The following is a 288,358-nucleotide window of genomic DNA, read 5'->3' on the forward strand; positions in this document are numbered from 1 at the left end:
GCACAAAAAGCTATTTTGCAAAGTTTAAATTTGCTTAAAAAATAGAACTTTCATGAAAAAATATAGTTAATGCTTTGGTCACAGTTGGGATATCTAATCATTGAAATTAACATTTTGGCATGTGGTTTCAGTTAGTTCCATCATTTCCGGTTCACATCAGTCTTGGAGTAAGGTGCAATCGTGGCGAGTTGTATCACTAGCACACAGGTTTAAAATCTATTTTTCGACTAAAACAGACTTGCTAGAGACTTTGGTTGAAGTTGTGTAAAAGGGTTAAAAATATATATATTTTTATTTTATTTTTGGTTAACCTTCTTTTAAGTTTGATTTATCTTTCTGTTTGTGTACAGTTTTGCGTCTTGTTAAATATTGTTTGGCAGAGAGTTGAAACATGGAATCAACATTCCACTTTACTTTGGACATCCATATGAATCAACGATAACAACAATATCTTAATTTACCGTCAATTTTGGAACAAATCCACGAATATCAATACACTTGCTTTAATGAGAATGATTGTTTTGAAAAATATTAAAACCCCCGAAACGTGCTCCTGGAATGACAACACCACACCAACATTATTTGCCTAGATCAAATAGTAGTTTTAGACGTCGGTAGACAGCGTTTCAGTGACGTCGCGCTCGACCGACTCACACCCGTCGTCTTCCTCGTCGTCGACGTCATCCACCGAGGTCTCCACGAGCAGCTCTGCAAGAAGACGGAAAGACACGCGGTGTGTTTTGGTTCAGCATACTGTTGAACAGCCACATTCAACATGCTATTTACCATTGAGTCATGCGGTCACATAAGGGGGTGGGGGGAGGTGTGATGGTAACCAAAGATTGTGGGTGAACAAATTATTCACAAACGTTCCTACGGAACGGGAACGAAATTCACGGATAATGACTAAACCTAAAAAACAAATTCGGCAGGCAATCGACAATCGCATTCACAAAGGATCAACCAAAAATTGTAGAAAGGGGAAAAAGCATGCAACATCTATCGTAGAGATCTAGCTATTAGAAACACCGATTACGTTTGGAGCAGGACTTACCGGGAGCGGCATTGCTGAGCACCGTCACCGAGCTGCTCTCGGCGGACAGGTCCAGGCTCGGTGGAAGCGGTGGCGGGGGCTGTTGCGGCGGGGGCTGCTGCTGGATCACATCAACGTGCTGCTGCTCGTGCATTCGAGCTGGAATGGCCGGCGGGAGATTGCTGGCGTTGGGCGATGGCGCACCGCTGTTGGCCGCCGGTTGCTGCTGGTACATCGGTGAGATTGCGTTGACGCCGGGCGGCACGTAGCCGGGCGTGATGGGCGAGATTCCGACCGCGGCGATGATCCGCGACGAGGAGCCAAAGTTTTGGTGCGGGGTGGGAAACGAGGACAGGACCGAAGTGCTGTTGCCGGTGATGCGCCGGTGGGCTGCTTGGGCTAAAATGGGAGGGTTAGCACGCATTCATGAAAAAAAAACGCGGAGTTTGAACTCACCATAGTTCGGTGGACTGCGGAATGAGCTGCTCTCCGGTGGGAGCTCCATCGGTGGCGGCAGTTGACTAGGGGAGTCCACGGAGCTTTCCAGTATCCGGCTGGACATGACGACCGAGGGCCGCCCGTTCGGGTACATCGACATGGTCGCGTTATAGTTGGGTGGATTGGGTAGCATGTTGGATAAGTGAATTCCGCTGCTGGAAACCGCATAGCTCGGATGAGTATTCGGGTACGGCTGATGGGATTGCGGAGGTCCGGCGCCGCTGCCACAGCACTGGCCACCGCCGCCACCACCGGCAGTGGCGGCAGCAGCGGCGTGCGCGGACGGACTGATCGAGATGCCCGCGTGATGATGATACGGCGTATGATGGGCGTGGTGATAATGGGACAGATTGTTATGATGCACGATCTGACTATGATGATGGATGTTGTTCAACGGGGGCGGCAGAACCGACCCGACCGAGGGATGTCTGGGTTGATGAGGGCGAGTTTTGGTTTGCTCGGAAAGCGAGAGCAACTTTTGACCGCTTGCGGCGACGCGGCCCCAAATTTTGGCGCACCGCTGTTACCGCTACCGGAACTTCCGATCGACAGGCTGCTCATCCCGATCCCGAGCGCGCCCTTTTTTCCCTCGCTCGTCGAACTCGTGCTCGACGTCGTCGATAGCGTCGGAGAGGGGTACCGTTTTCTCACCTGAACGTTGTTTGGTGTGCTTCCCCCCTGCTGTTCGCATTCCAACGAGAGCCGGTGCAGTTCGTCTTCGTCCGTCGTGACCTTCATATTGTTCAAATATGCCTTCACCCGTCGCACCATCTGGGCTTCCTCGAACATCTTCTTCGGATTGGGCGCGGCCGTCGATTTCTTCCTTCGCTTCACCGTGTGGCTATTAACCACCGGCTGCGGAGGCAGCATCAAGTTCCCACTCGAAGGAACGGACATCTGGTTCAGCGCAAGCATGGCCGAACTCGGCGGTTGACACTTCAACTCCAGCATCGTCAGGATGTCGTACGGCGAGTTGCACATCTGCAGCAACGTGCGCACCTCCTTCGATATCATGCGGAGCTTTTCAAAGTTAATAAGACTCTCAATTTTCGAATCATTTCCCAAATGGATAAACGTGAGATCTTTTTTGACCACCGGATAAAACGGAATCACCGGATGCTGCGCGTTCAGCTCGGTTTGTATCAACTGCCGATACTTGGACATGTTCCGCGACGGATCCATCAGCTCTTGCAGATCGTTAAACAACTTTTGGTACTTGGATGGAAGCTTCTCCCACGTCTGTCGCAACCGGGAAACGGCCGCATGGCCCAACCCGCTCACAATCGCAAACAAACTGTTGAAGTTTTTGCACTCCTTGCAGTGCCGCGCAATCTTGATAAACTGCTTGATAATTTTACACCTTCGCATCATGTTATGCTCGCTGCACACTTCCGTCACCACCCAAAACATTTCCCGGTTGACTAGCTCGGCAAACTTGACCAGCATCGGTTTGCCGTAGCGACTCTTCAGATTGAACAAATCGTCGATATATTCGGTGGACTCGATCTGCCGAAAGATGGAAAAGTCCTGCAGCGTCAGCTGAATCGCCAACTCATTCGCGTTCAGCTGCAAAAAGTGAACCGCACTGTCCCGGATCAACTCCGGCGCGATATCGTCCGGCACCAACGTCTCGGTGATTCCGTTCGTCTTCAAATAATACCGCGACGCTAGCCCGATTCGTTCGGCCAAGTTCTGTAGCTGATCCGGCAGCCGGCGTTGCTTGATCATTCCACCCTCGCCGACGCTCACCTCGCACAGGGAAAAGTTCGAGCTTGGATCGTGAATGCCGAATTCTTGCAGTGCCAGCATGACCACCTCATGCGCCGTGGTCTCCTTGTGCACCAGCAGGTACTTGCACGTTTGGTCCGACTTGTACACCTTGAGGATGTGCTCCGGATAGTCGCTGGCGCGCAACTCCTCGTAGTAGAGCGTGCCACCACCCTTGGGAATGATTGCCTCCGTCGAGAGCGTTTTGGCGGGAGTTTGCGGATGATGCTCGCGCAGATCCGGATTGCTTTGATACGTCGATGTTGGTGGCGTCTCGTCCGAGTCGGCCGTCGTGATGGAGGACGTCGAGATCGAGGACGCTTGCGAGGAAAAGTTGACGCTGATCCCGGAAGACCGGTCGCTGCTGTCGTAATTGCTACTGCTATTATTGTTACTGCTGCTATTGTTGTTGACACTGTCATCCTGGAAGACGATGTTCTTCGGAAGCAGATTCATCTTGATCAGTGCCTTCTGGAGCCGCTTCTTACCACCGAGCGTCATAAAACTGCCCTTGTTGTTGTTCATATGCGAAGAGGAGGGCGTCGAAGCGCCCGAATCTTTCCGCCCATACTCGTCTCCCCGGATCGGCAGTGGCATCAGGAACTGTGGCGTCGGCAGCAAACCTCCAGCTTTGTCCACCAAATCGAGCGATTTCTGTGACTGCAGCAAATCCGCACGCAACCCCTTTTTCAGATCTATCTTCAACTTGCTCGAATCACCATCGGCGTTCGAAAGCATTCCCTTGAACGCCCACAAGTTACTCTTCACCGTAATGCTCAAATGGGTCGTTCCCATCAACAGTTCCAGCGCTCTCGCACACGTTATGTGCTCAAAGTTCTGTCCATTCACCTCCAATATCTGGTCCCCACGTTTCAACCCTACATCGTAAGCCTTAGTCTTAGGTTCAACTCGCGTCACAAAGATCCCGCCAACGCCACCGGAAATTTGAAAGTTTAAATCCTCATCCCGCGAACTCCTCGCCAGCGTTACGTTTCGCTCCCTCGCGTTATGCTGCGCGTACACATGCAACAACCGCAACTGCTCCAGCATGTTCTTCTTCTCCAGTGCAGATTCGAAAAATTCTAAAAACTCCATCATCTGAGGATCCGTGTCAAAGTCGGTAAAATGATTGTTAACCCACAGCAAAACAACGCGCGTCACGCGATCACAAATATCGTTGGCCGACGCCAGGTGCAACGCGTCCAACAGCTCACTTCCATCCTCCGTTCCGTCCACATTGAACCACTTCAGCAGCTGCTTCGAAACATCGATCGGATCCGTAATGAACGTTCGAAACGTAAGCAGGAAATCTTCCACGTAGTTCGGATCCGTCTGGGTCGTGTCCTCTATCAACTGCTGCGTCAACCTGTCGATCGTACCCCGAATCACGACGTACCCCTTCCTCGAGCCATTCTCCCCCGTACTGTTCCTCAGTTCCGTCACCATAATCACCTGGCCGTCCTTCTCAATCTTCCTGATATTGTCCTCCCCTTGGTGCTGTATCCGATAGTAATCCGTCTGGGTGATGCACACAAACTGACAATCGTCGCACTTGGTCCTCATGATCCCGCGATGGTACAACTTATCCATCGTCGGCATTATCCCGAAACTATCCCCGATGTGCAGATACTCAATCTCCCCATTCGCGTGTTCAATCTCCACGTGCCCATTGATCAGCACGCTCCACGAGTCCAACTCCTCCCCATCGTTCATGACGATCGTGCCGGCCTTCTCGACCACGGCAAACACCATCACCGAGCACAGATCCCTCCGCACCGCGAACGTCATGTTGGTGAACGCCTTCAACTTTTGCGTAAACTCCAGCAATATTTCAATATCATCCATCGTACGGTCGGTCGGATCCTTCTCCAAGCACTCGCGCACCGTATCGCGAACACTCATGCTCTAAAAACAGTTAACCAAATTAACAACACCCTTAAAAACAGCCAAAGCGAAAACTAAAACTTACGTCGATGCTCTCGGCAATGTCCTCCTCGTCGGAGTCGACCACCGATTCGACCAGCCCGGACAGGTCCACCTCGTCCGAGTCGAGCGACGAGCTCGTGACGGACGTCATCGTGTCGGTTTGGCTCGTGTCGCTCGAGTGGGACAACCGGTTGCCCTTGTCGTACAGTTCCGGTGGGATGCCGGCGGTTAGCTGGGGAAGAGACGAGAGACAGACTTATGTTAAAAATACTTTCATCATGTTTTAATCGCATATCTTCTTATATCAGGTTGACATCCCGAATTCAACTATCAAAATCCCGGTTTTCTTCGGAGACTAAAAAGTTTTTTACGGTTTATTTTTACATCAAAGAACAACGTTTTTTTTATGCCATATTATTATTTTATTAACCTACATTTTTTGTTTTTTTTTTTAGAATTATGTATAATTTCACTGGAAATAATGAATTTTATATCAATACATTTTGAAAATAACATTTATATTGAATTAATTAAATTTCAAATTTAAAACATTAGCGAAAAAAACATTCACAGTAAAAAATGGGTAAACTTGGAAGGTATAATGTTACTTCTTTTATGATGTAATATCACCTTAAATTGAGACTGAAAATTGGCAAAACACTGGAGTAGTGGTGAGCTTAACCATTTTTAGAGGTAACATTACACGTTTAATCTGACATAAAGGATGCACCCATTCCCAGATATAATATTATCAATAACCATGATTTTTTTACTGTGTAGTTTAAAACATTTATGCAAATACTCTTCAATATTTGTGCCTATTTCTTTGAAAAGAGCACATAAATTTAAGAAGAGTACTTGAATTGAATTCAATTGATTTTCTTAGTAACAAATCAATTCACAATTTCTTATTTTTTTAACCTAATACCAAAAAGTTTTGGATTTTGATTCTACTATGATTTGTGCTATAGTTTATTTTGATGTAATTGGATATTCTTTAAATGGATTTGGGAAGAGAACGAAAAGAAGAGTAATTCTTCAAATAATTAGCCTTTTTCTTCATTTTTATATTGGCTGAAATGTTGTGAGTAATTTTGTTTTGATCAAAAAAGCCATTTTGCATCATGGCATACCATTTTGGCATCTGTCCATGCAAAAATGCATTAAAAATATGAAAAAATGATGCTTTGAATAAGATTCTTTCGGAGCGATACAATTTTAGGATAAGTTATTGTGAATAATTCTAAACAAAAGATATAGTAAAACATGTTTTTTTTACATGTAAAACTAGAATTGCGCAAAATATTTTTTCAATGTTTTAAATAACTGCTGCATGTTTTTGAAAAAAAACTTAATTTTCCGAAAACGTTTAAAACCAGTTTTTAGATTCTAAAATTTAAAACATAATTTTCGGAATCAAATTAGAAACCAACAAGAATTCATTTTTTCCTTGCATGGTACTAGTTATCCGGGACCGTGGTGTAGGTGTAAGCGTGGTTGCCTCTCAACCAGTCGGCTTGGGTTCGATCCCAGACGGTCCCGGTGGCATTTTTCGAGACGAGATTTGTCTGATCACGCCTTCCGTCGGACGGGAAGTAAACGTAGGCCCCAGTCTAACCTAAAGGGTTAGGTCGACAGCTCAGTCCAGGTGTAGGAGTCGTCTCCCTGGGTCCTGCCTAGTGTGGTTCAGGCCCCCTTGGAAATACAAAAATGTCAGCTAGATCGCTGCATTGTTGATAAAAACATTGTTTATCGTCCACTGAAGCTCCCCTGAAATTTTCAGCAAATTTGGTTCAGGTTTCGTCACAGCTCTTTAGCTTTTAAGTTTGTATGGGATTTGCATGGGGAATCTTCACTATTTTCGTTTTCGACCAGCAAAAATCTTCTATCGAACCAAAAATCCTGAATCCTCAGATATATATCAAAAATAATATGGGGAACAATTTTCTAGAACACCCCCGGTTGATTTAAGCCGAACTGACTTAGTTATAAGTGGATTAAGCAAAGGTGTCGATGTTGTATTCTCCAAAGGGCCTCTTTCACCAAATTTTCACCTGAAGGCTCACTTTGATCGATGGAAAATCGTTTGACAACTTGTTTGTTGATGATGTCAGCAGAAAAAAATTGGAATGGTGGTTTCAAGTTCGGTGGAACAATTTAATCAGTTTTCTACCGTCTTTTCAGGTTTAATTTGAGGATAAGCGATGTGCATGACTTGGACTCGATCTGTAAAATACGAGGGAATCGAGGAATTTTCCCAGCAACTTATTCAGGGCATCTATTTTGTGTGGAAGTTGATGCGTTCCGTGGCGATTGATTGAGGTGCTGAGTGCTGACGTATCGTCAAAAGCTTAACCGATGTTCGCGCTCCGGCGATGTACGTGGCGCCAGAGGAGCTCCAACTCCACTCTGCTCTTCAACCTACTGGGAGGGGGGAAAGCTGGGGGAGGTCGATTGGTTGATTGGTGACTTTTAGTTACACCTGCAATCTTCGTCTCCAGTGCAGCATTTCTTCCACATGTGAAATGCATTCTTTAGTGCCAAATATTCTTAGGGACGGCCGACAGGCCTTGCATCTTTTTCTAAATCCGGGGCCTCTGTAGCGATGAAGGCCAGCAGACTGAGGGTTGACGTTCTTAACGGTTATGGCGCGGGGGAGGTAATTATCAGATGTAAGCAGATGCCGCACATGACTTATACTGACTAAGCTGACCAAACCGGATGCACGCACACTAACCTAATCACCTGGTCCCGTACTTTCATGTGTAACGAGCGTGAACTGTCCACTCAGACCCCTAGATAGCAAAGATTGATAAAATTTGGGATAGATTTGTGGCTTATCAATATTCCCCAGAATAGCTCTTTTATTCACCGTATTCGGGAGTAGCACTTCGACACCCTCATCACTGCTTTGCTTGGCTTCGCTCTGATCAAACTTTAACGGTCAGCTCATCCACCATTTGAACAGTACGCGGACTTCAGCACTAATGACTGTAGGAGGGAGCGAGAGGAGATCATTACGACCACTGATAGGGGCAAACATCGCAACAGTGAGGCAATCCAAACCCCTTTTGAAACCTCACTTCCATCCACCCCGGGATTCGAACTGACGACGTTTGGATGTGTGACTCCACCGAGACAGGACCCAGGGAGACGACTCCTACACCTGGACTGAGCTATCGACCTAACCTCTAGGTTAGACCGGGGCAAACATTTACTTCCCCGTCCGACGGAAGGCGTGATCAGGTAAACCTCGTCTCGAAAAATGCACCGGGGTCGACTGGGATTGAATCCAAACCAACAGGGAGACAGGATTTGTCTGATCACACCTTTCGTTGGATGGGAAATTAAATGTCGGTCCTGGCCTAACCTAGCATCTTGGTCGTAAGCTCAGTCCAGGTGTAAGAGTCCATGAGAAACAAAGCGTCGCTGGACGGCAGTTGGATTCACAATCCAAAGGTCCCTCCTAATGTCATCCGTGCTCAAGTCCGCGTACTATTCCAATGATGAACAAGCTGATTGCCAAAACCGTGAAAGACGGCAACCCTCAGTCTGCTGGCCTTCATCACTAAGCAGCCCCCCCTTCTAGACATGCTTGGTTTAGAAGATGTAACGTCTGTTGGCGGTCTCTCAAGATTATTTGACACTAAAGAATGCACTCCACATGTGGACGAGTCGCTGTAACGGTGACGAAGATTGCAGGTGCAACTAAAAGCCACCAATCAATCTCCCCCAGTTTTCCCCTTCTCAGTAGGAGGAAGCGGCAGAGTGAAGTTGGAGCTCCTCTGGCGGCACGTACATCGCCGGAGCGCGAACGTCGGTTGAGTTTTAAACCACCACGGAACCCATCAACTCCCATACTAAACAGCAGTCATGCAATTTGAACGGAACCCGTTCTGCGTTCGTTCTCTTTCTACAAAATGAACTGAACCCACAGCGCAGGAGCCATTGCTTTTCGTTCCAAAAACAGAACTTCACTTTTTCGTGCCGTTCTCTTCAAAGTTTGGAACGCGTTCTGTGAACCGCCTGTAGCCAGAGGCTCTCTATAGCAACTGTTTAATTTAAATAAACATTCAGTAAAATGATTTATACAGAGCTTAGTTAGCTCGGTGGTAACATGCAAGTACTGTATTCAAAGGAAGTGAGTTCGAATCTCAAGTATTTGAAATATTTTTTTAGCGTGGTTGGTACCTTTTTTTTGACGACAATTGAAATTAAATTTTTGAAACAAACCAAGGGAAACTCCAGCTGGGATGCTAGGGAGATTAAATGAAACGGTTCAAATACAAAAGGACCCCCAACTAAAACGGAGACGAAAACTTATTGCCACCGTGATTTAAAAAAATCCATGCTTTTCATGTTCAGGAAAAAAAGAGTTTCGAACTCACTACCTCTGATTACTAAACCGAATTGTTACCATTAAGCTAGCAGTACTGACTTGTGAACGGACGATTAAAAGTCAATGAAGTTTAGCTAGTCTACTGAGGTCTTATCAAAGGAAAATGTTGAAGTTCTGAACTGGGTTCTCGGTTCGTTTCAAAAAGGCCTACTGAACGAACGTTTTTTAGAGACGAGCGTTTGTTCTCAGAGCTGTTATTTTTCGTGTTGCTTTGTGAACTTGAACGAACGGAGAACCCGTTCAAAAGCATGACTGCTAAACAGAAGCCTCAAATAAGTTGCTGGGAAAATTCCTCGATTCCCTCGTATTTTACAGATCGAGTCCAAGTCATGCACATCGCTTATCCTCAAATTAAACCTGAAAAGACGGAAGAAAACTGATTAAATTGTTCCACCGAACTTGAAACCACCATTCCAATTTTTTTCTGCTAACATCATCAACAAACAAGTTGTCAAACGATTTTCCATCGATCAAAGTGAGCCTTCAGGTGAAAATTTGGTGAAAGAGGCCCTTTGGAGAATACAACATCGACACCTTTGCTTAATCCACTTATAACTAAGTCAGTTCGGCTTAAATCAACCGGGGGTGTTCTAGAAAATTGTTCCCCATATTATTTTTGATATATATCTGAGGATTCAGGATTTTGGTTCGATAGAAGATTTTTGCTGGTCGAAAACGAAAATAGTGAAGATTCCCCATGCAAATCCCATACAAACTTAAAAGCTAAAGAGCTGTGACGAAACCTGAACCAAATTTGCTGAAAATTTCAGGGGAGCTTCAGTGGACGATAAACAATGTTTTTATCAACAATGCAGCGATCTAGCTGACATTTTTGCATTTCCAAGGGGGCCTGAACCGCACTAGTCCTGCCTCGGTGGAGTCGCTGGTAGGCAGTTGGACTCACAATCCAAAGGTCGTCAGTTCGAATCCCAAGGTGGATGGAAGCTAAGGTGTAAAAAGAGGTTTGCAATTGCCTCAAAAATCAAGCCTTCGGACACTTAGTTTCGAGTAGGAATCTCGCAATCGAGAACGCCAAGGCAATGCTGTAGAGCGAATAATTTGTTTTTTTTTTGATACTATGTAGTTCTAATATTTTGACATGTAAATAGTAAAATCCGATTGATAAAAAAAGTAATGCAAATATTTTACCAAGTTTGCAAAATTTTCATAGAAAATTGTCCAAAATAATTTAAAGAAAATATTTAAAAAAAAACTGTTTTTATATTAAATTACACCAAAAGTTTTATTGTAAAAACTGTATGATAATTCATAAATTAATTTCAAGCTAAAATAGACGTAATTTAATGTGTTAATGTGAAACGGGACGCCAGTTCTTGGACAACTTCTATTCATCTCAAATCAATTTCTGGCCTGGACAGACTGCTTGCTATCGAAATATTTAGAGTCTACAAAAAAACAGAACTTCTTCAAGTTACTGCATTTTCTTTGAAGGTGTTTCGAAAAAATCGAGCCGTGGTTTGAATATGGCGCTGTCTTCCTGTTTCACCTTAATTGAATCCAAAAAAGAGTTAAAGACTTTAAAAATAATACGGTTGTATGAATTTTCGAAATGCGATTTAAAAAATAGCTTTTTTTATTAGAAATTTATTTTCAAAATTTAGAAACTACTTTGCAATAGCTAAAAGAGACTATTACACAATGTTAAACATAGTTTTCCCGAATAAAATTCATGTTGAGAAAACCATATTCAGATTTTAAGCGAAGATGGCGTTACGAATAGTGCACGCCCAAAATGTCAAAATCGCGCAGTTGTACCAACATTAGAGAAAAAGAGTGGCTGTCATGAAAAAAATGGCTTCGCTTAAAAATTTGGATAGGATTTATTTAAAAGAATTTTGTCGAATTTGGCCCTAAATCATAACGTTGAAAATCAAGTTCGTTTCCAAGGATACTAGATGACACTAGAAAAAAGGCAGCTTCTTAATTTTTTAAACTTTAATTGTTTTAAGGGTTTAAATGGATGAAAATAAACATATTTATGCATGTTTCTATTGTGAAATTGTCTCAGGAAAACGAATATGATAAAATTATTGTAAATTATTGTAATTGTAAATTATTGTAATTGTAAAAAATTACAACCAAAAAAATCACTTAGACAAAAAGTATCTATTTAATGTGTTAAACTGCCTTGCCCAAAGCGTTCTCAGTCTCAGATGTCCCCTACAAGCTGCAGGTCGAATCGAGTTGATATCTGGATGAAACACTTTTTTATTTGGGTTTGAAAATTGTGCTTTTCCGTAAAATGCCAATAGCTCTCTTCAGAAATAACCGATTGGGATGCTTAACCCCTAATTTTGTTGCATTTTTTAAGCCCTTCCAGATATATTTTGAGTTTAAAAATTTAATTAAATTTTGCTTAAGATTTTTGACGTTTTTGAACCATAAAATTTTGTGTCCCGATTTGCCCCACTTCCCCCTTGACCTAAGGTGTTCATATTTTGGCCAGATGCTAGTTTTATATGTATAAACAACCCCGACAATTTCAGGCAGATTGGTGAGGTCGATGCGAGATGGGTATGCTTTGCTCGTGGACTCGCTATTAAAAAAGAAATACAATCACACCGTCTTTGCAGACTAAATATAAAACGAGACAAATATTTGACGAAAAGCTCCACAAGGATACAGCGGGAATCTAACCCGTGCCTCATAGCAACTTAGGGATGGTAGCCGAATCCACTAACCACCGCAGCACGAGGCCCTCCTGAAATACTGAAAAAATGTATTCAAGGGAATCAACAACTCAAATTTGATTAAACTGGGGTTGCAGAACTCGAATTTGATGTTAAAAGTTACATACAAACCTTCGGATAATCGAACTTCGGTTAATCGAATCTTAGGATAATCGAGGCTTCGAATATTCGAGTTTGGACTGTACATATTTTATTCTTCAAATAAGTCCGCAGGACCGCTAAGCTGTTTTGCTGTAAAATTACATGAAATTAGGGGTTTTTTTTCTTTGAAAACTTAAAAAGTTTGTTTGTAAAAGAATTATTCCTGACAAATTTGAAAATGTATATGATATTCTAATTGTATTTAAATTAATAAATATTAATCCCATTTTCAAATAAAATTAAAACTGTTTATTAATCGAATAAATTAAACCAACAAAAAAGGCGATAATTGAATAACCATCGGCGTACATCGGCAAATTACTCAATCAGAACTCAATCGAATGAAAATTGAGGCAAATGAGCTAATCAAATAATGCTCGGCAGCCGTGAAGCCAATCTTACGAGAACGAAATAAAAAAAAAAACGCAAACGAATAAACCAAAGAGAATCCATCAATGATCGATTGCTCCTACTACGAGAACCGTTATCCCAAAAATCGACCGAACCAAAACCAAACTGTTGCTCCATTGTTTACAAATAAAAAAGAGAGTACCGCAAGCTTTTTTAGACCAGCGCTCTCACCCACACAGACGCACACCTTCATTGATGCCGCGCAAAGCTCGCTTGTACTAAAATCATTATCCAAAAGTATGGTGTTAGTATTGGTGAGCTCGCTCGCTCACTCCAGCGCCCAGCCAGCTGTCAAATCTTTTCGAGCGCTGTTTTGGCGAGGTCTAGTTTTCGGCCGCCCGTGTTTTGCATCGTTGCGTGAGCGCAGCTGGTTGGTTCTCCAGGTCCGGTCGACATACAGCAGCGGCAGGAAAAACCTGCAAAACACACGTTTTCGCTCCGCGGGCAACCCGCAAACAAAACACCATAGCAACAGGAAGTGCCGTGTAACCGTGGTAGCAGCAGCAGGTTTCCGCGGACTTGTTTGTCCAGCAGATCGTGACGAATCGAGACGGACGCAACGCGAAACAACAATATGGTGAGTTTTGGGGCGGTTCAGTTTTTCGTTTTGGGAGGTTGATTAAACATTCAAGGGTGGTATCGATTTTGTAGGCCTCCAGCATCGGAACGGTTTCGACGGGATCGAAGAAGACAACGACGACGGCCACGGGCCAGACGGCGTCGACGGCACGCAAAAAGTCCGGGCCCAAGTTTGAGCTGTCGGACGAGCAGCGGCAGGACATTAAGGAGGCGTTCGATCTGTTTGATTCCGAGGAACTGGGATGATTGATACGAAGGAGCTGAAGGTGGCCATCCGGGCGCTTGGATTCGAGCCGAAAAAGGAGGAGATCAAGAAGATGATTGCGGAAATCGACAAGGACGGCACCGGGAAGATTTCGTTCGAGGACTTTCTCTCGCTGATGACGGTCAAAATGGCCGAAAAGGACTCGAAGGAGGAAATCCTGAAGGCGTTCCGGCTGTTTGACGACGACGAAACGGGCACCATTTCGTTCAAGAATCTCAAACGGGTTGCCAAAGAGCTCGGCGAGAACCTCACCGACGAGGAGCTGCAGGAAATGATTGACGAGGCGGACCGCGACGGCGACGGCGAGGTCAACCAGGAAGAGTTCCTACGGATCATGAAGAAGACGAGCCTCTACTAAAAAAATACACATATTCTTTCCAGTACCTTTTAAGTAGCCGCGGCGCGCCGCAGAACATGCATTTTACGCTTAATTAGCAAACTTTTGCTCTCGATACAATAGAGAACTACAAATAAGTTACTTAAGCTAACAAAAACACAAAACATTTGATGCACTGTCGTACAGAAATATATTATTTACTAAGAAATACCTAATAAATACACACAGCCACAACCAGTGATGCACTGTTATTGAACTCGCCGGTAGCAGGCACAACCTTAATTCACTTTCCAATTTCCGAAAGTTCCCTCTCGCGCTCAACCAACTTCAATTAACAGCAAATAATGGGCTCCATTAAACCGAAAATTGTGCGCCACCCCCCACACTCCTCCTTCCCCTCGAGAAAAAAAAGGCCGGAAAAGTTAATAGCCCCACGGTCACGGACGACCATCCTGGCGGCCCGAGTGTCCTTGCCCAGGTGAACGGAAAATGGGACTTTATTTCATTATACCGAGAGCGCCGAAAATCAAAATGGCAGACACGGAAGATTCGGCGACGGGGTGGTTTGGGTTGATTATTTTGGGACTACCCGTGGGGGGCTGGCACGGCAACAGATGTTCGCGCGAGGCTGGGGGCAAAATGTAAAAAAAATCAACCCACCCCGTGACGATACGCGCGCGCACACACACACTGGGACAAACGGCAAACAAAAATCGATATCCGCTCCTCGGTTCTCGTAGGTGGGGAGTGAGAACAACAAACCTCGACCGTAAAATGGGCTCTTGGAGGGCTGATGGACCGTTGATCGAAGGGAAAAATAAAAAGGGGGAAAACAGCGTGACGCAAGTGTAACAAAAACACAGACAGACGGTTATGTTTTAACGCTAATTAAATAAATTTTTACTATCGCGGTGGGGACAAAAACACCCAGAAAGGTGTGAGAACACCCTTTGACGTACGGTTGACCTGAAATGTGTGTGTTTTTGTTTTCCTAAAATAGTCATGTACAAACATGAAAAAACATATTGACAAGGATTGATTTTTTTAATTTGAAAATGGATTTGAAAACGGTGCACATAAGTACTTTTCAATTGTAAATTCAATTAAATCGTCCGTCATTCCTTAAAGCTCAAGTGTTGACAATTTTGGTCTTACAAAACTTATAAAAACATGGAGGGAGTCAAGTTCGTCAAAATCGAGTTTTTGTGTTAGTAGCGGCAACCAAAGAAAGCCAGAGAGGGTTACTAAAAGCCCCAAGAAATTGTTGCCTCTCTTTTGTTCTGCTGTTCGTAAAGCCATTTCTTGATCCCTTTTCTTGGGTGGTGCGTATTGGCCCTAAGCTAAGTACGGAGGTCGGAAGGAACGCGGTCAAGAAAAGCATTGTTGAGCATTTGTTTCTAAAATTAAAAAAAAAAACGCTGAGGTTTTCTCAGATGCTTTCTATAATTTTGGTCGTAATAGGCGTAGATTACGGAGATAAAATTCTCGAAAATATTCCTGACAAGTTAGATTTTCAAAACCACCCTATACTTCACCATTTTTCGGAAAATCCATTTTCCACTTAATTTTGCTATCTGGACTACTGTGCATTGGAAAAAAAATAACTCTCAACTCAACTTTGGCTGTGTTTTTTACTAATATTAAAAAAAAAGTATGCAGTAATTTTTATAGTGTCCCAGACTATGTCTCTAAGCACTTTTGTCTTCCTCACTTTACTGAGGATAGGCTATAAAATTACTCGAAAATTGAACGTCTTAACTACACATCCTAGATATACCTTCACGTATACATATCGAGTCAGAATCAAATTCTGAGCAAATGTCTGTGGGACGTGTGTAGACATAGTTTTATTTCCACACGATTATCTCAGAACAGGCTGAACCGATTTAGGCCGGACCCTATTGAAAATTATGCATTTTAGTGAAATATTTGAGAAGTTATGCTATGAAACAGATAGATACAAAAAGCGTGATTTTTTGCATTGTTTAGGGCCGGTATGATCTTCAAAAGAAAGGGGGTCAAAGAACAGCTTTACGAACGGCAGAACAAAAGAGAGGAAACGTTTTCTTGGGGCTTTTCTTCATCCTCTCTGGCTTGCTTTTGCTACCGCTGCTGCCCATTTGAAATTATTAGTATTATCTGGACTTCTTCCTGCGGGACGAGGATGTTTTTCTTCCGTCCTGACGGACGGCACCGCTCCAGGTAGCGGAGGAAAATCTGCCGCGGTCAACGTGGCTCCTGCCGGAGTCTGTTTGTCCTTCTTCCATGCTGGCGGTTTTGGCTTGGACGCCTGCTGCCTCGACTGGATGAACTGCGCACGTTTGGGACAGCTGCGGTCCAGACCCTCGTGAGATCCAGAGCAGTTGACACACTTCTTGGCTTCCGTTTCTTCTGCTTTGCACTTTTCCGTGCTGTGGGCACCCCCACAGCTGCTGCACCTGGGCTTGAGATGGCAGTTACTGGTTCCGTGACCAAACTGCAAGCAGTTCTTGCACTGGGTCACGTGCGGTTCTTTGTTCCGGTAGGCCACCCACCGGACGACGACTGGTCCCACTTTCTTTACCTTGCTACTCAACTCCTTCAGACTGGTATGCCCTTGGGGAAGAGCACGATGAAAGGCGTCTCATCGATGGCGGGAAGCTGCTGCTTCCGCCTGATGGCGTGTACTGCCAAGACGTCCAGCTGATGTTCCGTCTTGAGCAGCTCCTTGACGTAATCCGGTTCCGCGTTTGGGAGACCTCGCATTACTACCCGGTGCGGTCTCGCGCTGCGCTTTCCGTGCGTATAGAACTGCACCTTGTTCTTCTTCAGGTGAGCTTGCACCATGTCGAAGTCGTCGCTCGAGAAGCACGTAATTTTGGTGCCGTACCGCGTCAGTTTGTGTTCCGGCTGGACATCACATGTCGACATCACCTTCGCAAGGCGGGCGAAACTCGTTTCTTTCACCACCAGCGGCGGCTGCTTCTTCTCCCCGGCCGACTTGCCGGTTGCTGGTACCACGGGGGTGGTTTTTTCTGCTGCTGGGTTCGCATTGTTGTTTTGTTGTTGCTCTCCTCCGCTAGCGGGCTGAACTTGTTGTTGCTGAGAAGTTTCTCCACATCGCCGTCGTTGCCGCCATCGCCGACGTTGATCTCCTCCTTAGCCTTCCTGCGGCGAACCTTGACCACGGGACGAAATTCGCCCCGTCCTCTCCTCCTCCTTCGGAGTCTTCCACCTCCATGCCCGTCGCCGCCTGCGTCTTGGATTGAAACCCGTCCGGTTTCTCCCACACACTTTTTCTCAAGGCCGCGTTCCAGTAGAACGTCCTTCCATTCTCAGCCCTGTGCTCCGTCCACTCACTCTCCACCGTCGCGGCCGCCGCCATGGCCGTCGGCGAAAGTTAACAAAACACCGTCAAAAACGCGCTAAGCTAGCTCGAAAGACGACCAAACCCAACGAAAGTTGAACAGGGAGTCCATTTGAAATCATTCTTGACCGGTTTCTTCCTTACATTACGCGCAAGAGAGTTATCTAAGCCCGAGCTCACGCACACTAGCACCCCATTTGTTTTGCTGGCGGGTACAAAATTTAACCTCAATCTTTTTCGTGTACGTACACGCAATACATGCGCACGTAGATAACTCTAGAGGCACGAAAGATGCGGTTGCCACGTTGCTTGCGAATGAGAGTCTGCATGTGGTTTGGAAAAGTCTGTACATGGTATTTTTTTTTTATTCGTAAACTTATTTTTATTAGGTCCTTTTTGGAGCTGGGATCTCGTTGGGACCGAGTCGGCTATAAAATTAAACTAAAATAACTTTGTACATGTGAGGATTTAATAATAATGGTTTTATTTTATAGCAAAAAATGTTAAAAATATGCAAAAAATTTAAAAGTTACTGTAAAAACATGAAAAAATAGATAGGCAAAATGTAATGATAGGAGATGGCAGAATAGGCCAAATACTACCAAAAAAAAACATAATCTAAACAAGATAAATGCGAATTGAAATATTAAAAATGAAACAAGGAAAACATAACACAAGATAAGTAAAGTTTTTCGTAGAACAAAAGTTGCTCAAAATGACCTCCTGAAAAAGGGAAAAATTAAAATTTTCGAAAAAAAAAATTGGGCAGTAGAGGATTAATCCACCTATGTGGTTGATGCCTTCCTTACTTCTAACTAAAAGAACCTCATAGATATTTATAATTTCAAATTCGTTGAAAAGGTCTTTCGATTAGCTGTCCAACGATGGGTCAGATAAGAGATCCGGACATCGTTTACATACAAATAAGTGAGATCCGGCATAAATATCACTTAAGTGGTCATAACTTAAGACAGAGGTGCCATGATATGGACTCGTTGGAAAGGTATTTCGATTACCTATCGAACAATATATAACATGGTAATATTTGGTACGATTTATGGTCATTTATTTAACATCCGGATATTTGCGAAAATACATTTGTATACATAACTTTTGAACCACTTATCGAAACATAAATTTTGTTGAAACTCGATCTATGGGACCCTAAACTGAGTCAAATGCGACCGGTTTGGTCTAAATTGTTTCAGCCAATGCTGAGAAAACTGAGTTTCAAATTACAGAAAATCAGACATTTTTGGAGTCATATTTTAGATTCGAAACCCAATTATAAAATTTCGTGGTTCAAAAGCAAAAATAACGTAAAACTTTAACGAAGACTTCGTATAACCAAGTTGAACTGAATTTATTTTTTTGAAATCCCTCTATATTCCACAATTTAGAATTTTAAAATTTTTGATTTATAAATTTTTATTCAATTACCTTCATTCCATTCCATCCCAGGAATTCCAGGGATTTTTCCAAAACCGGGAATTCCCGAATCCCGGGTATTTTCATAATTTGTCCCGGGAATTCTCGAAATTTTAAAAAATATCAAATTTTGATCTGGAAAGCAGATTTGGTTGAAGAAATAGATGAACAGTTGAATACATAGTAATCAATCTGAATTTTAAAGCATTAACACTTGTAGCCACAACGGACTTGTTCAGAATGTTACTTCGAAGCAAGCTGTGCCTGCACGGAAAAAAATCAATTCTCAAAATCGTGAATTAAATTCACGAATGCGAGAACCACGAAGGAATATATTTACGTTTATAGTGCAAATGCACCATACTCATGAATAAATTCCTTCGTGGTTCTCACACTCGTGAACTTAATTCACGATTACGAGAATTGATTTTTTTCTGTGTGGGGTCGGACACGTTTTTTTTTCGTTTGCTGTCATTTTTACTTTCTGATCGTCTTAAAATTTTCTTTAAAATTTGTGAAATAAGTTAAAATTTGAAGGTCTTGTTACAATTGTAAGCCATACGAACATAAGAAAACGAAAGCAAAAAAGGCAGGAACAACAATCGCGAAGTGGTTGTTAGTTCAAGCGTTGCTGGAACATCGAGGAAGAAGGTGTGGGTGGTGATCATCGTCCGTTTACTTCAAAGTCGTGTATCGGTACCAGGTCCGCTCCCCGGAATTCTACTGATGATTTTTCCTGCTGATGATTCAAGAGGAACGTGCCGAGAAGATTGGAATCAAGCTGTTGAAGATTTCGTGTTTTTGGTGAGAGCTTTTATCTACTCTAACATCCATACAATCCAATTAAGACAACTACGCCAATCTTACTAAGGAGCGGCCGTGGCCGACTGGTTACGATATTCGCTTTGTAAGCGAATGGTGAATTTCTTGGGTTTCGAATTCGCCTTAGCGAAGGAGTTGCAACCTCGCAACTTCGATGTTGTGGCACTGCAGGAGGTGTGCTTAGAGGAGGAGCAGGTGCTAAACTGGCCAGGTCAGCAGACCAATTCCAGATTTTTTCTGAGCGGCGGCACGGACAAGAAGCTGGGTACCGGCTTTATCGTGCGGGGCAAGATGCAGGATCGCGTGTTCGGCTTCACGGCGTTCAGCGAGCGGATGTGTAAGTTGAGGATAAGAGGCCGTTTCTTCAACTACAGCATCATCAACGTGCACTGCCCCCACGAAGAAAAGACCGATGATGAGAAGGAAGCATTCTACGCGACGCTGGAGGATGTGTACGACGGCTGTCCGCGGCAGGATGTTAAAATCATCATTGGGGATTTGAACGCTCGGTTCGGAAGGGAGGAAATGTTTCAACCGACAATAGGTTCAGAAAGCCTACACGCGGTCACGAACGACAACGGCCAACGCTGCATCGACTTTGCAGCCTCCCGTGGAATGGTGGTCAGGAGCACCTATTTTCCTCGAAAGGACATCCACAAAGCCACCTGGACATCACCTGACCAACGGACGAAAACGCAAATCGACCACGTCCTGATCGACGGCCGATTCTTCTCGGACGTAACGCACGTGCGCACCTTTCGCGGTGCGAATATTGACTCGGACCACTACCTAGTTGGAGTTGACATGCGCTCAAAGCTGTCGACGGTGTTTAACCAACGCCGAAGCCGGCGGGCCCCTCCGTTCAACACCGCGTGTCTCCAGAACGGGGAAGTGGCCCACAGTTACGCGCAGCAGCTGGAAGCGAATCTGCCAGGTGAGGAGGAACTTGGCGCAGCCTCGCTCGAAGATGGTTGGAGCCGTATTCGCTCAGCCATCGGCAGTGCAGCGGAAGCCACACTGGGTAGTGCGATCCGAGTCAGCCGAAACGATTGGTACGACGACGAGTGCCAACGGATTACCGCCGAGAAGAAGGCAGCTTACGACAGGAAGCTGCACAAGGCGACGAGAGGAACGTGGAACGATACAGGCAGGCTCGGAATCGGCAGGTCGCGGTCTTCAAGCTTAAGAAGCGCCAGCAAGAAGACCGAGATTGCGCGGAAATGGAGCAGCTATTCCGAGCTAACGAAACGCGGAAGTTTTACGAGAAGGTGAACCGGTCCCGCAAAGGCTTCGTGCCGCGAGCCGACGTGTGCAGGGACAACGGTGGAAACCTGATCGTAAACAAGAGCGAGGTGTTGGAAAGGTGGAAGCAGTACTTCAACGAGCACCTCAACGGCGATGAAGCGGACGGAGACGGCGTTGGAGTCAACCTTGGAGCGCCCGCAGCTGATGAACAGTTCCCGGCACCTGATCTAGAGACGGTGAAGAGGGAGATCAGGAAGCTGAAGAACAACAGAGCTGCCGGCAAGGATCGGTTACCCGGTGAGCTCTTCAAATATGGAGGAGAGAAACTGGCGAGGGCGCTTCACTGCGTGATCTCCAAGATCTGGGAGGAGGAGAAGCTACCGGAGGAATGGATGGATGGTGTCGTGTGCCCGATCTACAAAAAGGGCGATAAGCTGGACTGCGGCAACTACCGCGGCATCACGCTTATTAACGCGGCCTACAAAATTCTCTCCCAGATCCTCTGCCGTCAGCTGTCACCCCATGCAAGGAGGTTCGTGGGGCCCTACCAAGCGGGCTTCACTGGCGCGCGCGCCACCACGGACCAAATATTTTGTCTCCGACAGATCCTCGAGAAATGTCGTGAGTACAACGTGCCCACACATCACATCTTCATCGACTTCAAGGCAGCCTATGATACAGTCGACCGCGAGCAGCTATGGCAGATCATGCACGAGAACGGATTTCCGGATAAACTGATTCGGCTGATCAAGGCTACCTTGGATGGTGTGATGTGTCACGTGCGTGTTTCGGGGGATTTAGCGGAACCCTTTGGATCACGTCGAGGGCTGCGGCAAGGTGATGGCTTATCCTGTTCGCTGTTCAACATCGTTCTTGAGGGCATCATTCGAAGAGCGGGCATTGACACGAGTGGCACGATCATGAACAGGTCCTACCAGTTGCTTGCTTTTGCCGATGACATCGACATTGTGGCAAGGAACCCGGAGACGGTGAAGGATGTATACACCCGACTGAAGGTACAAGCAAGGCGTGTAGGACTTGGCATGAATACGACGAAGACAAAGTACATGAGAGGAAGGGGTTCGAAGGATGTCGGCCCCCCAAGCCTCACCCCTCTAACTGTGGATGGTGATGAGTTGGAGGAGGTGAGCGAGTTCGTGTACTTAGGATCGCTGGTAACCGCCGACAACGACACCAGCAAAGAGATCCGGACTCGTATTTTTGCTGGGAATCGTGCCTACTTCGGATTACGGAAGACCCTCACATCGGATCGAGTGCAACGCCGCACGAAGCTGACGATGTACAAAACACTGATTAGACCGGTAGTCCTCTATGGCCACGAGACCTGGACGATGCGGCAGGAGGACGAACGTGCCCTTGGAGTTTTCGAACGGAAGGTGCTACGAACGATCTACGGTGGAGTGCAGGTGTCTGACGGAGTGTGGCGAAGACGCATGAACCACGAACTGCACGCGTTTCTTGAAGAACCGACCATCGCCACCCAGGCGAAGATCGGGAGGCTCAGGTGGGCCGGCCATGTTGCCCGAATGGACGAGAGCCAGCCTGTCAGACTGCTTTTTGACCGCGCCGAACCAGCTGGCGGTACAGGCAGGAGAGCAGGGAAACCGCGCGCACGGTGGGGAGATCAAGTGAATGGTGATATCCGGAAGATCTGTAACCTGGGAAATTGGAGAGTAGCAGCCCAAGACCGAGAAAGATGGAAGCGTCTTCTTGCTACAGCACGCGTACCTGGTGCGCTATGCTGATTGGTATGGTATGTAAGCGAATGGTCCTGGGTTTGATGCCCATCTGCTCCCAACGAGAAAGTTTCAGACTTAGAAATACTTGAAATACTGAATAAGAACGAAAAATCAAAGTCGCTTGAGTCGGGGTTCGATCCCCCGTCCTTTGAATTGGTAAGCAAAAATGCTAACCACTTGGTGAGCTATGACTGGAATTAGGAATACTGTTACTATCAACTATATACGCGCTGGGTCCTTGTCCATTTGACAAGGGTTCGGAAGTTCTAAATAACGTTTGAATCCGATTGATACAAACGTTCTTCAGGGCGGGGCTTGTCGATAAAGCTGAAGAAATGGGTCACCGAAGCTCGGCAGAGCTAACACCTTCCAAATGCCTATGCGAGTTATTTGCATGTATAGAATGTAGATCTAAAAATACATGGAAACAACTCAATTTGTAAGAAGTGGCCGCGTGGTCCCGTTTGGATGGTTGCACACACACACACACACACACATTAACACTTGTAGCCCCAACGGAGTCAAAAAAGTTGGAAATGCATTTTCACCGGCTCATACAACCCTTGGAAAAAAAAAGTTGGAAATGCATTTTTTATTATAACTTTAGTTAGACGCATCTGTTTTGAATCTTCTTTGTTGGAAGTGATTCATGACATTCTTCCGGATCGAATGCAACAAGAATTATCCAAATCGGATGAGTTTTCGCCGAGATACAGCCGGATGAAGTTGCATTTCCAACTTTTTTGACCCCCTTGGTGCTTCGCGTAAGTTTTGACCCTGGTGCTACAAGTGTTAATATTTGTATTCGGCAGATATCAGCTTTAATTTGACTTATCAGAGAAAATTGTGTAAATTTTATTTTCTATTTAATGATATGGTTTTTTAAAAGACTGGGTATTATATTTATATTTAGGATTTTAAATTTGAAAAAATATTATCTTAAATTATGTTTCATCAAACACCGGAATCAAAACAATTAGTACACCGATTTTCAAATTTATTGCTCTGAAATCTTCTGTACCTTTAGTCGTGATTTTCCCCAGTTGGCGAAAGTAACTCAAAGATAACTAGTAAAATATGTTTTATATGAAACAAGACATTCAAAACTTATCTAAAATTTTACATTGACTGGTATCATTTTATTTTTAGAGTTTTTTTTTTTGTTTTGAAATCTCTGTAATTACTCGTAGCTTTAAGAAAGATGTACTTACAAAAGCCGACTCGGTCTTAACCAGGTCCCAGTACCGAAAAGGACCTAACAAAATATTTTTGTTAAACATGAAAGAAGATTGTTTAAAGGACCTTTTTTAAAATAAAACTCTGGTTTTGTTGTCGCTTCTCATTTTTGTAGACATTTTTGAAGAAATTTTTCAAGCTTTTGAAATTTTTATTTTTTTTTTTCAAATCCCAAAAAAACATTTTTAAATTCTTTTAAGTTATATAAAAACTGTCATCTTTGTTTAGATTTAAGTGTAGATTGTCACCAAATATTATTATTATTGTGCTAATTCTATAATTTTAAGCTTGAAAACATATAAAATATTATTGAAACATATATTTTATGACTGTTCAAAAAGTTTCTCGGGATCCCGGGATTTCCGGGATTTCAAAAATATTTTTCCCGTTTCCCGGTAAATTCAAAACCCGGGAAAATTGGACGCCCTAGCTTTCATTTTTGAATTCAAAATTTTCAGAATTTGAAAAAAAATAATTTGAGAAATTTCAACTTTATAAATTTTAAAATTGCAGTACCGTCATCAGGGGAGGTGAGATTGGGTCGTACAAAAATGCTGAAATTCTCACCCACCCCTGATCCAATGTCACCCCTGATAGCTGTATAGTGAATTTATAAATTTTGTGAATTTTTTATTTTGGAATTTCTTAACTACTGAATTTGAATGTTTTTTTTTTTTGGACTTTTTGTTGGACTTTTTTCTCTGGTTTATTTCAATTTGAACAGAAAACAAAATCCATTCTTTTAATTCCAAGATTCTTCGTTTTCAGATTCGGTCTTCATAATGCAATTCGGAATATTCAATATTTCAATATAGGGGAAGGTGGGGCAAGACGACCATACGGGGCAAGAGGAACAATCACTCGTACGGCCGTAATTTTTACAATTTTGATTATTTCCAGTATGAGGAATTGTTGCTAGCAATGCAATTAGCTGATTCTACTACCACATAACCGCCAAAATGACTTAAACGCCACGGGGCATAAGATTTAATGAAGTTTTTTCAAAACCTTTGTTTTCTTATAATATTTGGAAAGTACAAAATAAGGCTTAGGGTTCGTTTTAAGACTCATTTTATCAAAATGCTATTTTTCCTAGATCAGTAGTGTTCCAACCAATGACTTGCACCTATTAGAGAGTATGATTAAACTTTTGGTTATTTTTGTTGAGAGCTTTTAAAAAATCTTGTTCAGGTGGGGCAAGTGTACCATATGGATTTTTAGTATGGAAAAAAATACGAATTGCTGCAACAACATATTTTATTGGGAAATAAACACATGAAAGTACTTAAAAACTGATAAAAAATTGTAAAAAAAATTGTCCGTACAAAACATACTGATATTATGAAAATTTACTATTTTTTTATCTTAATAATATTTTTTTTCGTGAAAACGATAAAATTTTAAGTAAAACATTATTATTTAGTCTAAAAATGGAAGAAACCTTTCAAATACATTCTAATCTGATGTATCTAAGTGATAACAGTTCAATTGTTAGCAAATTAACATGTTTTTTCATGCATTGTTCCTCTTGCCCCAACGGATTGTTCGTCTTGCCCCACTAGTTGAGTAGAACGTACGGAAAATCAAAATTTTTAAAATCAATTTTTTACATAAAAAACAGGATTTTTTTAAAACTTGCTCTGACAAAGTCTTAGTCAAGACCTAGAATAAGATGATTATAATAAAATCCGACAGATTTTTTAACTTTTTAATGGGTTATAACGAGCATTTCCTTAGCTTGTTACACTTGCCCCACTTTCCCCTACGTTGGCATACGATACGTTATTAAGTCAAAGAAAATCGTCAAAGTCGAGATGGATCACAAATGTCTTAGACGTTAATTGACAGCGCAAAAAAAAACCTCAGAAGCCACTTTTCTGTTGCTGCTTCTTTTCAACTGCGTTGGATTTAAGGAATTTTATTTTTGGTGACCCTTGCCTTGATCGTTTCTTGGACGTTTTTTTTTGTGTTGATTTTCTTCATTATTATTATTTTTAAAGCATTTTCCAAAAAAAAATCAAAAAAAAAATAAGAAAATGTATACTTCCGCTTAAATTTCAGGAATTCTCTGGAATTCGAAGCCTTAGCCACGACTGCTTCTAGTAATGTTTTCATCGCGATGTTGAAATTCAAAAAAAGTTTTTTTTTTAAGCAGAACAATTACAAAGAAATCATTTTTTTTGCAATGCAAATCGCATCAATAGTTTCCAAGGTATCGTTTTGGGCTAATTGGGTTGCACTAAGAAATATCAGTAAATCTGTTTCTCTTCATTGCCATTTTCTCAAAGACTATTATATCGGCGTGATCGTGATGGATTTTCCATAAATTTTGAAAAATAGTTTTTTTTTCTTATTGAAATTGCAGTTTAAATTGATTCATCACAGAGAAGTCTCACTATTTTTTTTTCTCGTGTATTCCTGTTGTCCGCTGACCACACATAAAAAACATGAAACTGATTGTATAATTGCGGCATCTCGCTGCCCTCGCGTTATGCTGTGCGCGGTGCACTGTCAATGCAATAAAACGAGTAATGGCGATGATAGCCGCCGCACACAAGTCGTGAAGAATGCAAAGGTCACACCCGCCTGTCACCGCAACCCGACCCCAAACCAACATTCTATGAATCCGGATTGGTTTTGTGTGGTGCTGGTGATGGTGATGGTTGGAAGAAGGCATTTCAGGAATTCTTCGCCGTCACGCCGTTGTCGCCTGACTCCACTTTCCACCGCTAGGGAAGGCTGAGTCGCGGAGTCTGTGTGGGACGCTGACGGTGGTGCCCTTAAGGCTGCCGGTGATGTTTTATGTTGTAGCGGAATAATGCACATCATGTGTCGTCGACGGCGGCGGCGGCGTTTTCTTGTTGGAAGTTGCAGGATCGCTTCGAGGTGTGTTTCTGAACTGAGCTCAACCAGGCACTACAAACTGCTGCTGCTAGACTAGTGGCAAAACGGATGGACCAGGCGGCGGTGGAGAGTTATTAAATTTCCACTATTACGCTATCGCGCGCACTCTCTGAGGCTGTTTCATTCAAGAAATGCGCGGCTCAAAACTGCACCGCCGTCGTGGGATGTAATATGTGCGGCGGCGCGCACGATGTGTGCTGGTGTTTTCGGTTGCATGCGCACAATATGAATATATGATAATATGTATCTAGATGTAGGCGAAGTGCATCGACGCTACTTTGAAAAATATCTGCCAAATTTGGAATAGTACAGGACACATTCCTAGAGCATATGTAGCATATGATAGGTTTACTTTACTAAGCAACCGAATCCAGAAGGGAAGCAATCACCTGTTGTGTTGGTCCGTTCCGAGGGTTGGACTCCCGATCTTCCGCTTACTAGGCGAAAGTATGACCATTAGGCTACATGACTCGGTCTAAAGGAAAAGATTTTGAAGTTAGGGTTAACCCATGACATTATTTTTCAACAGTCCCAAGAAAAAGGTTACTAAACGAATACTCTTCTATCTTCTCCCTACTCTAATAACATTTAATTTCAATTCAATTCAACTCATTTTATTTACCAAAATAACCATTTTACATCATAGATATTTGGTGTTCCTTGCAGCTATTTCTTTTTCATTAACCGCTTGGTTGCAATTTAACAAAAAACTAGGAGAATTTGGTCAAAAAACCTAGTGAGAATAATAACATTTTAGATAAGGTACTACCTCATTTAATTTCCGAATTCTCGGTTTTCTCCCAAGAACAAAAAAAAATGTGAGAGTGGAATTAATCAAATTGGAAATTTTATTAAGATATATTGCGGATGTTGTATCTTTTAATCATTTACCAAAAAATCAAAAGCTGTTTAAACATAATATTTTGCAAAATTACTTCTAACCTCTTTCCTAATTCAAATAGTTATTGATGAGTTTTAAGTATTAGCTAACTTAATCTAATTAAAAGATAAAATATAAAATGTCACCAACGGCGTCCGCCATGTCAGTTTGTAGATCTCGGGGGAAGGTAGGGGAGAGTGGGGAGACTTGATCCCCGGGGACACTTGATCTCAAGCCTGTATCTCGTCAGCATGTGGGTAAAACAATTAGCTTTGTTCTAAAAGTTGTGCGAAATTGACTAAACCTCATTGTAGAAAACAAAGAAAAAAATTAAAAAAAATTAGATTGAGTTACACACATTTTTCTAAGACGAGCTGCAAAAAACTTCCAAGAGATCTTTTTTCTTTGTTTTGATAAGTATAGAAAACACTCAAAAATGATTCAAAAAAATATTGTTTATTCATGAATTGTTTGATAAACTACAAAACCCTTACGCATTTGACGTTAAATTTATCGTCATGCTGTTTTGTTTAAATTGTTTAAAAAAGTGCGTTTAGGGAGACTTGATCCCTGCATTTTTACAGTCACTGGAATCAGCTTCATGATAAAATAATTGGGCTGGTTTTTCGTACATAGTTTCCTTTAGTATAGTTGTACATAACTTACTGCAGTTTGAACCATTTTTCAAAAGTTTTGTTAACAAAAATTACCAGCTTTGGTAAACATCCTCAATTTTGATCTAAAAAAGAAAATTTTAAGTTTTTTAAATATTTTCATGCAAAACTTGTTATATTTTGAACACAAACGTACAGGTTTAATGTGAAATTGCTGTAACTTATAGAAAATGAAAAGTTTGGATGAATAAGAAACATTTTGTTGAGATTTCTTCAAAATGTTGAAAGGGGGATCAAATTACCCCCAATGTTTTGAAAATGCCGGTTTAAAATATTTTTTTAAAAACGCTTGGCATGATTCGAAGAGTTTATATGATGAGATACCCTTATCAGCCAAACATAGATGAATGTTTAAGCTTTCAATTCATGCAAAAAGTTCATAGTTTTGTGAGAAATTGACAGAGTTATGTGCGATACAAAAAAAGGGGATCAAGTCTCCCCACTCTCCCCTACAGGAATGTTGGTAAGCACAGGTTGCTGTCAAGAACGCGTTCGATACCATGTGTGTCTAATCTAATCTAATCTAACACAAACGCAGCCAGTCCGATGAAAGCATGCTGGAAAGTCTTGTGATTAGATTACGCCCCAAGCACTTTTCTTGTCAATATTAATAATTGCAATACATCCGAGATCACCCGAAAATGTAATACAAAAATTAAAGCGGCCAGCCCTACTGCGTTGTGTTTACCGCAGAGAGGATTCTGTGAACGGATCACATTCCACAGAATCTACAGGGAGGAAGGATGCGTGGACATACCGTACCAAACGCTCCGGTCAGTTAGGTGTGGTGTGTTAGTGTAAATTTGGCAGATAATTATATTTTTAGGGGGAAGTGGAATTGGGCAAAATGGGATTAAGGAATGGGAAAGTGAGGAAAAGGTAGGAGGGTTTTTGAATTTATAGTATAATAATATAAGGGAATATAATCATTTAGCAAATAATAATGGAAAGCTCTCACCAAGAATCAGCAAATCTTAAAATCTTCGAAAGACACATCCAGATTGTGTCCCAACCTGCAGCTCCTAAGTTCTTAGGAGCCGCCAATCCGGCCGCATCAAATCAGCCAAGATTTCCTCGTCATCTGCGCGATTGAGGCTCTATCTCAGGTCAGCGACGTCTTCCCGGACATGCAGCAACGCAACGCGAATCCCGGATACCTCCACCATCTCCACCTTGTCCACTGCCACTCACAAGTTCGTCTAGAACTAGCCGATAAGAATTTGACAGAAATCTTCAGAAGACGAAAAAACGCGGAGCGAAAAATCAAACAAACCGGACGCGACCATAGCTTACTGCGATCCTCAAACGCGTTCGATACCATGTGTGTAAAGAAAAACTACTTCTACTTGGAATTATGTTAGCATGGCTGAGAAATGGCCTTCCGCACATTTACATTGTGTGTAAATAACATTTAAGTGCTTATAACTTTTGATAGGTTTGTCCGATCTTCAATTTGTGGGCTCGTGGGAAAGGCATCCAACGATGGGTCGCATGATGGATCCGGACAACTTTTTAATCAAAATGTTTTAGATCTGGCATCAAAAAAGTGTATAAATAACACTTAAGTGCTCATAACTTTTGATAGGCTTGTAAGATCTGCAATATTTTGAACGTGTTGGAAAGTTCTTTCAATTATCTTTCTAAACACATATAGGGCATCCAATTTTCCCGGGTTTTGAATTTCCCGGGAAACGGCAAAAATATTTTTGAAATCCCGGGAATTCCCGAGATCCCGGGCTTTTTTTTAACAGTAATAAAATCTATATTTTCATTATGGGTAATTCTCCGCCAACTCACACAGCAGTTGCCCCGACCCCTCTTCGATTTGCGTGAAACTTTGTCCTAAGGGGTAACTTTTGTCCCTGATCACGAATCCGAGGTCCATTTTTTGATATCTCGTGACGGAGGGGCGGTACGACCCTTCCATTTTGCACATGCGAAAAAGAGGTGTTTTTCAATAATTTGCAGCCTGAAACGGTCAAAGGGACTTTTATGTAAAATTAGACGCCCGACTCCCGAAAAAACGTATTTTCATCGAAAAAACACTAAAAAGTGTTAAAAATTCTCCCATTTTCCGTTACTCGACTGTAAAATTTTGGAACATGTCATTTTATGGGAAATTTAATGTACTTTTCGAATCTACATTGTCCCAGAAGGGTCATTTTTTCATTTAGAACAAAATTTTTCATTTTAAAATTTCGTGTTTTTTCTAACTTTGCAGGGTTATTTTTTAGAGTGTAACAGTGTTCTACAAAGTTGTAGAGCAGACAATTACAAAAATTTTGATATATATACATAAGGGGTTTGCTTATAAACATCACAAGTTATCACGATTTTACGAAAAAAAGTTTCAAAAAAGTTGGTCGTCATCGATCATGGCCGTTCATGGTCACCCGCGACAGACACGGACGACGAAACAAAGAGAAACGCAAAAAGTAACTTTTTCAAAACTTTTTTTCGTAAAATCGCGATAACTTGTGATGTTTATAAGCAAACCTTTATGTCTATATATCAAAATTTTTGTAATTGTCTGTTCTACAACTTTGTAGAACATTGTTACACTCTAAAAAATAACCCTGCAAAGTTAGAAAAAACACGAAATTTTAAAATGAAAAATTTTGTTCTAAATGAAAAAATGACCCTTCTGGGACAATGTAGATTCGAAAAGTACATTAAATTTCCCATAAAATGACATGTTCCAAAATTTTTACAGTCGAGTAACGGAAAATGGGAGAATTTTAAAACTTTTTAGTGTTTTTCGATGAAAAATACGTTTTTCGAATTCTGAGTACGCCATCAAATCGGGCGTCTAATTTTACATAAAAGTCCCTTTGACACCAAATTTCTATCTCATCACCGTTTCAGGCTGCAAATTATTGAAAAACACCTCTTTTTCGCATGTTCAAAATGGAAGGGTCGTACCGCCCTCCGTCACGAGATATCAAAAAACGGACCTCGGATTCGTGATCAGGGACAAAAGTTACCCCTTAGGACAAAGTTTCACGCAAATCGAAGAGGGGTCGGGGCAACTTTTCCCGATTTCGTGTGAGTTGGTAGAGAATTACCCTTATATTTTTTATGTATTCATGCTTCAAATCATAGAATCAGCTCAATTATATTAATTGGTGATAGTCTACACTTCAATCTAAACATAGACGACAGCTTTATGTAACCCTTATAAATGTAAATCGGCATAAATGTCAGAGGTTGGTATGAGAACACATTTAAACTTTTTTAAATCTATTTTCAAGACATAAAAAAATATATTTTCATCTATCAACAAAATAAATTTGAAAACTTTTGGTTGTACCATTGCTGAGATATATAACAATTTGAAGTTGGTAGTTTAAAAAAATGGGTGCCACGATATCTCAACACTGCTTTGACCAAATCGGCTCATAATTTTGGTGCACACTCGTTGAATTGGTTCCGTGTGCCTGACGAATTCCGATATTCAAAAAAGTTTATTTTTAAATGAGATAAAAATATTTTTATGATTTTCATATAAAAGCTAAAGAGCTTTTGATTCTTGCATTTTTCAAAAACGCAAAATTCAAAAATCGGGCATCGTCATGCACACGGGAGGTTTTGTGAGTCTTCTCCCCAATTTCAGCCAATTTGGTCCATCCTATCTTGAGAAATAAATGTTCACAAAGTTTGACAGTTTGATTTGCGCATGGCAAAATTTTGTGCTTAAATCGTCTCTTACTCAGTTTAATAATGAAATATCTTCATGAAACTTTCAGGAGTGATCATCTTTCAAGTAGATTTAATAAATTTTCTGTAATAAGCTTTTTTTCATTTTCTACATGTATGTAACCCCTTAAAACAAATTAAAATTATATTTTTTTTTTGTTTTTTATTCTGCTTTGGCCAACTGGGGAAAACCGGGACTAAAGTCTGACTAGCTTAATATTTTTTTACAATTTAAAAACTATTAATATTCATAAATGTAATAACCAGTTTTTTTTAAATATAGAGAGATAAATCCAAAATATTTAAAGCACAAGGAATTTTGTGAATCTGTAAACTCAACTTTAACAACTTTCACTAATAAGCCAAATTATTGCTGATATATGCCGAATACAAATTTTAATGCTTTTAAATTCTTATCGATTATTATGTATTCAACTATTTATGTATTTCTACAAAAATAAAATATTTCCGGGCCAAAATTTGACTCTTTTTTTTTCAATTTCGGGAATTCCCGGGACAAATTATAAAAAAATCCCGGGATTCGGGAATTCCCGGTTTTGGAAAAATCCCGGGATTTTATCCCGGGAATTCCCGGGATGGACGCACTAAACACATACAACATGATGAATTTTCTTTAAAAAACACCCTTTTTGCAATCTTTCGGACTTAAGTCAAAATCGTTTTTTAGCATAACTTTTGAAGTACTACACTAAACATCACGAATTATGGATAGTGACTTATTGGACCCCAAAACGGATCAAATGAGTCCAAAACGGACAAAATCGGTTCAGTCAGTCCAGAGATAACTGAGTGCAATTATTTTGACCAACGTTAGGGTGACAAGAAAAAATTCAAATGTTGGTAAATCGTAACCCCCTGGCTCGATTCTTTAGATAAAAATAAGTAACTGTATCAATTTTGAACCGAAAAAGGTTAAGAGGGTAGCTTTTAGTTTGTATGGGAATTTTCGTAAAAATATTTGGGGAATAGCAACAATTTTCAAAATTCCACCAAAAGATGGCGTGAGATTTTTAAGTAAAATTTTATGATCAACAACTTCGTCCAAGACCGCAAAACGATCCGAGTTAACCCTGACAAGTTATTAAAAATTTAATGAAGGAAAAAAAATTACAGTCACTTATTTTTGCCTTAAGAATCGAATCAGGGGGTGGGGGGATAAGAGTGACCTTATCAACAAACAACCACACACACATTTGCCAGAACATGATTCTGAGTCGATATGTATTCGGGAAGGTGGGTCTAGGAGGTCTTATCAGGAAGTTCATTTTCTTCAGTGAGTAAGGCAAAACTCAAAATTAGAAAAATCTGACTCAAAAATTCTAAAAAAAAACAGGACATAAAAAATCAAGGTTCAAAACATGAAAATCAAATATTTGAAAATAACAAAATGAATTACTTTGCAAATTGAAAAAAAATTGTAAAATTTTTAAAGTTTCAAATTAAAAATTTTATATTCAAAATACAAAAATTAAAAAATTAAGAATTTTTGATTTAAAAAACTCAAAACCCAAAAAAAAAAACAAAAAAAATCAAAAGCTCCAAAAAGTGAAAAAAAAATCTAAAAGCTGAATATAATTAGAAAAATAAATAAATTAAAGTTATGTTTTTTTTTCTATATATATTCTATTGTTTGAGCTTAAGTATAAGCTATCCACTGCTCTAAAGTGATTTAGTTTTCAGGGTTATTGTATATTCTGAAAGAACTTCTAATAAGCTACCTCTCCACCAAAAAATGAGCAAAAGTTACTTCAGTAAAGTCTGTTTAATCATGATTTTAAATAAAGTAGCATAAACAAAATCTCTGCCATCAGCAATCCCTGTTTATATAGCCCTGTCAACCTGTCAAACAAAAGGCTACATAAACCTCGCAACATGAAAAAAGCGCCATGTACATTCGGCGAAGAAAAACGAATCATAACAAAGCGCCCCCCTCAGTGACAGCAGGGTGATATCGACGTTGGTGATTTCAAAAGAAGTTATGTTTGTTTTTCTCAAACAAAATTACGGAAATAATGTTTTATTGAATATGGATGATCAAGTATCAACAAAAGCAACGTTTTTAATCGTTTGTTATCATTAGAACATCTTATTTTGCTTTTATATAAAAATGGTCATTGAAAATGGACAACATTCAAATGCGTTTTTCTAAAAACGCATGGTTTGTACATGATGCTTTTTGGAATGTTGGCATCGAATTATCCAAAGTTCTGTATCTGTAAGCTAAATCCAGTGGCATTTATGAATTCAAGCATTTTAGAATTTTTTGATATTTTGATTTTTGTTTTTTACTTATTTATTCCCAAGAATCTCAAATCTATTTTTTTTTTGTGAAAAGGTCTTATAAGCTATTGTGTTTCATATCTGAAGTTTTTTTTTCAAAAGGTCCTATAAACCATTGTCTTTCATATGTCTATAAACCTATTAAAAAAAGACTCTAGATAATGCTCAAACCGAACTGTCAACTTTTCTTGAGGGGGGTCACGAAAACAATGTGCAACTTGTCTTGACCGCGTCTATTCCTAGCAAGCAGTAAGCTACTTGCTATAAAGAAAACGTTTGAAAAAATACTAGGGGAAATATACCCATTTTAATCACACTAAGCCGTTCGACCAATTCTCATCACTTTTGCTGTTTTCCGCTATTAAATCAACATTTTCAGATGTTTCGTCAATGGAGAGTTGCTTGCTCACTTTTATTTGAGCTATTTATTACTTTGGAACAGTCAAAAACACTTTATGAAAGCTGTAATTCATGATCAAAGTGCTGATAGGCCGATAATAGAAATAGGCTGAGAAAGGGTATAGTTCCCCTAGTCGCCGTTTAATGAACAAAAAAATCAACAAAGGTAAACCATGTTTCCAGCTTCCCAAACCATGCGTCCAAAGTCACCCCCTCACACGCTACCATGACAATATTATGTGGTGCGTAGCGTACCCCCCTCAAGTGGGAGTCAGTCAGTATGAAAGAAGATAAAGTCGTGTCACACTTACGGAATTGGTGTGCTTCAGACGTGCGATCGCATGCTTGTTGCCGCCGACCACATTCCCGCCCCCGACGACTCCGGTCACCGCAGTTGCTGCCACTCCGAGGCCGCCAATTCCAGCTCCTGGTCCCTGAGGCGGTAGTGGTGGCAACACGGTAGTCGGCGTTGCTGCTGCTGGCAGGCCAATTCCGGCTCCAAGGAGGCAACTGGTGCCACCCCCGATGGCCGTCACCGCCGCCGATCCGTGATTGATTCCGAACTCGCTGTGGTCCGACAGACTAATTGGCAATTTTCGATCAGTCATTTATTGCGTTATTTTCCGTTTTCTTGAGATGGGGTGGGTTGTAACACAGTCGGACACTCGGGCTGATAGCGACCGAGACTCTTCACACGTACATTTGGCACACACACACACTTGACACTAGTTGGGACACTCGACACTAAGCTCCCCAGAGGACACACATGCTGGACCGTGACGGAACAAAGATGCGAAGAGATGGTCGGGCGTTTTTTTTTCGGGCGGTGGATGAAATACACAACGTAAAATTTATGTATTCACTTGTATCTTTTCGTTTTCTCTCTTTCTGCGTGGACACACTATTTGCACAAACACACACGAATTTCACGCGCCCGAAGCCCCTTGCCAGCGAGAGGAAAACTGATAATGCAGCTTTGTTACATGCACCACACAACACACGGCGCGGAGAAAAACTGGTTCTGCCTTGCGCTGCAAGCTTCAAGCCGCGCACAATTGTATAATTTTGCCTTCTCGCTTACAGTGGAATGCAAATGATATTGGAGCAAAACGCACAAACACACACACACTTTAAGCTAAGCCGTGGCTGCTGTTTCTATTGCACAGTTGCTGCGCTGCTGCTCATGTTGCTGCTGCTGAGATATCTTCGACATGGCCTGGCGAAGCAGCTGGAAGTGCGGACGACGACGACGACGTTCTACATCATTGCAGTTTTGCATCGCGATGGTCACGGCGGAGCATCGCCATCATTAGCATAGATTTACCGCTGCCTGCCAGTCGGGTTTAAGCAGATCAGCCGCCTGACTTATGCTGCTGCGAAGTGGTGATGATGATGACGATGTTGTGGTTAAGGTCTCCTGCAAAGAGAAACAAGTTGGAGCTGGGTTAGAATGGGATGGATTTTTATTCTGTTGATAGGTTTTTATTGCGAAGTGTTTCTCGTTAGGCAGAAGTGACCCACAGAAGGAGTCGATACTCAGTATTTCATATGTTGGTCCTAAGAAAATCATATTAGTTATGTGTTACATACATGAAGAAAATCTTAAAATTACATATCACAGAAAATTTATTCAATTCACTATAAATATGATTTCCAATCACTGCTGAAAATTTAATAAAGATATTTTTTCGAGGACCTCGTGGCGCGGTGGTTAGTGGCTTCGACTGCAGATCCTGGCTAAAATTTTGGGTGAAGACTATCAATACATATTCCGCGTCATAATTTTGAAAATTTGATTATTAAAAAATACAAAAATAAAAAACGGCCGACTTTTTAATACGAACAATATTTTTGTCATTTTTTTAAAGAAACTTTTTTTTAAATAAGCCTTTGTCATGCACCAGGACCGGTTTACCAAGTCTTCACCAACATTTTGAGCCGATTTGGTCAAGTCAGTGTTGAGTTAAAGTCAATTTCAAATGTCCATATCTCAGCAATATTATAATTAAAATGTTTGTCAATAGTTGGAAATGTATATTTCAGTGCCCTGCAAAAAAAACTAAAAATAACATACAGCTCACATTTTACCGTGTGTGTGTAAAAGAGGTATTAGACTATGACGAACAAACAAACAAACTCGCACTTTTTCGTTTTTGAAAGTTTGCCAAGCTGTGACGTTTCTGCAACAAATGTAGGCAAACAAACAAAGCAGGTTAATGAGTGCGAGTTTGTTTGTTTTTCCGTCATAGTCTTATACCTCCTTAACCCCATAGCTGGTTTTCCAGTGAAAATATTGTTTTCAAAAAGACTATTTTATTTAAAATACAACATTAATTTTTGCCATCATCAAATTTAAGGGCTATTTGAAAATATTTATATTCGAAAGATAGAAAAATTTCACGTTACTTACTTTTTGACATTAAAAAATTGACTATTGGTTCAATATTTAATATTTTTGAAGAAAATGTATAAGAAACTTTCTGATCTATGAAAAAAATATTTTCAGAAAACTCGAAAACCACTATATCGAAATCTATGTAAAGTATAATAAAAACATTTTTTTTATTTACATGTTTTGCAAAAGCATGAACATGAGCATGGTTGACTGCCAATGAGCTGCTACTCCGTTATTGACAGATCAGCTGAAGTTAAACAATGAATCAAAAATGATCAGTGGGAGTCAACCATCCGTTCACTGTTTAACCCCTGAAGACCCCGACTTTATTAGTCAATACCGGCGCCCTCCCAAGAAGCCTGCAGTTCAACGAAAGGGAGGAATGTTAGTCCGATAGTTGAAGTTGCAGACTCATCAAGCACATAGTTTTTCGCTATATACTTGTTGATACCGCTTGAGACCGTTGAATCCACAGCATCTCCTTCAAGCATCACGTGATTAATTTTTTTGGGTTAGTAGGATAAGGTATTGGCTTTTCGATGCCTCCCGAGCTACGACGCTATGGGGAGGACTTTCATAACAGACCCGTCGGCGAGCCTTCCGAGCAACGATGCTATGGGAAGGTCTTTCTGGTTAACACACAAAATCACACAGTTGTTTTGCTCCACTATTAACTCGACGATCCAAATTGTCAGTGCGTTTTTCGATCATTATATTGAAATAGCTTTTTCACCGCAAAAAAAATAAAACCTTATTCGAAAAATTTAAACACAGTCCACCCGACGCCGTGCCTTCCGATCAACGATGATATAGGAAGGGCTTTGAAAATCACAAAACATCACTTTTCACTCTGAATATTTTTTTACGACCACGTGCTCCCTTTGCCAATTATGCACTGATGACGCTGCATTTTCAGAGGGTAATCTTCTCCTCGCAGCACACAATTCACGATAAAAATGCAAAACAAAAGGCACACGCAAAAAAAATCACTTTTCAATCCGAATATTTTTTTACGACCACGCGCTCCCTTTGCCAATTATGCACTCACCCGAACAGCGACACAAAAGAGACGGAAAATAACACGAAAAAACAGGACTGCGCGTCCACACAGGCACCGCACAACTCATTTACATGTTTTGCAAAAGTCAAGACTTTTTCGAAAAATTGGCATTACTGCCAATTAAATTGTGACCAATTTGTGCAAGAGCTCAAAGTATGGCATTTTTGTTAAAACATATCTAAAAATATTATTTTTCGAAAAAATATTTTGCTCAAGGTTTTGGATGAAAAGTTGAATTAAAAAAGGTGTATTTTTTTAGACTGTAAACTTTTTTTTTGGATTTGCGACAAAAGGTCGAATGGACAAAAGGTAGAAAGTGGGAAAAGTGAAACAATATTCTGAAAAATTGCATGTGATTTTTTCAACATAGCAGACAGATCTCTAAAGTATTTTTGTAAAATGTTTTTTTCTTTTAAACAATTTCGTATTTTTCTGTGAGTTTTGTCATTCTTTCAATAATGCGCAGATCTTTCAAATAAATATAATAAAAACCAAACCATTTTTAAGGGGTTCCATCCTTTATAACAAAAAAGATAATAATATTATGAGCTATCCCATTCTTTCAAATAAGAGCGATTCTCTTAACAAGAAAAAGTCAAACGTATAATATATTTTAAAGGATTTAACATTCTTTAAAACCCGCCTATTCATGATGGCACAAGTATTTTTTGGATTTTTCCATTCTTTCAAACATGAGCAGTTCATTCAACAAAAAAGGTTCAAATTCTAAAATATTTGAAAGATTTTATATTTTTTAAAACAACCTTATTTTGGTTGTCCTAAAGATTGCGTAAGTTCTTCAATTCTGACAATTCTGACCAGCACAAATAAATTTGATAAGTTTTATATTATTTTTTCAAAAATAAACTATTGTGCATTTTCTGTGTGCCAAAATTGTATGAAAATTGATTTGGACAATCTAATGAAGCGAAATTAGTTCTTTGGCACACATAATATTTCCATATATATAAAAAAAATCGTTGTCCGAAGTCTCAGAGAATTGTTCCAAACAGCAATTTTTACACAAAACCAGTTACGAAAGCATGCAAAATGCACATCACCTTTGTGGGAAAAGAGGCTTAATATTACACACTGCATGTACTGAACACAGAAAAAAAAAGTTGCAACCTACGGGATTCAAACCCAGCACTACTAGAGAGAACTGGCGCCTTAGCCCGCTCGGCCATCAGACCGAAGAAATAGGGTAAGGATGAACGCAGGGTGGCCACCAGTTTTGAATTTTCAATTTCCCGGTTTTTTCCCGGTTTTCTCCCGAGGCCTGAAGGAATATTTCCATATAGTTTTAAATCAAATTACAATGTTTTTTTATAGACTGACGTTAGTATCAAAATACTTTTTAAACGCATACACAACGTATACTTTTGGTTCAATATTTATATTTCTCAAGGGAGCTTTCAAATTGAGAACAAAAAGTAAGAAGCCGTTTTTAAAAGTTTTTAGTCCAAATCCTTATTTTGCATAATGCTTGTGATTTTTCATCTCCATGCTCCACCATTTTTCTTAACTTAAAATCAATAAAAAATCGTTTTGTATTAAATTTAAGAATTAAATTAAATTAAAGCAGGAAATAGCATTTACAATGTTGGGTATGAGTATGGGCAGAAAATATTTGCAAAAGACAACAACATTTATGCAAATACTCTTCAGTTTTCTTTGAAAAAGCTTTTGTAAATCCAAGAAGAACGATTCTTCCAGAGAAAAAGTGCCATATATTTAAACAATCGGTAACTAAAAACATTTTTGGCGGATCAATTTAGTATCTTCGGCAAGCATTTAGGTATTGATGAGATGATTTCTAGAAAAAAATTTAATGTCAAAAAAACCCCTTTGGGTTGGCCTGTACTTCAACCCCTCATCGCGACTTCCAGATCGTGCAAGCATAAACATAATTCTCGATACATCCTTTGTATGAGCCGTGCCAAATTTATTGAAAAAAGAAAAAAATAAACATGTTTGGATGTTTTTAAATTTTTCAGTAACACAGAATGATAAAAAATCAATTGACCGTGCTACGATTTTCTGAACAACACAACCAAAACAGCCAAAATTCAGTTAATCTTTTTTTACGGAATTTTCAGATGAGAATTAAATAAAACCCAACAAAAACTCAATTTTGTGTTTGAATAAAAATAAAAAGTGACTGTTTGTATTAAAATGACTATTATGCAGTTGAACTCTGAAAATATTGTAATTTTAAAATATCTGAAAATTTTATTTAAAATTTAAATTACAATTTATAGAATAAATTTTAAAGAAAAGATATTTTCCAAATGTTCTGAATTTGAACACAATTTGATAGGCATTTAACTGTTGAAAGATTCCCAAATAACTATATAAAAATATCTTAAATACCAAATATTTCCGACATTTTAAAATTGTACAAAAGTACTCAAATCTGATTTAAAAACACAAGCACAAAGTTTCATGGCAGTTTGTCCTTAATAATTTGTTTGACTGAGAAAGCAAAAAATCATCTTATAAAATACTACTGAAAACAGATTTTTGAAATTCCACTAAATGTTTTACAGTAAAAATTGTAAACAGTCCGTCTCGATTATCCGAAGGTTTGAACAATAAAAAAACAATTTTTTTTTCTTACTGTTAACATCAAATTCGAGTTCAGCGCCTTAATTTTAGTCACTGTTGAGTGGCTGATTGCCTATTAAATTTAAAAATGCATTTTTTCAATATTTTATTTCAGCCATTTTGGCCACCATCTTGAATTTCATAATTCTAAATAATTTTAAAATAGTTTAGGCTGGTACAAATTTTATTTAGTTTTAGCCTCCCCCCTTCAAAATTGGCCCGAAAAATCAGGGGGCAATTTTTTTTTTCAAAAAACTTCTAAATTATTATGAAAATTTAAGTGGAATCAACTGAAATCAATTTTAGATGTTTTCACCTGCGTTCAGAATCGTTTTAAGCATGTTTGGGTTGATTTAAAAATCATTAGAATTTTTGAAAATTGTCTATGTTTATTTTTTTTTTCGCTAATTTTTTGTTTTCGTAAAATTTTACATTATTTGAAAACTAATGATTGCAAAACAACTGAACAAGTGTAAAATGCATTTTAAAACACTTTTTCCATGCAAATGTTGAAACTGTGGCGTTTTATTTCAATATTTATATATTTTTATTTTTTCCGAGGCCTTCGGATAATCGAGTCTGAACTGTATTCTTATTTTTAACGGCGCACATCAAGCTAAGCTTTTTGCACCACGATTTTCGGTACGCATATTTTAGTATCTTCGAAATTATGGGAACTATCGGTTATTTATTCCCTAAAGTTACTGTCAACAAAAAAAAAAATAAAGCAGATTTGCAGATTTTGACAATTTTGGAATAAAAAGACAACAACTTCCTTGGCTGCTGTGCACCCTCAAGTTGATATTGAAATACATAATAAAACAAAAATAAATTGTTTATTATGCTTATGAAATTCAATAATTATTGAAATAAGACATCAAAAATCATAGCGCTGAGTAAATTTTCTATTGAACCGCGAACTTGATTAGAAAAGTTGCAACTTATCAAACATTTATTTTTTAAACCGGGTCCGGTGGTGTAAGTGGTAATCATAGTTGCTTCTCCCCCTCGCCAAAGAAATATACAATAGATACTTAACAAAAAAAACAATCAAAGACTAGTAGCTTGAGTCTATTACACAAATTCAAACATTATTTTCCCGAATTCTGCATTTACAATAACTAGAGTAATACAGTCAAACCTCTTTTTACGCGACCTCCTTTTGCGTGAATTTTTTTTTACGCGGTTTTTTTTACGCGAAGAATTCAAAATAACGCGAACTCAATTTACGCGAAAAATTCAAAATAACGCGGTCCGATTTTAAACTGTCGGAAGTCTTAACCATTATGGTCATATCTTCCTGTTCAACGGGGACCACAATCAGGGTTTTTACCGTCAGTAGCTTCGGTATACTCTGCATCATATTGGGATGTTCTGGACAACTAAGAACCTCCGGAAGTCACGAATAGAATATCTATCTGTTCAACGGGTGTTTGTACCGGTGTATTCACCATCGATATAGCTTCAGGTAGCTTCAGTGAGCCACGATGGACTCTCTGCGATCTGTTAGAATGTACGAGGTCATCCAGGAACTCCCGGAAGTCATGACCTGGATATCTACCTGATCTTCGGGAGTCTATATCGCTATATTAACCATCGGTATAGCTTCAGGTAGCTTAAGCGGACCACGATGGACACTCTGCGGCAAGTTGGATTGTTTTGGGTCACCCAGGAACTCCCGGAAGTCATGGCCTGGATATCTACCTGATCAACGGGGGTCTGTATGGCTATATTAACCATCGGTATAGCTTCAGGTAGCTTCAGTGAGCCACGATGGACTCTCTGCGATCTGTTAGAATGTACGAGGTCATCCAGGAACTCCCGGAAGTCATGGCCTGGATATCTACCTGGTCATCGGGAGTCTATATGGCTATATCAACCATCGGTATAGCTTCAGGTAGCTTCAGCGGACCACGATGGACACTCTGCGGCAAGTTGGATTGTTTTGGGTCACCCAGGAACTCCCGGAAGTCATGGCCTGGATATCTACCTGATCAACGGGAGTCTATATGGCTATATTAACCATTGGTATAGCTTCAGGTAGCTTCAGCGGACCACGATGGACACTCTGCGGCAAGTTGGATTGTTTTGGGTCACCCAGGAACTCCCGGAAGTCATGGCCTGGATATCTACCTGATCAACGGGGGTCTGTATGGCTATATTAACCATCGGTATAGCTTCAGGTAGCTTCAGTGGACCACGATGAGCACTCTGCGGCATGTTGGATTGTTTTGGGTCATCCAGGAACACCCGGAAGTTATGACCTGGATATCTAATTGATCAAAGGAGGTCTATATGGGTATATTATCCAGCGGTATACCTGCAGGTAGCTTCAGTGGCCCACGATGGACAATTTGTGACATGTTAGATTGTGTTGAGACATCCAGGAACTCGTCCTCAAATGCGAATGCTAATTCTAATGGGACATTTATGCGTTGATCAGGAAAATATCCAGGCCAGGACTTCCGGGAGTTCCTGGATGGCCAAAAACAATCCAACATGCCACAGAATGCTCATCGTGGTCCACTGAAGCTATCTGAAGTTACACCGATGGTTGATATAACCATACAGACCCCCATTGATCAGGTAGATATCCAGGCCATGACTTCCGGGAGTTCCTGGATGACCTCGTACATTCTAATAGATCGCAGAGAGTCCATCGTGGCTCACTGAAGCTACCTGAAGCTATACCGATGGTTAATTCACCCATACAGATCCCCGTTGATCAGGTAGATATCCAGGCCATGACTTCCGGGAGTTCCTGGATGACCTCGTACATTCTAACAGATCGCAGAGAGTCCATCGTGGCTCACTGAAGCTACCTGAAGCTATACCAATGGTTAATATAGCCATATAGACTCCCGTTGATCAGGTAGATATCCAGGCCATGACTTCCGGGAGTTCCTGGGTGACCCAAAACAATCCAACTTGCCGCAGAGTGTCCATCGTGGTCCGCTGAAGCTACCTGAAGCTATACCAATGGTTAATATAGCCATATAGACTCCCGTTGATCAGGTAGATATCCAGGCCATGACTTCCGGGAGTTCCTGGGTGACCCAAAACAATCCAACTTGCCGCAGAGTGTCCATCGTGGTCCGCTGAAGCTACCTGAAGCTATACCAATGGTTAATATAGCCATATAGACTCCCGTTGATCAGGTAGATATCCAGGCCATAACTTCCGGGAGTTCTTGGATGACCTAGTACATTCCAACAGATCACAAGGTAACCATCGTAGGTAACGGAAGCTACCTGCAATTATTACGATGGTGGATACACTGGTACAGACCCTTGTTGAACAGGTAGATAATCAGTTCATTACTTCCGGAAGTTCTTGGATAACCCAGAACATCCCAACCTGCTGTAAAATATACAGCGCAGGTCACTAAAGCTATTTTGAATAACCTGGAATTACATTATTATTATTAAAAAATATATAATACTTTATAAAACTAAAAAATACTGAAAACTCTTTTTACGCGAGCAATTCAAAATAGCGCGAACTCTTTTTACGCGAAAAATTCAAAATAGCGCGAACTTTTTTTACGCGATTTTTTTTACGCGAGAACCAAAATTCGCGTAAAAAGAGGTTTGACTGTATTCTAATAGAGAAAAGTATACGTTGAAGTCATTTAAGAGGAATTTGTCAAATTTTGACAAAACTTAAAATATTTTCCCGATTTGTCAGTCGAATTCCCGAGTTTTTCCCGGTTTTCTCCCGGTGGAATAAATTCCCGGGTTTTTCCCGGTTTTCCCGGTTTTTTCCCGAGGTGGCCACCCTGGATGAACGCCTATATGAGCCGGACATTAGTCCAGTAGGTTTCCCATGCTGATGGGATACATATTTCTGGATGTAATATTACATCAAAGCGCGGAATATTCACGCTTTGCGTACAAGTAGGCAACACAAAATAATCCGTTTTCATTTAACCATTTTTTTCCAAGGTACATGCGTCGCTACCCGCAAAATCCAATGAATTGATCCTAGGCAGTACAGTCGAGCTTAAATCCCATCCCGTCCTGTCCGTGGAGCAGCCACCACATACCTCAAACTACAAAGTAATATTAAAACCGAAAGTTTGCTAAACAATTTTCCTCGCCTTGTTTTCCTCTCACTTCCATCATCATCGCTCATCATCATCGGCCATATACAAGCACGTAGTACCTACCGTTGGTGATGGTGATGGCGAATAACCAACCAACCAACACAACAGGTAGACGAACGACCTCTCGGATGTCGTGTGTTGTACCGTGGACTGTGACCGGACTCCGGAGCTTCCACGCCATGCCGGCAGGCTTCGGGACACAGTAACAAATGTAGTGAAAGGGTTTGCGTATGAATTTGCAATAATCCAGTAGGATCTTGAGATGCGGACGACATTCGTATTTTAGTAGTTTTGAAGTTTTTTAATGTGTTTAGTATGTGGTATGCCGTTTGAAGTTCGATGAAGGTGATTCGGGGAGGTGGAAAGGCAGGAAGATTTTCACATCATGGAAAACCATTGCCAAATGGTCCGGGAACCGACTATCCGACGGCAAACAACCAGTTGGACCAGGTGAAAAGGTGAAAGGATTTGTCCTCGTTCGAAACATCCGAGGATTCAAATATAGCTCCCTCGAGAGATGTACGTATGCATGTGTGTGTGTGTAAACGGTTGTGTGTATACATAACAAAAAGTATAGCATGAAAGAGGAACCAAACATAAAGCAATGAGCATAAATTATTCAACAATGTCAACCGAAAGCCACTCTCGGAAGCAGGTTGGTCGTTTCCCCTATTGCCCATCGGATCGCTTTTGGTGCTAAGGCCAACAAGCTGTTGCCGCCGGTCACTCTCTCTCTCTCTCCAGACAAACGGGGTGGACAATTTAAATCCATTTGAACCAATTTGTTTCCCTGAATGTGGAACCTCCAAGCGGATGCTGTGTGAGGGACACAGACACTGTGAATGCCGGGTTTTTTTAATACTTCTATGTATACACAATGGAGGAGGGGTGTATTCATTAAAGAATGCTGTTTGTTTGTTCACAGAGTGGAAAAAGGGGCTTCTCGGATTATCCGAACCGAAACTGCCCCGTTCTTGGCTGAAACTGAACCGATTGACCGATTGTGTGTGTGAGTGTGGTTAGCAAAAATATAAAAGTGATTTGAACTTGAAGGCAGTGCAGCAAACGATATCAGAGTTTTTTTTAAAGGTTCTATAAGCTGTAGAAATTAAATTTGGCAGGCCTCAAAGATATTAAATTTATTTTTGGTGTGTATTTATTATATTAATCACGAATCACGACTAAGAAATTTTGTACATAGGTCAGTTTTGAAGAAGTGAAAAAATTTTTGCATGGCCAAAATAGAAAACATTTCGATTGAAAAAAGAAAATTTCCCATCTTTCATATTTCAGACTCAATTAAACTTTTTGATTTTTTTTTATTAATAAGTTCAGAAAATTTCGTTTCAATCGTTTCTAGCCAAATTCAATCATTATCTGCGGAGTAACCAGTTTTTAAATATTATTCAAATGTAGATAAGTAATGATAACAAAAATGCGTATAATAGGATTGTTTTAATACTAAATGTAATGATATATTTCATTAAAATGAGTTCGAATCGGAAAATGTAGCACATTTCTAGAGTTTTATTTGAAAAAAGTCCTATAAAAAAAAGTATCCCAACCATTCAAAAAATCTAGATTCTTATATTCTTAAGACAATTTACATCAAAAGCATATCAAATTGGGGGTCGTAGAAAAATAAAATCAAAAACATACTAAAATTTCTAGGCATTCAAAAGTTAGAATTCTAAAAAAATGTAACATATTAGGGACACCTACCCTAATCGCAAAACTAAATTGTATCAATTAATATACCAAACCTATGTTTTACATGAGCAGATCTCTCTTATTTCACAAATAGTTTCGCGATTTTTAAATTTTATTTTTTTGGTTAGTATGAAACTTTGTCCATGCATTCCTTGTGTCAAAAGAAGTCATTTTGCATAACTAGTTTGTCCATACAAGTCTCTATACAATTTTGGAGGGCTGGTCATGCAAAATGGGTATTTAAATGAATGAAATTCTGTATCTTGAGAAGGGATTTTCTGATCCATTTGGTGTCTTCGGCAAAGTTGTAAGTTATGATTAGGATTTTTCGGAAAAACGATTTTATTTAACTTTATATCACTAATGCGCGGAAATTCCCTAAAAATCATTTTTTTTTTTCGAATTTTTATGATATGATTTAGGGATTAAAATACTTCTTTTGAGCCATAGTGCATGGTGGCGCAATATTTTGTTTTTATCATGCATTTTTGAAATATATTGTACATCTGGAGTCTGGACAAAAAAATATTAAAATCATTTTTAAAGCGATTTGCAATCGAAAGGTACTTTAAATATGTATCATTCTAAAGTTATAGCCACTTTTGGGTAATTTTTTTGATTTCTTTTTTTTTTGAGAAAAATATGTTTGAAAAACTGAGAAAATTTCCTATATTTTGTTTTTTTCGTGGAACTTTGAAAATCGGGCAATTAGATTCTGAGATGATGCAGAATTCGACCCAACTAGCCTGTAATTTTCAACTGACGGTATCGAAACAAGGTCACGAATATTACGATTTTCAATGTAAAAAAATGTAACTTTTGTGAATTTATCTGGTCTTTTCAATAACAACTATTTCAAAATATTAAAAAAAAGCATAACTTTTACGAATCACTAATTTTTTTTTAATTTTTATTGAAGAGATCAAAAATTTTGCAAAACAATTTTAAAATTTAAAAACGGACCAATCATTTCCAGGATATCGTCAGTTGACAATTACAGAATAAGTGACACTTAGAGAAATTAATGTTCATCATTTCGAATTCTTTGTGAAGCTGCATCATAGAAACTAATTGCACAAATTTTCAAAATTCCACAGAGAAAACTATAGGAATTTTTTTCAGCTTGTCAAAAATATTTTTTAAGAAGTGCTTTTTTCACAAATTATTTTGAAAAATAAAAAACTCAAAAAACCTTTAACAAAACCTAAAAATTACACCTAAAAGGCTTGAAAACGATACATATTATCAAGAAAATCTTAAATTACTTTGCGATTGAAAATTTGATTTACTTTATAAATAATTTTGATATTTTTTGTCCAGATTTTCGAAATTTTTCAAAAAAAAAATCGTGTCTCCTAAACCAGATTTAGTACTATCACATTCTGTATCTCAAAATATGTATTGTTAGTTACCAGAAAAAGAAAAAAAAAATTGAAAATAAATAATACGTATTTTGGGAGTTCAACTTTTCGCTATAAAAAAAATAAAAATAAGAATGTTTCTTTTTCCGTGTACTAGTTTTTTTTAAAAAATCGCAGAGTTATAATCAGGGCTGCGGTGTCGGGTCATATTTCAAACGACTCCGACTCCGACTCCGACTCCGGCTTTCTCAGATTAGCTGACTCCGACTCCGACTCCGGCTCCGGCTTTGAACAAATGGTTGGCTCCGACTCCGACTCCGGCCTACCAACTCTAGCCGACTCCGACTCCGACTCCAGCTTTCAACAAATGTTTGGCTCCGACTCCGACTCCACATGTTTTTAAATGTTTCAAAAATTAGTTAACTATAATTAGTTAATTATTTTTAAAACATTGATAAATAGGATTATTTAAATACTCTCTAAGCGTCATGTTTTTCTCAAGAAAAATAAGTTAAGTAAAAGTAAAGTAAAGTAAATAAACGGAAAAAAGTTTCTAGGTCACAAGTTTTATACGTTATGGAAACAGAAATCAAAAAATATCTTCAGTTTCAGAGGCATTTTGAGAAGAACAGTTTTGTAAGTAAATTTGGATTTACTTGCTTAACCTCAAATTTGAAAATATTTTTTTCAAAGCTAGTAAATTTAAATAATAAGTTGTTATTTTTGAATGAATAACTAAAAGATATCTGGTGATCTATTGAACATTAAAATTCAATTTTCTCACTTTCAGGCTGACATTTGTAAGAAGCACAGTGACAGGCACCTTGTTTTTTAAATGACAATTTTAAACGAAACTTTTTTTGTTTTTTTTTTTTTTAAGACGTACATGGACATCACGCCATGGCTGAAGGAGATTATTATTGCAAATCAATGTATCTACACAAATTCTTCGTGGAAAGGATGCTTAAGATGTCCTTTTCAAATATCTGTGACATGGAAAATATTTTAACCAGGAAATTTTTATTTTATTTTAATTTTAAAATTTTATATACTTAAAAAGGAGGTGCACGATACTTCGTGAATCTTCACCTAAAACGAAGCTTTATGGATGATCTTGCGCCTCCATCAAAATATATGAAAAAACTTAAAATATAACATAAAACAAATATCCACAAGTAAAATATTTTCTAGGTCACAAATATTTCATTTTTATAAGGTACATTGATTTGCAATAATTATCACCTTCCGCCATATTGGCGTCAGACATACAGTATGAGAAAATTCGTACCAGTTGATAATATTTTGATTCTGTGTTTTTTATTTATAATATTTGAAAAATAAATTAAAATCCTATATTTTATTCTATAGATTTTTTTAATCAATTCATTTTTGTACTGAATTCAAAAAATCAAAAAATCAACATCAACAATCAATGATTATTTCAAATTTGTTGCAACTTGTTTTGACCTTTTTTGTTAGTTCAAATTATTTTAAATGCAACACTTTTATTTTCTTGTACTCAGTTATAAACAAAATGCGCATGTTGTGTTCCATGTAAGAGATTGTTATTATCTTAGGTTATTTGTTACAAAAGTTAAACTGTCAGTGACTCTTTTTCGATCTGCAAAAACAGTGATTACTATTTATAATATTTTTATGTACCTCGTAATGTTTTTCCTAAAAAATGATTTAACTTAAAACCTCTAAGACATTCGCTATCGGAGTAAAAGATGACTTTGTGTGTACTTTTTACAGAAACAACTGAATGAAATTTGGTCAAATTTGAATTGAATGGGAACATAAATATAGACTACATAACCAATATTTTTTTTATTATTTTTTGAATTATGATACTACATACTTGGGTAAGAGGTAATCATTTAGTGATTATAGAGTAATAACACAATTAGAGCTTTTCAATCACAATAAAAAGCTTCAAATACATAAAAAAAACGAAACTATTGGCACTACGCCCCCCGGGGCATGGCCTTCCTCTAACGTGGGATTTCTGCTCCAGCGCCTCTGACGAGACAGGAGAAACCGGGACCGACGTTTTACTTCACCATCCGATAGAAGCTCAGTGGATAAGGCGGGAATCGAACCCGCGTCTCATAGCATCATCGGAATCGGCAGCCGAAGCCGCTACCCCTGCGCCCCGAGACCTACAGTGGCATCTGATAAATCAATTAAAATTATAAGTTGTTTTGTAAATTAAGCTGTTATATAGGAAATACTGAACAATAAAAAAAAACATATTTTTTGTTGAATTTGAGATAGTTCCGGCTCCGACTCCGACTCCGGGTTATCAGAAATCTTCGGCTCCGACTCCGACTCCGACTCCAGCTCATAAAATTTAGCCGACTCCGGCTCCGACTCCGACTCCGACTCCACAGCCCTGGTTATAATTATCGTTATCGAAATACTATAAATTTTATCGCCGATAACCGACCATTACTAATTTTATGTAACTTTTGAAATGAAATTATTTCTTGTTTTAAAATATTTATATATTTGGACAAAATTAAGCGCGCAATTCTTGTTGAATTTTTTTCGGTTTTAAGACTATTTATTTATAATTATTTTTTTTAAATGCGGGAAAAATGTCTGTTCACGATTCGATTACTAGAAGTTTCTAAGAAACCTCGGATATTTGAACTTTTAATAATCGAAACATTGGAGTATGGACTGTAACAGCATTGCACATTTTTATTCCGTTCCCAGTAAAAGTTGACTGTTTTTGTTTACTTAAATAACATGACATACATTGAGGTTCACTTTTCTTTTTTTTAGATTTGAAAAAATAAAAAATTAAGATAAGTTGAAGTGAGAGTTAGAAAATTTTGTTTCACCCCTTTTTAAGAATTAAAGTTTTGCAGATATGAAGATATAAAAAAATTAGGGTATATTTTTTTCAAAGAGATTAACCATTCTTATTTTAAGATTCAAAGATTACAAAAAGAAGGATAGATTTTTAAGAGAAGTATAATATTTTAAGAGAATTATGAAACTTATAGAAGTTAACCCACCTGTTTTAAGATTTGATGATATGAAAATATCTAAAAGAAATTTGGAGGTTCCATTTAATTAAGCAATCATTTGTTTAACAAAAAATGATACTGAGAGTCATTGACATATAATGGCTATGACCGTCGCAAGACGCTACCGAAGCCGAACCGTGATAAGCTGCCGCGACGTCGACGTCTCTTTACGGGGGCGTCGCCACCATCATCGTATTGAACTGCGCGGCGTCAATTTTCAACCAAAAAGCCTTTTTTTTCGCTGCCTCGAACAGGCTTCGCTCCTCGTTACTTGACTGCTATTATTGTTATTGTTATTTCCATCAGCGGTGATTATTGTTATTGTTGCGCGATCTCGTCGGAGCCACGCAAGTGGAGAAAAAGAAATGTATATAATTTTTGGTTGGAGAAGGCAAAAAACTTATTTAGGCATAAATTTCTCTCGTTCCGATGCACGGACGACGAGCAACGACCAGGCAATGTGTGTTTCGTTGGTTTGGATTTTAGATGGATGTGTTGAACGCGCGAACGCATGTTAGCTGAACAATTTTTGAAATAAACAGATATTTTTGCTGAAAATTTAGTTAGTTAGTTAACTTGCACCATTTTTCCATGAAAATACAGAAATATAAAAACCTTAATAAATTTTAAAAATATTTTCAAATAAAATTTTAACTCAATCCATTTCACAGTATCGCACCTCGGATGGCACGTCGACAGATAAGCTTGCTGTGAAATTTTAATTTATTCTTAGTCTTAGTCTTTGAACTTGTCTGAGAAAATCCAATTTTCCAGAGAACTGCACAAACGTTTTCTTCAAACCCCAACCAATCTAGGCCGGTTCGCAGTGTGGCCAAAGTTTGATGACTCGTCTGCGAGAGGCCTCCACGACGCGGAACAACAAATCGTCGCGGAAAATTGCCAACCGATGGCAGTGCTCCGCGGAGTTTCGGTCATTCATAAGCCACTCACTCCGCGACCGAACGAACAGGTCGTAACAATTTGTTCAACGCCGCCATGAATGACCAAAAACAAACCAAACAAAAAAGGCAGCAAAAAAAAAAAACAATGCACATCTGGCATTATGCCATCCACGGAGCGCGGTGCGAAAAGATTTTTCCCAATTTATAAATTTGATGATGTTTCATAATTAGCCCCCGTGAGTGTGTCTGTGTGTGGGGGGGTATGCGTATGCAGAGTAGAGCCCAGTCAGTGACCACCGCAGACACCTGAGGAGGATAATGGCCCCCGAAGCGAGATTTGGAGGAGCCCCCGGACTGTTGTGTTGTGTGTTATAGTATTGTTGCATAAGTTTGGCTAACTTTCACGTACGCTGCTGCTGAAGGCAGTGACATTGAAAACCAGCCCAGCCCTAGCGCAACGAATGTCTTGGAATGTGGTGTTTACATGGCAAAATTTTACACAAACTCCGTAATCAGATATGGTGGGACGTTGTTTTAAGCCGCTTAGACACTTTACGGCTCAATTTTGAAACTGTGAATTTTGGGACACGTTGGTGTTTACGTTAAAGAATACAGTCAATTCTCCAGATGTGGATCTCTGATTTCTCGTCGTTCTTAAAATTGAAATTGAAATTGAAATAACAAGCAATAGTCTCAACATTCGAAGGCAAAAAGTGTTTTAAAATGCATTTTACACTAGTCCAGTTGTTTTAGATTTTCAAAAATATTATCTAAAATTTTCAAAAAATCTAGAGATTTTTAAATCAAACCAAACTTGCTTAAAATGATTCTAAACACATGGGAATGCATTTTAAATTAATTCAGTTAAATGCACTTAAAATTTCTTTGAAATTTTGAAGTTTTTTGAAAAAAATATTTTTTTTTACGGAATTTGTGTTGAATTGTGTCTGCCATTTTGCCTTCCTCACTAAGGTAAGGCTATAATCCTGTTCTAAAAATGAACTTTGTATAAAAACGTCGTAGACCCACCTTCATGTATACATATCGACTCAGAATCGAAAACTGAACAAATGTCTGTGTGTATGTGTGTGTATGTGTGTGTGTATGTATGTATGTGACCAACAAACTAGCTCATGTTTCTCGGCTGAACCGATTTGACCCGAACCTGTTGCATTCGACTTGGTTTAGGGTCCCATAGATCGAGTTTTATGCAGATTGAAGTTTCGATAAGTAGTTCAAAAGTTATGTATAAAAATATGTTTTCGCATATATCCGGATCTCACTTAAATGTATATAAACTGTGTCCGGGTCCATCATCCGATCCATCGTTGGTTAGGTTATCAAAAGACCTTTCCAACGAGTCCAAAACATTGTAGATCTGGCAACCATGTCTCGAGATATGGCCCCTTAAGTGATATTGGTGTACTTTTTGGAAGCCGGATCTCACATAAATGTATGTAAACTATGTCCGGATCCACCATCCGACCCATCGTTGGTTAGGTTATCAAAAGACCTTTCCAACGAGTCCAAAACATTGTAGATCTGGCAACCCTGTCTCGAGATATGGCCCTATAAGTGATATTGATGTACTTTTTGGAAACTGGATCTCACTTTAATGTATGTAAACTATGTCCGGATCCACCATCCGATGTAACTCCTTAATGAAAAATAGCCAGAATTGTTTATAAGACTTAAGATTTCTATTAATCCTGATAATAACACTGTGAAACTTAAAATAGGTCATTCCATGTCAACTGAGTACACTTTTGGACTCGACCTTCAGCGATTTGGACCAATCTTGGAGGGTTCATCTATCAATATTTAACAGAACGTTCATCTATCGATATTTAACAGAAATCCCAAGTTTGGTGATGATTGGACCATCCCTCTATTTTTGGCACCACCCTCTTATTTACGATTTTTAAAAAAAACTTTTTTATCTTTGAATCATAACTTTGCAACTATTTGAGCAAAAGACTTTTAACAAGTTTGAGCATGAGCATGAGCATGAGAGACCACCCATGGTTGTCCTTCTCCGTTGCTGAACAGGACCATAATATCCCATCAGCACAACCGGTCACACGCTTCAACGATCAAATGATGTTTCCCTTATAAACAGCATGCATGAATGCGCTGAAAAGATAAAACACCACGATCATCAAAACTAGAGCCGGTGCGAATAGGAAACAGTCGTTGGCCACCAACGGCGCCCGCCATGTCAGTTTGTAGATCTCGAGGGAATGGGACGGGAATGTTAGTTAGCACAGGCTGCTACCAAGGGTGGGTTCTATACGATATCCACACCCCCGCGTGTGCCGGAAAACTACTTCTACTTGGGATTTTGTTAGTGGGTAAGGGTAATGACCAGGATTCAACATAGAGCATGATGATGCGACCCAATAATCAATAAATTTTGTTTAATGGTGTGATGTATTATGCATTCTCAAGGCAATCAGTCGGAGTATGCGGATGAGACTATTCCCTGTTATTTGGTGTTGAGTTTAGCATAAATGATTTAATCTTAGACAGCCGGCTGTGGAAAGATAAAACCAACTAAAATGCGAAAACGCGAAACCGCCCGGATCGAAATACACACACAATCGGGGGGACAACAAAGACGGAAACGGCAACGAAAATCCTGCGCGAGGACCGCGACGCACACCGTTCAAATTCTCCAACTCAACTGTCAAACATCCCGAAACCGCCCGGATCGAAATACACACACAATCGGGGGGACAACAAAGACGGAAACGGCAACGAAAATCCTGCGCGAGGACCGCGACGCACACCGTTCAAATTCTCCAACGCAACTCTATTTGAGCAAAAGACTTTTAACAAGTTTGTTTAAAAAATAATTGTCCAAAGAATTCGATGAAAATAAAATGTTAACCCTTAAGTGCCCCCGTATTTTATATTTTAACACTCAAACGCTCGGGTAGTCATTTGACCCCTATTTTTTTTTTCTTAGAAATCCCATAACTTTTGATGGAATTGACCAATTTGGATGCTTTTGGTTGCAAAAGATCCAGATTTGTCTATATTTTGAACTGCCAGATGGGCGACAAATGTGGTCCATTTTTACCGGAGATATTCCGGATTCTGTTGGGGTACCTCGGACCTCCTATATGGGTATTTGGCCAATATAATAAAAACTTATCAACAGAAAAATTTCGGAAATGATGCAAAACTACAAGGCATCATCCTGAAAAAATAATTGACATGGTTCCAGTTGGGCTACAATTGACATCAGCTCAGTGAACCGTTTCCGGATAGAACCTGTTCCGGTGCCCGAAGGTCTTCAGCATGTCATGTATCTATGCAGGATGATGTTTTAGGATGATTCCTTGAAGTTTTGCATCATTTCCGATTTTATTCTGTTGAAAAGTTTTTATTATATTGGCCAAATATCCATTTAGGAGGGCCGAGGTACCCCAACAGAATCCGGAATATCTCCGGTAAAAATGGACCACATTTGTCCTCCGCCTGACAGTTGAAAATATAGACAAATCTGGATCTTTTGCACCCGGAAGCATCCAAATTGGTCAATTCTATCAAAAGTTATGAGATTTTTAAGAAAAAAATAGGGGTCAAATGACTACCCGAGCGTTTGAGTGTTAATATTTTAAGTATTAAAATTCAGTTTTGACCAATTCCTCATATTATTATTTTATTTTTATTTTATCACCATCGTGTTCCCCGGACAATTTTACATAATAATCAATGAAAACCTCAAACTAAAATAAACTATTGGCGAGATACAGCGATTTTACTGAAAAAAGTTTGATTTTGCGTAATGTTCAGTGAAGTTCTACTAATAAGGATTGCTCGGACAAAAAAAAACTATTTTTTTTATTTTTACACGGAACAAAATCCGTTCGGCGGATCCGAAAAATTTTCGCGATGAAATCGAAAACATTGGCTGTTTGCGAAATCATCACAAATGTTTCCAATTTTGAAAGATTTATTTCCGCATTTGGAAAAAAATGTTTGCGATATCGCAAACACCAAGTTTGCCGTCCCTTTTTCTGTGGCGCCCGACGCAGCCAATGCGTTACGCTGCTGTCAAAATCAGCAGCTCGCGCAAACGGCTCAAAAATAAACAAACAGAAATTGCGCTGCAGTATTTTTTTTGTTCGGCAAATCGCGACCCGCGATTCGCTATAAAGGACTCAAGACCTGGGCGGCAAGGGCGTGCCCTGCCGTAAGAATTTTGTCCATCCTGCCTGGGCCGTGGACGACGAGAAGCTGTAGCTGTTGCTGAAAAAGCTCAGTGTGAACGCGATCCCCGGCATCGAGGAGCACCGGCACCGAGCACAGTGAGAGTAGATTACGTAAATCCTAGCCAAGCATAATCTCCCAGCTAGAACTGGAGGAAGCTGGTCACCGGTGCCGCGACGGAGGTCGACCATGGCGTGCCGAAGCTTACGAAAAACTTCTGGGAGACGGAATGTTACGCAAAAAGTACAGGAGATTCCGGTTTCATAAATTGACTTCTCATTAACCCACCTTTCTCTCATTCCCCCAGCATTCTGATTATCTTCAATCTGACTGATTGAGCGGGCGGTCAAATTCCGGACCACAGCCATCTTGATGGGAGCCGGAGGAACGGATCTGTAGCAAGATGCTGGGAATCAGGCTTAACCGTGGCTACCGACTTGCACGTCAAACAGATGACCTAGCACTCACATGGGGCAAGCTGCGAAACACAAACACATCGAGCATGTCATAGGCCGGAAGGCGAAGAGATGGACCACTCCGCATCTGGACGGTATGTCCAGCGGTGACGAGACTGCTGGTTTGAAAAGTCAAAGCACCATAAGTGGCCGCTGAAGTCAAGCGATTATTCCACGATACAGATGGAGAAGAGACCCCGAATCTCGTCTCGCAAAATGCGTAAAATGGGCCGGCTGGGAGCAAACCCAGACCAAATGATGTGAAAGGCACCCTCCACTGGACCCGTAATTTTTCTTTAATAAAAAAAATCAATAATTTTTAAAATTTCTTAAATTCTAAAATTCTAAAATTTCTAAAATTTCTTAAATTCTAAAATTTCTAAAATTACTCAAAATTTCTCAACAATTTTCAAAAATCCTCTAAAATTATCTAATTTTTTTATTTAATTCTCAGAAATTCTTTAAAAATCTCAAAAAATCTTAAAAATTCTCCAAAGGTCCCAAAAAAATTCAAAAGCTTTCAAAAATTCTCAACAATTCTCGAAAATTCTCAAAAAATTTCTAAAATTCTTAAAAAGTTCTCTAAAATTATCTATTTTTTTATTTTTTTATTCTTTTTTTTCTATTAAATTCTTAAAAAATTCTCAAAAAAATTCCCAAAAAATCTCAAGAGTTTTCAAAAATTCTCTAAAAAGTCTCAAAAATTATCTTATTTTTGCCGAGCTTCCGTGGCCGTGAGGTTACGGGTTTCGCCTAGTAAGCGGAAGGTGATGGGTTCGATTCCTGTCTGGCTCGGCAAAGTCAGATCCATTAAAAGAGTAAATATGTTCACTGGGAATACTGACCGGTAGAGAATGGGTTTCGACTAGCGGCGTGCTGGGTTATCCAGAGGTCGTGAGTTCGATTCTCGTACCGGGATGATGAAGTTTTTAAAATTTAATTCTCAATAAATCTCAAAAAATCTCAAAAATTCTCAAAAAATTTATCTAATTTTTTTATTAAGTTCTAAAAAAAATCTCAAAAAATCTCAAAAAAAAATCTAAAATTCCCAAAAATTTTCAAAAATTCTAAAAATTAAAAAAAAAATCCAAAACTCTCAAAAATTCTCAAAATTTTTCGAAAATTCTCAAAAAAAATCAAAAAAATCGCTAAAATTATCTATTTTTTTTATTAAATTCCAAAAAAATCTTTAAAATAATCAGGAATTCTCAAAAAAAAATGCAAAAATTCTCAAAAAATTTAAAAAATTCTCAAAAATTCCAAAATTTCTTAAAAGTTTTCAAAAATTCTCAAAAACTGTCAAAAGTTCTCAAAAATTCTCAAAAATTCTCAAAAAAATCTCTAAAATAATTTATTTTTTTAATTTAATTCTCAAAAATTCTTTATAAATCTCAAAAATGCTTAAAAATTCTCAAAAATTCTCAAAAATTCCCATAAATTCTCAAAAATTCTCTAAAATTATCTAATTTTTTTTATTTAATTCTCAATAAATCTCAAAAATTCTCAAAAATTTCCCCAAAAGTATCTATTTTTTTTTAATTAAATTCTCAAAAATTCTCAAAAAAATTCAAAAATTCTTAAAATTCTCAAAAATTCTTTAAAATTCTCGAAAATTCTCAAAAGTTTTCAAAAATACTAAAAATTCTTAAAAATTCTCATATTCTCAAAAATTCTCAAAAACCCTCAATTTTTTTTAAAAATTCTTAAAAAGTTCTCTAAAATTATCTATTTTTTTATGAAATTCTCAAAAAATTTCAAAAATTCCAAAAAAATTTACAAGTTTTCAATTATTTTCAAAAACTCTCAAAAGCTCTCAAATTTTTTCAAAAATTCTCAAAATTCTCATATTCCCAAAATTTTTCTAAAATTCTAAAATTCTAAAATTCTAAAATTCTCAAATTCTCAAATTCTAAAATTCTAAAATTCTAAAATTCTAAAATTCTAAAATTCTAAAATTCTAAAATTCTAAAATTCTAAAATTCTAAAATTCTAAAATTCTAAAATTCTAAAATTCTAAAATTTAAAATTTAAAATTCTAAAATTCTAAAATTCTAAAATTTAAAATTCTAAAATTCTAAAATTCTAAAATTCTAAAATTCTAAAATTTAAAATTTAAAATTCTAAATTCTAAAATTCTAAAATTCTAAAATTTTTAAAATTTAAAATTCTAAAATTCTAAAATTCTAAAATTCTAAAATTTAAAATTCTAAAATTCTAAAATTCTAAAATTCTAAAATTTAAAATTCTAAAATTAAAATTCTAAAATTCTAAAATTTAAAATTTAAAATTTAAAATTCTAAAATTCTAAAATTCTAAAATTCTAAAATTAAAATTCTAAAATTCTAAAATTTAAAATTCTAAAATTCTAAAATTTAAAATTCTAAAATTCTAAAATTCTAAAATTCTAAAATTCTAAAATTAAAATTCTAAAATTCTAAAATTCTAAAATTTAAAATTCTAAAATTCTAAAATTCTAAAATTCTAAAATTCTAAAATTCTAAAATTTAAAATTCTAAAATTCTAAAATTCTAAAATTTAAAATTCTAAAATTCTAAAATTTAAAATTCTAAAATTTAAAATTCTAAAATTCTAAAATTCTAAAATTTAAAATTCTAAAATTCTAAAATTTAAAATTCTAAAATTCTAAAATTCTAAAATTTAAAATTCTAAAATTCTAAAATTCTAAAATTTAAAATTTAAAATTCAAAATTTAAAATTTAAAATTCTAAAATTTAAAATTTAAAAATTAAAATTTAAAATTCTAAAATTTAAAATTTAAAATTCTAAAATTCTAAAATTCTAAAATTCTAAAATTCTAAAATTCTAAAATTCTAAAATTCTAAAATTCTAAAATTCTAAAATTCTAAAATTCTAAAATTCTAAAATTCTAAAATTCTAAAATTCTAAAATTCTAAAATTCTAAAATCTTAAAATTCTAAAATTCTAAAATTCTAAAATTCTAAAATTCTAAAATTCTAAAATTCTAAAATTCTAAAATTCTAAAATTCTAAAATTCTAAAATTCTAAAATTCTAAAATTCTAAAATTCTAAAATTCTAAAATTCTAAAATTTAAAATTCTAAAATTCTAAAATTCTAAAATTCTAAAATTCTAAAATTCTAAAATTCTAAAATTTAAAATTCTAAAATTCTAAAATTTAAAATTCTAAAATTCTAAAATTTAAAATTCTAAAATTCTAAAATTTCTAAATTCAAAATTCTAAAATTTAAAATTCTAAAATTTAAAATTCTAAAATTCTAAAATTCTAAAATTCTAAAATTCTAAAATTCTAAAATTCTAAAATTCTAAAATTCTAAAATTCTAAAATTTAAAATTCTAAAATTCTAAAATTCTAAAATTCTAAAATTCTAAAATTCTAAAATTCTAAAATTCTAAAATTCTAAAATTCTAAAATTCTAAAATTCTAAAATTCTAAAATTCTAAAATTCTAAAATTCTAAAATTCTAAAATTCTAAAATTCTAAAATTCTAAAATTCTAAAATTCTAAAATTTAAAATTTAAAATTCTAAAATTAAAATTTAAAATTCTAAAATTCTAAAATTCTAAAATTTAAAATTTAAAATTCTAAAATTCTAAAATTCTAAAATTTAAAATTCTAAAATTTAAAATTCTAAAATTCTAAAATTCTAAAATTCTAAAATTAAAATTCTAAAATTTAAAATTCTAAAATTCTAAAATTCTAAAATTCTAAAATTCTAAAATTCTAAAATTCTAAAATTCTAAAATTCTAAAATTCTAAAATTCTAAAATTCTAAAATTCTAAAATTAAAATTAAAATTCTAAAATTCTAAAATTCTAAAATTTAAAATTCTAAAATTTAAAATTCTAAAATTTAAAATTTAAAATTCTAAAATTCTAAAATTCTAAAATTCTAAAATTCTAAAATTCTAAAATTCTAAAATTCTAAAATTCTAAAATTCTAAAATTCTAAAATTTAAAATTCTAAAATTCTAAAATTCTAAAATTCTAAAATTTAAAATTCTAAAATTCTAAAATTCTAAAATTCTAAAATTTAAAATTCTAAAATTCTAAAATTCTAAAATTCTAAAATTTAAAATTCTAAAATTCTAAAATTCTAAAATTCTAAAATTCTAAAATTTAAAATTCTAAAATTCTAAAATTCTAAAATTCTTTAAAATTCTAAAATTCTAAAATTTAAAATTTAAAATTCTAAAATTTAAAATTCTAAAATTCTAAAATTTAAAATTTAAAATTCTAAAATTTAAAATTCTAAAATTCTAAAATTCTAAAATTCTAAAATTCTAAAATTCTAAAATTCTAAAATTTAAAATTTAAAATTTAAAATTCTAAAATTCTAAAATTTAAAATTCTAAAATTCTAAAATTCTAAAATTCTAAAATTCTAAAATTCTAAAATTCTAAAATTCTAAAATTCTAAAATTCTAAAATTTAAAATTCTAAAATTCTAAAATTCTAAAATTTAAAATTTAAAATTTCTAAATTCTAAAATTCTAAAATTCTAAAATTCTAAAATTTAAAATTCTAAAATTCTAAAATTCTAAAATTCTAAAATTCTAAAATTCTAAAATTCTAAAATTTAAAATTCTAAAATTTAAAATTCTAAAATTCTAAAATTTAAAATTCTAAAATTTAAAATTCTAAAATTCTAAAATTCTAAAATTTAAAATTTAAAATTCTAAAATTTAAAATTTAAAATTCTAAAATTCTAAAATTTAAAATTTAAAATTCTAAAATTCTAAAATTTAAAATTCTAAAATTCTAAAATTTAAAATTCTAAAATTTAAAATTCTAAAATTCTAAAATTCTAAAATTTAAAATTCTAAAATTTAAAATTCTAAAATTCTAAAATTCTAAAATTTAAAATTCTAAAATTCTAAAATTCTAAAATTCTAAAATTCTAAAATTCTAAAATTTAAAATTCTAAAATTCTAAAATTTAAAATTCTAAAATTCTAAAATTCTAAAATTCTAAAATTCTAAAATTCTAAAATTCTAAAATTCTAAAATTCTAAAATTTAAAATTCTAAAATTCTAAAATTTAAAATTCTAAAATTCTAAAATTCTAAAATTCTAAAATTCTAAAATTCTAAAATTCTAAAATTCTAAAATTTAAAATTTAAAATTCTAAAATTCTAAAATTTAAAATTCTAAAATTCTAAAATTTAAAATTTAAAATTCTAAAATTTAAAATTCTAAAATTCTAAAATTCTAAAATTTAAAATTCTAAAATTTAAAATTCTAAAATTCTAAAATTCTAAAATTCTAAAATTTAAAATTCTAAAATTCTAAAATTCTAAAATTCTAAAATTCTAAAATTCTAAAATTCTAAAATTTAAAATTTAAAATTCTAAAATTTAAAATTTAAAATTTAAAATTCTAAAATTCTAAAATTCTAAAATTAAAAATTCTAAAATTCTAAAATTCTAAAATTCTAAAATTTAAAATTCTAAAATTTAAAATTCTAAAATTCTAAAATTCTAAAATTCTAAAATTTAAAATTCTAAAATTCTAAAATTCTAAAATTTAAAATTCTAAAATTTAAAATTTAAAATTTAAAATTTAAAATTCTAAAATTTAAAATTCTAAAATTTAAAATTCTAAAATTCTAAAATTCTAAAATTCTAAAATTCTAAAATTTAAAATTCTAAAATTCTAAAATTTAAAATTTAAAATTCTAAAATTCTAAAATTCTAAAATTCTAAAATTTAAAATTCTAAAATTTAAAATTCTAAAATTCTAAAATTTAAAATTCTAAAATTTAAAATTCTAAAATTTAAAATTCTAAAATTTAAAATTTAAAATTCTAAAATTAAAATTCTAAAATTCTAAAATTTAAAATTTAAAATTCTAAAATTCTAAAATTCTAAAATTCTAAAATTTAAAATTCTAAAATTCTAAAATTCTAAAATTCTAAAATTCTAAAATTCTAAAATTCTAAAATTCTAAAATTCTAAAATTCAAAATTTAAAATTCTAAAATTTAAAATTCTAAAATTCTAAAATTCTAAAATTCTAAAATTCTAAAATTTAAAATTCTAAAATTCTAAAATTCTAAAATTCTAAAATTCTAAAATTCTAAAATTTAAAATTTAAAATTTAAAATTCTAAAATTCTAAAATTCTAAAATTCTAAAATTTAAAATTCTAAAATTCTAAAATTCTAAAATTTAAAATTTAAAATTCTAAAATTCTAAAATTCTAAAATTCTAAAATTTAAAATTCTAAAATTCAAAATTCTAAAATTCTAAAATTCTAAAATTCTAAAATTTAAAATTCTAAAATTCTAAAATTTAAAATTTAAAAAAATTCTAAAATTTAAAATTCTAAAATTCTAAAATTCTAAAATTCTAAAATTCTAAAATTCTAAAATTCTAAAATTCTAAAATTCTAAAATTCTAAAATTCTAAAATTCTAAAATTCTAAAATTTAAAATTCTAAATTCTAAAATTCTAAAATTCTAAAATTCTAAAATTCTAAAATTTTAAAATTCTAAAATTTAAAATTTCTAAAATTTCTAAAATTTCTAAAATTTCTAAAATTTCTAAAATTTAAAATTTCTAAAATTTCTAAAATTTCTAAAATTTCTAAAAAATTTAAAATTTCTAAAATTTCTAAAATTTCTAAAATTTCTAAAATTTCTTAAATTTCTAAAATTTCTTAAATTTCTAAAATTTCTAAAATTTCTAAAATTTCTAAAATTTCTAAAATTTCTAAAATTTCTAAAATTTCTAAAATTTCTAAAATTTCTAAAATTTCTAAAATTTCTAAAATTCCTAAAATTTCTAAAATTTCTAAAATTTCTAAAATTTCTAAAATTTCTAAAATTTCTAAAATTTCTAAAATTTCTAAAATTTCTAAAATGTCTAAAATGTTAAATTATAGAATTTGAGAATTTTTGAGAAATTTTGAAAAATTCTAAAAAGTTTTGAGATTTTTGAGAAAAAGTTAAAAGAATTTTTGTGATTTTTGAGAATATTTGAGTACATTTGAAATATTTTGAGAATGTTTGAGAATTTACAAGAATTTTGGAATTTTAGATTTTAAAAAAATTAGAATTTTTTACAATTTTTGAAATTTTTTAAGAATTTTTGAGAATTTAATAAAAAATTGAATAATTTTAGAGAACTTTTTGAGATTTTTTGAGAATTTTCGAAAAGTTTTGATAATTTTTGAAATTTTTTGAGAATTTTTAGAATTTTTGAGGATTTTTGAGAATTTTGAGAATTTTTGAGAATTTTTGAGAATTTTTGAGAATTATTGAAAATTTTCAAGAATTTTTGAGAATTTTCTACAATTTTTGAGAATTTATGAGAATTTATGAGAATTTCTGAGAATTTATGAGAATTTCTGAGAATTTTAGAGAATTTTTGTAATTTTTTGAGAGTTTTTGAGAATTTCAGAGAATTGAATTAAATTGGAGAGAATTTTAGAGAATTTTAGAGAATTTTAAAGAATTTTTGAGAATTTTGAGAATTTTTGAAATTTTTTGATTTTTTTTTTTTTGATATTTGGATATTTTGAGAATTTTGATTTTTTTGAGAATTTTGACAATTTTATATAATTTTAGAGAAATTTTGAAATTTTTTGAGAATTTTGAGATTTTAGAATTTTGGGAAGTTTTGAGAATTTTGAGAATTTAATAAAAATAAATAATCTTAGAGAACTTGAGAGGATTCAAGAGAAATTAGAAAATTTTAGAGAATTGTAGAGGATTTTAGAAAATTTTAGAAAATTGTAGAGAATTCTGGAGAATTTTGAAGAATTTGAGAGAACTTTTGAGAGTTTTGTAGAATTTTAGATATTGGTAGAGAATTGTAGATAAATTTTAGAGGTTAATTTGGTGTTCTCTTTCGCAGTCTACGGCTCGCAATTGCAGCGTGAGTTCGGTGAATACCTTCACAGATCCGACTGCTGGCGGAGATTCTGGGGACTTGTTCCAGGCGGACGGTCTTCTAGTGGAGGCCACTCCGTGGAGGCCGCTCCGATCGGCGGTCAACCTCCAGGACGAGCCAGCTCGCTGCGCGACGCGGGAAATCAGCCAGATCGACGACCCGAGCACGCTGCACCGGTCTCAGCACCTCTACCCGGGTGGCCCCGCCGCCGACGTCACCGAGCACGAGAAGGACCTGTACAATCATTACCAAAAAACATAGCTGCCGCGGTGCCTAAAATTCTAAAATTCTAAAATTCTAAAATTCTAAAATTCTAAAATTCTAAAATTCTAAAATTCTGAAATTCTAAAATTCTAAAATTCTAAAATTCTAAAATTCTAAAATTCTAAAATTCTAAAATTCTAAAATTCTATAATTCTAAAATTCTAAAATTCTAAAATTCTAAAATTCTAAAATTCTAAAATTCTAAAATTCTGAAATTCTAAAATTCTAAAATTCTAAAATTCTAAAATTCTAAAATTTTAAAACTTCTAAAATTTCTAAAATTTCTAAAATTTCTAAAATTTCTAAAATTTCTAAAATTTCTAAAATTTCTAAAATTTCTAAAATTTCTAAAATTTCTAAAATTTCTAAAATTTCTAAAATTTCTAAAATTTCTAAAATTTCTAAAATTTCTTAAATTTCTAAAATTTCTTAAATTTCTAAAATTTCTAAAATTTCTAAAATTTCTAAAATTTCTAAAATTTCTAAAATTTCTAAAATTTCTAAAATTTCTAAAATTTCTAAAATTTCTAAAATTTCTAAAATTCCTAAAATTTCTAAAATTTCTAAAATTTCTAAAATTTCTAAAATTTATAAAATTTCTAAAATTTCTAAAATTTCTAAAATTTCTAAAATGTCTAAAAATGTTAAATTATAGAATTTGAGAATTTTTGAGAAATTTTGAAAAATTCTAAAAAGTTTTGAGATTTTTTGAGAAAAAGTTAAAAGAATTTTTGTGATTTTTTGAGAATATTTGAGTACATTTGAAATATTTTGAGAATGTTTGAGAATTTACAAGAATTTTTGGAATTTTTAGATTTTTAAAAAAAAATTAGAATTTTTTACAATTTTTGAAATTTTTTAAGAATTTTTGAGAATTTAATAAAAAATTGAATAATTTTAGAGAACTTTTTGAGATTTTTTGAGAATTTTCGAAAAGTTTTGATAATTTTTGAAATTTTTTGAGAATTTTTAGAATTTTTGAGGATTTTTGAGAATTTTGAGAATTTTTGAGAATTTTTGAGAATTTTTGAGAATTATTGAAAATTTTCAAGAATTTTGAGAATTTTCTACAATTTTTGAGAATTTATGAGAATTTATGAGAATTTCTGAGAATTTATGAGAATTTCTGAGAATTTTAGAGAATTTTTGTAATTTTTTGAGAGTTTTTGAGAATTTCAGAGAATTGAATTAAATTGGAGAGAATTTTAGAGAATTTTAGAGAATTTTAAAGAATTTTTGAGAATTTTGAGAATTTTTGAAATTTTTTGATTTTTTTTTTTTTGATATTTGGATATTTTGAGAATTTTTGATTTTTTTTTGAGAATTTTTGACAATTTTATATAATTTTAGAGAAATTTTTGAAATTTTTTGAGAATTTTTGAGATTTTTTAGAATTTTTGGGAAGTTTTGAGAATTTTTGAGAATTTAATAAAAAAATAAATAATCTTAGAGAACTTGAGAGGATTCAAGAGAAATTAGAAAATTTTAGAGAATTGTAGAGGATTTTAGAAAATTTTAGAAAATTGTAGAGAATTCTGGAGAATTTTGAAGAATTTGAGAGAACTTTTGAGAGTTTTGTAGAATTTTAGATATTGGTAGAGAATTGTAGATAAATTTTTAGAGGTTAATTTGGTGTTCTCTTTCGCAGTCTACGGCTCGCAATTGCAGCGTGAGTTCGGTGAATACCTTCACAGATCCGACTGCTGGCGGAGATTCTGGGGACTTGTTCCAGGCGGACGGTCTTCTAGTGGAGGCCACTCCGTGGAGGCCGCTCCGATCGGCGGTCAACCTCCAGGACGAGCCAGCTCGCTGCGCGACGCGGGAAATCAGCCAGATCGACGACCCGAGCACGCTGCACCGGTCTCAGCACCTCTACCCGGGTGGCCCCGCCGCCGACGTCACCGAGCACGAGAAGGACCTGTACAATCATTACCAAAAAACATAGCTGCCGCGGTGCCGGCCACAAAAACTTTGGCAAGTGGAGCATCAACGAGTGCATTTCGGCCACGCCACCTTCTTTTCTTACTGCTTGCACCGGGACTCACGTCACGGGGAGTAACATTCCAACGGCGGCACCGACACCCAGCGGTAACCTGCTGCCCTACGGACATCAAGGACGGCCAGATCAGAACAATCGACTCGTTCGAACCTTCACAAGTCAAAGGCACAACACATCGAAAAAAATTAAAATTCCGTAGTAAACCGCTCACAGAATTGCTTTGATTTGGTTTTGAATACTGATTAAATAAATAAAAACACTGGAACATCTTCTTCTTCTTATTTCCATCCAAAATTTGAAAAGCAACGGTCAATTCAAAACAGTAAATATTGTAGTGGCTGCGTGCTGCGTGCTTTTGGCAGGCATGCGTTACGGCGTTACGTTTGCGATATCGAAAATCACCGTTTGCGATATTGGAAGCAATGCTTCCTGCTGACGGGTGTGAACGGAGGTTTGCGATTGGTAGAGCAAATCGGAAGCAAAGTTTGCGATTCCGCAAACCGGATTTTGTTCCGTGTACTGTTAAGGCCGTTACAAATATTTTTCATAGTTTATGTTGCCTTCAAAATTGGTTCGAAAAATCAGAGGGATTTTTTTTCAAAAAACTTCAAAATGTTAAAGAAAATAGAAGTCTAACCAACTAAAAACAGTTAAAAATGCATTTTCCTGCGTATAAAATCATATTTAGCATGTCTGTGATCGATCAAAAATATTTTCAGCAATAAGTTTTTTTCGGCAACAAAAATCTCTTCAATACTTGGATATTTTGAGAACTAATGATTGCAAAACAACTAGGCAGGTGTTAAATGAACTTTAAAACACCTTTTTCATTCAAATGTTGAGAACATGGCTTGTGATTTCAATTTTTTTCATTTTTTTTTGCCCTCCCCTTGACCCCGGCCATAGTCGAGGGACATAAACTTTGAAAAATATTTGCAACGGCCTATGAAAAAAAAATTTTTTTTGAGAAATATTATAAATATTGTAACCATTTTTTTTTTTCATTCCATTTGAGAGCCAAATCAAATTTGCAAAAAAAAGTATTCCAGCGAAAAAAAATGTTGGGGTGTCTGAGAATGCTTTGATTGGCCTTGTTGAACAAACAACTTGTTTCTGAGGTACGGCCTCCAAAGAATATTTTATTATTTCAAATTGTCACCCATTTAGCCATTATAAAAACTAAGGCTGAATTCTCAAGAATTCGAATCAAAAACCCTTATTTTACAAATGAATAGCTTTGAAAAATAAGCATAAACTACTGGGAAAATCTGCTCAACCATTGTTTGGGATAAACAAAGTGTACAACATTCCCTAAATTCCCTGCTAATTGTTGTCGTATTTCACAAACAGAGTCCCATTCGATCAAAACATTACGTTTTCCCACTTGACGGACGGGCCGCGGCCTGGTGCTCGCTCGACATCAAAAGAACATCCAATTATTGTGACTGACTGGCTTCCACTTAAGTACTGACCGAAGGAGCAAAAAACCCCTCAAACTCACTCGAACACACACACACACACAACACCCGCTTCGTTCGTTCCATTCATCGCCCAAAGCACACACGCACACGCCACCACCGACTCTGACGTTGGATCTTCAAAAGCGAATCCACTTCAGCCCAGATATAAAGACGTCGATAAACTATAGGGTTAATATTTGTGTAACTGTTTCTCTTTGGGTACACGGAGAGTGAGATTATCTCCATGAGACTGATTACACTAGTTTGTACTTGAAAAAAACATTTTTTTTAAACTCTTGGATTAAAATGATAAATTCAGTAAAAAAACTAAACTGTGTTGATGTTATTACAAAGTTTGTGATAATTTTGTAACCTGGTGTTGCCCGAGCAGCACACTTTTGTAGATCAATTTAGTGTTCCACTGTGTGTGGTGCAGGGCAGGCATTAGTACCAGCAGCAGCAGCAGCAAACTTTCCTCCATCGCGGCTGATTAATTCGAACACACGATCGGTAGTAATTCATCGCACTCGGAATCTTGTAAAAATGCACCAAACCGCCGCCACCGAACCAAACCAGCAGCACCAGTAGCAGAAGGTGCAGAGGCTCGATGGTTTCCGTGGAACTTGAGGCGGATCTACAACCATCAACACCAACGAGGAACTGCTGCTGCTGCTGCTGCTCACACGAAAAGGTTTCATTTACACACCTCTTCCAACAACACGAGAGGGGGGGGGGAAACCAAAACGCGGCGGTGACGACGTCGACGACGCGTATTATTTTTCATATTTTCATTTTTTCCGTTTAGAGAAAAACTCTCTTTTTTCTCCTACGACGAGCGAAACTGGTAGTGAGCAATTCTATGTGAAAACTTGTTTCCGAAAATGTTGTATGTCTTATATTAAATTTAGTTTCATCAAGGTCGAACCCCCAAGGCATACAAACCTTAACTTAATCCACTTTTAGTTGATGTGTTCCATACTCAAATCCATCCGGCCTCAAACTCTGGATTTTGACTGTAATTAAGCCAAAATCGTTTTTGTCAGTTATGTTTAAATTCATAGTTTCATATTTTTTTATATGATAGAACCCAAAAAATTACCAAATGAGACTAAAAAAGTCATTTTTGCTGATTTTGAGTCGATTTTGTATACGTGAAGGTCCAAAACGCATAATAAAGAAGTATTTATCCCTCATATTTGAAACAGTTCACAGATCGACCAAAGTTCAAAAAATCATATAAAATAGATTATTGAACATAATGATTCTCTTTTACTTTTATTCCAAGCTTTTCTAGTATTCATTCGATTGGCTTCTTTGTTTTATGAGGAAAAAATTACCCTTCAAATAATGATTTTAGGCACCTAAACCAATCAAACCCATGCTTTTTTATACATTTATGAATGCTTGCTTTGAAATCTGTTTTTTTTATTTCGATTTTTTTAAATAAAATTCTTTAAAATTCAGTTTCAGCAAGCTTCATGCTAAAATTACAGTATGGCCCATAAAAAAATGCGACATGTGCATTTTTTCACAGAAAAAAATGGTGCCATTCTTAAATTTATTTAACAATCTGATTTTTATGTATTATGGTGTTAGTTTAGTATGTTTTGAAGATATCGTCATGATAATTTTTTGCAGTTCACCAAAACTGTGTACAGACGGTCTACATGAATGTGTTTTTGGAACAATATTTACCCTAATTAAATAATTTATAATTCAAAAACAAAAAACAGTTTAAAATATCCAACAATGTACCGAAAGCATCATTAGAAGTCCTTCTTAAATACTCACAATCAAGAAAGTTTTTTAATTTTGTTAAAATTGGTAATTTGTGTGAAAAATGCCATTTTGGCTATTATTTTGTGTGATTCTGTCAAAATAAATCAATAACTTAAAACCGTTGTCGATGGCTCAAAAGCGTGCCCAGCGGCTCTATATTGTTAAAAGTCACATCAGAGCATCTGTTAGTATCAATTACCATCATTAGAAGCACTTGTTTTTTTTTTCGTTGAAACATTGCAGGCTCCAAAAAATACCAAAAATTGATGCATTTTCAGAATCGGGATATTTTTGAAAAGTTCACTATTTTACTATAAGGGTAATTCTCCACCAACTCACACAGCAGTTGCCCCGACCCCTCTTCGATTTGCGTGAAACTTTGTCCTAAGGGGTAACTTTTGTCCCTGATCACGAATCCGAGGTCCGTTTTTTGATATCTCGTGACGGAGGGGCGGTACGACCCCTTCCATTTTTGAACATGCGAAAAAGAGGTGTTTTTCAATAATTTGCAGCCTGAAACGGTGATGAGATAGAAATTTGGTGTCAAAGGGACTTTTATGTAAAATTAGACGCCCGATTTGATGGCGTACTCAGAATTCCGAAAAACGTATTTTCATCGAAAAACACTAAAAGTTTTAAAATTCTCCCATTTTCCGTTACTCGACTGTAAAAATTTGGAACATGTCATTTTATGGGAAATTTAATGTACTTTTCGAATCTACATTGTCCCAGAAGGGTCATTTTTCATTTAGAACAAAATTTTTCATTTTAAAATTTCGTGTTTTTCTAACTTTGCAGGGTTATTTTTTAGAGTGTAACAATGTTCTACAAAGTTGTAGAGCAGACAATTACAAAAATTTTAATATATATACATAAGGGTTTTGCTTATAAACATCACAAGTTATCACGATTTTACGAAAAAAAGTTTTAAAAAAGTTGGTCGTCATCGATCATGGCCGTTCATGGTCACCCGCGACAGACACGGACGACGAAACAAAGAGAAACGCAAAAAGTAACTTTTTCAAAACTTTTTTTCGTAAAATCGCGATAACTTGTGATGTTTATAAGCAAACCCCTTATGTCTATATATCAATATTTTTGTAATTGTCTGCTCTACAACTTTGTAGAACATTGTTACACTCTAAAAAAACCCTGCAAAGTTAGAAAAAACACGAAATTTTAAAATGAAAAATTTTGTTCTAAATGAAAAAATGACCCTTCTGGGACAATGTAGATTCGAAAAGTACATTAAATTTCCCATAAAATGACATGTTTCAAAATTTTTTACAGTCGAGTAACGGAAAATGGGAGAATTTTTAAAACTTTTTTAGTGTTTTTTTCGATGAAAAATACGTTTTTTCGGAATTCTGAGTACGCCATCAAATCGGGCGTCTAATTTTACATAAAAGTCCCTTTGACACCAAATTTCTATCTCATCACCGTTTCAGGCTGCAAATTATTGAAAAACACCTCTTTTTCGCATGTTCAAAAATGGAAGGGGTCGTACCGCCCTCCGTCACGAGATATCAAAAAACGGACCTCGGATTCGTGATCAGGGACAAAAGTTACCCCTTAGGACAAAGTTTCACGCAAATCGAAGAGGGGTCGGGGCAACTTTTCCCGATTTCGTGTGAGTTGGTAGAGAATTACCCATAACTGGTAAATAGAATGCGTAAAATTCGGTGGAACTAACTCTTACAACTCTGAAAAACAGTAACCTTGAAGGCTGCATACTTTTTAGTCCATAAAAATACCATAATAGGCTATCCAGATCGACCAACATGAAAAAAGTATGTTTTTCTTTATATGGCCTGGGCGTAGAGCAAATTGGAAAATTATAAATTTCAATGAGCTGTAACTTATTTTATGCTAAGGGAATGGTTTTAAAGGCATTGATTGTTTGTTTTGAACCTAGCTACATACATCATAAATAGTAAAAATAGTCCCAATTTACACCTATTAACAATGTCGCATTTTTTATGGGCCATACTGTAAATCTGGAAATCTTCAAAATTCTTTAAAATCTACGCTGCAACGGAAAAAATATTCAAACGTCGATTTAGGCCAATGCATATTTTATTTCAAATTTTTGTCTCCCCTTTCGATAGTTCCACATAAAATTGGAAGGCAAAAAAATAATTATTGCAAAAAAATATTTTCAATGAAAAAAAACTTGTAAAATGAGCAACTCTCTACGAAATCGGCCAATTTCGACAAATTTTATTTTTTGTATTTTTTTATTTGGCTCAAACTTTGTGGGGGCCTTCCCTATGACTAAAGAAGCTATTTTGTGTCATTGGTTCACCCATACAAGGCTCCATACAATTTTGGCTGCTGTCCATACAAAAATTTTATGTAAATATTCAAACAACTATAACTTTTGAGTGAATTTTCTGATCAATTTAGTGTCTATTGTTGAGGACTTTTGAGAAAAAAAAATAGGTACACGGAAAAAAATTGTATTTTTTGATTTTCGAGATTTTTTGATATGTTTTAGGGGACAAAAATCCGCAACTTTTGAGCCGTAGAGAAACATGGTCAAAAAATCTGTCGCCGAGTTATAATTTTTTTTAAAATAGGGATTTTTGGGAAAAAATGAAGTTTCATGCAAAAACAAGTTTGACATTACTTTTTAATGCAAAATTGAATTTGCAATCGAAAAGTACTTTACAGATTTTTTGGTAAAGGGCTCCGTTTTCAAGATATAGCCACCGAAAGTTTGATTTTAGCGAAATATTTGCATTTCAATTTTTAAAAATATTGACCATGAGTGACCATCTCTAATTTATTTTTTTAGAGTTCAGAAAATTTGCTATAAAATTGTCTACGAGACATTGAAGATTGGACCTCGGGTTTCTGAGATAGAACCGCTTTAAGAAAAAAAAAAACACGAAAATTGAAGTTTTCTAAGTCTCACCCAAACAACCCACCATTTTCTAATGTCGATATCTAAGCAACTAATGGTCCGATTTTCAATGTTAAAACATGAAACATTTGTGAAATTTTCCGATCTTTTCGAAAAAAATATTTTGAATTTTTTTAAATCAAGACTAGCATTTTAAATAAGCGCAATATTCAATGTTTGGCCAATGCCGAACGACCTCGGAATCGATGTGACAGAAAAATAAATAAAATAAGTACCAGCCTTAGTACTTTTTAAATATTTCCTTTGTTATTTCAATATTTTTCACGTTTTGTGAAATTAAGTGTGTTCGAATAGTGGTTCTCGTCAAATTTGTTATTTTTGAGCGTAAAAAAATACTTTGCAGGCTTTAGAACAGGGGTGGCCAAAGTATGGCCCGCGGGCCAAACGTGGCCCACGAGGTGATTTTTTGTGGCCCGTGGACCCATTTTGAATGATCACGTAAAATGGCCCGTTGACCACTTGTAAAGTGATTTTATCCTGTTTTTAAATTAAGGTTTATTCTAAAAAAAAATATGCTTGTCTTTTATATTTTTTGTTAATAAAAAGCTGATGACTTATAAGTATTTTGATCCCCATTTTAGGACGCACATATTATGTCAAAAAATCCTTTTGATTAAAACAATTTCACACGGTTCAATGTGAGTGAAACTAATAAATATCGTGAAAACTTTCATCAAACATTTTTGAAAATATTTATAAAACGTTCAAATTTGACTTAGGTAGAAATCTGTAATTGTTCTAAAAAAATAAGTATTCTAGATGAATTTGAAAGTCGTTATGACCCTTTTATGAACTGACCCTCAAACTAACTTTACACTTAGAAACCGGGATTCGAACTCATGACAGTTAGATAACGATTCGTCGAATCTTTTTTTTTTGAAAATAATGATTTTAGTTTCACTTTACGGTTGCTTAAAACAGTTTCTATGATTGAAATTCTAGCTCTAAAAGATTTTTCATTAGTCACACTCGGTTTAAAGATAAAATTACCCCGTTACATAAATTGATCAGTTTACATGTCACCACTTTGAAATATAAATACAAAACTATTATTTGTAATTACCGAAAATATTCAAAAAATAAATAAAAAATCAACTTATAAATGTATTTTCCAGTCTTTTAAATTAAAATTATTTAGTAAATCTGGCCCGCAAGCTCAATTTAGCTTTAAATTTGGCCCGGCCTCCAAAAACTTTGAGAACTCCTGCTTTAGAATACATTATACAACGTTTATCTTTATACTTTTAATCAGATCAAAAGACCTCTTTTTATTTTAATTTTTTTTTAGAAAACCAAACATTATTTTTCTACTTTATTGGGTGTTTTTAAGAACCCACCAGAAGAAAAGGTATTAAAAGCGCAAAATGGAAAAAAATAATACTTTATAAGAAATTTAAAAAAGCTCCAGAATTGAAGTCTTCTAATCTTCTCAGAAATTTTGAATTTTAAGACCACAGATTCGATACAAATATTTCCATAATTCATTGATTTTTTTTGCAAATAAGTAAATTAGAGAAAAATTTTGCTAATTTTTGTTAGAGAAATTTAAAATATTATTCAGAAGATAACAATGAACAAAAAATCAACGTAAATATGAAAAAAGTATAAAAATGTTAAAAATTTAAAATTTTCAAATTCAATTTCGGTCGCATTGAACTGAAGTAATTCGAAATAATATTTTGATAAATAAATAAAATTATTATTAAACTACACGCCATTTTACAACTAATTCCTGTACGTTTTTATTTCACAAATCAGAGGCGTTATACCATTGTTTGTTGGAAATCCAAGCTATATTTTCTAAAACTTCCTAAAAACAACTTGTTGAAAAATTTATATTTTTGCATCCAAGTAAAAATAAAGTAAATCTACCGGTACCGGTCCGAGGCGGAAGCGTTACCACTTAGCTACGTGGCTCGGTCAATCCAAGGAAAAAAAATAAAATAAGTCTCAAAATTAAGGAAAATAAATAAAAAATTAATATGGTTTATGTTATATCCTCGACTAAGCTAAAGTACACTTAGAAACATTATTGTATTAAATCAAGTAAAAAATACAAAAGTGACTACAAAAACAAAGATAAGTGAATATATATCAGGCAAAAAAAATATTAAAAATAGAAGTTAAGTTTTTCATAGTAAAGTTTTTCTTAACCTCCTAAATACGGGTAACAAAACAAAATTTGATTTTAAAAATTAGGTATGCTCAGGAGCAACTTGATTGATTTAGTACTTCTTACGTTGATTTAACGTTTAAAAGCACCTGTAAAATACTTCATCTAATCACGGATTAAAAACATTTTTTCCAGGGAGCGTAGACGAAACGCAAAATTGTAACCATTTGCGGCAATTCCGAACACATACTTGACTTCACTTTATAAAACATACCTTTTCGTAGAGAATTGCTCGCTTACCGTGTCCACTGGGAATGTGTGTTCAGTTCATGCCATCCAACCCGACTTTAATCCTCCTCGTTGGTGGTACGGCAAAAGCTTACGATCTGCTCGTTTACAGTCCCCACCTCGCGGGACGATTCTCGTTTCGTTTCAGTACTCCTTTGCGTCGGATTTCACTTATCATGTATTACTTTTTTTTTTCGATGGGTCATAATCAAAACTGTTTCACTCACTGATTACTTGTCGCAACGTCCACTGGAATTCTAATTGCTCCAGGGCAATTAATACAACAGCTCAAAGAATCGTTCAACGTCACACTGCTATGCTGCACACAACTTGTTCAAGGGAGCAGCACCCAACGCCCAGCCCACTTACAGTTATGCCATCCGGAAGTTGGCCATTCCCGGCGTGCACCTTTTATCAACAATCTTCGTCACCTTTCTTCCCACAGCACAGCAGCTGATAACAGCCAAGACCATGCACACAAACACAACCGTAAGCACTTGCACAGAGCACTTGAAGTGATACTAAGCAGAGCAAACAGTGAGTGATTCTTCTTCCTGTCCTATGCTGCTGCTGCTGCTGCTGGTGCCGATGGTCTATCCGATGGGTGGTGAAATCGAACTGAAACTGCTATGACGTGCTAGTACGCTGTGAGGACCGCGCCATGAACAGCAGGTAGGTAGGTAGAAGAGAGCCGACCGGAGAAGGAGAGCGAGCGACCGAAAGAAGCCCCCAACCATCACTAACACGCACGTCGTCGTCGTCGTCGAAGCCATGCCGAGTTATGGAACAAGCGGTTCGAAATAATATACTCTACTCTCCGTTGTTGGCCCAGCGAAATTACGACGACAGAGGTATGGTATACGTGCTGCATACTATGCTTGCTTGTACTCGGACGATGATGGGGCCCGTTGTCTTCGGGGCAGTGCGATGTTTTAAGGTACGGTGGCGTGAGTTGGGAAAATTCAAAGCCAGATTTTAGATTTTCAGGCACTATAGATCAAAAGATTTCCCCCAAAACATATAAAAAATTTCAAAAATATAAAATACATATTTTGGAAATTCATCTTAAAGTACAGTACTTGTTCGATAACTGGGCTGAGAACGTAGTCCAGTCACCGAATACTGCTCGCTGACTGGGCTGAACAAAAAATTACGAGGGGACCACCGATGCATAATATTTTTTGATGAAATATTAAAATAAAAGTTACTCAAATTAATTTTCAATTCTTGATTTTCATATTTCTTTAATTGTAACATGAAATTAAAAAAAAAGCTTGAACAAAGTTTTTGTATTTGTTAAAAAATATTTTTGCATCCATTAACCCCTCGGTCATTTCGGTTTGTTTTGGTTTTTTGACATTTGTCTGCTTTTTAACTGGGCTACGGCCCAGTTATCGAGCGCCCAGTTAAAAAGCAGCACAGTTAAACAGCGCCCAGTTACCGAACAACTACTGTAAAAGTTGATCAGAAAAATCGGATTTTTTTCCGTGTACCTTTTTTCCGAAATGTTCAACCTACAACTGTGCCGAAGACACTCAATCAATCAGAAAATCCCTTCTCAAGATGGAGAATTTCATACATTTACATAGCCATTTTGTTTGATCAGACTTCAAAATTGTATGGAGACATGCATGGAAAAATTTATGATGAAAATTTACTTTTTTTTGACAAACAATAAAATATAATAATCGCGAAAAAAGAATGCAAAGTCGAAGAAAACTACTCCTTTAGCAAAAAAAAAATAGCTTTTGTTTTTGTTTTAAACTAATTTAAACAATAATTATAAAAAAGAAATCAACACAGAAAAATAAATTTTAATTGTTTTCAGTTCATTGCATGTTCACTCCCATTACAGGGTGACCACTTAAATCTAATTTTCAAATTTCTGACATTTCCAGAATGCTCAAAATTTAATAATAGGCATTTCTTATCTCAATAATGATTTCAAACAAAAAAACTCTTTATAAGAGAAGTGAATATAAACCATAAAAAATAATCTAAGTGAACTTAAAAAATATGATACAAAAGTGACCAATCTTTTGTAATCTCTGAGTCTGACAACCTATATTGCGCGTATTCCCGAAAAAGACACGCGGCATACCAGCCTCGAAACGACGCGCCGCACTCTCGGCAAATGCGCGCTGTCAAATCCCATACTGTGCGTTTTGTTTTTGTTGATCTTCTTCTTCGAATTGCATGGCATTGTTGCCGGTAATTTTTTTATTGCATCAAAAGTGCAGAAAATCGCTGGCAACAGTGTCTGCGGCACATTCTGAAATGCCGCGCGGCGTGTACTTTCGAGAGAAACGCACAATAACTAAGAAAATATTAAAAAAAGGAATATAATTATTTTGATTCAGAGTAGAAACATAAACAATTCTAAAGTTTTTTTAAAGGTCCTATTAGCTATTATGTTTCATAACTGGTGTTTTTTTTTAAAGGTCAATAAACCAAATTTCAAGTTTTGCTTTTGCGTGTTTTTGAAACCGCCTTGAGTCAGGGGTATTAAAAAACACTCAAAAAACAACTGAAAATTTGGTTTATTGGACCTCTTAAAAAAAAAAAAAAGATATGTTTATAGGACTTTAAGAAAAAGCTGTAGGATTCTAGAGATTGTGTTTCATATGTTTATAGGACTATTTAAAAAAAGCCCTAGAATTTAAAAAAATAATGGTTCGCTACACAGCATTGCCTTGACGTTCTCGATTGCGAGATTCCTACTCGAAACTAGGTGGACGAAGGCTTTATTGTTGAGGCAATTGCAAACCTCTTTTGACACCTAAGCTTTCATCCACCCCGGGATTCTATGATATCTTGGAATACGTTGAAAAAAATGTTTTAACAATGTTCTCTTTTTAATTTTGTAAGTTTTGATATTTAATTTTTGAATCCATGTGGATTTTTATAATTGTCAGAATTTAAGTATTCTATTAGTATAACTTTTCATTAAAAAATTCAGTTTTATAAGATTCCATGTTTTCCACTGATTTTAAGCGAAGAGACAATTTCTTTAAACAATTTTGCAATAACTCATCATCTCTTGATTTTTTTTTATTTCAGTATTATATTAAGTTTTCGAAACGTAAAAAAGAACGAACGAACAAGGTTATGATTTTATCATTTATTTAAGTTTCCCGATAACTTAAAATCAAGCTTTATCTATACACTGAAAGCTCGAACATGGTAATTTTAAAAACATTTGCTAAAAATGCTGCTTATAAAATTAACTGTGGCTTTTTGGTGAAAGTAAACGCAAATATGGTGCAATGTACCATGCTTCCACAAAATTGCATGGTAGCAATTAAAAAATCATTATCATTCTTTCCATATTGGAGTGTTAAAATTACCATGCCGCTCTCAATATAGTAAAAATGACTTCGTAAATCAGTCAATCCAAGCACGCAATGTTTTCAGCAAAATAACGTCGGAGCGTGTTCTCAATTTAACCCTACAATATGGTAGCAACTACCATGGTTGGGTTTTTTGTGTAGTAGATAATTCACCCATACTCACAAAAAAATAAAGGACAACATTTGGAAAATACACTTGAAATTACTTAATGAATTTTGTTAAACAATTAAAAATATTTACTGGAAAAAAAAGACAAACTCAAGTTGGAATCTTTTTTCAAATATTCAACTTATGCGACACAATGAAAAAGAATCGTAAGTCTACGCTGACCATCTTTAAAATTAGGCTCTATTTTTATATTAGTTAATACATTAGTCTATAAAAGTTTTTCATTACCTTTACCTCTTGTTTGATGAATAATAAAGAATTAGCATTTTGACAGCTATTTCGCAAATTCCTAGACAACAGGCAACTTTTTAACAAAACCTGCAGCGTTATAAGGTAGCTGGGAAGGCCAGCTATGTTTAACACTTCGAGTTTTGTGAAAAAGTGATTCATGAAACAGTATTATGAGAATCTGTGTGAAAGGCAACCAAAAATTATTAAGATTCTAAAAGTCTTTAATAGCGTTTGCATTCTCAAATATAGTGAAATAGTGAATAGAACTTCAAACTTAAAGTTAGTTACTAAAGTAGAACATAGTGAATTTAATTTGAAAATTGTACAAAATATTAACAAATTATTCAAGAGGTAAAGAAAAATTTTCAAACATTCTTTCCGACTTTTTGACAAAAAAAAATTGCAAATACCCGATTTTTGAAGGATTTAGGCGAATTACCGATTTTTTCCAGATTTGAGTAGCCACCCTGCCATTAGAATTTTGAACCATTTTCGAACCATTTAAAATTTCAAAAAAATGGTAAAGGAAATATTTTAATGCATTTACTTAAAAAAATATTTTTTAGAAAATTGAGATGATTTGAAAAAAAAATGATTTGCTTTCTAATTTTTTGAAGCAATTTCTTAGGTTGAGAAAGAGACAAAAACTTTGAAAATAAATTAAAACAAGAGATAACTAACACTAAAAAATTGCTTTACTAAACATAATTTACATATTTTTTGCAACCAATGATGAGCTTGTTGTTATTGTTGTTGTTGTCGTCAGTACTTGCCGCGCTGTTGGGAGGTATTCCTTTTTGCTGTTGTGTCTCGCGGCGATGCGCTTTCTGCGTTATGTGTATGTGTGAGTGTGTTTTTGTGCACGCGTTCCAACAACTCACTCTGTCCCACCACTACAAACACCCGCCACCCATAAACGAGACGGGATTCCGCAAACGTTGTCTCTTTTCTTGCTTCTTCTTCTGCTACTCCTTCGTCGTCGTAGTAGTCGTCGTCGTAATCACACTCGTCGTTCAAACCATTTTCCATTCACTTTGGCCAGCACGACCTCTCTCTCCCCCGCACTCCACCTCACTCTTTCTCTCTCGCACACACCACTCTGGAATCCGCCTGAGAGCAACAGTTTGGCCCCAAAAAAAACTTTCGAACCCAAAATTCGACCCTTGCCGGGATCGACTTCCACCCACAAACAGCACACCTACCTAGACATGAGCACGGTGAACATTCTACGCACGGCCTGGAACAACACAGCGCTCGGAAATTCGCACTTTTCAAGCCACTTTGGACGCGCGACCCGACACCCAACTCGAAACTTCGGCCCGATACAGAGGAGAGATTCCAAATGTAATGCAAACGCGACGACGACACGACCGCTTGCGGTGCACAAACACAATCACACGCAAAGTTTGACGATGTGGTTGTGTGTTAAACACATCGCGTGCACGGTCAAGTTGGCTGCTGTGAAAAGAGAGTTTATTTGTTGAGAAGTGAGAAGTAAGTAGCAACAATTGTAGGCAATTTTGAGGAACTGCTATGCACGAAAAATCAGTTTCAACAATTTTTCGAACTCTGGAAAACTTTCGAAAGAGCCTTATTTTGGTCTCGTGCATAAACCACGTGGCTTTTTTAGGGAGGAAAACCAAGCCCCATACACCAAATGTTGAAATTGTGTATTGAGAAAAGTCACGTGGTTTATGCATGATTCCTTATGGATTTGGTAGTTTAGGGCCAGTATCCTCCTCAAAAGAAAAGGGGTCAAGAAACAGCGTCAAAAACAACAGAACAAAAGAGACGATTTCTGGGGGTCTATCTTCACCCTTCAGGCTTGCATTAACTACTGCTGCTGCCCATTTGAAATCTACATTGAGCATTGTGCGCACTTGGTTGTTTTTTGACCCATTTCCGGCGTACTGGCCTTAGAGTCGTGCGTAAACATGGTCCTATAATTTTAAATAATTCAAAGTAAAACATCAAATCTGACGAAAAAATATTAGCAAGCAATTTTCGCCCACACCCTAGCATACACCTATAAGTTGAGTTACTATCATAGTTATTATCATTTTTAGTCTATTTTATTATCCTTTTATTCAATGCATGTGTAGAAATAGAGTCGACTCTTCTCGATATCAATATCGCTCCATCTGTCACTTTTTTTTTGAATCCCTTCAATAGCATGCTTTGATTTTTTTCGTTCAGTGTTACTGACCTACAAAAAATGACAAAAATGACTGCACAGGGGAGCATAAAGTTTGGGGTCCCCAAAAACACAAAAAATGAAATAACAAGCCATAATCTCAACATTTGAATGTAAAAAGTGTTTTAAAATGCATGTTACACAAGTTCAGTGGTTTTGAAATCATTAGTTTTGAGGAAAATAAAGGTCCTACATTTACAAAAGGGATCAGGGATACCTTAAAACTAACTTATAAACTATATAAAGAGCGGATCAATGCAGCTGGAGACAGCAATGATTTTGAGTAAAGTTTTTGTCAAAAGCAAGTCCAAGATATTTCACTGGATCCTCCCACTTTAAAATTACCTCATTCAGCTTTATAACTTTTTGGTTTGAGAAAATCAGAGTTTTTGCAGCATTTGGAGTAATTTTCCATTCTTTCAAATAAGAATTGAAAATATCCAAGCTTTTTTGTAATCTTCTTGTGATGACACGAAGGCTTCTACCTTTGGCGAAGATGCTTGTGTCATCAGCAAAAAGTGATTTCTGACATCCTGGGGGCAAATTAGGCAAGTCAGAAGTAAAGCAGATTGCACTTGAATTGCAATGGGGGGGGGGGACAAAAACTTTTTAAAATAGACAAATCCAGCGAAAGCTCAACGCTGCTTTTTGATGGTGAGAGATTTGACAGCTCCCATACTAAATGTCTCGGTTTTCATACTTTTTGTTAATTTTCTTTTAAAATAAAATACTTAACATATGAAAACTATATATTTTTTGGTGCCCAAAATTCCTGCTGAATCGAATGGTGTACTTATCTCAATTGCAAATTTTTCGAACAGTTTTTATTTTAAAAATATTCTAGAAACATTTTGTGCACCTAATCAATCAATACTTTTATCATAAAAAATCATTTTATTGCTTAAAAATTGAGTTTTCCTGAGCTCCCATGTTCAAATACATGGAAGCTGTCATTTCTAACACCATTGGCCACCTAGCGGCCATTTCAAACTGGATACGTCTATATATTTGTACCAGCTTTATTTTTGCGACAAAATCATAAAGCAAATGAATTTTAGAAAACGGGATTGAAAAAATAGCAAACAAAAAAACAAATTTAGCGAGCAGCAGCTCTGGCTGGGGTGACGTTGTCCTGAAGCACTCACAAACACAACGAAAGAGAGAGCTTTCATTCAAACTTTGACAGATCCGTTTGAGCTTTGACCACGCATACAGGGAAGCATATTTTAGTACAGGTTGATTGATGCTGCATGGTTCTGAATGTGTTTGGTCTAGTTAAGTTGGGCATTTAAAAGATTTTTGTTTTACCTTATTTTATTTGCATTTTCATGATTCATGATCGTGATACGATACAGTACATTACAAATTCACTGAAATCTGCACTGCAAAAATCTTAAGTAAATGAAAATATAAAAAAACAGTGGTGCAATTTCCAGTAAATATTAACTGAAAAAGCATTCTTAACACTGTAACGTACGAAAACACCGTTTTACTATTTAGTTAAGACATTTATTCCGTGCCGCGAAAACGTGTGTTGACACAAGCGATCTCTCACGTCGACTCGCCCTGGCTGCGTACTTCTGTCCGCTCGACTGACAGGCACGAGGGGCGACTCAATGCTCATCCTGACTCCTACGTCACACCCCCGCACTAAGCTAATAATACATTTTTAGATTGAATGAAAATATGTGTGGTCATTGATCAAATCCGAATCAAAGGCTGAAGTCTGAAACAGAAAAAGCCCTCGGTTACTTCCGGAGTAGTCTACCTAAATCATCACGAAATTTCCATTTCCCTCTGTCGAACCCTGCCAACTCAAGCCCTGTATCGCTATCTTCACTATCTGTCCCGTTCAGTCTAGCATCTACAAAGTGCTCGTCATCTTCGTCTGTTGGTACCAACGCCAAATCGCCACGCTGCTCCTCCGTGTCTGCCACCGCAGGAACCTCCGGTTGAAGCTCTACCTCCTCCGGAGTGGGACTTGTACCGGACACGTCGTAAACTGGGTCAACCCGTTCCTCGTTTGCAAACAGCTCCACGACCCGCTTGAACGGTGCCCGATACACCGTTACACCCGGCTGCTCCTTCGGCCTCGGGGGAACATCACTCATAGCCTTGTCACCTAGCTTGATACCACCTTCTCCTCCCTCCGGTGCGACCGTAGTGTCCGCTAGCATTTGGTTGAGGTGCCTCTTGATTTCCCGTCCACTGCTGAGCTTTACCACGTAATTCCGTTTTCCCACGATGGCAGTTACGACCGCCGGTGTCCAGGCGGCCTTGTTGGGGTTAGTGTAGTCCCGCACCATAACTCGTTCGTTTAGGTTGAACCGCTGTTCCCGTGTTCCTTTGTAGTTGTCAACCTGTCTGGACTGCCGTGCGACAATAGCTTCTCTGGCCTTTTTCACCTCCTTACTTGGAACTCCCCGATCGTTGCTTCTCAACAAATCCAATGTTGAGCGCGGTTGTCTCCCAAGCATCAATTGGGCTGGTGAAGTTCCCGTTGAGCAATGGGTCGCAGATCTATACCCGAGCAAGAAATTAGCCACTATTTCCTTGACGTTGGTAGATCCACTCGCAAACGACTTCAATAAGGAGGCCTTGAATGTTTTCACCGAGTTTTCCGCTTGACCGTTTGTTGCAGGATGCCCCGGACTTGTTAAAACCAGCCGAACGCCGTTCGCCTCCAGAAAACTCCGGAACTTCGCAGAAGTAAATTGCGTGCCGTTGTCACTAACGATTTCATGCATCAGACCAAACCGAGCGATACACTCAGCCAGCTTTTCAAGGACAAACTCCGTGTCGCACTTCTGCGTTGGGAACACTTCCACCCACTTTGACAAGGCATCCACGACGATCAGGAAACTCCAACCTTTTACAGGGCCCGCAAAATCAAGATGGACCCTGCTCCAGACTGACTTTGGTGCCTCCCACGGAATCAACTTCGCTTTCTCTGGCGATGGCCTGTTCACCAGACATGCCTTGCAGCTCTTAACGTGTGTCTCCAAATCATTGTCGACTCCTGGCCACCACACAAAGCTTCGCATCACCGTCTTGCACTTTCCGATTCCCATATGTGACCGGTGAGCTTGTTCCAACACTGCTTTCCTTAACGCTGTCGGCACCACGACTTGTACTCCTCGCATAATCAGTCCATTCTCCAGCGACAGCTCGTTGAACACTTTTCGGTACGGACTGGCCTTCGGGTCACTGGGTCGTCTCCCGTTCAACAAACACTCCCGAAGCCCCGCCAGCTCCGGATCGTTGCCAATTTCGACACGGACGACGTCATCGTTGATCACCTTGGCCTGACCAGTGTTAATGAAGTTCAAGTAGGTGTCATCCTCCTTCCACAAGGTCCACGACTCAAAAGGAGCTCGAGACGGGTAGTCTGCTATATTGCCCTCTGAGTTGACGTGCTCGATACGGTAGCTGAATCCGCCCAAAAAGTTCGCCCATCGCTGCATGCGGCTCGCTGCAATCGCCGGAATACCTTTGTGAGGGTTCAATATCGAAATCAGCGGCTTGTGGTCCGTCCGGATCGTAAAGGTGTTCCCGACCAGGTAGTGGAAAAACTTGTTCAGACCAAACATTATCGCCAACCCTTCTCGATCCAGAACGCTGTAGTTTCTTTCCGCCGCATGCAGCACTCGCGACGCAAAAGCTACCGGTCTCTCCGGCTCATTTCCCGCCTTTTGCACCAAGACCGCGGCGACGCCTTCCATGGACGCATCGCACACAAGCAGCAACTTTGCATTCGGGTCAAAATGAGCCAGCATGACGTCTTCGCAAATTGCGTCTTTGACCTTTACGAACGCTTCGCGACATTCGCTGGACCACACGAACTTTGTCCCCTTCTTCAGTAGGCGATACAGAGGACTCATCATGTCAGCGATGTTCTTGACGAAGCGGGAGTAGTGGTTGACCAACCCAGCAAATGCCCTGACTTCTTGCACATTCTTCGGCTCCTTAGTCATCCGGATAGCCTTGACCCGCTCGTCGGTCTTGCACAGTCCGTTGGCGCTGATGACATGTCCAAGATACGTAACCTCCTTCTTGAAAAACTGGCACTTCTTGAGGTTCAACTTCAGCCCCGCTTGCTCCAGCACGTCGAACACCTTCGCCAGGTTCTCCAGGTGCTCCCTGTCGGTTCTACCCGTAACTAGCACATCATCCAGGAAATTCTGCACACCCGGAATACCACACAGTAGCTGCTCGATGATCCTTTGCACGATTCCCGATGCTGGACGAATCCCAAACGGCAGCCTATTCATCTTGTACACGCCTTTGCCCGTGGATATTGCACATACTTCCCGAGATTCTTCGTCTAGCACGAACTGATTGTAGCACTTTGACAGGTCCAGCTTGCTGAACCTTTTGCCCCCGTTCAACTTGCTGAACACTTCATCCACGGTTGGTAGAGGGTGGATGACATCCTTTACGTGCATATTCACCGTGGTCTTGTAGTCCCCGCACAACCGGATACTCCCATCTGCCTTGATCACCGGGACCAACGGGGTTCCCCAACTCGACCGGTCGCACTTGGAAATCACGCCGTCTCTTTCCATGGTGTCTAATTCTTCAGCTACCTTGTCCACAAACTTGTAAGCCACCGTCCTTGGCTTCCGAAAAATCGGCCTCGCATCCTCCTCCAGCTCGAGCTTAATGGTGCCGTACTTGAACGTTCCCAAGCCTTCGCTGAAAAGTTCTGCATGGCTGCTGACCATAGACTGCACGACGCTTTCCGCATCCGCTTCAACCGAGTAGAGGGACGACACACCGAGATTGAAAGCACGAACAAAATTTCGGCCAAGCAATGGCGGGCCACCGTTCTCGATCACTGCGAAGGCCACTCTCTTGCGTGCACCCGCGTAAACCAGGTCTGGCTCAATCACTCCTCTCACTACCAAGTTTTCTCCGCCGTAACCACTCAATTTCAACGACGATTGGCGCAAAACACAGTCCCTCAGGTTCTCGTCGTAGTAGGCTAAAGACACCGCCGATATCGCTGCTCCGGTGTCTAACTGCATCACGTGGTTCTGTTTGCCTACTCTAACTCCTAGCGTCATTGGCCTATCGACCGCAAGCTTCTCCTCCACCCAGTGTATCGAGTTGAACTCCCACTTACTTATGAAGTTCTGCTCCAAGTTGATCGCGTCTGAGGCACCCTCAGCAACGCCGCTTCCGTCCCGCTGATCCCCGAGGAAGTAGTTTCGCTTCACCGGGCAAGCCGCTTGCAGATGTCCCTTCGCGTGGCACTTTCGGCACTGGTAGTTCTTGTACCGACAGCTGTCAGCCAAATGTCCCGGCTTGTTGCACACCAGGCAGCGTCCCGCGTCGGTGCCGGCCGTCTTCTGCTCTGGAACGGATCGTCCGCGCTGTGCCGGATGCTTGCCGCGCTGGAACTGGAACAGCGATGACTGCCGGGGTTCTTCCGGCTCGTACTTGACGGCAATCTCCAGCGCCTTCTCCAAGGTCAGCTTCTCGTCTTCTTCGCAGATCCGTTCGTACGCCTTTCCTTCCAAGCCGTCCACAAATTTGTCGACCAAACTGTGCTGCAAGTGGTCCCCCATCTTACAGTTGGAGGCCAGATTTTTGACTCGTGCCGCCCAGGCATTGACGCTCTCGGGGGGGTCGGTTCCTCTTGTGGCTCTCCAGAAAAGACGACGTTCTTTGTGGACGATCACCGGTGGTGTGAAGTGCTTCGCGAACAAATCACACAGCTCGTCATACTTTTTTGCTGACGGCACCTTCGGCATGCAAAGATCCCGAAGCAGCTTGTATGTTTTCGGCTCACAGTGGTTGATGAGCACTGCCTTCTTCTTCTCTTCTTCTTTGACGTCGCAGGCCACAAAGTACTGCTCCAACTGCTCCCGGAACGCCTGCCATTCGTCAACATCCCCGTCGAAACATCGAAACGACGGCCCTTGCGCCATCCTTTCGGTCCGATTCGCGCAAATTCGATCGAACTCGTCGCCAATGTAACGTACGAAAACACCGTTTTACTATTTAGTTAAGACATTTATTCCGTGCCGCGAAAACGTGTGTTGACACAAGCGATCTCTCACGTCGACTCGCCCTGGCTGCGTACTTCTGTCCGCTCGACTGACAGGCACGAGGGGCGACTCAATGCTCATCCTGACTCCTACGTCACAAACACTGAACGAGTTCATGTACCGGATCATTGCAAATCAAAAATCATAGTCATGAGCTTAAAACTTTCGTTTATTTTTTGCATAACGTTTCTATTCCAATCAAACTCAACTGTTTATAAGTCTAAAAATCAGCTAGTAAAAAAGGTTGCATCTACTCGCTATTATTAGCCGAAAACATTGAACTATGATTATCCAAAAAATATCTCTGCGGTTGAATTCGTTCGAACAAACTTGATCTAGATGCATGCTGGTGTTGTACAATTCGTTACAATTTTCGTGTCGTTTTTTATTAATCTACTGGCCAGCCACTTCCGCCCCTGTTGCTGCCGCCGTCAGCTTCTCCGCCCGTTTGGCCTTGGCTTTTCTGTCCTTGGCAATCAGCACGCCGACGCCGTACAGCACAATCCAAAAGATGTACCCGAAATGGTACACCGAGTTGTAGTAGAACCAGATTTTCTCAATCGTCAGCAGTAGAAAGGCGATGCCCATGTAGGAAAAGGCAAAGAACTTGGAGATCCAGCAGATGACGTTGAGCACTTTGAGCTTCGTTCCGGTAGCATTTTTGATAAACAGCTTCACGTACAGATCTTCGATGGGAAGGTAGAAGGGCGCGGCGCATATGCAGAAGTAATAGCCGGCGTAAACGCCATGCCAGATGGCGGAAACGGCCAGCGTGGCGAGTGTGCGGTACTTCTTACTCGGGAACCGTTTGTACACGTACATGGCCATCCAGTACTGGACGCAGGTGTTCCAGTAGCGCATCGCCTCCCGGAACGTCCAGCATCTTTCCGTATTGATGACGTCGATGTTGCGCACCGTTTCAAAGTCGTACTCGTGATCGTCCGGGTTTGCGATCATGGCGCTGCAATCTTTGCTCGGGCCGTGACCACTTTTGTTAGCGCACAGCTTCGGGTACGCCCCGAAACCGGCCATCGTGCAAACGCACTCACTGAGCAGTATGCCGGTGTAGATGCGCATACGGAAGATGAAGAACGTCGGCCACACGTACATGAGGCGGTAGAAGAACGAACGCTCCTCGTAGAACTCCGCCGATGTGGCGTACTGGAAAGGGGAGGAAGGGAAAGTGTCACGCCTTAAAGGTTGATGTAGTTCCACCATAAATAACTTACGTTCAACGGCCAAACGTAGGAGATTAGCAGGAATAATCCAGCGTAGAGGGGGATAACCTTTAGCTTTTCGACAGTAGCTCCGATACAGTCGGCTTTTGAGCTGAACGGCAGGTACAGAGCATCGCGGTATGTTTTGTACGTAAAGTAAGGGCCCGTGAGTATGCCAACGTAGTTGAAGCAGTAATGGAAGACATTCTGCAGGTCGAGTTTCAAGAGAGCTTTCTCGTTTTCGCTTAGTTGTTCCGCTATGGTTTGCGAGTCGTCATCCTTCTTGGCCTTTTCGTCACCCTGGGTTTTGGTGTAGGCCGCGTTGACCTCGAACGCCAGTCCTACCAGCTTTAGGGTGAGAATCCTAAAAACGAAACTCGTTAAAATTTGCTACTCAAACTGATCGATAAGCCACTTACATCTGTATCATGTTGGTGTGACCTGGTGGGGCATCGAAACCCAGATAAGTAACTGACCGAAACAGGAATAGGTACCCAAACATAAAACCAAACGTGACCAGATGACATGTCCTAAAATAAAACCAAAACATGAGCAAGGCGAATCTCCTAATCAAGAAAGTGGCTCAGCTTACTTGCGATTAGCATAGACAATGATAAGGCTGGCCACCAGGTAGCAGAAGAGCATGTGCACGGTGTGAAGTCCGGACACGGAAACCATTACCAGAATCCCAAGACATGTTCCGAGCAGCTTCTTCTCCTCGGGATCCTTAAACTTTCGGTAGAAGTGACCGAACCCGATACACAGTCCCAACAGGACCAGATAAACGATGTCGTCCTTCATGATAACGGGAAAAGTTGAACGGAGAAAACCTCACTTTTTCTGGGGCAGGGTGATCGATTTCGAATTGCACTCAGTTCCACATCACAACACACACACGTACAGCCCTGAATGTTGTGCGATTAAAACGATGGTTAAATAATATACCCTAGTTTAGCAAAATTCTAGCCGAAAAAGGTACACAACCTACTGCAGCAGCGGCAGCAAATCGTATGACTTTTCGCGGCAGTAAATAAAAAATATTGACAGCGAGCAGCGAAATACGAAGAGCCGAGCGACGATGATGAATGAAAAGCTCGCCGTGCTATCGGTGAGAGAGCTTTTTGGAGCTTTGCAATGTTGCTGTTCTAAAAAAGTACACTCAACCCCCGGTTGTTGGTCACTTTTTCGTTTGACACTTTTTTAGTTTGTACCCCGTTGGTTGGTTAAAGTCAAACTAAAAAGTGACGAACTGTCACTGTTTACATGGCGCTCACGCACACCATCAAAACAAATGTTTGGTAGTATGTATATGTGTGAACGCCGTGTAAAAGGGGTGTCAAACTAAAAAGTGACCCCGTTCGTTTGACAACAGTTGGTGTCAAACCAACGGGGTTTGAGTGTATGTTGACAAAACAGTGAGGCTTCGTGTTGAGCGGAGGCAGGAAAAACTACTACGGTTTTTTTAAGATCATAAGATCGTATATTGTATGAGTATGTATATGTTTTCAGGATCTAATAAAAAAAGTCTGAAATGTTATTGTAATAAAATAAAAACATACCAAAACACTGCCATGAATCTTTAACAAAATGTTGAATTTTTCTATTGTAAACTTGAAAAAAAAGAAAAGAAATCAAAATATAAAGCTAGAACGCCATCTTCGCTTAAAAACCTGGATTTCAAACTCGACTCTTTGGCAAAGTTGTTCCTGGTAGAGATCCTGGAGCTTATTAGAGAACGGCCATCTCAAAACAAAAGTACCAATGCCGTTTTCACCACAATATTCCTCTAATTGGTCGCAGTGGTATCAAGGCTCAACAAAAAAAAAAAAAAAATGCCGCTGAAAAATGGTCAGTTTCGGATCGGATCGGATCAAAAAAGAATCTGAAAAGAGTCACGCAGGTGCAAAGCACTACGTTGCGCAGCTGGACACACCTAGACGAAGCACTCACACTCATACAGCGCGCGTGTGTACACGTTGCTGACCAATTTCTTGGCACACGAGAGTGCTTCGTCGTTTTAAGATCACGTTTTATTTTTCATGTGATAACTTATTCAATTAGGTTATTTTGCAAATATTGATTATCCTGGTCTTATTCTATACACTGTTCTCTAATAAGCTACAGGCTCTCTAGTTTCTGGCACACGAACTGAGGTTTTTGAAAAAAATCAGTAGTAACAGTTCAATAGGGCGAATCTGCGTTTGTAAACAAGCAGTCTATCCCTCTCTTACTTGACGTGAACTGTCACTTGCGCAAAACGGATAGACTGCTTGTTTCAATTTCAATTTTAATTTTTTTAATAGAATTTAGCAGTTCTGTTCCAGAATGAGCAATTCCAGCCCAAAACAGTAATTTTTTAGGTACTTTTTTCTCGACCCTCTCAATGAAACTTTTTAGACATGTTATCCTACATTTATGTAAGCCATTTTTGTGTATATGGAGCCAGTTTCACTCGATAATGACATTAAATAAGGGCGTAAGTGTTTTAAATATTCTTGTATTTCGTAATTTAAATATTGTTGTATCTCAAAGCCGTTACTTCGTATCAAAAAGTGATCATAGACAAAGTTGTAGGAAATTTGACAGACTTCCCGAAAAAATACACTGAAAGAAAATAACACTCCTCTTTTATGAGATTTTCTAACTTTTATGTTTAAAAGTCAAATTTGAAGGTGAGCCCACGATTTGTTTTCGTTCAAATTTTTTTTTGTGAAAATAGCTTAAGATGTTACAAAAAGACTCACGAAAAATGCAGGATGGAGCAACTCACCTTAAAAAAATACAAAAATCATTTACTGAAACTGTTTTTTTTTTCAAAAGTGTTCTAAACATCAAAATTTTTAAAAACCGAACACGAGAGTCGATTCTCCAGACAATTTTACATAAAAGTCTCCATATTGACCATTGTCCTAAGTTCAATCCTTGTGAAGCTACAGTGGTTTTAAAAATAAAAATCGATGCCAACATTTCAAAAAGCATCATGTACAAACTATGCGTTTTGAGAAAAACGCATTTGAATATTGAGCATCCATTTTCAATTCCCATTTTAATATAAAAGCAAAATAAGATGTTCTAATGATAACAAACGTTTAAAAACCTTGCTTTTATTGATACTTGATCATCCAAATTCGATAAAACATTGTTTCCGTAATTTTATTTGAGAAAAACAAACATAACTTCTTTTGAAATCACCAACGTCTATATCACCCTGCTGTCATTGAGGGGAACGCTTTGTTATGAAGCGTTTTTCTTCGCCGAATGTACATGACGCTTTTTTCATGATGCTTTTTTTTCGCCACGGGGTTCATGTAGTCTTTTATTTGACAGGGCTATATACTTGGCTATATATAAACAGGGACTGTTGATGGTAGAGAATTTGTTTATGTTACTTTATTTAATATCATGATTAAACAGACTTTACTGAAGTAACTTTTGCTCATTTTTGGTGGAGAGGTAGCTTTTAAGGAGTACTTTCAGAATATGCAATAACCCAGAAAGTGTCAAAATGTGCATGATGCCTTTTGAAATGTTACCGTCGAAATGTTGAAGAAATAGGTGTTTTTATGGTTTTTGGCAATTTCTATATGATAGACTTGATTTTTCAGTCTCAAAAATGTTTTTACCGGAAAGCTCGTCAAATTTCCCATAAGTTTGTCTTTTTTTTGTAGAAAACCATGCTGCCCCTGATCGCATAAATGTCCCATATGCATTTTCATCGATTTTGAGTTATTGATGCAGTTTTGTTCAGATTCGTGTGATCTTTCATACAAGCCTATAAAATCGAGTACTTTGTTCTAGGAATCAGAAGGAAATCCAGTTTTTTTCCGGAAAACTTAACACGTAGCCTTATGTGTGGGACAAACTTAAAATGCGTTTTTTTCAGCTTGCTGTTTTGCATATGGGACATTTATGTGAACATGGGCAGCATGGGAGCGTTCTTTTATCACGTAACGCAAAAAATCGGATTTAGACCCCCTCTCTCCCCCCCCCCTCCCATCGTAAAAGTTAGTGTATGTTTGTGAGGTGATTTTTATCAATTTATTTGCAAAATAAACTACTAAAGTAGGGATTATTAAGCACACATCGGGCCGATGACCTCATTTAAAGTTGTACTTTTATCACATGAAACGTTTAACTTAACTACTGTGTAAACTGTGACTTTTACTACAGCAATTCTTATAACAAAAATTGAATTATTATTAAAAGAAATATTTTTGTTTTCACTGTGCCCAGTTTGCGCGCGTTATCAATCTCAATCACCCAAGATGGCGGCCTTTAGCATCCCCCTGGATCCAGCACCCAGATTAATACATGCAAAAAATTAAGATTGAATGAAATTTTACCCAAAATTGCAAAAAAAATCTGGTGTGCAAAGCTGTCATTCCACAGTAGCTCTGTGCCACTTATGCTCCGAAAGCTCGCCGCCCGTCCCGTCAAAATATTTAAAAGCTCCCTCGTTAAAGCCGCCCAGAGAGCGCTAGCGCTGTTCCCGCACACACACGCAACGCAATCCAGCCGCCCGTCGTCTTTCAGTTTCGTTTTCCATTCACGTCAAATCGCAGTCTCGTTCGCTCCATCAGTGGTCCGTGCTTGTTCCGTTGAAAAGTGGATTTTCCTCGCAGAAATCGCCCCCGGAAGTGTCCAAAGTGTGCCCGAGCGGTTCGACACGGATCGGAGCTAGCAGTTTCGGTGCGAAACCGTGCGGAAATTGGTGAAAATCGTGATGAAAGTTGATTGCACTTGAACCTGTGAGAGCTGCTTCTTAGCTGAGCTCGCTAGAAAGTGAAAAGTTCGGCCCTCTCGCTCGCTCTCCCGGGGTCGTAAGAGGTAAGCGGAAAAGAAAGAGAGGCAAACAGCGTCTGGGGCACGATCGACAGCGATGTGCGAGCGAGGTTTGGTTGGTTGATTTGCGTGCGTGAGTGCGGTTGTGTGAGTGCGTGTAGAGTGTCCGAGTGGGTGCGTGTATGTTTGGTAGGTTTTTTTTTTCGTGCGTTTGTTTTTCTTTGCCATGAAGTGACGTTTCAAAATTCACTGCGGAAATGTTACATTATTTATTGCGTTTTTTCATTTTTCTTTGCGATTCTTTTGAACAATTCAAACAAAGATTCAATCCTTTAACGTCCACGGAAATATTCAACAAATTTAACTAATTTTTATATGTAACCCCTTTCTACCCACAACGAAATCAAAATGTTGAACCCATCTTTAAAAAAAAAAACCGTGTTCAAGGAGGTCATTTTAAGCAATTTTGTCCTATGAGAAACTTTACTTCTCTTGGTTTTTATTTTTCTTGTTCTTGTATTTTTTTGTTTTTTTTTTATTTGTATTTGTTTTTTTTTTTCAATTCCTTTTTAGTTTTTTCATGATGTTACAATCTTTTTTAAACTTTTTTATAAATTGTTTTCCACATTTACTAAAAAAGCGACTATACCGAGACAGGACACAGGGAGAAGACCTGGACTGTTAGACTCTAGGTTAGACCGGGGCCAACATTCACTTTCACCTCTTCTTTTGTTTTTTTTTTTTTGAAAGGTACTAAGCAAAATCAACAACTTTTCTGAAGACATCAAAATTATCAGAAAATCCATCCTCAAAATAGAGATCCTAAAAATGTTTTAAAAATCATATTAATTTGCATTATCCTTCATTTGCTTTTCTTGAGATCTTTCGATTGATGTATAGAAAATAGACCACACTATTTTCTCAGGGATTTAAACAAATTTGGGTTCCCTAAATAAGTCCATATTTCCATCTAAATACAGTAGTTGTTCGGTAACTGGGCTGAGAACGTAGCCCAGTCACCGAATGTTGCTCGTTAACTGGGCTGAACAAAAAATAACGAGGGGACCACCGATGCAGAACATTTTCCAGATGAAATATAAAAATAAAAGTTACTTAAATGTATTTACAATGCTTACTTTTCATATTTCTTTAATTTTAACTTGAAATTAAACAAAAGTTTGAAAAAAGTTTTTTTTTATTTATTGAATACGATTTTTGCATCCATTAACCCCTCGGTCATTTTGGTTTGTTTTGGTTTTTTGACGTTTGTCTGCTTTTTAAGTGGGCTACGGCCCAGTTATCGAGCGTCCAGTTAAAAAGCAGTCCAGTTAAACAACGCCCAGTTACCGAACAACTACTGTAGTGTAGAATTCCCAGTTAAATTAAGGTGTTTCGTAATGGTGTGAGCAACAATATCATCCAACCATATGGAAGAGGCGATTTTCAAGCAGTTTTTTTTGCTACACTTGATAAAATGAACTTCAACACTATACTCGCGAAGCCATTTCCCAGAAAAGTTTACTCGATCATCAATTTAAAGCCTTTTGCTAATCGAATTACGGATAATTGAGTTAAGACACTGATAATAAAACATTCCATTTTTAAAGAAACATAAAAAAATCTTAGAAACGGTACATTGTGGGAATTTGTAATTGTAATAAGACTTGTAGTTTGGTTGAGCGTTTTAGCAGAATGCATTACTGTGAATTCAAAGAGACGAGTTCTGGAGTTTTTTTTGAAAAGGTCCAAATAACCAAATTTCCAGTTTTTGCTTTTTGGGTGTTTCTGAAACCGCCTTGAGTCAGGGGTATTGAAAAACACCCAAAAAGCAAAAACTGAAAATTTGGTTATTTGGACCTTTTCAAAAAAAAAACTCCAGAGTTGTTCCTTTTACAACTCGTCTCTTTGTATTCACTGTAATAAGACATTCTGTGAGATTTTTAAAATTCGATTGTTTTTTATTTTATTTTTTTAATCCGGCTGAAACTTTTTTTGGTGCCTTCGGTATGCCTCTGTTTTTTTTTATTTTTTTCTGATATGTTTTCACGCTAATTTTTCAGAAATTTCTAGAACGGGCAAAAAATCTTTGACCGAGTTATGAAATTTTGAATCAATACTGATTAAAAAAACGAAATATTGGTCGCAATAATTTTTCAACTCCCAGGGTTGTTACGGACGGCGCGGATGGCGCGTTTCGCGCGGATCTGGCGCGGATTTGCTGGCTAACTTTGCTAAGGCGCGAATTTCGCGCGGATAGCAATTTTGATAAACAAAATAATTGAGGACGATAGAATTTCTTTTAAATTACAAAGGAAATATTATTAGAAATTAAATAAATTAAATCTTTTTCGTTTATTGCGAAAACATCAACTTCTAAGAAGCTGTTAATGAAGAAAATTTTCTTCTAAAAATTATTGATTGTTTTTTTTTTCTAAATACGAAACTTTGAAATAATCTTCAAGGAGCGATTTTTTGAATGTATTGAGATTTGTTAAATAAATTTAACATAACATTACAACTCATTATTTTTAAAACATCTGCTTAACAATTCAAATAAATACCAATTTTATGAAATTCAAAATAACAAAATTAGAAAAATTACAGAATTTTAAAAATTTGAAGCTATGAATCTTTTCAGATTTTCTATGTTTTTTGATATAAAAATTTAAATTTTTAAATTTTTGGTTTATTGAAAAAATTAAAATTTTGTTGCCACTCTGATTCAGGTAGAATTGATTCTACTCCCAATTATCACAACATGACGAAATCCACTTAGAAATCTGCTAAAATCTCCGTCTAAAAGCGAAATGTAGTGTTAGAATTAAAAAAATAAGAAATCTGGAATTCAACAATTTGAAATTTCAGAATTTACATATTCAAATAATAAAAAAAATAGAATTCATAATTTGAAATTGTCAAAACTTACAGACTCAAAAAACGTAAAAAAGTACGAATTATTCAATTGAAAAATTACGAAAATATTACAATTAATTTTTTTGTTAATTTTTATTTTTTTAAGAAAGTTCTTAAGTTACCAAGTCATTAAATTATAATTTTTTTAAATTATTATATTATTAAGTTCTTGATTAAAATTTTAAAACAACCTATCCCTCATGGGTTTCCTATGCAGATAGGACCTTTTGAAAATTTAATCTAGAAATTTTTAAATTTTTAAATTATTACATTATTATCTTATTATCTATAATTATTAAATTATTAAATTATTAAATTATTTAATTATGTAATTATTAAATTATTAAATTATTATCTTATCTTTCAATTCAATTGGTGTTTATTAGAATTTAACAGTTCTGCTCCAGGATGTTACATTTGCAATTCAGAGATTTGGAGAACCTTTCAACTGAGATCAATTCATAAGCCTTTACAGGGAGGGTACATGTTTCTATGTTTAGATGTTGCTAGCTGCGTGCTCTTTTAGGGAAAATAAATTTTGAGAAAAAACCCTAGATTATTATCTTATTAAATTATTAAATTAATAAATTATTAAATTATTAAATTATTAAATTATTAAATTAATAAATTATTAAATTATTAAATTATTAAATTATTAAATTATTAAATTATTAAATTATTAAATTATTAAATTATTAAATTATTAAATTATTAAATTATTAAATTATTAAATTATTAAATTATAAATTATTAAATTATTAAATTATTAAATTATTTAATTATTAAATTATTAAATTATTAAATTATTAAATTATTAAATTATTAAATTATGTAATTATTAAATTATTAAATTATTAAATTATTAAATTACTAAATTATTAAATTATTAAATTATTAAATTATTAAATTATTAAATTATTAAATTATTAAATTATTAAATTATTAAATTATTAAATTATTAAATTATTAAATTATTAAATTATTAAATTATTAAATTATTAAATTATTAAATTATTAAATTATTAAATTATTAAATTATTAAATTATTAAATTATTAAATTAATAAATTATTAAATTATTAAATTATTAAACTGTTAAATTATTATATTATTATTTTAATATATTATTTTATTATTATATTATTATATTATTATATTTTTATATTATTGAATTATTAAATTACTTAATTTTTAAATTTTTAAATTATTAAATTACTTAATTATCAAATTTTTAAATAATCAAATTATTATTTTTTTGTTTTTTCTTAGTTTTATTTTAGTTTAGAGAAATTTAGAGAAGAAAATAATAGAAATTTCGTGTTTCGATTTTTCAGAGTAAAGTTTTGGCGAGAATTATCAAGTACTAAATCCCTAGATTTTATAATTTGGTGATTTATTTTATGGTTTTAATTTTTTTTTCCTGAATTTGTTTTTAAAGCAACGATTCCTGGGCCTTGTAAAGTCAAGAGGCATGATATGATCCTAGTGTATTAGTTAAAATTTGGGTATATATTCTTTTTTATAAGCACTATCGACACCACTTCATGCTACGAGAACTCGCTTTGCCGCAGCCCCAGGGCTTAAGCGTTGACCGATAAGCTGTCTTCGTGAACTAGGTAGTTCTCCGATAGTGAAAATATCACAATTGCACCAGACACCGCTGCTTCTGTGACTTTTTCACTATCACAATGTGGGATTCTGTATTATTCTTTTTTCGTTTAAAATTTCATTCATTATGTTACTCTCTTCTATGTTTGTCGCGATATTTTTTATATGGCGCGGATTTCGCGCGGATTGGGTTTTGGGGTCGGCGCGGATCTGGCGCGGATTTTTTCTCGACTTTTCCGTAACAACCCTGAACTCCATTTTTCGATGTAAAATAAAATTTGCAATCAAAAAGTACTTTAGTGATATTTTGATAAAGTGCACCGTTTTCAAGTTAAAGTCATCTTTGGTAACTTTTTAAAAAATAGTCACAGTTATTTTTTTTTTAAATAGGTGCCAATGTTTGCCCACTCCTAAAAAAATATTTTTGAATTCTCTATATTTTGCTTTTTTGAACTTTGTTGATACGACCGTTTTTTTTGTTTTTAAATCTTCGCATGGCAATATCTCAGCAACTAAGGGTCATATCAACAATGTTTATAATATTATGAGCAAAATAAAAGAATTTTCTCAGCTTTTCAAAATATTTTTTTTCAATAGTGGGTAAACATGGGCTTTAATTTAAAAAAATTAATAACTGCGACTATTTTTAAAAAAACTTTCTAAAAAAGGCTTTGACTTGAAAACGATGCACTTTATCAAAATTTCACTAAAGTACATTTTGATTGCAAGTTTGATTCGAAAAAGGGAGTTGTTGATTGTTGATATTGATTCAAAATTTCATAACTCGAGATTTTTTGCCCGCTCTGGAAATTTCTGAAAAGTTTAAAAATTGAAAATCACCAAAAAAAATTTTACCGTGTATCATTTTCAGTGTAGGCCTCATCAATATCTACAACTTTGCCGAAAACACCAAATCGATCAATCGAATTTTCATATGTAATTTTTGTATGGATAGCTGCCAAATTTGTATGAACAATTATATAAACAAACTAATGATGCAAAATGGCTACTTTTGGTATACCGAAGGCACCAAAAAAGTTTCAACTGGATTAAAAAAAAAAACAAAAAATAAAATTAAAAAATAGACCGATGTCGTAGAGAATTGTTCAATGTCAAAAGAAAAGTTGACTTTTGGATTCTATTGACAAAATATATCCAAATTGGTCCAAATTAGTGGGTGTACAGAATATGTAGGATGACTGTATCAATCTTTTTGTCAACGAACGTTCCATTTGTGAAATGTTCCCCTTTATGTACTAACACTCATATTTTTAATACAAATAGAAATATATCAAAAAGTTGTGAATCCCAATTATGCAAATTTCAACATTTTGATACCGGAAATTTACATCAAATCATTTAAATATATTATTACCAGTATCAATTAGCTACTAATTAGTAATTCTGTTTCATTCATAAAAATTTGCAAATAGTAGTTTAGTTATTAGTGTAGCTATAATCGCATAAAATTAAGAAAAAATCTCCGTACATATTCAATTTTAACACTATCACCCCAACAAAAGCCTTAAATTTTTTCAAGTTTTCCAACTAATATGCTCAAATTACCTTCCAAAAAACAACAAGAGCACCGCACCAGAAACATTCACTTATTGCCTGTAGTCCCAAAATTGCCGTCTGTCCGCCACGCCACCCCAACCAGACCCGTTCCGACCAGCATATGGTTTCGGTACGTGTTTTCTGGATGGCGGTGGCGTTTTTGCTCTCCCTCATTCTCTCTCTCTCTTCTCTCGTGTTCGGAAACACTTTCCAGCAACATCATCACCATCCGTCTCTACATCTCGATTTTTGTTTTTGTTGTTGTTTTCCTTTCCAGGCCCAAGCCCAGCAGCTGAGGCCTCGCTCGCTCCACAGCAACAGCAGCAGCAGCAGCAGCTGAAAGTCGGACCCGGTTCGGAAAGAAAGCACACAAGACTCGGCGAACCTCTGAAGCCAGGAGAAAGAAGCAGACAAGACACGACACGACACACGAAGAGCAGCAGCAAGAAATTTCACTTTCTATTTTTTAACTTTTATTTTTTATGACACACTTGCGTGAACTATTTGTGCTTCGTGGTCGGCCACGCGACGCTGGTCACGGCGGCGGTCTTGGAAAGGTGGTGAGATCGGACGCGGCCGCGTAGCAGGTTCCCGGAGGGTTCGTGTGGACGGAGCTGGCGGAGATCTGGAGTTTGCGGAAGTGTAAAAGTGAAAGGTGAACCGAGAAAAGTGAAAACTGTGAAATCTCTCGGGTGGAATTTGAGAGGTTCGTGATCGTGTGGGAGGAAGTCGATAGTTCGGCAAAGTGACGAATCCGTAGAACGGGTCAGAACATCAACCCGCTGCGCTGCACAGCTACGTGAAGAACTTTGCTGACACAGAGCTGCAACAACAACAAAAAGCAGCACGAAGAGAGCAACAAAAACGTCCGAGATGTTGAACCGTCATCGTGGTGGTGCTGCGATCAGAAGAAACCTGTTTTAAGGGTCGTCCCCCCGTCCGAAGAAGAAGACGTCACTCGCGTGTGTGTGTGTGTATCTGCGCTCAGTTTTTGCTGCTTCCAAAAGTTTGGGAGATCCACCTTGAAGAGGAAACAGTGATGTCGCAGTACTGACAAATTGTTGCGCAAATTAGTCATTGGTACGGCGTTGACGACAGGGGCGAAACAGTGCCCGGGGAAAGTTGTGTGTGCACGGTGTGTGTGAAAAGATCGCGAAAATCGGAAGTGTAGCGAGCAGCAGCCGGGCCGACCTCACGATGTCTACCGCGGAAGAGAACACGGCCAAGTCGGCGGCGACGGGGCCGCCCCAGAAGCAGGATCCGGACGAGAAACGGGTCGGATGTGCGCACTACAAGCGGCGGGCCAAGTTTGTGGTAAGTTTTGGGAGGGTGTGAGGGACTCATTCGACTACGTTGGGGTGGCATTCAGTTAACCGGGATGAGTAGTAGGCTCAACTTATGCTCTACAGATGCAATAGGAAGTTGACCACTTTTAAGGTTTCCTGGTGCTGCTGGCCAGGATTTATTTATTTGAGTAAAATGGAAATATTTTTGATCAGGTCGCCTAAACGAATTTCACCACATTTGTAATCGTTAATTATGTAAAATTTTACGAACGAAAATTCAAACTCGCTCAAGATGCGGTTAAATCCTTCGTCCTTTGAAGTGTTGGTTAAGTATAATTTGTATCAGACTCAAAATATGCGAATACTAGGTTATATCAGTCCCAGGTACATATTAGATTGTGATAGATACATTTTCACGTGGCCTTAAACGTGGTTTATGCACGATTAACTCAAAAGTGATTTAAATGTAGGGGAATTTTATACGAGCATGGATAATAGCAGTAGGGAGAGACACTCTCTTCGATTTTTCAGCCTAGCCACTTTTTATTGTGGATTTACTTGGTGCCTAGATTTTCCACGACCGAGTCATGTTGTAGCCTAGCCTCGTAAGCGGTAGATCGAGAGTTCAATCCCCGGCTCGGACTAACACAACTGATTTTTTCCCTTCTCTTTAATTTCTGGTATCTTCTCACGATGTTGACAACTGTCGGATGTAGCTTCTAGGGATGTTTAACGTCTACCGCGGGATTCGACCTGCGACCCTTAGATTGTTAGTCTAGCGAACGCTCCGATTGATTCTAGAGTTGGTCCTATCGAGTTGTCAATCTGCAGTAAGGAAGTTAAACTGTCTGTGAAGTTGCTGTGAAGTTTTTCATGGCACTTCGAAAATTTTGACTCCATGTTGCACGCACACTTTCTCACTTTAATTTCTCGATAAACAAAAGAAATCTAAAAAATTGGTAGAAAAATCTACCTTAATTAAGTTGGTTGATGCCTTCCTCACATACATCAAGTATTAATTTTTTTTTACCAGAAAAGCAATTTTAAACTCTCTTTAAAATTTGGGGACGATTCTGTATTGGATTTATTTTTAATTAAAAGACAATCACTTTACACTAGACAATGAAAAGTCTTTTGACTACCCAACCCATCCAACGATGGGTCAAATGATTGATCCGGACATCGTTTTCTGAAAAAAAGCGCAAAGCTTTATCTTCAAACGGGAAGTTTAAGAGCTTATCAAAATGAACATTTTTGTTCAAGCAAAAACGAATTTTGGTCAATTTCATCAAAAGTTATGGACAGAAAACGATTTAAAAATGCTTATTTTCAAATTGAGATTAAAGGAGTCGAACAAAAAAGACCTCCGAGATATTTTCAGCAAATGTACTCTAGAATGTGTACTTTCAGATGCTCAAACTCCACCACCTTTTCAAGTTATTCACGTTCCAAAATGGCATCTTTTTCGTCGTTTTTGACTATAATTTTCGTTTTAAAGGTTCGATTTTCGCTCTCTTGAAAGATAAATGTGCACTGAAGATAAGAATTACACCAAAAAGTGTAGAATCCAACCATTTTCGCACAAGACCACGCTTGAACCAATGCGCCGTGTAAACAGCCCGGAACACATTGGCTGGATTCTGGCCAAAAACGCATCCAATGTGTAACTTTTGATTTGGCGGTAGCCGCCTGGTGGCAAAAGTTGGAAGCTTCGAATAGCGGGCATACTGTGCTGCCACCTGTTGGAGAGTGGACTAAACTTTTTGCTTTACTTTTCCTTTAGTCGATTCAAATTCAACTGTTTTTGAAAATGTTTTATTCAATCAAATAATTAATTCATATTATTCTACAGTTTGTAGCCGTGGAGTCACTCCGCACAAATTACGGATGAAGTCATCCGCGATCTCCTTCAGCAGCGATTTTCCCCGATTTTGAATGGCCTGAACCTCGGTCTGGATAAAGGTTCGGTGGCCTGGATGTTAGTTTCCGCTTGAACCTCCTTCCACCACGTCGCTATTGACAGGTCACTGACCAGTTTTGCCTCCATGTCACAAGCCTAAAACGGAATCAACTTTAACAAGGTTACAAAACAGATGTTCCTGGAAACTAACCTGCGGCCCTTTAGCGCGCCGCCACGGTTGCACGAGCTGCACATTTCACGCACCACAATCGGAAAATGCTCGACGAGTTCACGCATTTGAACCCTCATCAGCAGCAGCGCCTTTTCCTCGTTTGTCGGTCCGGACTAGTTAGCCTCTCGTCTTCGGTTCCGCTGTCCAGTTATGGGACGTCCAGCCGCCGTTTTTGAAGAAATTGAAAAAGGGTCGTCCAAGAACCGCAATGCTTCTCCGAGCCGGGAGGTCCGTGCAGCAAACCCGCGGCGGCATGTGCTGGTAAACCTCCGGAAGCTTCACGGGCAGCAACAATTCGCGCAAGACCTTGTCAATTTCACACAATTTCACACCCACGAGACACGTGTCCATCAGCTTGGACCAAACATCCTTGAAGCGTTTCGATCGCTCGGAACGACCTTCCTTGCACTAAAGAAGGGAAGAAGGTGGGTTTTAGGAAGTTCTATGAACTTACGCTCCGAGCACGATGTAGTACTCGACGGTAAAGTGGTAGGAGCAGATCCTCGGCGGTTCTTCTTCGCAGTAAGCTCGGCTACACTCGTCCGGGGCGGACAGGCTGGGAATGCGGTGGAGCTCGACGGTGGCACTGGTGTTAAAGTCCAGAGGGAGTTCGCGTTGGCGTTCGATGAGAACCCGCTGGCCAACAGGGCGCTGCTGCTTGCCATCGACGCCGACGTTATGCTCTCGTTAAACGTCGTGCTGCTGCTGCTGGCGCTGATCCACCACCAGACGCAATTGCTGGGGAAGTACAACACCTCCGGTGCCTTGTTTAGCTCGAACACAAGCAGGTAGTGCGCCAAATTCGGAGTTGCTTGCTGCGACACGCAAACCGCCAGCAACGCCACGGTCTTCTCCTTGATCTGCAACTCCACACTCACTTTCCAAACACTCCACGAATTCCTACCGGATATCGCCATGATCGCCGCGAGAATCCGAATCGCGACGTGACGAAGCGCATTTGGTCGGCCTTGCCGGAGAGTGGGTTCAACACGAGCAGCAGCTTGTTGGCGCCGGCCAGCAGGAACAAGCAGTTAGAGGTGGGCGTTGAAGAAGTCTTCTTGGGTTTACTTAGATTTGCCGAGGGCAGCCAGGGTTTGGACGAGATCAGCTTTCAGATGATCGGGACGGCACAGCTGATGAGCAGGACGTGCAGTTGCGCCCAGTTCGGGTGTTCGCAGAGGGCAACACGGGCCACCTCGTCGTAGGTGGCCACAGCACGGATCACCAGGAGGACCGCTTGCAATCTTGCGGTGTCCGGCGGGTTGGTATTTCTACTCAAAGCTCGGCTGCGGTAAACCCTCGGAACCGGTGTTCTGCTCCTGGCGCAGATTTTGAACAGCTAATTGAAGAAGTGGCCCCACGTGACAGTTGCTGTGGCACCTCCAATGCGAACTCCACTTCCCTGCTTGAGCAGATTGAACGGATTGTGGCGAGCTGGACAGGCCGGCCAGCATTTCCAGATACGCAGGAATAACAGGACCGGAGGCGAGTATTTTTCTCCTGTGGAGGGGAGAGAATTTGTAGGAGTTAGGACTTTACATAAATTAGATTGATGCAGGCGCAGATCGTAGCCCAATTGGCTGCGGAATCTTCACCACAGTTTCCTTCGGTGGAGTGCACTTGACCAATGATCCGAATAGGCCAAATTCTTCATAGCTGTCGTCTTAGGTAAACTTCACCCATAGCACAATTAGCACCCATTGTTCTGCATTATTAGAAATAAATATAATTAATCAACAAAACTCGAAACTTACCGGCGGTAGTATTTGACGCGATCCGAGGACTAAAAGACTTCGGAGTGGGTAATTTGGCCAGGTCAGACTCGCGATCCCGTTTGACGTGGTCCCGCATGTATTCATATTCCGGTCGGAGTCGTTAGCGGAATCCGCACCACCGCTGGTGGACAAGACGAAAGTACAGGGTTGTTACGGGAGAGTCGAAAAAAAATCCGCGCCAAATCCGCGCCGACCTAAAATCCGAAACCGCGCGAAATCCACACCATATAAAAAAATATCGCGACCAACATTGAGGAAATTTTATTTTTTTATGAAGAAAAACTAATTCAGAAAGTATTTGATTAAAAAACTTGTTTTATGTTTAAAGGCTCCAAAAGAATGAAAGCAAAATATCCATTGAAAAAAAAATCCTCAAGAGACGGTCAAGGCAAGGGTCATGAAAAAAAAATCTTCAAAATAGAAAATACAATATTTAAAAACCTAAAAATTTAACTTCAAAAATGTAACCTCAAAATAAAATCCAAATCTAAAATAATAATATGATAAAATTTTAAATTTCGAAAGTCTAAATATTCAAAATCAAAGAATTTTTATACAGTCAGGGTTGTTACGGGAGAGTCGAAAAAAAATCCGCGCCAAATCCGCGCCGACCTAAAATCCGAAACCGCGCGAAATCCACACCATATAAAAAAATATCGCGACCAACATTGAGGAAATTTTATTTTTTTATGAAGAAAAACTAATTCAGAAAGTATTTGATTAAAAAACTTGTTTTATGTTTAAAGGCTCCAAAAGAATGAAAGCAAAATATCCATTGAAAAAAAAATCCTCAAGAGACGGTCAAGGCAAGGGTCATGAAAAAAAAATCTTCAAAATAGGAAATACAATATTTAAAAACCTAAAAATTTAACTTCAAAAATGTAACCTCAAAATAAAATCCAAATCTAAAATAATAATATGATAAAATTTTAAATTTCGAAAGTCTAAATATTCAAAATCAAAGAATTTTTATACAGTTTATAATCCAAAATCCACGCTAAAATTTCACTCCGAAAGAAATTTAATTTCCGATATTTAAAATAATGTCTTCTCATAATTTCAAAATCTCTTACATAAAATAGGACTTCAAAAATTGTGGAACTCAAGAATTTAATAATTTAAGAACTAAGAATTTAAAAATAAAAACATTTAAGAATTTACGAATTTAAGAATTTAAGAATTTAAGAATTTAAGAATTTAAGAATTTAAGAATTTAAGAATTTAAGAATTTAAGAATTTAAGAATTTAAGAATTTAAGAATTTAAGAATTTAAGAATTTAAGAATTTAAGAATTTAAGAATTTAAGAATTTAAGAATTTAAGAATTTAAGAATTTAAGAATTTAAGAATTTAAGAATTTAAGACTTTAAGAATTTAAGAATTTAAGAATTTAAGACTTTAAGAATTTAAGAATTTAAGAATTTAAGAATTTAAGAGTTTAAGAATTTTATCTAAGGTTTTAGAATTTAGAAATTTAAGAATTTTAGAATGTATAAGCATAAAAATACTAAAATTATTTTAGATTTGAGATTTTTTTCTATATTGTTTTGAATTTGAAAGTTTTGACTTTTTAATTTTGATTTTTTTTTAATCTTAAAATTTTCGATTACCCAAATTTTTGGTATTTTGAATTTCAGATTGCCAAAATTTTGAATTTCGAAATTTCAGATTTTTAAAATTCCGATTTTAGAAATATCGAAAAAAAATTAATATGTATTTTGATTTTTTTTTTGTTATAATAAAAACTATTCAAACAATTTTTTTCGAATTTTTGAATTTCTAAAGCTTTGAATTTGGAATGTTCTGATCTTTTTATTTTCGCCAAGAATGTTTAAATTTAGAAAAAAAAATATTTCTACCGATTAAATTCCATTCCAAAATTCGAAAGTGGAGACCAGTTTCTGTTGCGTCCTATCAAGCTCATATTTGGCGCCCACCAGAACAAGCCCCAATAATAGTTTTTGTTACACATTCTAATGTCTATATCTTCGGGAAAAGTTTGTAATATTTGATTTACAAAATTAAAAATTGAATAAATCCAGTATAAAATTCAAAATGAATAAGGTTAAAAATCATTACTCAAAACTCAAAAGAAATTAAATATTCAGAGCCGGAGATGTTAAGAATTTACAAGAAACATATAAAAAATAATTTCTACATAATCTTCATCTTCATTTTTCGACGTTTCGTACTAAGAAAATACAAACAAACATTTTCAGAAGAAAATTAAAATAAAAGAAAATTAATAAATTAATAAAAATTATGAAATTCTTGCACTCAAAGGAAAAAACAAATTATCGTAATTCCTGATAATATTTTTCTTAATAACTTGAAAGTAATTCTATCTCTCTCAATTAATTTATTTATCAAAATTGCCATCCGCGCGAAATCCGCGCCTGAGCAAAATTAGCCAGCAAATCCGCGCCAGATCCGCGCTATCCGCGCGAAACGCGCCATCCGCGCGATCCGCGCCGTCCGTAACAACCCTGAAAGTAACACCTCCGGATAAACATCAAAAAACATCTCGTCCCTGGAAGCGATTAGTTCCCCGACAACCCGCGGCTTCGTCGGCCACCGGAAGCGGGTTAATTTTGACTCGATTACGACCGAGTACAATCCAAATGTGGCAGCTGCGGGGGAAAGAAACCTACTCACCCGGAACTTGATTAACCTGCCGCAGATTTGTATGCATAAATTATGCAAAGAATATTAGTTATTTATGTTATACAAATAAAGCAAATTAAATTAAAATTTACCAAAAATCTTTAAGCGGAGCAAACCGCATGATTACTTTTATTTCTGACGTCTAAGTCCAAAACTGGTGGCGACACCCAACGGCAACTTTGGCGAAGCAAGCGAAACGTAGTTTACACATTGGATGGATTTTTGAGCCAAAGCCATCGCGATGTGTAAAAGCCACACATCGATTTCAAAACAACGCGGTGTACACATTCAATGTGTCGGATCGACACATTTTGGGCGTAATTTTTATCTTCAGTGTGTGTTTTAACTCTACAAATGTCTAGAAGATGCCAACTCAATTCAACATAAGCCTGTGATAATAAATTCAAAAAAACTCATTTTTCCAAAAACGCCTCAACAGAAATTACAGAAATGGCTTTAAAAACTTCCCGTTTAAAGATAGAGCTTTGTGCTCTTCAGCAAAGTTGCTCAGATTGGTGATCCCTACAACTTTTCTGAGAACACCAAAGCGCTATCTCGTCATACCGCCAAAATAAAAATCTCGAACCACCCTAAAATTTGGACCACCCTAATGTCCACCATATCAAAAGATGCCTCTTTTGACCCTGCTCATTTGTCCCCAAGACACCAAAGCTCTAAATCTTAACGTGTGGTCGCTATCAATTTTGTCACGCTAGATGTCGGTTTCGGACCACTGTGCACTGGGATGTGGATCGGAATGTTAGTCCGATACTTGAGTGATAGCGATCGCCCTATCAACTGCATCTCCGACAAAGTATCACGTGGGTTTTGTGGGGGTTAGTAGATGGATATGAGGTCAGGACTCGCGAGTGGCAGTGATGCCGACAATGAGCAATTTGATTATCGGTTGAAAATTTCTAATCTTAGGCAGCCGAGATTTCTGATATATATTTTACTCGTTCGCGATTCTCTAGAAATTCTTCGACGGCGTGCCTTCCGATCAACAATGATTGAGGAAGGGCTGATTTTATCACTGCTAACGAACAAAAAATACGCCGAAAACAGTAACAACTTGCCGAGCCAACCACGTGGCCCCGTAGGGTGTAATATGGTTGTCTAATCTAATCTAATCTAATCAGACCCTAGCGCAGCCAATCTTTCGAAGGGATCCTGGAGAGTGCCTTAGGTTAGATGACGCCTAGCACTCTTCTTGTCATTTATTAACATTTGTAGTGCACCATTGCATCGGAATGCATTGAAACATCACAAGCGTTAAAGCGGCCAGGCCTACTGCGTAAAGCCGTATCGCAGAGATGACTCGTAATTAGAGAGCCTATATGGAGAGGCGAAATGTCACTCTCAGGGTTCCAATCGAACTGTCAAATCGGGGTTCCAATCGAGCAACAAGGTCATGTAAGAACAAGGTCGGAATCAATTTAAAATCATTTTGGCAAAAAAACGAGACTTATGACAATCAAAAGTATTGTAAAACTGTTGTTGATAATAATCTGATAGTTTTTGTTATGTTTGTGCTTGTTCGGTACAAGAAAAGTGCCAGCACCAAAGAAAAACTACAAGTTTTTCAACCTTAAATTTGAATGAATTTGAGTGTTTGAAATTTCTCCCAGAACATTTCATTTCCCTATGTAGGTCCCTACTCGTAATTGGGTTGAGTTTGAGCACTGAGTGTTCGAACAACAACACAATTCTGAATCGACAGGGGAGGAAGAAGCGTGGGGACACACCACCATACGCTCCGTGATTTGGTTGTATTCGTTGGGAGCACCATGCTAAGAAGGTTTGGTACTCCGGGATCCTCTGGGATGGGACATTGTATTTCCACGAATGCCCTGGACACTATTTGCCGTGGTTATAGCGCCACAACTCGCTCTCTGTAACAGTAGTCCTAATTCCAGTCCAAGCTTACCAAGTCGTCATGGCCTAGTGGTTAGCACCCAAAGGACGAAGGATCGAACCCCGCCTCGAGCGACTTTGATTTTTCGTTCATATTCATCATTTCAAATTCTGTGTACTTAACTTTCTCGTTGGGAGCAGATGGGAATCGAACCCAGAACCATTCGCTTACAAAGCGAACACCGTAACCAGTCAGCCACAGCCGCTCTCCCGTAGGGTGTAATATGGTTGTATAAAAAAAATAAAGTTGTCAAAATTTTGTGAGCACAGCAACATTTCCTTTTGGGGTCCCCAACAACCCCTTAAAATTTGGGAACGATTGGTTAAGTCCCCACTTAGCGCAAAGCGTTTCAATTTTGTATGGGAAATCCTTTTGTTTGGATTTTGATATTTCAAAAATCTACGTTTCACGCTATATTAAAACCAAATTCATATTCGGTTGCTCTGAAAGGTGCTCTACAACTTTGCGCAACAGAGTATGGTGCTAACTTGCTCATGAAAGAAGATATAGCGTCCTCAAAACTCGTCTAAAAGGTGATTTTCGAGCAAAAACACGTTTTAGACGAGTTTTGAACACGCTTTTCTTTTTTTAGCGGCAAGCTAGCACCATACTCTGTTCGGGAAAGTTGTAGAGCACATTCCAGTGCATCCGAATATGAGTCCAGTTTTGATATAGGGTATTTGTCCCTATTTTGGGCCTAGTACCTATTTTGGGTCTACCAAACTTAATTCAATGAAATTGAGCATTTCACCAAATCTGGCAGGGATCTGCCACTTGAGAATGATTCGTGCTGTCATTATCTTCATTTTGTTGGGCAAGAATAATACACTTTTTCCTCTTAAATTAGACATAATGCAATAAATATATCACTCTTCACATTTTTCTTAGCAAATTGCCACTTGCTCATTAGGTCCAAAATTTTCACCACTTTTGCTTACCGCTTCTTGGCACTCAGCGTCAAGGGAGCGTTCTTTTATTACATAACGCAAAAATTTAGATTCTCGAACCCCCTCCCTCCCCTCGTAACAAAATTTCCATATAAATTTTAAAAAAATTGTATGGAGCGTAACACGGCCGTCGACCCCCCCTTCCCCCAACTGCGTTACGTAATAAAAGAAGGCTCCCCAAGGCGTTCATCGCTCAGCACACGAATGAGAGCCGTCCCCCGAATCTCCAACCACCGGCAATATGTTTATATTGGTGGGTTGCACAATCCCGTTGCAAAAACAATCACTAAACTGCCACCAAATCAATATAATAACTGATTAAAGTTTCTCGAAGAGAACGGTCCATTTGACACTTCTACAAATTGTGATAGTATGTGTACGCTTTTCACAAGTTACAGTCTTTCTTGCATATTACGGGCTTGTTGTTTGGCTACGCAAACATTGTTTAATTATTTTTAAAACTGGTAAAGAATGATATAGAGTTATCTACGTGCGCATGTATTGCGTGTGCGTACACAAAAAAGTGAGGTTAAATTTTGTACCAGCCAGCAAAACAAATGGTGTGCTAGTGTGTGTGAGATCGGGCTTAGATAGCTCTATAAATCATGTCCAAGCTAATTATGCACGTAATGCAAGTGAAATCAATCATTCTTATGTTTATTTGTGGATTTAGCATATTTGTCGACCGAATTTGTGCGGCTGTACTGTACGAGCTGGGGTTGAACCGTACGTCAAAAAAGTTCGCCGCGTGCTTTGAGATTTCAACCAATCAGAAGGTAGGCCGAAAATATGCACAAAGAAGGTCGTATGCTAGGAGCAATATACCCAAAATTGGGGCAAAGAGTGTTTTAGTTTTTCGTGCTTTTACAGCGATATAAGGTATTTTAATCAAAATGTTGATATTGTATGAGCTTAAGCATTAAAAACCCAACTTTTTCATGTATAACAAACTAGGCTGGCAATAGCAGCCTTTGAGAATACATCAAATTAAAAGTGCGTTCTGCTTAGTAGGCCCAAAATAGGGACAAATACCCTAGCATGTACCGTGGATTTGATAAATATTAAAATCCAAAAAAATGGTTTTCTCCATACAAAATTATATGGAAAATTGAATCGCTTTGCGCAAAGTGAGGACTAAACCAATTGGTCCCTAACTTTGGGGAGTTGTTTATGATCCCAAAAGGAACTGAAAAAGTGCTGTGGTCACTAAATTTACACCCTAATGTGCTAGGTTATCAACAAGATAAAAAGTTTCAAGATCTGGCATCCCTGTCATATTTTCTATGTAAATTAGTGAAATATGATGTTTGCAAACTCTATCTTAAATTTTTATCATCCAAACGTCTACTTTCTGCCATAATGTTTGTTTTCTTGATGCTGGTACCGTTGGTTAAAACAACTTGTTTGTTTTAACTTTTATTTCGGGCAGTCACACGTGTCCGGTCACTTGTCCAAACAAACTGTGCCCACAAGCAATAACACTGCCTCTTCCTTTCCACTCCTTTTCAGACACCTTGCTGTAACAAGTTCTACATGTGCCGGTACTGCCACGACGAGAACGAAACGCACTTCTTCAACCGGAAGACGGTCACGGAGCTGATCTGCACCGAGTGCAACACCCGGCAGCGCGTCCAAGCGGAGTGCGAAAAGTGCGGCGTCCGGTTCGGCAAGTATACCTGTCTGGTGTGCAACCTGTTCGACGACGAGGACCGCTCGCAGTACCACTGCGACGGATGCGGAATTTGCCGCGTCGGCGGCCGGACGCGCTTCTTCCACTGCGAGGTGTGCAACATGTGTCTGCCGATGCAGCTGAAATACGATGGCCATAGGGTGAGTCGTGGGAAAAGTTGGGATTAGATCAAGTTTTAAACTGCTGTTTCGTTACAGTGTGTCGAAAATGTGTCCCGATCAAACTGTCCCGTGTGCTTGGAAGACATTCACACCTCGCGCATTCCGTGTCACATTCCGGACTGTGGCCACCTGCTGCATCGGACGTGCTTCGAAGAGCTGGTAATAAGTTGTGTTTGTTGAAGGAGGAAGGGTGTTAAGGTTTCAATTTCGATCCTGTTTCGTTTCAGCTATCATCCGGTCACTACGCGTGTCCAACGTGTCAAACGAGTATGATGGACATGAACCAGCTCTGGGAGTACCTTGACTCGGAGGTCGCTGCCACGCCAATGCCAAAGGAGTACGAAAACTATATCGTTGATATACTTTGTAAAGATTGTCACAAGGTAAGTTTCGCTGACGAAAAGCTACACAAAAATTCAACGTAGTTACGCCAAGAGAAAACACTAATGAGTATTGCTTCTTCCAGGAATCGACGGTGAAATTCCACGTGGTCGGTTTGAAATGCACCCACTGTGGCGCTTACAACACCTGCCGGACAAAGACTAAGAGTTTAGATCTTCCTACGAAAAGCACAATCGAAAGTGAAGGTAAATGGTCCAAAGAATGTTTCCTTATTTATCGTTGTAACCATTCCCCAACCTTCCAGTGGCAGCACGGCAGGCGAACGGCGAGGGCACCAGTGCGGCGACCGCGGCCAGTTCATCTTCGTACTCCGCCACAACCACAACAACGACTTCTCCGGTGGCTGTCAACGGCGTTGCCACCGCCACCATCCCCTCTTCCCTGGTACTAACAACCCCCGAAGCGGTTAGTTTAACCAACGGCGACGCCGTGGCATCGACGTCCGCCGGCAGTGAGTCGGACACGTCTACCACAACGGCGGCTTCCAGCTCGAGCAGTACTTCCAACGGCGCTGGCAGTTCCAGTTCCAGCGCCACCAGCACCTGTGATGAACGTTCGTCCCCGTACAGCGGCGCCAGCAGCAACGGGAACCAGGAAGCTTAAAGGCTTTCTCGACGAACCATCTCTCGTTACACTACTCTCAAACACTCTCGCACTCCCATGCGCCTCCGAGGGTACCATACATTGTGTGTTCATTCCACTTCCAAGTGTTAGGTTGTTAGAATTGTATTGTAATTTGACCGCGCGCCCGCGCCCCGTTCTAGTTCTTCCCCCTCAACCCACTTTAGGTTTATTTTTGTTTTCTGCTCTTCTAGACGACCCTAGCTAACTAATTGCAAAATTTACCGTAAGCTTTCGTCAAAATTATCGGTTTATCTCTAGGCAATCACTATATCTTTGATATCTAGCTTTATTTATTTTATTAAAAAGTTGTTTACACCGTTTATTATATATTTCGAACGAAATACAGCATTCGCAAAATTGAAACCAGGTGTTGAGTTTTACGGAAAAAGTCTTTATGATTTCGACGAATTAAGCTAAAATTGAGTCTCAAACTGTATCGATGTGCTCACTTGCAAACTTTTGCCTCGGATTTTATTTTTTTCAGAAAACATATTTTTGCTGTGTACTTTTTCTGTGGCCAAAGAAATCATTTTCCATCATTGGTGCTCAGGAACACTGAAGCCGGGGAATCGGGAATTCGCCAAAATCCGCGAAAAATTGGGAAAGGTTGGGAATTTGTGATTTTTTGACAAAAGTCGGGAAAAGTGTAGAATCCTAAGCAAATCTATCTTTAAAAATATTTTCTCACTCGAAAATTGTTTAATATTTTGTAAAATTTTCAAAATATTTTTTTCCAAATGATTTTCAACAGTTTTGTTGGTAAATTACTATCGATAAAGCTTGATTTTCAGTTATCGGAAAACTGATCAATCAAATAATATCCAAAACAAGTTTTGTTCTGAATGAAAAATTGGAAAAAAAAACTTTTACGCACAGTTTGAAGCCTGAATTTTCCGTAGTTTCGACTAACCCAAGTTCGATTATCCCAAGGTTTGTATGGAGCTTCGGATAATCAAATCATAAACAAAATAAAAAGATTTTTGCATTTTAATTTTCTTAATTTTAATATCACAATTCTGGAGTTTTTTTTGAAAAGGTCCAATAAACCAAATTTTAAGTTTTTGCTTTTTGGGTGTTTTTTAATACCACTGACTCAAGGCGGTTCAAAAACACCCAACAAGTAAAAACTGGAAATTTGGTTTATTGGACCTTTTCAAAAAAAACTCCAGAATTGTACTCTACGACCCCATTTTAGTAAAATTTTAGTGGATTTTAAATTTTTCCAAAAGTATTTCCTCAATATTTCGTCACCGTCATTTTAGCCGCCATCCTGGATTTGAAAATTCCAATAGCTTTAGAGTAGTTAAGGATTCATACTTAAACTATAAAATCAAAAAATAAGACAATGAAAAAAGGGTTTTCCGTTGTTCGATTATTTGAAGTGATTTCTGTGTAAGGCTATTGGATTATAAAGTCTAGACTGAATTAAAAACACGGGAAAATATTAAAACAGAAAAAAACGAGAAATTTCGGGTTTAGTAAAAAATAATAAACCAACATTTTCAGATGTACCAACAATGGAGAGTTGCTTGCTCACTTTTATTTGAGCTATTTATTAATTTGGAACAGTCAAAAACACTTTATGAAAGCTGTTATTCATACTCAAAGTGCTGATAGGCCGATAATAGAAATAGGTTGAAAAAGAGTATAGTTCCCATACATGTTGCACACACTCTCACTTTTAATTTATCGAGACAGACTCCGTACAACCTGATCGATTTGGTGTCTTCGGCAAAGCTGTAGATATTGCTTAAAACCTTTAAGAAAACAAATATGGTCGAAAATAAGTGTTTTGTTTTACTTTTCAAATGTTGCGGTTGATATTTTTCAAAATGTTTACATTTGAAGTATCTTTTGGGAGATTAGCCAAAGACCGAACTACTACAGTTTAGTGTTTGTTGCAATAGATTGAATTTTATTTCGGATTGTCGGACCATAATACCTCCGACTCCCCTATAGAGCAACTGCAGCTCAAAATTTCTTAGAAGTGGCGTGTATTTTTGTTTCAGTGTATTTGTTTTTCAATTTCCTACAAGTTTGTCTTTGGCCACTTTTTGATACGATGCAACGGCTTCAAGATACAGTAATTTTTAAATTGCAAAATACAGTAGTTGTTCGGTAACTGGGCGTTGTTTAACTGGGCTGCTTTTTAACTGGGCGCTCGATAACTGGGCCGTAGCCCAGTTAAAAAGCAGACAAACGTCAAAAAACCAAAACAAACCAAAATGACCGAGGGGTTAATGGATGCAATTATCATATTCAATAAATAAAAAACTTTTTTTCAAACTTTTGTTTAATTTCAAGTTACAACTAAAGAAATATGAAAAGTAAGCATTGTAAATAAATTTGAGTAACTTTTATTTTTATATTTCATCTGGAAAATATTATGCATCGGTGGTCCCCTCGTTATTTTTTGTTCAGCCCAGTTAACGAGCAACATTCGGTGACTGGGCTACGTTCTCAGCCCAGTTACCGAACAACTACTGTACAAAAAAAAAAAATAACTTACGCCTTTCTCAAATGTTATTTTCAAATACAATTGACTCCATATACTCAAATACACAAATGGTTTATAAAGGCCTAGGATAACATGTCTAAAAAGTTTCAGTGAATTCGGAGAGGGTCGGGTACAAAAGTACCAGAAAAAATCCTGATTTGAGTTGAAATTGCTCTATACGTAATCTACTACGATCAGATCTTCGTCGTCTTCAATTTTACTCCGCCTCGACGTGTAACGATAGTGTACCGATTTCTGGACGCAGCAGTCGAAGACACCAAATTGATTAGAAAATCCGTTCCTCAGATACATTTTTTTTTTTTGTGATTTGTTTTAAAAGCCTTTTTTATGGAAAGTTGCCAAAATTGCAAATCAATAAAATTGCTCATTCTTGAGAGAATTGCTAATGTGTCAACATTTCTAGCATCAACATTCTCTTGAAAATTGGTTTTCTCCTCATGAAATTTTTGGCTGATCTTATCTTATGATTTTCCCTTACCCTCTTAGAAAAGTGGTGCATCAACGTCTTGCAATTCTCCTATTTTTCCTATCGGCAGTGGACGGCTGTCATGGTGTGTTGAGAATTTGGTTCAGGTAGTATTAGTTCTACTCCCAATTAGCAATTCTTGGGCAGCTTGGACATGGATAATTATAGCATAAATATGACGAAAAAAAAATCTAAAATCGCCGTCTCCAAGCGAAGCGAAGCAAATATAAATTTCGACAAGTGAGCTCAACGGTGACAAAATAGTTCTCAAAATGCTCCCTCTCTTTGTTCAATAAACGGTTGTTTTTGCGTAACATTTTCCAATTCTGTAAATATATGGATAGCTTTAGATAGCGTGGGAATAAAAAATCTCGAATATACGTTCAAAATAATTTTAAAATAGAATTTGTTATGCCCACGATATCCCGAGCTACGTTATGATTTGTTGTTGTTTATCTGTTTTTATTTAATTGCAGCGTAGTTATTAAATTTGTGATAAATGTATTTTTTATAATCATCGGTAGTGTGCAGCAGCATAGACATAACCCTCCGGAGTTTAAAAAAAATAGGAATATAAAAAAAGTAATAGAAAAAAAACCCAAACTAAAACCAAGCATTACTAATAAAATGATGAAAATAATCAAATCTTTTGCTAAATCAACACTCTTGCTACTATTCTCGTCGAAGTAAAGGGCGAACCAAAAGACAGATTCACATCACACGAGAACGAACAAGTTGGCAGGAAACAGAGATAAAAGTTGCGCAATGGTGATATTATAATCCAACGTTTAATAAACTGAGAGAAGTAAAAAAAAAAAAAAAATCAAACATTCTATCACTTTTATTAAACTAGTCGTAGTCGCGTACGCGGAAGAAATAAAAGTAGGAAGCGTAATTTGCAGGTATAGTTAGACTAAAAACAAAAACCCCGTAGCCACGATAAGAGGGTACGTTATTCTGCTTAGTTTTGCGAAGGCCTCTATAGTTGGCAGGTGTGCAAATCTCGAAATGTTTGTGTCGCGTTTTTTTTTTTCAAAACTGAGCGAGCGTGTAGATTCCTGATGGAATCATCGGTGGCAGTCTGGCCGAGTAGACAAGTAAGTGGTAGTGAATTTATTTGCCTCATTTTGGCAGTTCTATGTTGTAGACAGCGGTGTTGAAAGAGAGGATAATCAATCAGTTTTTAGAATGCTCGAGTAATAAAAAATCGTTCTATGAATTAATACATAATTCAGTTTTATTATTTCGAAACAAATTATCACAGCTTTGATGGAGTGTTCTTTCCTAAAAATAAAGTGAAACAAATTAATCGAATCCTTTTTATTTCTACATTTACTAAAACATTCCTGAAAACCACAACGACTAATAAAATGTTTTTTTTTTTCGGTCAACACTTTTTTTTACCCTAAATTCCTTCGAGCAGCTTTTTTTGTTTTGTTGTTCGTTGCAAACTTTTACGTCCCTTTTCCCCGAAAGCTTTTAATTAAACCGTGTGATGCAAGGTACAATGTGTGTGTGTGTTTGTGTATGCTGTGTGAATGATTTTTTCATTTTTCATTATTAAAAAGGTCGAACGAGTTTTCCTTCCCATCTATTACGTGGAATTTGGGTAGAAAGCCCCGGCGAAAAGGTGAATGTTTGTCTGTTTTTTTTTTCTTCTTCTATTACTCTCTATCAATTAAGGTATGCACAGCTTGAGGTGGAGTTCTGCCGTTCGTAACAGAGCGCAAGGTTTGGCACGTGGTTTAAAGCTCTGTTGTTGTTTTGTTTATTTCTGTTATGTTTTTTTTTGTTTCTCTCTGTTGGTCACCACACAGCACTGTTTGTACAACAATTTCTAACACAGATGGAATGAATGTTTCACCGGACTTGCCGATGGCGCTGACCGTTCCCGGTGTTGCTACAAAAAGGAAGGAGTGGGTGGGAAAAATGGTTGTGTGACACATAACAGTTATTGCTCTTGAAACAACAATTCTTGGAAAACCTGCTTGGGAGAAGCGCAATCTGCTGGATAGTGTGCGTTCAGCCAAAATCATTGAACGAACTTGAAAGAATGCTTTTGATGAAAAAAAGTATCAAATAATGCTTTAGACATAAACACAGTTAAACATATTTAGGCCTATTTAAAAGGTCAGCCTTGGTCCTAAAATTTTAAAATTATTTTTAATACGAAAGAATGGAAATTATGCAACAGCGACGAACCACCCTAATTCCCCATACAAACTTTGGAGAAAAGCAATTCGGTCCTTTCTAAATATTTTTGAAAAATTCAAATTGCACGTTTTTCTTGAGACCCCAAACTTTCCATACCCAAACTTTTTGTAAGTCAGTCTAGTTAGTAGTTTATGGTCACCAACTTAACCGTAAAACCAAATAACAATTTTAATTAACGGTGAGAACAGGGAAAATCATTTTTGCTTGCGAATTTTCTCCAACCGCGAAAGAGAGAGGAGGCGAAACTCGCCAAAGAAAATTGCTCAAAACGAGGTTTTCAAAAAACTTCTCAATTTTAATGGACATTTATGTACAGTCCGCTGAATCAATTTAAAATGCGTTTCTCTGCGTTCAGAATAATTATTTGAGTATATTTGTGGTTTATTCAAAAATATTATATTATTTTTGGCCTCTTCCTTGACCTAGGCCAGAGTCCATAGACAAAAACATTTTCAAATATTTGTAGCGGCCTATTCAAATAAAATCTGAAATTTAAAGGATATCAATAATAAATATAAACATTTCTGACTTCTTAAAATTTAATTTATATTTTTAACTCTTAGATTAAAAAAAAATGTTTTTTTTAAATCGAAATATTTTTTTTGAAAACCACCCGTTCCCAACAAACGTTGGAGCCCATGATCACATGACATGATAAATATGATTTTAAACGCAGGAAAATGCGAAACCATATTGTTTCTAGTTGATTTGACTTCTGTTTCCAATAGAATTGCCCTTTGAATAAAAATGTCATCCTGATTTTTCGAAAGAAACTTTTTAAAAATGTTTGCAATCGTCTAATTTTTTTGAGAAACGTATTTTTTTAAATTTAATTGATAAATTTTATAGTAAAAAAAATAATTTAAATTGACAACATTATATTTTTAAAGAAATTTTAGAAAATCTATTTATTTTCGAAGTCCAAACTCGATTTGCCGAAGGCCTAATCAAAACATCGGATTTTAATTGTTGAGCTTAAGTATGACCCTATAGAGTTTTTAAATCCAATATGGCGACAAATATGGCGTAAACAAAACATCGGAAAAAGGCATTTTGTTATTTTATAGGCAATCAACTATTAAAATTTAACTAAAACAGGGTCGCAGAACTCCAATTTGATTTTTAAAACGAGAAAATAAAAAAATAAAACAATTTTGATTCGAAGTCCTATACAAAACATCGGATAGTCAAACTACGGATAATCGAGTCTGGACTGTATTTGTTTTATTTTATTTCAAAAGTAGTTGTTTGAAATATAAACTTAATAAAACCATAAAAATTAGTTTGTCCATATAATTTTCCATACAAATTTGGCAGCTATCCATACAAAAATAATATATGAAAATTCAAAAATTTGTATCTTTTGAAGGATTTTTTTATCGATTTGGTGTCTTCGGCAAAGTTGTAGGTTTGGATAAGGATTACACTGAAAAAGAATGATACACATTAAAAATAATATGGTAATTTTTAATCTCATTTTTTGTCACTGTAACTTAATATGCAAAAAAAAACTATTTTTAATTTTTTAAACTATTTTTAATTTTCTGATATGTTTTATGTCCCCATCAACTTTTCAGAAATTTTCAAAATGGGCACAAAATCTTTGACCGAGTTATAGATTTTTGAATCAATACTGATTTTTCCAAAAATCGAAATGTTGGTGGCACACATTTTTCAACTTCATTTTTCGATGTAAAATCGAATTTGCAATCAAAATGTATTTCAGTGAAATTTTGATAAAGTGCATCGTTTTCATGTTATAGCCATTGTTAGGTAAGTTTTTCAAAAATAGTCGTAGTTATTTATTTTTTTAAAATAGGGCCCATGTCTGCTCACTTTAAAAAAATATTTTGAAAGGCTGAGAAAATTCTCAATATTTTGCTCATATAAACTTATAAACCCTTAGTTGCTGAGATATTGCCATGCCATGCCATGCCAAAGATTTAAAAACAAAAAAAAAAAAGGTTTCTAAGTCTCACCCAATCCATCCCACCATTTACTAATGTCGATATCTCAGCAACTAATCGTCCGATTTTGAATGTTAAAATATGAAACATTCGTAAAATTTTCCGATCTTTTCGAAAACAATAATTTTGAAATTCTAGATGTAAGACTATCATTTCAAAAGGGCATAATATTGAATGTTTGGCCCATCCTTATCAAAATTTCTGCCAATTTTTTTATGGAAAATTATGGAAAAACTAATGTTTCAAAATGGCTTCTTTGGGCATACCGAAGGCACCAAAAAAGTTTCAGATGGATTAAAAAAAAAACAATCCAATGACCGAAATCTCAAAAAATTGTTTTTAAGCATTTTGACAGCTGGAAATATTTTGTATATTCTCAGGCTCTATACAACTTTTTCACAAAACTCGAAGTGTAAACCAATAGTCGATCCTCCCAGCTCAAATCTAGAAACCTCTGTTTTGTGAAATAGTTACTTAATGCCTGCAAATTTGTAAAATAGTTTCAGGTGTCAAAATGGTTATCCGCTCTTTTCAAATATTGCTCCAGATATAAAGCTTGACAAAGACAAACAAAAAACTTTTTTTTTGTGTTTAGATTTCCCGAAGTTGAATTTTTCCAAGGTCTTCGGATAATCGAGTCTGAATTGCATTTTATTTTCATTCAATTAAAAAATGACGCTTTATTTAAATTACTTATTTTTCCTGTCACGAACGACGGAACGGCCTACTTTTTCCCATAAAAATAACAGAATCGAAAAGAGTTAATTTCTATAAAAGAGATGAGCATGAGCATGAGCATGAGCATGAGAGATCACCCATGGTTGCCCCTCCGTTGCTGAACAGAACCGTAATATCCTTTCAGGACTACTGATTATAGGCTTCGACGATCTAGTGGTGTTTCCCTTATCAACAGCATGTATGAATGCGCTGAAAAGATAAAACACCATGATTGCTAAAGCTAGATCAGTTGCGAATAGGTAACAGTCATTGGCCACCAACGGCGCCCGCCATGTCAGTTTGTAGACCTCGATTTTAAGGGACGGGAATGTTAGTTAGCGCAGGTTGCTACTAGGGCAGCTGATTTACTCTGTGCTTACACCCCACGAGCGCCAGGAACCTGAAAACTTGTTAGTAGGATAGGGTGTTTGGTCAGGATTCATCATAGAAGATGATGATGCGACCCAAAATCATAGTGTTTGTTGAACGGTATTTTGTATTATTCTCAAGGCAAGCAATCGGAGGCTGCGGATGAGACATTTCCCGTTTATCTGTTGTTAAATTTTAAATGAAATGGTCTAGTCTTAGACAGCCGGCTGTGGAAAGATAGAACCAAAATCATTTGTAATTAAAGCTGAAGGGTTAAACAGTGTAATTTTTAACTTGAGATGATTTCACGAGTTTTGAATGATTGATGTTTAGTGAGGTACTGATTAACTTTGCGAACGACGAGTTACGATGTATCGAGATGAAATGGTATAATATTAATTTCTATAAAAGAGATGAAAAGTAATACTTTTAAGCACCGAAATGGGCGCTAAAAAACATGTACGACTTTTGCTGAAAAAATCTTATTTGGATATACAGTATTTGTTCGGTAACTGGGCTGAGAACGTAGCCCAGTTACCGAATGCTGCTCGTTAACTGAGCTGAACAAAAAGTAACGAGGGGACCACCGATACATAACATTTTCCAGATGAAATTAAAAAATAATTGTTACTCAAATTTATTTACAATGCTTACTTTTCATGTTTCTTTAATTGTGACTTGAAATTAAATAAAAGTTTTTTTTTATTTATTGAACATGATCTTTGCATCCATTAACCCCTCGGTCATTTCGGTTTGTTTTGGTTTTTGACGTTTGTCTGCTTTTTAACTGGGCTACAGCCCAGTTATCGGGCGCCCAGTTAAAAAGCAGCCCAGTTAAACAACGCCCAGTTACCGAACAACTACTGTAGAAATATTTGAAAATGTATGGTTTTGTACCGGGGGATGGCAACCCTATTCCGACCAAAGCAAACTGACAACAGTTGACATTAGCACGGTTGTCAAACGAGAGCCCACAACAAAAGCACTTGCTGACAAATGGTAGCCCATAACAAACCATTGTTTGGGTTTATGATTTTCAAATTTCCCGCAATTCAAACGATAAATACCTAAAAAAACACGTTAATTGTGTTGCTGATGGCAAATTCTATCATATCCTTGGAGATTCCATCCCAATATTGGCTGAAAATTCATACCGAAAACAGTGATTTTTCTGTTTACCTTTTTTTTGCTTTTTTTCTTTTGGTGCACCCGTACACTGTGAATCGACATTACAAATTTTTCACTTTGGTTTTACACATTTGCATGGAACTTTTGAGTTTAACCAGGATGACATACTTCGTGTTACCAAAGTAATATGAATAATACTGATTCTCAGTGTCTGTTATCTGAACTTCCAAGATGGCGGCTTCTTCGCTACCCCCTGTTTTGTACTAAACGCAAAGTGTCTTCATGAAACAAAAAAATGTTTGATTTGATTCTAAATTATTTGCCAAAAATCTTACAATCTTCCAATGGAATTGGTCATCTGGATTATTATGCTTAGCACAAGAGAATTCAAAGGCATTGCAATAACAAAAAAAAAACCTCACAAGATATTTCAATATCACAAAGGACAACGGCAATCAAACTAATGTTTATGGGCTGTTGTTACAACACTATCAGTACCTCAGCAGGTGTTCCCTTCCGATGGAGACGGATGGCGTGACAACAAGATGTACTTGTAAGAGGTGTGTAAGTGCACTGCTACTGCAAGCTAGTTCCGGCAGGCTGTTGTTCCCATTTCCCCTCCCACCACCCCACGGCCGTTTCATTTCCGGTGAATTTCGGCAATTTCCACGTCACAGATGGAGGACTTTTTGCGATTGTTGCGGCCCACTGCCCGGGCGGAAATCTGCTGCGAGCTGCGTACCACCGTCAGGTACACCGGCCGGTACAGCGGGGCCAGGTCGCGGTGCTCGTTGTCGCTGACGTTGCAGCCGTCGTACACCTCGCCCAGCAGGAACTCCGGCCCGATGTAGATGCCACCCTCCACGTGGTCGACGGCGGGTTCTTTGGGAAGAAGAGTAGGAAGAAAGAAATGAGATGAAACAATTATGGTTTATGAAATTTATTTTGTCAACTGTTTTTATTTTGAATTTCTAAATTGGGTTTATTTTTGCTGGTCATATGAGTTCTAAAAATCACCATCATCACCCATGTCACCGAAATGAACATCGGACACCACCGCCGTTGCTGGGCAGTTCCACGAAATATGTGAAATTTCGTTCAAATACCACAATGTAAACCACATTTACGGAGAAACAGGTCGGTGCAAATCTCGGGTGCCGGTTAGTCGACAGCAAGAGTAGCTTAGGGTGACAGGAGAAAAAGCACTTGACTAAACAACGATAAATTGAGGAGCATTGGTCAAATAACACCAAGAACTGCTTTATTTCCAGCAAATACTTTTCCAGTGTGGAATTCAGATTTCATGATTGTAGATTCTGCAAAAGTAGACTTTTCCCAAAATTTTAGTTTTTGCCGTCCTTGTATGTGCATGTGGTTTTCCTAAGGATTGCTACGGGTCCGTGATTACTACCGAGAAAAGCCATCCACTGCCCGGGGACGGAAGGCACGTGAGTTGGATTGCTGACTTCTCGTGGGTTTGACATTCTCTACATGTTGGAGCGCTCTCGCCATGTCGTGTGATTTTGGAGTTTTGTTTGTTTGCCAATTTGGAGGCTAAACATTTGCAATTCGTGGTACGTGATGAGTTTTTGTTAGGGGGGTTGGGGGGAACAATTTCCGCGGAACGCTTTGTATAATTTCGTGTTTTATTTACACTTGGCACCTTATCGCCAGCATGTGTGTTTAGTCAGCTAAAATACTTACCGTATCCTATGCGCGGTTGAAGATTACTGTTCGGTATTCGGAACGGGACGGTGCCAATTGTGATGGGGAAGTTGATGTGCAAATCGTCTCCGGATTTCTCAAATTCCAAGTATGCCTGTGGAGAAAAAATCAACAATACAATGCGCCTCCATCAAAAGTCACATTTTTCAAAGGAGTCGCATGGTTCGCCAAGCAAACCCCCAATTACCCACCGTAAGCGTGTAGTAAATCTGCACCAACCGACTGACGCCCATCAACGTCGTGGGCACCGTCGGGATGCGTAGGCTGGCGCAGGTGTCCTGGTGGTCCCGGGGCGGCACCGGATCGCCCTTGGACTCCAGCACCAGATGTTGGACCTCTTTCGTCACGCCGAGAACGCCCCGCTCGACGAAGAATTCACAGAATTGCACCAGCCGGACACGCAGCTTGACTGTCTCCTCGCCCTGGTTGTCCACGACGTACTTGAGTTTGAGCGTTTCGCCGCAGCAGAAGGCCGTCCGGTCCAGGGAGCAACTGTGAAATTGAATTCGAATTGGAACGCATTGGTCGTGTTGATTGGGAAATAGCTCATTTTGGGAAGTTAGAAGTAACTACGGCCTCTATTGCATTCGGTTCAAATGTGTAAGGGAAACGTTAATTTTTGCCTTCCTTACCTTACTGAGGAAATGCAATAAAATCACTCGATAAATGAACTTCGTAATTGGACCTCCTAGAACCCACCATCACTTATACACATTGCACAGTGGGCGAAATGGAACCCAAAATCGGACTTAATTGAACGCGGCTGGTTCCCTGTTATGAATAATAGTGTTTCTTATGTAAAAAAATCCGGGGAATCGATTGGTGATGGTTTCATCCACCGCACGAAACGGCAAATGGTCCATTTTGCCCCAATTCCCCATTTTTTAACATTTTTTCTTGAAAATCGGTCTGTATTTAGAGCGGAGGCTTTATGCGGCCTTCCAAAATGCACTTAACTTATGTGAAAATGTCCCAGGAATCCAGTAAAAATAACCACTTGCACCGCAAAAATCATCTAGGGTCCATTTAACCCCAATTCCGCTATAAAAGCATTTTTGGCCGTTTTCAAATGTTAGGTCAGATTTTAAAAATCTGAAAATATTTTTATCGTAAAGATCAGACAATTTTACATAAGAATGACGATTTGCACTTGAAAGTTTGACACATTTATGTTGATCAAAATAAAAATTATGTAAAAGGCAGTTTATGCTGCGTTTGAGAAAATTGGCCCAAAACTAATTCTTCAATCTTTTATTTAGTTTAATTTCTATATCAACATAAATGTGTCAAACTATCAAGTGCAAATCGTCATTCTTATGTAAAATTGTCTGATCTTTACGATAAAAATATTTTCAGATTTTTAAAATCTGACCTAACATTTGAAAACGGCCAAAAATGCTTTTATAGTGGAATTGGGGTTAAATGGACCCTAGATGATTTTTGCGGTGCAAGTGGTTATTTTTACTGGATTTCTGGGATATTTTCACATAAGTTAAGTGCATTTTGGAAGGCCGCATAAAGCCTCCGCTCTAAATACAGACCGATTTTCAAGAAAAAATGTTAAAAAATGGGGAATTGGGGCAAAATGGACCCTTTGCCGTTTCGTGCGGTGGATGAAACCATCACCAATCGATTCCCCGGATTTTTTTACATAAGAAACACTATTGTTCATAACAGGGAACCAGCCGCGTTCAATTAAGTCCGATTTTGGGTTCCATTTCGCCCACTGTGCATTGGCGGTACCAGACTCTGACAGAAGGGAGGGGGCGGGGGGGGGGGGGTGGTTTAGGCATCCGCCTGAGAATTTCTTTGATTATATTTGTGAATGGCCCCCGGACAAATTCAGAAAAAATGAAGCTTAAAACATCGAAGATATGGTAACCCTATCAAGATCAAGATATGAACACTTAAGTGCTTTTTGAAGGCCTGATCTCAGATACATGTATTTCGATAAAAATTATGGCCGAGTCTATGCACCATTTTGTGCAGCTCACAATGCCTCACTTTTTATTTTATTTTCACAGATCCCCAAAATTCAATTTCTATCCTGCTCCATAAAAACCAAAAAAAAAAAAAACTCCGTGCATTGTTGTCACTTTTCATATGAAACAAGTTTCAATCTTGTCGTGCTATCTTGACACAGTCTGAAAATTGATGTCAGTGCGAGAATTGGCCAAAGGGATTTCAAGTCAAAACGCGTTTGACACAAGTACGAGCTCGAAAAGTACAATTGCAAGTACATTTGTAATTATAACTCGGGACTCCAGCAACACAATTCAACCAAACTTCAGGAAAATGAACAAAATGGTCAAAAAAACAAAACGTGACAAAAACTTTTAAAAATATTTGTACCAGCCTAAGTTACCAAAAAAACGCGAAATTGTAAAATGAAAAATGGGGTCAGTTATTAAAGATTCGAAAAGTACACCCTAGTAACATTTTACGTTTTGAGTAGGCCATAATGATAGTTTATGCAACAAGTTGCAAAAATAAGATTTTTTCAGCACGAGTCTTACATTTATCCAACGAGGTTTACCGAGTTGGATAAATACGACGATTGCTGAAAAAACAAGTTTTGCAACATTTTTTGCTATTTCGAAAAACACTTCTAGAATGGAATTTTATGTAAAAGATTCATGTAGGTATTTGGTAAATTCACCGTTCAAAACAGGAACATATTGAAAAATGTTACTTTTCGATACTAATTTTGAAAAGTTCAACTTTTCAGCATATATTACAGTGCTGGTATTAAAAGGTATTAATTTTCCATTCTGTTATTTTTGGTAGGGAAAATTAGGCAGTTTCGTTTCTCCAAAAGGACAGGAATAGTTGACAGTTTCACAGCGGAATTGCAAAATAGTAGTTTATGCAACAAGTTGCAAAAAGAGAATTTTTTCAGCACGAGTCGTGCATTTATCCAACGAGGTTCACCGAGTTGGATAAATACGAAGAGTGCCGAAAAAAATCAAGTTTTGCAACGTGTTCCATACAACATTTTTTGCAATTCAGAAAAACACACATTGAGTGAAATTTTAAGTCAAATTTTTATGTATTTTGTCCATAAATCGTTTAAATAAAAAAAATGTTGAAAAGTGTTACTTTTCGAAACAAGTGCTGAAAAGTTCAACTTTTCAGAACCCATTGCAGGACTTTTCAGCATTTATTTTGAAAAGTGTTACTAGGGGAACAGCATCTAATTCCAGCGTGCCTCTAATGTTGGCAGGTCAGAACTTTGACATTCAATTAAAGCTCATTAAAAGCGTTTTCAACTGAAATCGAGTGATAAATAGCTCAATAAGAAGTGAGCAAGTAAGTTTCTATGAAAAGTTTTGCAAAATTAGTTGTTTAAATAGTGAAAATCAGCAAATTGGATGGAGTTAGGAGCGAGTGCTTAACCTGCCAATGATACGAGAATTTCCCCTATTCGATTCTGTTATTTTTGGTACAGAATAGTAGGCTCTTTCGTCGTTCAAAAATGACAGGAAAAGTAAGTAGTTTCACGACGGAATTGTAAAAAAGCCTATTAAGGCCATATGAGGGTTTTCAGAAGCATGATAAAGCCTATAAGTTTAAAAATGTTACTAAGGTATTAAATTTCCCAAAATAACATGCGCCATTTTTTTTAAAGTAGCAAATTCCGTTGCTGAATTCGCCATCAAATAAGGTGTCCAATTTTAAATAAAAGTCTTTTTGACACCAAATAAAATTTCCAACCCATCATCATTTCAGGATTCAAAATATTGAAAAAACGTCTTTTTTCGAATGTTCAAAAAAAGAAGGAGTCGTACCGCCCCACCGTCACGATATATCGAAAAATGGAGCTCGTATAGTTCATGTAACCTTATGATTTTCTATTAAATATTCTTCACTTGTTGAATACCAGCAGGTAGTTTTGTTGTCCTTATCTTCAACATCGTAACCCACAAAAGATTCCCACGTACTCAGGAGAATCTCCACCATACGACAAGTTTTTCAATATTTCCCCACCGTAAACCTTTTTTTATCGCACCTTGACATAATAAATGCCGCCAAACACGACAGTAAACATTTTCGTCAGAAAAATTCCATCACTCCCAATATCCCGGGTGTACGCCCATAAGGCGAGACGTATCCTCTCTTTTGAAGAATCGTGATTTGAATATTCATGGTTTCGATATTTGCTGCTGGGGCACCATATCGAAATATCAACGATTTGATCAGGGTGGAAAAAAGAAAGTAAAAGTGAATGGTGGCAACGATAAGCATCTCACTTTTCTGCTTGAGGGCCTTTTTTCTGGTAGGCTGGAATTTTCCCACCGAAGTGGCTTTTTATTACGAAATCGTTAGACGCTTATGCAAGAGTGTAATGCTAATTCTGGACGCTATCGGTACAGTTGAGGTTGTTTCTGATTCGGCGAATGCGTGTAAATATGCTGGGTTCGCGTAGGTAACGCCTAATGATCGAATGAAAAAATAAAGAGAGTTTTTGCTTATCGTGTAGTCTTGTTATTCTATAAAAATTGGGGGAGAACTTGTACCTTTGTTGATTTACGTCTAATAATTTGCTTGTTTAAAAAAATTGCATCAGCAAAGGATTATGAGAGAATTAGAGAAGTATTAACAATTTTTTTTTGAAGCTATTCAACGCCTCTTAGCTATATTGTTACAGGTTAAGCTTTTCGTTCCACCCAAGGTTGTGTCCAACAAGTGACCACCACGTGTTGTTCATGCCTCGTCAGAATATGGCAAATCTTACTCACCTCAGTGTGACAGGTCCTTTGGCACAGCACAGACAACATCTCACTTTTTTATCCTGGCTTGAGATCGGCTTCTGTTGAAAAAAATTTATGCAAAAATAAAATGAAAAGAACATTGTCAGACAAACTAGGGACCGCGATGCAAGGAAATTAAATAATGTGGGAGAATATTAAATATTAAATTATTGAGGACAATCTTAGGATAGCGAATGTATTGTTCTAAATAATTAATATGAAATTATTGTACACATCAACTGTACAAATTACAGAAAAAAATGTATTTTGAATGAGCATATCTGGAGTTTTTTTACCTCTGACTTACGGCGATTTCAACACACCCAAAAAGCAAAAACTGGAAATTTGGTTTATTGGACCTTTAAAAAAAAGCTTCAGATTAACAAATTCATTGCTTCATTGAGACTTCACTTTGCCATCAATTCTCGTGCATAATTTCGTGTTAGATTTTACCTCTCCAATGTATGGGCTCCCTACGACAACGTGGTGTCGGTTGGTCTATGATAAAAGCAAGGCTGATAGAAAAGCGGAGGAAAGAGTTCAAATCTAAGCCATCATAATCCTATTTGTTGAGCTACGGAAAATCGAGTTCATTGGGGTGTTTCTGATAATTGAAATATTGATTTTTTTTATTAAGATCGATAACCAAAATAATAAGGTTTTGTCCTAGCATTTTTATGCCGATATCTAATTTTTGTCAAGGATAGGTTGTTGGAAATATATTAAAAAAAATTCACCCCTGCCCCCTCGGCTCGAAAAATTCGGTGGCAAAAAATGCTTTCTTTTTCCATAAAAAATAAGAATTTCAGTGGATATTTAGGTGCAATTAGCTAAAATCAAACTTAAATCCATTCTTCTGCGTTTGGAATTATTTTAAACATGTTCAAATTTATTCTTAAATCATTGAAGTTCTAGTGAAATTTCGATGCACTGAACAGCAAAAAAAAAAAATAATCTATTCGCAGCATTTTCCGTCAGATCTTACAATTTTTGAAAAATAATGATTGCGAATCAATTGTGTATAATGCATTTTATATTTTTTTTTCTTCATTGAAAAGCTAAAATTTGGCTTGTGATTTCAATTTTGATATTTTTTGCCCTGATTTTTAGTTTTTTTAACTGACTCACCTAAACTTTGCTAAATTAAACTTTGCCTAAACTGGTAAAAATTCGGCTCCAACAGTTAAGACTGGCGCCTTAGCCCGCCCGGCCATCACACCGTTGAATAGCGGAGAGGATAAACGCATATATAAGTTTGACATTTCGACCAAGTAGGTTTTCATATTTCAGGGTGTAATATAACTTAAAATTTCATAACTAAAATAATGCATTTTTTTTACTCGTACACCCAAAACTGGGAAGCGTTTGTCCGAGAGAATAATGGCCTCGAACCGAGAGAATAGTGGCACCATTTACTGACACAGAGAACACAGTTTGAGATGCGCGATAGAACTATTCTCTCGAGGTTTATTCGCAAAAAAGTTCATCCGTCAAAACAAAAAAAAAAAAATAAAATTGTCGACTACGGGAGTTGAACCAGGGATCTTTGACAGACTAACCCAATGACTTATTTGTTGGTGACCAAGGAGTTGTCAGAAGTCGATGCATGACACTTGTTAGAGTTTTATTGTTTCAATTAACGAATGAACACATTTGTTTTGATGGTGTGAGTTGGTAGTATCATTCTATCGATTTTGGAGCTGAGCTCTCAATAAATTATGAGGGAACGATTCTCTTGACACTAAATTTTTGGTGTAGCATTACTTTTTTTGCTGTGTTGTTTTTATTCAGTTTTTTCATTCTTTACATTTTTGTAAGTGTTAATTTTCAAAACATAAACACGACTTAGAAAATCTTCCAAAGAGATTTTTTGATTTTTTAGGGCAATTTCTATGAAACATGCACCCAAAACTGGCAGCGCTAGTCCGAGAGAATGATAGTCTCGAGTCGAGAGAATAGTGGTACCATTCACGGACGCAGAGAACACAGCTCGAGATGGGCGATAGAACTATTCTCTCGAGGTTCATTTGCAAAAAAAGTTCATCCGTCAAACAAAAAACCAAAAGTGTCGACAACGGGAATCGAACCAGAGATCTTTGATAAACCAATCCAATGACTTAGCTGCCTCGGCCACCACAGCTTGGTAACCAAGGAGAAGTCAGAAGTCGATGTATGACACTTGTTGGAGATTTATTGATTCAACTAACGAATGAACTCATTTGTTATGATGGTGTGAGTTGGTACCATTATTCTATCGATTTTGGCACTAAGCCCTCAATAAATTTTGAGAGAACGATTATCTCGACTCTGAATTTTGGGTGTGAGAAGTTTATTTCAGGATGTTTATGAAAATTTAAATAAAAAAATTGTAATTAAAATAAAATTATGAAAAAGCCACTCGGCAAAACGACTGGTCCAATTTGATAAAATTTGCATTCGAAGAAATCTCTTTCGGTGAAATATACCGAATTTTCGGAACAAGCTAGAACGGGAACAGGAACCCTAAACCTACCAGATACTGCTCGTCCATGCAGTCGATGTGTGGTCCCACGATGGTGAAATACTTGATTCCTTGTGGTGGCGAAGCGTAGGGAATGTCAATCGTAACCTGTAACGGACGAAACGGACCGGAAATAGTATAGCATTAGCAGATGTGATGAACCCAAGGTTTGTCCTGCCTGACACGCATCGGGACCACACTCTGGCCGGTCCCACTGATGTGGCCTAACCAGCAGCCACACCCCCAAAAATTCCCCTTCCTTTATTGAGTTTGCCAATCAAATGAAGGCAAATGGAACGACGGGAGCTCACGTTCAGCTCTGCCAGAGTCAGTTCTTGTAATGGGATAGCCATCATTTTTCCATCATGAAACTACTCAGTGGCTGTGGTGGTTCTCCGTCGAGCGGAAACGGGCGAGCGCAGTAACGTGACCAACCACACCGACGACGAAAAACATGTTAGTTTGCCAAATCGAATCCAAAATTGATCCGGTAAATATTTCATGCGATTCCCGGGAGTGCGTTAGCTTTTTGTCGAGCTTTTACGCTGCTTCCGAGGACCATACGAAATTGCATTTTGTATTTTATAATTTGGTTATTTCGAGGTATTTCACTCCACGGCATTGAGTTCTGCAAATTTATTTTTGAAGCAGTTGTAGACGAATTGGACAACTTTTTACTGTACTTGTTGTAGCAAATTTCTGAAACAGCCTCCCCGTGAAACTTTTACAAACAGTTTTGCTTGCCATTCAATCCATCTCAATCCAGTTGGTTGGCACGTTTTATTTTCATCAAGTGCGCATATTTCGTGGAAAACTTTCGCATCATTTGGTAGCAGTTGCATTGAGCAAAAACTTTGTCCTTTGAAAAATGTAAAATGGACTCGCAGGCAGAAAATTTTGTCGTCTACACTTTCGAATGAAGTTGGAAGTGGGCCCTTTTCGGTTGTTGGTTTTTTGTCGTGTTTTTGCAGTCTTTTTTGTATTGTTGGCACAAACAAAACACTCAATTTAATGTGAGCTGTTAAAAACAAAACATAGTTTTGAATTAAATATGTTTTGTGGAAAATTGTAAAATCAATTTGACATATCGATGGTGGTGTATGTTGAATCAATAATTTGTCAAGTGAACTTCTTATACTACAGTTAGGTACCACAGGATTTATTTTACTTTCTCAAAACAACAGATCAATTCAAGTGCTAAATTCATTTGAAACTTCCAAAAAAGACAAACTGCAACATGATGATTAAGAAAAACCTTCAGAACTCTAGAACTGTTGGTTTTTCAAATTCAATTTCAATACATTGTATGCTCAAAAACGGTTTCGTCTCTTTCCTCTTGACGATTGATTTCATCTCTGTCAAAATCATTGTCCACATCAGCTCAATCACGTTCTCTACGTCATTCTACGTCTTCTTGATAATAAAATATGCAAAAGTCTGAGCCTGTGACGAGCAAATCCGATAAAGGTCACAGGTCACATGCATATTCACAGTAGTCGGTATAGCAAGCTGAATAAACTGTACTAATACAGTTAAGTGGACCTGGCAACATTTTGCTTTCGTCGGAAAAGCTCGTGAAAATTGCCCGCAGATGATTTTCACTGGAATTCCTCATTTTGTGCCAGTTGAGTGCTCTCTTGATGAAAGGGAAATACATAATCTTGCCTGTATTTTCTGAACTTTAAATAGATACTTTAAATTGAAATCGCTGGCATTCTTTTGTATAATTCCAAGATGTTTACAATTTCCTAAAAAAAAACTAACTTAATCCACTTATGTGGTTGGTGCCTTCCTCACTCTTTTCCAACAATGGGTGATATGTAATATGATGGATTTGGACACAAATTTGATCCAAAAAAACACACATATCACTCAAGGGCTCATAAGTGGTCAGAACTCGAGGCAGGGTTGCCAGATCTTCAATGTTGTGGACTCGTTGGAAAGGTCTTTTAATTACCTAACCAACGATGGGTCGGATGATGGATCCGGATATTGTTTACATACATTTAAGTGAGATCCGGCTACAAAAAAGTACATAAATATCACTTAAGTGGTCAGAACTCGAGACAGGGTTGCCAGATCTTCAATGTTCAAGACTCGTTGGAAAGGTATCTCGATTACCTAACCAACGATGGGTCGGATGATGGATCCGGATATTGTTTACATACATTTAAGTGAGATCCGGCTACAAAAAAAAGTACATAAATATCACTGAAGTGGTCAGAACTCGAGACAGGGTTGCCAGATCTTCAATGTTTAGGACTCGTTGGAAAGGTCTTTTAATTACCTAACCAACGATGGGTCGGATGATGGATCCGGACATTGTTTACATACATTAAAGTGAGATCCGGCTACAAAAAAAGTACATAAATATCACTGAAGTGGTCAGAACTCGAGACAGGGTTGCCAGATCTTCAATGTTTAGGACTCGTTGGAAAGGTCTTTTAATTACCTAACCAACGATGGGTCGGATGATGGATCCGGATATTGTTTACATACATTTAAGTGAGATCCGGCTACAAAAAAGTACATAAATATCACTTAAGTGGTCAGAACTCGAGACAGGGTTGCCAGATCTTCAATGTTCAAGACTCGTTGGAAAGGTATCTCGATTACCTAACCAACGATGGGTCGGATGATGGATCCGGACATTGTTTACATACATTTAAGTGAGATCCGGCTACAAAAAAAAGTACATAAATATCACTGAAGTGGTCAGAACTCGAGACAGGGTTGCCAGATCTTCAATGTTTAGGACTCGTTGGAAAGGTCTTTTAATTACCTAACCAACGATGGGTCGGATGATGGATCCGGACATTGTTTACATACATTAAAGTGAGATCCGGCTACAAAAAAAGTACATAAATATCACTGAAGTGGTCAGAACTCGAGACAGGGTTGCCAGATCTTCAATGTTTAGGACTCGTTGGAAAGGTCTTTTAATTACCTAACCAACGATGGGTCGGATGATGGATCCGGATATTGTTTACATACATTTAAGTGAGATCCGGCTACAAAAAAGTACATAAATATCACTTAAGTGGTCAGAACTCGAGACAGGGTTGCCAGATCTTCAATGTTCAAGACTCGTTGGAAAGGTATCTCGATTACCTAACCAACGATGGGTCGGATGATGGATCCGGACATTGTTTACATACATTTAAGTGAGATCCGGCTACAAAAAAAGTACATAAATATCACTGAAGTGGTCAGAACTCGAGACAGGGTTGCCAGATCTTCAATGTTGTGGACTCGTTGGAAAGGTCTCTCGATTACCTAACCAACGATTGGTCGGATGATGGATCCGGACATTGTTTACATACATTTAAGTGAGATCCGGCTACAAAAAAGTACATAAATATCACTTAAGTGGTCAGAACTCGAGACAGGGTTGCCAGATCTTCAATGTTCAAGACTCGTTGGAAAGGTCTTTTAATTACCTAACCAACGATGGGTCGGATGATGGATCCGGACATTGTTTACATACATTTTAGTGAGATCCGGCTACAAAAAAAAGTACATAAATATCACTGAAGTGGTCAGAACTCGAGACAGGGTTGCCAGATCTTCAATGTTTAAGACTCGTTGGAAAGGTCTTTTAATTACCTAAACAACGATGGGTCGGATGATGGATCCGGATATTGTTTACATACATTTAAGTGAGATCCGGCTACAAAAAGTACATAAATATCACTTAAGTGATCATAACTCGAGACAGGGTTGCCAGATCTTCAATGTTGTGGACTCGTTGGAAAGGTCTTTCGATTACCTAACCAACGATGGGTCGGATGATGGATCCGGACATTGTTTACATACATTTAAGTAAGATCCGGCTACAAAAAAAGTACATAAATATTACTTAAGTGGTCAGAACTCGAGACAGGGTTGCCAGATCTTCAATGTTTAGGACTCGTTGGAAAGGTCTTTTAATTACCTAACCAACGACGGGTCGGATGATGGATCCGGATATTGTTTACATACATTTAAGTGAGATCCGGCTACAAAAAAAGTACATATATATCACTTAAGTGGTCAGAACTCGAGACAGGGTTGCCAGATCTTCAATGTTCAAGACTCGTTGGAAAGGTATCTCAATTACCTAACCAACGATGGGTCGGATGATGGATCCGGATATTGTTTACATACATTTAAGTGAGATCCGGCTACAAAAAAAAGTACATAAATATCACTGAAGTGGTCAGAACTCGAGACAGGGTTGCCAGATCTTCAATGTTTAGGACTCGTTGGAAAGGTCTTTTAATTACCTAACCAACGATGGGTCGGATGATGGATCCGGATATTGTTTACATACATTTAAGTGAGATCCGGCTACAAAAAAGTACATAAATATCACTGAAGTGGTCAGAACTCGAGACAGGGTTGCCAGATCTTCAATGTTCAAGACTCGTTGGAAAGGTATCTCGATTACCTAACCAACGATGGGTCGGATGATGGATCCGGACATTGTTTACATACATTTAAGTGAGATCCGGCTACAAAAAAAAGTACATAAATATCACTGAAGTGGTCAGAACTCGAGACAGGGTTGCCAGATCTTCAATGTTTAAGACTCGTTGGAAAGGTCTTTTAATTACCTAAACAACGATGGGTCGGATGATGGATCCGGATATTGTTTACATACATTTAAGTGAGATCCGGCTACAAAAAGTACATAAATATCACTTAAGTGGTCATAACTCGAGACAGGGTTGCCAGATCTTCAATGTTGTGGACTCGTTGGAAAGGTCTTTCGATTACCTAACCAACGATGGGTCGGATGATGGATCCGGATATTGTTTACATACATTTAAGTAAGATCCGGCTACAAAAAAGTACATAAATATTACTTAAGTGGTCAGAACTCGAGACAGGGTTGCCAGATCTTCAAATGTTTAGGACTCGTTGGAAAGGTCTTTTAATTACCTAACCAACGACGGGTCGGATGATGGATCCGGATATTGTTTACATACATTTAAGTGAGATCCGGCTACAAAAAAGTACATATATATCACTTAAGTGGTCATAACTCGAGACAGGGTTGCCAGATCTTCAATGTTGTGGACTCGTTGGAAAGGTCTTTCGATTACCTAACCAACGATTGGTCGGATGATGGATCCGGACATTGTTTACATACATTTAAGTGAGATCCGGCTACAAAAAAGTACATAAATATCACTTAAGTGGTCAGAACTCGAGACAGGGTTGCCAGATCTTCAATGTTCAAGACTCGTTGGAAAGGTCTTTTAATTACCTAACCAACGATGGGTTGGATGATGGATCCGGACATTGTTTACATACATTTAAGTGAGATCCGGCTTCTAAAAAGTACATAAATATCACTTAAGTGGTCAGAACTCGAGACAGGGTTGCCAGATCTTCAATGTTTAGGACTCGTTGGAAAGGTCTTTTAATTACCTAACCAACGATGGGTCGGATGATGGATCCGGATATTGTTTACATACATTTATGTGAGATCCGGCTACAAAAAAGTACATATATATCACTTAAGTGGTCATAACTCGAGACAGGGTTGCCAGATCTTCAATGTTGTGGACTCGTTGGAAAGGTCTTTCGATTACCTAACCAACGATTGGTCGGATGATGGATCCGGACATTGTTTACATACATTTTAGTGAGATCCGGCTACAAAAAAGTACATAAATATCACTTAAGTGGTCAGAACTCGAGACAGGGTTGCCAGATCTTCAATGTTCAAGACTCGTTGGAAAGGTCTTTTAATTACCTAACCAACGATGGGTCGGATGATGGATCCGGACATTGTTTACATACATTTAAGTGAGATCCGGCTTCTAAAAAGTACATAAATATCACTTAAGTGGTCAGAACTCGAGACAGGGTTGCCAGATCTTCAATGTTGTGGACTCGTTGGAAAGGTCTCTCGATTACCTTATCAACGATGGGTCGGATGATGGATACGGACATTGTTTACATACATTTAAATGAGATCCGGCTACAAAAAGTACATAAATATCACTTAAGTGGTTATAACTCGAGACAGGGTTGCCAGATCTTCAATGTTGTGGACTCGTTGGAAAGGTCTTTCAATTACCTAAATAACGATGTATAACATGATGATGTTTGGTTCAGTTTACTGCCATTTATTCATCTTCCGAAAATATGCGAAAACACATTTTTATACATAACTTTTGAACTACTTATTGAAACTTCAAACAATTCAATAGCACCGTATGGGACCCTAAACCAAGTCGAATGCGACTGGTTTGGTCAAAATCGGTTCAGCCAGTGCTGAGAAAACTGAGTGACATTATTGGTCACATACACACACACATACACACACACATACACACACATACCCACACACATACACACACACATACACACACACACACACACACACACACACACATACACACATACATTTGTTCAGTTTTCGATTCTGAGTCGATATGTATACATCAAGGTGGGTTTTCGAGCTTTTAATAAAAAGTTCAATTTTAGAGCAGGATTATAGCCTTACCTCAGTGAGGAAGGCAAAAATGTTCTAAGAGATTACACCACCGACGACGTGTCTCGTTATTGCAAATAGTTTCCAGTGGCTTCCGGTGGCGGTTCGTGGTGAATGTCGTGTCAGATTCAGCTCACTCAGTCGTAACAGGGTATTAGCTCATGGAAGTGATATTTGTCTGGCTTTATCTAGTATCTCTGTCTGTTTCACGCGCTCTCACATCTGGTCTAGCATACCATACACCCACATACATACCTTGACAAAGTAACGAATGTAGCAGGCACGTGACTCGAAGCTGCAGGGCAGGTTCGTTTCCGGAATGTTGAACCGGAAGGGGAACTGGTGCTGACCGCGGATTAGCACCGGCACCGTAACGTCCAGCCCCTCGCCGGCCCGTTCGCCCCAGATGACGGCCCGCTCGTCGATGTACAGCTGGTCGTCCTTCACCTGGACGCGTTTTTCCATGTTGGAGGAGAAAAAAAAATAGTAAAATAGACAAACCACACATGAAAGGATAGTCTTTTGCACAGATGAAACTAATCAGTCACTCAGAGTTTTTTCCCCTCGTTACGAACGCATCATCCACATTTTCAGGGAAGAAAACTCTTGTCAACAAAGTCACGTTTCTTCCTTTGGATATGGTTGACCCTGACCTGTTAACATAGAGCTTTCCTCATTATGAGTAGGTTTGTACTTGCTATACAGCTTGTAGCTAGTTTTTCCAAATAAAATATCTGTCTACTCTATCCAAATGAAGGCCTAGACTGGGAAAAGGGTAAAATACATAAGAACCTAAGAGCGTGTCCACGAACAGGGCATATCCCTTTGTATGGGACGTCGTTTGGACCTCACCAATCTGCCTGAAATTTTCAGGGGTTGTTTGTACATATAAAACTAGCATCTGACCAAAATATGAGCACTCTAGGTCAACGGAAAGTGGGGCAAATCGGGATACAAAGTTTGAAGGTTCAAAAACGTCAAAAATCGTAAAAAGGCTGTAACTTGAGCAAAATTCAATTTAATTTCAAAATTCAAAATGCATCTGGAAGGGCTTAAAAAATGCAACAAAATGCAGGGTAGAGCATCCCAATTGGTTGAATCTAAAGGGAGTTATTGGCATTTTAGTGAAAAAATAGCACAATTTTCAAACTCAAATAAAAAAGTGTTCCATCCAGATATCAACTCGGTTCGACCTGCAGCTTGTAGGGGACATCTGGGACTACCATTTGAGACTGAGAACGCTTTGGGTAAGGCAGTTTAACACATCAAATAGATACTTTTACTTTTAATGAATTTTTTGGCTGTAAATTTTTGCTCGGGGGACCCCTTAGATCCCATTTTCTGATGGTAATTTTATCATATTCGTGTTTCTGAGACAATTTCACAATAGAAACATGCATAAAAATGTTTATTTTCATCCTTTAAAAAATGAAAGTTAAAAAAAATGAGATGCTGCTTTTTTTCTGGTGTCATCTAGAATCCTTGGAAACGAACTTGAATTTCAATAAATGTGAATCGAAGATTTTTTTAACTTTCATTTTTTAAAGGGTTAAAATGGATGAAAATAAACATTTTTATGCATGTTTCTATTGTGAAATTGTCTCAGAAACACGAATATGATAAAATTACATCGGGACTGGCAACACCAGCCAGCAACAGTCAACTGTTCGGAGCTCCTCAAACTTTTCGATTTTTTCGCCGTAATTAACCGTGTTTACCCGCAAGTTTGCTGCTCCAGCATGCCAAGGGCCGGCCGTGGCCGTGGCAGTTCGAGTGCGGCCTCGAAAAACCCGCGAAGTTCATCTACCGGCAGAGTGCAAAAAGGTAAACACACCAACGCCGCATCGACCGCCATCGCGCACGGGAACGTGCCCAGTGACGTCACCGATCCATCGTTTTTACACGTGTCATACCGTCCACGTGAGTCCCCAGTACGGACGAGACAATCGACCCGGGCATCTGGAAGCACTTCCGGCCAGCAGCAGCAGCAGCAGTCCACCAGCACTACGACAACAACCACTTCCAACGTTCCCACCAGCAACGAATTTGAGATGCTGAGTGGAGAAGAAAACAACACCGCCAGTGACAGCAGCAGTACTGGCGACGACGATGATGATGATGAACTTGCGCGCAAGCAAAAAGCAGAAAAAGTGTAACTCTCCGAAGGAACGACGTCCACCTCCAATTTTTGTTTTGGATACGTTGGCTGACGATGTTGACGAGTTGCTTGAGGGACTCCAATATTGTCTCAAAATCAGCAAAACTTCTGTGCAAGTGATTACCCACAAGAAGCTGCATTTCGACTTGGTGGTGAAGAAGTTGAAGTTGCGAAACTTCAAATTCTTCACATTTGATCCTGCAGAGAAGGTCCCAGTGAAGATCGTCCTTCAGGGATATCCGGACCGCCCGATCTCCGACCTGGAAGAACACCTGACGGGCGTCAAGGTAAAGCCTCGAGAGATACGTACGTACACCTTGTACCTCCTGTACTTCGATCGCGTGTCCGTCAAAATCCAGGACCTACGGCGGATCAAAGCACTGGACGGCTTCTTTGTGACGTGGCGATTCTATACGAAGAATCCGGCCGACGCAGCTCAATGCCACCGCTGTCAGAAATTCGGACACGGTTCCAGAAATTGCAATCTTCCACCCCGGTGCGTAAAGTGCGGTGAGACCCACTTCACCGAAAGGTGCAATCTTCCGCGGAAAGACCAGCTGGGGGAAAACGCCCAGCAGCACAAAGCGCGCGTCAAGTGTGCGAACTGTGGTGGAAACCACACGGCGAATTTCCGTGGCTGTGCCGCGCGGAAAAAGTACCTCGAGGAGCAGGACAAGAAGAAGAAAGCGCCAGCGTCCCGCCAACCTACAAAGACATCGAGCTCGAACGCTGCAGCAGCTGGCGGCGGAGCGGTTCCATCGACCAACCCAGCGTTCCCTCCCGGTTGGGGAGGTTCGTACGCTAGAGTAGCCGCTTCTGGGAGTGGTACTTCACCGGGACAAGCAGACGTCACCGGAGATGACCTCTTCACGCTTCCCGAGTTTTTCGCTCTTGCTGGAGAGATGCTCACGCGCTTCCGTGCCTGTCGGAACAAGGCAGAACAATTCCAAGCTCTCAGTGAGCTGATGATGAAGTACATCTACAACGGATAAGCTGCCTAGTGCAGCGAAGTTTTTCGACGTCAATGGACAAAACATACTGTGATTTAGTTTTAAGCTTTTCTATTTCTATCATTTTCCTTAGTAAATTAAGAAGGTTTTTTTTTTATTTTTTCCTTCTCTTGCCAAATCCATTGTTAGAATATCCAATTACATCAAAATGAATTATAGTTCAAATCATAGTTGAAAGGAACTCCAAAACTCTATTAGGTTATAAGAATTACGAAATTGTGAATTGATTATTTACTAATAAAAACTAATTGAATTGAAAAATTGATAAAATTACCATCAGAAAATGGGATCTAAGGGGTCCCCCGAGCAAAAATTTACAGCCGAAAAATTCACTAAAAGTAAAAGTATCTATTTGATGTGTTAAACTGCCTTACCCAAAGCGTTCTCAGTCTAAGATGGTAGTCCCAGATGTCCCCTACAAGCTGCAGGTCGAACCGAGTTGATATCTGGATGGAACATTTATTTATTTGAGTTTGAAAATTGTGCTATTTTTTCACTAAATTGCTAATAACTCCCTTTAGATTCAACCAATTGGGATGCCCTAAATTAAATTGTATTTTTCTCAAGTCACAGCATTTTTACGATTTTTGATGTTTTTGAACCTTCAAACTTTGTGTCCCGATTTGCCCCACTTTCCGTTGACCTAGAGTGCTCATATTTTGGCTAGATGCTAGTTTTTTATGTACAAACAACCCCTGAAAATTTCAGGCAGATTGGTGAGGTCGATGCGAGATCGGTATGCTTTGCTCGTGGACTCGCTCCTAAAGTAAATGGGGTTTTGATGAATGGTTCCAATTGATAAGCTATACACTTAAACCCCGATGGTTTGACCAACTGTTGTCAAATGAACGGGGTCACTTTTTAGTTTGACACCCCTTTTACACGGAGTTCACACACACACTTCCAAACGTTTGTTTTGGTATGTGCGTGAGCGGCGTGTAAAAAGTGTCAGTTCGTCACTTTTTAGTTTAACTTTGACCAACCAACGGGGTACAAACTAAAAAAGTGTCAAACGAAAAAATGACTAACCAAAGGGGGTTGAGTGTAGAGCAATTCTCCAAAGGACTGTGAAAACATTCAAAATCTGTATCTCGAGAAGGGATTTCTTGAACGATTGAACGAACGAAGACACCAACTTCGGTAAAATAAAAATAACTACCTTGAAAAAAAAAAAAAAAACATTTTCTAGTAACTTTCCCCTTACGATTATTTTTATTTGTAGACAAAAAGGGCCAGCTTTTGAGCTATAAGATATGACAGACGTTAAGTATTTAGTTAATTTGAGATTTTTTGAAAAATTATATTTTTTGGGATAGCAACGAAAATGCACGCAATAAAAAAATTGATATAAAATATATTGGGTAATTCTCCGCCAACTCACACAGCAGTTACCCCGACCCCTCTTCGATTTGCGTGAAACTTTGTCCTAAGGGGTAACGTTTGTCCCTGATCACGGATCCGAGGTCCGTTTTTGATGTCTCGTGACGGAGGGGCGGTACGACCCCTTCCATTTTTGAACATGTGAAAAAAGAGGTGTTTTTCAATAATTTGCAGCCTGAAACGGTGATGAGATAGAAATTTGGTGTCAAAGGGACTTTTATGTAAAATAAGACGCCCGATTTGATGGCGTACTCAGATTCCAGAAAAAAACGTATTTTTCATCGAAAAAATACTAAAAAAGTTTAAAAAAATTCTCCCATTTTCCGTTAATCGACTGTAAAAATTTTTGGAACATGTCATTTTAAGGGAAATTTAATGTACTTTTCGAATCAGTAGGGTTATTTTTTCATTTAGTACAATTTTTTTCATTTTAAAATTTCGTGTTTTTTTAACTTTGCAGGGTTATTTATTAGAGTGTAATAATGGGTTTTCTGATAAACATCACGAGTTATCGCGATTTTACGAAAAAAAGTTTTGAAAAAGTTGGTCGTCGTTGATCATGGCCGTTCATGGTCACCCGCGTCAGACACGGACGACGAAACAAAAAGAAAACTTTATAATGAAAAAAATTGTTTTAAATGAAAAAATGACCCTCCTGGGTCAATATAGATTCAAAAAGTACATTAAATTTCCTTTAAAATGACATGTTCCAATTTATTTAACAGACGAGTAACGGAAAATGGGAGAATTTTTTAAACCTTTTAAATGTTTTTTTTTTTCGATGAAAAATACATTTTTTGGGATTCTGAGTGCGCCATTAAATCGGACGTCTAATTTTGCATAAAGGTCCCTTTGACACCAAATTTCTATCTCATCACCGTTTCAGGCTGCAAATTATTGAAAACACCTCTTTTTTGGCATGTTCAAAAATGGAAGGGGTCGTGCCGCCCCTCCGTCACGAGATATCAAAAAACGGTCCTCGGATTCGTGATCAGGGACAAAAGTTAACCCTTAGGACAAAGTTTCACGCAAATCTAAGAGGGGTCGGGGCAACTTATCCCGATTTCGTGTGAGTTGGTAGAGAATTACCCAATTCTAAATCGAAAAGAAGTCTTGCAAAATTTTGATTTGGTGCATCATTGTTTAGTTAAAGCCATTTTTAAAACAAATAATTCAGCAAAATTTAATTGAAAATTGGTGTTCAACCTTATCGATCTTTGCCAAAATACATATTCGACAAACTGACAAAATAATCTAGGGGAACGGCATCTAACTCCATCGTGCCTCTAATGTTGCCAAAAAATAAAATATTTGATAAAAGTTGAAAAAGTAAAAACAGATTTTTTATTTTTGAATGATTGGGTTCTTTTTAAGTTAATAAATGAAAAAACTAGTATTGCAAATAAGATTCATATATAATAATTTTAACAATGAAAAACAAAGATAACTTTCAAAAAGTGTTTATTTTTGTTTGTTTAAAATTGTATATTTATCGTTTAACGATTGCAATTAAATACCTTGGTATAATTTTTTATTAAAAAAAACGTTCAAATTTTAATGGTCCCCGCATAGTCATGAACTATATAACTACTTTATGACAAATAGTTACTCAACTATTTATCAAATGGTCTCTACTATTCATTAAATTGTAACCCAACTATATATGTACGATATATCAAACCATTAATTCCATTCCCAAAATAGTTTTGGTCGATTTTACTATATGAGAAATTAGTTGTTAGGCAGAAAACTATATGAGGTTTTCATACATATGTAAATATTTTTATAAACTTGGATTTTACGTCAAATAGTCATTGCCCAAAAATTGACTATTCCCTATAGTTTCTGAAAACTACTTTACCGACACTACTTTGCCGACACTTTAAAAAAGACCGCAAAAATGAACCCTACAATTGTTGTGATAACTACTTCGGATATAATCAAATTTGATTTTTAAGTTCTATCGATAGTTGGTGAATGTTTACCGCCATTATATGTGATGTTATTTACGTTGCTGCCGAACTGCTGCCGCCTTATCCGATTGATCTATATCTGTTGGTGGTTTTTAGTGGTTTTGGTGACATGTTGTGTTAGAAGGAGCAAGCTCGGGGGCAAGTATTTTCGATAAGTCCAAGTAGTCCAAACAATTGACTCATTTTATAGTGAACAGTAATAGTCCACCATGTAGTACACATATTTTTGGTGTATGGTAAGAACAGCATGCCTACTTTTTCTGGAATAGTGAAAGTCAATTTCATGAGCCCTCGTAACATTTTTCTTCTTTTGGGGAGTTTTCTGATAATCTGAGGAGAAGTGGGGTGTTGAAGGTTCTCTATCATCCAGAGGAATCGACTGTGATCAATTTACTTGATAAAAGTTGAAATTTTTGTACCAATCGTTTAACATATAGTTGGATTATATAACAAACTGTAATTGTACTCCATACTGTTGAAATATTGTTTGAACTATTTGGACTTATAGAAATTTTTAATTCAAAATAGTATGGTGTATAGTAATTTTACTTCATGTAAGTTGACAAATTATTTGGATTATACAAACTTATCGAAAAAAATGTGGCCGCCATCAATTGTGTTCTACTATAGCATTTATAGTAGGTTTTTAGTTCTTACAGGTTCTGACTATAAAAATCTAAAATCTGTGGAATTTTGCTATATTGTTCTCAATAAAGTTGATAAATTGTTTGAACTATTAGGACTTGTACATTTTTTCGTTGAGTCACGTTGTCTAAACAATCCGAACTGTTTAGTGTAAGGTTATTGTACCCCAAATAGTTCAAAAATAGTTAGAATCATTAGATTTACTTCAATAAAAACGTCATCATTTGACGATCAGTTTCGTTATGGTTTTGTATAGTGCCGTAACTATATGATAATGGTTAAGTATGTGGTAACTACATCTCTTTTAGTAGTAATATAGTTTGGACTATTCCCCCGATGGTTTTTGATTATGCGGGTCGTTGCAATTTTTTTAAGTTTAATTTCCTCAACACTGCAATATAACATTTATAAATATTTTTGAAACATTTGCAGCGATCTATTTTCAGAATGATTTATTTGCTTTTTTTTTTTTAAATTCAGACAATCATTTTATTTATTCAATATTTTATGAACAGCCTTCGCGGGCCGGATGAAATGGCGTGACGTGCTGGATCCAGCCCGCGGGCCGGACGTTGGGCAGGCTTATTCTACAGCAAAACGTTCAACAATTGCTTCAGTTTAGCAAGGTCAGTATCTATGCTAAAAAAATGACTTTGACACTTGGAACATAATCGCAGCATGCTAAAATTAGATGCCGCCAAACAAAAGAATGTTGGAGAGTGAGAGAGCGGGCAGCAGGGTTGCTAGGTGAAATGCGTACATTTGTATGAAAACATAAAGAAAACAGAACAGAATGGGAACACTGTTGGCAACATAATTGCAGCCGTGTGAGAGTTCCTAAGAGATTTGCGACTTGCCAAAATTAGGACCAGTGGTTGAAGATAAAACTGATGGCACGGAATGAGGGACAAAATAAAATATTTTGAAGTGCAACTTAAACATAACTTTATTTTAAAAATGAAAATGCAGATTAATCCTAGAAGAGTTGCCGTTTCTACCGATGCTGTTCGATGTTTGCTTAAACGTGGAATTATGCTCTTTTTGTTATCAAATATATTTTATACCCGACCAAACTGCCAAACATACATGCATTTCCCCTACAATTTATTTTTGTTGACATTGTTGATTTGATCTTTGATTGTTGAGGTATTGCCTTGCAAACAATAAAAATTACCAACATAATATTTATTGAGCCCTTGTAAAATTTAAGTCGTTATAAATTGAGAAAATTTCACTCAAGTTTCACTTTTTAAACATTGAAAATCTGATTAATGGTTTCCAAGATTTCATCGATTGAAAATTGAGGGTCAACTATTTTTAGAGTGTAACATTTTTTCTGAATACTTCTAATCATAACCTACAACTCTGCCCAGATTTTTTAATGTTTTCATAGCACTTTTCTATGGACAGCCCTCAAATTTGTATGTTTTTTTTTAAATAAATCAAAATGTTAGTTTGTTTTAAGTTTTGGATTGTTGAAGCCCACATTTCATCGACCGACTATGCTTTTTTCAATCACCATCATGAACAGAGAAAAATATTGACTAAATGCTCAACAACACATCGCGGGTTGGCTTATTTATTATACGCCGTAAATAGTGACTTCATTTCGAAAAGAGGTTGAATTGTGTCGGCATGATTGCACCCAGTGTTATTTTATCATCATTTACCATTAATTTATTTGTATGCCGTTCATCCATGTGTGCACTCATACCTGACACATTGTAAAGCATTCACGTTCGATTGGTATGACAAAAGTTATCACGAATAATTATGTGCTTTAATTGCTTTTTCAGTTGGTGAAAAATTGATTTGTTTGATTGTTTTTAGGTTTTGCATATCAAATCAAATTTAAATTTCAAATTAACCTTTGCTAAGAGTTGTTTTTAACTATCAATAGATTACATCAACATTTTTCAACAACCTTTTTATAACAAGTTAAAATTTAAAAGGGCTAAAAATCTCGTTCCACTATTCTGATCGAAAGGACACAACTCCAGCACTCAAACACAAACACACAAAAACACAACCAGAACTCGGAACATTAAAGAACGCCCGTCGGACGCCTCTTCTCGGTTCGTAATTACCGTTCGCTTATCCCCGGAAACAAACACCTTCCACTCAATGTGAGCCTTTCCTCGCAGTAGCAGACGAATGGCTGTGGGAGAGAAGTGGCAAATGAGAAAGAATAGAAAATTAGCTTTCACACTATGCTTTGGGTGGGTGGGTGCAACTGGTGGGGTGGGGTCGGTGTTATGGTACTTAACAGACTAATATAAAACTTTACGAGAATTGGCTCGGCTGGCAGGGCAAGAAGGCGCGCGCAAGTGTTGTTTGGTTTGAATTTTATAGTTTTCAAGGAGTAGGTTTTGCAGGATCCTTCGGAGTTTATTTTTAACTGGACAGGGTTTTAGCCTTGCTTCTTGGAAAATGTACCTGGCTGTATTGTTTTGTTTTAATTTTAAAGGGCTCCTTTAAAAATCCTTCAAAAACCAGGGGTTTAATTTTTGTTTAAATTTAATCAAAGGGGGTGGGAGGTATCAATATGAAATTAAAACCACACAAAATTAACGTCATGATTCGAAATCCGGACACTTAGTAGCATATCATTTTTGTTATAGCTGGCAAAAAATCATGTAATAAGAAGGAAATGTAGAAATATCATAAGGATGTAGAATAAACAGTCAATTTCAAGAAAACGCATGCAAAATATGTCTTTTCTAACAATTTTTCATCAGAATTTTAAAATTAAAATGACTTGTTGTGCTTCAAATCCCGGACACTGATAAAAGCTGATTCGAAATCCGGACACTTTGCTTCGAATTCCGGACACTCGATTTTACTTATGAACCGCACAAATTTGGACTGAAATGTTAGGGAATGGCATTCTTTAGGTCTCAAATAAGCTGTTTACATCAAAACAATCGAAAGTTTATATAAAAAATTGCTGGAATTTAAGGAAATCGAAACCATAAATTTCTGCTTTGCCTTCCCGGTGCTTCGAACGCCTATGAAATATTTCAAGTGAAATGTTTTGCATTTTTGGTAAACTTATAATTTTATTGTATTTAATTGTTTTGGCATTAACTACAGCGTTCAAACAAACTTTAAATGAAAGTTGATGTTGGAATTCATCAAATGACACAGTTTTGACATTCATAAATCCAAATAATTGATAAAACAAGATGAAGTGTCCGGGTTTCGAAGCGTCCGGGAATTCGAATCATGACGTTAGTGAGAGGAACTATTTATCTCTTGACAAAATAAAGCTTAGTTTGTTGGAACCTAAACCACAGAGTCTTGAAATAAAAATATTGCTTTAATTTTTATTTATGATGATAAAAATCAACAAATGTCCTTGTCCATTACCAAATTAAGTATATTGCGCAATATTTCCAGCAAAATTCCCCTCACAAAACTAACTCAACTCAGAACCCTGTCTGCACAAATTAAACTCCAGGGAAAGTGTGAACCTCATCCTTATTTTGATCCAATAAACCCGTCAGGGAAAAGTTTGATCGGTCTATCCCCCATCCCCATCCTCGTGCTTTTTCCATGTAAATTGGGTTGCCTCGCTTCCGACACAATCCGGAAATCAACTTTGGCGTGTCGGTCGGGGAAGATGCTAAGAAATCTGGGCCGTCAAGCGAAACATGTTTGTGCAACTAAGTGCCCCCCCTCAGAGGAGTAGCGGGAAGGAATAAGTATTTGCAGAGATTCGCCAACTTTTGCAGTAAATAATGAGTTGGAAAAAAGTTAGTGAAGACTTCCTGCATGCGACTAATTGCAGAGGGGGCGCTGGGTTATTTTTCTTGATTATTTTATGAGAAATATCTTTTATTTTTTCCACCATTTTTGGTTAAAAAATTACTTTCCTTGCTCTGCCAGTTGGAAAATTTGAATGCAAGTTGCAACTTTTTCGAGAAGAACTAACGCCCCCGCTGTACTTACATTTGAGCTTGAAGTTCTCGGTTGTGTGCATCATCACCTTTCCCGAGAGGACCTCCCCCGCGTAGTAGTACTCCTTATCAAGTCGAATATCCAACTCCTTTATGTAATCCATCGCAAGGAGGTCGTTGGCGTTGCTGCCTCTTCTTCTGCTACTTTTGCTTCACGAGAGCAGTGGTTTCGCGGTTATTGCTGATATTTTAAGGGGTTTGTTGCACGATGAGATTTTTAGTCACAATTTCTTTGCCACAGTTTTAACTTTGTTAGCATTCTTCCTTTCGAGGTGGCTTGGTAAATTTAACTTTCCGTCAAAGTTGTTCCGTCACGAGGACATGATGATCACAAGCCAAGTTTTTTTTCACTTAGAATCAATGTAGATATCACTTGCACCAAACATGGTATATTCTCATGTCACAACATTAGTGAATCGATTTCGCTGCAATTTTTACTGCTCAATATTATTCTATTTTTATGAATTGTATTAACACTTTTTACGAATCAATGATCTTAAAAATAGTTCATCGTCCAATGATCACGCTTAAAAAAATAACAATCACAAAATGTTTCATAATTATGCTAAACTCAAAAGTTTTCAATACAAATACTGAACGATTTGATATACAGTGGGAGCGCTTAGTTTTAAATAAATTGTAACAAATATAAAGATTTGAGCTTTTTTTTATTGACCTGAATGCAGATTTACTTCAAAACCATAAAATAATTTGATAAATTAACAATAAATAAACTCTACACAGCTACTTTTACACGTAGGTGTATCGTCGACTAAGATTTGAAAACTGAACAAAGGTCTGTGTGTATGACATTTATTTACTCAGCGATATTATGTCCATTTTTGAAGTTGGACTTGTCTGTATGAAAAGCATGTCTGGATCAATCATCCATCACACTAAAAAATTATTAATTTTACATCTAACGCAATTTTTATTTCAACGTAATCTAAACTCATGTAATTAAATATTTGATGTAAAATTAAGATACTTTCCACGTAATTTGTTAGAATCACCACGAAATAGTAAAGCTTAGTTTTACGTTATAGCAAACGTAACATTCAATTATTGCTGATTGAAATTTATATCTCTTTTGATGCACTTCCTTGGAGCGTGTTTTTCGATGAAATTTTGTGTTAACTTAACACAAATTCGCGTTGATACGTTTGACAGTGTAGGTGCTCTTCTAAAACGTCAGCCATGTTTACAAACGCGTCGCGGAGAAAAAATGCCTTAACTTTTTTCCAAGAAGTTGCTTTAAATGTTGTCTTAACGTGGAGGTCCAGAGTGGCAGAGCGTAGTCCAATTTTTTTTTTCTTGTGGGCTGGTAGAAGCGTTCAAAATTGAATTTTGGAAAATGTTAAACCATAGGGATCAAGAAGACATTCTGAATTTTCAGATGGATTAACTACTTTTAAATTTCATCAAAATGTGAATTCACAATGAGTCGATTTGTGAAAACTTCGTAGACCGTCTGCCCCCGTTTTGGTTTGTTCCCACCGCGATAACTCTGACTGGGGTCACTTTTTTGCAAATAGGAAAACATGATAGGAAAGAGCAAGTTCTTACGATTCTTATGATACCATAACATTGATATTTTCTCGAAAAATATTGGAGCACTAAACGCATGAAAAAATATTTTGAAAAACTCGCAGCCGCCAACAGACCACGCGACAGAACGTGCAGCAGTGGACGTACGAAAAAGGAGAAACCGACATAACGGTGATAACTGCTAGCCGCGTGGCAAAAATGGTTTTGCCTGGTTGCTTTGTCATTGTTTCTCGTTCGCTGCTGCACCATCGTTCTTCTACACACGGGGCACAGAGGGGAATAATCGAAATTTTACGCAATAAATGAATATCTTCTCGGGAATATTTTTGGGAATTTTGGTGTCTTTGGCAAAGTTGCTCATATTAGTAGTGCGCATCTTTTGGCACCAATTTTTAGTTCCGAACTTCACCGCATAGGTGGCGCTGAAAACTAACTTTTTACAAGAGGGTCGTAGAGCTTTGGTCTCTTCGACAAAGTTGTGTAATTTATCTTTTGAACAACTTTTAGAACATTTAAAAATCCCAAAAATAATGGCAAAAGTTACAGCACTTTAGACAAAATATCTCTGATAAAATCGTTTTTGTTCTAAAACATCTTTAAACTTATTTATTTATCATTCCAATAATGATAGTTGGTGAAAAATAATTATTGAAGAAAATTCTGCTAAATCTAAAAAATTTTGATGTCTTATTTTACAAATTATAGAAAAAACATTGAAAATATGGTAATTTTGGAAACAACTCGGAACTACTCGGAGCCGATTTGCCGAGCATTTTTCAAAAAAAAATTTGGTCTTTTTGCCTATAAGTTATTAGCAATCCTCTCCGAAAGTCAGAAATGAATTTCACCTATGTATTATATATTTAGCTAATAAAAATTTCGAGCCTTCTCTATGACCAAAGTTCTTTTTTTGCATGTTTGGATTGCCCCTACAAGTTTTCATTCAATTTTGGTCGTTGTCTTGAATTTCATGTAAAAATTTGAAAATCAAAAATCTTGAAAAGAAATTTTCAGATTGATTGGATGCCTTCAGCAAAGTTTTAGAAAATTGTTAGAACAATCCAGCATTCAGAGTCAGGTAGAAAATAATTATTGGACCTGGGGGGGAATTTGTTCTCTTGGCATTTTTTATGATTTAGCTCTTCCATACAATTTGCAATTCTAACTACATTAAAAATATTTTGCAAAGTTTGTGATAGTAACTTGTTTGCTCTCTTCTGAATAAACTATTCATCACTTGAAATAATAGTGATGTGCAAACATCAAGTACGCGACGGAAATACATGTCAATTCAACAAAAAAAAAATCAAGAGATTTTCAATTTTTAAGTTTTCACATGAGATTCGTATAAGGACAGCGGCCAAAATTGCATGAAGACTAGGTACTTTTATCTACAAGGACTTCGCCACCCTGGGCTCCTAAGTGTATGAAAATATGGCACGGAGTGACGGCGCCGGATACCCATATTTACACAAAGAATTTAAGAGCGCCCACCGCTTTTTTTTAGAAAAATGCTCGGCAAAACGGCTCCTAGCAGTTCCGAGTTGTTTCCAAAATTACCATATTTTCAATGTTTTTTACTATAATTTGTAAAATAAGGCATCAAAACTTTTTGAGATTTAGCAGAAACTTCTTCAATAATTATTTTTCACCAACTATCATCATTGGAATAATAAATAAATAAGTTTGAGATGTTTTAGTACAGAAACGATTTTATCAGAGATATTTTTTCAAAGTGCTTCAAAGTGTTTTACCATTATTTTTGGGAATTTTTCAATATTCTAAAAGTTGTTAAAAATGAACGCTTTACAATACCATATTGTATGACGAGCTTGTTCGACATGAGAATCTCTCTCATAACATTACACCTTAGCTTCCATCCACCCCGTATTCGAACTGACGACCTTTGGATTGTGAGTCCAACTGCCTACCAGCGACTCCACCGAGACAGGACCCAGGGAGACGACTCCTACACCTGGACTGAGCTAACGACCTAACCTTTAGGTTAGGGGCCAACATTTACTTCCCGTCCGACGGAAGGCGTGATCAGACAAATCTCGTCTCGAAAATGCCACCGGGACCTTCTGGGATCGAACCCAGGCCGATTGGGTGAGAGGAAACCACGCTTACTCCTACACCACGGTCCCGACAACATTAGGGATCTTTATTTATTTTATAAATTTCTAAATGATTGCGTCTCATACCAAATGTATATGAAAAATACCCAACGTTTGTTTTGTTAATTATTAGTGGAACACATAAAAACTCTTTTAGTAAAAAAAAAATCTTATGACGAGGTTGAAAGCAAAATCAAGAAGATAGTAATTGTATAACAGGAATACTAAAACAAAATACAGTAGAGTAATTTTGCGTGTGTAGGTAATAGGATGTAACAAAAATGACTTTTTGGCGGCAATTCAGGGCTTCGTTCCGGTGGGCATACTTAGCCCAAATCCCAAATATAAGCTTGAATGGACGTAACAGGAGCTGGCGCTATGTCTATTTTTGAGGCACTTTGGCCACAAATGCGTTTATCAAAAACATCACTGGCGTGTAGGTCGGATCCCTGCGCATCTTTTGGTATACCGTAAAACGGGGTAACTTTGATAGCCGGGGTGACTTTGATAGGTTTGCGATTTTCCCGTAAAATTAAGAGTACAATTAAAATACGTAAGGGACCATCCATAAACCACGTGGACACTTTAGGGGGTATGGCGATTGTCCACGATCCATACAAAAGTTTTTTTGTATGGACAATTGTCCACGAGGGGGTAACAGATTCCCAAAAAAGTGTCCACGTGGTTTATGGATGGTCCCTAAGGAATGGTTCAGAAACATACTGACCGTGGTAGAGAAGTGTTCAAAGTACCTCAAGAAGAACTTTTCATAAATTTTTGAAAGGATTATAAAGTTAGTTAACTATAGTTAAGAAAATGTTGATGGAAGTCATTATTTTAAACTTCTCGAAGTGTCATGATTTTCTCAATGAACATGATTTTTAATCGGAAAACTGAATGCATTTTCGGATTCTTTGGACAATTTTCCACTAGGAGAAGGTTAAATAAGTTTGTAAATAATAAATAATATGTGTTTTTGAAACACAATTAAAAAAAATCTCCAATAGGCAAAATCTCATATAGGCAATTTCAGTTGAAAAAATTTCATGTAAAATGTGAAAACTTGTGATTCGTGCTTCGAATTCAGTATAAAATGCAATATAAATCGATAATTTTACTAACAAAACTAGTTTTAACAAATTTCAGGCGAAATTTCGACTTTTTAACAATTTTACCTAAAATTTATATGTATTTTGTTAAAAACCTTATAAACTTAGTTAACTTAACATAAACATTGATTTTTTTTCTTACAAACTATATCAGCTACTTTAGTGATGGTACATTTATCGTACAAATAAAGTTTGAACATCTTAAATATGATTTTAACAAGAAAAACTATGACTATCAAAGTCACCCCGGAATTTAAACTAAGAATTTTTAACGTAACTATTTTTCTAAACACTATTGAAAAAACTTTTTTCCAAAATAGTGCATGGACTTTGTGTGGCCTACCCCAGTACATGTTTTAAAAATAATAATCTTGAGAAAAATCTTATCTGTTGGAAAATATTCTAAAAACAAATTGAAATCCTATCAAAGTCACCCCGGTTTACGGTATATAACATTGAAGTTTGGAGCACCTTGGAGCTCGGTACGGACCTTCAAAGTTTAACATTTTTTCGAAAAATCGGCCCCGGCAAAATCAAATGGCGTCTCGGGCGTCGCGAGGTGCGACGCATATCTTTTTTGCCGGGGACTGACTGTTTTGCTCCAAAAATTATATAATTTACGGCAAGCTTGTCTGTTTGTTTGTCCCACCTAACGAATGTTCTGGATGAGTCCTATCGTGAAAATGTTCGCAAATCAATCCCGCTTAGAAATATTTTGTTCTGAACTTGCTCACAGCTAATCTCTTTAACTTATGCAGAGCGTCGACAATCTGAATCTCTTACACCATTTTCATTCTTATTTATATGGCACAAATCACACAAAAGATGTATTGACTCTTTTTAAAAATCTCATCATGTTTTTGGTAATACACAATTTAATCTACCTCTGATTATTGCAACTCGCATTTTTAGCAATATTTTCTTTCTGATTTATCAACTTTTGTTAATTATCAATCTCCTAAAGCTTTTGCATTATTTTTTTTTACATTTCGTTACTGAAATCATAATTCACATTTTTGGGGTCATATTTGAGTTCAAAAATCCATTATAAAATAACGAAACAAAAATATTTTGTGATTTGATAATCCAAAGTGTTTAATTTTTCTGAGGACACTCCCTTATTCCAATTCTTTGGCAAAAATAAAACAGTTTTAAGATTTTTAGGGGTCGCTGTTGAGAGTTGATGTTTGTAAATAAAAAATTGAGAAAATGTTTGGGAAAAAACCTCGCTTCAGGATTTTGTCTGCAGGTAGCGCAATTCTAACCCAACTTTGTCAAGTGTGATTCTTGTACACTAGGGTGGTCGAAATCCGGGCTTCCTCTTGAAATCAAAGATCGCTAGACTAGATTACAGATTTGAGCTCATCCTGACCATGGGAACCCCTCCCCTCTAATCGCTTGAAGTTTATATGGGAAAATTCTTCAAAATTTATAGAGAAAAGCAATAGGGACGTGGCGTTACATCGTGCTGCCATCTGGTTTTTTGAGGTGCAAGAGTGGAAAAGTGCTGAGTCATCGTCTAAAAATAGACGGGGTCCTATCTCGCCCAGCAAAATTATGTCGATAAAGTAGTCGGTTTCGATGAGAAAAAGTGGAAAACGTGGTCTAAAAATAGCGACGCCATCCCCCTATTGTTTCAGTTTTTTACATGTGGAATGTGGAATTTTTTTTTTTTTTTTTTTTTTTGTCCCGCCCGTGTGGATCAATCGGACCGCGCACTGGACTCACAATCCAGAGGTCGCCGGTTCGAATCCCGCGGCGGGCGCTCTAAAATTCTTTGTGTAAATATGGGTATTCGGCGCCGTCGCTCCGTGCCATACTTTCATACACTTAGGAGCCCAGGGCGGCGAAGTCCTTGTAGATAAAAGGAAGACACTAGTGGTTGGTACTAGCAATGGTGGCCGACAGCTATAAAGTCAACTTCGTTCGTTCATGTGCAATAACTGTCCGATTCTTACTAATTCTTGGAACTACACAATAAAACCTTGTGTAAATTTGGAAGGTTGAATATTACTTCTATTATTATTAAATTTTACCTCAATTTTGACTGAAAAAGTGAAATTTCACCAGCCATTCGGAAACAATGCACATTTTCAGAGGTAAATTTACACATTTTTTTCTGACATAAAAGATGTATCCCTTCCCATATGTAATATTACCATGATTTTGTTAATGTGTGTATGATCTTCGTTATGCCGGGACCCGCAGTGTAGGGGTAAGCGTGGTAGCCTCTCACCCAGTCAGCCTGGGTTCGATCCTAGAAGGTCCCGGTGGCATTTTTTGAGACGAGATTTGTCTGACCACGCCTTCCGTCGGACGGGAAGTAAATGTTGGCCAGCTCTAACTTAGAGGTTAGGTCGTTAGCTCAGTCCAGGTGTAGAAGTCGTCTCCCTGGGTCCTGCCTCGGTGGAGTCGCTGGTAGGCATTTGGACTCACAATACTAAGGTCGTCAGTTCGAATCCCGGGGTGGATGGAAGCTAAGGTGTAAAAAGAGGTTTGCAATTGCCTCAACAATCAAGCCTTCGGACACCTAGTTTCGAGTAGGGATCTCGCAATCGAGAACGCTAAGGCAATTTGAAGTTCTTCGTTAAACTTAAAAAAACTTTCCATATTTTTATGATATTTTGCTTAAAAGTTATTAGGCTCATAAATGACCATTTCCGCGCAGATGGATAACTCTATAGTGAGATGGCAATACATCGAAGTGCAAAAGAGAAAAAATGCTGGAGTCATCGTCTAAAAATCGACGGTGCCATATCTTGCCCAGCAAAATGAAGACGATAAAGTAGTTGGTTTGAGGAAATATGGGAAACGTGGTCTAAAAATAAAAACGCCATTCCTCTACAAGGATAACGATCTGGTAGTACAAAGGTTCTGTGAAGGGACACAGCGAATAAATCCTAAGATTGGCGAGAGTATTATTCTTATGAGTTCATTTTCGCGCCTTTGCAACATCAGCTACAAAGGTTCGATGAATATGAGATGGTCATTTGCCAATATAATCCACCAAATGGGATGAACTATTGCATTGAACGAACGGTTTATTCTACCATTAGATTTTGGTAGGGCTGTTCTCTCAGCTTTCTTTTATGGGTGATTGAAATTCAATTTCCTACAACTCTGTCGAGAGGTGCAAAATAAACCGAGTTAACCTTTCTTGATTTAAAAAAAAAATCGGAGTTTGACTACATAAAAATCACCAAATTAAAAAAAAACCATTTTCAAAATTTTGTTGAACTCGATTCGAACAAATCTGTAATTTCTGCAACGAAAGCATCGTTCCAACTGTTTTGTAGAGATTAAAAACAAATTGGAACTCATCTAGACATACAAAGAATATTCTGGAAAAAGAATCGTATCAATTGGTTGAGCAATGGCCGAGATCCAACGAGTTGAAGTTTCCGTTCCGACTTTTTTGGAGGCTTACGTGTTGGAATGTTTAGTAATAAGTTAAAAAATTAAATTCAACATAACCGTGTGAAAAATTTACCAGTTCCTGATGTAACATTACACATTTTTACAAAAAAATCATCCGATGGTAGTTCACTAGATTTTCGAACATTTTCAAAACTTTTTTTTCGTAAAATCACGATAACTAGTGATGATCACAAGAAAACTCCTTATGTTTATAAATATTTTTTTTTTGTAATTGCTTGCTCTACAGCTTTGTAACACAATGTAACACTCTAAAAAATAACACTTGAAAGTTACAAAAACACGAAATTATAAAATGAAATTTTTTGCTCTAAATGAAAAAATGACTGTTGTGGGTTAATGTAGATTCGAAAAGAACATTAAATTTTCCTTAAAATGACGTGTTCAAAAAAATTCACAGTTGAGTTACGAAGAATGGATTGGCCTTTTTTCGGAATTCTGAGTACGCCATCAAATACGCCCCAATTTTACATAAAAGTCACAATGACACCAAATTTCCATCTCATCACCTTTTCAGGCTGCAAATTATTGAAAAACATGTATTTTTCGCATGTTCAAAAATTGAAGGGGTTGTACCGCCCTCCGTCACGAGATATCAAAAACGGACCTAGGATTCGTGATCAGGAAAAAAAAACCTTAGGACAATGTTTCACGCAAATCGAAGAGGGGTCGGGGCAACTTCTGTATGAGTTGGTCCAAATTTTCATATATTTACGTACCCACTTTATATGACTTCGCCGCAAAATTGTATTGAGGCTTATGTGAAAAAACGTATGATGCTAAATTGCTTCTTATGACAATGTTGTGGTTCTCTTTGAATTCGCAAATGAGCAATTCTCTGCGAAATCGGTCGTTTTCTAATTTTATTTTTTGTATTTTTTAATCCGGCTAAAACTTTTTAGGTGCCTTCGGTATGCCCAGAGAAGCCATTTTGCATTATTAGTTTGTGGTTTGGTTGAGCGTTTTAGCAGATTTCATTACTATGAATACAAAGAGACGAAAGGAACAACTCGTCTCTTTGTATTCATAATCATTAGTTTGTCCGTATAATTTTCCATACAAATTTGACAGCTGTCCATACAAAAATGATGTATGAAAATTATGTATCTTTTGAACGACCTTTTTGATCGATTTGGTGCCTTTGGCAAAGTTGTAGGTATGGATAAGGACTACAGTGAATAAAAATTATACACGGTAAAACATTTTTTGTTGATTTTTAATTTCTCTTTTTGTCACTAGCAAGTGTGACATTGCATGTTATAGGTATAGGAAAAGCGTGGCGATTTTTTTGTTGAGGAAATTTCTAAGCTTTGTAAATTGAACAATTAGTTTCTATCGGTCCTATGGTCATATGATCCTATGGTCTAAACTATGGAATAAGAAATTTTATCTAAAACAAGCCTTACCCGATAAACTTCGTTCTTCCTTTTTTCGTTTGTTTACGTTTTTAACTTTTTTTTCTTATTCAGCCTCCTGTGATCAAAATTTGTTTTTACGTAACTTTTCCCATACAATCTGCAGATTTCCCGGAATCGGTTCCAGAGTGGCCAAAGTTGTAATTTTTTGGCGTAAGAACCTTCCTTGGACTTATACGATCCCAACGCAATTTTTTTTTATATATTTATTACCTTTTCAAAATCAATGCTTTATTTTAAAATTTTTAATTTATTTTTATTGAAAGAAAAAAAAATAGAAGAATTTTTTTAGAAGAAATAAAATTTGAAGAATTTCACAAAGTTTGCAAAATCCTAAAATGAAAATTGTAAAAATAATCTCAGTCTTTCAAAACCATTTAGTTTTAGATATCCTTTTCTTTCAACAAGTATTTTTTAAATGATAAAAACGAAAGAAATCAAAAATGTATACCCATTAGGGTGAAATATGGTTGTATAGAAAACAACTAAAGTTGTCCAAATTAAGTGAGCACAGCAATTTTTCAGTTCCTTTTTGGTACTAAACAACTCCCCAAAGTTTGGTAACGATTAGTTTAGTCCTCATTCTGAGCAAAGCGGTTCAATTTTCTATGGGAATTTGTATGGGAAAACTTTTTTTATATTTTTATTTTATATTTATATTATCGTATTTGGTTACTCCAGAAGTGCTTTAAAACTTTCCCGAAGAGAGTATGGTGCTAGCTTGCCCCTAAAAAAGGTGCAGTGGTAATGCTACAGGCATAACCATCATGACGAAGAACTTCGGACACAAAAGTTAATGATTTTTTTTATAGTTTTATTATTTGCGTTTCTTGGCCACAAAATCAATCACGAAACGGTTATTTCTTAAGATCTATTTATTTCTGCTCTAAGATCTTATGGTATTTCTGCTCTAAGATCTTATGGTATTTTGACGTTGGATAACGTCTAAAGTTTTGAAACGCTTCACAGCTAATCGTAATGTCAAGATTTTCGTGCCAGTTGATTTGAAATCATTTCATCAATTAAACTTTTGGCATTGAACAATTTTTTAGAAATATTTTGAAATAATAAAAAGCCATTATCAGGACTCCAATTCATTACAGAGAGCCAGTCTGAACCATGTGTTAAAGATTTTCTTTGCGTCACAACAAATTTGAATCACATTAAACGATTTATTCCAACACATTACAAGACTTTTTTCTCGTTTTGACGTTTCTACGGCGTTCTCTCTGCCTTCCTACGGCATTCGCCACCTAGATTTCTTCGTTCCACGAAATCCCAAAACGAAAATCTATTTCATTTGCGTACTCAAATCACTCTCGACAGTCTACGAGGAAGGGACGACACAGCGGCAACAAAGATAGCTGAAGACGGAGAAGCATCGCGGCGAAGGGGCAGACCGAACCTGGAAGGGTTCAATGTTGTTCGCTATGGGGAAATGTTTTGGCAAGGCTCTTGCCAGCCATCGGCGACAGCCAAGTAAATTTCAACAGCAAGCATTAAAAGCCCTTTTAGGGCTCAAATTGATTACGAAAGAGTTATTCTCAATTTCAATAATTTCGCAATTATCAATTTATTACCCCCAGCGATTTATTACTCATATTGCCAAAAGTTCAAGATGGTATGTCAGAGACATAACCGAAAGACATAGGACCAAACATTTTGAATGAGTTTTGGATTGCTAGTGAAATCTGGGATAAGATTATTGTATTTTGTTTCATAGATTTGTCGGCAAAATTGTCCTAAATGTTCCCCAAGGTGAACTTTCCATGAGGGCACCGGCAACTCCAGGTTGTGGCCACTACTGTCGAAATGGCCATTTGCAGGTTCTATATCAAAACAATGAATTTTGATACCCATATTGCAACAACCCGTATGTTTCGGTTAATGTTACCCTGGGCCCAAGAGGAACCTGCTTTGAGGGCACCGGCCACTCCAGGTTGTGGCCACTACTGTCGAAATGTCAATTTTAGTTCAGTATCAAAAATTATGAATTTTGATACCCATATTGCCAAAACTCATATGGTTCTGTAAAAGGCCCTCCGGGCCCCGGGGGAACCTTCTTTGAGGGCACCGGCCACTCCAGGTTTTAGCCACCACTGTCGAAATGGCCATTTTCATGTTCAGTATCAAAAACCATAAATTTTGATACCCATATTGCCAAAACTCGTATGGTTCTGTAAATGTCCCCCCAGGCCCCGGGGGAACCTTCTTTGAGGGCACCGGCCACTCCAGGTTTTGGCCACCACTGGCGTAAACAAAATCTTTGAACGAATTGGGGGAAGCTTCCTGACTGACCCGGCTGTGCATCCCGGGCCGTGACCAATTACACGAGCTCGTAGTAGATTCGTTGTACTAACCCATACAACAGGGCTACAACAATTTTCACACAGTCTACTAGGTTAAACGATTTTACTCCACTGCCTAAAAGTTGCCTCCGCTGGCGGTTTTGCTCGTCCCCGGGTGTATCTGTAGTTGGTCGCAGTCTTTGATGGCCTTTTCAGGTGACGAATTTAGATACATCAATCGAACATCCGTGGAAGGGAAACTCGACGCATCGAACCCAATCAGCGTGTACCATGAAACGGGAGTGTGTATGTATGGTGTGTCATTCTACGGCATTCGCACACAATTTGCCCTCTTCGGTGCTGCTCTCCGATTCTCTCTCTCTCTCTCTCTAGAAAATAAAGGTAATTTTTCAGAAGAAATCCTTCTCCGGAAGAGAGAATTTGGGGCTCTCTCTCTCCCTGCTGCTGCTGCTTCACCCGTCTGCGGGTCAGATATTATGAGCCGACCCGACTTGTTCAGCATCTCGGTGGCAACTAAGTGGAGTGGAAAGGGTAAAACGCATTTTTATACTTCTACTTCGCTATTACTTCCCCTCTTTTCACAAGCACGCCAGATTTTTTCCTCATTTTGCCGTTCCTACTGCATTCTCTCTGCCTTCCTACTGCATTCGCCACCAAGATTTGATCGTTCCGCGATATGCCAAAACAAAAATCTATAAATATAGGTCGATTTGTCATTTTCGCAATCATTTCACTCTCGACTTTCAAAGAGGAAGGGACGACGCGTCAGCAAATGAGGAAAGGTGAAGGCGAGAAACAGACACGGTAGTCTCGAGCTGGGCCGCAGTTCCCGGTCGGACGAGTCAACCAAACCGGGAATACCTGACGGCGGAGATGCTTGAGCTGAGGATAAAGTTGAAGCGTTCAACGTCGTTTCGATGGGGCTTTTCTGAGCCAGTGTTTTTTGAAGGCTGTTGCCAGCAATCGGCGACGGCTCCAAATTTTCGAAAAGTTATTCTGACTTGTGCATTTTTGCAGCAGGCGATTTTTCCCTCTCCGTGCTCACACACACACACACACACACACACACACACACACACACACACACACACAAGCGCGTATGACATTCTACCACACAGAAACAGTGGTTTCATGCTAACTCTGTGGTGAAATGATTTTTATTCGATCTTTTTTTAAATTTTTAGGGAACATTCTTAGAGGGAAATTTTGAAGGAACAACTCTTTCGTGAGATATTTGGTGGCCCTGAAAAGGGCCGTTTGTTTATCAAATCTTCCGCGAGGTGTAGTGTTTCATTCGGGCCGCTTCTCCGGTCGACGTTGAGGAAGATGTCCATGGCTTTTGTCTGGGTCAACCTGCATCAGCACCACGTTCCTAAGTGCTACTTGCGGCGGGGCTTTTGCTTCTTGTCCGTTACACTTGCAATGGTGGAGGAGCTGCTCTTCTTCTTTCCCGATGGTCTGCAGTGGCGATTCGTTCCGAAGTTCCGATCCTTCGGGGTGATGGCGGCCAGATTCGTTTCGTCAACCAGCGAACGGGCCGCGGGCTTGGCCGGTTTCCTCTCTCCTTCGGAACCTTGGCCTGTGGTTTGCTTCTCCTGCGGTGCAGCGGTTGTTCTTCGTTGTTTGTCCGTTGGGCTGCCTAGGGAAATTTTCGCCTTCTGCGCCCTCTTCTGCTGCAGCTGAGGTGGCCTCGACGTGAGGTGATCGAGGTGATTCTGATAGAGTTATCTAAGCCCGCTCTCACGCACACTAGCACGCCATTTGTTTTGCTGGACTGTACAAAATTTAACCTCAATCTTTTTCGTGTACGTACACGCAATACATACGCACGTAGATAACTCTATTCCGAGGCTGGATTTAATTTCATTTCCGTTTTGCGTAACCGTGCAGCAACATCACAGAGGAGCAGCTACATTTTGATACCTTTATTGCCCCAACTCTTATGGTTCCGCCAATTTCAAATTTCATGTCCAGTATCAAAAACCCTGAAGTTTGATACTTATATTGCCGCAACTCGTATGGTTCCGCAAATGTCCCCCCATCGGAACACGCCCGAGGGATCCGGTCATTCCGGATTGTGGCCACTACTGCCGAAATGTCAAATTTCATGTCCAGTATCAAAAACCCTGAAGTTTGATACTTATATTGCCCCAACTTTTATGGTTCCGCAAATGTCCCCTTATCGGAACATCCCCGGGGCCTACGGCCACTCCAGGTGGTGGCCACTACTGCCAAAATGTCAAATTTCATGTCCAGTATCAAAATCCCTTAAGTTTGATACCCATATTGCCCCAACTCTTATGGTTCCGCAAATGTCCCCTTATCGGAACATCCCAGGGGCCTGCGGCCACTCCAGGTTATGGCCACTGCTGCCAAAATGTCAAATTTCATGTCACGTATCAAAATCTCTAAAGTTTGATACCCATATTCCCCCAACTTTTATGGTTCTGCAAATTTCCCCCTATCGGAACACCCCCGGGGCCTCCGGCCACTCCAGGTGGTGGCCACTACTGCCGAAATGTCAAATTTCATGTCCAGTATCAAAAACCCTAAAGTTTGAAACCCATATTGCCCTAACTCTTATGGTTCCCCAAATGTCCCCATATCGGAACATTCCCGGGGCCTCCGGCCACTCCAGGTGGTGGCCACTACTACCAAAATGTCAAATTTCATGTCCAGTATCAAAAACCCTAAAGTTTGATACTTATATTGCCCCAACTTTTATGGTTCCGCAAATGTCCCCCCATCGGAACATCCCCGGGGCCTCCGGCCACTCCAGGTGGTGGCCACTACTACCAAAATGTCAAATTTCATGTCCAGTATCAAAAACCCTAAAGTTTGATACTTATATTGCCCCAACTTTTATGGTTCCGCAAATGTCCCCTTATCGGAACATCCCCGGGGCCTCCGGCCACTCTAGGTTGCGGCCATTACTGCCAAAATGTTGCCCCAACTCTTATGGTTCCGCAAATGTCCCCTTATCGGAACATCCCAGGGGCCTGCGGCCACTCCAGGTTATGGCCACTGCTGCCAAAATGTCAAATTTCATGTCACGTATCAAAATCCCTAAAGTTTGATACCCATATTCCCCCAACTTTTATGGTTCTGCAAATTTCCCCCTATCGGAACACCCCCGGGGCCTCCGGCCACTCCAGGTGGTGGCCACTACTGCCGAAATGTCAAATTTCATGTCCAGTATCAAAATCCCTTAAGTTTGATACCCATATTGCCCCAACTCTTATGGTTCCGCAAATGTCCCCCCATCGGAACATCCCCGGAGCCTCCGGCCACTCCAGGTGGTGGCCACTACTGCCAAAATGTCAAATTTCATGTCCAGTATCAAAATCCCTAAAGTTTGATACCCATATTGCCCCAACTCTTATGGTTCCGCAAATGTCCCCTTATCGGAACATCCCAGGGCCTGCGGCCACTCCAGGTTATGGCCACTGCTGCCAAAATGTCAAATTTCATGTCCAGTATCAAAATCCCTTAAGTTTGATACCCATATTGCCCCAACTCTTATGGTTCCGCAAATGTCCCCCATCGGAACATCCCCGGGGCCTCCGGCCACTCCAGGTGGTGGCCACTACTGCCAAAATGTCAAATTTCATGTCCAGTATCAAAATCCCTTAAGTTTGATACCCATATTGCCCCAACTCTTATGGTTCCCCAAATGTCCCCTTATCGGAACATTCCCGGGGCCTCCGGCCACTCCGGGTGGTGGCCACTACTGCCAAAATGTCATATTTCATGTCCAGTATCAAAATCCCTTAATTTTGATACCCATATTGCCCCAACTCTTATGGTTCGGCAAATGTCCCCTTATCGGAACATCCCCGGGGCCTCCGGCCACTCTAGGTTGCGGCCATTACTGCCAAAATGTCAAATTTCATGTCCAGTATCAAAATCCCTAAAGTTTGATACCAATATTGCCCCCACACTTATGGTTCCGCAAATGTCCCCTTATCGGAACATTCCCGGGGCCTCCAGGTGGTGGCCACTACTGCCAAGCGCTTGCGAGAGGAGCTGAGCTCCTCGCTTCGGTGGTAGACCACCGACTGAAGCCAGCCTTCAAATTTCCCGTGGTTTTGTAGGAAGAGAGAAGGCTGGCGCTCGCGAGAAGAGCTGATCTCCTCTCTTCGGTGGTAGACCACCGACTGAAGCCAGCCTTCAAATTTCCCGTGGTTTTGTAGGAAAGAGAGGCTGGCGCTCGCGAGAAGAGCTGAGCTCCTCTCGCTTCGGTGGTAGACCACCGACTGAAGCCAGCCTTCCGATTTCCCATGGTTTTGTAGGGAAGCGGGAAGGCTAGTTCCTGAAGACGCCACCTAGTGGCGCTTGCGAGAGCTGAGCTCCTCTCGCTTCGGTGGTAGACCACCGACTGAAGCCAGCCTTCAAATTTCCCGTGGTTTTGTAGGAAAGAGAGGCTGGCGCTCGCGAAAGCTGAGCTCCTCTCGCTTCGGTGGTAGACCACCGACTAAACTAATGCTGTGGAGGGTGGCGTTTATATTTATATCAAAACCGTCGGCCGCGCTGCTTCTGTGATATTCCCCTCTGCTTGGGGAAGGCGTTTCATTTTTCGGTTTCATTTGGAAATTTTGGATTGCTACCCTGTATAGAGCCCTAAGACGAAGTTCTTCGTCAAAAAGATACAGCATATGTAGACTTTTACTATAGAACTTTTTATGAAAAATGGCTACTTTTGATAAAGGGAATGATAGACAAAGTTGAAAATTTGAAAATCGTGAAAAATTTGCGAAATCGTAGAGAACTACTCAAAGACAAAATTTTAGCCAAATAAAAAAAATACTATGAAGTCGAAATAAAAATTACATGGACAATCTTTACATCAAATTAAAATGTTCTTAAACTGGCCTGAGTATCAAAATACTTTTCAAATAAATAAATTCATAAATTTTGAGATTTTTCATCTCCAGATATTGTTTTTTGCAGACTCAAGATATAAATTGTCATTTTTAGGCTTTTTATCACTGAAAATGTCATCTTTTGAGTTATACATAAGATGGTGCAAAATAATTTAGAAGTACTGCGATTTTTTCCCAATTCCTTATTATTATGGAAATATGTAAAATATAGTAACATTTTTTAAACTTATTTTTCAGATGAAGAATGAAATTTAAAACCAACAAAAATTCAATTATTGTTTTTGTGTTGTGTCCACCTAAAAGTGATTTTTTGTATAAAAGTGATTTTTTGCCAATAGAAGTCATGATCAATCTTGATTATATTGTCAACTTGGAAGAAGTACTTATTATTCCAGACTATCTTAAAATAAAAACAAAACTTATTTCTGATTATTTGTAAAAAAATATGCAATTTGGTTCTCATGGCTTTATTGATCATTATCTATCAGTAATTGCAAAAATGTATGGGGAAAAACATCGCTTCAAGATTTTTCTGGTAGGTAGAGCTGGTCTCGCCTAAGTATGATACTTGTAGGAAATTCTTTGTCGGAGGGTGCAATAAGATCCGAGTTGATCCTGATGAGTTATCAGCAATGCGATGAAAATAATCCGGCTCTTATTCGGACCATCTATAAACCACGTGGGCAATTATTTTGGAAATTTCAAACCCCCTACCCCTCCTTCACAAAAATAATATTGTTTGCATGGAGCGTGAACGATCGCCAAAGTCACTCACGGTGTCATCAGGAAAATAGTGAACGTGAATTACACATAAATAATAACTAGAATAATTTTCTTACAGTGAAGAAAAACATATTGAGTTCATTTATAAGAAGTTTGACTAATTTTAATCTAAAAAACGAAGTTGACTTATAGCTGTCGGCCACTCCTGCTAGTACCAATCACTAGTGTCATCCTTTTAGCTTCAATGACTTTTCAACTTACTTCAACTAATATTTTCTCCCGGTAATATCAAATTCTCGATTTCTCCTCTGGTTTCCCTGTTTTCCCGAGGAGGCTACCCTGCTGTAAAGACATTAGACTTATTTTATGAATGACCCCTGTTCAACATTGACCGTTGCACATCTTAGCCAAATATTCCCTAACACCCATCAGCGCAACGACGCAGGGGCCGCAGAGCGACGCGACGCAAATCTACTTTCCTGTTTTTAGCATTCTCTTGGTAGGGCCGCAGTGCGCGCTCGCGCACGCACACACACAGAGCACTTCGAAGCATTTTCAATTTTTAGCCGCACGCCACTCTCGTGCTTCACCTTAAGGGGTTTCATACATGTAGAAAATCACAAAATTTCATATTACAGAAAATTTATTGAATCCACTAAAAAGATGATTTTTAATCACTCCTGAAAGTTTCATGAAGGAATTACATGATTAAACTGAGTTGGAGACGATTTTAAGCTCAACATTTTGCCGAGCGCAGAGCGGTCTGTCAAACTTTCTGAGCGTTTTTCTCGAAACACCGAGTTGATTTAAGGGTGCCACGATATCTCGAGATGGGATGGACCAAATTGGCTGAAATTCGGGGAGAAGACTCTCAAAACATATCCCGTGTGCATTTTTTATATGAAAAACACAAAAATCTTTTTTTTAAATAAGTTTTTTGAAAATCGGCCTTTGTCATGCACACAGGACCGCTTTAAGGAGTCTTCACAAAAATTTTGAGCCGATTTGGCCAAGGCAGTGTTAAGATATCTTGGCACCCGTTTTTTGAAAATTGAGTGAACGAAAACAGTGATTTTTTTGTGAAAATTAAAAAATCGAGTGTAAAATAATAAAAATTGAATAAGTGTGACATCAAACTTTTTATAACGAAATAAAAATGTGTTCACTTTGCCGATATGACAACATGGTACAACAAAAACTGTCAAGGAATTAATTAGATAAATTTTAAAATTGTGAATTTTTTAAAGCTTGTAATTTTCACTTTTCTATCAGACTGCTTAAGACTCGCAGAATTAAAAAAAAAACACAAAATAAACCGTGATTTGCTGAATCAAATCATCATGTTCTTTTATTGAATATTTTTTTGCAAAGAATTTGAAAAGAACAATTATTGATAAAAGATTTATTTGAACTGAGGAAAACTTGGAAAACTCTGCAAATTATCCCCTTAAAATCAAACTGCAAATCAATTTAAAAAAAGTTGTTTAAATTCCGTATAAAAATTCCGAACTTTTAAAAATCCTCGAAGAGGATCGAAAATCGGTATAGCTGGTAGCCTTAGGGATATGTTATGAAAACCCCTTCAAACGGAAGAATATTGAAGATTTTGCAACCCTGTCTCAAGCTATGACCACCTATGAGATATTTATGCACTTTTTTGACTTCGAATCTTTTGGTTTTAGTTGTTTCCGTAGCAATATGACAATTATTTCCTGATCTTTTGTGTAGCAAATTTTTGGTAAAGAGTGAGGAGGCTCACGCCACATAAGGTGAATTAAGTTAGTTTTTACTTTTCAATTTGACTGAAATTTGTGGAATCGAAATTGTGAATTGTTTGGATGTTTTCAAAAGTAGATGTTTTTGTCAAAAAATGTAGGATAAAACACGCAAGAAAACAAATAGGATAGGCAAAGATAATTGTTGGATGTTTTAAAGTAATCCCAAGTCGAATAACCAACATAAAACAAATACTTAATAAAATAAATGCATATAAAAATACTTTTTTTGTCTTTGCAGAACTTGGACATGACCGACATTCAATCCAAACATTCAATATTAAGCTATTTTGAAAAGTTAGTCTTGATTCAAATAAAAATAAAATATTGTTTTTGAAAAGATCGAAAAGTTTCACGAATGTTTCATGGTTTAACATTGGAAATCGGACCATTATTTATTGAGATATCGACAATGTTCATGTTTCTTTATATTTAAGGTGAAGCAGTTGATCATTTTCTAAGAAAATTGATCATCACTCTAAAATTCTCTGTATTGAATTCAATTTAACGAATTTCTGCACCAAAATGAATCAGCATGTGCCGGTTGTTGCCTTCTTTAAGCTATCGAAAGAATTTTTGGTCTAAATCAAATGTGTTTCAAAATTAATATAATTTTGTGGTACAATCAGTGACGTCCTAGTTGGCAATCACTGATTAATGACGATTTCCATAACTTTGCAAAGAATGGGATAATCGTTACCAAAAGGAATCAGCATGTGTAGGGCACTATTGAGCAATTCCAGCTCAAATCAGGAATTTTTCTGATACTTTTGTACCCGACCCTCTCCGATTTCAATGAAACTTTTTAGACATGTTATCCCAGGCCTATAAAAGCCATTTTTGTGTATATGGAGCCAATAGTACTCGAAAATAACATTTGAGAAGGGCGTAAGGTATTTAAATAATTTTGTATTTTGCAATTTAAAAATTACTGTATCTCGAAGCCATTGCGTCGTATCAAAAAGTGGTACAAGACAAACTTGTAGGAAATTGGACGGGCTTTCTGAAAAAAATACACTGAAATAAAAATACACGCCACTTCTATGAGATTTTTTGATTTTTAGGTCTAAAACTTAAATTTAAAGGTGTTGTCTCGATTTTTTTTCGTTCAAAATTTTTGAGGAAATAGCCTAAGATGTTACCAAAAGACTGACGAAAAATGCAGGATGGTATGTCTCTCCTAAAAAAATACAAAAATCATTTACTAAAACTGTTTTTATGAAAAGGGGTCTAAACGTAAAAATTTTAAAAACCCCATAGTGGGAATCGATTACCCAGACAATTTTACATAAAAGTCTCTATATTGACCATTGTCCTATGTCCAATCCTTGGTAAGATAAAGCGGTTTTAAAAATAAAAATGATGAAAAAATGGGTTTTTTGGTGGTTTTTGGCAATTTCTATATGACAGAGTTTTTCAGTCTCGTAAATATTTTTACCGGAAAGCTCGTCCAATTTCCCATAAGTTTGCCTATGACAGCTTTTTAATTTGACTCGTTTTGATATTTACGTAAGCTAATTTACTATCCAGGTTTCTACCACACTGAAAAAAATATTCTCATTTCAGTTATTAACAATGTAATTAAGCGTATAACTGTAAGCCCTTACATCCAATTGAAATGCTGTCACAGGCAAACTTATGGGAAATTGCACGAGCTTTCCGGTAAAAATATTTACGAGACTGAAAAACCAAGTCTGTCATATAGAAACTGCCAAAAACCATCAAAAAACCCATTTTTTCATCATTTTTATTTTTAAAACCGCTGTATCTTCCCAAGGATTGGACATAGGACAATGGTCCATATAGAGACTTTTATGTAAAATTGTCTGGGGAATCGATTCCCACTATGGAGTTTTTTAAAATTTTGACGTTTAGACCACTTTTCAAAAAAAAACAGCTTTAGTAAATGATTTTTGTATTTTTTTAAGAGAGACATACCATCCTGCATTTTCCGTGCGTCTTTTGGTAACATCTTAGGCTATTTTCTCAAAAATTTTGAACGAAAAAAAATCGTCACAACACCTTTAAATTTAAGTTCAATACCTAAAATTAAAAAAAATCTCATAGAAGTGGCATGTATTTTAATTTCAGTGTATTTTTTCAGAAAGCCCGTCCGATTTCCTATAAGTTTGTCTTTCACCACTTTTGGATACGACGCAATGGCTTCGAGATACAGTAATTTTTAAATTGCAAAATACAAAAAATATTTAAATACCTTACGCCCTTCTCAAATGTTATTTTCGAGTACTATTGGCTCCATATACACAAAAATGGCTTATATAGGCCTAGGATAACATGTCTAAAAAGTTTCATTGAAATCGGAGAGGGTCGGGTACAAAAGTACCAGAAAAATTCCTGATTTGAGCTGGAATTGCTCTATTCTAAACAACTTGTAGAAGGAATTTTGTCAAAATATTTATAGCGACGCAAAATTTATATTTTGAACGAAAAATCATGGCAATCATGGAAGTCTTCACGTTAAGCAGCTGCATCTCAGCAACCAGAGGTACAATCTTCGATGTCTCTTAGAAAATTTTATAGCAAAATTTTCTGAACTTAAAAAAAAATATTTTTAGAAATGGTTACTTTATCAAAAAATCAGAAAAGTACTTTTTGATTGCAAATTCAATTATACATTAAAAAATTGAGGTCAATTTTTTAATTGGTGTGAAATTTCGATTTTTTTTTCCAAAAAACAATAATTTTTCAAAATTTCATAGCTTGGCGGCAGAATTTTTGGCAATGTTTCTCTATGGCTCAAAAGTTGCAGGTTTTTGTCCTCAAAACATACCAAAAAATCTCGTAAATAAAAAAACTCGTATTTATGGAAATTGAGTTTTTGTGAAACAAATGATGATTAAAAAATCGGCAAAAAAGTAACAATATCTACAACGCCTACAACTTTGCCAAAGACACCAAATTGATCAGAAATTCAATCAAAAGTTACAGCTGTTGATATATTTACGTACCATTTTTGTATGGACAGCTGCCAAAATTGTATGAAGACTTATATGGGTGAACCAATGATACAAAATAACTTTTTTGGTCGTAGGGAAGGCCCCCACAAAGTTAAACTGAGAACTGGATCGGGACAGGCAACTTATTATGTTTTTCTACGGGTGCTTAGTCTGTATAATTTAAAAGATTCCACATTTGTTAATCGACTTGCAGGACTTGCCTTTGTTATGGAATTGTTCTAATTTTTTTTCCAGCACAAATATTATTTATTCAATTTTAAACATTTTGAACGCAAAATTTCATTCATTTCATCACTGTCTAAAACAGTCGTTAGCAAGAACAATCAATAAGCGAAATAAAAAAACTTTTAGATTGCTTCGAAATCATTCAGCTGAAACTAATTAAAAATGAAAAACTGACCTAATTTGTCAGTCACCGGCTCCTGCTTTCCCAGTTCGGGACAAATCCGACCCCAAACATTTTAACTGTTCGACGTCCGATCTGGTTCCACTTTAATGGCTTCTATAATGGAATTACGACCTTGATGACTCGCTCGCCCCCCATACTTTTTGTAGACCCCACTCCAAGCATAAATCACATTCTGCCTCCTAGTTTTAGACTTCCGAAACACACTGAATTGCGCACGACTGGTTCCATCCTGGATGTCATTCCAGTGACAATCCAGCCAACCATTTAATCCTTTAATAGTCTTTTCCCCCCAGAAAGTTTTTCGAAAATTGGTCGGAGGGGAGCCAACGTAATTATTCGCTTCCACCGAGTGTTTTTAGTATAATTTTGGTGGGATGGTCTAAGGCGCGGGACAGAACGAAAAAAGTTTGCTAAGCTCAGCTGTTATCCGCATGGACAAGTTTTTGGAATTGTTTGCCCTAATTGCAAACATTCTTTAGTCAGCAGTTTGTTAAGGAAGGCAAACATTTACCAATATTCTGCTGATCTTTGTTTTTTATTGTGTAATAACCGATCATGAACATGATTTCCAATTCACGTTCCTAACTACTTATAAAAAAACAATTTGACAAGTTTTATTTTTTTCTTGCTACCATTGAATTCAAATACACTCGAACCCCCGTGGTTTGACACAAACTTTGATTTTGACCAACCAACGGGGTACAAACTAAAAAAGTGTCAAACGAAAAAGTGACCAACCACCGGGAGTTGAGTGTAGCCAACCTCCATCGTTGCCGTCCTTAAACTCGAACAAAACAGAACACCAACCATAAAGGGGGCGTCGTGCCTCGCTTCAGTTTTGATTGAAGAAAATTGTTTCGAAAAACAGTATCATCTTCAGTGTGTCTCGTTTTCCAAGCCCAAGCCACTCACCGCCTCTTCATCAACCCCCAATCAAAGGCATCATTCACGAGATTTTTTTCCCCCACCCGCGCTTCTTTCGTTTCTTGAAGAGTAAGCATCTTTTATCGTGCGGTGGGGCTTTTGCTGCAATTTTTCCGCTTTTCGAGTAAAATTTGTAAGCATGAACCCTTCTTCGCTGCTGGAGAAGGAAAAGGTGGGGTGGTCGCATGGGATGGAAAAGAATAAAACTCGTTGAGGCCATCATTTTCCGAGTCACGTAATCATCGTCTTTGTGCGCTCCCTGGCTGACTGACTGGCTGGCTGTGCTTTTCTCATGCATTTCACTTTGGGCTGCCAGTTAAGCACTTTTTTCCATGACGACATAAAGGGGAAAGCTCATCTTGGTACGTGTTCAGCGCAACATTTTTATTTATGATGGAAAGATACACATACACAACTCTCATCAGGACAAGGATGAAAAAGGCAAACTGAGCGATTTTTGAGGCGAACCTACTTTGGAGAGTCAAAATATGAGTATTGATTAATTGATTGATCATACATAGCCCAGAGACTCAGTGACCCACAGATTGAAGCAATCTATCATCCTTTGGTTTGAGATTTCTCGGTGGAGATGGTCCTTGATACTGAAACCATCGAGCAACTTGACACAGTTCTTAATGGGTTTTTGACACCAGTGTCGTTCAATTTCGTCTTTTTGTTTATTTCCTAACTGTTGAAGCAAAAAGTTTCATAAAATGCTTAAAATATTTATTCCAGTAAACTTTTTACTTATTTATCCAAAAGTTCACCTTTGCAGCAAATGTGTTGGCTAAAACAGCAAATTAATTGCCAAACAGCAGAAATTTGCATAGTTTCTATAAATGATGGTCTTTTTAGTTAAGGTTCATACATATAGTCATTGTCGAGCTATCACGGAAGATTGGAAATACAAATAAATGAAAATTATTGCTCAATTATTCACACCACGTGAATGCAATCATTAAATGACCCCAAGGGTGAAAGATCATTACGCACCCCGAATGAGAGAAAGCCCATTTTCTTTACACCTCAGCGAAGAAAAAAAGTCACGAACGTGCGGCTTTGGACACATAAACCAGAATCGCCCTGTTTAATGGTCCCATAATTATGGTGCTCGTAACATACAAACCGAGGGAAAAACACAGCACGCTCCATAAAACATGATATACCTACATTCGCTCGGGACTGTTGAACATTATACGTACAAAACAGACGACGATCAAATTTATGTCCCCCTCTACCACCTCGTCCTCCCAGGACAAAGAATCCTCAAAACTGCAGCAAAAAGTCCCTCGAATTGAACGGCATTTTTTCAACGGGACATTTTTTGCAGCAGTACATCCAGTTGTTTTCAAGTAGTTTTGTCCCGCCATTACCGTGTGCCATCATCCTAGGCAACCAGACTGTACCCGCCACTTCCGGTGCTTCGGTTCTCTGACTCAATTGTACAAGTTGTTTTCCACATGCTTCCGGTGACCGGTATGAACAAGGGGGACCGGATTCCGGGCGGGGTTTTTATTGCATCGAACGGGGCTAACGACCGTCACGGAAGAACAACTCTATCACATCAGCACAAACCGAGAAGTGTGTCCGAGAGTATATACGAAAAGAGTTGTCCCGGAGAATCCAATCCAAGGATGATGATGCTGTTGACGATGTAAATGTGGAGACACTTTTTTATGGCATGTGAAACCCTTCACCGAGTGTCGAATCGTCGGTATTGTGCTATCTCGTAACACGTTGATTTTGACAGATTTCCAACATGCGATTTCAATTCTGAGACATTGTCTCGATCAGATCGTGCTATATTGATACAGTATGTAAAAAAAGTATTTACACCCCTCGGGCACTATGCACATTTTGTGATGAAACATGTAAACAATTTAATGTTGACATAAACCTAGTACTACGTTTTGTTCAGAAACTCATGCCGAACATTTTGCTGCAAAAAGCTCATGAAAAGATGTTTTCTATAAAAGTTATATAACAAATACTAATACAAAAATAAATAAGGTGCAAAAAAAGTTTGTACACCTTTCGAAAAATTAACATGAATAAAGTTATTTGTTGACAAATCACCATAAATCCAGTCTCCCAACTCCAAATAGGCATCCTTGACTGATTAAAAATATAATTTGGATTGAATATAAAGTTTACTAATTACTTAGTATAAAAGTTTACATAACTCTTGAAATTCTATATAAAACTTATCTAAACTTAATTTTGCAAACTTTAAATTTAACTAAATGTCAATATATTACCATAGAATTGATAAATAAACATTCTGGAGTGGGTATAACACCGTTCTGGGGTTCTTTGTATCGCTAGAATAGATTTTTCGTTGGAATTTCGTACCAACCCGGAATTACGTCGTCGGAAAATCCGCCGGCATCCGAACCGGTCCACAATTCATAAGTTAACCTATGTGGCATCGGAAAGGGCATAAAATTTCCGATCTTTTGATACCCATACATCTAGGTTTTCTATAAAACCCACGTTTTTAAATACCTGGGCAAAAAGTAAGTTTGATCCACGAGAACAAAAATTACGAAATTCCATACATTTTTGGCAGATTGCTCAAACGAAACCATAACAACGTTTTTGCCTAGGTGTTTAAAAACGTGGGTTTTATAGAAAACCTAGATGTCTGGGTATCAAATCGGAAATTTTATGTCCTTTAGATGCCACATAGGTTGACTTGTTAATTGTGGACCGGTTCGATGCCGGCGGATTTTCCGACGACGTAATTCCGGGTTGGTACGTAATTCCAACGAAAAATCTATTCTAGCGATACAAAGACCCCCAGAACGGTGTTATACCCACTCCAGAATGTTTATTTATCAATTCTATGGTAATATATTGACATTCAGTTAAATTTAAAGTTTGCAAAATTAAGTTTAGATAAGTTTTATATAGAATTTCAAGAGTTATGTAAACTTTTATACTAAGTAATTAGTAAACTTTATATTCAATCCAAATTATATTTTTAATCAGTCAAGGATGCCTATTTGGAGTTGGGAGACTGGATTTATGATTTGTCAACAAATAACTTTATTTATGTTAATTTTTCGAAAGGTGTACAAACTTTTTGCACCTTATTTATTTTTGTATTAGTATTTGTTATATAACTTTTTATAGAAAACATCTCTTCATGAGCTTTTTGCAGCAAAATGTTCAGCATGAGTTTCTGAACAGAACTTAGTACTAGGTTTATGTCAACATTAAATTGTTTACATGTTTCATCACAAAATGTGCATAGTGCCCGAGGGGTGTAAATACTTTTTTTACATACTGTATGTGCTAGTGTTTGTTTATTCGACATTCAAACTCGTTTTTTTTTTTTGGAACGTCATCTACAACCCACCCTCGCTTCTGGGCAGGCTTTGATCTTAAAAACGCCAAAAAACATTTTTTGAAATTCCGTCGTGAAACTATTTACTTTTCCTGTCATTCTTGAACGACGAAATAGCCTACTTTTCTGTACCAAAAATAACAGAACCGAATAGCAACACTTTTCAAAATAAATGCTGAATAGTAACACTTTTCAACATTTTTTGATTTAAACGATTTATTGACAAAATACATGAAAATTTGACATAAAATTTCACTCAGTGTGTTTTTTGGAATTGCAAAAAATGTTGTATGGAACTTGTTGCAAAACTTGATTATATTTTCAGCACTTTTCGTATTTATCCAACTTGGTGAACCTCGTTGGATAAATGTACGACTCGTGCTGAAAAAATCCTCCTTTTGCAACTTGTTGCATAAACTACTATTTGCAACCAATGTATATCTTTAAAAACCATTAGAAAGAAAAAAAATTAAAATGTCAGTATATTCAAGGGTTGGAAGTCTGACTTTTTTGTGACTTTTCTTAATTTAAAAAAAATGTCTTTTTTTCATTGGGTCAACTTTCACTTGCCCGAGCCACGCAGCCCAGTAATTTTGTAATTTTTGTATTGTCTCAGACTCATTTTTCTACAATTTTAATGATAATGGTCGAGTCGAGTCGAGTCGAGTCTCGATTATCTAAAGGCCTTGAAAAAAATACACTTTGGATAATCAAAACTTCGGAAATTCATTTTTTTTTGTTTTTTCGTTGTCATATTACAGAAAATTTATCAAATCAACTTCAAGGATGATTTTCAATCACTCCTGAAAGTTTCATGAAGATATTTCATGGTTAAAGTGAGATACAGACGATTTAGGCAGAAAATTTTGCCATGCGCAAAGCGAACTGTCAAACTTTGCGAGCGTTTTTCTCTGAACACCGAGTTGATTTACGAGTGCCACGATATCTCGAGATGGGATTGGCCAAATGGGCTGAAATTTTGGGTGAAGACTCGCAAGACATATCCCGTGTGCATGACGAATTCGATTTTGAAATTTTGCATTTTTTAAAAATACAAAAATCAAAATCTTTCGATTTTTTATATGAAAAACATAAACATATTTTTTTATCATTTTTAAAATAAACTTTTTGAAAATATGATTTCATCATGCATACAGGACCGTTTCATCGAATCTTCACCAAAATTTTGAGCCGATTTGGTCAAAACAGTGTTGAGATATCGTGGAACCCGTTTTTTAAAAATGCTAACTTCATTTAGCTGTATCTCGGGAATCGAATTTATTTTGTTAATAGTTGAAAATGTATATTTTAATGTCCTGAAAACGGATTTAAAAAAAGTTTGAGTTTGTGCTCAAACCCAACTCAAACCAACCTCTGACATTTTTCCGATTCACATGTATGTAACCCAAAAATTCGCAAGCGAAATTGATTTTTTTTTGCGATTATTCCATCCCTGGTGGTAGTATAAGCCAAATACTATCAGAAACAAATATGAACTAATCAAGATGAATGTTAAAAAATACTAAACATGAAACAAAAAATATAAAACAAGAGAAGTAAAGTTTCTTAAAACAAAAGTTGCCCAACAAGTTTCTTAAAACAAAAGTTGCCCAACATACGGGAAAAGCATCCAATTTGGTAAATTCTACCTAAAGTTATAAGATTTAAAAAAAAAAAAGTTCAAATGACTACCCAAGCGTTTAAGTGTTAATGTAAACTGTTATTAAGAAGTGAAGAAATAATGTCAGTTACATGGAAAACTGAACTGAATATTTACAACTGATGCACCTTAACATAACAAAAAATGCCATAGTTTTGCTAAATAAATGAAGAAAATTTTTAATATCAAGCTGTGGTTTGAACATTTTGTCGCTGTCGTGCTAACTTGTTGTACGTGCATTTTGCAACGCCATTTTGTGCAGCTCCCAATGCCTCAACTTTTGACCTTCACAGATCCCCAAAATTCGATAACATTCCTGAGATATTCAATAAAAACCGAGACAAAAAAACTTCGTGCATTTGAAAAAAGTTTCAATCTTGACATGCTAACAGCATGAAAATTGATGTAAGTGCGACTATTGGCCAAACGGATTTCAGGTCAGAACGCGTTTGACACAGGTACGAGCTCGAATAGCGTAAACTTTTCAAGCAAAACAATGTATTTGCGCCAATGTCAAAGTGTAAACAAAGAGTCTATCCTGCTCACGTCAGTTGATGTTTACATGAAGAACGAGCAGGATAGACTCTTTGTTTACACTTCGACATTGGCCCAAATACATTGTTCTGCTAGATTTTCAATTATAACTCGGGACGCCAGCAACCAAATGCTAATCAACGCAAAATTACACATTTTCTTAAAATCAAGTTCACGTTCACTTAAAAACCTATCAAAGGGTGTTTTCGGAATTGATTGCAAAAAATGTTGTATGGAACTCGGTCCAAAATTCGATATTTTCAGCACTCGTCGTGTTTATTCAACTCGGCAGAGCCTCTTGCTGAAAAAATCTACTTTTTGCATAATAGTAGTTTATGCAACAAGTGCAAAAATAAGATTTTTTCAGCACGTGTCGTACATTTATCCAACGAGGTTCACCGAGTTCGATAAATACGACAAGTGCTGAAAAAATCAAGGTTTGCAACGAGTTCCATACAACATTTTTTGCATTTCTGAAAAACACCCATTGAGTGAAATTATAAGTCGAATGTTCATGTATTTTGTCAATAAATCGTTTAAATCAAAAAAATGTTGAAAAGTATTACTTTTCAAAACTAGTGCTGAAAAGTTCAACTTTTCAGCATCCATTTAAGTGCTGAAAAGTAGAACTTTTCAGCATTTGTTTTGAAATGTGTTTCTATTCGATTCTGTTATTTTTAGTAGATAAAAGTAGTCTGTTTCGTCACGCGAGAATGACAGGAAAAGTAGGAAGTTTCAAGACGGAATTGCAAAAACTGCTATTTAAGTACTTTTTTCAGTCAACCAACTTTGAATGTTGAAAACATTTATTTAAAGATCTTTTAGCACAAATGAACCTAAAATTTAAAGAGTCTTTCTCCTCTGTCCAACATGAATTCCGATCCCATCAAAACCACGTGAAAACTTTTGATTGCAAAAAAAGCAACGACGAACGAAGCAATTTGAATTAATTCACGCGCCTCTTGCGAAGGACCTCCGAGGAAAAACAAAAGAAATCAAAGTTTACTTCACTTTGCTGGAATCAGCTTTTTTTTGTTTCCTTGGTACTTTTAGAAGCTGGATTTTTTTTCATAAGACAATTTTGCCCACGTAGCACAACTCAAATTGACACTCCAACACAGCGCCACTCTTGGCCGGTCGCCTTTTTTGTCGTGGTCTGGTTTGGCCTTAACGACATGAAGTGGTCCACCCCTGGCAATCAAAAAAGATGTGTAATTGAATTTCTAATGTCGTGATTTATTGTGTTGTTTACGAACGCTGAGGGCAAACAAATTTTGGTACGGTGGAAAATTCTGTCGGAAACGTGTGGGAAACCGCTCGACCAGAGCGACAAAAAGTTAGCGGGAAAAGCTTTGCTCTGGGAAAAGGGAAAGCTGTTTTTCTCGGATGGGGTTGAACGTGATATTGACTAAATACACAAAAAAATAACAAGAAATACAGACAAAAACACGCCGTCGTGAAAAAAGAAGGGTGTTATTTTTCGCCAAACCAATAATTTCCACATCACTGCTCTCAATATCAGTTCAATAAAGATTGTTTTCCCTTTATCTGGCTCCTTTTCCGACGGTGGAGCGTCCAAGGCCGCGTGATTTTCCACCCACGAGCCTTTTGCACATCTCGCATTTTAATTAGTATCACTTTGAGAGGCTCAGCCAGGTTTGCAATTGAAAAGAAAGTGCGCCCCGTTGCCTTGCACGTGCTGATGCCGCTGTGTGCTCAGATGGAAATATAATGATGATTGATTCTGATGCGGATTGCTTCCACCTGAACGATTTCCCTCTAAAAGCGCAAACAGTTACTTTCCGGTTGGAAATGGAAGATTTGGTTTTCCACGAATGTTTGATTTTCTTGTAATTTTTGAATTGCTTGTTTTTTAAGGCTGAAGACAAACAATATTCAGTTGAATTCAACTTAAAACAATTCTATCTTTTGATTTCTTTACTGAAATAAAAACATCAACAATAGAAGCGAATTTTTCTGGATTGTGTGAAATATCCCGGGGATTCTGAATATGTTTGTGACCAAAAAAAAAAAAACTACACACCCAAAACTATTTGCAAAGCCAATCTAATTCCACATGGAATTGTCTTCCAGTTAAGCTGTGAAGTGGAAACATCCGGAAAAGTTTTGTTCTGACCTTTCACCCACTTTCTAAAGGATTGAAAGATAAATTGGCCTCCGAAGGGACGGATATTAACACCATACGTAACCCAGGCACCACTGTAGAGAAATGGTTCTTCACTGGGTGCTGAAACGGGCTCAATTTTGAACTGTCAAAGTAGAACCAATTTACTGTTCGCCAAAAGTAGAGAGTATTGTCATCGATCATTACAAATTGTTTATTTTTTTTATTTTTATTGTCTTTTTTTTTAGCCAAGAATGAAAAATGTGTGGCTTTTGAGGACCTGGAGATAATAACAAGAAATCTTAAGAAAGTTGAAGGCGAGATCGTCTTTTTTTATAATTATGAATGGATGTTGTTTATGGAGTCAATACGGTTGAATCAATCTAGAAGCTGTCTTTTTTGTTTGATTCCGTTTGAAACCCTGGTTTAGTGAAAATCTTCTCTGTTTGTTGGATCAACTTCGCTAGAATTAGCGATGTTTTTTCGTTGGACCAGGAAGAGCGGCAGGTTTCCAAAATCAGCCAGGGAATTTCAAACATCGCAGAATGACACTCTCGCCGCAGTTTTTCGTCACCCATAAAAAGAAAATCCTCTTCAAACCGACCGAAACTTGAAATCACTCACAATTTTCCAGCAAAAAATGAAACAGCTCATGTACCAGTAAGAAAAAAGTCATGCTTATGCTTGAACAGCCTCCTGCTTGGTAGATGTAAACAAAGTGGGATCATTCGAAAATCACGTTACGCATTCTCTCTATTCAATACACAGGTTCTTTATGATGATTTTTTTTTTGCTGATTTGATAAACTTTTTGTAGTTTATAAGCAGAGTTTGAAATAAATTGTTTAACTTTTTTCCAGTTTTGATTACAGTTATCATTAATTATAATAACTTCCGACATTCCAAAAATAAGTGATGGAATAAGTGGTGAAATGTCAATTTTATAAAGAAATTCGTCAAACATAGCTTCTGGCGAAAAATCATCTCCTCTGTACAACAACTGTGAAAACCCAAACCCAAACGAATGCTGATGGCACTTTTTCGTCCAAATTACACCTCATCTTGATTTTGGCTCGATTTTCACTTACCATTGCTGCCCACTCAAAACACCATCTTTGGGACAGTAACGTGCTTTTTGCAGCTCCAACATCGTGATAAGAAGGGCAGAGGGCATGGTCGTGGTAATTGAAAAGCGCTCCAAATTGGATGGACAAACCAAAAAAAAAGTGAATGGCCGAAAATTGTTCATTCTTTGTGGTCAACCTCTGAAATAATGACCATCGGCCTAGTGCCGGGCCCGGTCTATTATTTGGAAACACGGCGACAGTTAGCGCGAAATGGGCAGTTCGGGAATCATACCATTTTCCTGGAGAAGGTCAGGACGTTGGTCGTTTGTTCTTGTAACTGCCACAAGTGTTTGGTTTGCGTTGTGAATTTCGCTTGAATGGCTGGAAAGACTGTTTTTATCTCATGAATTTTGTTCAATTTGCGAAATTAATTTTGTATTTACGTAACTATATCACCAAAAATCTTATTTAGATAGGATCGTGTGAACGGAAGGTTTTCTGCGAACCTGATTCTCCTTTTTTTGTAAAAAAAAATGAAAATGGAAACTAGGGGTTTCTTAATTTTGTGTTTAAAATTGAATCTTTCACATCGAATGTCTTTATACACTGAAAAAAATATGGTTATATTCATCAGGAAATGCCATAAAAAGGAAATATTCGACCAACCAAAAGTTCAACCTTCCAGCCTTTATTGAAGAGTTAGAACCATTTTTAAGTGATTTTGAGTCTAATTTCAATTTGCTATGTTTTCAAAATGGCGCATTTTGGCGCAAAACCGAACAATGCACCTTAAAGTACACACTTTCAACTACATTGAAAATATCTACGAGTCTATTTTTTGATATCTCGATTTGAATTTGACGGTTTTTAATCAATTTATTTATATTTCAAAGCGGAATCTTATTGAAAACGTGGTAATAATCGGTAAATTGATCGATTTTTATAGAAAATACATTGTTTATGCATAAAATTATGACACACATTCTAAAATTATGAAGAAAAACATGTTTAGCCCAAAAATAACGTAAATTAAAATTTTAAATATTTAAGTGTTCGTATTTTAAATTAAATATTTCCTTTTATATTTGGTCAGTTTAGAAAGGTTGTCGTATTTTTCTATAGACAAAGTATTTTCCATCAAAATTGATCAATTTTCCCTTCAATTCACCGATTTTCAACTCGTATTCAATATGATTTCGATTAACATTTATAAATAGATTGATTAAAACCCGTCAAATTCAAATCGAGATATCAAAAAATAGACACGGATAGACACGGAGATATTTTCAGGAAATGTAGTTGAAATTGTGTACTTTCAGGTGCATTGTTCGGTTTTGCGCCAAAATGCGCCATTTTTGAAAACATAGCAACTTGAAAATAGATTCAAAATCATAAATATGTCGGATCATTGTCAATAGTAAGACTCTTATGTAAAATTTAATGACAAAACACTTTGTCGGAGACTGAAAAACGATTCGAGTTAACCCTGAGAAGACGTTTTTGAATGAAAAGATTTTTTTTCATCAACTTTAACGATCTATAGCTACCCTTAAACCTTAACCGATTGTTGGAGCCAACTGAAACAGTGGATGGTCGCACCTTTTCCACACGCCACTGGACTCGTGGTTGACAGCCAAGCCTGTCAAGCCTCGACTGTCGTGACAGTGCGTTGAGCAAGATTGACAGTTGTCACCAAGAGGAAATAAATCATTACAGTTTAGATAGAGAACAAACAACACGCGTTTTTTATTACTTGGACAAGTCTCGTCCTTTTAATTGTTAATTTAATTATCTTTGTGCCCGCGTACCACCTCGGCCACCGTGGGTACGTTTGGGGCTACAAAAGTGGCGACTCGGTGATTGTTTTGACCGAGTTTTCTCGGTCGAAATTTCGCCCACGCGGAAAAGTTTTCTCCGGGGAAGATCCGGACGCGAGATGGATGGTGCGTCCTCCATGGACCAGCAGCCGGCGGGTCAGCAGCAGCAGATGCCGGGCGGCGTTGCGCCAGTGGAGCAGCAGCCGGTGCCGGACGGGCAAGTCGCGGCGGGGCAACATCAGCAGGCGTTCATCCGTTCTCCTCTCCATCCTCCGCCAGAACTCCAACGCTTGCTGGAACAACAGCGAGGTTATGTGCACGAGATGTTTCGGCAGCAACACGAGGTGGTCAGACTTCAGCTGGCACGGATTCAGCAGCAGCAGCTGGAATTTATGCAGCGCCAAGGCCACATTCTGCGAAACATCGTCGCGGCGGTGAACGAGCAGGTTTCGCCGCACCCGGATGCTCAGGAGTGCGCAAAAATGAGCCACACGATGGGCAACTCCAGGAGGGCTGAGGAGGTTAGGTTCGAGCAGCAGGAAAGCAACATCGCCAGTTCGATCGTTGAGGGTGTCAACACAGGCAGTGATGGAGATCGCCGTAAGTTTGTGCCGATTGTAAACAACAAGTCGGCTCGTGTAAATCTTGACACGGGATCTGCCACCACTAAAGCATCGACCGGAACGTGGCGCAAAGTTGGCTGTCAGCCGACGTCAACATCCGTAGCGGAAGCGGTTGCGGCCCAGATGCTGGAGGTTGACGGGAAGTTTTACTACGAGATGACCGTCGGTGGGTGGTCATTCGTTGGTCTGGCCCGGGCGACACGTGAGCAGTTGTTTGGTTGCGACACGACTGACGGTTTCGGACCATCGCAGTTGTCGAACGTAAACATCTCGCAACAGGGTGGCAACTCATCTCCAATCGGTGGTATTTTCAAGGCGGTGATGAAGGTGGACTCCGGCTGTTTGAGCAGTTTCGTCGACAGAGAGCTGGCAGCGGACGTGGTACCTGGGTTCCGGAGTGCGGAACGCCGAACAACCGCAAAGTATCGACCCCTGGATGAAGTGCTGAACCAGCTCAAGCAAGATCTGTTCTTCTCACCCGTGGCCAGTCCGGAGCGTTTTCTGGTTGTGCGGGAGGAAGGTGAGCGGCTCCAATGCAAGTACAAATCTCGTCGCCAGTACAAACATCAACAACCAGGCACGACGGCAGTGTTGGAAGCGTCGCAGCAGCTGACTGAAATTAAGCTGGCTGGACCGTGGAGGATTTCTGGTCTCCTTGATGACCTCGATGACCCGCTAGCAGTGCGTAAGAACAAGGCGGGGAGGAGCATCACCAAAATCCACATGCAAGTGCTGGGAGGTTATCTGAAAGCGTACGGAAGCATTTGGAACCGACAGGGTGTCGGCTGTGCTTCGCCTTCTGAAGAGATTTTGGAGCGCATTCGAACAAAATTGGAATTTGAACCGCCACCATCAACAACGTCATCAGCTCTTGCAAGCGAGCGAATGAAGCGAACTCGAATGTTTGCGCGACATGATTCGGTGTATTCGAAGTACACTGACAGCAAGAGGCAGTGGTCAACAGGTGTGGACTACGATCGAAGCAACATGGTGATGGACGACCGACGACAGATTGAACCACATGCTGCCCAGCCACGCAGTTCTGCCGATTGGGATCCAGGACCAGAAACTGTGAGGAAAGCGGTCGCAGCGGCCGGGGAGACTGGAACGTTTCTTGCGCTCGGGCTCTGGCTGTCTCAACAACTTCTTACCAACATCACGATCACCCCAGCAGTCCGTGTCGTCAAGGAACGGACCTGCGCCATCGGTACCGGTGCCATGCTGTTCTTCAAGGTTGAAGAAACCTGCAGTGGTTCGACCCGTACCAGTTCAATTAAAGCGGGGGATGTTGGAGCCAACTGAAACAGTGGATGGTCGCACCTTTTCCACACGCCACTGGACTCGTGGTTGACAGCCAAGCCTGTCAAGCCTGGACTGTCGTGACAGTGCGTTGAGCAAGATTGACAGTTGTCACCAAGAGGAAATAAATCATTACAGTTTAGATAGAGAACAAACAACACGCGTTTTTTATTACTTGGACAAGTCTCGTCCTTTTAATTGTTAATTTAATTATCTTTGTGCCCGCGTACCACCTCGGCCACCGTGGGTACGTTTGGGGCTACAAAACCGATCAAGCTCAAAATTGGTACAGTTACATATTTTTGTCTAAAGAATCGAGTCTTTACCACCCTAATCACCACTCATCAGAACACCAGTTGGAATAAAGTTTTTTTTTTCGAAGGCTTGCTTTCTCATTGTTATCTCATCTCATCTCATTTTCTCTTATCATTCTCTCATTCTCATCTCTCCAATGCAATTGGAGCGTTTTGGTACGGGATGTCCACGCATCCTTCCCCCCATGTAGTTTCTGTGAAATGTGACCCGTAATTGGAATCCATTCTTCGGCAAACACAACGCAATAGGGCTGGTAGCTTTAATTTGTGTATTACCTTTTCTGGTGTTTTCGGCTGTTCTGCAATTATTAATCATGAGAAAAAAAACACTTGGAGCGTAATCTAACCACAAGACTTTCCAGTATACTTTCATCGGACTGGTTGCGTCGATTGTAGTTTAAAGATAAAAGTGCACTTTCAGTATATTATCAAAATTTGAGTTTGTAGCTCCCCACAGAGGGATGTGATGCCGATACACACCAACGCATTACTGAATTTAACTAAATTTACTAAAATCTGCACGGAGAAAAAACGTACCATGCAGAATTAACACTTTGTTCGTGGTTCCGAATTTCATGAATACTTGTTCGCGATTTAGAGAACTGATTTTTCTCCTTGACGATTCGCTGAAAGTTTAGGAAAGTTTGAAGCTTGTTTCAGCAAAAAAAAACTGGCTGAAAATTACAGTAGTTTATCTTTTAGTAAACATTAACTGAAATCGAACCATAGAATCTGGTGTGTAACATTGCATTTTTTGCCTTCCTCACTAGAGGTTCAAAAAAAAAAAAAAAGCGCGAGAAGCTAGATTTTTAAGGTAAATTCAATGATTATCTTTATAAACATGAGCTGGAACCATTAAAACTTGCTCTGAAAAAAGTTATTTCTATAAAAAAACATAATTTCTGCATTTGTTTATCATTTCAACATTATGTTTTAATATTATTCTCAATCCAAAAGCAATTTTATGATGATTTTTACAAAAAGTCTAAATATTAATTGATCTTCACACTCAGTTCCGTTAAAGTGAAAGACCGTTCTGTTCTTCACAATTTTGTTGTAAAATATCAATCATAAACAGGATCAGAAGAATTGTAATGAATTATAAATTTCAAATTTCCCGGGATTCCCGTTAGACTAGATACATTGCAAACACAGAATCCAACTGCCTCCTTTCTAATTCAGCATTAATAAAACCCTAATGTACCTCCTTAATTGGACACCAAACACAACCTAACATCGAATCAGATTTCCCAAGACCGCACCAGCCGGTTTCTCTAGCAAGCAGACTAATTTAGGCCTTCCCTGGTGACACCCATCGTGTTCTGTTTATACATGTTACATAACGTTACACTATGCTCCTATAAGCGGTTCCCGGTCGTTGGGGCCTGCTGATTCCATTTTTGTGCCAACCGGCCGCCTGCCCGAAGGATGATATCATGGGGCCTCCACTCTGCTCTGAGCTGTGGTAGCGTGGTGGCAAGTGGCAGCACACATAAAACCTCAAACTAAACGAGTTGTGGCTTTCTGTTTGTGTTGGCCAGCCTCCTCCACTCCTCCACAATTTTAAAACAGACAGGTAAGCCGGCTCTTGCCCCTTACACGTGTGTTAAATGTTCTTAACCTTGGTGGTGGTAGTCCTGGGAATACGGCAGGACATGCTGGTTGGTTGATTTTGAAAAAAAAAGAGTAAAACAAAAAAACATGCTAAAACAAGCAAAGATAATGAGAATCCTTGAAGCAAGCTCACACACACACACACGGTCCGTTACAAGAAGAAGCTACAGAGAAGTCTGTCACACTTTTCCTGCGCGCCATGTTCAGGAGATAAATTTGCAAGACTTGTGTACAGCATTATGGAAGTTGATGGGGTTGGCGAGAGGGTTGGTGACCCTTTTTGTCGGTACGTTGTTGCGTCCACTGTGGAAATTTCAACGGTAGAAGCCGCGGGCAAAGCTGTGGAAACGCAGCCCGGGTTGAGGGATGAGGCTTGAAAGAAGTATTTTTGTGGGTGTAATCCTTCAAGCAACGTTGCCACTCCTGATTACCGCAACGTTTTTTTTTTTTGATAATGCAACTGTGGTCAGCATTATGGGTGATAAATTTAATTAAAGTACAAATATTTGTCACTTTAAGCGTTTGATCTAAACAAAAATAAGAAAAATCTTTAAAATATACACAAAGTATAACGCGTCTCCATCATATTAAAATATATCTTGAATTAACTACCACGCGTCTCCATTGAATTCTTTAACAAATTTTGAGTGATCATGTCTCTCAATGCTTTTTTTCTATAAATACCATAAATAATTTCATTGTATTGGTTCGATAACCAAAAATAAATCCCAGCCTCAAGACCCAAATTCTGTCCAAACCGTGGTTATCTACTCGCCGTCGTTTTCCCCAGCGCAGCAATGTCACAACAATCTCATTACTGTAAAGTGAAAAAAAAAAAACACTTTACCCTCCAGGCACGGCGGCGTGCGGTCAGAATTCTCCAAATTTGAAATCACCGAATTACATGGAAGGGCCAGGAGGGCGCTTCCCTCGCCAAAAAAGAGCGACGCATGAAATACGTGCGCGCCATATAAATAAAAAGTATCCGCGTGTAAAGTCACCGCTGTCACACCCTTGTTGGCATGTTGCCTCTGGGGTCCGTTTAACAATGGGTCGTGGGGTGGTGAAAATGGACAGGTTTCTTTTCCGGATTGATGTGATATATATTAAAAAAAAAAACAATTTAATTTTGGTAGGTTGAACCACTAGGGTGGAATCGAAAATTGTTTTTTTCAGCAACATATTTTTTGGGTCCCTTTTAGGGTCCCAAAAAACCTCCCAGAATTTGGTAGCGATTGGCTTAGCCCACGATTGGCGCAAAACGAATGAAATTTGTATGGAAATTACTATGGGAAAACTTGCATTTTCACATTTTTAAATTTACAAAATTCATGTTTTATTATTTCATGAAACTAACACCGTAGAAGTATAGCCTTGAATGTCTTGAACAACTCTTCCGAAGACAGTATGGTGCCAATTTGCTTCTAACAAAAGTTACAGAGTGTTCAAGAGAGACATTTCGAAATACTCGGTAAAAATCATACTTTTTGCCAACACTGCCAAGTCAAACAGAACCTTTCGGAAACTATAATATATTTGATGATTTGGGGCGCAACTTAACTACATAATGTCTTCTGAACACTTCTTCACGTCGATTTTTTGTAAGGTTCATCAAAATATAAGAACAGTCATGTCTGTTTTGTGTTTCATGGTTCCTTAGGCAATGTTGGCAGAATATTTGAGTTAAAATGATTATTTCAATACACTACTTTTGAAAACTCTATATCTTTTTTATGACGCACTTTAGCACCATACTGTCTTCGGGAGAGTTGTTTAGGACATCCAAGGCTTCACTGCTAAGGTGTTGGATTCATAAAATAATAAAACATGAATTTTGTAAATTCAAAAATGTTAAAATGCTAGTTTCTCCATAGTAATTTCCATACAAATTTCATTCGCTTTGCGTCAATCGTGGGCTTAGCCAATCGCTACCAAATTTTAGGGGGTTGTTTGGGACCCTAAACGGGACCCAAAAATTTATTGTTGATTGGATTTTAATCATTTTCAATTTTCCCATATAACTAGATTCCACCCTATTGAACCACGTTGAACATTTGGTTGGTTGAGTATTGCTTTATGTTTTAGTAATTTGACATAAAAAATGTGTAAAAATGAAAAAAAATTAGCAATGATGAAAATTTACTAATTCCTGTTACAAAGTATAGCACTTTTTTTGACACATAATCTGTCACTATTCCCTGATGAATATAACCTTTTTTTCTGTGCAGTTATAATCTATTAACTTAACTATTTAGAATCAAACTGACAGTTACATAAAAATATCTAAATAGCAACAACGTTGACCAAGGATCTGACACACATGCAGTTTTCTGAAGTCACCGCCAGAGGCACTGTCAATATTGTTTACGTGTGGTTTTTGGAAAGGTCGTATGTATAATTATTTTTTCAAATTATTTTTTCTGTACGTTTTCTCTTTCTTTTGCTTATATATTTGAGATAATTACAAGGATTGCTAAAATTTCTCCATATTTGACAATTTTAATATCAAAAAATTACAAAGTATTACTTGACCATCCAAGCAATACATCATAATACACTAAACTAAAAATGAAATATATTCCATCTCCTTGAAACAACATAAACTTTGATTCTTCCTGACCGTTGGTTGGTTTAAAATAAATTGCGTTAGAAAAATACTCAATATATTTCCGTTGAAAATGTTTTAAACTAATTTTAATTGTACACCAAAATGATAATATGCCAACATAAGGTGCTCGATGGAATTAAATGCTGATCCCCAAGGTTCAAGTCCGAGATTAAATGTAAATCTTTTTAAAGAAAAAGCAAATAAACTTAAAAAAGTGTTTATTTTTTGAATTATGACCGATGCGCATGCGACCTTTTCAAAAGCTACGCGTCAAAAACTTGGTTCGATTTTAACTTTCACTCGCAACACTCCGTATTATACGAATAAAAATCCGTATTAGGATCGAAAATCCGTACAGTTGGTATAAAATGATATAATAGTAACGCAGTTTCGCCGAGTTAGATAAATAGGACGATCGATATTTGCACGAATTGTGTACAATTTTTTTTGCAATTAAAAAAACACTTATTTTTTCTAAGTGAAACGTTTGATTTCTTGCATTAGATTAGCGTCCTTGTGTTAGTCAACATTTCGATAAAAGTGCTGAAATGTGGAACTTTTCAGCACTCGACTTAGTGCTCTGATTTGTGATTGATATCTCATTTTGGTTTGGTGTCTGTGTGTGTTGGTTAATTCAATCACCAAAACAGCGCCAAAATGTAAAAAAATACCTTTCGAGTGTTTAAACGTAGAACTTTTCAGTACTAAAACAAGTGCTACTATGATCTTTACAACACGGCTGTATTTGGTGATGATGAATCACTATAGAATGACAGAGAAAGTATGCATTTTCAAAACAGAATTGCAAACTAAAAAAAAATGTTTGCGCTTAATTATTTCCCATTTTGACTATTTTTTCAGTCGAGGAACATTTTTTTTTCTTTAATTACGCTATTTTGACCCATTTCTGTCTGGAAATCCTGTAGTGCTGATTCCACCCTCTTCCCAACCCCTAATCCAAAGATATTCGTCAGTCACCATCCTCCATCCTCCAGCACATCCTGTTCGGAGCACAGCGGAGCGACTTGATGTCTCAATCAGGATTCGCGCGCGCCACCTTGGCTGCTGGTGTGGAGAAATTGATTTCCACTTTGGCACTCAATTTTCCGTTTGAAGGGTTCCGGTCGTTCGTAACTCAACTAACAATTAACTGCGCTGCTGCTGCTGCTGCTGCTACTAAAAGGACCTTGCCGGGCAGCTGATGCCTGCATCAGCACTAAACTAAAACGCACTCACGTCCGGAATTAATGAACTGTCCACTAGAGACTTGTCGTTCGCTTCGTCGATGCCAACGGCGCCACTACCACTGCTGCTGCTGCTTGGCAAAGTCCCATAGCACTAGTTATGTGAGTGTGTATAGTTTTGCATCCACTTAACGGGCCCCTTAAGTGGGGAACGAAGCGAACATCGTTCTTCAGCGAACTCCTCTTTGGAGTATTCCCTTCGAGCACCACGAGATTAAACCATCCATCGCTCTCCAGTGACACTCTACTACAGTAGCTATAGCATACACTCGGGCGCGCTAAGTGAGCCAAATACGCGCCTGATTGGCTGCAACATTTGGTCGAACAAAAGCCAACCAGGATTGCGCCTTTTTGCATACCACCCGCACCACACCTGCTAGCTTCCGTTGATCGTTGTAATCGCGCAAACAAGTACGGGGCACACACACCCACACACTTCCGGTAGTGTCTTTTACAAAACAACGTGCCCCTTCACTCCGACGGGAGGGACCATACGTGGAACCACGACCGAGCGTCTCGAAGGATGTACACAAACTGATGTCGACGATGATGCGGATTCGTGCCACATGGTCTTTCATCTCGGCTTCGGGTGAGGAATCGTGGTCGTGTAAAGTTCGGTGAATATACCGGGTACAGCAGTGTTAGTACGGCTACTTCATTGTTGAGTGTTTGTGTAGGAGCGAGTAGGGAACAGTTAGCGTGGGTTACCATACGTCTCCACTGAACAGAAATCTAGAGTTTGGAACCGCCTTGAGTCAAAGGTATTAAAAACGTTACTTAATCGACCCTTAGGTGGTTGAAGCCTTCCTCACATTTAGAGGTTAATGCGATTTAAAATATACACAAAAGGGCGGATTTTCCAGTGTTCTAAAAGGAATTTTGATTACCTATTCAAAGATACGTCGCATGACAGACCCGGACAACGTTTTCATCAAAATATCTGAAATCTGGCCTCCAAAAAGTGCATAAATAACACTTAAGTGCCAATAACTTTTGATAAGGTTGTCAAATCTTCAATCTTTTGAACTCGTTGGAAAGGTCTTTTGATTACCTATCCAACGACAGATAGATAGATCCGGACAACGTTTTCATCAAAATATTCGAGATCCGGCCTAAAAAAGAGCATAAATATCACTTAAGTGCTTACAACTTTTGATAGGATTGTCAGATCTTCGATCATTTGAGCTTGTTAAAAAGGTCTTTCTAAAAATGTAGCATGACGGACTTTTGTTTAAATATTTTTAAGAATAACTTTTGAAGTACTTAACTAAACATTATAATTTTCAATAGCGACTTATGGGACCTCAAGACGGATTGAATGAGCCCAAAACAGACAAAATTGGTTAAGCCCGTGCCGAGATAATCCAGTGCAAATTTTTTGATCAACATCCCACCACACACACAGACATTTGCTCAGAATTTATTTGATTCTGAGTCGATATGTATACGTGAGGTTGGGTCTTTTTATATCCTTTCCTCATTGAGGTGAGGAAGGCAAAACACCAAAAAAGCAAAAACTGAAAATTTGGTTTATTGAACCTTTTCAAAAAAAAAAACCCCAGAGATGTTCTTTTAACCCTCTACAACCCAACCTCGCCTCCAGGCAGACTTCGATCTAAAAAATCACCTGAAAACAAATTTTGAACCAATTTTTGATCTTTAAAAATATTTTGATGGAAGAACTCAAAAATTTTAAGATAATTGACTTTGCCAATGTTTTGAAAAAAAAAAATGTTTGGTCTGGGGTCAACTTTTTGCTGTGTTTCTTAATACCATGTCCTCTATACAACCTCTACATTATGTTCAATTAAATATGCATTAATTTTTTAGTATACCAGACTATACCTCCAAACATTTTTCTACAATTAAAATGATGGCGGTATCGTTCTATAGCAAAGAATGCGAAAAAAATACAAGCAAAAAATTAAAAAAAATTGAAAAACATAAACTAAACAAGATAAACGCAAATTAAAGTACTAAAAATGAAACAATAAAAATATAACACAAGAGAAGTAAAGTTTTTCGTAGAACAACTTCCTTCTTAACACGGGAAAAATAGAAATCTCTGAAAAAAATGAACAGTAGAGGGTTTTAATGGCTGGCCAAATGGTCATCTTTTGAGCATTAACACAAAACGATCCAAATTGATTTGGTAAATTTGTCGATTTTTAAACATTAAAAGTTAAGAAGCATTTTTTAGGTGTTAGGAATGATTTTTCAATTTTATCAGTAATTGAATGCGCTAGAAATTTGCTGTAAGTTTATTTTTAAAATTTTTGGACCATGCCAAGATTGTGTTATTTGAAGAAGAACACTGTTTTGCCAACATTCAAACACTTTTTTTTTGTATATTACAACTGGCTCAAGTTTTAATCCATTTCATGGCATTAGCATTGTGGTTTACACACTTCGAATTCCAAGTTTGGGTAACTTTAACAGCGCATTCTGAATCAGTTTTTGAACGGGATTCAATCCATTTTTGCATTATAGGGTACCTTAATAATTTTTCAAAATTTTCATTAGTTTTAATCGATTTGGTGTCTTTGGCAATGTTGTGATGTTTCTGACTTCTGAGAAAAATAGGTATAATCTAAAAAAAACAAGCATTTTTAATTTGACTTTCGGCACACAAAATCGATTGCTCTTAATAACCCTTTATGTTAAAACGACCAAACTGGATATTTGCATACGAGAAGACAAAGAGCACGAATCGGTAGTAAAGAGGTACCGTAAGATGGGGTGAATTGGGACTACAGTCTGAATAGGGACAGCAGTTTTTAGAGCACTTAAAGCTTTTAAATTTAAAAACGGATGTACACATTTTGTTGGCCTGTTCTAACCGAAACCAACCAGAAAAATCAAAATGTTGTGCTCCAACATGGTTAAAACTGCTGTCCCAATTCGCCCCATGTGTCCCGATTGACCCCAGTTTACGGTACTTTGCACGGACGGAGAGGACAATACGCGAAATGGCCTAGAGTATTATCCTCATGGGGTCATTATCCAAAAAGTTCACCCTTCAAAAATAAAAGTGTCGCCACCGAGAACCGAACCGAAGACCTTTGGCATACCGCAACGCGCATTTGCCGTATCGGCCACCATGGTTCGATGCCTATATGACAGTCGTTTGTTCATATTAGCCACTCATCTGGACGAACTATGTATTTCAATGAACGAACGAACAAGATTTGTTGTTGTTGTAAACGCAAGAGGACTATACCCTTGCAAAATAGTACTTTCCTCTCGTTTCAATTCTGAAGCATTATTCACTCGGTCTGTGCTTTAACTGTGGGTTTACCATCATAGGGACGTGGCGTTACATCGTGCTCCCATCTGGTTTTTTGAAGTGCAAGTGTGGAAAAGTGCTGAGTCATCGTCTAAAAATAGACGGCGTCCTATCTCGCTCAGCAAAATGAAGTCGATAAAGTAGTCGGTTTGATGGAGAAAAAGTGGAAAACGTGGTCTAAAAATAGTGACGCCATCTTCCTATTGAGCTATGGAACAAGTTAGTAAAAATTAATTTGGCAGTTGCGCCAACTTTTCAAAAAAAATCCTAATAAAAAAACGTGGAAAAAACGTCAAAAACGATTTTGAACGCTCAACCAAACCACAAATTTTTTGATGTAAAATTAATTTTGCAATTGAAAAGTGCGTCATATAATTTTCGAAAAAATATTTCGAAAAAAATAATTATACAGTAAAAATTTGACCTATGACCGACTCGACTATGACCAAAGCCCGGAGGGAGGGAAAGGGCTGGCAAAGTAATGAAAAATATTTTCAAAATAATTCAATAATTCAGATCCACGATGTCAACATTCAAATGAAGAAAAGTTTTTTAAAATGCTTTTACACCAATCGAATTGATTTTTTTTTAAAATAATATCTAAAGGAGAAAATTCACGATAAAAAACATTTTGTGGTACCGTACATCGGAATTTCACAGAAATTTTAGCCAGTTTTAACCGCCCATTTAGCTGCATAACAGACTACTTACAACGTTTCTAATAATGTCATTTTCCCGGTAGCTTCCGGTTTCATACGAACCCTGCTTGCCGTTTTCAATTGCGATCTTCTAGGAAACGAATGTTATCACATAAGACAACGTAGTGGAATTACTCGTAAGTCGTGCCGAGTCGTCTACTACCGGGTATCTCAATGCTTATAAATAAGGTATAACTTATTTATTAGTGACATTAACCAAAACGTGATTCCCGTGAAATGTGGTGGCTTATTTTTGGCATACTGTTGATACTTAAAGCTGTTTGAAATCGTTGAAAATGCTGAACTTTTGTTTGTGATTTCCTTTAATTATGGTTTGATGAAGTTCCCTTGGTCTTAATGAAGTCAAAATCTCACTCCAAACTGCAAAAAATGGGGGCAAAATATCAGCTTCAACAGTGTATTTTTGTTAAATCCAACCTGGTGGATTCAATTTTATTTCAAAGAGCCATCAATCTAAATTGGGAAGTCAACTAGTTCTTGATAAATAATTAATGTGACGACGCGTTGATGTTTTTGTTACGATTTGATGTTAATCCTCTCAATAAAGCAAACAACATTTATTAATCACTCAATAAGAGTTAATAATTCAACACCAGGCTATTTCCCCGATATAAACGGTATCGTCACACCGGACCATCCATCAATGTTGCGCAAGGATGTCTTCTGGGAAAATGACTTTTTGGAACCGCTTCGGTTTGGACCGTTTCATCGTGGTGCGTAACTGTCTGGTTATCTTCTATCTGGTGTCGGTCCTGTTTGGGTTTTCCCTCCACGTGTACGATAGAACTAAGAAACGACTTGTGGCATCAAAACTTATAACGGTTTATAGTTTCGCTTTGGCAATCATTCCCTGTTTGTCATATAAGATTGCAAATCAATTATTGACTCTCGAAGGAGAACGCAAAAGTATAGTGGCGTCGGTAGTCGATTCCATCGAATCTTTGCTTTTAATACAATCATTGGTTTTCGGTACATTACGAAGGTTTAGGACATGGAAAGAGACGGCCGAGATTTTTGAAGAGATTTTCGCCATTGCAAATGGACTAGGATACCCGCTGAGAACGGTTGTTTATGTTGTGATGAAACGAATGTTGAAGAAAGTGGTGATAGGTTTTACACTCTTGATAGTTCCCGTTGCAAGCATTGCCATGCAAAAGTACCAGATCGAGCAAGTTCCGATTGATTGGATAGCCTTGCTTGTTACGATGTATCCTAAAGTGATGATTGTCAACGCTACTGGACTGTTCTACGGACAAGTTATGTTCGTTGGAAGATTCTTCGAAATTTTAAACCAGAAACTAGGCACTCTGCATCAAGAGGTAACTCGAGAGCTGGCCATAATCAGCTTTGGCAAAAGTTCCAATCTTTACACGGAAAAACTTCGTCAGATTGTGATACTTCGGGAACGGGTCTACATTCTGGCTCAACGTCTGAATAAAGCGTACAGCTATCAAATGCTCATAATTTTCACGTTGATTTCTATCCTTATCCTGAACCAGGTTAAACATGAAATTTGCAAGCTATCAAACTCTTTTTTTAATTTTTAAACATTAAATCCTTCCAGTTTTACTTCTTGTCTACCGTTGTCAACCGATACGCAAGGTACTCCGAAGATGTGTCTGCAAGATTAAGCGTTGCGGTGCTGTTCATGTGCATCCTGAACTTCCACGAAGCTTACAAGGTGGCGGATGCTTGCGAGCAGGCCATCGAAGAGGTGATCCACCACGCGACTCCACTGAAAAATAAATGCTTAGCTTGTTCTCTTTCAGTCTCGTGCCACTGCGGACATTTTGCACAAATTTAATGCCCTAAACATCAATCCGGAGCTCAAGAAGAATGTAATGCAATGTTGTGAGCACTCTGTCAATATTGATAAAAGAAAGATTGTTTGGCTTTCAGATTGAGATGTTTCTCATCCAGCTGCTGCACCATCCCTTGAAGTTCACTGCCTGCGGAATGTTCTCGCTGGATTACACTGTGATCTTTTCGGTACGAGATGTAGGTTGTTTTCAAAGATGAAATTACTAACTTATTTGTTTATTTTCAGATCATTACTTCAACAGCTAGCTATTTGATAATTCTGATGCAGTTTGATCTGGCTGATAATGGCAATAGGAATTGTACGACGGTGTAATGTTTAAAATCGTTTTGATTATAAAATAATAAATTAATTGTTTTTATTATTACTTATTACTATTGAAATATTGTTTAAAAAATAAAAGTACAAAAAGCTGAATGCAATGGTTTTGAATTTGTCGTTTGACCGCCCATAACAGGGTTGAATTGTACGGGTGTTTGAACCGTTTGAACCAACATCCCAAATATTAGCTCGATTGAACGAAAACCCGAGCATCTCAAGCCAAGAAGGTACATTTTCCATACGATTTCAAGGGAGAAAGCCACTTTTTTCGAAAAGCTATTTTGAACAAATAAGCCATTTTTGCAATTATGTCAACAACATGACATATAGTTGATTCTTTGTGACTTCATAAGCTCTCCCATACAATTGAATAGAAGTTGTAAGGTCAAATTTGAACCACCCTTTTTTATGAAGGTTTAAAAGTAATTTATGTTTCACCACCATATCAACGCTAAGACGAAATGTTGTTAAATTTACATGATAATTGCACACAGGCAAGTCTACACTCTATAGTTGTCTACAGTCCAGATCCGAAGTTTCGATTATCCGAATGTTTGTATGGGACTTTGGATAATCGAATCACGAACAAAAAAAATGTTTTATTTCCTTACTTTTAACATCAAGTTCGAGTTATGCGACCCTATTTTAGTCGAATTAGTCCAATCAAACTAAGCTCAACAATAAAAATAAGACAGCGGAAAAATATACAAATATAAATTCCATGATTCGATTATACAATGTTTTGATTATCCGAAGTGAGATTTTGCCAAGGTCTTCGGATAATCGAGTTTGGAACGTTATGCAGACTCGATTATCCGAAGCCTCGATTATCCGAAGGATCGATTATCCGAAGTTCGATTATCCGAAGGATTTTATGGGACATCGGATATTCGAATCACGAACACCATTTTTTCGTTTTTTTTTTCTTTTTCTTGTTTTTAACATCAAATTCGAGTTCTGCGACCCCATTTAAGCCGAATTTGAATAGTTGATTGCCTAATAACATGCACTTTTCAATATTACGTTAATTTCAAATCACTTTAGCGTAGTTCAGGGGTTCAACAATCAAAAATATGACAACGAAAAAAAATATTAGAACTGGAGTTTTTCCGAGGCCTTCGGATAATCGAGTCTCGACGGATAATCGAGTCTGGACTGTATGGATATAAGAACATGGCGTACTTAATCGTTGAAGTCTTAACAGCATGTTTAACAAAATCAGCCCTATTTGTTGATTTTAACACTTGTAAAAACTTTCGTGTTGTCCTTTATCAATATTTGATCACTGTCACCTTCAAACACTATTCCCGCCCAAACATATCCTCAACTCAGTCCTTTCGTAACCATGACTCCAAGCAGGTTTAAGCAGGTTTCATTTCCGGTGCTGCTGCAGTTTCAACTAGTCAAGACAGTGCTCTTCGGGGTACTTCCGTTTCGTTACGATTCCACCACGGGTCAATTCCGTCTGTCCCGCCTAAGAATGCTGTACTGCTACGTGTCTGCTCTGGCCATGCCGGCGATTCGACTGATGGTATCTACGCAGCAATACGGAAAGCAATTCAATTCGCTGCGAATGATCGTATCCGCAATAGCCGAACTCACCGATGACATCCGGGTGCTCGTGGCCAACGTACTGCTGGTGTACCAGTGGAAGTGTCTGAACGAGCTGTACGGTGTGTTTCGACATTGCTTCACTAGACTGGACATTTCCCACGTAATTTTGTGGAATCCGTTGGCGCTGGGATTCTTGATAGATGTGGCATTTGTGATTATCATGTCACTCGATTTGATGTTAAGTCCTGCGCTATCACCCTACATGGCATTCAACGTGATAACGTACATTTTCACCGTTATAAATAATTGCTGCATTGTTCACATTTTCTACCTGGTTTTGTACTGCTTCCGGTTTGTGCTGACCAAGTTGACCGTCAAGTTAGAACAGGAATTGCGTTCAAACTTTAGGCGCGACAAACAAATCCGGAAACTATCGCTTATCTACTACAAACTGTACCGCGCTTCAGTCATCATCAACTACGTGTTTGGACTGCCAATCCTGTGTGGTATGATGCAGGTTTTTCTAACCATTTCTGGCTTGCTGTACTTTACACTGGTCAACGGACTGATTTGTGGCTCCTTCAAAACAACCGAAACCGTTTCGTATCTGTTTGGAACCATTTGGAATCTGCTGCAGCTGATGCAAACTGCTGAAGCTCTACGGATGTGCAGCCACATTTACGAACAGGTTCAATCATTTCAGTTTTAATGTTACCTTAGTTTCAAGCTAAATCATTTTACAGCTTAATTCAACGTCAAATTTACTGCACCGATTTAATCCAAACGGGGATTTAAAACTAAAACGAAGAGTATATCAAGAACTATTAGTTAAAATATTGTACCACACCTTGACCTCATCATTTTCATCCACAGATTGACATGCTCCAGGTCCAAATGATGCACAATCCGATTCGTTTTACGGCATGTGGAATGTACACACTAGACTTTTCGGTTTTGTTCCTGGTAAAATATTCGGATTCAATTCTCTATGACTTGATATTACGTTTGAACTTTCTCAGATTGTTGCCTCGGTTATGAGCTACCTGATAATATTGGTGCAATTTGAGGTGGCAAACAACTGTGGTCAGGACTCTAGGAATCAAGTGACCGACGCCGGCTCCATGGACCTGTGGTGAACGACGTAGTTTCAGTGCAGTTGAGCAAGTATTCAATCTTAGCAGCATGATAAGGAATACGAATGAACTATATGGTAATGTCTGTAAATGTTATAATCAAAATTAATGAAACTAAAAAAAACTCAAAAAACTTGTATAAATATTAATCAAAATTAATAAAACTAAAAAACCACAAAAAACTTGTATAAATATAAATACGATGTGTCTTCTTAAAATGATCGCCGTAACTTTCTTCAAGCTGTTTAAATATTATAAAGGAAATCCATCCTACGTTACAGTCATCCCACATATTCGGCACAGTTAGCAGATCGGCCAATGTTCGAAAAATCATAGAAAATCGATAACTCATCATAATGATTGGCTTTACTATCATGTTGAAGCTATTCTTATGATCTTCCGATTGATGGGTCTATACATTTTAACGTTTTATATCTAGTCTTTAAAAAAAAAAAAAATTCATCCTTGAAATCCAAGCAACTTTTGGTACCCAAACATTTATAGGTCATCGCTGAAGTTTTCAAGTTATCGCAGTTTAAGTGAAAAAACTGATTTTTACCCGTTTTTCCTCACTTTACCGTTTTTATTATGTTTTTTATTATTTATTTATTCCGTATCGTAACTTAAGACATTGTCTTTTTTAATGTTACATTGTGTGTTCTGCTTGAATTCAATTAACTTTAATAAACTAAAACGAACTTTGGTTCTCTTAATTAACTAATGGTTTAGATTGAGGTTGATAAGCAGATCACGCTTGAAAATATTTTTGGAAGGAGGTTGTTTTAACGTTACAGGTAGACTATTCCAATTTACGATGCCTCTTGCAAAAAAAACGATTGACTATATTAAAACGAGCTATGATTAGGTATAAGAAAGCTTAATGTCCTGGTGTTTCGAAAAGGTAATAATTTTTCAAATAGGTAAGTGGGTTTCTTGGAGTTAATGATCCTATGCAATACCATACATGAATGATTAGTGCGCTGACCACGCGGACGCGCTGTCTTGTTTTTGCATGCTCATTTTCATTTCTTTTATGTCGCTGTTTGTGTGCTTGGGTGAGTGGTTATTATAATTAAATAATGGCATCATTAGTGCGCTGACCACGCGGACGCGCTGTCCTGTTTTTGCATGCTCATTTTCATTTCTTTTATGTCGCTGTTTGTGTGCTTGGGTGAGTGGTTATTATAATTAAATAATGGCATCATTAGTGCGCTGACCACGCGGACGCGCTGTCTTGTTTTTGCATGCTCATTTTCATTTCTTTTATGTCGCTGTTTGTGTGCATGGGGTGATTGGTTATTATAACTTATTGGACATCATAAGGGCAGTGCTTCAGGGGACGCGCAGTCCTGTTCTTTTCGCGATAATTTTCATCGTAAATGATCGTAAAAATTTGTTCCAACTCGCATCGATCGATTTTATGAAGAGTAAAGCGTCATTTATTTACTATTTTTGAAATTTGCTCGCGTTATCTAAATTGTAAAAATATACTGATAAGTCCAGCCCATAGCACTACTGCTCGGCTGGCACGCGTTCGATAAAAAAAAACTTTTAAATAATCAATTATCTATCTTTCCGCAGCCGGCTGCCTAAGATTTAAAATTTTCAACCGATAAACAAAATGCTCATGGTCACATCACTGCCACTCGTGAATCCTGACCTCATACCCATCTACTAACCCCCTCAAAACTCATGTGATACTTTGTCGGAGATGCAGTCGATTGGGCGGTCTCTATCACTCAAGTATCGGACTAACATTCCCATCCACTTCCCCGTGACTCTACCACTGGTCGTGGCCGGCGCCGGTATTGATCAGCATGATAGGGGCCTTTGAGAAGTTGCGAAGCGAGGAAAGATAGCTCCCACTTATCTTCCACGGCTCGTGGATGTAACTTCTGGAGGTCCTGGTCAATAACGGAGTAGCAACTGCGGGTGGGCACCTATGCTTATGCTTATGCTTATCTATGCAATACCATACATGAACGAAATTTATATAAATTAGAAAAATTACATCCAATCAGTCTTTTCTGTAAATGTGAAACATGAGAATATCGATTTAAATTGAAAACATATCTTACGCATGCGTTTGATGCAAAACCCACTTTTTATGTTAAAAAAAACATATCTCCGAATCGTGTTAATGGATATTCGAAATTTTTGGATATGTTATGTAAAATATTACAATGAATCAGGGAAAAACATTTTCAGATATGGTCTTTGGTCCCGAGACCTTCAAATTAGCAAATGCAATTTTCATAGGACATTTTCAAATATTCAGCTAGGATTTTCGAATTCACATATTTTTTCCTCAAAAGCTCAACTAATTACCTTTCTTTTGAAACATGGCGCTTTAAGATTGGTTGATTTTTGAAAAATGTACTTTTTGCTAAAATCGATGAAAAATTTCATTTTTTGACCATCCTATTTCGGATAGGAGCACCCTAATCGCCAAACAAAAAATACGAGTCTAATTATTTGGATCAAAGGACCCCCACTCCAAATTTGAGCCAAATCGGATCACTTTTGATTTGGATACTTCCTGTTTGACGTGGAATGGCTGTAAAAACACATCTAAAAAAAATCCTATAATTTTTTCTCTGCAACTTTGAAAATCAGGAAATTAGTTTCTGAGATGCAGCTTTACAAAGAGTTCAATTCGATGCAGATTAATTTCTCTAGGTGTCACATAATAGCCTGTAATATTCAACTGACGATATCTCGGAAAATATTTGTCCGTTCTTCAACTGAAACATTTGTAAAATTTTCTGATCTTTTGAAATATATATTTTTTTAAATCATGCTTAACTTTTAAAAGGTCTAAAAACCATGTTTTTGTCTTTTTTTATATTTTAAACAAAAAAAAAAAAAGAAGATTTGCAAGTAAGTTTTGCCGCGAGTTTAATACAACTTTTGAGAGTCAGAACCTCAGAACGATCTTATGCACCAGGTTTCCGATGAACACGCACTGCCCTTATACTTACATCCCACCCTTGAATTCAAAATCTAATTGTTATTTTACTGATTATTGTTTGCTCCTGAAATCTTCCCTAATGTTGGCTATGTTTATCTATTGCTATTTCTTCTGTCTTGGTGTTTTGTAACATTTTTTGGTCAAAAAAAGGAGAAAAGCTCGGAACTTAACCTCAAAGGTAAACAACGGAATGCGAGGAGCCCTTTATCAAAAAATCTGTAAAGTACTTTTCGATTGCAAATTCAATTTTGCATTAAAAAATAATGTCAAACTTGTTTTTGCATGAAACTTCGATTTTTTCCAAAAATCACTATTTTTTCAAAAATTTATAACTCGGCGGCAGATTTTTTGACCATGTTTCTCTATGGCTCAAAAGTTGCGAATTTTGTCCCCTAAAACATATCAAAAATCTCGAAAATCAAAAACAATACCTACAACTTTGCCGAAGACACCAAATTGATCAGAAAATTCACTCAAAAGTTACAGCTGTTTGAATATTTACATACCATTTTTGTATGGACCGCTGCCAAAATTGTATGGAGACTTGTATGGGTGAACCAATGACGCAAAATAGCTTATTTGGTCATAGGGAAGGCCCCCAAAAAGTTTGAGCCAAATCAAAAAATACAAAAAATAAAAATGGTCGAAATCGGCCGATTTCGTAGAGAGTTGCTCATATAGTTGAACAGAATGAAAGAGTTGCAGTAAGATATTTCTATTTTTGACATGTTTATTTTGATTGTACTTACCCTGTAATCTTACCACCTTAAAATAAATATAAATAAATGAAACAACATTTGTTCGGAGTACTTAAACTTTATTAATAGCTCTCAGATATATATACTTTTTCAAAGAGAAATAGTTAACAATAATTTATCCTTTGTTTCATTTTTTTTTTGTTCCTTTGTTTATGTATGAAATATAGACAATTACCAAGTATCACGCTAGTTTACATAGCACATACAAATAAACATGGTTCTGAAAACGGCCGTTTTATGTAATAAATTTATTATCTTCTTAGCAAAATGATAACAGCACTACTGATTGATTGTAGGAGCAAAGCGGCAAAACTAATCATTCCAACTTTCTGGGCAAGTCCCAATTGCAAAGGAAAGAAAACAGCCAATCTCATCGCTGCTGCTGACATTGTTATGATGCGTGTGTTGCCTCAGATCCATAAATAAATGAGTAACAACTGGAATGCACAGTTTAGTGTTCTTTTTATTGATATTTTTTCTTTTAATTCAATCAACGCGTTAAGTGATTTTTTTTTAGAGTGTGATTGTTCGACTTTGGACGCAAACGTGGAATAAACAGCAGGAACGCTCAAGAACGGAAGCAGATCGAGATCATAAATGCAAGCAGTTTTTTTGTTGTTCTATTTTTTTAGTGTGTTTTGTATAGAAAAAACGAGTAAAATGTGACCGCACTCGTGTGATCCCGCTGACTTGTTTTAAATATTCCTACAACATGGATTATTGATTACGCTCGTTTTGGTTTACATTTCTATAAAAGTGAGGGGGATTACACGTAAAATTTCTCTCTCAAAGCTCAAAATAAAGATCATTCTCTCTTTTCATAATGTGTTGTGTTTTTATAATACTTCATTACATGCGTATTATTTATAATTTCAAGCAAATTTCTACTCACTTTGTGAAAAATTTAATAACTTTTGACCAAAAAAGGAACCCGCAGCGCTCGTCGCTTAACAAATTACACAATTTCCTATCATTCTACGGCTTTCGTTCATGCACAGTTTCACGCTCGCGTGATCATTCGAGGAGGGACACACTGGACAAAAGTACTTTGATTAATGTTCTGTTTCTGTGTGTTAATGTTTCATGCTCTTATCTAGTCTAGCTAGTCTAATTTCGTGCTGGATTGAGGGGCTCTCTCACTTCTACCACTTATTATGTACACAGTTTCACTATAGATTCTCTCTCTACGAGTGCTCGATAGGTCCGATAGGTCCTACCGACTGCTGCGAGAAAACCGAGCCGAATATTTACACAACACTGTCACACAATTGAGGGAGAGGGGGCGGTAGAAAAATTCAATCTTTTCATTGGTCTTTTCGTGTGCTTTTCGCGAAAAATAAATCCTCAAAATGAGCTCTCTCTCTCTTCTATCTGTTGCTGTTAGCTTACGGAAAACAATAGAAGAAAACGCGTCCTAACTTTCTATCAATGACGATGATGACGATGTCGTTGGAAAACTAAATGACGCTAAAGAAGAATCAATGAGTGTTTTGAGTGTGTGAAGAGGACTGGGAGGGGAAATCTATGAAATTCTAGCGTTGGCGTCGGCGAGATTGATCGAGAGGCGCAGCGTGTTTGCTAGCTTTCTGCTATTGTTCTCGTGATCGCCGCCGTCCTCATTATCGTCGTCGTCGTCATCATCGCACGTGGTGTTTTTCATCGTCGCCGTCAGTTCGTCTCATGCAATCTCTTTGGCGACGGGCACGATCGCTTCCCAGTACTTCATTTGCTGCAAAATAAAGCATATATGTTTTAGCGATTTGGTCTTAATCAAGCTAAAATCTGATCGTACCTGCTGCTGGTGCGCCATCTGGTCCTCCAGGTACTTGATGATGGTCGATTTGAAGTCGCGGGCGCGCGTCAGCTCGAAGCGCTCCATCTCCTTCTTGATCTCGGCGCTAATGTTGTCAAACTCCTTCTGGCAGCGCTGCACCTTGGCCTCCCACTGTGAAAGAAAAATAAGATTTTTTTTTGTTGAAGAGAAGAGAAGTAATTTTGGGCCACTTTTTTTTCGTTTTTCTGTTATAAGTTGTTGAGAAATATGACCACAAAAGTGCTCTAAAATGCTATGGAAATTGTAAATCCAAGATGGAGCTCGAAATAGCAGTTATAAAATATTGAATCGTTGTTCGCGACTGTATTACTCAATCAGGTTGTTTTTTTCGGCTCAGCAGTCAGAGAAAAATTCAAAAACTCAAAATGTATTTTTCCGAGAACATTAATATAAAAAGCGTTACTTAATCCACCTTCAGGTGGTTGATGCTTTCCTCAAATTTATTAAACATTTTTATAATTGATATTTAGCATTGTTTGTTTAGTAAGTTTGAAATGATAACTAGCTGTTCATCCTGCTCACGTCAGTTTATGTGTGCATAGATTAGAAATAAACAGAAAGCAGTGCTTGCTTGTATAACGGTTTGGTCCGTTTATATTGTTGAGTGTATCTCCAGCGCCGGTGGCAAACATCGAAGCAAATCAAATTTGCACCCGACGTCAACCCTACCGCGGTACCTGTCGCGGTAGCAAATTTGCACTCAGTTCTTCGGGATTCCGCTTTTTTTTTCAACTTATTTTTATTAGGTCCTTTTAGGTGCTGTGACCAGGTTGGGACCGAGGATCAATAAAACAATATATAACAAAAAAAAAACTCCTTAAATTCCATACTTGGAGATCATGTAACTGACGAGGGTTACTTGGTCCAAGCGGGTCTTGCAGGTCTTGAACCTGCCGATGTACGCGGAGAAAATCCCCCACAGCTCAGCCGAACTGTAGAGTACCTCCCCGGCTTCCTTTTCCGTGGCTCCACCGTCTCGGGGGCCACCTTGGCTGTTTCCTGCGGGACGAGGGCGATCCTTGGATTTTCCGTCCGGAACTGCGCCCGGCAGCGGAGGGAACTCCGCCGGCGTAAACGCCGGAACTGCTGGACTCTGCTTCTCCGCCTTCCTTGCCGGCGGTTTCGGTTTCGACGCCTGCTGGCGCCTCCGGATGAAGTCCGCACGCTTAGGGCAGCTGCGGTCCGTGGCTTCGTGGGCTCCAGAGCAGTTGGCACACCGCTTCGGCTCGGCTTCTTGGACTTTGCACTCGTCCGTTTTGTGGGGACCCCCACAGTTGTTGCACCTGCCTTTTAGGTGACAGTTCCTAGTTCCATGACCCAGCTGCAAGCAGTTCCTGCACTGGGTCACGTTCTGCCGCTTGTTCCGGTAGGCCTCCCACCGGATGATAGTGCTTGCCACAACTTTCATTGCAGAGAGCTTCTTCAGATTGGTGTATCCCTTGGGGAAGACCACAATGTACGGAGTTTCGTCCACGGTGGACTTTTCCTTCCGCTTGATGATATGCACCTCCAGCGCGTCCAGCTTGAGATCCCTCTTCAGAAGGTACTTGACCTCGTCCGGTTTCAGTTCATCAGGAAAACCACGAAGAACCACCCGATGATTTCGTTCGCTCCGCCGATCGTGGGTGTAGAATTCCACTTTCTTTTTCTTGAGTAGCTCTTGCAACTTGTCAAAATCTTTGACAGAGAAGCAGGTCACCTTGGTTCCAAATCGGGTTAGTTTGTAAATCGGTTTGAAACCTAATTTACAACTTTCCACTATCGCCACGAGCTTGTAAAAATCCGTGGTGTTCTTCACCACCAAAGGTGGTTGCTTTTGTTTACCTGCCGACTGGCCGGGTAGTGGAACCGCCGGGGCGTCCCCTCCTCCTGCTGGGCTGGCATTGTTGTTGTTTTTGTTATCCGCTAACGGGCTGAACTTGTTGTTGTTGAGCAGGGTCTTCTCAACTTTTTCTCCTTCGATGCCGATTCCAGTGACCTCGCTGGACTTCTTCCGCTTCCGATTCCCGCGGACGGGACGAAAATCTTCCTCCTCGGAGGATTCCTCCACCTCCATCTGTCAAAAACTTCCCGGGATTTCGCTTTGCTACCCGGTATTCAGCGTGTTTGCTACCGCATCAAATGGAATTGTGCACAAAAAAAGAAACAAGAATAAACAAAATAAAAAAATAATGATTTTTTTATGTTTAAAAAAATAAAATTTCAAATAAATCAAAAATAATAAAAGATAACATAACAATAACAATATATTCAAAGTTTATGTCGAGAAGTAAAACGAGTTGGCAACGAAAAAAACCCCATCTATTGAAGTTACACCTCTTTGCCATCTTGTCGTTCGCATTCATAAACCAGATACAAAAATTACAAATATCGAACGAATGACTAGCACGAGGCGAGAGCGAGAACGCGAGAAAAAAGGAGAGCGCGAGCGAGGAGAGAAAAGGACTACAACTTCTCTCCCTCGCTCGCGAGTGAGAAAAGTTTCCCTTTTGCTCACTCGAATCCCAACACTGGTTATTTCTGATATCTAGACTAGAGAGGGTCTAGTGCAACTTATTTTTTTGAAGATTTTTTTTTTCGATGGGTGTACCCCATTTGGCATAATGGACATTTGGCATAACGGGTTTTCAAGAAGGACGTTTGGCATAATGGACGTTTGGCATAATTGGTCCAAAACTTTAGGGACGTTTGGAATAATGGACATTTGGCATAATAAACGTTTGGCGTAATGGACGTTGGGCATGATTATTTCTAGATTATTTTTGTTTTATTTTTCCCCAATAGTAAATAGTTTCCTTTTTGAATAATTCACAATAAATCTTTTTAATGAAATTTTGATATTTTTATTGAAGATTTAGGTTAAAGAAGGATCTCTTGTTAGCTTTACATTTTTCCCCAATCAATATAATTAGCAATGATTTTTTTAAATAAAATTTTCTCTTCTTTTATATGAAATTCAACTTAAAGATGAAAAAATCTCTTCAAATCTTTGACAAACGTAAATTTCTACACTGTGCTCCAAGGCTACGCCCATACATTCCCGTGGGGATTTGGGAGGGGATGTTTTTGTTGTTCACTAGTGGCAAAAGTGCAGGGAACCCATGCGAATTTTCCCTTCATTAATATTCAACCTAAATTAGGGATGTGCATTTTTTTTGAATATGTTACAAATGAGTAATGAAAGCTGTGAAACTTTCCCTTCTTTTATTTTAAATTCAACTTTTTGAAGGGAAAATCTCTAAAAAAATACTTTTGGAATATTTGACAATTGAGTTTGTTCCCTTCTTCGCAATTCGCAATTGAGTTTGTTCCCTTCTTGTATATAAAATCAACTTATAGTAGGAAAAGTCTCTTTAAAGATTCACATTTTGCCACTCTTTAAATGTTTGAAAATCGCATTATTTTAATGTTTTTCACCTACCTCTATTCAAAAAGTCTATTTAATAAGCAATTATTTTTTTTAACAATTGTCACTTCTTTCAGATAAGTTTTGACTAAATACAAGATGGTAAAATTGTATAAACAACTTTATTGCAAAAAATGAAGCAACAGACAAAAAATGTGCAAAAATGATAGAAATGTTTAAAGAGAACATCTATAAGAGAATCTTCCTCTTCAAGTTGAATATAAAAAAAATGGGAAAATTGCATGAAAAAACATTATTGCAAAATATTTAAAGAAAGGCAAAATCGACATCCCTTCACCCAAAATACAGGGTTGAGATTATAGTTCCATCAACATTTATAGAGAGCTCAATGCTCGATAGAATAATGTTACCAACTCACACCTGCAAAACAATCAATTTCATTAATTAATAAAAAAACTAACTTAATCCACCTATGTGGTTTGAGCCTTCCTCACTCATTACCAACAATGGCTGATATGATGGGGTTGTACACAAATTTCATCTATTTTTTAGAACCGGAACAAAAAAAAGTACATAAATATAACTTAAGAGGCCATATCTCGAGAACGGGTTGCCAGATCTTCAATGTTTTGGACTCGTTGGAAAGGTCTTTTGATAACCTAACCAACGATGGGTCGGATGGTGGATCCGGACATAGTTTACATACATTTAAGTGAGATCCGGCTTCCAAAAAGTACATCAATATCACTTAAGTGGCCATATCTCGAGACAGGGTTGCCAGATCTTCAATGTTTTGGACTCGTTAGAAAGGTCTTTTGATAACCTTACCAACGATGGGTCGGATGATGGACCCGGATATAGTTTACATACAGTTAAGTGAGATCTGGCTTTCAAAAAGTGCACCAATATCACTTAAGTGGCCATATCTCGAGACAGGGTTGCCAGATCTTCAATGTTTTGAACTCGTTGGAAAGGTCTTTTGATAACCTAACCAACGATGGGTCGGATGGTGGATCCGGACATAGTTTACATACATTTAAGTGAGATCCGGCTTTCAAAAAGTACATCAATATCACTTAAGTGGCCATATCTCGAGACAGGGTTGCCAGATCTTGAATGTTTTGGACTCGTTGGAAAGGTCTTTTGATAGCCTAACCAACGATGGGTCGGATGGTGGACCAAGACATAGTTTACATACAGTTAAGTGAAATCCAAATATATGTGAAAACACATTTTTATACATAACTTTTGAACTACTTATCGAAACTTCAATCTGTATATGACTCGATCTATGGGACCCTAAACCAAGTCGAATGCAACAGGTTTGGGTCAAATCGGTTCAGCCAGTGCCGAGAAACATGAGCTAGTTTGTTGGTCACATACATACATACACACACACATACACACAGACATTTGTTCAGTTTTCGATTCTGAGTCGATATGTATACATGAAGGTGGGTCTACGACGTTTTTATACAAAGTTCATTTTTAGAGCAGGATTATAGCCTTACCTCAGTGAGGAAGGCAACAGTAAATCTGCAACAAGAGTCATACATCGACATCTGACTACCCTTGTGTCACAAAGCTGTGGTGGCCAGTTTAGTCATTGAGTTATTCTCCCTGGTTCAATTCCCGTAGACTACACATTTTGTTTTGAACTTTTCCTTGAAATGGACTCGATGGCATAATTTTCTCGGTCATCTACAACTGTGTTCTCTGTGTCTGTAAATCTTACCGCTACTCTCTTGTCGGACGAGTGCTGTCCAGTTCTGGGTTATTTAGATTGAATTCGAAAAAATAAGGGAAACATGTGAATTTATTTAGAGATTTTTACTTCTTCAAGTTAAATTATGATCAAAAGAAGGGAAAATTACATTATAACAGATATCTTAGATATTTTTGGATGTACCGGGCAGCAATCAAATTGTCTAAGAATATTGAATTGACCATTCTGGCACCCCCTACAGCGTGGTGCAGACCCGTTATGCTATGCTATGCTATGCTAATATTAAAGAAGGAAAAATTGCATAAAAAACAATATGTTGGGGCCGAGCCTTCCTGCCCAACACAGAAATTGTTAACGAGGAGTTCGCTGGGTCGTTTCCTGTGGTCCTGTTCCTCGTCCGGGTCGTAAATCCTTTGGAGAACTTGGTTGGTCACTTCTTGGGGTTGTCCAGGGCTCTAGTCCGACCGTAGAGCCAGTAAAACGCACATTTACACCAAACACGTATATTTTCTACTTAATCGCGCTATATTTACAGTAGTTCTAAGTTAGTCGTAGTTATTAAGTTTCCAGTATCCGACTGGGGCGCGGAACGCGCGGAGGCACCGTGGCCTCGTTACCCGACCATGGTTCGGTTTGTACTGATCCTGACCTATCCCAAAGAGCTGATAATTAGCCTAATTGTCGTAGATTGCGTAATAAGAGTACAATTGTGTTATCTCAGAGAAGTGATCGCAACTCCCTGAGAGAGATCATTCCCTGGACCCGTGAGATGTTGGTTCTGGTCAAGTTATCGTTTTGCTGTCCTACTCTAACCTACAGTGAGGCTCCCGAGCTCCCGAACATTCTCACCCACCCTGAAATTTCCCCTAAAATTTCTGAACTCCTATTACATAAGTTAAAATCCAAAAATATGTACACAAACATGGTCAAAACTGTTACAAATATTGAAAAAATGTGTCTAAAGTTGGTGTACCTAAACCTGGTCCAAGTTGGTTTGATCCATGACTTAATTGCTCACCCACCGTTTGGTAACGTGGAGTGACTCAAGATAATTTGTTGACCTCCTAGCAGTTCATTGATGTAGTTTTCCTTCCCCCAATTGAATGCTCCCAGTCATGTGACTGATTCACAACGACTCTCCATCAATGCTGTGCAGGTGTGGTCCGTCCTGGTTCTCCTAACCGTTGATAATCAGCTGCGTCCTGCCGCTGATCCTTGCCAGCGCACGCCGTGTACGCTCCTGTTGGTAGTGCACCATCGAGTCCTCGACCGGATGTGCCTGTAGACCTTGACCGCCGATGCAGGTGTTGTACAACACTTGTAGTCCCGCCGCCTTGATTCACCGTTGTTGTACGACGTCGGTTGACGCCGTCATCTCAGCCAGACGTCTTTGGAATCTTGCAGTGATACCACCTTCACTGTCAGCAGAACCGGGTTCATTGGAAAGCAGCTCTCCCGCTGCTGGTGTGCCGTGAGCCCCTGCTCTGCCAACTGAATCTCGATGTAACCGGAGCCCATACTCCGTAGGTGTGCTTCCCTTTTTGCTGTGTCTCAGCAGTCGACGACCGATTGCCGAGCCCTCGACGACGTCGCGTGTGGATGTGGTAGTTTGTGGATTCTCCAAGCGAAGTGATCACCGAAACCAATACCGATCCTCGCGTTCTTGCGAACAGCCTTTCCGTTGACGAGGCTGAACCCTTGGTAGTTGCAGTGTATCCTCAACTGCTTGAGTTGACACCGGAACCGGACACAGGAAGTGTCGTGGGTGTGTGTATGCGCAGTGCTCCGTTAACTGCTTGGAGGGTGGAAGTCCACTCTTCGCTTGCCCTGTTGTAACGTGGTCGTAGAGTTCGTCCTGGACTGCACGTGGGATGGGAGCCCGTTGCTCCGCTGGCCCGATATTTTGAATCCGTAGGAACCGGAACCCTTGCTCCGTGGTGTTCGCTTTGACCTATGATTCCACCCGTGGGAATGCTTCACCAGCTGCCCTTGCAGTGGTCACATGATCTGGTATCGTCCTTGGTGACCAGATCGCCGGTTGGTTGGCTGAATCAAAAATCCTTCCATTGGACTCTTTCGCCAGGTGTGCGCGTCCCAGTGACGCAGCACTCGCGTAGGTGGGATGACCGTTTCCCGAAACCTTTGGATGACGTCCCAGTGACGTCAGCTTGCCTCTAGAGTGACCACTCTAGAGGTTGCAGTGCTCCTGACTGCTTGGGATGGGAGCCCAGTGCTCCGCTTGTCCAGGTTGGACCCTGAACCCTTGGTTGGATTGTGCAGCGCGTCCTCAGCTGCTTTGGATGGGAGCTGGGTGCTCCGTTTGTTCAGGTGGGATCCTGAACCCTTGTTTCGGGAATGTGCAGCGTGTCCTTGGCTGCTTGGGGTGGGAGCCCAGTGCTCCGCATGTCCAGGTGGGATCCTGGACCCTGGCCTTGGACCGGTCAGTGGGTGGTGGCATTCCTTGTGGCCACGCTTGTATCCAATGCCACGTGGCGACCGTTCGCCGATCGTGGTCGATGACGTCCCAATGACGTCACGCTTGGTAGACATGGTTCAGCCTCCCTGAGCCACGCCTGCGCTCCGAACTCCGGACCCTGCCCAGAGTAGCACCCTGTCATAACCGTCCTTGGCTACGATAAACCTTGGTAGTGTGGATTCTGCATAACTCCAAAACGTCGCCCTTGGCAACATTCGCATCCACAACCCTGCCGTGGTAGTTGTTGAATGGTGTTCCAACCGAGATGAATGAGGTGTGTGACGTCACCATAGACGTTTTCCAGAACCAGTATCAGATGTTTCCCGTGCTTGCTGTCCAGCGAGCCCTTCCCGCATTTCTCAATCAGTCGACGAGCAGCAACATGTAGAAGAGGATAGAAACGAATCTGAGTGTGTGTAGATCCGATGTCCGGCTTCGGCGGACATATACAATAGCCATCTTTACCTTACAAAACACTTGCATGTGCCTCCTCTTCGTGCTGCGAGACGTCCCGAACCGATCCCGTTCCGATCAGTCACGTGGTGCGAGCGACCAAAAGTAAACAATTCGAAGTAGTAATTGTTTGATTGTGTGGTTCCCCGAGATGTTGAGTCGGACTTGATGGTTATCCTCGCCGACTGGACTCCTGGTAGCTTGGGTTGAAAGACTTGGCGAGAGATAATAATTGTACTCCCACGCGACTCGTCAAGCCTTGTCCAGATGTTGAAAGTATGTGGACCATCTCTCACAGTTGGTCCCAGTTAAGCCTTTGGAAGTAAAGGATTTCCCTCGTTGAGTGTGTGTGAACGAGCTGCCTTGGGTGTAGTGATGATCGTTCCATATCCACACAATGCCACACTTTCGCAGTTCCTTGCGATCATGCGATGACGATCACGTGTTAGTAGGTTGGCACACGAGTAGTAGTGCACAGTATCCAGACCAGTGGACTGTATGTAGATCCCTAGCCGTGTAACCAATACGGCAACCTTCCGAGTAGTTGTGGTGATGCGATGAACTTCCAAGTGGTGGTAATCCGACGATCTTGATGATCTGCGTGATCGCGTAACCTCTATGCCGATTCCACATCGACAACGATCACTCGATGCGGGCGTGTAGTGGTGTTTGGCGAAATGGAATTTGGTGTTAGAACCGAGTAGTTGCTTGCTTCGGCATGCGACATATACTGAACTAATATTTACCTGGAAAACTGACTGCCGAGCAGGTTCAGTATTGTCCGAGCTGGGTTGGTTTAGTACGACCTCCCTCCAGATCCGTAACAGCTCCCGATGAACTGTCTAGAAGCAGCAAATCCGTGTTGTTCCAGATTCAACTCGATCTCGTTTGGTCCATGATGATAAAGTTGAACTTCGACGGGAAATCCAAATCCCGCAAATCGACCAGAAGTGAGCCATCCGTTGGCGTAGAGTTGACCACCGGCCAGTGTGGTGCTTGTAATCATCCATCGCGGTCCATAGGGTTAAAGAACGCCATTTGCCTTGGCGCAAATCCAACAAGTACGTGGTACTAGAGCGGGCTTTGTACAAACCGATTGCTAGTGGTGGTGTTAGCTCCAACTAGCGCCAATTCCATCCGCGATGGCCGAATCCCTTTGTCCTTCCATCCATAGACGCAGCGTTCTCCCCGGGCCGGATCCATCCTGGATCCGGCTCGAAGGACCATTATGTTGGGGCCGAGCCTTCCTGCCCAACACAGAAATTGTTAACGAGGAGTTCGCTGGGTCGTTTCCTGTGGTCCTGTTCCTCGTCCGGGTCGTAAATCCTTTGGAGAACTTGGTTGGTCACTTCTTGGGGTTGTCCAGGGCTCTAGTCCGACCGTAGAGCCAGTAAAACGCACATTTACACCAAACACGTATATTTTCTACTTAATCGCGCTATATTTACAGTAGTTCTAAGTTAGTCGTAGTTATTAAGTTTCCAGTATCCGACTGGGGCGCGGAACGCGCGGAGGCACCGTGGCCTCGTTACCCGACCATGGTTCGGTTTGTACTGATCCTGACCTATCCCAAAGAGCTGATAATTAGCCTAATTGTCGTAGATTGCGTAATAAGAGTACAATTGTGTTATCTCAGAGAAGTGATCGCAACTCCCTGAGAGAGATCATTCCCTGGACCCGTGAGATGTTGGTTCTGGTCAAGTTATCGTTTTGCTGTCCTACTCTAACCTACAGTGAGGCTCCCGAGCTCCCGAACACAATAATTGCAAAATATTGACCAAAAACCACAAACTGAGCATCTTTTGAGAGATTATGCCTTCTTTTCGTTTTAAAATAAAAGGAGAGAAAATTGCTTTAAAAATCTCAATTGCATTTCTTTAAAGAAGAGCAAAATGTACATACATTTTTTAGGTTGAATTCAAAAAAGGAGGGAAAATAGTATAAAATCTTTATTGCAAAATATTTAAAGCTTTATTAAGAAATATTCCAAAAAGTGGAAAAATCACATCTATTGAAAGAAAATAGATACTTGATTTTATGAAAAAAAATCTTTTAAAGTAAAATCATCTGTTTAGAAAAAAGGAAAAAAGCTATAAGTTATTAGTCTTTACAAAAAATAAATACTAATTTAACAAAACAAAAAATGCTACAATAATTATGCCAAACGTCCATTATGCCAAACATCCTTGATGATTTTTGAACGAGTTATGCCAAACGTCCATTATGCCAAATGTCCATTATGCCAAACGTCCCTGATGTCTTGGACCAATTATGCCAAACGTCCTTCTTGAAAACTTGTTATGCCAAATGTCCATTATGCCAAATGGGGTACACCCTATTTTCACTAAATTTTTCAAACCAACACAATAGCGTTAAAATTGATAAAGCCTCTAAAACTTTCCTGAAGAAAGTAGGGTACTATCTTGCTCCTGTTAAAAGATAAAGCGTCCTCAAAACTAATCTAAAATGTGTTTTTTGCTCGAATATTTTGGTTATTGGGTCATAAATATGATCTATCAGAAAGAGTTTAAGAGTATTTTTAAGTCCCGCTGCCTAAACCGAGTTGCCACCGTGCCGAAACAGCCCCCCACACTCACCTCTTCCACCTCCTTCTGGGCAAAGTCCAGCTTGTCCCGTCGCTCCTGCAGCTCCAGTTTTGCCTTGTTTTCGCGCTTTTTCGTCAGCTGCATCTGGGCGTGCTGCCAGTTCTGGAACACCTTGACGCGCTCGTGAAACACGTCCTTGATCGCCCCAAACAACCCGATGTAGTCCTTGATGGTTTCGGACAGAATGTACAGGTCGGAGTTGGCCTGCTCGGAGCGCAGCAGCTCGACCTTTTCCTCCACGTCTGCGAGCTGGGACAGCGCCTGCGAGAGGCCGGTGTGTTCCTCGCACGTGCTCAACAGGGCGGCCGATTTCGCGACGCCACCGGTGAGGGTGGCCAGTTCGCGCCGGTGCGTGACCAGTGCCTTGATCGCGGAGTGCAGCTTCTGCATGTGCGCGTCGATCGTCTCCACCTCGGTGATCTTGTCGTTGAACCACGGATCGGTTTCGTCCATCTTGTACGTAATTTTGTTCACCGTTTCGCCCATCTTGTTGAACAGTCTCATCACTCCGGCACCGCTCAGTGCGGCCGTGTTGACCGCCCTCGGCAGCTCCTGGTCACTTTCGAGAAAGTTGACAAAGTCCCCGTCCTGGCAGAGGAACGGATGCTGCGCGACCCGGTTCAAAAAGCGCTCCAGCGAGGCACGCCGATTCTCCACCCACTCCAGGTTGACGCCGGTTCCCGGATCGCTCGCCGGTTGGCTGCCCATCTTCACCTTGGTCGTACCGATGATGTTCTTCTCCGGCGCCGGCGGAACGATCCGGCCCAGTCGCAGGTACTTGCTCACGAGCAGATCGTGCAGTCCGAGGAAATCGCTGAAGCGTCGCATCGTGAAGAACTGGCGCTTCTTGAACTTTAAAATGTTGGTCTTGGTTGAAACTCTGCAAAGTAGAAGGTTTAATTTTATAAATTGCAACAAACTTGTACGAAATCAGAAGCAATCTCACTTGTAAGCCAAATACGAGCCCATCCCGTCGCCGACCTTCTGCGGGTCGGACACGGAAATCTCGATGAACGCGTCGCCGGCCTCGTCGGTCGGAACGTCCTCCATGACGGGCGAAAGCGGTTCCTGTGTAATAGATCGCAACAAGTTCCGTTACTTTAGTGTTTTTCAATGCGAGAGAAAAAGTAGTTCTGTAAAATCATCACCATTGCATCAGGTGTTTGATTCAATTACAATTGCATCAATGTGTTTTCAGTTCAATTGAATCAATTGGCGCCAGTATGGGAAACGGTTGGTAAGTTCAAGGATAGACCGACGTAGTTATGATAATAGGTAGAATGCAACTATTATTTTTTTTCGGAGAACGAAATCGAAATCGAACGAACAGATGGACGTACTCTACAAATACACACTTTTCTTCGAAACTATCGTCAGTGGGGGTGACATTGAGTCTGGGGGTGCTAATTATCTAATAATACTAATTATCATGTGATTGGATCAAAGTATTTTTTTTTACGGATTTTACTATTTTTTTCATGTGCTAAAACAATATTGAAAAATAAAATTTTTCGACACAAGTGCGAAAAGTTCAACTTTTCAGTACCCATTTCAGTGCTGAAAGTTAGACCTACTCAGCACTTGTATCTAAAAGTATTACTTTTCGAATTTATTATTTTTAGTAGATAAAAGTAGGCCTTTTCGTCATGCGAAAATGACCAGAAAAGTACCGTAAAACGAGGTGACTTTGATAGGTTTAAGATTTTTCCGCAAAATGAAGAGTACAAATTAAATACGTACGGAATGGTCTGGAATCATACTGACCGTGGTAGAGAAGTTTTCAAAGTATCTCAAGAAGAACTTTTCATAAAATTTTTAAAAATTTGAAACGATAGTTAACTTTAATTAAGAAAATGGTTTTTTAAGGTTCAATTTCTGATGGACAGTACACATTTTTCAAGCATTTCAGTACTTTGTTCCAGTTTTGAATTTGGTTAAAAAGTGTCGAAATACCTTCTAGAATAACATTTCGCAAAATAGAAATATTTATCCAGTTTATTTTTTTTCTTGACTTTTTGCAGATCTCCCTGACCTTCATTTGATTACTCATAATATTTGCCTCGTAAAACGCCCATTCCCAAACATAAACGCTTATCGGGCCGTGTGATAAGAGTGCACTGAGAAAGGAAATTTCAGCATATCTCGCGACGACTAACACAAAAGTTCTCTAGCACCACACAATTAACGATATTGTATGAAAAATTCACTCGAAGGAAAGAAAGTGAGTGTGAATCATCGTTCGTCACAGTTTTTTTTTCTGCACCTCTGTTTCTCCACCACCAAGAAAGGAAGGGCAAAGAAAAGATGGATCCCAATTGGTTCACCTAATTAATCCAATTTATTGGCCACGGTGGCGGCGGAGGAGGAGTGGCCGCACTTGTGTGACCACAGTAAAGGGAAGCCAACCGATTTTGATTGAACTTGAACTAATTGAAACTGCTCGGCACCCGTTTGTTTACCGGAGAAAACGGATTCACGTACCTGGATGGCCGATTCGAAGATATCGTTCTCGTCATCCGGCGAGGTAATGTCCACATTGTCAAACAGCGGAGGTTGGCCCCCCTGGCCGAGCTGTTGCTGCTGCTGCTGTTCGTCGTCCCCGATTCCGTTGTTCTCCATCATGGTTCCTGTACTGCTCTTCTTCACCGAATCCGCCCTCTTCCCCCGACCTGTCTTTTTTTTCCTCTTCCGACCGACCTTGTCGAAATCCGATTGCAATCGCTCTCTCTCTCGCGTCGAGGAATCAAACCCCCTCAAACTTGGTGCCACGGGCGATGACGACGACTCTTATCGGGTTCCGCGGAAGATGGTTCCTCTCGTTTGCCACACCGACACCACCGATAACGTTCCGAAACACTTGGATTGCTTTCTTTTCCTCTGCACAATCAAAAAATTCTGATGCAGTCAGCAAAAGCAGTTTTTGAGTTTTTTGACAGCTCGGGGATGATGGTTTGTTTTAGTACAACCGGTTTACTTTTCTCAAAGATGCCAAGTTAAAAAGATGGACAGTTTTCACAATCTGGCAAGAACATGGGTAAGAAAGCTCGATCAAAAAAAAAGTTAGATGAGTGAGTGAGTTACTTACGTTGCATAGCTCTTTATTTGTTACCTAAAATTGTGACTCATAATTTAACCTCAGACATCTGTCTGACTGTGAATTAACATCAATTTTTAGCTTTAGAACCTTATTGCTTCATACGGCCAAATCGCAAGAAATAAAAATGCCGGAAATAGATAGGGCGGATGTTTTGAAACTTATAAATTTAAAACATCAGAAATTATAAACTCAAAAATGCGAATGTTAAAAAACAAAAAAAAAAATAATAAAACAAAAAAAAATAGTGAAGATTCAAGAATTCGAAAATTTAAAAATATTAGAGTTTAAACATAAATAATTCCAGAATATAAAAATTTTGAAACTCAAACAAGAATTTAAGAATTTAAGAATTTAAGAATTTAAGAATTTAAGAATTTAAGAATTTAAGAATTTAAGAATTTAAGAATTTAAGAATTTAAGAATTTAAGAATTTAAGAATTTAAGAATTTAAGAATTTAAGAATTTAAGAATTTAAGAATTTAAGAATTTAAGAATTTAAGAATTTAAGAATTTAAGAATTTAAGAATTTAAGAATTTAAGAATTTAAGAATTTAAGAATTTAAGAATTTAAGAATTTAAGAATTTAAGAATTTAAGAATTTAAGAATTTAAGAATTTAAGAATTTAAGAATTTAAGAATTTAAGAATTTAAGAATTTAAGAATTTAAGAATTTAAGAATTTAAGAATTTAAGAATTTAAGAATTTAAGAATTTAAGAATTTAAGAATTTAAGAATTTAAGAATTTAAGAATTTAAGAATTTAAGAATTTAAGAATTTAAGAATTTAAGAATTTAAGAATTTAAGAATTTAAGAATTTAAGAATTTAAGAATTTAAGAATTTAAGAATTTAAGAATTTAAGAATTTAAGAATTTAAGAATTTAAGAATTTAAGAATTTAAGAATTTAAGAACTTAAGAATTTAAGAATTTAAGAATTTAAGAATTTAAGAATTTAAGAATTTAAGAATTTAAGAATTTAAGAATTTAAGAATTTAAGAATTTAAGAATTTAAGAATTTAAGAATTTAAGAATTTAAGAATTTAAGAATTTAAGAATTTAAGAATTTAAGAATTTAAGAATTTAAGAATTTAAGAATTTAAGAATTTAAGAATTTAAGAATTTAAGAATTTAAGAATTTAAGAATTTAAGAATTTAAGAATTTAAGAATTTAAGAATTCAAGCAAAACATTGTAAAAGGTTCAAAGTCCATTTTCAAAACATTGAGAAAAATCAAAATGAAGTTTGGAAAAAGTTTTTCAAATCCTAATTCAAGCTAATGAAGATTATCTAAGAGATTATTCCCTTAAATAGTGAAAAACTATTAAGGCTACGTTGTGCTGTACTTAGAATTACCAAAAAATATATTTTATTCGAGAAAATTGATGAAAAAGCAACAAAGGCCCTGATAAAAATATTTTGCACCATTGGGGGAGAGTTGGCCCTTTTCATTTTAGATCCTTTGAAAACAGTGAAAGTTTCACTTTCCGTTTTGGCCCTTGGCCTAACACGAAGCCCGATTGTTTTTGTTTACTTTTTTTTGGTCGGCCCGTGGCCAAAATAAATCTAACCAAAACAAATCCTAGTCTGTTGTTTGGCCTTTTGCATCCAATCTAATTTTTCAGCATTTTATAATTTTTGGAAGTCTTTTGATTGATTTTAGTGTTAAATATTTTCTGATGTGAGGTGATGGGTGCAATATTCATAGATACCGTCAGAACAATCGCAGGTAAGCCTAGTTTTAAAGAAATCTTTTGCTCTTTTAAGTTAGCTGAAAAATCACGTTACAGAATAAACTGCGAAGTAACGGCCCAGGCTGGCTAAGTCTCCCGAAAAAACGTCGGAGAAAACGTTCCAGGCATATCCAGAAGAGGAAATTGAAACTTTGGAAGCAACTCCGAACAATCAGCCGACGGATGGTGGTGCTACAGTTCCAAAAACGGTCAATTTTTTATACGAGCCCTCCAAAGAGGGTTATAGAAACGCACGGGTTGACCACTTTTCCGGCTGCAGTTTAATCTGTCCGAGTAGGCCTTGCGGTAAACGGTTTACAGACACGAGCAACATATATAACATGACTTGGGTCCTTTTACAATGTTTTGCTTGAATTTAAGAATTTAAGAATTTAAGAATTTAAGAATCTAAGAATTTAAGAATTTAAGAATTTAAGAATTTAAGAATTTAAGAATTTAAGAATTTAAGAATTTAAGAATTTAAGAATTTAAGAATTTAAGAATTTAAGAATTTAAGAATTTAAGAATTTAAGAATTTAAATTTATGAATTTAAGAATTTAAGAATTTAAGAATTTAAGAATTTAAGAATTTAAGAATTTAAGAATTTAAGAATTTAAGAATTTAAGAATTTAAGAATTTAAGAATTTAAGAATTTAAGAATTTAAGAATTTAAGAATTTAAGAATTTAAGAATTTAAGAATTTAAGAATTTAAGAATTTAAGAATTTAAGAATTTAAGAATTTAGGAATTTAAGAATTTAAGAATTTAAGAATTTAAGAATTTAAGAATTTAAGAATTTAAGAATTTAAGAATTTAAGAATTTAAGAATTTAAGAATTTAAGAATTTAAGAATTTAAGAATTTAAGAATCTAAGAATTTAAGAATTTAAGAATTTAAGAATTTAAGAATTTAAGAATTTAAGAATTTAAGAATTTAAGAATTTAAGAATTTAAGAATTTAAGAATTTAAGAATTTAAGAATTTAAGAATTTAAGAATTTAGGAATTTAAGAATTTAAGAATTTAAGAATTTAAGAATTTAAGAATTTGAAAATTTAAGAATTTAAGAATTTTGAAATCAAATGAGTTTGTACATTTTTTTGAGCATGAATATTTCGACAGCCCTAATTTAGCCAAGACACACTTGTGCTAAAGAGAAATCGAGCCAAACATTTCATTAGGGCACAAAACCAAAACGTAAACTTCGGGATTGTTCCACTATTCCATTCATTAGAACACTCTCTATACACTCAAAGTAAAAAGTATCCTTTTTTCATGGTCACCCGTCGTCACCCTTAAAAATTGTATCGAAAATGTACTGATTTTGACATACCCTTTTAAAAGGGTGACGCCGGGTGAACTTATGAAAAGGATAGAAAGTATCCTTTTTGAGGATTGAAAGTACCCTTTTGAGGGATACTTCTGATTTTGAGTGTAGATTCATGCCCTCCAAGATTCAGATTGATAGCAAACAATTCCCTACACGCAAAACGGACATTAGGTATATATTCCTAATTTTTAGGTATAATCGAACCTGACTGCAATAAGGTATTTTATTACTAGTCGGCTATTAGTAATAAAATTACTAATAGCGTTTTAGTACGAGAATTCCTATATTTTAGGTATAATTGTAGAACCAAAATACCTTAATTTTAGGTATTTTCTGGAAAAGTGAGGGAACCAAAATTACTAATATTTAGGTATAATCCAAGATGGCGGACCATGATTATTCCTAATTTTAAGGAATAAATACCTAAATTTGAGGTATTTTCAGAAAAAGTGAGGGATCCAAAATTACTAATATTTAGATATAATCCAAGATGGCGGACCATGATTATTCCTAATTTTTAGGAATAAATACCTTAATTTGAGGTTTTTTCAGAAAAAGTGAGGGATCCAAAATTACTAATATTTAGGTATAATCCAAGATGGCGGACCATGATTATTCCTAATTTTAAGGAATAAATACCTAAATTTGAGGTATTTTCAGAAAAAGTGAGGGATCCAAAATTACTAATATTTAGATATAATCCAAGATGGCGGACCATGATTATTCCTAACTTTTAGGAATAAATACCTAATTTTGAGATATTTTCAGAAAAAAGTGAGGGATCCAAAATTATTAACATTTAGGTATAATCCAAGATGGCGGACCATGATTATTCCTAATTTTTAGGAATAAATACCTAAATTTGAGGTAATTTCATAAAAAGTGAGGGATCCAAAATTACTAATATTTAGGTATAATCCAAGATGGCGGACCATGATTATTCCTAACTTTTAGGAATAAATACCTAATTTTGAGATATTTTCATAAAAAGTGAGGGATCCAAAATTACTAATATTTAGATATAATCCAAGATGGCGGACCATGATTATTCCTAATTTTTAGGAATAAATACCTTAATTTGAGGTTTTTTCAGAAAAAGTGAGGGATCCAAAATTACTAATATTTAGGTATAATCCAAGATGGCGGACCATGATTATTCCTAATTTTAAGGAATAAATACCTAAATTTGAGGTATTTTCAGAAAAGTGAGGGATCCAAAATTACTAATATTTAGATATAATCCAAGATGGCGGACCATGATTATTCCTAACTTTTAGGAATAAATACCTAATTTTGAGATATTTTCATAAAAAGTGAGGGATCCAAAATTACTAATATTTAGATATAATCCAAGATGGCGGACCATGATTATTCCTAATTTTTAGGAATAAATACCTAAATTTGAGGTAATTTCATAAAAAGTGAGGGATCCAAAATTACTAATATTTAGGTATAATCCAAGATGGCGGACCATGATTATTCCTAACTTTTAGGAATAAATACCTAATTTTGAGATATTTTCATAAAAAGTGAGGGATCCAAAATTACTAATATTTAGATATAATCCAAGATGGCGGACCATGATTATTCCTAATTTTTAGGTATAAAAACCTAAATTTGAGGTATTTTCTAGAAAAGTGAGGGATCGAAAATTACTTATACTTAAGAATAATCAAAGATCAAATTATGTATTATCCAAGAGATATGCAGGCAGAAGAAAACCATGGTTTATATGATATTTATATTTTTATTTACATCAAACACAACTATTTCATAGATGTTCTCACCTAAAAATAAATATTAAAATTTAAATTATATATATATATATATATATTTTAATGTATCTATATTTTTAATATTAAATTTATCTATTTTTTATATTTTGGTTTTTTTATGTTTTGATTTTTTAATAGTTAAATATTTTAGTATTTAAATATTTAAATATTTAAATATTTTAATATTTTAATATTAAAATATTTAAATATTTTCATATTTTAATATTTTAAGTTTTTAATTTTTTAATTTTTTAATATTTTAGTATTTTAATATGTTAATATTTTATTATTTTAATATGTTAATATTTTAATATTTTAAGGTTTTAATATTTTAATATCTTAATATGTTAATATGTTAATATGTTAATATTTGAATATTTGAATATTTGAATATTTTAATATTTTATTATTAAAATATTTTAATATTTGAATATTTGAATATTTGAATATTTAAATATTTTAATATTTTAATATTTTAATATTTTAATTTTAACATTTTAATATTTTTATATTTTTATTTTTTTATATTTTTATATTTTAATATCTTTATATTTTAAAATTTTAATATTTGAATATTTTCATTTTTTAATATTTTAATTTTTTATTATTTTAATATTTTAATATTTTAATATTTTAATATTTTAATATTTAAATATTTTAATATTTTAATATTTTAATATTTTAATATTTTAATATTTTAATATTTTAATATTTTAATATTTTAATATTTTAATATTTTAATATTTTAATATTTTAATATTTTAATATTTTAATATTTTAATATTTTAATATTTTAATATTTTAATATTTTAATATTATTATATTAATATTTTAATATTTTAATATTTTAATATTTTCCCTGGGCTTTGTCATAATGAGTGTCATAGGTTTGATGCTTGTTTGGCAAAGAGTATGATTTGATTCGATGTGGAATTAAAATCGAAGTGTTCAGTATATTGCTGAAGCTTCCATTTTTACACATGGACACCACTTCATGCTGCGAGAACCCACTTTGGCGTAGTCTCAGGGCTTAATCGATGGCCGGTAAGCTGTCATCGAGACAAGGAGGTTCTCTGATAGTGGAAATATCACATTTGTACAATGAACCGCTACATATGTGATTTTTCCTATCTTAATGTGGGTGTCAGGTTAGGATGCGGGTTTAAAAAATAGTGTTTGTAGAATTTAGGATTTTAACTATAAATATCAACTTTTTATACTTTGCCTTTAGTTATTTAGGGACAAAATTAGTAACAGTGAATTTAGTAATTCTATCAGAATCGGTGATTTTCATTCAAGTAGCATAAAACCATTCTGATTTGTCAAAATTTCCATAGAGTCTCGATCAATCAATAGTGAAATGATATCGGACTAAATTCGTTGATCTGTTGAACTAACGGTTGTCGGATTATGATTGTATCGACCATTGTTGCGAATCGAGGATCTACTGGAATTCTGACGAACAAATGGTCGTTTCTTTTTCAATTCACGACTTGTAAAATATCAACTGTTATTTTTTTTTTGTTTTTTAATAGAAGCCAGACAGGTTTTAAAAGAAACCTTTTTTTTGGTCGTCGGGGATTTGAGATAAGAGTAGCTTTCGGATAGGTTGCTTTAAATCTTGTATTCAATTCAAGTTAGGTAGTTATCCGCAAATGAATATTTGGACTTATATGAATAATTGAACATTTTGGACTTATGAATAACACACAACTGTGCATTTATTCTAGAGTCAGATCCATACAGCGTCAGTGTTTATTTGGTCGAAGTGTACTAATTCATTGGCTGATCTGGTTCTAGTTGTAATGTACGACAAGACTACTGACGGACGTGACAGGACGAGGGCCCAGTTTAGAGGTTTCGACATCAACGATGTGCGGCTGGATCACCCTCCCAAAAAAAAAAAAAAAATTTTAATATTTTAATATTTTAATATTTTAATATTTTAATATTTTAATATTATTATATTAATATTTCAATATTTTAATATTTTAATATTTTAATATTTTAATATTTGAACATTTTAATATTTTAATATTTTAATATTTTAATATTTTAATATTTTAATATTTTAATATTTTAATATTTTAATATTTTAATATTTTAATATTTAAATATTTAAATATTTAAATATTTTAATATTTTAATATTTTAACATTTTTATATTTTCATATTTTAATATTTTAATATTTTAATATTTTAATATTTTAATATTTTAATATTTTAATATTTTAATATTTTAATATTTTAATATTTTAATATTTTAATATTTTAATATTTTAATATTTTAATATTTTAATATTTTAATATTTTAATATTTTAATATTTTAATATTTTAATATTTTAATATTTTAATATTTTAATATTTTAATATTTTAATATTTTAATATTTTAATATTTTAATATTTTAATATTTTAATATTTTAATATTTTAATATTTTAATATTTTAATATTTTAATATTTTAATATTTTAATATTTTAATATTTTAATATTTTAATATTTTAATATTTTAATATTTTAATATTTTAATATTTTAATATTTTAATATTTTAATATTTTAATATTTTAATATTTTAATATTTTAATATTTTAATATTTTAATATTTTAATATTTTAATATTTTAATATTTTAATATTTTAATATTTTAATATTTTAATATTTTAATATTTTGATATTTCAATATCTTAATTTTTAAATTAGGTATTTTCCAAGAGATATGCAGGCAGAAGAAAAAAAAAGTTTAAATGATATTAATATTTTTATTTACCTAAAACACAACTTTTTCATAAATGTACTTACACATTATAATTTTGTATAATATTCTATAATATGTTAGTTCTTTAATAATTTGTTATTTATTTATTTTAAATATCTTTTATTATTTTAATATTTTTACAACTTCAACATTTTAATCTTTAAATATTTGGAATTGTAGAATATAAGATTTTTTGGAGTTTTATAATGTTTGGAATAAAAGATTTTTTAAATTTTCTCTCTCTCTCTACCCTCTCTTTCTATTTTCTCGCTCTTCCTGTTCCCTACTATCTCTCTCTTCCCTTCCTCTCAATTCAACTTTTTCTCTTCCTCTCCTACCCTCTCTCCCTTTCTTTCTCTCTCATATTTTCTCACCTCTCTCTTTCCCACTTTCTCTCTACTTCTCCTACTCTCTCTCCCTCTCCTACTATCTCTCTCTCTCTCCTACTATCTCTTCCTCTCCTACTATCTCTCCATCTCCTACTCTCTCTCCAACTATATCTCTTATCTCTCTCTTTCTTCATCTTTGCCCGTCTCACTCCCACTTTCTCTCTCTTACTTTCTATCTCTCTCTTCTCTACCCTCACCCTATCTCTCTCCCATTTTCTTTCCCTCTTCCCCTCCAGCCTTCTCTCACAAACTCCCCATTTCTCTACCTTTCCCTTTCTCTCTCCTTTCCCATTTTCGCTCTCTTTCACTCCCTCTTCTCTCCCACTTTTTCTCTCCCTCTCCTCTTCTCTCTCCCACTTTCTCTTTCTTTCTCTCTTTCTCTTCCTCTACCCCCACCCTCTCACTTTCAGTCTCTCATACACACACACACACACACACACACACACACACACACACACACACACACACACACACACACACACACACACACACACACACACACACACACACACACACACACACACACACACACACACACACACACACACACACACACGAGCACACCCACACCCACACGAGCGCGCACACACACACAAACACTTTCACAAACGCACTTTCACAAACGCATACATACACACACCCGAAATCACAAAAAGATAAAAATTGGTTCGTCAAACTAAAACTCGATACAGTTTTTCATTCACACAATCGCCACGCAAATATCTGTCCCGAGATCCGTCCTCCAGAGCAACACGAGTGAAGAGGCGGCTTTTTTAATTTCGCCGGGAGTTGAAGGTTCCGTCCTCCTCTTCCTCCTCCTCCTCCTCTTCCACAAGCACGCGAGCCACACTTCCTCTGACAAGGATGCTCCGGGTTCCGTTCTCCGTGCAGAACCGGAGAACCACTTTTCTTCCTGCACAAAACTTACCTTGCCAAAGGTCCTAAGTTTTCAGCAGCACTGCGGAACACCAACTCACAGCCACGAAATTATTTTATTTTGACTTGTCAAAACGTGAATCGCAATTTTAGAACTAAAAAAAATACTAAAATTTAGGAATTTTTAAGAAGTACTTCAGTGTTCTAAAAAATCCTAAATTTTAGGAAGAAAAAAATACTAATTTTTAGGTATAATTTGACAAGCTAGAACATAAGTTCAAAAAATACTAAAAATTAGGAATTTATACCTAATGTCCGTTTTGCGTGTATTGAAAAAACCACAAACACAAAAGGGCACATAACAATGTTCACTCCAAACTAGACAAAAATTTCAATTGGGTACTAAAGCCCTATGTAAATTTTTATGTACAACGGTAAAAAACACGATCAAAAACCATTTCTGATCACTTTTTTTCATTTTAATGCAAAAAAAATAATGACAAGACAACATTTTTTCGATGGATCAACTATGGTCCCCTTGAAACGAGCTGGTAAAGGTTCTTAGCATCGTTTGCAACAAAAAAGCTGTTTGTTTACTTTTTTGACTTGGGTCCTTTTACAATGTTTTGCTTGAATTTAAGAATTTAAGAATTTAAGAATTTAAGAATTTAAGAATTTAAGAATTTAAGAATTTAAGAATTTAAGAATTCAAGAATTTAAGAATTTAAGAATTTAAGAATTTAAGAATTTAAGAATTTAAGAATTTAAGAATTTAAGAATTTAAGAATTTAAGAATTTAAGAATTTAAGAATTTAAGAATTTAAGAATTTAAGAATTTAAGAATTTAAGAATTTAAGAATTTAAGAATTTAAGAATTTAAGAATTTAAGAATTTAAGAATTTAAGAATTTAAGAATTTAAGAATTTAAGAATTTAAGAATTTAAGAATTTAAGAATTTAAGAATTTAAGAATTTAAGAATTTAAAATTTAAGAATTTAAGAATTTAAGAATTTAGAATTTAAGAATTTAAGAATTTAAGAATTTAAGAATTTAAGAATTTAAGAATTTAAGAATTTAAGAATTTAAGAATTTAAGAATTTAAGAATTTAAGAATTTAAGAATTTAAGAATTTAAGAATTTAAGAATTTAAGAATTTAAGAATTTAAGAATTTAAGAATTTAAGAATTTAAGAATTTAAGAATTTAAGAATTTAAGAATTTAAGAATTTAAGAATTTAAGAATTTAAGAATTTAAGAATTTAAGAATTTAAGAATTTAAGAATTTAAGAATTTAAGAATTTAAGAATTTAAGAATTTAAGAATTTAAGAATTTAAGAATTTAAGAATTTAAGAATTTAAGAATTTAAGAATTTAAGAATTTAAGAATTTAAGAATTTAAGAATTTAAGAATTTAAGAATTTAAGAATTTAAGAATTTAAGAATTTAAGAATTTAAGAATTTAAGAATTTAAGAATTTAAGAATTTAAGAATTTAAGAATTTAAGAATTTAAGAATTTAAGAATTTAAGAATTTAAGAATTTAAGAATTTAAGAATTTAAGAATTTAAGAATTTAAGAATTTAAGAATTTAAGAATTTAAGAATTTAAGAATTTAAGAATTTAAGAATTAGATCGGAAGAGCGTCACGTCGTTTAAGAATTTAAGAATTTAAGAATTTAAGAATTTAAGAATTTAAGAATCTAAATTTAAGAATTTAAGAATTTAAGAATTTAAGAATTTAAGAATTTAAGAATTTAAGAATTTAAGAATTTAAGAATTTAAGAATTTAAGAATTTAAGAATTTAAGAATTTAAGAATTTAAGAATTTAAGAATTTAAGAATTTAAGAATTTAAGAATTTAAGAATTTAAGAATTTAAGAATTTAAGAATTTAAGAATTTAAGAATTTAAGAATTTAAGAATTTAAGAATTTAAGAATTTAAGAATTTAAGAATTTAAGAATTTAAGAATTTAAGAATTTAAGAATTTAAGAATTTAAGAATTTAAGAATTTAAGAATTAAGAATTTAAGAATTTAAGAATTTAAGAATTTAAGAATTTAAGAATTTAAGAATTTAAGAATTTAAGAATTTAAGAATTTAAGAATTTAAGAATTTAAGAATTTAAGAATTTAAGAATTTAAGAATTTAAGAATTTAAGAATTTAAGAATTTAAGAATTTAAGAATTTAAGAATTTAAGAATTTAAGAATTTAAGAATTTAAGAATTTAAGAATTTAAGAATTAAGAATTTAAGAATTTAAGAATTTAAGAATTTAAGAATTAAGAATTTAAGAATTTAAGAATTTAAGAATTTAAGAATTTAAGAATTTAAGAATTTAAGAATTTAAGAATTTAAGAATTTAAGAATTTAAGAATTTAAGAATTTAAGAATTTAAGAATTTAAGAATTTAAGAATTTAAGAATTTAAGAATTTAAGAATTTAAGAATTTAAGAATTTAAGAATTAAGAATTTAAGAATTTAAGAATTTAAGAATTTAAGAATTAAATTAAGAATTTAAGAATTAAGAATTTAAGAATTTAAGAATTTAAGAATTTAAGAATTTAAGAATTTAAGAATTTAAGAATTTAAGAATTTAAGAATTTAAGAATTTAAGAATTAAGAATTTAAGAATTTAAGAATTTAAGAATTTAAGAATTTAAGAATTTAAGAATTTAAGAATTTAAGAATTTAAGAATTTAAGAATTTAAGAATTTAAGAATTTAAGAATTTAAGAATTTAAGAATTTAAGAATTTAAGAATTTAAGAATTTAAGAATTTAAGAATTTAAGAATTTAAGAATTTAAGAATTTAAGAATTTAAGAATTTAAGAATTTAAGAATTTAAGAATTTAAGAATTTAAGAATTTAAGAATTTAAGAATTTAAGAATTTAAGAATTTAAAATTTAAGAATTTAAGAATTTAAGAATTTAAGAATTTAAGAATTTAAGAATTTAAGAATTTAAGAATTTAAGAATTTAAGAATTTAAGAATTTAAGAATTTAAGAATTTAAGAATTTAAGAATTTAAGAATTTAAGAATTTAAGAATTTAAGAATTTAAGAATTTAAGAATTTAAGAATTTAAGAATTTAAGAATTTAAGAATTTAAGAATTTAAGAATTTAAGAATTTAAGAATTTAAGAATTTAAGAATTTAAGAATTTAAGAATTTAAGAATTAAGAATTTAAGAATTTAAGAATTTAAGAATTTAAGAATTTAAGAATTTAAGAATTTAAGAATTAAGAATTTAAGAATTTAAGAATTTAAGAATTTAAGAATTTAAGAATTTAAGAATTTAAGAATTTAAGAATTTAAGAATTTAAGAATTTAAGAATTTAAGAATTTAAGAATTTAAGAATTTAAGAATTTAAGAATTTAAGAATTTAAGAATTTAAGAATTTAAGAATTTAAGAATTTAAGAATTTAAGAATTTAAGAATTTAAGAATTTAAGAATTTAAGAATTTAAGAATTTAAGAATTTAAGAATTAAGAATTTAAGAATTAAGAATTTAAGAATTTAAGAATTTAAGAATTTAAGAATTTAAGAATTTAAGAATTTAAGAATTTAAGAATTTAAAATTTAAGAATTTAAGAATTTAAGAATTAAAATTTAAGAATTTAAGAATTTAAGAATTTAAGAATTTAAGAATTTAAGAATTTAAGAATTTAAGAATTTAAGAATTTAAGAATTTAAGAATTTAAGAATTTAAGAATTTAAGAATTAAGAATTTAAGAATTTAAGAATTTAAGAATTTAAGAATTTAAGAATTTAAGAATTTAAGAATTTAAGAATTTAAGAATTTAAGAATTTAAGAATTTAAGAATTTAAGAATTTAAGAATTTAAGAATTTAAGAATTTAAGAATTTAAGAATTTAAGAATTTAAGAATTTAAGAATTTAAGAATTTAAGAATTTAAGAATTTAAGAATTTAAGAATTTAAGAATTTAAGAATTTAAGAATTTAAGAATTTAAGAATTTAAGAATTTAAGAATTTAAGAATTTAAGAATTTAAGAATTTAAGAATTTAAGAATTTAAGAATTTAAGAATTTAAGAATTTAAGAATTTAAGAATTAAGAATTTAAGAATTTAAGAATTTAAGAATTTAAGAATTTAAGAATTTAAGAATTTAAGAATTTAAGAATTTAAGAATTTAAGAATTTAAGAATTTAAGAATTTAAGAATTTAAGAATTTAAGAATTTAAGAATTTAAGAATTTAAGAATTTAAGAATTTAAGAATTTAAGAATTTAAATTTAAGAATTTAAGAATTTAAGAATTTAAGAATTTAAGAATTTAAGAATTTAAGAATTTAAGAATTTAAGAATTTAAGAATTTAAGAATTTAAGAATTTAAGAATTTAAGAATTTAAGAATTTAAGAATTTAAGAATTTAAGAATTTAAATTTAAGAATTTAAGAATTTAAGAATTTAAGAATTTAAGAATTTAAGAATTTAAGAATTTAAGAATTTAAGAATTTAAGAATTTAAGAATTTAAGAATTTAAGAATTTAAGAATTTAAGAATTTAAGAATTTAAGAATTTAAGAATTTAAGAATTTAAGAATTTAAGAATTTAAGAATTTAAGAATTTAAGAATTTAAGAATTTAAGAATTTAAGAATTTAAGAATTTAAGAATTTAAGAATTTAAGAATTTAAGAATTTAAGAATTTAAGAATTTAAGAATTTAAGAATTTAAGAATTTAAGAATTTAAGAATTTAAGAATTTAAGAATTTAAGAATTTAAGAATTTAAGAATTTAAGAATTTAAGAATTTAAGAATTTAAGAATTTAAGAATTTAAGAATTTAAGAATTTAAGAATTTAAGAATTTAAGAATTTAAGAATTTAAGAATTTAAGAATTTAAGAATTTAAGAATTTAAGAATTTAAGAATTTAAGAATTTAAGAATTTAAGAATTTAAGAATTTAAGAATTTAAGAATTTAAGAATTTAAGAATTTAAGAATTTAAGAATTTAAGAATTTAAGAATTTAAGAATTTAAGAATTTAAGAATTTAAGAATTTAAGAATTTAAGAATTTAAGAATTTAAGAATTTAAGAATTTAAGAATTTAAGAATTTAAGAATTTAAGAATTTAAGAATTTAAGAATTTAAGAATTTAAGAATTTAAGAATTTAAGAATTTAAGAATTTAAGAATTTAAGAATTTAAGAATTTAAGAATTTAAGAATTTAAGAATTTAAGAATTTAAGAATTTAAGAATTTAAGAATTTAAGAATTTAAGAATTTAAGAATTTAAGAATTTAAGAATTTAAGAATTTAAGAATTTAAGAATTTAAGAATTTAAGAATTTAAGAATTTAAGAATTTAAGAATTTAAGAATTTAAGAATTTAAGAATTTAAGAATTTAAGAATTTAAGAATTTAAGAATTTAAGAATTTAAGAATTTAAGAATTTAAGAATTTAAGAATTTAAGAATTTAAGAATTTAAGAATTTAAGAATTTAAGAATTTAAGAATTTAAAAATTTAAGAATTTAAGAATTTAAGAATTTAAGAATTTAAGAATTTTGAAATCAAATGAGTTTGTACATTTTTTTGAGCATGAATATTTCGACAGCCCTAATTTAGCCAAGACACACTTGTGCTAAAGAGAAATCGAGCCAAACATTTCATTAGGGCACAAAACCAAAACGTAAACTTCGGGATTGTTCCACTATTCCATTCATTAGTACACTCTCTACACTGAAAGCCCGACCATGGTAATTTTAAGAACATTTGCTAAAAATGCTGCTTATTAAATTAACTGCGGCTTTTTTTGTAAAAGTAAACGCAAATATGGTAAAATGAACCATGCTTCCACAAAATTGCATGGTAGCAATTACGAAATCATTATCATTCTCTCCATATTGGAGGGTTAAAATTACCATACCGCTAACGACATAGTGAAACTGACTGCGTTTATCAGTCAATCCAAGCACGGAATGTTTTTAGCAAAAATACGTCGGTGCGTGTTCTCAATTTAACCATACAATATGGCAGCAACTGGCATGGTTGGGTTTTCAGTGTATAGATTCATGCCCTCCAAGATTCAGATTGATAGCAAACAATTTCCTATTGGAAAAATCACAAACACAAAAGGGCACATAACAATGTTCACTCCAAACTCCCTTTTCTTTTTCGTTAGTTTTTCGTAGTTGAGAAACTTTTTATGTTATAAAGTGAACTTTTCATACATTCTTAACACTAATTCACTTCAAAACAAAGTTTGATTTTCGTTTCACCAAGAATTTCTGCACAAACAACTTCGTCGAAATACAATATTTGTTACGGTCCCACGGCTGCTATTCAGTATACTTTTGCGGAATTTTTATGTTTCACATACCTTATCTACACCATTCGATCACAAAACTTCACCAATTATCAAAATTTCCGCTGGATTCCTCATTATTTCTAACTAAACAAAAGGGCCCATAAACATCATTCAAAACAACAATCGGGTGACGGCGCTTTAGTGCCTTTTTAGCTCTCTTCGAAATTGCATTCAGAAATGGCCCCTGCATTATATGAAAAACAGTTCTGGAGTTTTTTTTTGAAAAGGTCCAATAAACCAAATTTTCAGGTTTTGCTTTTTGGGTCTTTTTTAATACCCCTGGCTCAAGGTGGTTTCAAAAACACCCAAAAAGCATGGAATTGAAACAAGTTGTCCACTTTTTGCAAGCGATTTTCTCGAATCGCGGTTTTTGGTTTTGTGCCCTAATGAAATGTTTGGCTCGAAATCTCTGTTTTAGTACACCTGCTGATGTCAACAAAAACAGATCGTCGAATCGAAAACAAAACAACTTCCATTTAAATTTCGCAGTCCGATTCTTTGTCCGTGGTGAAATTTCGTGAAAAATCTAGGCCGATTTCTTTCCTACCAGCCATGGCCGACCAGAAGAAAGCAGGAAACATCCTGTCCAACATAAGTCCCCCGTCGGAGCTACCAAGTTTCATCACGGCGTCCACCACGGGCCAACCAGCTGTTCCGCAGCAGCCTTCCTCATCGGACCAGGAGGATTCTCCCCGTAAGGGCAACGAAACGGACCCGTTTATTCCGACGACTTTCAGTCCGGCGATTCCCTCCAGCAAGGACACCAGCCTGGCGGCACCGTCTGGACCGCCGGAACAAGCTGCGACTGCTGCTGCTTCCGGATCCGAGGCCAAAACCAGCCGAGATTTTGCCAACATGATTCTGAACCCGGAACCGCTGGCGGAAGCGCTGAGCCCCATCACGCAGGGTGGCTCGGCGCTGTTTGGCTGGATGAAGGGCGCGGTCAGCAGCAACGGAATCCTGCAGAAGGTCGCCGAGAAGGCCAAAAGCTCGGTGGACACGATCGTGACTACGTTGGACCCGCAGATGAAGGAGTACATTAGTAAGTGTGGGGGAATCGTTGTGGGCTGAGTGAAGTAATGATATGGACTATTTTTTTGGCATAGATTCCGGAGGTGACACCGAGGTCATCGTGGCGTCGGACAAGGACGATAAGGTTCGACCGGTTCGGGAAGCGTTTCAAACTGTTTTCGGCAAGGCAACCGTCATGTGAGTAAAATTGATAAATTTGCAGTAAATTTCTATGTTCCACAAATTATTGTTATTTTTTATACAGTGGCCTCTCGGCACAAGCTACGGCAATTGCTGCCCAACCCGTTGGATTTGCGGCCGGGCTGAAGGGAGCCGAGCATCGAATCAACAGCATTCGTGCGGAGAACCCACGTGTGGACGACCATCTCCCGGTGGTGGCCGTGGAGAACTTCCTGGTGGAGCTGTTTCCAGATCAGTGAGTTAAATTTTAGTTTCGTCTGACTGTAATTCCACGAAATCCCCCAATTTCAGATGGTTCGAAGCGAGCGTGATCGTGCTGTTCGACTACGCCAAGAGCATCCTGCTCAAAACGGTCACCCAGATGACGCCGGTTCCGCTGCCCGTGGTCGCCTCAATCCGCGCGGACACGCCGGAAAATTACCAGCTAAAGGACACGGGCTTTGCCATCACAATTGGCAGCGTGATGGCTAAAAATCTCAACGTAAGCCACACGGAATGGCACAAGGCGTACACCTCGGTCGGCCGGCCGGAGATGATCCTGGGCGGGGCCAAAACGATCGCCATGCTGTACCGGCAGGCCGTAGCCGAGTATTTTAGCAGCGTAGAGGCGGGTGCTGCTTCGGCGGTTGGTGCCACGGTGCAGCTTCCGCCGAGCGAATAAAATTGGCTTCCGGCCAGCGGAGACAGCAGCGGCGGTTCATCGGGGTGCAGATGTGGACACTACTAGGCAGGGCTGAATGCGCTGGAGGAAGCGAAACGAGTTGTTTGTTTTATTTTTTGTTCTGTCTACGACTAGGTTTGACTGTATGCAATTGTGTACTGGAGGAAGCATTATTATCGCACTTATATCTTTATAACTTGTACGTTGAGAATATTGTTAAACTGTAAAGCATGATCAACTTCTATCGGAAATATATACGAATATCACTAGTTATCTATAATGTTTTGTTTTTTTCTTTTTCTTACCTTTAAAAATCTACTTGGTTGAGGAATGCTCAAATCAGTATGTTGTTTTTCTTTTTTCTTTTATCGTCTATTTTTACTTTACTTTTTACTATTTTTACTTTTTACCTCATAGAGCGCTTCTCCCTCTAAAAGCTATTTTTCTAGATTTTTCTCGTTTTTAGGAGGTTGTTTTGAGCAACTCTTGTTCTGCGAAAAACATTTCATCTTTTGTTTTATGTTTTTTCTTGTTTCATTTATATTATTTTAATAGGCATTTATCTTGTCCAGTTTAAGTTTGTTTCAGCTATATTTTCAATGTCACCTCTAAATTTTTTACTTGTTTGCACATTATTGTTTTTGAGTAATACCATTATTATTTGAGTTTTTATAGAGGCGTAGTCTGGGCCATAACAAAAATCACTGCAAACTTGACTTCTGGAGTTTTTTTGAAAAGGTTCAATAAACCAAATTTTTGTTTTTTGAGTGTTTTTAAATACCCCTGACTCAAGGCGGTTTCAAAAACACCCAAAAAGCAAAAACTGGAAATTGGGTTTATTGGACCTTAAAAACAAAAACTCCAGACTTATTTTTAATTAACCGGTCGGAAGTAGCGTGTTTTGGCGTTTCATACAAGTGCCCTTACAATGTGTGTACAATGTTCATGTATGCGACTGCCGGTGGGGTGAGTTAAAATATGTATAGGAAATGCAAGCAAAACAGTCAAAGGAGACCACTGAAAACATTACATTACTAAAACATTGGTAAAGCCACATTAAACAAGGCAAACTTACAAACTACAGGTTTTTGAAATTTTTCTCACCAATGATTTTTACAGATCAACGTTTAGTTGAAAAGTTGATTTTTAGCAAATTTCCAAAACACTTTTAACACACTTAAGCACACAATAATGCGCAATGCATGTAAAATAAAAAAAAAAAACAAATTCAGAATTTCAGAAATTTACAATTACTATTTTTTTTCCAAATTCAATTTTCCGTTCATCAACTACTAAATTTTTTGGAACATATAACTTTAAGAGGAATTTAATGTACTTTTCGAATCTACAATAACCCAGAAGGGTCCTTTTTCATTTAGAACAAAGTTTAGAGCAGACAATTACACAATTTTTGATATATGATCATAAGGGGTTTGTTTGTAACCATCACGAGTTGTAGCGATTTTACAAAAAAAAGTTATACCCCTTAAGCACGGTGACCACTCAAATCTCATTTTAAAATTTTTTCCAGACTTTTTTAAAAGCTCAAAGAACAGCAATTTCTAATTTAAAAAAGGTGCAGTGGTAATCCTACAGGCATAACCATCATGACGAAGAACTTCGGACACAAAAGTAAATGAAATTTTTAGAGTTTTTAATATTTGCGTTTCTTGGCCACAAAATCAATCAAGAAAAAGTTATTTCGTATGATCTATCTATTTTTGCTCAAAGATGGTATTTTGACGTTTGATAACAATTAAAACTTTCAAACGCTTCTTCAGCTAATCGTAATAGCAAAATTTTCGAGCCAGTTTATATGAAATCATTTCATCAATTCTCTGTTAAACTTTTGGCATTGAACAATTTTCAAGAAATATTTTGCAAAAAATAAAATTTATTACAAAGAGTCATTCTGAACCATGTGTTAAAGACACAACACACAAACCCTAGAGCTTGATACCCATATTGCCCCAACTCTTATGGTTCTGCAAATGTCCCCTTATCGGAATATCCCCGGGGCCTCCGGCCACTCCAGGTGGTGGCCATTACTGCCCAAATGTCAAATTGCATGTCCAGTATCAAAATCCCTAAAGTTTGATACCCATATTGCCCCAAATATTATGGTTCCGCAAATGTTCCCTTATTGGAACATCCCACGGGGCCTCCGGCCACTCCAGGTGGTGGCCATTACTGCCAAAATGTCAAATTTCATGTCCAGTATCAAAATCCCTAAAGTTTGATACCCATATTGCCCCAACTCTTATGGTTCCGCAAATGTCCCCTTATTGGAACATCCCCGGGGACTCCGGCCACTCCAGGTGGTGGCCACTAATGCCAAAATGTCAAATTTCATGTCCAGTATCAAAATCCCTAAAGTTTGATACCCATATTGCCACAACTCTTATGGTTCCGCAAATGTCCCCTTATTGGAACATCCCCGGGGACTCCGGCCACTCCAGGTGGTGGCCACTAATGCCAAAATGTCAAATTTCATGTCCAGTATCAAAATCCCTAAAGTTTGATACCCATATTGCCACAACTCGTATGGTTCTGTAAATGTCCCCTTGGGCCCCGGGGGAACCTTCTTTGAGGGCACCGGCCACTCCAGGTTTTGGCCACCACTGGCTGAACGAAATCTTCGAACGAATTGGGGGAAGCTTCCTGACTGACCCGGGGCAGTGACCAATTACACGAGCTAGTAGTAGATTCGTTGTACTAACCCATACAACTGCCTAAAAGTTGCCTCCGCTGGCGGTTTTGCTCGTCCCCGGGTGTATCTGTAGTTGGTCGCAGTCTTTGATGGCCTTTTCAGGTGACGAATTTAGATACATCAATCGAACATCCGTGGAAGGGAAACTCGACGCATCGAACCCAATCAGCGTGTACCATGAAACGGGAGTGTGTGTGTATGTGTGTGTGAACGCGCATTTGGCAATTTTCTTGAATCTGCTATCCTACGGCATTTGGTGTGTCATTCTACAGCATTCGCACACAAATTGCCCTCTTCGGTGCTGCTCTCCGATTCTCTCTCTCTCTCTCTAGAAAATAAAGGTAATTTTTCAGAAGAAATCCTTCTCCGGAAGAGAGAATTTGCGTTGCTAGGGCTCTCTCTCTCCCTGCTGCTGCTGCTTCACCCGTCTGCGGCTCAGATATTATGAGCCGACCCGACTTGTTCAGCATCTCGGTGGCAACTAAGTGGAGTGGAAAGGGTAGAACGCATTTTTATACTTCTACTTCGCTATTACTTCCCCTCTTTTTGTCACTGCGCGCGCCCTCGTACATACACACGTATTTGCTTTCGCATCGAAGGATAAATCTGCTGATGTGGTTGTATTCATCTGGATTCGAACGAAACGACACCAACACGGTGATTCTTGTTTTGCGTTTGGCGCATCGGCCAACAATTTGGCAGCGCAGCAGGCTCAGATTTTTGGACTGCACGCGCTTACACTCACACACACACATATGTAATCGCTCGTAAATTTCGAGGTGATTCTGATTCCGAGGCTGGATTTAATTTCATTTCCGTTTTGCGTAACCGTGCAGCAACATCACAGAGGAGCAGCTACATTTTGATACCTTTATTGCCCCAACTCTTATGGTTCCGCCAATTTCAAATTTCATGTCCAGTATCAAAAACCCTGAAGTTTGATACTTATATTGCCGCAACTCAAATGTCCCCCCATCGGAACACACCCGAGGGCTCCGGTCACTCCGGATTGTGGCCACTACTGCCGAAATGTAAAATTTCATGTCCAGTATCAAAAACCCTGAAGTTTGATACCCATATTGCCCCAACTCTTATGGTTCCGCAAATGTCCCCTCATCGGAACACCCCCCAGGGCTCCGGTCACTCCGGTTTGCGGCCACTACAAATTTCATGTCCAGTATCAAAAACTCTGAAGTTTGATACTTATATTCCACAACTCTTATGGTTCCGCAAATGTCCCCTTATCGGAACATCCCCGGGGCCTCCGGCCACTCCAGGTGGTGGCCACTACTGCCGAAATGTCAAATTTCATGTCCAGTATCAAAATCCTTATTGTTTGATACCCGTATTGCCCCAACTTTTATGGTTCCACAAATGTCCCCTTATCGGAACATCCCCGGGGCCTCCAGCCACTCTAGGTTGCGGCTACTACTGCCAAAATGTCAAATTTCATGTCCAGTATCAAAATCCTTTAAGTTTGATATCCATATTGCCCCAACTCTTATAGTTCCGCAAATTTCCCCTTATCGGAACATCCCAGGAGCCTCCGGCCACTCCAGGTTATGGCCACTACTGCCAAAATGTCAAATTTCATGTCCAGTATCAAAATCCCTTAAGTTTGATATCCATATTCCCCCAACTTTTATGGTTCCGCAAATGTCCCCCTATCGGAACACCCACGGGGCCTCCGGCCACTCCAGGTGGTGGCCACTATTGCCGAAATGTCAAATTTCATGTCCAGTATCAAAAACGCTAAAGTTTGATACCCATATTGCCCCAACTGTTATGGTTCCCCAAATGTCCCCTTATCGAAACATCCCCGGGGCCTCCGGCCACTCCAGGGGGTGTCCACTACTGCAAAATATCAAATTTCATGTCCAGTATCAAAATCCCTACAGTTTGATACCCATATTGCCCAACTCTTATGGTTCCGCAAATGTCCCCTTATTGGAACATCCCCGGGGCCTCCGGCCACTCTAGGTTGCGGCCACTACTGCCAAAATGTCAAATTTCATGTCCAGTATCAAAATCCCTTAAGCTTGATACCCATATTGCCCCAACTCTTATGGTTCCGCAAATGTCCCTTTATCGGAACATCTCAGGGGCCTCCGGCCACTCCAGGTTATGGCCACTACTGCCAAAATGTCAAATTTCATGTCCAGTATCAAAATCCCTTAAGTTTGATATCCATATTCCCCCAACTTTTTTGGTTCCGCAAATGTCCCTCTATCGGAACACCCACGGGGCCTCCGGCCACTCCAGGTGGTGGCCACTATTGCCGAAATGTCAAATTTCATGTCCAGTATCAAAAACGCTAAAGTTTGATACCCATATTGCCCCAACTGTTATGGTTCCCCAAATGTCCCCTTATCGAAACATCCCCGGGGCCTCCGGCCACTCCAGGGGGTGGCCATTACTGCTAAAATGTCAAATTTCATGTCCAGTATCAAAATCCCTTAAGTTTGATACCCATATTGCCCCAACTCTTATGGTTCCGCAAATGTCCCCTTATCGGAACATCCCCAGGGCCTCCGGCCACTCTAGGTTGCGGCCATTACTGCCAAAATGTCAAATTTCATGTCCAGTATCAAAATCCCTAAAGTTTGATACCCATATTCCCCCAACTCTTATGGTTCCGCAAATGTCCCCCTATCGGAACACCCCCGGGGCCTCCGGCCACTCCAGGTTATGGCCACTACTGCCAAAATGTCAAATTTCATGTCCAGTATCAAAATCCCTAAAGTTTGATACCCATATTCCCCCAACTTTTATGGTTCCGCAAATGTCCCCTTATCGGAAAACCCCTGGGGCCTCCGGCCACTCCAGGTGGTGGCCACTATTGCTGAAATGTCAAATTTCATGTCCAGTATCAAAAACGCTTAAGTTTGATACCCATATTCCCCCAACTCTTATGGTTCCGCAAATGTCCCCTTATCGGAACATCTCCGGGGCCTCCAGCCATTCAGGTGGTGGCCACTACTGCCAAGCGCTTGGTGGCGCTTGCGAAAGGAGCTAAGCTCCTCTCGCTTCGGTGGTAGACCACCGACTGAAGCCAGCCTTCAGATTTCCCATGGTTTTGTAGGGAAGCGGGAAGGCTAGTTCCTGAAGACGCCACCTAGTGGCGCTTACGAGAGGAGCTGAGCTCCTCACGCTTCGGTGGTAGACCACCGACTGAAGCCAGCTTTCAAATTTCCCGTGGTTTTGTAGGGAAGAGAGAAGGCTGGCGCTCGCGAGGAGAGCTGAGCTCCTCTCGCTTCGGTGGTACACCACCGACTAAACTAATGCTGTGGAGGGAGTGGCGTTTATATTTATATCAAAACCGCGCTGCTTCTGTGATTTTCCCCTCTGCTTGGGGAAGGCGTTTCATTTTTCGGTTTCATTTCGCTTCGCGAAATTTTGGATTGCTACCCTGTATAGAGCCCTAAGACGAAGTTCTTCGTCAAAAATATTTCAAGCAAAAAACTCTTTATAAAAACTACATATCGACAATCTAATCTAATCTCTAATCTAATCTAATCTAACACAAACGTAGCCAGTCCGATGAAAGCATGCTGGAAAGTCTTGTGATTAGATTACGCCGCAAGCACTTTTCTTGTCAATATTAATAATTGAAGTACATCCGAGAACACCCGAAAATGTATTACAAAAATTAAAGCGGCCAGCCCTACTACGTTGTGTTTACCGCAGAGAGGATTCTGAGAACGGATCACATTTCAGAGAATCTACAGGGGAGGAAGGATGCGTGGACATACCGTACCAAACGCTCCGATTTATGATTGCATGTTGTGTATGGTGTGTCTAGTGTGCGGTTATACAATAATATATAATATAAATATAATATAAAATATAATATAATGTAATTGGAAAGTCCTCACCAAGTTCCTCGATGATGCTGCTTTTCCTATTTGGGTCCCTCCTCTCTAGACTCAAAGATGAGATGAAGCGACGTTTCCAGTGCTATCTTGCGTCACCGGAAAATTAGCGCAACAGCTACACCCTTCGATCACGCTAATTTCGCTATTTTTCACGTTTTTCAACCCGTTTCGTATACACCGTCGTCCAATCAACCAAACCAAATTTCCAAGACTATTATTACACTCATCTCCCCTAAACAGCAGAAGTCTGCCACGAATACAAAAAAGTCTGCAAATCGACGGTAAACACACTGGTCAAAGTGACGCTTGTGACGTTCGTTCGTTTTGACATTTTGGCTCTTTTTCCGCACACGTTCCCAGAATACAGATGGGACGGGAAAATTACGAAATCGAATGATCGGTGCAGTACAAAACCAAGAACATATTTGGACACATTCTAAACAACAACGAAACGCCTTATTTTAACTCATGCAAATTTCCAGCCTGCGGTGTCATCGTCCAACCAAATATGCACTCAATGGGTGCCATTCTCAGCTCTTCGTTCTTGCCAAGAGACACCAACACACTCCAACGCTCTCACTCTCACTCTCTTCTTTAATTTCTTCGAAACGTCAAACACCACGAGCATGATCGAAAACAATTTTATCGAAAATCACTATAAAAACACTTTTTTTCAACTAAACTGATCTACATATCGACAATCTAAAAGAAAAACCTAAAAATACAGATCAAATTAATCGCTCTACAGCATTGCCTTGGCGTTCTCGATTGCGAGATTCCTACTCGTAACTAGGTGTCCGAAGGCTTGATTGTTGAGGCAATTGCAAACCTCTTTTTACTTTTCCCTCTGAGTTAGACCGGGCCAACATTTACTTCCGCGTCCGACGGATGGCGTGGTCAGACAAAACTCGTATCGTATCGAAAAATGCCACCGGGACCGTCTGGGATCAAACCCAAGCCGACTGGGTGAGAGGCAATTACGCTTTCCCCTACACCACGGTTCCCGGATAAAACCTAAATGAATTTAAAAAAATCCAAGCTATTGAAAGTTTTAGAAAAAAGCAGAAACTTTACATAAATTTTCAAAAAATACATGTGTTTTAATTAAAAACAAGAAACATAAGTAATTAGTTATTGAAAAATAATCGAAATCTCAACAGTACTTATTATTTCAATGATTATTTCTAAAATTGGCTAACGTATAGTTATTAGTACTTTGTTTCAACTGGTAATGGCTTAAATTAATAAATAACAAACATTAAAATTTGATTTTTAATTTTATTTAAAATCAATGAATTTACATTACTTATATTATATTATTTGAATAAATATTTACCACAAAAATGCATTGCCAACCTCAAGTTAGAATCTTTTTCCTAATAATCAATCAATGATCAATGTGACAAAATTAACAGAATCATAACGCTGACCATAGTTGTTAAAATTAAGCTCAACTTTTATATTAGTTTTTTTTAACTTTGTTACTGTTTTTAGTAAATAAAATTTAATTAATTAATAAAACAAATATTGATAAAATATTGTAATAAAAATCAGTGTCAAATGTACCCAATATTTATCAGGATGTTTAATGTCATTCTCAAAAAGGTTGAAATAGTAAAAGGAATCTTAAATTAAACTTTTTGAAGCCTGATGGGTCATTACACGCAAAATCCACATAACACAGATCTGTGTAAAATTTGACACAGATTTCCCAAAACCGGGAATACACAGAATCTGTGTAAAAGCCTTGTAGGGGAAAGTGGGGCAAGTGTAACAAGCTAAGGAAATCCTCGTTAAAACCCATTAAAACGTTAAAACATCTGTCGGATTTTTTCATAATCATCTTATTTCAGGTCTTGACTAAGACTTTGACAGAACAAATTTTGAAAAAATTCTGTTTTTCAATGTTAAAAATTGATTTTAAAATTTCTGATTTTCCGTACGTTCTACTCAACTAGTGGGGCAAGACGAACAACCCGTTGGGGCAAGAGGAACGATGCATAAAACAACATGTTAATTTGCTAACAAGTGAACTGCTATCACTTTGAAACATCAGATTAGAATGTATTTAAAACGTTTCTTTCACTTTTAGGTTTAATAATAATATTTTACTAAAAATTTGATCGTTTTTACGAAAACAAATTATTGCTTAGATGATAAATAGTAAATTTTCATAGTATCACTTTATTTTGTAGGAACTTTTTTTTTAACAATTGTTTATCAGTTTTTAAGAACTTTTTTGTATTTATTTCCCAATAAAATATGTTGTTGCAGAAATTCGTATTTTTCCATACTAAAAATCCATATGGTACACTTGCCCCACCTGAACAAGATTTCTAAAAGCTCTCAACAAAAAAAAACCAAAAGTTAAATCATACTTTCTAATAGGTGCAAATCATTGGTTGGAACACTACTGATCTAGGAAAAATAGGATTTTGATAAAATGAGCCTTAAAACGAACCGTAAGCCTTATTTTGTACTTTCCAAATATTATAAGAAAACAAAGGTTTTTAAAAAAACTTCATTAAATCTTATGCTCCGTGGCGTTTACGTCGTTTTGGCGGTTACGTGGTAGTAGAATTAGTTAATTGCACTGCTAGCAACAATTCCTCATACTGGAAATAATCAAAATTGTAAAAATTACGGCCGTACGAGCGATTGTTCCTCTTGCCCCATATGGTCGTCTTGCCCCACCTTCCCCTACCCAGATGTGTGTTCAGCCGTTGTCTGTCAAATCTGTGTAATTTTTGTTAAGCAAACTGTGTAAAATTTTACCCAGATCTGTGTTAAATTTTACACAGATCTGTGTTCATTGATGCACAGAATCTGGGTAGAATATTATCATTGTTTTATAGAAAATTTCATTTTATATCATTTAATAATTTAAAAAAAGTTTATTTATTAACGTAAGTTTGAAGATTCTTGTATATACATTCTAAACTCGATTCGCGACCCAAATATTTGAACGCACCGCAGTGTCAGTTTGCTCGTGCTGCTTCCGGAACACTTCGACTGGAACCGGCTGGAAGGCGGAATGTTTGTCCACATGTTTTAGACTGGAACAAGTCCAGATACACGTTCCGCCTGGTTGAACAGGCTGCCAGGTTGGTTCCGCAGCAGGCGAGACTGTCGCTTCCGCGTTGACATCAGATGCTTGAAATGGGTCTTCTAGGAGCAGGATCACGTGTCTTTTTCATATCCCCGACACGTTTATGGCCGGAATGTAAAAAATCTGAAAGATAAATCCATTTAAACGAAATTATAATAAATAATCAAGAGTTCGAAAAACTTACCAAGTTCTCGGAACATGAAAGACGCCATCTTAGCAGCGTCACTGTTTTACAAAGATTTGAAAGGAAAGCTGAATGAAAATCTGTGTTTATTTTTACACAGATCTGTGTAATAAAATTACCCAGATTTGACAGCTGGAACTGTTCAGAAATCTGTGTTATGTGGATTTTGCGTGTAGGGCGAATCTGCATTTGTAAACAAGCAGTCTATCCCCCTCTTATTTGACATGAACTGTCACTTGAACAAAAGGAATAGACTGCTTGTTTACTGCCCTAAGAATTATTTTAAGAAAGAATTATGCCCCCTGATTTTACGAATAATGTAATCATTCCTTAAAGGCTGGGTGGCCACTCAAGTCGGTAAATCGGGAAAGTCGGGACAAAGTCTGGAATTCGCACAAAATCCTCAAAAAAATGGGAAAAAGTCGAAGAAAAAATTTGCAATTTTTTGTCAAAAAGTCTGGAATCCTAAGCAATACTTGTATGATTAACTCTCTTGAATAATTTTGTAATATTGTATACAATTTTTAAATCAAATTCACTTTATTCATTACACTTTTCTTAGTGACCTTTCTAGGTTAAAGTCACGTTGATAAAATAAACAACAACATTCTACTTTAGTGACTTACTTTACCCTATCAGGCCTGAATTTTCGAAAAATATTTATTTAGTTAATGATGGGAAAATGATACGCTATATCGAGAAATTAAAAGTGAGAGTGTGTGCAACATGGAGTTAAACTTTCTGTGAAGTTGCTGTGAAGATTACCATGGCACTGTGAAAAGTTTAACTCCATGTTGCACGCACACAATCTCACTTTTAATTTCTCGATAGAGTTATCTAAGCCCGCGCTCACGCACACTTGCACACCATTTGTTTTGCTGGTCGGTACAAAATTTAACCTCAATCTTTTTCGTGTACGTATACGCAATACATGCGCACGTAGATAACTCTATTGAACTGTTACTACGCGGCTTGACTTGATCCCCTGCACATAACTCTGTCAATTTCTCACAAAACTATGAACGTTGTGCATGAATTGAATGCTTTAGCATTCAACTATGTTTGGCTGATAAGGGTATTTAATCATGCCGAGCGTTTGAAAACAACATTTTAAACATGCATTTCCATAATTATAAAAGTAACTTGATCCCTTTTCAACATTTTGAAGAAATCAGCTTCAGTTACAGCTATTTCACAAAAAACTGTGTATGTAAAAAGTTTTGTATGTAAAATACTCGGTGAACCTCGTTGGATAAATGTACAACTCGTGCTGAAAAAATCCTCTTTTTGCAACTTGTTGCATAAACTACTATTATGACATCCAAATGTTAAATTTAAATTCAACAAAAAGTTTACATTCAAGCGTTTAAGGAAAAGCAACTTCAAGGATACTTCGGTTTCCTTCTTCTGCCAAGTCAGAACAAATGTTTACGGACTGATTCGTCCGGCCAGCCCAGCCAGTTAACGACCCAGTAACGGCTGTGCTTTATCAGGCTAATGTTTCCGGTCATCATTTTGCCATTTCTCGTGCATGTCAAGATTTGTCCGTTGGAGTCCTCTGTTGTCACGTTGTTGTTCGAGTGTGTACACCGTGTCCTTACCGACCGGCTTTTGCCGTTCGGGGCGACAAAGTTCAGTCATTAATTTGCTGTTCTGCTCTGAAAGTTCCGGAAATCTGTGTTTGATGTGGTGGAATCGGTGGTTGAACGTGACAAGTCGTTATTTCAAACTGAATCATGAGGAAAGTGCTTTTGTTTTGTTAAAAGGAGATTCGAAATAAATCAGAACAATTAAGGGTTTCATATAGTACATACAAGTTTTTATTTTAAAATCGTATCAGTTGAATGTTAATTGATCTTTCTATCTCTCCTGAATGTTTCAAGACTTCAATGGTTTAAACAAGTTATGTCCGCATGAATACCCTTATAAACATAATTTCAACATTTTTTCTACGAAGGCTTTAACAATACTGAGAGAAAAAAAAACGAAACTATTGGCACTACGCCCCCCGGGGCATGGCCTTCCTCTAACGTGGGATTTCTGCTCCAGCGTCTCTGACGAGACAGGAGAAACCGGGACCGACGTTTTACTTCACCATCCGATAGAAGCTCAGTGGATAAGGCGGGAATCGAACCCGCGTCTCATAGCATCATCGGGATCGGCAGCCGAAGCCGCTACCCCTGCGCCACGAGACCCACTGAGAGAATCACAGAGATTTTCCGGCACACCAGATGCACTCCATGGTGAATTCCAACGACCTTGTAGGTGCGAGTAATTGAATTAAACCCAATTAATAAAGCCGTTTATTGCCACGCTGCTATTGACAGCCGAACGGTTCAATGTTTAAGGGGTTGTACTTAAATAACGATTTGTAAAATAAGGAAAATAACTATGATCAAATGTTTACGACATGGAGAAACATATGTGATTTTAGGTGGACTGTATGAGTCCACGTAATTTATGTATTTCCCATCGATATCACCTTTCTAGGCTCATAAATCATTAATAAAAATCAATATATTTTTCACATAGCTCACTTGACATTACTATTCGTTTGAATGTCCTTATCACATTTTCCAAGAAATTATTCAATTAATTTGATAGTCTGTACTGAACAAATTGAATTCAGAAAATGCATTTCCAATTGGAATGTTTTTCAAGGGTTGATTAAAAAAAACTTTTAATAAAAGCTCGAAATCTCCATTGATGATTGATATGACTTCATCGTTACACATATTCGTTGCAGGAATGAAGCAATGTAAAAGCAAAAAGGTAATTTGAATTTCCAAACAAACAAAAAACTGCATAAAAATGCATCAAAAATGCATTCCCCACAGGTGGTGCAATTTTGAGTGACACCGACGTGAGCACATATGGCACTGACTCGTCAATTTATGCTTGTTCGGCCAAAAATGATGCTTGTTTGTGGCAGGTTCCATTAAATGTTTTGATTAAAAGATAAATTTGGACGAGAAAAGAGTTTGATGAAATTTCACATTTGTTCAAAATATTGTTAAACTGGTTCAACCATGGACATATTTTATGTTATTTAAAAAACATATTCCAGTACTAGGTATTAGGTAACGTTGCTTACCTGAGCTGCTTTTTAACTGTGAACTAGGGTGCCCAGAATATGGGACTTTTTCTCAAAACCTCGCTCCACAAGCTGAATATTGTTCCTTGACCTATTTTAGGACTCTGGGCCAAATATGAGCAAAATCGGTCATCATTTACCCATTGATACTCGGAGGTGAAGTTTGTATGGGAAAAATCGAAAAAATGTATGGAAACCCCAAGTTTCTTACGGTTTGGTCTGCACGGTGCGCTACTTCCATCCAAATATTCTCAAAAGTGAGATTCTTATTGAAAATTTAATGCTCTACAACTTTGTAGAACATATAAAAGCTGTAAAACTTGATCCTGAAAAGTTATTAGCGATTTAAAAAAGTTATTTTTGTTTGAAAAACATTTTTTCGCTAACTTTGGGCTCGGGTATCAATGGGTTAATCTTGCTTGAATGCTTAAAATAACCCGAAAAACCGTTTTCCGCTTCTGGAGCAGGGGGTCATTTTTTTTGGGCACCCTACTGTGTACTCGATAGCAGTTAAAAAGCAGACAAACGTTATAAAACCAAAACAATCAGAAATTACCTAGGGGTTGTTGGATGTTGGATGCAAAAATCAGTTTAATAAATAAAAAAAAACACTTTTTCAAGCTTTTTATTAAATTTCAAGTATCAATTGAAGAAACATGAAAAGTAAGCATTTTAAGCAAATTTAAGTAACATTTATTTTTGTATTTGATCACGAAAATATTATGCATCGGTGGTCCCCTCGTTTTTTTTCAGCCCAGTCAGCGAGCAGCATTCGGTAAGGCTACGTTCTAAGCCCAGTTACCGAACAAGTACTGTATCAGATAAACAGGACATCTCGTTAGAAAAACTACCGGTTGGCAAAGGATCTAATTGCCGGGTCAAATGGGATGTCAATCAGCGGTAGAACCCACCCCCGACGGCGGAACGTGGGCAACTGCTGTCTCCGGCGAACCTTTGGGCAAAATTGTCAATCATAAAGCCCCCGAAAAGCTTTCCGTTTGCCCGGCCACAAAAGCCAACCCCAGTTGCTGAAAGCGGCCCACGATGATGTCATTTATTTAGTTTTGTGATCCATGACAAAAGCACAATTTGGTGACAGGGATATGAAATTGGCAATCCATTTTTATCCTGGGTCCAAAGTCCCAACCCAAACCCCAACAACCCCGGCGAAAATGGTTCAAATTTTCCAATCTCTATTGCTGGGCCGGGATCTTTTTCCCGTGGCGCAATTTGGACACAAATAGCTTCACAAACACACCAACTCACATGGCCTATCAACAACCCCCAACCCTCCTTCCTGGAACGGGGACTAGCCTATGTTTATTCGACCAGAGTATGATTTATTTCCAGTCGACTTTGCCCAATATTGACAATGTCGGAAAATGATTCCGAAAGGTTCGATGACGGGGAGAGCGAGTTGTTGATTCAAAAGGGCCAGTTTTGAATCGGACGGAATGCCGGGAATGTGACTGCAGATGGGGGGGCGGGACAGAAATTTTCCGGACCGGCAGCAGCAGCACAGGACGACGGGGGCGATCTAGAATAAATGATCTAGAAGCTGTGAAACATTGGAAATTGAATTCGCAAAAAATAGGAGTAAAAAAAGGTTTTGGGGAATGTGACGCGATTGCTGTTGGGTTAGTTGAAATTTATGGTTTGTCGAGCTGACGAAAGCGGAACAAATTTGATTGATTTGATCAATTGTTGATTCGATTTTTTTTTGTGAGTGCCAAATAAAAGTTAAATTTAACGTGTGCTTTTCTCCAAGCACTCTTCATGGTTTCAGATGATTGGACCAATTTGTTTTAAACAAATGTTATTATCATCGTTTTGGCAAATAAATAAAAGTTTGAATTATGTATTTGAATATGTCGATCCATTTCTTACGTCACACAAAGTTTAATTTATAAATTTTAAGAGCTGTTCATAAGTCCTAATAAAATAGGTTACTTTCCGTCAACTCACACAGAAAGGTATAGGATTTGCTTTTGACTTCGTCTCAAAAGCTTCGTAAGCCAATCATTTCTCGAGAAATATTCATTGGAAAATTCTGCAAAAAATCATGGACGATCGATTGACAATGACAGATTTGGTCTATCTCCAATATTCGAATTTTGGGGATGAATTTAACGTAGAGCACGCGTGACGTCAGTGTGTTGTTTTTAAAGTGCTCAATTTTGTGGCAGGGAGTTTCTCAGAGCCCATATTTTGGATTTAAGCTCTCTTGGGCGCATTTGAAAGGGAATGTGCTGAACCTGAACCAGTTCCATACCAAATTTGAATTTATCCATTTTTTAGGGGACTTGGAATATGTTTTCACCTGATCAGGTGGTTTCAAATAAAATTCTGTCGAAAATTAAAATATTCAAATCGTTTTTTATCCGAAAACTTGCATTATTTAAGCCCTACATCCTCCCAAATTTTCATCCATGTTGGTAATGTGGTTCTTGATTTACAACTGTTGGACTATTTTACAGTGAGGGTAAAAAACCCTTAAAATGGTAAATGCCAAATTTTCATCAAATTCCAAAACTATTCTTTTGACATTTTATCTATTTTTTTTCTCTCCATATTATAATCCAGACCATAATCGAGCTTCTGAAACAAATTTAACCTCAATCGGATTTACCGTTCAGATTTTAGAAAAATTTCCATTTTTGCCTTTCTTACTAAAGAAAGTTAAAGGATTTGCTTTGGGCTCCGACTCAAAATCAGGCTTCGTAATACAATCATTTCTCGAGAAATATTCATTCGAAAAATCTACAAAAAACCATGGACGATCGATTTTCATCGCCTCGTCGACAAGTTGTCAAGGTCTTGCTCATTCTCTAATCGTTCTCTGAGCGAACGGAGTTCTGGTGAGAAGCCAAGCTTCCCATGCGCCAGTGACAACGTGTGTTAGTATTTTGGTGCATCGTACCAGTGCATCAAGCCATGCGTCGGCTAGGTTTCGTGTCTGGCACTCACCCGTGGCATGAACCCAGCGTATGAGCCAAGGTGGTTCACTCGGTACGTTTGCGTTTCTCGTAGTGAAGATGCACCGAGCGCTCAGTCGCAGTATGCTTCCCAATCCCAAAAACGCCTAAATTCATACTACATAATTTCTGGCTTGCTTATAAAAAGCTCACAATTTTGCCTAACGCCTTAATATCAGTTTAGTGAATTTCAGTAGGCGTTTCAAAGCGTTAAAGAATTTTTAAGCGGCTTTTTCGTTACATCGTTTACAACACGGTAAAATCTCTGGTGTGGAAACACTTTCTGTCAGTCATTTTGTAACCATTTTAACGCTCTGGAGCAAGACGGATTTATTTTGTTTTCTCGTTGATACTTGATATTTTGAAAAGTGGAAAAAAACATTCAGAGAATACGAACAATTTATCCATCGGCAGAAAACATTACGAACATCGCAAATTAAAAGCTAATTTTATGACTCAAAAATAAGTTGTTCTGATTTGGAAAATCGAAAAAGAAAGTGTGGTGTGCTTGTGTGCGAGTACAGCTTATACCCGGCCATGGCGAATGGGGCAAAAAACAGCGCTTTTCAGTTACAGACATGCCTCAGTTTTGCACTGCCCCGGTTTTGATTCGTTCAGCTGCCTCTGTTAAGCACGGTCCAGTGCTTAACTGAAGCACAGAACTTATGGGATTTTGGCTATATGGGAGACATTGGCTTTAATCGTATAAAAAATCAAGCAAACATCAAAAAAATATAGTGTTTTGGAATCGGGATGATGTCAGCTATTCATTTAAGTTATAATTTCATGAAAATTTTCACAAAAACACTTATTTTTCCTGTATGTTTCTCGAGAAAATACTCCAAATTATTGTTATTGCAATGTATCCAAATGATTGTAATTTTTTCATACATTTCGAATGTAAAATAATTTTTCTGAAAACACTCAAAATTTTCACAAAACTACGCATTTTCAAAAAAAAAACTTAAAATAACAGATAACATTCGAAATGTATAAAAAAACTGATCATTTGATACCCATATTGCAATAACCATATATTTTTGGTTTCTTTAGAGAATAAAAAAATGCATTTTTTTCATGTAATTATTATTTTAATGGATAGCTGACATCATCCCGATTCCAAACACTATAATTTTTTATTGTTTGCATGATTTTTCATACGATCCTAGCCAATGTCTCCCATATAGCCAAAATCCCATAAGCTCTGTGTCTCGGCAATGCACGCCTCGGTTTTGCATCCCCCATATGCGGTGCTAAACCGAGGCATGTCTTTATATGAAAAAATCAGGTTGAATTTAGAATTGATTCATGAATTGACCATTATTTATTTTGCAATTCCTTAAAAAAAAAACTGTCGTTATCTTCCTTTTGTAAGAAAGGCTCTATCTCAACCTGGGTGGGATTAAATCGGGATTTTTTTTTGAGATATCTCGTATCCATCGATTTCATAAAAGTACCTTGGATTCGCAAACAGGAACCAAAATTACCTATAGATTAGAACAAAGTTTCAAAGAAATTTAATGCAAATATAATCAAATCAGTTTCATTTGCTGGCTTGAAAACCGATTCCTATTGGAATTTCCTGGATTGTCTAATTATTAGAAAAATTAAAATAATTACTGATTCTGTTGTAGCACCTCTTGATTTCTTCGAAGTGGTATACACGTAGAAGCTTTTAGATTAAGTTGCAAATTTCTATGTACCTCGCACGCAATCCACAGCACCCCGTTTAATGGAATTTGCTGTGATCTTTAGAGTAAATTTCTGGCATATAATTATGCAAAGCATCAACACACAAACACACACACAATCTTCGCTCCCTGGGTGGTTTCTGGCTGATAAACACGACACGGTGCATCGATGCCTCTGCTGCTGTCTGCATAGTGGAGTGAAATGTTGTGTTACGCGTTGATGAGATTTATGCTTTGCAAATAGGGAGCGGCGCTGAAAGCCGGTTCGGTTAAACCTGTGGCAAATAATTATAATCAATGTTCTTGAGCAGGTTTCTGGAAATAGCACGTGCGGCGTGGTGCTTTTGAGGTTGCTGATTTCCTCGCATATTCAAGTTAATAGCATGTTACTACTTCGGTTTCCAGATTAATTTGTGAATAATACTTTGTAATATGCTCTATCAGTTAGTTCAAGCTTTTCACAGCCGGTTGTGTAGACTAGGCTAGAATGGTTTAATTATAATTTTAAAACTAAACGGGAGTTGTCGACAGCAATATCAGATGTTTTCCTTGAGAATAATAATTAAAATCTAAAAAAGTGAGAATTGTCTCGACAGCAGCATCCTAAAGAATAAACAATGACCATTTCACAAACTATGCCAATGGTCGCAACGTTTGCTTAGAGCGTACCCTAGACCTTATACCTCTCCAAACCTTGTCCAACCCCTAGTGAAACTTACATGGGGACATCGTTGAGATTTTCCCGTTGACCCTTGAAAAAGTAGATGCATTATAAACCTGTCCAGTTGGTGCTGTACATTGGAATTTCATAAAAAATCAAAATATTTTAAATCCAGCCCAAACATGCTAAATATGATTATCAATGCAGAAAAATGCGTTTTAGATAGTTTTCAGTTCATTTGACTTTTATTTTTATTAAAATTTTGAAGTTTTTTGAAAAAATATTTTTTTGCCCCCTGATTTTTTGGACCAATTTTGAAGGGGAAGGGGGAGGGGGGCGACGTAAACTTTGAAAAATATTTGCAACGGCCTAAGCAAAAAAAAAAAAAAACTAAAAAAAAATGAAAAAAACCTTGCTTGGTAAAGTGAGTACTAATAAATAAAAGATTTGTTAGCTTTTTGGGGATTATACATGTCATTGTTTAAAAATAATGTTCTTTACTCTAAACCAGGGGTGCTCAAAGTTTTTGGAGGATGGGTCAAATTTTAAGCTCAAATGAGCTTGCGGGCAAAATTTACAAAATAAGATATTAAAAAAAACTTTTTTTTATTTAAAAAACTAGAAAATACATTTTCATTCATACATTTCCGCTGAAGTTTAAAAAAATGTTGTTTTTCAGCATTTCCGTTAATTGAAAACAATATAAATATGAATACGAATAAAAATATAAATAAAACACAAAATAGTTGTTTTTTTTTTTATAGATATCGTTGATTTTATTGTTTTAAGTATTAAAAAAATGTTTTTTCACTGAAGGTACTTGTGTTTTCAATAAAAAAAATTAAGGTATTTTTTTGTTTTGAAAATGGTGACATAAAATCTACATAATTCACGTAACAGCGTAATTTTAACTTTAAATTAAGTGTGACTAATAAATAATCGTTGAGAGTCAGAATTTCAACATTTCAGCAAAAAAGTTGAATTGCAATCACTATTTTTTAAAAAAAAAAAAAAGATGTAAATGTAAGGTGTAACATTTAATCATCTACAATGCACAAAAAATCAAATTATTTTATGCTCAAAATGATTCTAAATGGAGAGAAATGTATTTTCAATTTATTTCAGATGATTGCACTTAAATTCCATTGATATTTTGAAGTTTTTTGGAACATTTTTTTTGCCCATGATTTTTTGAGCCAATTTTTGATAATGAGGGGGAGGGGAGGAATGTCGAAAAAAGCTTTGTAAAATACTTGGAGCAGCCTTATTCCTCCAATTTCAACATGTTGTCTGCCTTATTCCTGAAAGCCAGAATTTTCAATATTGTTTTTATAAAAGTTTTGATGATATTTACTAGAAGATTAGCATTAAAATGTTTAAATTAGGCCATTTTTGAAAAAAAGTATAAAATCACTTTACAAGTGATCAACGGGCCATTTTACATGATAATTCAAAAAGGGTACGCGGGCCACAAAAAATACCCTCGCGGGCCACACTTTGGTCACTTCTGCTCTAACAAATAACGGAAATAACGCCAAGCAACAAATAATGTAATCGAGAAAAACTTGAATTGATTTCGCGATGAAACACCTGCTTACAAGTTTAAAATGATGTAGTGTGTTCAAATAGGAATGTTGTTGTTTCAAAATTGAATCATGTTCTTGTAAATTATTTAAAAAAATATACACTGAGAGAAACCCCTGATGAAGAAAAACGAAAAATTGCGTTGATTTCGGCAACGAAACTATTTTGTAAAATTTACGCTGCAGGTTTTAGTAGTTTCATCTTTAAATGTTGTCACAAATACTACTACAATGTCAAGCGTCTAACTGTTTACCAAAACATTCGTTTGTGGTTCAAGTTGTTCAAGGGTGAACTTTTTGGGAAATGAACAATAACAAAACATTCGATACATCAGATCGACGCCGACGTGCTAACTTGTCGTACGTCGCTTGTTGACGTTCCGATCATGTTTGACCTTGAATAAACAAAAAACGAGAGCACGCAATGTGAGCAATAACAAACAAGTTTAGTGTGGTTGATCGTTATGTGCATCGTGCTGAAGTTTGGTTGAATTTGGTTGCAGAAGTCCCGAGTTATAATTAAAAATGTTTACGGTAGTCGAGCTCGTACCTGTGTCGAACGCGTTCTGACATGAAATCCCTTTGGCCAATTGTCGCACTTACATAAATTTTCAGGCTGTGACAAGATTGAAATTTTGTTCATATGAAAAGTGTCAAAAATGCACGGAGTTTTTTCGGTTTTTATTGAATATCTCAAGATTGAATTCGAATTTTGGGGATCTGGGAAGGTCTAAAGGTAAGGCATTGTGAACTGCACAAAATGGCTTTCTTAATTCAATTGGGTCCAAATGCACGTACGTCAATTTAGCACGACAGCGTCGAAATAAGTTTGAGTATTTTATAAAACTTCAACAATTTTCTATGGTATTTCACCTCTGGTCGATATATTTTTAGGTTTCCTTAATATTTGAATGATTCCACCCACACCCACAAATACACACACACACACACACACCCACTCTCATAAGCCACCCAGATATGGTGTCACGGAGTGCACGGACGGGGATTGGGTGGGGCAAAAGGTTGTGCGCACATTTTCCATGTATCCGACATAATCTCAGTCGGATGATAAATGTTCTTCTTCTGCTCGATGGAAAATAAGTGCCGTACAGTGACGCGTGCTCAACGTGTGATGGAAATGGCGGCTTAGCATGACAGCGAAATGACACCGAGTGGGTGGAGGTGTGAGGTAAGATACACTTTTGCCATCGCCGGCAAAAGAAACCGCTTCCCGGCGCACTGATATGTCACATTAGGTTGCAACGGAGCTGCCATGGGCTCGAAGGTGCACATTTCGATAAATACTCTTGGACAAAATATTCACATAAAAGATGATTTTGTTTTTTAATCTTTCAATAAGTCAATCGTATTTAGAAAAAAATCATCATTTTTAATTAAAAATAGTGTCAAACGTAGTCAGTTGGGTGAGCATATTGAATCATAATTCTGGAATTGGAGTCACATTTCCATGAACTCGCAAGTCAAAACGAAGGCAAAGAAGTTAACTAAGCGTGGGACTGGGTCTTGTCAGAATAATGTTATTCCATCAGTAAAGGTGGTTTGCCACGTCTAGAATGATATCCCGCACTCGTGGGACTTGGGATTCACTAGAAAGTTGTACATTTGGCTTGGTCGTGTTTTTTTCCTTTTATTTATGTGACTGATTTCAAAAACACTATTTTGTGCTAATTTTGTGAAAGACTTGTTACAATAAACATTGAACAACAAAATTTGTATTTTATTTAATAGTCAATTGCTTATCGCCTAAAAAGTTTCTGACTTGAATAAGGAATGAAAATTTATTCAATTGCTGCATTTTTTTTGCAAATAATTTTTATAAATACAATCATAACTTATTATGCCTTAAAAAGAATGCCTAAGGATGTATAAACATAAAAACTCCCTTTACAATTCTCAGAAAACTAAAGACGATTCTACTATTCACACCCAAGCATGGGACAAGTGACCCAAGTTTGAAATTCCAATAAATATTCATGAAAATTTCACAAGCTGCACGATACCGTGCAAAATTCCACGAAATTTTTTCACTACTACTCCGAGCCACACGCAATCACAGCAGACATCGCTTCCTTAACGGGGTTAGTCCCGGTTTGCGGGACGGGAACATCCGAGACCAGCTGCCATCAATCACAGCGGAGATTGATTTTCGCACACAGATTCCTCACAACCGCAGTTTTGCAACGTGTATCACCTGGTGTTTGTCTTTCCCCACTCAAATTTGAGCAGATTACTCAACATACTCTTCCTCTGAGGATGATGTTCATCATTGCTTGACGTTGGGATGGCTCTTGCTCTCTCCTGAGGAGTATTAGATTAAAATTGATTCATAAACCAGTCAACGCAAGCCCACAAACCACGAGTCCAAAGCATGGGTCAGTTCTGTACCCGGACCAGTTGTTGCCTGGCACTTCACTGTGGAAACGTTAAGGGACACTGGGGAGGAGATGTTGGGGCAAACTTGCCCGAAAGTTGATCAGACAAGATCACATTTTATTTAAGGTTTTTGTCCCTCGGCTCTGGTCAAGAGCGAGGAGGGGGACAAATAACCAAAATTCTTTTTTTTTAATTTAGAAAGCCCTTCTTTGATTACAAATGTATGTTAAGCAACGGAAAATGGCAGAGTTTTTAAAACTTTTTTAGTATTTTTGTCGATGAAAAATACGTTTTTTTGGAATTTGGAGTACGACATCAAATCGGGCGTCTAATTTTACATAAAAGTCCCTTTGACACAAAATTTCTATTTCATCACCGTTTCAGGCTGCAAATTATTGAAAAACAACTCATTTTTGGCATGTTCAAAAATGGAAGGGGTCGTACCGCTCCTCCGTCACGAGATATTAACAAACGGACCTCGGATTCGTGATCAAGGACAAAAGTTACCTCTTAGCACAAAGAAATTTGGAGGGCAGACATGCATCGGCTCTTAAAGCTCTTCTTAACTACAGGGGAGTTAGAGCGAATTCATTTCTGCACAGAAAAAATGATGGTAATTACTCAAAAAAGAGGTAAAAAGAATGAAATTTTCAACTTTCCAAAATTCAACTTTTTTATCTTTCGAAATACATGTCGTCGCTGTCGTGCTAACTTGTCACACGTGAATTTTGGGCCAAATTGAGTTTAGAACGTAATTTTGTGCAGCTCACATTACCTTACCTTTTGACCTTCACAGATCCCCATTATTCGATTTCAAATCAAGTTTTTTTTATATGTTTCACATTTCTAGGAAATAAATTATTTTTTTGCAATTCCGTCGTGAAACTACTTACTTTTCCTGTCATTCTTGAACGACGAAATAGCCTACTTTTCTGTACCAAAAATAACAGAATCGAATAGCAACACTTTTCAAAATGAATGCTGAAAAGTTCTACTTTTCAGCACTCAAATGGGTGCTGAAAAGTTGAACTTTTCAGCACTTGTTTCGAAAAGTAACACTTTTCAACATTTTTTTGATTTAAACGATTTATTGACAAAATACATGAAAATTTGACATAAAATTTCACTCAGTGTGTGTTTTTTTGGAATTGCAAAAAATGTTGTATGGAACTCGTTGCAAAACTTGATTTTTTCAGCACTCTCCGTATTTATCCAACTCGGTGAACCTCGTTGGATAAATGTACGACTCGTGCTGAAAAAATCCTCTTTTTGCAACTTGTTGCATAAACTACTATTTTGACATAATTTATGAGCATGAGCATGAGCATGAGAGATCACCCATGGTTGCCCCTCCGTTGCTGAACAGAACCGTAATATCCTTTCAGCACTACTGATTATATGCTTCGACGATCTAGTGGTGTTTCCCTTATCAACAGCATGTATGAATGCGCTGAAAAGATAAAACACCATGATTGCCAAAACAAGATCAGTTACGAATAGGTAGCAGTCATTGACCACCAACGGCGCCCGCCATGTCAGTTTGTAGATCTCGATTTTAAGGGACGGGAATATTAGTCAGCGCAGGTTGCTACTAGGCAGCTGATTTACTCTGTGCTTACACCCCACAAGCGCCAGGAACCTGAAAATTTGTTAGTAGGATAGGGTGTTTGGTCAGGATTCATAATAGAAGATGATGATGCGACCCAAAATCATAGTGTTTGTTGATCGGTATTATGTATTATTCTCAAGGCAGGCAATCGGATGCTGCGGATGAGACATTTCCCGTTTATCGGTTGTTAAATTTTAAATGAAATGGTTTAGTCTTAGACAGCCGGTTGTGGAAAGATAGAACCAAAATCATTTGTAATTAAAAAATTAAGGATTATGCAGTGAAATTTTTAGCTTGATATGATTTTACGAGTTTTAAATGATTGATGTTTAGTGAGGTACTGATTAATTTTGCGAACGACGAGTTACGATATCAATCGAGATGAAATGGGTTTGATTGGGTTTTGTTGTTGTTGCACACCGCGACGGACACGAAAAATCTTGCGACCCGACGGAAAAGCATCGCAAATCGGACAGGCTAGCTGTCAACCAGGGCCAGCCGCACCTTCACACACACACACACGCACGCGAAAAAAACGAAAAACACACTGCGACGGACGCGACAAATCTTGCGACCCGACGGAAAGGCATCGGAAATCGCACAATCTCTGCACAATCCTGTTTTTTCACTTTTCAAACAAACACAACCATCCGCTCGCACTGATGGAACATAATTCCTCTCGTCCAATTTTGAAATTTTGCAAAAAAAAAAAAATTAAAATTCAAAATCAATGATTTGAAACAAATATCTATAAAAAACTTTCTTAAAAAAATGATCATCGTCCTTTCACATTTTTCGGAATGGTAAAGTTACGTGGAAAAAGTTGATAACTCCTTTATGATTTTTCGATGACATAATTTATTCCGCAAAACATGAGTTTCGAAGAACAAAGAATGAAATTTAAGAAAAAATAAAAATAAAATGGAACAATAATGTATCAAAAAGCCAAATTAAAATCCAAATGGATCGTTGAATTGGCAACATTTGGCAACATGATTGCTTACAAAAAATGCTTATAATTAGATTTTTGACTGTGAAAATTCGTGTCACCCTTATTTTTAAGAATTTAGTGACTCATCGCATCGTCATCGTCGTCCAGACTCGATTATCTGAAAGCCTTGGCAAAATTTCACTTCGAATAATCGAATCAAAATACTAATATGACCCTTAAACTACTCTAAAGTGATTTAGAGTTTTTAAATTCAATACGAAGACCAAAGTGGCGGTGATGAAATATTGAAAAAATGCATTTTTTTTTAAATTTTACAGGCAATCAACCTCTCAAATTTGACTAAAATGGGGTCGTAGTACTCGAAATTAATGTTAAAATTACGAAAATAAAAAAAATACGTTTTTTTTTTGTTCCTGATTCGATTATCCGAAGTCCCAAACAAACCTTCAGACAATGGAAACCTCGAATAATCGATGCTTCGGATAATCGAGTCTTCGCCGTTTTTCATGAATGCACAAAAAAAGTTGAAGTTTTGAATGTTAAAAATTTGATAGGTTGAATATTACCTCTTTTTTGAGTAATATTACGTAAAAAATCTGTAAAATAAGAACCTTATGAATATTCATCAAAAACTGAAAACAATTCATCATTTATTTTCTGGGGTAAAATAAATCTTTTTTTTTTTTGACACAAAATCCATCACCATTTCTTGATGAATAATATCATTATTTTTTTTCTGTGTGGCATTTTTTTTTCTTCAAAAATCTGCGGGCCGCAGATTGGGAACGCTTGGCCTTATTTAAAGTAAACAAATATGGCCAAATCTCCCCTACAAAGGTTCTGCACTTGTACGAGTCCTCCAAACATCGTAGGCCGGGTAGTGTGCTCTCCCAGTGCTCCGGGAGGAAAATTGAAATTTATCGCTAGGAAACCGCAATGATGCCACTCTTTTGTGAAACTGATGTTGGTACTCCAGCAGCCGGAAGCTCCGGGCCCAATCCAGGCCGGTCACCACGGCAGGAATTGGTTCGGGTTCGATGCAACGGACCCCTTCTGTGTGTGTTTGAGTGCAAAGGTGGATTTTGTATGGTGGAATCGATCTACGGGACATACAGTGGACACAGGAACCCGGTTCACCCTTGAGGTCTTGTGGCAACAATGTGCGGTTTGCCGTAGTTTACTTGTCGTACGGGAATGTTACGGTGATTTATTGTTGAATTTAGAATGTCGATTTTAGTGAATTTAACCATTTCAACTTTTAAGTATCAAAATAAATAATTTCATTGAAAAAGAAGTCTTGAACTAAAAAGGGAAATCAAAAAGTAACATTGCTACTTTCATTGGGAAACCATAAATCCCACGAAAGTAAATCCATCACAATCACAACGTGACACCAGGAATTGTCTTCATTCGCTATCACCACCAGGAAGCTGCCCAGATCCGGTGGACAAGAGTGATGGGCAAGGCGCCTCTGGCTGGTGGTTTTGGTGGTCTTATCCTCCTAACCTAATGCGACAAGTTTATTGCGGTTATGAAAAAGTAGAGGGAAAAAGCAATATTAGATGGTGTTTACAGCACTTTTGGTGCTGGCGCTCCTATTGTTGCTGTGTTGGACACATTGAAAAAATATATATATATTTTATTTTGCAAATAAAGTTAAGCATTCTTAAATGATTCATGAAAATGTTATTTAAAAAATCGAAGATAATTTAAGTAGTTTTTTCAACTGTGCACTACAGAAGCCCCGAAGCAGGATAGTCGTAAATGGTTGGCTGCTATCGCGCGTTCGTTCGTTCTGGATAACTAAAGTCACAGTTGATTTCATTTATGTGGGGTGTATTATTTTATTGTGCAGCATCACAAAGTGATAACCATAAACCGAGAGCGATTGCAACAGGATGTTTTGTCGTAAAAAATAGATGTGTTGAATTGCGGGCTGTGAAACTTGCCATCAGTTGGGCAGAGCAAGTGAGGGCAAAAATTGCTCCCGGGGGATTAGGATGGTGTCGTATTAGATGACTGTCGTAAAAGTGAAATTATCACTCACTACTTCATTGGCTAAGCATATGAAAATAGAGTAATGTTTTTCGAATTGGTGGGCTATTTTATGTTTTAATTTTAAACATCAGTTAAAATTTGTTCCAATTATGAAATATTAAAAGCTCAGCAACGGCTAGCATTGGCTCTACAATCCTATATTTTGTAAAGATTTCATAAAAAACGGTAAATTCACGTTAACTTGCAATGGTTTCAAGCATACCCCGCACTTATGAATAACAGTTGTTGTAATCGTCTGCTCAACTATTTTAAAGAAAATCGTTACACTGTAAAAAACTTTATAAAGTTGCAAGAAACTGGCGTACAATTTTACCTGCACGAAATTACTTTAAGGAGTTACATAAATGTAGAAAATCTCAAAATTTCATATAGCTCCCGTAGGGAATGAACAGCGCTGATGAAAATTAAAGAAACCGAAAATAATAAAGAAAATGAAAATTTTTAAATAATTAAATCAAGCTCAACTTTCATGATTTATTGAGTCTTATTAACTCAGTTTCGGATAGAATAAAACCTAGAAGAAACAGAAGAATGAGTTGCGTTTCATAAAGGTTGCATTGAACTTTTGAATGGGTTGTCGCGTTTCAGAGTGCATGGTTTTGGGTTTTGACAGCTGCTTGCTCTAGAACGACAGTCATTTGACGAACGCGATGAGTGAAGGATGTGCGATTTTCAAAAAAAAGTAACTTAAAAATGTTTTGTTCCGCCACCACAACTCCTGAAAGTTTCATGAAGATATTTTATGATTAATTTGAGAAACAGTCGATTTATCCCTGAAATTTGGCCATGCAGGGGAACTATACCCTTTTTCAGCCTATTTCTATCATCGGCCTATCAGCACTTTGATCACGAATTACAGCTTTCATAATGTGTTTTTGACTGTTCCAAAGTAATAAATAGCTCAAATAAAAGTGAGCAAGCAACTCTCCATTGCTGGTACATCTGAAAATGTTGATTTAATAGCGGAAAACGGCAACAGTGATGAGAATTGGTCGAACAGCTTAGAGTGATTAAAATGGGTATATTTCCCCTACAAAACGAACTATCAAACTTGATTTACGGGTGTCATGATTCCTTGAGACTGGATGGACGTAATTGGCTAAAATTTGAAGTGAAGACTCTCGTCCAATTTTGAAATTTTGTAAAAAAAATTAAATTCAAAATTAATGATTTAAAACAAATATCTAAAAAAAACTTTCTAAAAAGTTGATCTTCGTCATTTCACATTGTTCGGAATGGTAAAGTTACGTGGAAAATATTGATAACTCCTTTATGTGGCATCCTAGCCGAATAATGTAATAATGGAAGAGTTGTTGTACTAACTTTGTTGGATGACATTTTAGAGCTTTGGTGTCTTTGGCAAAGTTGTAGAAGAGAAGATTTCATGAAAGTTTATCGAAAGCGCAAAAATTTGTAGCACTTAATCTACTCGAGCTATTCGCCATTTTTGCAAAAATGGTAAAAAAACGCACTTTGTTGGTGATAACTCAAAATGTTAGCATTTTAGCGGCCTACTATGTTATGAAGAGTTGTTTATGACATAAAATTACACATTAGGGTGTTTCATCCAAACAAAAAAGTTCTCAGAATCAGGCAAACCGAGGTTCCCCTAGTAGAGGATACCCATAGGGACTCTCATGCCAAATATCAGCCCATTTGGTTGAGAATTGGCCTGTCCCCAGCGGTTCAAAGTTTACATGTAAATTACTATGGGATTTTTATGCTTTTCGTTCAATCGTTCCTACAGGTCTGGGGACAACATGGATTCACTCGGAATAAAGACAGGTGTGTAGGGGATGGTCCAATAAACAAATTCCAGAAGGAATTAGGGTTGTCCATTCTGTCCCCAAGGTGCGCATTGGATCGACGTCCGGTGTCTCCAGAATCATCGATTCACCCTTCAAATGTACGCATTGTCCTTAGTATGCTATGACGGCTAGGAGAAAATTACGACGCCCCATGTCAGGCGGTGAACACGTGGCAGAGCATCTACTCGAGTTTTGGCTCAGAAACATTCTTTAAAGCACTAAAATTGTAATTATTGATGTTCCTGGAAGAATTTCAACTATTCTAAATAAAGTAAAATGATGATTTTGTGTTAATAATGCAATCGATGCCTCTCCACGTGTTCACCGTCTCATATGGGGCGTCGTGGTTTCCACCTAGCCGTCATAGCATACTAAGGAAATGCGATGCTTTTGAAGGATGAAACGTTGGTTTTGGAGACACCGGACGTCGATCCAATGCGCACCTTGGGGACAGAATGGACAAGCCTAATTCCTTCTGGAATTTGTTCATTGGACCATCCCCTACACACCTGTCTTTATTCCGAGTGAATCCATGTTGTCCCCAGACCTGTAGGAACGATTGAACGAAAAGCACAAAAATCCCATAGTAATTTCCATGTAAACTTTAAACCGCTGGGGACAGGCCAATTCTCAACCAAATGGGCTGATATTTGGCATGAGAGTCCCTATGAGTATCCTCTACTAGGGGAACCTCGGTTTGCCTGATTCTGAGAACTTTTTTGTTTGGATGAAACACCCTATTACACATCTTTGCTCAAGACAGCAAAATGTTTTGAGCCTTTATTGAGGAGTTATAACAATGTTGAAGTGAGTTTGAGCCTATTTTCAAGATGCTTTGTTTCCCCTCGAGTTGAGCCTGCGCAGAAATTTTGTTGGGCGGTGTGATCAAAAGACCTTCCAAACGATTCTAAAAGTTTAACGATCTGTCGCAAGTTATGAGGACCTTAGGATTGATTATGTACCTTTGTGAAGTTGGATATCCCTTAAAACTCTGTTTTAAAACGATTACCGAGTTCATCTTTCGACTTATCGCTGTACAATTAATTGGAAAATCATTCAACCGATTCTAAATGTTTGCAGCTCTAATCTATTCTAATCTAATCTAATGTAATCTAATCTAATCTTATCTAACACAAACGCAGCCAGTCCGATGAAAGCATGCTGAAAAGTCTTGTGATTAGATTACGCCTCAAGCACTTTTCTTGGCAATATTAGTTTTATTAATAATATTAATTTTAATGTAAATTATGGATGACCCACTACTCTGCTAACCTCACATTAATTACAAATATTAAAGAGGGCCACTATTTGAACAGAGTCGTAGCTGAATTGGGTTTGTTTCAGTCACATTTTCTCAATGAATTTCGCGTCTCGGCCCGTGACATTTTCAGTACTGTCTCAGGTGGAGCGTACGAGGCACAGCAAATATATCAACCACCATGCGCCTCCATAAAATTCATCAAGAATGCTTCAACCCTACTTTGCAAAATATTTACAGTCGGGCGTGGTAATCGATAACGACAACAATTGCCCACTGCATACAGTTTCATTGTGTACTTTTCATTGCTCGGTCATCCGCAGAAAATTTCATCCCTTATTGAGTGCTCGTTGAAGCAGAATGGCTTTGTTTTGATTTTTTTAAATGTTGCAAGTTTTTCAAGTGGAAAATATCGTCCCAATTGATTGTACTTCTTTGTGTGACTTCTTTTCTTGAAAATGACTCAAGCTAAAGTGGTGCTTATGCATGGTTTAGATGCGGGCATATTTATAAATCTGCTATCGTTTCCGCATCATGACATATGAATTATTCAAAAGCTTAGTCTATACGTTGAAGGACCCCTTCGGAGTCTCGGAAGCACAACCGAGCACGTTGAGAGCTTTTCTGCAGACAAAGTTTTAAATTAAATTGAAACTCATTAACGTCATAAATTTCCACGGAATTTGTGCACTTGGACAGGTTTGGCATCGGGAACCACTCCCTCGAAGCTGCAGCCGAATCTGATGCAGAAAATGCTCCCGGAAGACTCTGTTGGGGAGAGAGAGTGAGGTGGAAACTTGTTGCATTCTCAGGTGCAGCAACTTTAGCAAAATGTGCCGGAAGTGCAGCCAGGACGACGATGATGGCGGCGGAAATAGTTTGCGAAGCTATTTAATTTGTTGTAGCATTGTGAGGAGAATAGTCACCCTGGATTGATGGCATAATTTGCTCTGAGCTTCAGCTGTATGAACTGCACTTTATCTAACTGCAATTACGCACAAAACGGATGAATTGCTGTCATCGTGACGAACTTTATCTAGAACTGGGTTGGGTTTGTTTAACGAGCAAAGTTTGTAAATTAATTGATGTGAAACTTTTTAAATGGGTACACTCTTAATAACTTCAGCAATTATTTCTTAATTTAATGATGGACTCTGTTTCTGAAGCAGTATGTACATAACTTATACAGGTCTTTCAATGAAACGATAAGTTATCTTGTAGCTTACCTCAATTCTAGATAAGACTTCACTAAAACGAAATCCACCGTAATAGAAAATACCCGCAGGCCAACTGGTATCATATATCGGTGCTGGTGAACTGTAAAATTGATTTTTTAACACACTCTGAAAATGCCCGCAGTCGGGATTTGTTCAACCCAGAATGTACAAAAAAAAAAAATCCAATAATACATTTTTTTCCGAAAGGGACACTTTCCCCCATGGTTTATGCTGCCGAGATGCTAACCTTGCGATTTTTCGTCTTCTGTCCCCAAATTTGAGCGTGAACGGTTCCATATGGGCGCCCGTCCACCCTTCATCGGATTGTTCCACCATTTTCTTATCGATAATGACATCGTAGAACAGACAGAACGCATGTGTTTCTGCTTCGCACATATTTGATCGGCAAGGGGAGAGTCGTCAACAGTATGAGTAGTTTGATTGTCGAACCTGTTAGAATTTGTTGAGCTTGTCAAAATTGGTAGTGTTTTTAAATTCTACCCCAAAATAACTGACCTCCTATTTATTCTTCTCACTAAAAAGTGCCAAGAAGTCCGACACCCGGATTCCGGTCAAAGCTTCCCAGACCGGAACGAAAGTGGGAACCCACACACAGGAAGCACATTAGGGTGGAGTTTCTTACCCGCCTCCTGTCGATGATCAACCGTCAACGACGAGAACGGCCAAAGGAAAACGAACGATGAGGACTTGAAATGCGACAGAGTGGTCACTTCATCGCAGTCTCCGGTTTCCGGAGGCCAACTGGCCGTTGGCAGTTTGTTTTGTATTGATAGGTTTCCTGTGTTTTTGTCTATCTAACGACGTTTATGATGAGAGGATAATGGTTTAAGACTTAGAGGTGTGAGATTTGGAAAGGAACAACTTGTTGCCTTCAAACCTCCTCTTTGCTCATTTTTTTTTATTTTCTACCTTTTTTCCTTTCAATTATTGGCAGTGAAAATAATTCTTTCTCTTTTCATCTCCCAACCACCCAAGCTAACTCCAGCCAGTTTTGCTTTTATCTTCGCTGAAAGTTCAAAAGATAAAACGACGCTGATGGCTATCTGCAGCAGCAACAGTAGCTTCACTGTCGGTGGAGGTGGCGTCTGCAGCCATAATTATGTTGTTCAAGTACAATTACCTGTGTCAGTACGGTCTCCGGGAGATTGGCCCGACGACGCTGGGGAAACGGGACAGAACGTTGCCACAACCGAAACTACTTTCCAAGTTTCAGCTTTTTTTTCGAACCCTAGGGCTGTTTTCCATTGCAGCACTCTGTCCTTCCAAAGTAACGAACTGTTTGAAGCGCGTTGGACCGTGATGGGCAGCTGCTCGGGATAATTGACTAGGGAAAGATGGCATTTAATTTTGGATTTACACCGTAGAGCCCTTAGGACACACTTTTTTGATGTACGGTATAATCGATCACCGATATCTAATCCAATCTAATCGAACACGGTATAATCGAAGGTCGACATTTTGGAAAACGCACGAAAAACGCTGCTGAAAAACATCTTTACCATCATCAATGATGTACCGTCAGTGGGGGTGGCTATGGGTCAAAAACGATACACCTCTCGTATTTTCTCAATAACAAAAACAATTTAAATAACATCGAAAATCTTTCAACGTAGATTTGTTCTTAGATAGTTTACTAACATTTTCCCAAAATATGGTTGATTTTGATGAACACTACCTTAAATGTCTATTGTTTGAAAATTGACCCAATATCACCCCTTAGAGGGGGTGACATTGGGTCAAATGAAACTAAAATGATGCTCAAATACAACGATATGGTAAAAACAAGTCATCCAACAGTGTTTCTTGTTCGAGGGAATCGTATTGACACGCTACAATGTTTGAAGTGGAGATTTTCAAACATTTGGGTAGTTTTCGAGCAATTCTAACAAAAATATTAGAAAAATGATTTTCGAGAGGTCATTTTGGCCAAAAACGTACCCCAACTTTAGACAGCTGCCAAAATAACAGGATTTGTTCTAGGAACGAGATTTTTTCAGCGAAGTCATCTTAAGATGTCCCCTACACAACCCTTTCAACAGAATTCATTTTCATTGAGAAGAACCTGAGAAATTGTAAAATCCGTCAAAAATCACTTTGACCCAATCTTACCCTCAAGACCCAATGTCACCCCCACTGACGGTAACAAATATATATTTAGTAATGCAATTCAAAATTGAGCACAATCATACTCAAATAAATAATCAAAAATAAAAATACACCTAAAAAGTTTGCTTTATTGTTTATCATGTTCAAAAAACCATATTTACTACCTAAATAAACTTTTCAAGTGACAGTGACTTCCGAGCATGCCAACAAATAATACACCTTTAATTAGGCTTAATAACACTATAAAGTGGAAACAATGATTCCCGTTTCAATGGGTCTCCAGTTTATTTGCGTAAACAACCATCGCGATTTACGCAATTGAGCTAATTATGATTCCGTTGGCGTAAACGTGTGGTTTGTGAGTTGGATGCATAAATGTATTGTTGTTGGAAATGAAAGCTATTTCGTTGGCTCGAAAAATGGAATCCTTTTTTTGCAACGGCAAAATTAATGGTTTTCATTGAAATAATAATCAAAACAAGATTTTTTGATGAATGAGCAATTTGCTACACAGAAAAAGAAATAATTCTGAATGTGACATTTTTGCACATCATTAATCATTTGATGTAAATTTGCAACAAATCATACGTAAAAACATGATTTGACATGTGATACAGACGATTACATCGAATCTTAAGTTTATATCAACAGAGTTTGCATGTGATTCATAATTTCCGTGTCGAGAAAACACTACACTTTTTTTTGCTGTGTACGCAATCATCCGATTTCAACCATTTTTATTTTTGTATTTTTTAATTTGATTCAAATTTAGTGAGTGCCTTCTCACTAAATTAAGCCATTTTAAGTTATTGGTTCACCTATACAAGTCTCCATACAATTTTGGCAGTCTCCATACAATAACGGTACGTAAATATTCGAAAATCTGTAAGTTTCAATGGCATTTTCTGATCGATTTGGTGTCTTCAACAAAGTTGTAAGTTGACGATTTTTTAATTTGTTGTTTTCGCAAAAATAAAAACTGTTTCCCATTTTTTTAAATCTATAGATATATTTAGGGGACAAAAAACCGCAACTTTTGATTCATAGAGAGGTACGGAGAAAATATTGCTGCCGAGTCATAATCTTCTTATTTTTCTGGAGAGAATCAAATTGTAAGTTTAGTTCAGATTTCAATTTAAAATCAAACACGATTTTTTTTGTTCAAGGGCACCGTGTTCAAGATATAATTTAAAGTTTAATTTTAACTGACATTTTTTTCCTCGAAAAGTTCAGAAAGTTTCCATTAAAATTGAGACTCAATGTCTCGACCTCTTTTTGCTGACATACAGACTTGAAAAATGAAATATTTGCGAAATTTTTATGATCTATTGAAAATTTTACAATCAAAACTAACATTTTAAAAGAGCCAAAAATTAAATATTACAAAATTGGAATGGATGAGCAATGGCCATAGGGAAGGATCCCACAAAGTTTGAACCAAACAAAAAAATATATGGAAAATCCATTTCCAGTTTTGGTGGAGCATTGCTCATTACCAAAACGTACTCTACTACATTTTTATTTTATAAGTTTCCGTTTATCGAGAGGTTATTCAGAGCAAGTTTTGTTCTACGAAAAATTTACTTCTCTTGTTTTATCTTTTTCTTCTTTCATTTGTATTTTATATGCTTTTCAAATATTTTAAAATTATATTTTCGGCCTTATTTTTTAGATCGAAGCCCGAAGCTGGGATGGGTCCTGGTTTTGAAAGGTACAATAAACCTTAACGTGTTATTTTTACGATTCCGTTGAACTTACTCATCTCTAGGGCTAGTGATTTTTCACGGCAAAAAAATTGAAATTACGTGGCATGCCAATTTGAAAACATTGGAATTTCACGGCGATTTCGCGGTTCTTTAAAATCTGCTTGATATTAACGCAAAAATGAGTAGTTGAGGAATAATTGAGTACAGAAAAGTCACTGAAAGAGTTGGTTGTTGTTTTAGATACAAAATATAAGAATCATGACAACAAAAAAACAACGACAAAAAAATATTAGCTAAATTTTATAAAATTTTGCAGAATTTTCAAAAGCAGATGTTTGGATTCAGCTTATTTTATTTTTAGCGAAATTTTAGAAATTAAATATACATAATTGTTATCAAAACAAAGCACATTCTAGTCAATAACTCCAGTTTATGTAGAATCAGTAAAATAAAAGAAATAAAATTTTGTTTGTTTCCATGGTTTTTAGCAAAAGGGAAATTGGAGTATTTAAAAAGGAGCGGCCGTGGCTGACTGGTTACGGTATTCGCTTTGTAAGCGAATGGACCTGGGTTCGATTCCCATCTGCTCCCAACTAGAAAGTATAGGAAATATAAATCTTGAAACTTGGAACATGTACGAAAAATCAAAGTCGCTCAGTGGGGGTTCGATCCCCCGTCTTTTGGATTGGTAAGCAAAAATGCTAATCACTACGCCATAGCGACTTAGTGAGCTATGACTGGAATTAGAAATACTGTTACCACCATCAACTATATACGGGCTGGGTCCTTGTCCATTTGACAAGGGTTCGGAAGTTCTAAATAACGTTTGAATCCGATTGGTCCAAACGTTCTTCAGGGCGGGGCTTGTCGACAAAGCTGAAGTACCTCGCGCTCGGCTAGCCAGCGTAGAAATGGGTCACCGAAGCTCGGCAGAGCTAACACCTTCCAAATGCCTATGCGAGTTATTTGCATGTATAGAATGAGAGCTAAAAATACATGGAAACAATTCAATTTGTAAGAAGCGACCGCGTGGTCCCGTTTAAATGGTTGCACACACACAAGGGAAATTGGAGTATTTAAAATGTTTAGGCAAAAATCCATTTATAACAACAGCTGTTATTCACAATATCATAAAATTATAAAAGATTGCATGGTACTTAAAGAATATTTTACAGAATGTATTGTATTTAAAATTATATTGAATTAAAAAAAAAAACAATTATGACCAAAATAATGATTGTTTTCATTAAATAAAATTGCTCAAACTGCTCTGTGCATTGTTGCATTGAACTTTTAAATTACGTTCTTTCACATGATTGGTTTAAATTCGTGTATACTAGAGAAAAAATCCTGATGTGTTCTAGCACGCTTCAAACTTCATATTGTATTATCCATGGCATGTTAAAACCAATGCTTATGAGGGGAAATATACCCATTTTAATCAGTCTCAGCCGTTCGACCAATTCTCATCACTTTTGCCGTTTTCCGCTATTAAATCAACATTTTCAGATGTACCAGCAATGGAGAGTTGCTTGCTCACTTTTATTTGAGCTATTTATTACTTTGGAACAGTCAAAAACACTTTATGAAAGCTGTAATTCGTGATCAAAGTGCTGATAGGCCGATAACAGAAATAGGCTGAAAATGGTATAGTTCCCCTATGCTGGAGTTTTTCAATCAATAATCTGCATTTTATAAAAAAATTCAATGAACAAAAACTCCAAAAATGAGTTCTGAAATGCCTGTTAAAAATCTTGTGGATTGTATAAATTAAAATTTGAGGTACAATTTGACAATAAAATATTTAGAATTTCACGGCATTTTGCGGTTCCGTAAAACGGGGTGACTTTGATAACCGGGGTGACTTTGATAGGTTTGCGATTTTTCCGCAAAATGAAGAGTACAATTAAAATACGTAAGGAATGGTTTCGAAACATACTGACCGTGGTAGAGAAGTGTTCAAAGTACCTCAAGAAGAACTTTTCATAAAATTTTGACAAGTTTAAAAAGTTAGTTAACTTTAGTTAAGAAAATGTTGATGAAAGTCATTATTTTCAACTTCTCAAAGTGTCTTGATTTTCTCAATGAACATGATTTTTAACCGGAAAACGGAATGCATTTTCGGATTCTTTGGAAAATTTTCAACTAGGAGAAGGTTAAATAAGTTTGTAAAAAATAAATAATATGTGTTTTTGAAACACAATTAAAAAAAAATCTCCAAATTAAAAGGCAATTTCAGTTGAACAAATTTCATGTAAAATGTGAAAACTTGTGATTCGTTCTTCGAATTCAGTATAAAATGCAATATAAATCGATAATTTTACAAACAAAACTAGTTTTATCAAATTTCAGGCAAAATTCCGACTTTTTAACAATTTTTCCTAAAATTTATATGTATTTTGCTAAAAAGCTAATACACTTAGTTAACTAAATATAAACATTGATTTTTTTGCTTGAAAACTATATCAGCTACTTTAGTGATGGTACATTTAGCGTACAAATAAAGTTTGAACATCTTCAATAGAAAAACTATGACTATCAAAGTCTCCCCGGAATTAAAACTAAGAATTTTTAACGTAACTATTTTTCTAAACATTATTGAAAAAACTTTTTTTCCGAAATAGTGCATGGACTTTGTACATGTTTTAAAAATAATACTCATGAGAAAAATCTTACCTGTTGGAAAATATTCTAAAAACAAATTGAAATCCTATCAAAGTCACCCCGGTTTACGGTATTTGCGAAGGGCAAATTTCACGGATTTTTTTCGATTTTTCCCATACAAACTTTACCTTCGGGTATCAATGGGTACACAAAAAAAAGTCAATTCTCGAAACCGTGAAGTCAGTTCACGATTATGAGAACCACGAAGGAATATATTCACGTTTATGGTGCAAATGCACCATACTCATGAATAAATTCCTTCGTGGATCTCACATTCGTGAACTTAATTCACGATTACGGGAATTGATTTTTTTCTGTGTAAATGGTGACAGATTTTGCTCATATTTGACCCAGAGTCCTAAAAATGCTCAAGGAGCAATATTCAGCTTGTGGAGCGAGGTTTTGATAAAAAGTCCCGTATTCTGGGCACCCTAATAAGCACTCATTGAAAGTCTTTAAAGTTTTATAAATTTCTAAATAATTTTGAAGCAGTTTGGCAGCGTCTGATTGCTCAAACACGGAATTCGACTCACAGGGTGCTTTGCGAAATTGCAAGCGAAAAAAATGTGTTAAGCTTGTTGCAAAACTCGATTTTCTCAGCACTCAGTCTCATTTATCCTACTCGGTAAACCTCGTTGAAAAATAAGTACCCATTTCGCAACTCGTTGCATAATCCAAGAAAAACCTCAGCACTTTCAGGTGGCTAGCGTAAAACTAAATAATACACCCGATGGCAATCGTTGCGCAAGGATGTTGATTTATTACTCCAGTGCAATAGAATGGGTAGTATTTTTCAGCGTTGTTATTTCCGAAACATTATGCTGAACATTTGTTGATACTATCGCGAATTGATACTTTGTTGCACCGTTTGAAGTGGGGATTATAATTAGTTGCGTATCGGATTTACATTGTTGCAAACAGCAGGGTGCTTGAGGGTAACGGATTTGCTTGAGGGTAACGGATTTGGCGAGTGTTGTAATTGTGTATTGATGGCAAAATGTAGTGGGTTCAATGGGTCGTATTTTTAGGATTCAATATCTGAGGCTTGTTTTAGTTTGATATCATTTACATTTAGTTTTGTTTGGCTAACTTGAACGCTTTTAAATATTTTTTTATATTCATTTGGGTGACTTGACATTAGGACGCGTTCGGTTTTCCAGAATAGGGTTTGTTGATGGCCTCTGAAAAGCTTTCCAAAGCTAATAAACAATACTCTAGTTATAAATATGGGTAGCGGCGCCAGGGTGCCTGCATCCAGTGCCACATCTCAAACACTTGGGTGCCCAGGGTAGCGTAGTCCATGTAGCAATAAGAATCATGAGGTTTGTAAAGTCTCCAAAGCCAAAAACCGCCGACTCTGGATATGATTTGTTTAAAACCCATTTAGAACATTTCCTTTAAAAAAGATAAATGCTTGTATTAGAAAACATGACACTTCTCAGAATAATTCTGCAAATCTGATAAATTTCTCATGATTGAGTTCGTTATCGACTGCAATATGCATTAGAGATGTGCTTCAAGGGTTCAGCCATGCTGACATCCTCTCCTGTCGTTAATTGCATTTCTTCGGTCTATCGAATCGCGTTGGTTCACTAGCATGTCCTTCACGGTTGCACAATGTTAGCAGTGAGGGTTTTGATGTCTATCGCTATGCTAAGTGCAAATTAGCTGCTGCCAACAGACATGATGAAGTGTCGGAGGTAGATATTCGATTAGGGTCATGAAAAAATGACATCTCAAATAACAAATAATTAAACATAGGAAAAACAAAATCGTGCAAAATTTCCATCATTCTGAAGCATTTTGTTTTGCTGGAGAACACATTTCCTGAGCTTTTAATTTGCAAGCATTACCACCTCCACACCCACTTAGCAGGTACTGCGAGGTGAAAAAGGAAAATCATGCTGCAAAATACACCGACCATCATTTTCCATTCGGGAGTCATGGAAGCTCGGGATGAGTTGCCGGTGTAAATGTGTGTGCACCCTCTCTCTCCATGATCACAAACAATTTGCAAACTTTTCCTAATTAACAGGAAAATTACGAGCTGTTGTGCTGCCCCAGCACCAGCCCACTGACGAGAGAGCTTCTTGGAAGCAGCTGCAAAAGGAATGCCGTTTTAATTTCCTGACCCTCCGGGGGTGGTGTGTAACATTGCGGGCAGATACAGGCGCGCTGTATGAATGAGTAAATGAATGAAATGAAGAACGGTTTTATGCTCACTTTACGGGCAAGACGATAAATCTGGACAAACTGACTGAAGTCAGACTGGGAATGGTATCTGAAGAAGCTTCTCTTTTTGCGTTGTTTATTTTTTGGGTGGGTTTTCTCTGCTAACAAAAAATTGTGTTAATCGTCAAGTTAAAAACAAAAAGTTATGGATTCAATTTTTGCAAAAAAATATATCCAAAGCATTAGAGGTTTTCAAGCAGAACCAATGAACAAATCTCAGAAGCAATTATGCGCTGAAAACTAACTTAAAATCGGTTTCAATTTAAATTTTCCACGTACTGCCCAACAAAAGTGAGTTTCAATTCGCAACGTGGCAGTTGTTCTTTCACAAAACAGCCCAGCTACATTTGCGCGAGTGGTGAAAGCGTTTCCAGGTTTGGCGCGCAAATTAGCTCACAACTTTGGATTCATAGAATTGTAACGAAAAAGTTGTGGGGTGATAATTGTGTGGGATTAACTCGAACATTCCAAACTACGCGAGCGATTCCAGCTAAAACTGGTTTTGCCTTCCTCACCTCACTGAGGCAAGGCTATAAAATCACTCAAAAATTGAACTTTTTAAATAAGCCTCCCAGATATACCTTTACGTATACATATCGACTCAGAATCAAATTCTGAGCAAATGTCTGTGCGTGTGGATGGACGTAGAATTTTTTTTTCTCACTCACTTTTCTCGGAACTGGCTCGACCGATTTTGTCCGGATCTATGTTTTTGGATTTGCCTTCAGGTTCTTTAAGTCTTTTTTTAAATTTCATCCGGCTTGGTGCAGTACTTTAAAAGATATGTTCGAAAAACTGTTTTGGTTGATACTAAAAAGGGTCATTATTTACATAATTTGAAAGCTCCGGCGGATAGCTGTCGGAACTTTACGCTCAGTGCACGCACACAAACACTGCAGTGCTTTCAAATGGTTCATTAAATTTATCATACCTAGATGGCAGCACTCAGATGTATAGTATCTTTACTAAGTAAGCGTTAGCCAAAGCTTTCGTAGTGTGTGGTTGCAAGGCTTTTAGGAGGAAGGCAGCAACCACCTTCCGGTGGATTAAGTAACGTTTTTTTAAGTACTCTCCAATTTCAATGAAACTTTGTAGACATGTTATTCTAGGTTTAAAATCCATTTTTGTTCTATATGAAGCCAGCCTGTTGTTTCTCCGTAATTTAGACATTGCTGTATCTCGAAGCCATTAGCCGTCTCGTATTAAAAAAGTTGTCAAAGATTTTTTTTTATATTTTTTTAAGTTTTGAAGGGTTGTTCTATGCCAACTAGCACGAAATCACAGATCATGTCTCTTCGATGTGAGTGAATATTGTTACACAATAATTCAGCAAAGTTACAAAGAACACGATATATAACACAGCGTAACAAAATATTTTTTTTATTTTTTGGCAGCACGAAAAAAAATGCTCCTCTAGGGATCGGCTTCCCGAACAAAATGCAACCTGGCGCATATTTTTATTGTTATCCTAACTCGAGATATTCAATGCAGAAGTTTTGTATATGAATCACCCCCCGTCGGAAAATATTTTTTATTTTGTTTTCTCTGTAACTTTTGATCAATTAGGTCTTTTTGGACGCTTCCGGTGTCATTCGACGGTAAATTGTTAGAAAAACTCAAGATTTGGTCCCATTGGCCGGTTCCCGTAACCGGTTCCGGAGAAATCCGGAATATTGGCCAAAACTGTGCAAAAACTTCAAAATTTTGAAGTTTTTGCTCTTAATGCGAAGTGAACGCACTATAGCATGAAACAATCCATACAAACTAAAAAATGTTGGTCTCAGCATGTTTGAAGGTGTTTAATTGAAAAGGTGGCCATTGAGAACCGGTTCCGGTGAATCCGGATCCGGAAACTCCGGAAAAATTAAGCAATATTTTCACAATTCCAATGTGTCAGACAGATATAAATAAAAGTGTTGTTGAAGCATTCTTTGCTACTTCATATTCATATTACCACAAAAACATGGCCAAGTGGCCAACGGGAACCTGCTCTAAATGTTCCGGATCAGGGAACCTGTGGAAATTATATATTTTTTATTAATGTTATGAAGCAGTTTTTATTAAGACATTTTCAATGTATCTGGAAAAAATCTGAATTGATTCAAAATCAAAATCAGAAATGTGGCCAAGTGGCCAACGGTAACCTGTTCTGAATGTTCCGGATCATGGAACCAGTGGACTTTTGACATTTTTTTTAATTTTAAAGGCAGTTTTTTATTAAGAAATTTTCAAGGTTTCTGGAAAAAATATGAATTAATCCGAAATATAAATAAAGGTGTTGTTGAAGCATTCTTTGCTACTTCATATTCATATTACCACAAAAACATGGCCAAGTGGCCAACGGGAACCTGCTCTGAATGTTCCGGATCAGGGAACCTGTGGAAATTATATATTTTTTATTAATGTTATGAAGCAGTTTTTATTAAGACATTTTCAATGTATCTGGAAAAAATCTGAATTGATTCAAAATCAAAATCAGAAATGTGGCCAAGTGGCCAACGGGAACCCGTTCTGAATATTCCGGATCAGGGAACCAGTGGTCACTTGAAATGTGTATTAATTTAAAATAGCATAATTTAATTAGGAAATTTTCTAGTTTTCTACAAAAATCAGAATTATTTAAAATCAGAATCAGAAATATGCCCAGGTAACCAACAGGAACCCGTTTTAAATGTTCTGGATTAGGGAACCAGTGAACATTTGAAGTTTTTATCAAGTTTTCAAAAAACATGTTTAGATTAATGAAATTTAAAAATTCCTGTAAAAATTAGGAACATATTCGATATCAGAATTAGAAATATTGCCAAGTGGCCTACGGGAACTCGTTCTGAATGTTTCGGATCATGTTACCAGAGGAAATTTGAATTTTTAATTAATTTTAAAAATGCATATTTTAATTAATGAAATTTTTAAATCCCTGGAAAATCTGAATGTATTTAGAATAAGAAATAAAAATGATGCCAAGTGGCCGACTGTTCCGGATCAGCGAGCCAGTGGTCACTTGGCATATTTTAATTTAGAAATTTTCTAGATTTCTAGAAAAATCTGAATTTATTTGAAATCAGAATTGAAAATGTTGTCAAGTGGCCAACGAGAATCTGTTCTGACTGATCCGGATCAGGGAACCAGAAATCACATAAAAAGTTTATTAATTAAATAAAAAACATTTTTTAATTAAGAATATTTCTAGATTTCTAGAAAAATCTAAATTTATTTTAAATCATACTTAAAAATTTTGCCAAGTGGCCAACGTGAACCTGTTCTGACTGGTCACAATTTTTATTAATTTAAAAATATATATTTATTTTACTGATTTGTTTTAAAGTTTTGGAAAAATTACAGTTTATTTAAAATCAGATTTAGTAAAATTGCCAAGTGGCCAACGGAAACCCATTCTGAATGTTCCGGTTCAGGGAACCAGTGGTTATTTGAAATGTTTATTAATTAAAAAAAGCATATTTTAATAAGGAAATTTTCTAGTTTTCTAGAAAAATCTGAATTTATTCAAAATCAGAATCAGAAATGTGGCCAGGTGACCAACAGGAACCCGCTTTAAATAATCCGGATTAGAGAACCAGTGAACATTTGAAATTTTTATCATGTTTTCAAAAACATATTTTGATTAATGAAATTTTAAAATTCCTGTAAAAATTAGAATATATTTAAAATTAGAAATCAAAATGTTGCCAAGTGGCCAACTGTTCCGGATCAGGGAACCAGTGTTTACTTGACTTTTGTTTTGTTTATTTTATAAAGCATATTTCAATTATGAAATTTTCTAGATTTCTTGGAAAATCTAAATTTATTTGAAATCAGAATTGAAAATGTTGTCAAGTGGCCAACGAGAACCTATTCTGACTAGTCACAATTTTTATTATTTTTAAAAAAATATATTTATTTTACAGATTTTTTTAAAAATTTTGGAAAAAATCACAATTTATTTGAAAACAGAATCAGAAATGTTTCCAAGTGGCCAATGAAAACCCATTTTCAATGTTCCGGATCAGGGAACCAGTAGTCACTTGAAATGTTTATTGATTTAAAAAAAAGCATAATTTAATTAGGAAATTTTCTAGTTTTCTAGAAATAGCAGAATTTATTCAAAATAAGAATCAGAAATGTGGCCAGGTGACTAACAAAAACCCGTATTAAATGTTCTGGATTAGGAACCAGTCCCAGAACATTTGATTTTTAATTAATTTTAATAAAGCATATTTAATTTTTATTTAAATTGCTGGAAAATCTGAATTTATTTAAAATTAGAAATATAAATGTTGTCAAGTGGCCATCGAGAACCTGTTCTGACTGGTCACAATTTTTATTAATTTAAAAAAATACTGATTTTGGAAAAAATCACAATTTATTTGAAATCAGAATCAGAAATGTGGCCAGGTGACCAACAGGAACCCGTTTTAAATCTTCTGGATCAGGGAACCAGTGAACATCTGAAATTACTATCAAGTTTTCAAAAAACATATTTTGATTAATGAAATTTTAAAATTCCTGTTAAATATCAGAACATCTTCGAAATGAGAATTAAAAATGTTGCCAAGTAGCCAACAAGATCCTGTTCTGACTGGTCACAATGTTTATTAATTTATTATAAAGAATTACTTTCAAGTTATTAAGAAAAATATTTTCAAGAATTACGCAAATTTGTTTTTTTTCCATTGATTGCAATGAAAATTTCTCATTAATAGATTTTTTTTCTGAAAATGTTTGTATTTTCTTAATACGAACCGTCGAAAAATTTCGATGAAGATTATGTAGAGATTATTTTTTAAATGTATGGTTGAGAATTTCTCAAATAAAATTATTACTACACTTAACTCATTTCTTAATATGTCCGCCTCTGAATATGTAATTTCTTTTGAGTTTTGAGTAATGTTTTTTTCAAAATTTAAACATTTTTGGCGAAAAATAAAAGATCAGAACATTCAAAAATTAATGTTTCATTATTCAAAATTCAAATTTCATCAATTCGAAACTTTTTTTATATTTTAATAGTTTTTCTAAACAATTTTTAAAATTCAGATTATTTCATTCATATTATTAAAATTCAGATTATTTCCAAAATCGTAATTAAAATAATCCAAAATTTCTAAATTCAGAATTTTAAAATCTCCAAAAACTTAAAAATCAAAAATTCAAAATTTATAGAAAAATCAAATTTAAAAAAATCAAAATAAAAAAACAATATTTGAAAACTAAAAATATAAAATTTAAAACAATTTTGCAAACAAAAAAAAACAAAAATCTCAAAATTCGCAAAAAAATTCTTAAATTCTTGAATTCTTAAATTCTTAAATTCTTAAATTCTTAAATTCTTAAATTCTTAAATTCTTAAATTCTTAAATTCTTAAATTCTTAAATTCTTAAATTCTTAAATTCTTAAATTCTTAAATTCTTAAATTCTTAAATTCTTAAATTCTTAAATTCTTAAATTCTTAAATTCTTAAATTCTTAAATTCTTAAATTCTTAAATTCTTAAATTCTTAAATTCTTAAATTCTTAAATTCTTAAATTCTTAAATTCTTAAATTCTTAAATTCTTAAATTCTTAAATTCTTAAATTCTTAAATTCTTAAATTCTTAAATTCTTAAATTCTTAAATTCTTAAATTCTTAAATTCTTAAATTCTTAAATTCTTAAATTCTTAAATTCTTAAATTCTTAAATTCTTAAATTCTTAAATTCTTAAATTCTTAAATTCTTAAATTCTTAAATTCTTAAATTCTTAAATTCTTAAATTCTTAAATTCTTAAATTCTTAAATTCTTAAATTCTTAAATTCTTAAATTCTTAAATTCTTAAATTCTTAAATTCTTAAATTCTTAAATTCTTAAATTCTTAAATTCTTAAATTCTTAAATTCTTAAATTCTTAAATTCTTAAATTCTTAAATTCTTAAATTCTTAAATTCTTAAATTCTTAAATTCTTAAATTCTTAAATTCTTAAATTCTTAAATTCTTAAATTCTTAAATTCTTAAATTCTTAAATTCTTAAATTCTTAAATTCTTAAATTCTTAAATTCTTAAATTCTTAAATTCTTAAATTCTTAAATTCTTAAATTCTTAAATTCTTAAATTCTTAAATTCTTAAATTCTTAAATTCTTAAATTCTTAAATTCTTAAATTCTTAAATTCTTAAATTCTTAAATTCTTAAATTCTTAAATTCTTAAATTCTTAAATTCTTAAATTCTTAAATTCTTAAATTCTTAAATTCTTAAATTCTTAAATTCTTAAATTCTTAAATTCTTAAATTCTTAAATTCTTAAATTCTTAAATTCTTAAATTCTTAAATTCTTAAATTCTTAAATTCTTAAATTCTTAAATTCTTAAATTCTTAAATTCTTAAATTCTTAAATTCTTAAATTCTTAAATTCTTAAATTCTTAAATTCTTAAATTCTTAAATTCTTAAATTCTTAAATTCTTAAATTCTTAAATTCTTAAATTCTTAAATTCTTAAATTCTTAAATTCTTAAATTCTTAAATTCTTAAATTCTTAAATTCTTAAATTCTTAAATTCTTAAATTCTTAAATTCTTAAATTCTTAAATTCTTAAATTCTTAAATTCTTAAATTCTTAAATTCTTAAATTCTTAAATTCTTAAATTCTTAAATTCTTAAATTCTTAAATTCTTAAATTCTTAAATTCTTAAATTCTTAAATTCTTAAATTCTTAAATTCTTAAATTCTTAAATTCTTAAATTCTTAAATTCTTAAATTCTTAAATTCTTAAATTCTTAAATTCTTAAATTCTTAAATTCTTAAATTCTTAAATTCTTAAATTCTTAAATTCTTAAATTCTTAAATTCTTAAATTCTTAAATTCTTAAATTCTTAAATTCTTAAATTCTTAAATTCTTAAATTCTTAAATTCTTAAATTCTTAAATTCTTAAATTCTTAAATTCTTAAATTCTTAAATTCTTAAATTCTTAAATTCTTAAATTCTTAAATTCTTAAATTCTTAAATTCTTAAATTCTTAAATTCTTAAATTCTTAAATTCTTAAATTCTTAAATTCTTAAATTCTTAAATTCTTAAATTCTTAAATTCTTAAATTCTTAAATTCTTAAATTCTTAAATTCTTAAATTCTTAAATTCTTAAATTCTTAAATTCTTAAATTCTTAAATTCTTAAATTCTTAAATTCTTAAATTCTTAAATTCTTAAATTCTTAAATTCTTAAATTCTTAAATTCTTAAATTCTTAAATTCTTAAATTCTTAAATTCTTAAATTCTTAAATTCTTAAATTCTTAAATTCTTAAATTCTTAAATTCTTAAATTCTTAAATTCTTAAATTCTTAAATTCTTAAATTCTTAAATTCTTAAATTCTTAAATTCTTAAATTCTTAAATTCTTAAATTCTTAAATTCTTAAATTCTTAAATTCTTAAATTCTTAAATTCTTAAATTCTTAAATTCTTAAATTCTTAAATTCTTAAATTCTTAAATTCTTAAATTCTTAAATTCTTAAATTCTTAAATTCTTAAATTCTTAAATTCTTAAATTCTTAAATTCTTAAATTCTTAAATTCTTAAATTCTTAAATTCTTAAATTCTTAAATTCTTAAATTCTTAAATTCTTAAATTCTTAAATTCTTAAATTCTTAAATTCTTAAATTCTTAAATTCTTAAATTCTTAAATTTTAAATTCTTAAATTCTTAAATTCTTAAATTCTTAAATTCTTAAATTCTTAAATTCTTAAATTCTTAAATTCTTAAATTCTTAAATTCTTAAATTCTTAAATTCTTAAATTCTTAAATTCTTAAATTCTTAAATTCTTAAATTCTTAAATTCTTAAATTCTTAAATTCTTAAATTCTTAAATTCTTAAATTCTTAAATTCTTAAATTCTAAATTCTTAAATTCTTAAATTCTTAAATTCTTAAATTCTTAAATTCTTAAATTCTTAAATTCTTAAATTCTTAAATTCTTAAATTCTTAAATTCTTAAATTCTTAAATTCTTAAATTCTTAAATTCTTAAATTCTTAAATTCTTAAATTCTTAAATTCTTAAATTCTTAAATTCTTAAATTCTTAAATTCTTAAATTCTTAAATTCTTAAATTCTTAAATTCTTAAATTCTTAAATTCTTAAATTCTTAAATTCTTAAATTCTTAAATTCTTAAATTCTTAAATTCTTAAATTCTTAAATTCTTAAATTCTTAAATTCTTAAATTCTTAAATTCTTAAATTCTTAAATTCTTAAATTCTTAAATTCTTAAATTCTTAAATTCTTAAATTCTTAAATTCTTAAATTCTTAAATTCTTAAATTCTTAAATTCTTAAATTCTTAAATTCTTAAATTCTTAAATTCTTAAATTCTTAAATTCTTAAATTCTTAAATTCTTAAATTCTTAAATTCTTAAATTCTTAAATTCTTAAATTCTTAAATTCTTAAATTCTTAAATTCTTAAATTAAATTCTTAAATTCTTAAATTCTTAAATTCTTAAATTCTTAAATTCTTAAATTCTTAAATTCTTAAATTCTTAAATTCTTAAATTCTTAAATTCTTAAATTCTTAAATTCTTAAATTCTTAAATTCTTAAATTCTTAAATTCTTAAATTCTTAAATTCTTAAATTCTTAAATTCTTAAATTCTTAAATTCTTAAATTCTTAAATTCTTAAATTCTTAAATTCTTAAATTCTTAAATTTTAAATTCTTAAATTCTTAAATTCTTAAATTCTTAAATTCTTAAATTCTTAAATTCTTAAATTCTTAAATTCTTAAATTCTTAAATTCTTAAATTCTTAAATTCTTAAATTCTTAAATTCTTAAATTCTTAAATTCTTAAATTCTTAAATTCTTAAATTCTTAAATTCTTAAATTCTTAAATTCTTAAATTCTTAAATTCTTAAATTCTTAAATTCTTAAATTCTTAAATTCTTAAATTCTTAAATTCTTAAATTCTTAAATTCTTAAATTCTTAAATTCTTAAATTCTTAAATTCTTAAATTCTTAAATTCTTAAATTCTTAAATTCTTAAATTCTTAAATTCTTAAATTCTTAAATTTTTAAATTCTTAAATTCTTAAATTCTTAAATTCTTAAATTCTTAAATTCTTAAATTCTTAAATTCTTAAATTCTTAAATTCTTAAATTCTTAAATTCTTAAATTCTTAAATTCTTAAATTCTTAAATTCTTAAATTCTTAAATTCTAAATTCTTAAATTCTTAAATTCTTAAATTCTTAAATTCTTAAATTCTTAAATTCTTAAATTCTTAAATTCTTAAATTCTTAAATTCTTAAATTCTTAAATTCTTAAATTCTTAAATTCTTAAATTCTTAAATTCTTAAATTCTTAAATTCTTAAATTCTTAAATTCTTAAATTCTTAAATTCTTAAATTCTTAAATTCTTAAATTCTTAAATTCTTAAATTCTTAAATTCTTAAATTCTTAAATTCTTAAATTCTTAAATTCTTAAATTCTTAAATTCTTAAATTCTTAAATTCTTAAATTCTTAAATTCTTAAATTCTTAAATTCTTAAATTCTTAAATTCTTAAATTCTTAAATTCTTAAATTCTTAAATTCTTAAATTCTTAAATTCTTAAATTCTTAAATTCTTAAATTCTTAAATTCTTAAATTCTTAAATTCTTAAATTCTTAAATTCTTAAATTCTTAAATTCTTAAATTCTTAAATTCTTAAATTCTTAAATTCTTAAATTCTTAAATTCTTAAATTCTTAAATTCTTAAATTCTTAAATTCTTAAATTCTTAAATTCTTAAATTCTTAAATTCTTAAATTCTTAAATTCTTAAATTCTTAAATTCTTAAATTCTTAAATTCTTAAATTCTAAATTCTTAAATTCTTAAATTCTTAAATTCTTAAATTCTTAAATTCTTAAATTCTTAAATTCTTAAATTCTTAAATTCTTAAATTCTTAAATTCTTAAATTCTTAAATTCTTAAATTCTTAAATTCTTAAATTCTTAAATTCTTAAATTCTTAAATTCTAAAATTCTAAAATTCTAAATTCTTAAATTCTTAAATTCTTAAATTCTTAAATTCTTAAATTCTTAAATTCTTAAATTCTTAAATTCTTAAATTCTTAAATTCTTAAATTCTTAAATTCTTAAATTCTTAAATTCTTAAATTCTTAAATTCTTAAATTCTTAAATTCTTAAATTCTTAAATTCTTAAATTCTTAAATTCTTAAATTCTTAAATTCTTAAATTCTTAAATTCTTAAATTCTTAAATTCTTAAATTCTTAAATTCTTAAATTCTTAAATTCTTAAATTCTTAAATTCTTAAATTCTTAAATTCTTAAATTCTTAAATTCTTAAATTCTTAAATTCTTAAATTCTTAAATTCTTAAATTCTTAAATTCTTAAATTCTTAAATTCTTAAATTCTTAAATTCTTAAATTCTTAAATTCTTAAATTCTTAAATTCTTAAATTCTTAAATTCTTAAATTCTTAAATTCTTAAATTCTTAAATTCTTAAATTCTTAAATTCTTAAATTCTTAAATTCTTAAATTCTTAAATTCTTAAATTCTTAAATTCTTAAATTCTTAAATTCTTAAATTCTTAAATTCTTAAATTCTAAATTCTTAAATTCTTAAATTCTTAAATTCTTAAATTCTTAAATTCTTAAATTCTTAAATTCTTAAATTCTTAAATTCTTAAATTCTTAAATTCTTAAATTCTTAAATTCTTAAATTCTTAAATTCTTAAATTCTTAAATTCTTAAATTCTTAAATTCTTAAATTCTTAAATTCTTAAATTCTTAAATTCTTAAATTCTTAAATTCTTAAATTCTTAAATTCTTAAATTCTTAAATTTTTAAATTCTTTAATTTTTGGAAGAAAATATTTCAAATATTGGAAATGAAATTTGTTTCGGAATTATTCGAAATTAAGTGTGGAATATGGAAAACAATCTGTATTAAAATTCATAGATTTTGAATTTTCAGAATTTCGAAATCTAAAATTCAATCATATTCAAATTTTAGATTTTGGTTTTTTGAGCTTATATTTTTAAAGTTAAATTTCATTTATTAGATTTTTAAATTTTGTTTATATTGGTTTATAATTTTCTATTTCGTTTATATTCGTCAAAATTATTGTAGTGTCCTCTGATTCGCAAAAAAATTTTTGGTGACACTTTTCTTGACGTCTCTTTAGGTATTTTTAAAAGGATTTTTTGCTATCATTCCTTCAAACATAAAACGAGTTTTTTTTTATCAAATACTTTCTGTATTAGTTTTTTGTTTGGAAATAATGTTTCTTGAATGTTTGTCGCGATTTTTTTATATGGCGTGAATTTCGCACGGATTGAGGTTTCGGTCAGCGCGGATTTGGCGCGGATTTTCTTTCGACTTTCCCGTAACAACCCTGCATGTCCACTGGTTTCTTGATCCGGAACAGTCAGAACGGATTCCCGTTGGCCACTTGGCAACATCTAATTCTGATTTCAAGTAAATTCTGAATTTTTACAGGAATTTTAAAATTTCATTTATCAAAATATGTTTTTGAAAACATGATAAAAATTTCAAATATTCACTGGTTCCCTAATCCAGAACATTTAATACGGGTTTTTGTTAGTCACCTGGCCACATTTCTGATTCTAATTTTGTATTAATTCTGCTATTTCTAGAAAACTAGAAAATTTCCTAATTAAATTATGCTTTTTTTAAATCTATAAACATTTCAAGTGACTACTTTTTTTAAATCTATAAACATTTCAAGTGACTACTGGTTCCCTGATCCGGAACATTCAAAATGGGTTTCCATTGGCCACTTGGAAACATTTCTAATTCTGTTTTCAAATAAATTGTGATTTTTTCCAAAATTTTTAAAAAAATCTGTAAAATAAATATATTTATTTTAAAATAATAAAAATTGTGACTACTGAAATAATAAAAATTGTAACCACTGGTTCCCTGAACCGGAACATTCAGAATGGGTTTCCGTTGGCCACTTGGCAATATTACTAAATCTGATTTTAAATAAACTGTGATTTTTTCCAAAACTTTAAAACAAATCAGTAAAATAAATATATATTTTTTTAAATTAATAAAAATTGTGACCAGTCAGAACAGGTTCACGTTGGCCACTTGGCAAAATTTTTAAGTATGATTTAAAATAAATTTAGATTTTTCTAGAAATCTAGAAATATTCTTAATTAAAAAATGTTTTTTTATTTAATTAATAAACTTTTTATGTGATTTCTGGTTCCCTGATCCGGATCAGTCAGAACAGATTCTCGTTGGCCACTTGACAACATTTTCAATTCTGATTTCAAATAAATTCAGATTTTTCTAGAAATCTAGAAAATTTCTAAATTAAAATATGCCAAGTGACCACTGGCTCGCTGATCCGGAACAGTCGGCCACTTGGCATCATTTTTATTTCTTATTCTAAATACATTCAGATTTTCCAGGGATTTAAAAATTTCATTAATTAAAATATGCATTTTTAAAATTAATTAA

The 288,358-nt window shown here is 36.4% G+C and overlaps 9 protein-coding genes across 15 annotated transcripts; 4 read left to right on the top strand and 5 right to left on the bottom strand.

Annotated features, from left to right (window-relative positions):
• Positions 1-364: 364 nt before the first annotated feature.
• LOC6037539 (rap guanine nucleotide exchange factor 2) lies at positions 365-80,451 on the bottom strand. Its single transcript, XM_038257786.1, is given in 7 exon segments — positions 365-708; positions 1,055-1,432; positions 1,490-2,011; positions 2,014-5,203; positions 5,268-5,456; positions 35,070-36,175; positions 80,281-80,451. Coding segments are annotated over 6 exon segments (4,680 nt in total). The 5' UTR covers positions 35,367-36,175; positions 80,281-80,451; the 3' UTR covers positions 365-604.
• Positions 13,167-14,323, top strand: LOC6037540 (caltractin). The gene is given in 3 exon segments (XM_001847388.2): positions 13,167-13,463; positions 13,538-13,694; positions 13,697-14,323. Coding segments are annotated over 3 exon segments (552 nt in total). The 5' UTR covers positions 13,167-13,460; the 3' UTR covers positions 14,089-14,323.
• A 2,569-nt stretch (positions 80,452-83,020) lies between the features above and the next one.
• Positions 83,021-87,205, bottom strand: LOC119766403 (uncharacterized protein K02A2.6-like). The gene has a single exon (XM_038250931.1). It carries the CDS (start codon positions 87,203-87,205, stop codon positions 83,021-83,023), a length of 4,185 nt encoding a protein of 1,394 aa, XP_038106859.1.
• A 273-nt stretch (positions 87,206-87,478) lies between these two features.
• Positions 87,479-89,576, bottom strand: LOC6037541 (lysophospholipid acyltransferase 7). The gene is made up of 4 exons (XM_001847389.2): positions 89,135-89,576; positions 88,962-89,072; positions 88,555-88,906; positions 87,479-88,486 (listed from the first exon to the last, which is right to left on the bottom strand). The coding sequence occupies exons 1-4, from the start codon at positions 89,341-89,343 to the stop codon at positions 87,719-87,721; spliced, it is 1,440 nt and encodes a 479-aa protein (XP_001847441.1). The 5' UTR covers positions 89,344-89,576; the 3' UTR covers positions 87,479-87,718.
• Positions 89,577-93,061: 3,485 nt separating this feature from the next.
• LOC6037542 (RING finger and CHY zinc finger domain-containing protein 1) lies at positions 93,062-113,992 on the top strand. Its single transcript, XM_038255196.1, has 7 exons — positions 93,062-93,369; positions 99,679-100,715; positions 111,629-111,949; positions 112,007-112,129; positions 112,198-112,353; positions 112,437-112,557; positions 112,617-113,992. The coding sequence occupies exons 2-7, from the start codon at positions 100,599-100,601 to the stop codon at positions 112,973-112,975; spliced, it is 1,197 nt and encodes a 398-aa protein (XP_038111124.1). The 5' UTR covers positions 93,062-93,369; positions 99,679-100,598; the 3' UTR covers positions 112,976-113,992.
• Positions 113,993-122,505: 8,513 nt separating this feature from the next.
• On the bottom strand, positions 122,506-191,364 carry LOC6037543 (arrestin domain-containing protein 3). Of its 7 annotated transcripts, none has more exons than XM_038255455.1 (9): positions 191,215-191,364; positions 148,956-149,489; positions 147,092-147,162; positions 138,094-138,285; positions 131,364-131,459; positions 128,840-128,910; positions 124,292-124,592; positions 124,080-124,194; positions 122,506-123,257 (listed from the first exon to the last, which is right to left on the bottom strand). In XM_038255455.1, exons 2-9 carry the CDS (start codon positions 149,065-149,067, stop codon positions 123,016-123,018), a joined length of 1,200 nt encoding a protein of 399 aa, XP_038111383.1. In that variant the 5' UTR covers positions 149,068-149,489; positions 191,215-191,364; the 3' UTR covers positions 122,506-123,015. The 7 variants fall into 7 exon arrangements, with proteins under 7 accessions (XP_038111383.1, XP_038111377.1, XP_038111378.1 ...); XM_038255449.1 differs by having other exon boundaries at positions 123,016-123,257; positions 148,956-149,388; XM_038255450.1 differs by having other exon boundaries at positions 123,016-123,257; positions 148,956-149,400.
• A 4,148-nt stretch (positions 191,365-195,512) lies between these two features.
• Positions 195,513-196,980, top strand: LOC119766405 (gustatory receptor for bitter taste 22e-like). Its single transcript, XM_038250932.1, has 5 exons — positions 195,513-196,345; positions 196,411-196,560; positions 196,616-196,684; positions 196,746-196,835; positions 196,894-196,980. The coding sequence occupies exons 1-5, from the start codon at positions 195,518-195,520 to the stop codon at positions 196,978-196,980; spliced, it is 1,224 nt and encodes a 407-aa protein (XP_038106860.1). The 5' UTR covers positions 195,513-195,517.
• Positions 196,981-203,444: 6,464 nt separating this feature from the next.
• LOC6037545 (sorting nexin-2) lies at positions 203,445-218,809 on the bottom strand. Its single transcript, XM_038253947.1, has 5 exons — positions 218,346-218,809; positions 216,811-216,932; positions 215,856-216,744; positions 205,195-205,347; positions 203,445-205,131 (listed from the first exon to the last, which is right to left on the bottom strand). The coding sequence occupies exons 1-5, from the start codon at positions 218,484-218,486 to the stop codon at positions 205,081-205,083; spliced, it is 1,356 nt and encodes a 451-aa protein (XP_038109875.1). The 5' UTR covers positions 218,487-218,809; the 3' UTR covers positions 203,445-205,080.
• A 15,761-nt stretch (positions 218,810-234,570) lies between these two features.
• On the top strand, positions 234,571-236,294 carry LOC6037546 (protein PRRC1). Its single transcript, XM_001847394.2, has 4 exons — positions 234,571-235,183; positions 235,248-235,350; positions 235,418-235,588; positions 235,645-236,294. The coding sequence occupies exons 1-4, from the start codon at positions 234,694-234,696 to the stop codon at positions 236,012-236,014; spliced, it is 1,134 nt and encodes a 377-aa protein (XP_001847446.1). The 5' UTR covers positions 234,571-234,693; the 3' UTR covers positions 236,015-236,294.
• The last annotated feature ends 52,064 nt before the right edge of the window (positions 236,295-288,358 follow it).

The sequence above is a fragment of the Culex quinquefasciatus genome, chromosome 2, assembly GCF_015732765.1.
Source record: "Culex quinquefasciatus strain JHB chromosome 2, VPISU_Cqui_1.0_pri_paternal, whole genome shotgun sequence".
Lineage (NCBI taxonomy): Eukaryota > Metazoa > Arthropoda > Insecta > Diptera > Culicidae > Culex > Culex quinquefasciatus.

Excerpts from the sequence above, each read along its gene's own strand:
- LOC6037541 (XM_001847389.2), bottom strand. The coding sequence starts at position 89,343 with ATGAAGGACGACATCGTTTATCTGGTCCTGTTGGGACTGTGTATCGGG. Across the intron at positions 88,907-88,961 it reads CACACCAACATGATACAGAT|GATTCTCACCCTAAAGCTGG; the intron begins GTAAGTGGCTTA and ends TTTCGTTTTTAG. Across the intron at positions 88,487-88,554 it reads CCTACGTTTGGCCGTTGAAC|TACGCCACATCGGCGGAGTT; the intron begins GTAAGTTATTTA and ends TCCCCTTTCCAG.
- LOC119766403 (XM_038250931.1), bottom strand. The coding sequence starts at position 87,205 with ATGGCGCAAGGGCCGTCGTTTCGATGTTTCGACGGGGATGTTGACGAA.
- LOC6037543 (XM_038255455.1), bottom strand. The coding sequence starts at position 149,067 with ATGGATTACATAAAGGAGTTGGATATTCGACTTGATAAGGAGTACTAC. Across the intron at positions 138,286-147,091 it reads TTTCCGGGGATAAGCGAACG|GTGAAGGACGACCAGCTGTA; the intron begins GTAATTACGAAC and ends AAACGCGTCCAG. Across the intron at positions 131,460-138,093 it reads ACATTCGTTACTTTGTCAAG|GTTACGATTGACATTCCCTA; the intron begins GTATGTATGTGG and ends CGTCCGTTACAG.
- LOC6037542 (XM_038255196.1), top strand. The coding sequence starts at position 100,599 with ATGTCTACCGCGGAAGAGAACACGGCCAAGTCGGCGGCGACGGGGCCG. Across the intron at positions 100,716-111,628 it reads AGCGGCGGGCCAAGTTTGTG|ACACCTTGCTGTAACAAGTT; the intron begins GTAAGTTTTGGG and ends ACTCCTTTTCAG. Across the intron at positions 112,130-112,197 it reads GGACGTGCTTCGAAGAGCTG|CTATCATCCGGTCACTACGC; the intron begins GTAATAAGTTGT and ends GTTTCGTTTCAG.
- LOC119766405 (XM_038250932.1), top strand. The coding sequence starts at position 195,518 with ATGACTTTTTGGAACCGCTTCGGTTTGGACCGTTTCATCGTGGTGCGT. Across the intron at positions 196,561-196,615 it reads GCGAGCAGGCCATCGAAGAG|TCTCGTGCCACTGCGGACAT; the intron begins GTGATCCACCAC and ends GTTCTCTTTCAG. Across the intron at positions 196,685-196,745 it reads ATCCGGAGCTCAAGAAGAAT|ATTGAGATGTTTCTCATCCA; the intron begins GTAATGCAATGT and ends TTTGGCTTTCAG.
- LOC6037545 (XM_038253947.1), bottom strand. The coding sequence starts at position 218,486 with ATGATGGAGAACAACGGAATCGGGGACGACGAACAGCAGCAGCAGCAA. Across the intron at positions 216,745-216,810 it reads GGCTCGTATTTGGCTTACAA|AGTTTCAACCAAGACCAACA; the intron begins GTGAGATTGCTT and ends TCTACTTTGCAG. Across the intron at positions 205,348-215,855 it reads CCCAGAAGGAGGTGGAAGAG|TGGGAGGCCAAGGTGCAGCG; the intron begins GTGAGTGTGGGG and ends TTTCTTTCACAG.
- LOC6037546 (XM_001847394.2), top strand. The coding sequence starts at position 234,694 with ATGGCCGACCAGAAGAAAGCAGGAAACATCCTGTCCAACATAAGTCCC. Across the intron at positions 235,351-235,417 it reads TTCGGCAAGGCAACCGTCAT|TGGCCTCTCGGCACAAGCTA; the intron begins GTGAGTAAAATT and ends TTTTTTATACAG. Across the intron at positions 235,589-235,644 it reads GTGGAGCTGTTTCCAGATCA|ATGGTTCGAAGCGAGCGTGA; the intron begins GTGAGTTAAATT and ends CCCCAATTTCAG.